This window comes from Manis javanica, chromosome 4 (assembly GCF_040802235.1).
Source record: "Manis javanica isolate MJ-LG chromosome 4, MJ_LKY, whole genome shotgun sequence".
Lineage (NCBI taxonomy): Eukaryota > Metazoa > Chordata > Mammalia > Pholidota > Manidae > Manis > Manis javanica.
Genome location: NC_133159.1, coordinates 172,069,473 through 172,352,598, shown reverse-complemented (window position 1 = coordinate 172,352,598; position 283,126 = coordinate 172,069,473). Strand labels below are relative to the sequence as shown.

The 283,126-nt window shown below is 44.0% G+C and overlaps 6 protein-coding genes and 2 long non-coding RNA genes across 32 annotated transcripts; 3 read left to right on the top strand and 5 right to left on the bottom strand.

Moving 5' to 3' along the window:
• Nucleotides 1–943: 943 nt before the first annotated feature.
• PRKAR1A (protein kinase cAMP-dependent type I regulatory subunit alpha) lies at nucleotides 944–19,107 on the bottom strand. Of its 3 annotated transcripts, XM_036997088.2 has the most exons (12): nucleotides 18,700–19,099; nucleotides 18,393–18,525; nucleotides 15,416–15,598; nucleotides 10,571–10,741; nucleotides 9,692–9,783; nucleotides 9,417–9,478; nucleotides 8,046–8,092; nucleotides 7,193–7,351; nucleotides 5,939–5,999; nucleotides 4,717–4,838; nucleotides 3,709–3,790; nucleotides 944–3,366 (listed from the first exon to the last, which is right to left on the bottom strand). In XM_036997088.2, exons 3-12 carry the CDS (start codon nucleotides 15,590–15,592, stop codon nucleotides 3,194–3,196), a joined length of 1,146 nt encoding a protein of 381 aa, XP_036852983.1. In that variant the 5' UTR covers nucleotides 15,593–15,598; nucleotides 18,393–18,525; nucleotides 18,700–19,099; the 3' UTR covers nucleotides 944–3,193. The 3 variants fall into 3 exon arrangements, with proteins under 3 accessions (XP_036852983.1, XP_036852984.1, XP_036852982.1); XM_036997089.2 differs by lacking the exon at nucleotides 18,393–18,525 and having other exon boundaries at nucleotides 18,700–19,107; XM_036997087.2 differs by lacking the exon at nucleotides 18,700–19,099 and having other exon boundaries at nucleotides 18,393–18,665.
• A 22,385-nt stretch (nucleotides 19,108–41,492) lies between these two features.
• On the bottom strand, nucleotides 41,493–190,988 carry ARSG (arylsulfatase G). 16 transcript variants are annotated; one of them, XM_036997264.2, is made up of 14 exons: nucleotides 190,498–190,635; nucleotides 148,475–148,571; nucleotides 148,033–148,214; nucleotides 147,851–147,938; nucleotides 126,599–126,786; nucleotides 123,617–123,733; nucleotides 121,684–121,795; nucleotides 119,140–119,277; nucleotides 111,663–111,859; nucleotides 110,928–111,008; nucleotides 101,071–101,179; nucleotides 93,383–93,503; nucleotides 88,922–89,012; nucleotides 81,231–82,234 (listed from the first exon to the last, which is right to left on the bottom strand). In XM_036997264.2, coding segments are annotated over exons 2-14 (1,701 nt in total). In that variant the 5' UTR covers nucleotides 148,477–148,571; nucleotides 190,498–190,635; the 3' UTR covers nucleotides 81,231–81,959. The 16 variants fall into 16 exon arrangements, with proteins under 16 accessions (XP_073091928.1, XP_073091926.1, XP_036853159.2 ...); XM_073235826.1 differs by lacking the exon at nucleotides 190,498–190,635 and adding an exon at nucleotides 169,488–170,175; XM_036997265.2 differs by lacking the exon at nucleotides 190,498–190,635 and adding an exon at nucleotides 169,364–169,501.
• On the top strand, nucleotides 49,813–81,230 carry WIPI1 (WD repeat domain, phosphoinositide interacting 1). Its single transcript, XM_036997277.2, has 13 exons — nucleotides 49,813–50,001; nucleotides 55,286–55,368; nucleotides 56,682–56,851; nucleotides 60,840–60,936; nucleotides 68,963–69,060; nucleotides 69,726–69,818; nucleotides 70,490–70,560; nucleotides 71,175–71,282; nucleotides 75,518–75,682; nucleotides 76,461–76,568; nucleotides 77,238–77,356; nucleotides 77,813–77,913; nucleotides 80,706–81,230. Exons 1-13 carry the CDS (start codon nucleotides 49,922–49,924, stop codon nucleotides 80,751–80,753), a joined length of 1,341 nt encoding a protein of 446 aa, XP_036853172.2. The 5' UTR covers nucleotides 49,813–49,921; the 3' UTR covers nucleotides 80,754–81,230.
• LOC140849188 (uncharacterized) lies at nucleotides 83,368–88,907 on the bottom strand. Of its 2 annotated transcripts, none has more exons than XR_012130850.1 (3): nucleotides 86,730–88,907; nucleotides 86,158–86,326; nucleotides 83,368–85,761 (listed from the first exon to the last, which is right to left on the bottom strand). It is a non-coding gene; the product is annotated as an uncharacterized lncRNA (long non-coding RNA). The 2 variants fall into 2 exon arrangements; XR_012130849.1 differs by having other exon boundaries at nucleotides 86,158–86,261.
• SLC16A6 (solute carrier family 16 member 6) lies at nucleotides 170,451–186,519 on the top strand. Its single transcript, XM_017652614.3, has 6 exons — nucleotides 170,451–170,626; nucleotides 177,338–177,576; nucleotides 179,563–179,706; nucleotides 180,550–180,678; nucleotides 182,596–183,411; nucleotides 184,301–186,519. The coding sequence occupies exons 2-6, from the start codon at nucleotides 177,345–177,347 to the stop codon at nucleotides 184,549–184,551; spliced, it is 1,572 nt and encodes a 523-aa protein (XP_017508103.3). The 5' UTR covers nucleotides 170,451–170,626; nucleotides 177,338–177,344; the 3' UTR covers nucleotides 184,552–186,519.
• A 1,550-nt stretch (nucleotides 190,989–192,538) lies between the features above and the next one.
• On the bottom strand, nucleotides 192,539–199,178 carry AMZ2 (archaelysin family metallopeptidase 2). Of its 4 annotated transcripts, none has more exons than XM_036997380.2 (9): nucleotides 199,090–199,178; nucleotides 198,571–198,660; nucleotides 198,177–198,266; nucleotides 197,346–197,628; nucleotides 196,847–197,020; nucleotides 196,635–196,763; nucleotides 195,141–195,304; nucleotides 193,792–193,968; nucleotides 192,539–192,859 (listed from the first exon to the last, which is right to left on the bottom strand). In XM_036997380.2, the coding sequence occupies exons 4-9, from the start codon at nucleotides 197,626–197,628 to the stop codon at nucleotides 192,704–192,706; spliced, it is 1,083 nt and encodes a 360-aa protein (XP_036853275.2). In that variant the 5' UTR covers nucleotides 198,177–198,266; nucleotides 198,571–198,660; nucleotides 199,090–199,178; the 3' UTR covers nucleotides 192,539–192,703. The 4 variants fall into 4 exon arrangements, with proteins under 4 accessions (XP_036853275.2, XP_017508106.3, XP_017508104.3 ...); XM_017652617.3 differs by having other exon boundaries at nucleotides 199,043–199,140; XM_017652615.3 differs by lacking the exon at nucleotides 199,090–199,178 and adding an exon at nucleotides 198,823–199,027.
• A 39-nt stretch (nucleotides 199,179–199,217) lies between these two features.
• LOC118968147 (uncharacterized) lies at nucleotides 199,218–218,592 on the top strand. Of its 4 annotated transcripts, none has more exons than XR_012130848.1 (6): nucleotides 199,218–199,822; nucleotides 202,925–202,976; nucleotides 203,395–203,597; nucleotides 206,322–206,427; nucleotides 206,997–207,153; nucleotides 207,827–218,592. It is a non-coding gene; the product is annotated as an uncharacterized lncRNA (long non-coding RNA). The 4 variants fall into 4 exon arrangements; XR_012130845.1 differs by having other exon boundaries at nucleotides 199,220–199,822; nucleotides 215,728–218,592; XR_012130847.1 differs by lacking the exon at nucleotides 202,925–202,976 and having other exon boundaries at nucleotides 199,222–199,822; nucleotides 215,728–218,592.
• A 1,506-nt stretch (nucleotides 218,593–220,098) lies between these two features.
• On the bottom strand, nucleotides 220,099–257,816 carry GNA13 (G protein subunit alpha 13). The gene is made up of 4 exons (XM_017652618.3): nucleotides 257,324–257,816; nucleotides 254,789–255,015; nucleotides 229,541–229,591; nucleotides 220,099–224,204 (listed from the first exon to the last, which is right to left on the bottom strand). The coding sequence occupies exons 1-4, from the start codon at nucleotides 257,604–257,606 to the stop codon at nucleotides 223,632–223,634; spliced, it is 1,134 nt and encodes a 377-aa protein (XP_017508107.2). The 5' UTR covers nucleotides 257,607–257,816; the 3' UTR covers nucleotides 220,099–223,631.
• Between the last annotated feature and the right edge of the window lie 25,310 nt (nucleotides 257,817–283,126).

Genomic DNA, 283,126 nt, shown 5'->3' with positions numbered 1-283,126 from the left:
AAAATTCCATAGAGTCAGAAGGGAGAGATGTAATAAGATTCCCCGCTTAAGTTCTCCTATCTACAGCCTTTGCTGATAAGCCATTACAATAGCTACTTTAGGGGAGACATATTAAATGGTGATCTTGCCACTGCTTCTCAATGCTGTTTTAGCCCATCTAGAAATACACTGCCAGGGCCCAACACAATAGAAAAAGGGTCCAGCTATTACTTTGTGGTTGGCTATAAAGCAGTATTAAGAAAGCTAACATCAAGCTACTTCAATTTTAAAAGGTCAATATTTAAGTCATTAAAATATATGAACTGGTGTATCAGAGGGAGAATTAAACTATAACGAGTACAGTGCTAACTCCAGTGGACATGAAGGATTAGTGAATTTAGACAAAGCACACACGTTACAAAGCAGCACTAAAGAATGTTCTAGAATAAGTCTCCAGTTTCATTAACTGTAAAGAAAAACCTACATATGAATAACAATCATCTCTCTCCTCAGAAGTCTGAAGAATATCAGAAATAAAGACTATATACACAAAGTACATAAGCATACCTAAATATCTACATGCATATATTAAATTTAAACCAGAGTATGCTGATCCAGAAATGTTTCCCAATTAAGCACAGGTAAGTTCCAAGGCCAGAGAACCAGTCTGCCTTCCAAAAGAAGGAAATCTTTGGCTTTTGATTTCATCTTTCCCTTCCATTACTCAGTAAACAGATAAACAGATCTGCTGCATCTCAATTACCATTTAAGGTCTATTCTACATTCATTCCTTGACAAACTTAAATGTAAAACACTGAAAATAAACATATTACTCTTTCAAAACACCAATCCCATAATTCACTTTCAACTATCATTCTTGCCCACTAGATTAGGAGTTTCTGGGGGAGAGGAGGAGGGAGACATATGGAGAGGAGAAAGGGAAGAAAACTGATTCACTTAGAAGTTAAATTATTTCATCTTTTTTTATTACTTGACCTACTATTAAGACAATCTGTAACAAAAAGAATATATTAGCACATACAGTATAATCAGACTTTAAGCAGGAAAACAATACAAAATGGTCCTTCGGGCCATCTATACTTTCTAGAGTGTTATCGCATCAATTTCACTTACCAAGTCATTATTTCACAAGAAATAATGACTCCTACAGCCCCACATACCAACTAAGACAAATTGTGGCAATAGTGATTTCTCACATATACTCAGATTGCACAAAGATAAAGCTTTTTAAATGTGGTTAATTTTTAAATTTAGACTTAAGATTTCTTAGATTAAAAATAAAAGGGAGTAAACAGCAAACCAAATGATTGAAGAGCGAAACTCACTTCAAAAGCATTACAGGTTCTAAATACACATGAACATGACTATATACATATATGAAATTGCAAATTTATGGCATTCTAAAGAATTCATTGAAGTACAGTTTGGCATTGAACAAAATAAAATCAGCTTTAAGCAAACAGAAACATAACTTATTTTTTATTTTTTAAATATAAAAAGGTAGCTAAACACTAAGTACAGATCAGAAAACCCTCCTTTAATAGATTTTGAGAAATAAAAAACTTGTTATACGGCAGCTTTCTATTCCACACTAAAATGTAAATAAAACTTCTTTCCCATATTTATACTCCAAACTTAGTAACAACCTAAAAAGTGTTCAAATCTATGAAAGAAAATCTATCAAGACCAATTTAAATTACCTGGGAAAAGGTAGGAGAGGTGATTAATAATCAGCCAGTTGCACACAGATGGAAAATTGCTTGCAGTCACTCCCCAATATAACTCTACATTATATATAAATCACAATGAAAATAAAAGTGTCCACATTACAGAACTGTGAAATTGTGTTTTAAAAAATAAACTGTTGGGTATCATTGGTGCACATGGAATAATGTAACACATAAAGATGATACAGCTGGAAAATACTGAAATACAGTTAAGACTCAACACAAGTTTACTTAGAAAAAAAAGTTTGCCAAAGAAATAAAAGCTAGATAGGAAAGCAGAACTTTTCAGCAAGATGGCCTTTTAGACCAACTTGAAACAGATACATTCTATCCACCCCCCAACCCACCATAAATTCTAGTTAATGTAAAAAGGAGGGAAAAGGTTAAACCAAAGTAAACCTTTTTCCCAAATCTCATGCCCTACTGAATGCAGTGGGATAAAGATCCCAACACTGAACTCTGCCCACTTGGCATTTCTCCTGTTAACAATGTCACCTCCATTTTTCTGTTATGACATTTGTTACATCTGTTCTATTCCCAGCAAATCCAATGCCCTGGACTCACTGTTTTTTGAGCACAGATTATCCTGTAGTCATCTGAAGGCTGTACATTAACCAAAAGCTCTAAGTTAACAACCAAGAGTATAGACCTCAAATTCTTTTTCTCAATTCAGCATCTGATGATCAGTATTTGGCACTAGCTGGTTAAAGGTCTAATCAAAATTTGTGAGCTGAGGCAGATGTAGTTAAACTATAACCCAATATTTGCAGCCAACGATGTGGTTTTAAACTTAAAAGGCAGGTATAGATAGCCACAACCAAACACATTTCAGAACTTCAGGAAACATTAAGATATAAACAAAACCAGGCAAATTAGCTTGACAAAAATTCTGGTTAAAAACCGAACAGATCACATCCATCTGATAATTAGCAAAAATGGACACTTTTCCACCCTCACACTAGTTTAAATATAGGCAGATGTCTTTCTAATGCTAAGGTCTTTTCTGTATGCTTTTCCTAGTTCTCAGAGCTTAATGAAATCGTTTATTCTATAAACACAGCATATATGGCCACAGTCTGAAATAGCACATACCTGGAAAATTATGTCACTTAAAAAAAAAAATCTTATCCTATAATATCATTAGTCTATGGTGATTTATTTGGTGCAGGGATCTGCCCTCACCAAAAAGCATGGCACGCACTGCCCAGGCTGAATACTAACACTGCACAAACAGAAGCAGTAACAGCAAAGTCTCCAAAGAACTCTTTCTGTTTATTTAACTGTGTGTGAGCATTCAGTTAATGCTCCAAATTAAAAACGGTGCAATAGAAGCATTTTTAATATAAACAGACAATAAGCTACGATGCCAGTGGCCACGTGGCACTGCAAATAGGGAGAGTGAAGCAGTCTGCATGAATGAAGCATGGACTGGGGACAAGAAAAAAGGGAGGCGCAGGAGGCAGATTTCAGACAGACAGTGACACAAAACTGTTGTACTGCTGGATGTTTCGTTTGAGGATATCCGAGCATGGGCCCAGAACACGTTCAAATCTAGGTCGGTCCAGCTTCACACACTTCAAAGGACCACGAGCAACCACAGTGGCAGCGCGAGGACGATTCATGAGGAGTGCGATTTCCCCTGCAGAAGGCAAAGAGAGAGATGGGTAAGGGGAGGCTCATGCTACGAAACACACTTCCTTACAGGTACGCTTCTGAGAAAAAAGAGAAAATAAATCTCTCTCTTAATAACTTAGTAGAGGCCACACTATATCTGCACTTAAACCGGATAGATGAGATCATCAGTAACTTAATTATTAACTGAGTAAAGGTCAAAATCCCACACCATGTCTCTGTGACCCAAAAAAGACTGGAATTCAAAACTAAAATTCAGGAGAAGGAAAGACAAAATTATGAAAGACTGTAGTATCTTACTGAGAGGTGACAAAGAAACTACGCATTTATTGTTAGGGAATCCACATACCAAAATAATCAGAAGGCCCCAACCTGCCGACTTCAACAAACTCTTCCTCTTCTGACCGACGTTGCAGCACCGCAGCTGAACCCTGTAGTAAAATCACCAAAAAGCAAAACAAATATTTTCAAGTCCAGTGTGGCTTTTAAATATCCTATGCAATTTTAGCTACTTTGCAAATAAAGAAAAAATATTATTCAGCAGCTATTTTGAATCCTGTGTGCTCACACGATGAAAGACGCCTGAGAAGCAGCACTACATGAGCTTCAATTCCTATTTACCCAGCAGCCCCTACCAGAGGTTCTTATCAAGCCAACGTATGTATTTAAAAAGCTCAGACTTGAGTTAGCAAACTACAGCCAGAGCACTGAATACAAGCTCACTGCCTGTTTTTACAAATAAAATTTTACAGGAACACACCATTTACATGTATTGTCTATGACTGCTTTTGCATCTTTGCTACAGAAAACCTTATGGCTCATAAGGCCTAAATTACCTACCAACTGGCCCTTTTATGTAAGTCCCACAACCCCTGGTTTAAATAAAATCAATCAGTATCTACTGAGTTACATTCATAAAAAATCTGCTCTTTGGATCTGCAAGGGTATATGCTATCCATTTAAACAAGACAGTGAAGATATGAAACAGTAGCTTTAGAACTTACATACCTGCCTTTGATCCTTATTTGACAAATAGCCCAAACACATAATTTTAACAAGGATGGTGCAGAATCATCAGTTTGTTATGTTAAATGGTAGTTTTATTTGGCTTGTCTGATGAGGATTAATTTGAGAAGGTCAGAATTTGGTTATTATGTTATGAACAGTTCTTCCAGAATTCTGACTCAAACATTTAAAATGTGGTGGCATGGCAGAAAATCAAACATTTTGAAGTGAAGATAATTTTTAAATAAAACTATCAGGTATTTTTCAAAACTGAAGCTATGAATCAAAATTAGGCCTTTTTCTCTCTCCTATAATGAACAACTTTTTAAGTATCAAATGTAGGGCTCCACACCTCTAGAATAATGAAGAATTCATCCCCTGGCTCTCCCTGCACCACAATCTTCTGTCCATCTTCAAACTGGACAGGTTCCAAAGCATCAGCCACTGTGAGACGTTCCCACTTGTCCAGAGATTCTGGAAAGCAAGAATAAAAAGATTCTCTGTGTTACTAGTGTTGCTAAAAAACTTCAAAACAAGAAGTATAAAAGAGTCAACCAAACAGCCATGCCCATTTAACACTCTAGCAGTATCAGATTAGACAGGGCACCTGTCTTCAATTACTTCTAGTGTCCGCAAGATCTTCCTACTACTTTAAAACCCTTAGATCCTCACCTCTGTAGTCCAACGGCCAGGTAAATTTATACCAACTGCACCCCAATAGAAAGGGAATAAAAAAATGTAATTATTAAGTATTCCTAAAGACTGTCATTAATGTAAATCTGCAGTTACAGGACCCGAAAGTAATAGTGCCACCATCGTATTATTCCAGAGGTTCACAGAAATAACTTATCTTTCTAAATCCTCAGTTGACTTTATGAAATCAACAAGAACTAGAAATAACTTCTGTTCCCAAAGCCTAAACTAACACCCAAGACAACAGGCAAATGTAATTATTTCACATAAATAAGGGGGGAAAACTCACTTCACTGTACAGTGGAAGAAAAACTACTTACTGTCTTATAAAAATCACCATTTCTCCTCCCAAGAACAGGTTATAATGATGTCTCTAACGTCCACACATAATAAAATTCACAGAAATATCTTCAATTAACCTGTTTTACTCTAAATTTCAATAAACTTGCTTTTAAAAAGAAAGCCAGGAAACAGCACCTAATCCTTCTACAGAGGAAATGCATTCTTGGAAATACTCAACTTTCCTGAACCAATAAATTCATTGATGAAGCAAAAAAACAGAAGTCACAAGAGGAATAACAGTGAATGTCCAGTCAGAAGGAAAAACACATTTAGCCTGTTTCTCAAGGAGGAATGAGCAGCACTTAACTCCAGAAAGCTTTTTCCAGGTCCAATCATCTCTACTTAAGAGGTTTGTCATATACTAGCAAATTAAATACACCTTAACATCACTTGTTAGTGAAACTTCAACTCCGTATTTCGTGTCTTTTTCATTATTATTAGAAAAAAAAAAGTTGATAGTTTTTATGAAATACAATGGATTCTCAAGTTTCACTCACACTTCAATTGAACAATTCTCCATGCAACCCTCCAAAACTCACCTAAAATAGATACTTTACTAAGAAACTCCTCATACATCTTCCGCTTTCTCAGCGTGCTTCCCTATAAATGAAAAAAGTGAAAGTCATATCTCAAAATGTGTAATTACCACATAAGGCTGTAGAATATTAAAAAATAGAGAAGTCAAAGCTTGCTGCTGCTCTTGATTTCTGATTTTTCTTCATGTTGAAGAATGTTAAGTCCCTCTGTTCAGCTCAACAAAAAACTCTTAGTAACTTGTTCCTAAAAGTAGCACCAGGTATATGGTCAAAGAAGGGTCCTAGAACCACCAATTAGCGAAATGCCAAATGAGCAAATAATCCGTTCTCCCAAAAAATAACCAAGTAATATATGTTACTACAGATGAATGTATTTCCAGCCCAGGGTTACTTTCCCACAACCCCAATCCTCCACAAAATAAGGAAATGAAACTACTACCACTTACAGATGCCCTCCCCAAAGAGTGTCCCCCCAACTTAACCAAGCTATCTTATCTGCAGGTTTTGGTTTGTTCAATATATGTGGGGGAAAAAGACGGGGAAACACATAGTCCTCTATGATAAACATTCCTTACACAGTAAATTGCCTTGGCAACTTATGTATTTATAAACTTAAAAATATTTATATACATACACATATATATGGATGACTTATATTTATATATACACACACACATCCCCCCAAATACAGGAAAGTTTCAAAGCACATCTTGACAGCATATTATGTCAAACAGCCAGAAAGGCATCATACACATTTAAGAATGCCATTCAATATGACTGATTATCATTAACTGGAACTTACTCCAAAGCTACTCTACAAGTCTGTCACAAAGTTTTCAAAAAGTCTGACTATATCAGCAGAATGTTCCAACTGTCGTTTGTTCCTTTAGTGAGAGGGGACATGACATCTGCATTACTGGTAACACACTTGCCTTTAATAACTTTATGTAGTTGGAAGCAGCATGAATCAGGCTATCTTTTGTGTAAAGATGAGGTAAGTGAAGATCCACTTATTAGCAAATGGAGAGATCTCCAAACATGAGCTGACTCCATTAAATATACACATTTGTTTCCCATGTTATTTCTGGCCCAGTGTTTTAAAATACCAGTATCTCAAATGGCATAATGAATAGTGCTAAAATGTGCTCAATGCAAAGCAATCATTCAAAGGAATAGTCTCACTTTAATGTGGCAGTGTTACTCAAACATTAGTTAGTAGACTGTAATTCTAAATCACACTCCAAAAACCAGTCTTACCATAAGGATTCTTCTATAGCTGTCTCGGTCGATACCCCACAGTTTCACATTTGTCTTTGCTTTGACAGTGGCTGCCCTAGGTGTTCCATAAATCAAAGCAAGTTCTCCAAAACTCCCTCCTTCCCCAACACTGGTTGCCCATTCATTGTTGACATAGACCTAAGATGCAAATGACAAAGAAGTGGTGTTCTGTACATACACAAATGCATAAGTATTAAAAACCTGCAAAACTTTTTGAGGTCAGAATCCTGAACTCTGTTCACAAAAATATGTTTCTAAGTACACAGCAGAGCAAACAGTTGACTTCTGACAATGAATTAAGTTTAGAGTGTTTATAATTTCCTTGGTTTAATTATCTGATAAGAAAAAGGTACTCTGTAAGGATGATAAGGGGCAAAAAGGGGAACTAAGCATTAATAACCATATACACTTGAGAGTACTGTGCTGGGCACTGTGTTAAGCATTTTACTTGCATAAAGCACTAAATTTTCCAATAATCCTAGGAGAAAAATGCCAGTATCATCCCCATTTCATTTATAAACAAGACTTAAAGAATCAAGAGAGCTGTACCTAATCATAGATCTAGACTCTCCCTACCCCTGTCTTACTTCACAGCACGCACATACACCTTAACCACTACTCAAGCAAGTTATGAACTACTTGTCTAGCTAAAAAAATCACCTCACCTTCAAGTTTAAAATGTTTCTGTGTCATTAAAATATTTGGCAAAAGGGGTTGATGAAAACTGACACACAAGGATTACAATAGCCCTTCAGAAACCCTTAGAAGCAATAAATATCAACACACTGACTTTTAAGATTATCAACATATTCTTGCTATTATTAAATCTTACATCCATCTCTCCTTGATCAATGACATAGAAGTTATCCCCTTCATCACCTAAAAGAGAGGAGAGCAGTAAAGTTAGAAGCATATTAGAAATTAAAGAAACAAATTGAAACTATCAAATTAATGTAAAATAATAAATTTATTTTATAGAAGTACAGTGAGAGAAGAGTATTATAAATAAATTAACAGAATCTTTCAGAAAAAAAGCCCAGCAATATATTTTAAAAGTCATAAAGTCATCAATTTTTTTAGTCATCTCATGGTAAAGGATACCTCCAAAAAATTAAGAAAAAATAAAGCCACACACATACAAAGTTACTAACTGCTACAGCATCTATAATAACAAAACAAGAAACAACTCAAGAGCAGGGAACAAAATACCAGATTTTCTCTAAATGGAAAAATATATAGACTACAAAAGATAAAAATATATAGAGTACATAAGAAAGGAAAAAAGGAGAGATACCTAAAAGATTATATCCATGTTAGTGTATGTGGGCAAAAGGTAAGAATCTGTAGATGGTGTAGAACCTTTTAAAAAGATGAGCCATATGATGATAAATGCTAAGTGTTTTGCTTAGTTCCTAATTTATGAGTGGTTAATAATCAATATAAAGGCTATATGAAATATATATGGTTCTGAAATGCCATGTAACATTCTAAATAAAAATGCAGGAATTTCCTTTAACAGTTACTATAAACAAAATTTTATCAGATACTAGGGAAATATTAGTACAATAGCCAAGATATACAAAGAATCTAAATGTCCACTGATAGACCAAAAGATAAAAAAAGACGTGATACATCATACAACTGAGTATTACTCAGCCATAAAAAAGAATGAAATCTTGCCATTTGGGACAACATGGATGGACCTAGAAGGTATGCTAAGTGAAGTAAGTCAGAGTCAGACAAGACTACATAATTTCACTTACATGTGGAATATCTAAAAAATAAGCAAAACTAAAACAGGCTCATAAACACAGAAAACAGACTTGTGGTTACCATAGTTGTGGGTAGGGAGAGGGGACCGAAATAAGTAAAGGGAGTTTAGTGAGAATGTTTGGTATTTTGATCAAGGCAATGATTACATGAGCATACACACATCAAAATTCATCAAGCTGTACACTAAGATATGTGCATTTTATTATATGCATCTCAATTTTAAAAAAATTTTATCAGATACCAGGGAAATATTAGTCTCTTAGGGAATGTATGCCTTTTAACTCAGAGATTTTAATTGAGAAAAAAAATAGGAAAATCTGATAGCATAAACAGAAGGAAAATGGTTGGCTGAAAGAAAAACAAACTTCACTTTAAAAAAGATCCCTTCCCATAGTAATGCTGCACACCATGAAAGCAGCATATCCCTTACCTTGCTGAATAACAGTTTCTCCAGCAATAAAGGAAACTGGAAACATGGCATCAAAAATATCACTGCAAGGGAGAAAAGGCCTCAGGTTATATAGTTCATGTGCCTCTTCTATGGATTTCAAACATTAACCTTAGAATAAAAGCTCCCATGGTTTCAGTCCAGAATGTCCAAGTGAACAATTATAAAGAGCCCCTAAAACTTGAAACAATGATAAGAATAGTTTGGGACTACAGATTTACTGGAAAAAGACTGTTTAACAAAGAATCTATACCCACCTCCTCTCATTATCATCAAGATGTGAAAAGAGCACATTCTTTTCAATGGCTTTGGCTAAAGCAGCCATTGTCTTATAATCTTTTGGTATAACCTAGAAAAGAATAGAAAGTCAAATGGCAATTCCATAAACCAAAAACATTTCATGTTTGAACATGCAATTTAATTAAATATCAAGCTGCATTATAGTATTTTTAAAAGACTTGAGTATTTTCAACACGACACATTTGTTCTACCTTTGATTCACAAAGTACTCAACAAATACTAATTAATCCCCTTGCCTACAACCTGGACTGTATTTAAAGGTTGGTATTTAGTTCCCAGTCAACAACTAAACAAAAAATACCTCAACCAAGGTCATTATTCTGAAGCAAGAACAATCGCTTCATGACAATAAGTCATTTTTTAAACTGTGATCATGTACTATTAGTTTCACAAGCCTCTTGCCAGGACAATATTCTCTTTGCTCTGCAGGTTAATAGCATGACTCAAAATGGCAGGCTGGCTCTAAGGCAGAGCCAACTAGGATAAATAAAACTTATAGGATAAAAGGTTAAATAAAATCCACAACATGAACTATATATAGGATGCCAAAAGTTGATGCAATTCAACAGAAAAAGAAGTACTGCCTGCTTCTTCTACAAAACAACAAAAAGGAAAAGAAAATACAATTACTCTTTTATAATCACTGTTATTTCCTTTAATGACTTGTTATTACAGAAACCTGCTCCCCAGTACCCAACCAAGCACTGTACAGAATGGAATATGAAACATCCTGCTTTTCTTTCTATGCAAAACACTGCGTGCATTCAGCAAAGGAGACTAGATGACTATCACACGGTCCCAAGAACATTTCCCCAATGTTCACATAGCAAAACGACCTTTCTGACATAGGATGCAGCATCTTCCTCCGTGTAGACCTCAGCACTGATAGCACCCCGTCGCCTCCGGCCCTTAACCACAGGATTAGGTGGAGGAGGAGAGATTTCATCCTCCCTCGAGTCAGCACGGGTGCTTGCTTTCTGCAGATTCTGAATATGTTTTGCCTCCTCCTGAAAAAAGTTTTAAGTTTATAAAATGAGATCCTTCAGCACGTAAAGTTGCTATTCTATTTCAATGACAGTCCACCTCAGTCACTTCAAATCTCTTTCTCTGTTACCAGTGTGAAAGTTAAGGGGAAAAGACTAATTCCAAATGAGAAACAATGGAAAGTCAAGTCTGACAAGAAATACTCTGAAAGAGCCATGTTGTTTCTCACATGATAATAGATACCATACTTATTAATAAACAAAAGCCATTAGTATAAGGACACATAATCTGAAGTAAAAAGTTAGTCTTCATAGTAATATATTGACAACAATGATTTATAATGCACAAAACAGTAATGAACTGCAGAACAAAATCCTGGGAAATTAGGTTTCTGTATGCTGCTAACAGATTAGCGTGAGGGAACCCACCCCTCTTGCCCTGAAGAATGTTACTTAGGAATAACCACTGAGCACAGCAAAGTAATACAAGAATGTCTAGATTACTGGGTCATTTCATTAATTCAGTAAGTATTCTCAGGATCTGACATGCCAAGTCTATACTATACTAGGCAAAGAGAATACAAAAAAACAATAGGAGAGGGTCCTGAGCCTGTGAAATTCATATTCTAACTGGAGTCTCAAATACAAACAAATAATGAAATGATGTGACAATACCAAGAATTTAAGTAAGATCAGATCAGATCAGATCTAAAAATACTTCTGCCAAGAGAGCTATTACAAAACATTCTTTATTATCAGGATTTACATGTGAAATTTAAACAAATTTTCACCTTTTAAAAATTTATTCAACAAATTCATGTCAAAACTGAGATGAACTACTGAACACTCCTATTTTTCAGATCGAGAGCCTTAAAAAGAAATTCCCTCAGGTCTGCAGTAAAAAATGAGTTACTAAGCCTGACAAAATGAAAGAAAAAAAAAACGTGTTATCTACTGCTTTCCCATTCAACTCATGCTCCACTATTTTTCTAAACCATCTTACAAATTCTGTATGAACTTACTAGCACTTAGTATTTCAGAAAATTGTTTTGAGAAAAGAAATTGTGGATATGCCTACTTTTTCTCCTACATGGTACTCAGCCCTGCTTTTAGAATCGAGACAAAAAAAAACTATATGCAGCAAGAAAAGTCTAGTATGATAATTGTCAAGGAATTAATAGTGTTAATTTCTGTTAGAATCATGTCTTGATTTTCTTTGGGGGGAAGGTTGGTTTTGTTTTTCTCATTTCTCTGGATTTTCTCATTTTCAATTAAGAAAGAATATGAAAAACATGTAACAAAAATAAATTAAATATATTTGTATATTTAATTCAGATGTACTTTCTTCCTGACCAAATAAGCTGGTAATTCTACTTAAAGGAATTTCTTCTAAAATAGGCAGATATGTGAAATGATATATACACAAAGTTATTGATTGTACGATTGTCTGTAATAGTAAAACACGATAAACGACCAAAATGGTTATCAATGGGGTGATTAAATAAATTATAGTATATAGATACAATGGAAAAGAACAGGAAGCTCTTTTATATATGAATTGGTCTGTAAATGCCCACCTATTATCTATGGAACACCGGCTGCATTCATGACCAGTGGGGAGGAGGAGGTTTTGCTGTTATACCCTTTTGTACCTGCAGAATTTCCAATCATGTGCAAATATGTAACCAATTTTTAAAAATACATTTTTTAAAAAGCTTACTTCATTTCATTCTGGTAATCCCAATAATCAGTAAGGTGTTTCCATTCCATATTAACACAGAACTATAAATCTCAAGTCTCCCCAAAGTTCAAAGTTTAATGAAACAATAAATGAAAACACAAATTCTACTCCCAAATTTGTCACTGCCATTTCACAAAAACTTCATGAAGGATTTCACAAATGGTATCTCATTTGTAACTGTAATCTAAATAAATTTTTAAGATAACTTTGAAGTACCAAAAGCATTTTGATTTTAATACTATTTCATGAACTCTCATTAACATCATGCAAACGTAATCGTGATTACTCAGAACCATTAATTAGATCATAAAATTCTAATATGTATTATTTTACATTTTTATATCCTTTTTCTTGCTGTCATTCTGCTGTCAGTCTTGTACCTCTTCAGTTCCCTCACTAATTAAAATAAAAGCAAAAAAACCCACAAACAGACAAACCCTCCCATGTCTACTTACTGGCTAATACAGCATTATGCTCTAGAGTTTTAAGTTCAAATTCTGTCCCTACCACTTACTTGGTATGTTTTCAATAATTATTCGTTCCCTCCCTGCCCTTGCCATTCCATTCTCCTCTGTAAGTGAAGGAAGCTTCCCACTCCAATGACATGGGGCGTGGCCTTATGACTTGCTTTGCCCATAGAATGTAAGAGAACATGCCACACCATGTCTGCTGTATTACAGTATGGTTCTGCCCCTGAGCTTCTGATCCCTCTCTGCCTTGAGAAAAGCATGCTCTATATAGTGACTGCTCCTTCCACTGAGCCCTAGAACAGGACATGTGGAATCAAGATGACAGAAGAAGCTGAACCCAGAAAAGCTGCATATGACCAAGAAATTAGGTCTTTTGTATTAAACCTCTTAAATGTGGGGGTTGTATATGGCTACAGCAAAAGCTAACTACTACATGGTATGACCACACCCAAAGTGCTTAGTTTCTTAGTTTTACCTGCTACCTCTATAAAATGGTCATAAGCACCTACCTCACAAGTTTTAAATAATGAGTCTGTATGTATGTAAAGTGCTTCCCATAGAACTTGGCACACAAGAAACAATCAATGGTCATAGCTATTAGAATGCCTCTGATCCCTAATGCAGGCAAGGTTCTAATAAATATATGCATAAAAGGGGACTCAAATTCCAGGTGATAATCTGAAGTAAAACACAGAAACTTTCAATGGGCTAACTGTGAAAATTCAGGGTGCATTTCTTACTGACTAGCTGAAGGTACCAGAAACACAACCCTTGATTAACACAGGGAAGGAAGTGACCAAAACGTGACCATGTACTTTTCAGGCCTATAAACCAACCAATGTATAGAGCAATGATCTGTTGAAAAGTTCAAAATCTAGTAACCTTAAAGTGATATATCTATATTCAACCCGAGCTAAAGAAATACATGCAAGTGAACAAAGACCCTTGAATTGTAGTAAAAAGTGTGTTAAGCTGTGATATTTATTTAAAGATAAAGAAATCCACACCAAATCTAAAAATCCCATCTGCAACAAAATCGCTTTAATTCCTGCTTTCACCTCAGTTAGTGCTTAAACAGTGCTATGGTAACTACAGGCTTGAAAACTTAGCACCACACACTCAGCACTCCCTATAAAAAGACACACACTTAATGTCTCACCAACTTCATCCCTTCATTTGATGGCTTCTATTGATGTCCAGAGAAGAGGGATCACCTTACAGTGACCCATTTCAGAAGCAGATCTCCAGGAACGCACTTATTTCAAAACAGGGAACGTCCATAGCAGCCTAGCTCTACAGTACTTTAACGTTTGGAAAGTGCTTAAATAAGAGAAAACAGAACTTTCTACCACAATTCCAAACAGCAAAGCTATATTCACAGGGACTGGTTACTTGTTTGTTATGGTGTTCAAATTATTCTAATCATGGTACTAAACACCAATTTTTACAAACAGCTTCTCAGGAAAATAGTAGAAAAAATTCCCCATCCGTAAGCAATTTTAGTATAAATCTTACTACAAACAGATTTACTAATAAATTATGCTGAGAAATTGCCCAAACCAGTGGGATACATTACAAATATTTCTATTATACAATTAATTAATGATTATATATACCTAAGAAAAGCATCCTAATTGTTCATAATCATTCTGAACCACATCAAAACTACAATATGTGTAAGAAAACCTGTAAACTTCACTCATTTACAGAAGCAAATCAAACTCCTCAAACATTTAATGACCCAGGCTTTCTCATTCATCGTTTCTTGAGGGAGTTGAAGCATTGTCCTTGATGCAAAAATACCATATACCTAGGTCACACCCCACACATAGAGATGGACAACAACGAACAAAAGTTGGATTAAATTTTCCCAAAAGGAAAACAAGTCTTAACCAAAACTGTAAATAAAATAAAATTTTGACAACCATCAATCTTGCTGTCTCTGCTCTATAGTCAATTCATCTGAGATATATTCTACAATAAAAAAGGACTTCACTAATTCAGAATTTCTGATATATCAGTCACAAGCTACATTCCAATATTTCATTACACTGGTTTACAAAGGTGGGGTAAGATTTAAGTTTATTTAATTGGTGAAAAAGAGAAAAGCATTAACTGCTTTCAAGTACGGTCAAATTTCTCATTTCATACAACTCAACACAACTGCTGTACTATTTCTGATAAATTTATATAATTTGTTATTTTATTTAGTCAGTTTTATGTATTAAATAAAATGGTTACAAAGAACAATGTTTGGAAATGCTTTGTTAGCGAAATAAATTTAGCATAGGATGTTTTGATGAATTCTAGTGATCATAAAGTTAAAAATTACTACAAATGCCTTAACCCATTTCTTTCTTGAAATTATATTTTAGACTTATTTGGTCAGAATTCCTTTTCTTCCGAAACACAAATTAGCGACAGTTTACAGCATTACAGCTAATACCTGACAGGATCATCTCATCACCTCCCCACATTTATTTTTACCTTCTCCAACCTCTCAAAATATTCCCTGAGGAATGCCATAGGTCTCTCGGGTCGAGCAGTGCACAGCTGCACAATAGAGTCCTTGAGCAGAGCCTGGATGTTGTGCTTCTGGACGTAGAGCTCACATTCCCGGAGGCTGCGCTCCTCCTCACTAGCGGCAGTGCTGCCAGACGCCATGGTTCTCTGTGAGGAAAAATACACACAAGCTTGTGTAAAGTATTTACAAGGAACCGATGCCAATTTGGCCTTTGACTTAATAAATTCATTAGGCAATATATTGACAAGAAATTTTTTTAAGTGGATTTTTTTTTTAACAGGAAGGTAGGGGAATCAAGTATGTAAAAAAATAGCCTTCTTCCAAATTAGTATTTCATTTTTGTTCCTGCTGCAGGATCTAGGCTCTGCAGGCAGCAACAGAAGACGCATTAACCTCAGCTCCTGGGAGGAAGCATGAGCCACTATCCCCTGCCACCGAGGCGGGCTACTGAGGAGTTGGGCCCTTGAGGGACTTCCATTCAGTTCTCCCCCTGCAAAAGACATCATAGTGTCGTGCGCAGTGTGTAAATGGTAAACAGGACACAGAATTACAAGGGCACATAAGTGGCTCAAATGAAAGCAAGCAAGCACAATGAAGAACAACTGACATTCCCTATCGATAACTCCTATCCCAGGGGAGTGTCCTAATATCACCAATCAAACCCCTGGAGCGAAGAATCTGATTAGCCAACTAGGAGTGTAACCAAAATTTTTAAAAACACAAAGGAAATGCCAGATGAGTTTTGAGAAATCCCAGATGAGTTTTAAAAGCAACCTTTTATTCCCGAGTCTTTTACCAGATTTCAGCCCTAAATGATAACACACTTGCCCGCTGGTAAAAGGGAACAACCTTTATAGAAAAAACAAAAAACAAAAAACAAAATACCTTATCAACCAAATGACAAAAAATGTGAACAGGAAATGTCAGAACATTTTCTTCATTTGGACAGAAAAATGTTAAAATATGTTAAGTTTTAAACCTATGTGAAGATCAAGCAGATAAACTGCATTTAGTGAATTACAGAGGGCTCAAACTACCTTGAATGTGAAGTAAAACACATAGAAATACAGTGAGCACCTAACCTTACCCTGGTATTGTTTACTAACAACAGAGTCACAAACTGTTTTCCAACTCCTATTTACTAAGCAATTAAGATTAGAAAATAAAAGCGAGATCTCCTTCAGTATGCAACCGAATTCAATACTACTAGATCTTTTCCAAATGCACAAAAACTACTGAGACCAAACTCATAAGTTCAAAAAGGGAAAGAAACACCAGAGTAAAAAGCTACAAGTGCTCTTTGGCCCTCATTTTGTTCTGACAACTTTCACAATAAAGGTCAATAACTGAGTAGACAAATTCAGACCATGAGCATGTTTGTAGCTCCCTGACAAGTACATAAATCAGAAGCCACAGAAAAAGAATCATGCTGCTACTTCAGAAACAGTATTTTAAAAAAATCATTTACTTTAGGATAGATTTATACCAGCCACTGTAGAATTTTCTGCATTTCAATACCAAAGTCCACAAGAACAATGATAAGTCAGATCTTACAGGCTTCACAAAGTTCAGAAGTATTTCAGGAATATCAGTGTATGCATTCAATTGATCAGAGAAGTTCTTGACAGATCAGGTCTTTGGCTGGTAGGAATGAGAGTACTGGGGGTCTAAGAGGTAAAACTGGTTTTTGGTTGAAAGAAAGTAATGTTATTAAAAAAGACCAAAAAGATGCCACATCCACAAAAACGCCCTAAGGTTAATGCAGTCACCATGTGAACCCTTGCATATCCAAATTTCATGGTCTTAGTATTTATCGCGTATATCTAGACTGACTCTGTACTTAGTTTTAAAAGCCCCGCAATTAATTTATCTTCTCCCCACCAAAAATTAACTACTTTAAGACTTTCACTACACTGTCTATTCATGACAACAGTCAAAATCCTTCTTCTGTAAATTGTGTTAAAATTCAGTTTCAAAAGGATTAAGTTTGAGAAAATATTTAAAACGCTTTGAGAAACTTGCTGATTCAGATCGCAGCCCCTCCGAACACTTCATTGGGGTCATCTTGAGGAAGTAATTATCTTTCTTTTCTCTGCTGAAAAGACCAACTCGCTTGGCAATGTCCCAAGTAGGTAAGTCATGTGGCATCACACCTGCACCGGGCTGGGGGGGTTAAAAGGTGCCGCGTACGTATTTTCAACAGGAAGGACAGGAAAGTGCCCTTCACTTCACTTAGCCCAGAGTCATGGCCACAGAATTCAGAAGAGAAGACAACCCTTCATCCCGCTCTAGTCGGAAGGCGTTAACGGTGACGAGAAGACCTCGCGGGTGGCGGGTGGCGGGTGGCGGGTGGGGAGGAGGTGAAGACCGGGAAAGGAAAGGTGGTGGCGGGAACAGAAGGACATTTAGGGGCCAGCCTAAGACCATCGTTGCGGGAGGGGAGAGCAATCAGGAAGAAATGGAACTCGGACTGCTGGAGACGACCAGGAGAGCGGCAAGCGAAATGAAAACTGCCGGATCTTAACATCCGCCAGAAACACTGGTGAAAACGACGGCAGATGCTGGGAGAACCGAGCTCCTGCCCTTCAGGAAACGGGGGCGGGCGGGCGAGGAGGCCGCGGCGCGCGGAGGCGGAGGCGGCGGGGCCGCGGAGGGACGCGGGCGGGACAAGGGGGCGCGCGACGCCGCGGCTACCAGCCCCGGCCGAGAGACGTCGGCGACGGCCGGGGGCCTCGGAGGTGCACGCTCAGGCCCGGGGGCGCGGCCTGGGGCGCAGGGTCTGCGCGGAGGCGCCCGCCGGGGCCGGGGAGGGGCAGGGGGTGCGGCCGTCCCCCTGCAGGTCGCTCCCAGCGACGCCATTTTGGATCGGTCCGGCGCCCCCAAACGGGCAGCGGGAGGGCGAAACTCGCGCCGCCGGGACTCCACGCCAACCCCACTCACCTAGGGATGGGCGACGGAGGGCAGGGGCCTGTGGGTGCGAGGCTGCGGCTTGCTGAGCTCTGAACGCGTCCCTCCAAGCTCGTCTCCACTCGGCGATAACGGCTGCGCGGCGACTCCACCGGAAACGACCCGGCTGTAACCAATCAGCGCTCGGCTGCTGACGTCAATGCGCCTCGTTCTGGCCGGAGCTGTCGCCTTGGCAACCTTAAAGGCGCTGCCGCAGCCGTCCCTTCCCCGCCCCTCCTTGAAAGCCCCTCACTTCTGCTCACCCTAGAATCGTTCCTTCTCTGCTTTTTAAATATTGTACCTCGTTCGCTGTCCGCAGCGGCTTCCTCACGCCCGCCTCTCGCCCTCTCCGCACTCTCTCTAGCCGGCGCTTCTCTCCTTCTGTTCACCTGCCCGCGTCACCTGTTCCGCACTGAAGGCCTCAGGTCCCCTATATTCTTGCTTCTGCTCGCGCTCTGTCTCCGCGCGGCCTTCGGGAGCTTTCTGTCCTCTGCTCCGCTCCTCTGCTCTCCCCGCTCACCCTCCTGCCTCCCGCCTCTGCCTTTTCTCCGTCCGTCCCGCGCCCACGTGGGGCGTCTCGGATGACCGGGGGGCGACTCCGCCCTGTGGCCCCTGCTGGCGGCGGACGCGGGCCGGAGCGGGGAGACTCGCGCCGTTGCCAGGCCCGGGAGGAGGCGGTCGCCTGGCGGATCTGCGGCAGCTGCGCCGCGCGCGCGGGCGGATGCCGGGACGCATAGGCCCGGCCGTGCATCCTGTGCCGGCCTTGCCGTGCGGACCTCCGGGCACTGGCCGGCCATCCGGTCCAGGAAATCTGAGGCCTGCCAAGTGTCTGCTTGGCACGTCGGGCTGCTCTCCCCTCCGGGGGTGCTGTCGTCAGTAGAGGCCGTGCCGTCCCTATGGGCGCAAGTCACTGGCAAGGGCTTTGTCAGGGTCCGGGAGAGGCCTGAGTCCTGCTAGAACCTGATATGTTGTCCCCCATCATCGCGCCTGACCCCGCTGAGAAGTACAAAGCGTGCAGATTGGCACAGACCCTCTGCGACCACACAAGAAATCCCAACTGCCCGCAAAAGCTGCGTGATGATGGGAGAGGGAGGGACTTCTTCACTGCTTCAACCATTTTTTTCCATCAGAGAATCTTCGAGGAGGAAGAAAAGGGGAGCAGGGGAGAGCTTTAGACGTATGAAGTCGCTAACTGAACGAAGAAGGCCCTTGGCGGACCGTATCCTTGTGTCCCCCTGGTACCTACCTGTTGTACCGGTGGTATATAGCTCTAAGGCTGTAGGTATAAAACACGCGATAGATTTAACACTTAACACAAATAATATATGTAAATATCTCAATTTTTATGTTGGTTCTAGGTTGAAATGGTCATATTTTGGATATATTAGGTTAAATATTAAAATGAATTTCGCCTTTGTTTTTTCAATGCACCTCTTAGAAAAATTGCCATTACAGATATGGCTCGTGTTATATTCTGTTGGACAGCACTGCCCTATGCCAACTGCACCCCTAAATTCACCAGTCTGATATGGGGCCTGCTCATGAGAGCATTTCTTTTATTTAGTCATGGTCAGCCCTGCTTAGGGGAAGTCAAAGGAAGCAAACATCAGAAGGGCCCTTTAGGACTACAGGATGTGAATGTGGGAGAGAAGCCTCGCCCACCCACTCCCCTGCTCTCTGACCACTAGCCTTTTACCAGGTATGGGTGGAATGGGGGACAGCGCCTAAGCCATACAGAATTTCACCCTTGTCAGTACAAAGGCTAATAAACTGAACCCGAAACTGGCAAGCAGGAGAGGAAATTGGATAGCATTGAGCAGGCCCAGTCATGTTCTAAGAAGAAAACACTGCAGTCAGATAAATCTGAGTTGGGTTGCAGGCTCTGCCATACCCAGTGATTGACTTCATCTCCATGAGCCTGTTTCCTCAACTGTAAAAGGATAAGCAGGACTACATGCTAAAAAGTTAATTTGATAATGATAATAACAGCACACATGTCCACAACACATACTTTGTTCTTGGCACTGTTCTAAGTGCCTCATACACAATAATTTAATCCTCATAGTAATTTTGTGTGTATTACTATTGTTATTGTTACAGAAGGAAAATGAGGGCATAGAGAAATTAAGTGACATACCCAGAGCCACACAACTAGTGTGGCTCACACCCAGGCAGTATGAATCACTTAGAAGCGATTCTCCAATGCAGTCTACGATGTGTCCGGCATAGTGTAGGATGCAGTAAATAAGCGCTAGTTTACTTCCCACTTCTCCCTCTTTCTAAAGAACCACCCAAACTACAAGGTTAAGACAGAGTTGTACTGTGTCCCACCGTTAGTGTTACCTTCTAAGACAGGCAAGACACTCTGAATAGGGAAACAAGCTGGCAACATTGAGCAGAGCACTTTGAATGACAGCTGCTTCCTTGCTAAGGCCGGGGTGCGTGTCCCCATTCAGCTGCATTCAGACACCAGTCCAGCCACAGGCCATTTCCTGTGTCCCTCGTGCTCAGTCTTGTTCTGGTTGCCAAATCCCCCTATGCTGGGGCTTTAAAAGACAGAAAGAGAAATGGGCAGTAGCTAGTTGCGCCTGGGGGAGAATTCAGTGAGACAGCTGTTCTGAAAGACCAAACAGCCTCAGTGGTTTTCCAAATGGTGGGAATATGCTTTTTCAGTGCCTCTGTCTGCTGTAAGAGTAAAAGCATGTAAATTACATTTCCCCAAAGACAATTGTTCCCCTCTAGATTCTGTGTGGTTTCCTCTTCTCCAGAAGCCTTCTGCCCTTGATTCCAAAGACTCCGTTGGCCTTTCCTTGGGCCTATATTCTTGAAAAACCCAACAAAATAAGTTTCTAGGGTAGTGAGGTTCTAAGTAAATTTTTCTCTTTAAAACAAAATTCCCACATTGCTGTTATACTATTTGTGAAACAGTAACAAACCATTTTAAAAGCAAAATAAACCTTAGTAAGCAGAACTAAGCAAGCCAGCACATCAAAGGAAACAGCCCTTTGATGACCCATTTCTTAGTGTTTCTTATGCTTAAAGTTTCCATTGGCTAAAGACTGGTCCTCGTAATTTAGATTTCCAAGGAGAACTTTTCAGACTATTACCACCTATTTGCAGTGAGCAGTGGTGCCAAGTGTTCATGCTTCTTGCGGAGCCCAAGGGGGCGATTTCCAACAGAACCCGATTCCAGCAAGCATTCGAACGCCGGAAGTCTCCCTACTCTTCCCGCTGGCGTAACGCTTATCTAAACTGAGGAGGAATGTTTCACTTCAGCACAAATTGAAAATCATAACCACAAAACCAGAAGAATGGCAATCACGGGTCGCTTCGTAAAGAGTTTTCCAAGTAAAAACATCTTCATCCAAATCTTGTCTTCATCCAAAATAGTGTGTTTAAATCTGCAATCTTCACCAAGAGATAGAGAGCTGCATTTGAGTCTCCAGAGAAACAAACCCGATAGGATGTCTATAAACACAGAGAGAGAGAGATTTATTTTAAGGAATTAGCTCATGCGATTGTGGGCGCCGGCAAACCCCATATTTTGGGGGCATGCCGGCCTGCTGGAAACCCGGGGGAAAATCAGTATTGCAGACTCAAGCCTGAAGGCAGTCCGGACACTGAACACCTTCCTTAAGGAACCTCAATCTTTTCTCGTAAGGCCTTCACCTGATTGCATGAGGCACCCCCAAATTAGAGAGGGTAAAGCTGCCATAAACATTCATGTGCAGATTTTTATGTGGATGTGTTTTCAACTCACTCGGATAAATTCCAAGATGCACAATTACTGGATCAGATGGTAAGAATATGTTCCATTTTGTAAGAAACTACCAACTTGTCTTCCAAAGTATCTATACCATCTTGCATTCCCACCAGCAATGAATGACAGTTCCTGTTACTCCACCTCCTCAGTAGCATTTGGTGTTGTCAGTTTTGAATTTTAGGCATTCTGTTAGGCAGGTAGTAGTATCTCATTGCTGTCTTAGCAATTCCCTAATAGCATATGATGTTAAGCATCTTTTTATATGTTTATTTGCCATCTGCATATCTTTGGTGGGATTAAGATCTTTTGCCCACTTTTAAATTTCATTGTTTTCTTGCTGAGTTTTAAGAGGTTTTTTTTTTTGTATATTTTGGATAAATTTCATGTGATTTCCACATGTCACATTCTTTGATTTTTTCAAAATTTAAACATATAAATACTACTCTTAACCTTTGAGCTGTACAAAAACATGTGGTGGGCCAGATGCAACACTTAGGCAACCCCTGCCTTAGAAATCTGGATGTTCTTCTTTGAGCCACTGGGGATTCATTGAATGGTTCCATGGAGGGAAGAGATGTGACCAAGAACTCACTTCAGTACTTTGTCTATAAGGAAGCAAAGGCAAGAGAAGGAACAGTGAGGAGCAAGGACACTTGTTAGGAATTTGCTGCAATTATCCAGACGAGGGGGTGATGTCATAAACTAAAGACATGGTGATGCAGGTGAATAAAGCGGGGCAAAGTCCAGAGTTAGCAAGGAAATGGGTGATAGAGCCGAGAGACGGATGTGGAGGATGCAGAAGAAAGGGGACTCAAGGATGATGCTAGGTTTCTGAGTAGGACAATGAATTAATGCTGCTGCCATTGATTGATTCAGAGAACCCAGGAGGAGCAGCGAAGTTAGATGGGGTGGTGCTGGGCTCCGCATGGGGTATTCTGGGTTTGAGGGGCTGTCCAGTTGCTTGTTGGTTGAAAGTCCAGGAGAGAGCTAAGGGCTTTGAAGTCATCAACTTATTAATTACAAAGCCATGGGAATGAATGAAATCCCTCTGGTAGAGGGTTTTGAGAGAGAAAAATAGGGAAGAAGGTAGCATGAGGAGGGGGCCTAGGATGAGAGGATAAAGGGATGTTGGGTACTCAGAAGGAACACTGAGAAAGCAGGCAGCAAACCAGGAGAGGGTGAGGGTACAAAAGCCAAAGGAGGTGAGCTTTTCAAGAAGGAAGCTCCTTCTGGGATTTCCAGACCCAACTCCAATATGTGTGTCGGGGGGTGAGTGGGTGGGGGGGTCCTCCTACACAGCACCAAGCAATTCTCAAACATCAGCAGGGTGTCCGAGAATTCAACTCAATTCTGATGCTATCTGCCCAGAGACAACACCCGATCCCCAGGTGAAGGGCTGCATCCTGCAAGGCTGCCCTCCACCCGCCAACTCCAGATGCCAGTGGTAAGCCCCAGGCTGTTCCCTGTGCATCTGACCAACAGTGAGAGATTGGCGGTTCCAACAGCTGCCTCTTAGGTTCGATTCATTTGTTAGAGTGGCTCACAGAACTCAGGAAAACACTTAGGCTTAGCAGTTTAATAGAGGATATTATAAAGGATACAAGTTAACAGCCAGATGAAGAGATGCATAGGGCAAGAGCCCAAATAAAGGAGCTTCTCTGTCCCGGTGGCCTGGCTCAGCAGCATGTGGAAGTGTTCGGATTCCCCAAGTGTGGAATCTGTCATCAGGGGTTGGGGGCTGAGATTTCCCACCCTCTCATCACATGGTTTGTGTTCCTGGCAACCAGCCCCGACCCCTGGGTGGACCCAAAAGACTTCATTAACGTTAACAGTCCACCCATTTGACCTTTATGGTTCTGAAGCATTTTTCAGAACTGGATGAAGACCAAATACATCTGAGCAATACATTTTTGCCATCTGAATGACCAAATATATTTCTTGTAACCCATTATTCAGAGACAGATGCTTCAAAGAGATGGGGTGAGAAATGAAGAGTCAGGGTGATTCACTGCACAGGTGCAATACTAGAAACCAAGGTGATACTTCTGATCCGCCATCAAGGGGGAAATATGCTTGGAGCTCTTTCTCCCTGTGAATGTATTTGCATTGACGCCAGCAAGAGATTAGAGAATAAAAAATCATGAAGCGTCATCTTGCTTGTTGTCCCTGTCAGACTTCTACGAGAAGGCACACGGAAAATATCCAGAATGCCAAGGGTGCACTGTTTTCATTACTGTTTTGCTATTTGCATCCCATGGAGTGAATCCTAAAGAGTGTCCTTACCCAGCCACTTCCACAGCCTGATTGAGTATTGCCCCCAGTTGGCATATTCCCTAAGCCTGGTTCTCAGGCCTTCCCAGAAGCTCTGTTAGTTACTCAATGTACATTCAATAAATTCCTTTTCTACTTAGGTCATCTGGGGTGTTTGTTTGCCTACATATAGGAACTGTGACTGACATAATTTCCTTTGCCTGTCCTGGAAAATAACAGTACAAAAATGCACTATTAGTTAACGTGCAGTCTTCATGACATCCAAGAAAGGAAGCCCATGAGAGAGTGACCATGGTCACTCAGTCAAAAGTCACAACTATGTAGAGAGCCCAGGCTCACTGGCCTCCTTCTGACCACCCCTGATCAACCCACGCCTGAAGGTGGAGCCCAGAGCAGGGGGCTCAGATCAGTGGAATCACTTATAACTCCTCAGTCTCAACTGTACCAACACAGGCACACACACAATCTTCTATAAACTGAAGAAAAGCATAGAAAGGCTTCCAACCCCATGTCCCTTTCCACTGTGAAATAAATTCACAGTCTGTATGCAACAATCTTAATGATGGTTATTGGGGAGCCTTAATAAGCAGCTCTATGACTGGCCCTTCTGGACTGAATCCTGGCTTGCTGACCCAGCCCTGCCTGCTCCTAGATTTGGATTACAGCATAGAATTCAGTGCCCCATTTCTGAATGTCTTCTCAGCTCTCCTTGCTGAATTGGTCTTACCTACTTATCTCCCTCTACTTTCTCTCTCTCTCCTGCCTCCAAGACGTCCCTGCCCTCCGCACTGAGTTTGGCCTTCTGGATTTGCAGCTCACCTCCTGGCCCTGACCCCAGGTTCCCACAGACCCTCTCTTATGCTCCAATTCCCTTGATGCAGTCTAACATCCTGTCCCCATGTTTTTTATTACCCATCAATAGCATCTGCTTGTTTTTCAGCCCTTTTCGGGAGTATAAGGTGGTAGCACTTCATGCAAAGCACAAATTCCTGAAGCATTCTAATTAAAGGCTGATGCTGAGGAAGGCTGGTGGGTATTGTCGGTTACCAGCTAGAGCGGCGCCACCAAGTGGCAAGAGCATAAACAGTTTAGGACTCCCTCCAGCTTTGGAATTATGCGGCTGCAACTCTATGTCATCTGATTTCCAATTTGCATCATTCTGATGCACACTTTTTCTCTGTACTGTACTGTGCCTTGACTTGACCAAGGCAATCACCCATTCATTCAATAACAACTCTTCCGGGAACTGTGATAGTCCCTACAAGGATGAAGCACACACAGTCCCCGATCTGTAGGGTGAGACAGAAAAATACACATGGGGAGGGAGAGTGGAATATAGGCAGGGAGAGTATCCCTCAGGAGGTGGCATCTAGACTGGGATAAGAAGAATGAGGAAGAGTTGGTGGAGAGGAGGGAAGGAACACTTTCAGACAGAGGAAATATGTATGAAACACCCAGAGACAAGAGGGAACAGCTTGGAGAGCATTAAGAACCTGCAAGTGATTCAGGACACATGGAACCAGAGACTGTGAGGGGAACTGGCAAAAGATGAATCTGAAGTGTTCATAGCAATAAGGCTCACCCACACGCGGAATGCTTACCGTGTGCCTAGGACCAGTCTCATGTTTTACGGGCGCTAACCTACTTCAGCCGACCCTCAGCACAACCTTCTGAGGTAGGAACTATTGTTAGTCCCATTTTACAGATGAGTCTGAGGCAGGGAAAAGTAACTTGCCCAAGTCATACAGCTAGTTAGAGGCAGAGCTGGGCTGTGAACTAGGACGTGAGCCAAGCCAGGGCACATGGGCTTCCAGAGAGCAACTGAAGACCTTCAAGGCACGGAGGGGCCTCCAGGGCGTGCTTTAGAAAGAGTATGGGATGCCATCCCAAGGATGTTTGTTCAAGGTGCTGACACATGGCAGAGCCAGTCCAGAAAGCAAGGGGACAATAGCATGGGATGGAATTAAGGTTGGCTGCCAGGTTTCCAAGAACTGATTGGGGCACTGCCAGGATGCCAGCTGAGGCTGCAGAAAAAAAGGGCACAGGAACTATACCTGGCTGGCCCAAAGCTATTTCTTCAGGCAGAAATATCCACCGGCTTGCTTGAGCCTGGCTGCCCAATGCCTGGTACCAACTTATCTTTGCAGATTGACCTCTTATCTCCTCAAAATTATCCTCCTGTATTTCCCAGATCTTCTCCCAACGGAAACCTATTTTGTTATTTATACCCAGACATACTCACAAAAAACTGAAGGAGCATTATAATAAATAGGCATATAACCCAATTATGTTAAAACATGAGTAAGAATAAATATTAAGAGCAGAAATCAAGCTTGGGTGGGAGAAGTGGGGGAATAGAACACAAATATTCAAGCTGTCAAGCCTTCCTACTATTATAATTAAGCTCAGGTTTTAAGCTCCTAGTCAAAGTGAAAAGGGAGACAAGGTGACATGATCATCATTGATAGAAAAGAGGCAGTGCTCCCATCCACCCAGAAAACTTTTGTGGCCCTTAGCTAGCCAAATATTGACATGGGTCTTCAAACTGGACTGTTCTCCATTGCACTGACATGCCCTCCACTTCCCCAATGCCACACCTTTATTTAGGTACATCTCCCTTGCTGATGAGCACATAGCTATCAGTCAAAATCCTGCCCAAATGTCAAAGACCAGCTTAGGTAGTTTGGCACCTTGAAGATGTCTCTTTCCTCCCTGAGCAGATGCTCTTCTCTCATTTCTCTTATTTATTTCCCAGATTTCATTTATTTCCTGGCACTCATCACATTCTAATATACATTAGAATTCAGTGTATATGTCATGTCTTATTAAGACAGTACTGCCTAGTGGTTAGAGCGACAGCTCTCTAGTAAACCTACCTGGATTCCACTTTTGCAACTCATTAGCTGTATGACCTTCAGCGAATCACCTCTTCTCTCTAGCCTTCAGTTTTTCTCATCTGCAAAATGGGAATTAGAAGAGCATCGTCCTTGTTCTCTTAGCATGGTTCCCGGCACATGGTGAAGCTCTCAACATCTTCATGACCACCATCTCTTCTCCTAGTGCTGAGATGTCCAATACATTAGCCCTGAGCCACAGGTGGCTCTTTTAATTGAAGCCAATTATAATTAAATAAGTTATAATAGTCAGTTCCTCAGAGATACTGCCTCATGTCAAGTGCCATGTGGCTAGTGGTCACCGTATCAGAGAGCACAAATATAGAACATATCGATTATCAAAAAGTCCTATTGAACAGTACAAATGTAGAGCAAGGATCAACATTTTTGTCTTTCTGTAAAGGGCCAGATAGTAATTATTTAGAGTTTGCAGCTATATGGTCCTGTGGCAACTACTCAACTTCACCAGTGCAGCCTGAAAGCAGCTACAGACAGTGCATAAATGAATGGGTATGGCTATGTTCCATAAACCTGTACTTACAGACACTTGAAATTTAATCTATGATTTTCACACCTCAGAAAATATTATTGGAGCTTTTTCAACCACTTAGAAGTGTAAAAATCATTCTTAAGTTGCAAGCTGTACAAAAACCATTGGTGAACCACAGTTTGCTGACCTCCACTATAGAGTAAACCTCCTTCTGGACAAATTTCCCATCTTATTCATAGTTGTGTATCCTAGAATACCTATTACTGAGTGCCTACTAGGTAGCAGGCTCCTATTAAACATTGGGGGAAAATCATGCATAAGTTAGTCTCCGTATTTAAGAGTTCAGAGACTAAAGTGAGCTGAATAATGGTCCCCAGTGTCCACATGCTACTACTCCCCAGGACCTGAGATATGTTATATTACATGGTAAAGGAGAATTCAGGTTGCACATGGAATTAAGTGTGCCCATCAGATGACCTTAAGATAGGGAAATTCTCTGATTATCTGGGTGGTGCCAGTGTAATCACAAGGGTCCTTAAATACGGAAGGGGGCATAAGAGCCAGTGTCACCAGTGTCAGAGTGAATGCAATGTGAGAAAGACTCAGCCAGCATTGTTTGCTTCGAAGATGGAGGAAGGCTGTTAAGTCATGGAATGAGGGTGGCCTCTAAACAACGTAAAATACAAGAAAGCAAATTCTTTTCTGGAGCCTCCAGAAAAAATGTAGCCCTGTTAACAACTTGATTTTAGCTGAGTGAGACCCATTTAGGACTTCTGATCTCTGGAACACCACATAATAAATTTGTGTTGTTTTAAGATACTATGTTTGTGGCCATTTGTTACAGTAACAATAGGAAACTAATACAAAGGCTAACAGAAGAGATAGACATGGGAGCAGATGTGATGAGAAGATGAGCACAATAGAAGTGAGTACAATGTACAACATGAGCACAAGCAGTCCAGGCAAATGGAAAACTCTATGTGCCTGGCACATATGTGTGTGCATGAGTGTCTTGTGAAATCCACACGGCATCATCCTATGAGGTGACCACCATTACGTAGTATGCCCCGATAATGCTTGGTGTATTAGATGAGTGAGTCTGCAAGGTGACACTGCTAGTCAGCGATGAGACTAGGCTTCAAATTCAAGTTTGATTCCAGAATGGGATCACAGACACACCAGGCTATGACTCTCTACAGTGAGAATAATTTGTCCTTCTAATATGAAGAGGGAGGGGAAATGCTTACTTCAAAGAAGAAGAAAGAAAAGGAAAAGGAGAAGGAGAATGGAAGAAGAAGAGAGAAAGGAAAAGGTTGAAAGAAAGGTATCTCCTGTAATTAAGAGCTTGTGCCTCCTGACACTACAGCAGACTTCAGCCCGGTGATTTTCACAGAGCAGTCCCTGGAAAGCTATTTAAGCTTTCAAGACTCCATAATCATCCACACATTAAAAAGTCTCATGGGGTCCTCTCTGCCTAGTCCAGACATCAGTCTGACTAATGTGAAATTGATTGTAAAGTTGGCTGGTTCCTGAGAGAATCTTTGCTTTCATTTGGATCAATCAACGTTTCACTGAATCACTAAACATGTTATGCACCATAGGACTTGATCATGGAGCTTAAAGTAAGTTTCTTTAGGATCAATGGAATGAACATAATTTTTTTTAATGAAGAAAACATAGGTGTTTCAGCTTTGCAAGACGAATTGGAATGTTTCCTCCTTTATTCACACAACTCCCTCATTTCCAAAAGCTATGGATGCAAAATGAAGTCTCTCTCTCTCTGGTTCAGGCATTATCACCATCTTTGAAACATGGGGAGGAATGTAGGAGAGCTTAAAAGGTCCTATTTCCAGAGTAAAGGGTCAAAAGGTCAAAATAACAAGCGGTCACTAAAAGGGAAATATTTTTAGGAGCTCAACTCAGTAGAAGTAACAGATGTCTTCCACTTTTTATTTTGCCCTCTCTCTTTTACAGATGAAACCTCCTGCTGTATTAATACAACATAATCCAAGGACATGCAGTAACTCCGAGGTCTAGGATAATATCCTTGTACAGCAATAGCTGGTTTCAGAGGGTACTCGGAATTCAACTCTTTGGGGAAGTGAAGTCAGTCATGGTCTCTGATTCTCCAACTGTGTTGCAAGTACCTTTAACTCTAGACAAATAGCACTGTGTGCACAAGCCACTGCTATTTTTGACATTTCTTCAAGATGATTTGGTGGGTAAAATAATCTAACTAGTAGAAAGACAGCCCCCAGTCTTCCCCTTCAATCCAACAAATCAAAAGAAATTCAGGTTGTTCTTTGAGTCCTTGGCAAAACAGATGCAGGTGTAATGTTTTTATATATTGCAGCTATCTCTTACAAACTAGACTGCTGATTTGTTAGTACTTTGCTGTGATGGTAGCAAACATTTATTTTTAGGCGAGTGGAGCAGATACAACTTTGCCTTGAACAATTAAATTTAACATTGTCTGGTCAATCACTACATTTATTTCCATGACAAATTCAGGGATATTTTCTTAGTTTGGATTGTCCCCCAAATCTGAGGCTTGAACCTGTGCTCTGCTTACTTTCTGCATCACGGTAGCTTATTCTGTTTGCCAGCCCTTTCTTGTTAAGTTTGATGAGCTTCCAGAACTGATTGACATAGAGCTTCCTCAATCTGATAGAAACCTTTAAAAATCTGATGAAAATGTATGAAAAATCTATAGCTAACACATAGTAAATGCTTAATAAATATCAATCATTCTTATATTTATAAGGAAGTTTTAAAATGTATGCAGTCAAAACTGTCCGTCTCTTCCCTTATGGCTTCATCCTGCTAATTGCCACTCACCTTTCAAACTTCAACACAGCCACCTTCTCCCCGAAGACATCTTCTCTGCTCCCGTAGCAAACTGTGCCTCCCCCGTTGGAGCACCCAGCACTTGCCACAGTGCCATGACCCATGTCCTAATCTGTCTCTGGCTCTTCCTACCCCATTATAAACTCCTTGAAGGCGGAGGTGTACCTCAGCACCTGAACCAGTGCCTAGCACATACTGAGCGCTCAGTACACCTCAGTCTCCTTTCCTTAATCTTCATAGCTCAGCTCAAGTTCCATCCCATCCAGGAAGTTTTCCCAGTCAACTCAAGCTTCTTTTGGCTTCTTTTCCCCAGCTTTATCGAGGCATGATTGACAAATTTTAAAATTGTATATATTTAAGGTATATCATGTAATGTTCTGATCTAAGTATGCCTTATGTAATGATTACCACAACCAAGCTCATTAACATATCCATCAACTCCCTTCGTTACCATCTGTATGTGTGCATGTGTATTGGTTTTTATATGTTGTAGTCATTTTTATATCACCAATGCTTAGCCCATATTAAGTACTTAAGTCATATCGCATGAACAAATGAATGAATAGCTGCCGGGATGAGTAATTATCAAGGTAGAAGACAATGATAAAGAGGAAAATTTCTGGCTATCATCACCTGGAAATTTTGGATTGAATATAAATAGCTAAGTTCTCAAGGAGAAAAGGGAAACAAACAAATCAAAGAGGTTGAGGTTGGCACAGGCAAACATGGCAGATAAAAGCACAAACGACAAGGGCACAAAACCCAACCCACAGAGGGGTGAGCGGATGCTGTAACTGGGTCGGGAGGAGATGTGGCTGTTAGATCAGGTAAGTGGTAGGTTTAGATTTTATTGCCTACCTAGACAGAGGAGACGAAGACTTGGACTTACATGAGGAACAGAATTGAAACTAAGACGCCTGCACGAAGCCGAGGTCTTTGAAGCTGCACCACCACAGTAAAAGGGTCGGAAACTATCCACTAGCTCAGGGACACAAAGAAGCTTGTTTCATCTGAGTTCTGGATAAAATAGAAAAAAAACTGAACCTCTGGCCTATATTGCACGTGGGTTTGGGCCTCAGTTGTAGAGTGGCTGGGTTGTCTGGGAACCCCTGAACTGGTAAATTAACATTTTTTGAAGTCCCAGGATAATGATCTCTGGGGTATCTAGCAGAAGAAATAAAAAGCTCTCAGGAGGGATACCCCCATAAGTCAGGCCACAGGGGATTCCCACAGATAGCTTCACCCAGTAAATGAGCTCACAGCAGAAAATTAGCACACAAGAACTCCAGATTATATAACAGTCTGAAAAAGACTTTCAACTAAGTATGTTTAATTAAAAACATTTTAGGAAGAGTTGTAACCAAGGGAAACCCTAGGATTTAAAATAATTGGTATATTTTTCAAAGAATCAAGTAACTTCCAGGAATGAAAAAACAGAATCATTGAAATTACAAGCTCGACAGACTGGCTAAACAGCATGTTAAATGCAAAAAAAGAGAAAGTTTGTTGATTTGAAGAAAAGATTGATAAAAACTTGTGGGACACAGCACAGAAAGATTTACAAAAATGGAAAAATAGGAAGTTAAGAGCCACAGAGGATAGAGTAAATTTCTCAAAATAGCATGTACCTAATAATATTCTACAAGTATAGATAAAGGAGAAGAAAAAACACTTAAAAAGGTGGTGGCTGATAGTATTCCAGAATTAATAAAAGTAAAACTAAATGTGAACATCAAAAAGTACACCAAGTTCCATGCAAGACAATAAATCCAGATCTAAAACATACCAAAGTGAAATTGCAAAATAACAAACACAAAGAGAAAATGTGAGAAGGAACAAGAGAGGAAAAACAGCTCATGTCATCTATACCTGGCAACGGAGCAATCATTAGATCCACAACTGACATCACAGAACTGAAATGAAAGAATAGAATGCAAGAAAGAAAAGCAAAAGAAAATGCCAAGAATGTGAATAAATCTAAAGAAGTTTTTACTTCTAAAAATAAGAGCTGTAATCGCTAATTTGAAAAAGCATAAAAGCAAGGTAGAAACTAAAATACTGGACAAAAGCAGAATGTGGATAATTAGAGCTAATGCAATCTCAGTTTCTTGACTCAATTATAGGATAGATAAACTAAAGCTGTGGTGGTACAGCTTCAAAGACCTCAGCTTCATTAAAAGCCACCCACCCAAGTAAATTATTGTGAAAATTAAGAACACTGAATATAAAGGATTTCAATGTGCAGGTGTGTCCACACACAGGCATTCCCAAGTTCACTACACAAGGATGATATGCAGATTGCAATCTGACCTGTCATCAAAACATTCCATGCTAAAATACAATATAATATTGCCTTCAATGTGATGAGAGAAAATTATTTTTAAACTAAGTAGTACATGCCAAGCCAAATGTCAAAGAACTTAGGAAGACATAATAGGCATCTTCAGATCCCAAGTAGAATTTCTGAAAGCTTACTGAAATGTAATCCAGTGGAAGTTGAAGATACACCAAGAAAGCCACTACAATATACTGGATCAAGCACAGGAGACAAACGAGGGAAAGTAACCCAAAAACATCTGCATAAGAAAACTGGGGAGTTGAATGTGAATTTGGTCAGATGGGTGGAATACTACAGAAGTAAGTCTGTGGAAGGGAAAGGACTTGCTAGGGTGTTAAAGAGATTGGGAACATTTCTGGACTAGCATTCAACTGGAGAAGCCATTTGGACTTAATACTGGAAACATTCTCCTGACATAAAGATTGTAAAATTGAATAATTATAGAAGAAAATGCAGTTTCACAGTGAGTCTTGGTTCTGAAGTGAACAAAATTTACATGATGATTATGATATAATGGCAGAAAATGTAAAAGCAGAGATACAGCAGATGGAGGAGACCTAGATGAATCCGGAGTGGTAGAGGGAAGGGCAAGTGTTCCAATACTCTGATAGTAAGATTTCATGTGTGGTGCACACAGAAATAAAGGTTCATGATACCACCATTGCTGGCACATGCAAACATGATCATTGAGGATTGTAATATGACTACATCATTGTGGAAGAGGGCGTTTAAGATTCCACTATCATACCAAGACAATGGAAGGCATTGTTGAAAATTTGTAAACAAGTAACAAAAGACATGTTCTTGGATATACCAAAGAATTCAGAATTCAGAAGAACAAAACAAAAGACATTGAAAATAAATACGTAGGGTGTATGAGCTTAGGACAGGAAAATTCAAAGTTTGGACCTATTCCTGCTCATTAGAAGTTATTTTGTATTATTTGGCTTTTGAATCTTGTACATGTATTCTGTATTACTTTGGTTAGAATTAAAAATAAGCTTTAAAAAAAAACCCACTGTAGGATACTTTCTAAAAGAACAGTGGGAATGTATAACTTCCAAACCAAAAGAGGTTAAAAGGGGAAGAGGTAGGCAATAATGAATATTCATCAACCAGACAAACAGATGCATAGGCAAACATGGTGGATAGAAAGTACAAAATAAAATGACAATAATAATCAGAACATAACCCAGAACATCAGCAAGAAGATACAAGATTTGAACAATGTAACTTAAAAGCTTGGTCTAATGGTTAGATCTCTGCACCCAACAATTAGCTCACATAACATTATTTTTAAATACTACAGAACATTTACCAGAATGACCAGGCCACACCCACCCACAAATGCGTTACTTAGGCTACAAAGTGTCCATCAGCAAAACCAAGCAACCCAAAATATCAGTATCACATCACCATGTTCTCTTCAAAATTTGAAATCAACTTTAAAAACAGCAACAACAAAAGCTGGATGTTCAGAGATTTTCAAACATTCCTGAAAGTGTTTATATATACACATATATATATATATAATATATATATAAATGTAATACATAAAAGTATTTCTTAAATTATGTAGCATATATAATTTAATACATAAAACATGCATTATATTAGTAAAATATATAGATATATATATACTTAATATATATTTTTACATATATAAATGACCATAATGAGAGAAAAGATTTAGACTGAGCAGCGATGAAAAGACTGTATCAAAATAGCTGGGCTGAGCCGAAACTGAAGCTAGAGGAAATGTTTCATGCTATGCACATCCTTCTGTTTTTATATGCTTGCTCCATATTATGTTTGTAAACAAGTAACAAACTTGATATTTTGTTGACACATGAAGATTTAATTCCTCCATTCAACTGGCACATGGAGACACAGGGCACCCCAGCCTGACTCCAAGGAAATCCTTGCTGTTTCTGCAGTAAATATGCTATTTTCTAGAAGTTTTTGGTATATTCTATTTATTAGGTTAAGGGAGCTCCCTTTTACTCCCAGTTGGCTGAGAATTTTTATCATAAATGATTTTGGAATTTGTCAGTCCACCAAGAAATCTGTTGAGAGGGTTATGTTTTCCCCCCTCATCCATTAATATGTTAAAGTTGCATTAATGTATTAATTGATTTTTGAGTGTTAACCCATATTTTCATTATAGAAATGAATCCAATTTAGGTTTTCAAATTTTATTTAAGACATTTAATAATTTTTTTTTTTTTTACTTATTTAAGCAAATAGGAGAACTCGGTATTTTGATTTTGAAGGTTGGTGTCTTTTAGGTTTTATTTGATAAGCTGATTGAGAAACTTGTATGGGGAGCTCAAGAGGTACCACCTGACATCCTGCTCTGCTGACCATTTGTCGCAGGACCGGAGGTGACCCTGCCTGCCCGCTGCCAGCCTTCTCACTATGTGTGATATCAGACAGCCAGAGATCAAGCAGGCCCCTGGGGCACTGCTGTCCAAGTCACCCAGCCCTGGACTCCTCCTGTACATGCATAGGATGTCCAACACAGGAAATAACGTTCTGTCGGCATCCTCTTCAGTCATTAGGAAGCACACCTCATCTTTTGAAAACCAGCCACAAAAATGACAGCTGACTCCCTGTCTTTCCAAAAACTTAGCCCCAGGAAAAAGCAGAGTTGATCTGACTTAATGCTCTAAATTTGGAAAGTTTCCAGGCTTTACATTTTTCAGCTGAATTGAACATTGCTAAACTATAAACAGCTAAAATGAACATAAAATACATTGAATAGTTTGTAGAAAGAGTAACAATAATCAAAACATTACCAATGAACAACTGAGTTCTATTCTTGAAGAGTTCCTTTTCTTGTTAACAAGTTTTTTAATTGAATAAATACATACCTGAACTGAAAAAGCCAAACAGTGGCAAATTATACAAATAAAGAGTTAATTCCCTCCTACCCTACTCCTCAAATTACAAAGGCTTTGGGAATGTGAAGAAACCTAGAAATTGCCTTTTACAAATTCCATCTTTCAAAAAATCAAGCATGCATTTCCAAGAGAGACAGGTCAATTGATGGCTGGATTGACAGAGAGATAAGTAGCTACATCAACAGTCCTATCTCTTTGTACCAATCAGTTCTGTGTAAGCCTGAATTTAAGTTTAAATGCTTTTTTGTACAGTGACATTTTTAATATTTCCTCTGACATTTCCTGTAACTTGTGGGGGACATGCAAGAACCAAAACTTCCATCCATAGAATAATCCTCAAAATTAAAAATCATTTGCAATGTGGCATTTGCCAAGAGCAGCTGACATCACTTTCAATCACATCGATTGAAAATAAAGCTGCTAAAAGTATAAATTTTGATGACCTGATAAATGAATTTATGGAAAAATGACCCAGAAACACCTAATGATCCATCCAGACATCAAGTTAACAGTTTTTTATTGCTTCATATAAAATTATGACAACAAAATGTTATTTTTTGCCATTTGTTAGTTTATGTTGATATTCATGTATCTTCCTAATCCTATTGTAAGTCATAAAATATCTTTAAAGGAAAAATCTTTATCTTTTAGTGCTTTAAGAGCACTTCTTCATGCTATTTGAACAAGAGACCATGCATTTCCATTTTGCACTGGAGCCTGCTAATTATGTCACTGGTCCTAGTAAGCTTTGTTGCACTGGAAGGACTCATGGACCCATTCTAGTGCGCCTGAGCAGAGAGTACAGGCAAGTTCTTGAGAGTTTGGCCTGTGCCCCCCAGAATGTGGGAGGGAAAGGTGTGATCGTAGAACCTATGCCTGCTTCCAGCAGCCGGGGTCGGAAAGCGAGGGGAAATCTCTGTTTCAGCCACAGGGAGGTGGAGATTCATGAGCTCCCAGAGTAACAGAGGCTGGAGAAGTTACCAAGGCTGGAACCACCTTGAAGGGCCCCTCCTGCCACCTGCCAGGGTAACAGAAGAATGAGGCGTGGGTACTCACTGGGGGGAGAAGAGCCACGGGAGATCTGAGATGCAGCGGCGAGGAGGAGGTGGGCAAAGAGGAAAAGAGGAACTCAGATTTGAATTAGCTGTGAGCGGTTGTTTTCTACTCTCAGGAAAGACTTGAAAAGATAGGGGATCTGTCCCCACCACACCTCAAGGTGGCACGAATACCAAAAAGTAGGCTGACTCCTGTTTCTCCCCCCTGACTTCATGGAAGAAACCAGCTACATTGCACATTAATACACACATTTTAAAAATAGAAATAGACCTTGTGCTACCTTGCTTTTTCATATAGCAACATATCTTAGAGATGGGTCTATGTCAGTACCAATAGGGCTGCCTTATTCTTTTTAATGACTGCATTGTATTACGTTACGTCCACAGGTGTACCAAAGTTAATGTAACCCATCTCTACTGATGTTTTCTTGTTCTTTAATCTTTTGCTGTAAGTGTATTACTTCTCAAATTGGAAAAAAAATGTATCAACTCTTTTTTAGTTATACATCACTGGAAGAAAAGATACGTGTTTTTTTTTTTTGATTCCTTGATTCATTTGTGCAGAACACCAAGGTTAATTTACACAGTAAACTCTTCATTGTTTCTGGATTTTTCCCTATGTTGCAGTAATGCAGCGTTTAATGGTAAAAAAGCACAGGTTTTCGGAGTAAAAGAGACTTGCGTATGGCCATCACCACTCTATCACTTACTAGCTTAGTGACCTTGGGTAAATTAAGTTTTTCTGAGCTTCTGTTTTTGTCTATGAAATGAAGTCAATAAATTCTACTTGGAAGTGTTGTTATAAAGAATAGAGATAATCTCTGGAAAATAGGAAGAATGTAGCATGTGCTCTGTAAGGGCACATGTTTTTATTACTGTGTTTTTGTTTGCAGATTTATCTGAGTGCCAACAAATTATTAACCTTTGGTTTGCTTTGATTGATCACTAATCATTCCCTACAGATTTTGGCCATCTTTGGCAACGATACAGTTTTGAGGAATAAAAACATTTTAATATTAAGCCAAGCAAAAGATGTCGAAGAGGAAGATACGGTGTTTAAAGGTGAGGCAGTTCAAAGGCAAAAAAAAGTATTCCTCTCCATTAATATTGATCAGTTGTTCCTGGAAATGTGCTTTAAAGATTGCCTGGGGCTGCCCAGGAATCTCTTAAGGCATCTGTGAAGTCAAAACTATTTTAAACACAATACTAAGATGTCATCTGCCTATTTCACTCCTATTCTTTTGCAGTTGCACAGGGGCGTTTTCTGAAGGCTGCATGATGTCTGATGCTACCAGAGACTGAGTGCAGAAGCAGACTGAGAACCCAGCTGTCCTCTCTTGAGCCAGATGCTAAAAAGATTTATAAAAATGTAAAACAATGCTTCCCTTCTCCCTATTATTGTGTTTGTTTTGTAAATAGAGAAAAATGTGGTATTAATGTAAACATGTGATGGGCTTATTAGTTTTAAATGAATGAATGAATGAATGCATATTTCGAACTCTTCCCACTTTTCATTTCTATCGCAATTAACAATGATAGACATAACCGGCACAAATGAAAATTCTTTGGAGTCCTCAATCGTAAAGAGGAAAAAAAATGATACTTATGATGGGTTAATGGAAAGCTAATTTTTGAATGATTTTTTAAAATTATTGATTCTCTAAGTCAGTCAGTTAGCAAGTATTTTATGAGCACTTACTATGTGGTCAAGCATTGCTGTAGATGCTGGCAAAAGATACGTAAGACCTTGCTTTTAAGGAGCTTACCTTCTAGGTAGAGCAGCTAGACAGTAAACATATAAACAAATAAGATAATTTCAGGTTGTGGAAATATGCAGGCCGATGTAATAAGACTCCGTGGTAATAGAAGGAATTGGGCACTGTGGTCATGGGAAATTACATACCTAGGCAAGAGGACCTAAGAATCTATACTATGTTCATGGACTGGGAGAAAAGAAGAATGGAAAATAGCAGCCTGCCACACAAATAGTCAATGCATAAGATGGTGCAAAATATGTGATTCCTGCCCTTGGTGTATGATAAATCTCTTTTTAAAAGACAACTCTCCCACTAGTTCCTGGGAGTTGCTGAAGCAGCATTCTTGCAAGAACTCAGGAGAAAGAGATCCTACCATGAATGCCAGTGGAAGTATTCGTCGATGTGCTCTGGGATGAAAGTCAGAGGCAGGCAGAGCATGCCAGAGAGTGGGGTCAGACAAGGGCCATCTGTAGATAGAGGCTTACTTAAACCCCCACAAGTGGGAATATATCCCTGGGGAAAAAGAGGAGAGAGACCTGAGGGCCTAGGAAATGGCCTCTTCAGATATTTTAAGATATGTCTGGGCCACTTGATATCTTTCCTAACACCTTCTAAATAGCCTCTGGAACCAAACTTCCATAAAAAATTAGAAACCCACCAAAGGACATTTCTGTCCTCAGAGAAAAAAATGAAAAGTCTAAGTCATACACACTTCAAATAAGCAGCAGTGAAACCTTTCAGTTGTGGTTTTGAAAAACCACACCAGCTTTTGATTCCTCATGCATATTTCCAATCAATAAGCAAAATAGGAGATCATGTAGATAATAGGTACCAAGGTAACCTGGTGCATTCACTTGTAGCCAATGAGCACTTGCCAGGGCACATTTCCATTTATAACAGAGGTTCTCACTCATCCACAATGTGTGACTTAGAGTTGTTGCAGCCAGCTCAGCACACAAGCCACTCCTTTCTGACAGCATTCCTAAAATTAAAGGAATACTCAAAACATCAAACCAGGATATTTCATTCCAGTTCTTTATCAACTGACATTTTTCATTCTATCTTACTCCTCTCATGGCTTCAGCCAGTACTTCCTCACCAATGATTCTGGTTCTCTCTCTCAGTCCCATATACCTACTTTTTGCCCAGGATACCTATTATTAACTACCTCTGAGACATTCCCTCTTTGATGTCACACAGGATCCTCACAGTCAAAGGAACCAAAGGCACAAGTTTCCGAAGTGATTTATCCTTCTGTATCAGCTGCGTGATTGGCACCACTTTCCACCCTAACAAGAAACCTATGTAGTGGTGATGTCTCAGCCAAAGCACAGCTGGGATGCAGTCACGTCCCAACACATCTGAAGAACTGGTGGTGCATTAAGGGGTTTAACTGGGAGAATAATACATAAGAATGGAAAGAACATGCTAGAGGAGCAGCCCATGGTCAGCTTTAGATATCGATCTCTTGACTTGACCCTGTGGACTCACATTTGAGCTTTGTGTGTTGAAACTGAACAAGTTTCTATATGATACAAAGCTCTGTTGCTCAGGTGTTAGAGTGTGACCCAGAATGGGTGTAGAAGCCTTGAGAATATAGAATAGCTTTACTTCAGGGAGAGTGCTGGGGGGCCCAGCATTACTTGGATGTCCCAAGAGTTTGCAATTTTGCAGTCATGGCATAAAACATCAGTGTTCTTCACATCCATGGAGTCGGCTGTGGTAATTTTTTAAAATTAAAACAGAAAACAACAAGTGTTACCAAGGAAGTGAAGAAATTGGAGACCTTGTACAATGCTATGGGAACATAAAATGGTTCAGTCTCTGGGGAAAATGGTTTGTTGTTCCTCAAAAAGTTAAACATAGAACCACCATATAACCAAGCCATTCCATTCCTAGATATATATATATACATATATACCCAAGAGACTTGAAAACAGATACTCAATTAATTACATGTACAGGCAGGTTCGTGGTAGCACTATTCACAACAGCTATGAGGTGGAAACAACTCAAATGTCCATCAGCTGATGAATTTATAAACAAATTGTGGTACATACATTCATTCAATGGAATATTACTCAGCCATGAAAAGAAATGAAATACTGATACATGCTAGAATAAGGATTAGCCTTGAAAACATTATGCTAAGAAGCAAGGCACAAAAGATCGCATATTGTATGACCCCCCCCCATTTATATGAAATATGCAGAATAGATACATACATAGAAATGTAAAGCAAATTGGTGGTTGCCAGGAGCTGGTAACTGGTGGTTGCTTATAACTGTTTAATGGGTATAGAGTTTTCTTTTAGTGTGTTGGGAATGTTTTGGAACTAGATAGAGGTGGTGGCTGTCCAAGGATGTGAATGTACTAAATGCCACTGAATTGTTCATCTTAAAAGATTAATTTTGGGGCTTCCAGGTTGTGAACACAGGGAGGTGCTGAGAGAATGGTGTGCCCCGAAAGGGCCTGGAAGTTCCATGCCCCTTCCCACATACTTTGCCCTATGCATCTCTTGCATCTGGCTGTTCCTGAGTTACATCCTCTTATAATAAACTGGTAATCTAATTTTCATGGCCCACTGTATTTCTGGTTAGATCAAAGTAGCATAATGACATCATTGACAAGAAACAGTGAACATCTTTTTTTTGTAGAAAGGCCAGCATGGATCAGGCATTTACTGTGAATTCTCTGAAGAAATGAGTCCTCTCTGACCCACCACCACCACCACCCCACCCCACCCGCCCCCACAGACCTCGCAGATCGATGGGACTGCTTTGCCCCGCCTTCCCCTACACACACGGAAACAATTCCGTGGTGGCTGTATTTTCAGATCAACCCAGTAAAAGTGACGCAGTCACTTATACTGAACAGTCTTCTGTAAACAGGGCCTTCAAGTCAGCTGCTCAAAGTGCTGTTCAGAATTTAGTGGTTGAAGGATGGTAATGTATAGTTTTATCAGGAGTTTTGTCTTTACGACAGATTTCTGCAGCTGGTGGAATCTAATACAGAGAAAGGAAAGGGAAATCTGTGGATACTTGGTGGTAAACTGATGCATCATGAATTAATATCCACATAATTGGGCCAAAGCCATCTGCGGGACCAGACTACTAACACATGGAGAATGTAGAATTATCCAGTGTTCAGGATCGACATGATCTCCTCACTCTGGGGTGGATCCACACACGTCTGACCCAGACATCGTTCTGACCCACACTCACGTGGCCAGAGGCAATTGACACTGTGTATTCACCAAAGCACAGGGCATCTTCAGTCTCACCAACCTTCATGATGGAGGCTTCCACTGTAAAAAGAAGGGCTTTCATCCATACCAAGGGCCCCGGTCCGTTTAACACATTCAAGCATGTGTTAGTGACAGACATAAAAGTCATTGGGCCCAAGTGTGGAGATATGTTTCAAAGTTCAGCACTGCTAACACCAGCCACCTGGACCCGTGGTGGCCAGATTTCCATAAGATGATCCCAGAAATGGCTGGTATTTCTTCTTTACACACTTGAGAAAGTTTGATATTTATTGCTCTTGTACATTCTGAGGTTTTCTTTGTGGGCTGCTCTGTCTCAAGATAGAGTTCACAGTGGTGTTAGATCAATACCTATTAACATACATACCCAAATACTATAGCCAGGCAATATATTGTGCTGCAAAAAAAAAGAAAAAAAGGTTCCTTTAATGGGAGTCTCACCTCAATTAAAAAATGAATCAATGTAATTCATCACATCAACATAACAGTTATAGGTAAAAACCACCAAGCTCACCCAGTCCGTGTGAGCTGTGTTAACTTTCAGCAGCCAGGGGGTGTGCACACCAAGTGAACCATGGGGTGTCCCCGAGAGGGGATTTTTGTAGGATTTGGGTTTGTGATATATGATTCTAAGGTGGGAAGGGTAGGAGAAACAGGAATCAGGTCGAGGATAGAGGTGGTCATGAAGGGTGGTATTTTAATAGTTATCTCAGAAATCATTGTTCAGGAGGTGGGAGGAGCGGAGCGAGCCTGGGGAAGGCACTGATAAGAAAGAATTAGTCACTTAACGTTAGTCATTTTGCAACTGTGGTGTGGCCCTGGGAGAAACTGTTGTCTGTTGGCCTCGTGCTGGCCTTGTTTACAACTGTCGGGGACATCACAGTCAGCTTTATCAGGGCCGATTTTCACTTTCTCGGATCCCACAAGAAAATAGTGGGACCCCTTGGAAGAAAGATCTAAATGAGCTCGGCAACTACTTGCTCAGCAATGTTAAACAAACCTAACGCTGGGCTTTCTGGAGTGGTTAAGCACGCTGGACTGACTGTGAACCTCCCAAGACATCCCCAATTTACTTTCAACACAGCTGTTGAGTAATTCTGATTAAATGTAAGTCAGAATGTCTGGTAGTTTCCATCCTTCCCCCAGAATCCAGGCGTTAACATTTCTCTTTTCCTATTTTTTCTCTTTTCTCCAAACACCACCCAAGAGCACTTGTATTCCTTCTGCCATGAATGCTTTTCCCCATGTGCTGCTCAAGCTGTTCCCTTCTCTCCTAAGGGATTTTGTTCCAATGGAATACTTTCCAGGGACTCCCTCCCTGCCCAATCTCTGTGCAATCTACTTCCAATATTTCCCAATGCATTTCACTGTTTTATTTTTCTTCTTAGCCCTCATCACCATCTGAGTTGGTCTCCATTTTATTGTTTGTGTGTTTATTGGCTTATGGTTTTTGCCCATGGGGCAGGGACTTTTATTTATTTTGTCCCGTGGCACATCACAGGACTTGGAACCAGATGCATAATAGGCACATGATAAAAATGTGTCAGATGAATGAATATGCAAATGTCTTCCAAACTCTTCCTTCAGCAGAGGATGTGATGAATGGGGCCTCTTGTGTTTTCATGTATAGACTGTAAAGGGGTTTGGGGATCACCTGTGGGGAGCCTCAGGGACTCTTCTGGGGCTTCAGGACCAGCTCTTCATCCCTTCTAGTATTAAATACTGCAGGTCCCTAGATGGCACTGCTCACCAAGAATCATGAGTCTTAGCCTTCTCTCCCATTCCCCAAAGCACCTTTTTCCCAGATAAGCGCTCCAAAGAATGGTCACCAGCCCAAAAGCCATCCCTCTAGACCAGGAAGAAACTTGGAGTCCTACAGCGCCACTTATCAACGAGCCACCCCTGCCCATAATTGCAGGTTGACCCTTTTCTTGGGAGCAAAAGATGTCTTTAGACCCCTCTAGCAGGACTTCTGACAAATGTACACAAAGCTTTGTAAAGGTGCAGGACTCCACACCCTCCTGGCTGCATTTACCTGGTGGCCTCCTTAGCTCTTTGCTGCCTCTTTCTCTCTACCTTCACCTCTCTGTCTCTTTATAGGATGGAGTACAGGTTAAGATGCCAATTCCATTTTAGCCTTGAGCCACAGCAGTCGGAAAGGCAGTGTGAAACGGTGACCTGGGAATCGCAAACTGCCCTAAGATCTTTCTCAACTTAGCCAACATCTCTCGACCTTGATTTACACAGCTTCACAATGGGGGCAGTCTTCTAGACAGGACAGATGTAGTGGGCATTCAACGAGAAGATGCATGGGGCTTCAAGTCAAGCTTGCTATAAAGCTTTATTTTCCACTTCCAGATATGTGTCTTTATACACTAAAACTCAAGTCAGGGTATTTGGCTGACCTGCTGAACTTTCTCTGTAATTTTGGCTGGTCTTAAGATGTCCCAATGAACAGAAGCTCCATGATTGAACTTCTCTACCTTGTCTGGAGTAACAGACCCTTAGCTCAAGTATGTTCACAACTATAGTGTCTTCATGAATATAAGCTGATCAGCAAGATCTGCCTCGTGGAGACCTTGTGATTTGCCTGGGTGTTTTAGGAATATTATTCTGGAAGTAAAAATAAGAAAGGTAAGGGGAAAAATGAAGACAAGAACACCAGTTTACTCTTTAATTAACTGTCATTGTTTCTTGATCTTCTGAGGAAGTATGTAAGCCAAGGAATATTAGAATGGCTGTTGGTTTTTGCCCCTCTGCCCTCCCTTTCTTAATCAATAAAACCAGAAATAGTGGTTCCGTTTTGGGAGCAAAGGCATATATCAGGGACTGTTCATCCAGTACAGCTACGCATTCTCATTCAGACAGCACCTGTGATTAGTAATGAAAAAGGCCAATTGTGCATGCTGCTCAGCCATACCTCTGGCTGGGGCTTCCTGTTTGCCAATCCGATGGGATCACGCCCTTTCTGAGAAACCACCGTGCAGTCCAAACTCTCCCCTCCTACTCCAGAACTGTGGGGCTGACTCCTTGAGCTTCCTTCTCTTTGTGACACCTCACCCTTCACTCCTCCTCGTCCCCAAATCACTCATTCTGTATTGTCCCCAGGCCCTTCCTCCCTTACTCTTTTCTCAAAGCACCACCATATACTTGTCTGCTGTGGCTCTGCTCTTTGTCAGCTCACGTTCTGAGTGTGGAAACATATCAGAAAAGAAAAAGGAAATCACTTCCTGTGACTTGATTTTATAAAAATAGAATGGATTTTATAAAAAGAAGAGGAACGGAGTGGTGTTTGCTCACCTAGTAGTTACTCTAATTATAGACAGTTGGGTCTTCTGGGAAACCATATGGGTGACACGAGGGTTGCATCAGGCAGGACGTTTCATTTCCAGCTTCCCCTGTTAATGCGCTGTGCATGCCCTCCTTGGCATTTTAAAATTAAAACCTGAGTGTTACATAAATAGGAAGTTTTCCCATTAGTTGGATTGCGGCCTGCAATTTTGTATTACAAGGATGCTTGATTTTCAGAGTTCGGGGTCATTCTTCCAACGTTTGTTGATTTACCGATTTCCCTAGAAATAATGGACAGTTTTTTCTTGGAAAAGACAGATGCTTAGGAATTTCAATTGGCAGGAGAAAAAGCCGAACTCTTGTTCCCACTGGCAGTAAACTGATGTGTCCCTCTCCTCCTCAGGATATCCTTTGCCTATGTTACTGAACATTGAAATTTCTGTTCTAAAAATGTGGAAGGATTAGGGTGCCATAAGCCCAACATTCAAATCATAAGTTTTCTCTCCCACAGAACCTAGAACTAGAACTGGAACTTAAAAAAATAAAAACCAGCTCAACAATAACTGAACTCAATACCTCTGCATGTATTCGTAATCTTTTCTTTGTCTTTTTATAAGAATGGACTTCTGGGAATTGTTTTTGAGGGCGGAGCCTCTCCAAGAGGCAGCTTACACCTCCAGCAGAGGTCACACACTGACCCTCCGCAGACCACAGCCAGCCAGCTGATGTCTTCTTCCCACACAGTGTTTTTTTAAAAATAAGAATTAGTTGTCAACATTTAAAGTGTTTACATAAGAGCACAACCTTATACAAAATAAACAAAGATTTATGTAAGTACAAATTTATATAAAAATATAGATTTCTGTGTTGTCTTGGGAAAAATGAAACCAGATGAGGCAGCCCTGGGAAGTTATTTCTTCCACATGGGCGGTGGTGGATGGTGGGCCATTGGCACAGTTGTAAACATACAAGGGGAATCATTGACAAGAAAGGCAGGGCTGGGAAGGTAATCGGTTTTCTTCCATACCTACATCCCTAGGCCTGAACCTTAATTCAACAAGCATTCAGTTCTGTTACCTTGACATGCCTGAAACTATCTTCCTAAATACCTGTCCACCCATCCAGTTTCTGAAAGCTTCCCTTTCCTAACCATAGAATCAGCTTTAACTCTTCCCTCTTCCTCCTTGGTACCCAACCTCCCCATCAGCCACCGTGCCCTGTGGTTTATTCTCTCAAAATTCCACTGAACAGTAAAATAGCTACCAGCCACAGGAGCACTTACACTGTAGCTAGTGCAAATCAAGATATAGGGTAAATAGATTCTATAGCATCTTGCTACGCTGACGGGCAGTGACTGTAATGGGGTCTGTGGTGGGAACTTAATAATGGGGGGAATCTAGTAACCACAGTGTTGCTCATGTAATTGTATATTAATGATAGCAAAATTTAAAAAATAAGATTTAAAAAAAACGTGACATTGCAAAAACAGAAAGAAGTCCAGAGAATCCAAGGTGTAATGACTGGAGTCCTGCCTTGGTCTAATGGTTTGGGCTGGACCTTGACATACGGCAGTTCCTTCCTGGGGTCAGACCCTGTTCTTGTGGTCATGAGGCTGATTGTGTCCTATTTTAACCAGGAGGTGTAGCCATTTCTATTCCCCACTAAGAAGAGTCTACCTGACTGTCATTACTGTCCTGAGAGTCTCATTGCTGGAACCACAACTTACCTGATATGCATGCTTGGAAATTTGGTCACACCACCTTCACTATTGCATTTTAGATTGTTGGCCAATTGCCCCAGACCAGTTGCTCAAGTCCTGACCATGTCTGATCGAATCTTAATCCACTTCCCCACCAGCTCATGATAGGATGTTAACATACTTTATATATAGCAGGTTTTTTGAGGTATGTTTTACATACAGTAAAATCCACTCACTTTAGTGAGCATTTCTATGAGCTTAACAAATGTACACAGTCATATAACCATCACCATAAGAAGAACATTTCCAGAGTTTCCTCATACCACTTTATATACAGGCTCTCCTCTCTCCAGTCTTCTGGCAATCAGTCATCTGTTCTATTTCCCTATCATTTGGCATTTCAGGAAGAGCAGAAAAGTGGAATTAAAGAGTATGGAACATTTTGAGTCTGGTTTCTTTCACTTAACATAATAAGTTTCAGGTTTCTCAGTGGTTGTGTGTATCACTGGGTTTTTGTTGCTGAGCAGTATTCCATTATGGGTATTTACCACTATTTGTTTTTCCTTTACCTAGCTGAAGTTCATTTGGGTTAGTTGCAGTTTTTAGCAATTATGAATAAAGGTTCTGTAAACATTAAAAAAAAAGTAAGAGACACACTGGATTTTAAATACTTATGCTAAAAAAAACCTAAACTAGCTGATTAATCATTTTACATTGATAACCTATTGAAATATTTTGACATATTTGCTGAATACTATTAAAATTAATTTGTCCATTTATTTTTACCTTTTTTAACATGGCTTCTAGAAAACTTAAAATTACATATGGGGTTCACCTCTGTGGCTCACATCCTTTTGGACAGCACTGTCTCAAAATAGCTCTTGGTGTGACATAATAGAGGTGCAATTATACATATAGCAGCAATTATATTACAATATGTAAATATATCAAACCAACGGGCTGTATACCTTAAATTTAGACAATGTTATATGTCAAATATTTTTCATTAAAAAAGGAAACCTCTTGGGTTTGTCCTAATCTTTCTGGCATTGCTGCCGTCCAATAGCCTGTATCTCACATCCCTTCACTCCTAGAATTGTACATTAGCCTAGGCTTTTCCCCTTCCTAATCTGTTCTGCACACCCTGGCCGAGTTTATCTGCCTGTAACACAGTTTTTATCATGAAACACTCCTGCTGAAAAACTATCACCAGCTCCCAATTTTACCCCATAAAGCCCAAACTCATTAAATAACAGCTTCCACTTTAAAAACCTTAATTCTGCACTATATGCAATTCTCCCAACAACCTAGCATGCCAGACCCTGCTTTTCTAAACAGGACAGCATTTGGCTGAGCTGGAGTGGCAGGAGAAGCATTTTGATCTGAGAGGTCACAAAAATAATAAAGTTAAAGGCTCCAAACAACAGCTCTTTTTCACGTAGGACCGTTTATACAACACCACACAATCAACTAAAGAGCAATCAACATCTGTGGATCTATGAGCTGAACTATTTTTACATCAGTTGAGAGAAAGAATTAGCATTGAGAGAAGAAGCTCTTATTTGCATCTTAGAAAACCCGAAACGGAAATCCAACCAGAATAGCTGAAGCGAAACAGTGTTCTTCACTCACCCATTCTAGGTCCAAGTTTTCAAAGTGTGGGTGTATTATATATAGCTTTTTTATATGTAAAGTTATATATACAGCTTTGTCACAAATTAGGTAAATTTGCATAATTCCAATTTGAAATACTGGGGTATAACAATAACTAAAATGTCACTTTATCCCAAAATTTGTAAAGCTGAATTAAAAATTTGTCAGGAATTATATAAATCCAAAGCTTAGCAGAGCTACTGGTTCATCAACTGTGTTGGTATTCTACATGGCACATGAATTTAGCTTAGGAAGAGAGACTTGTGAGGATTCATCTCAAATCATGTGAGTCATGTGAGTTTTTTACTGTGTGTTCTTCAAGATTTTATCCCCTTCATAAAATGCACCATCCTGTACACATTTCTTTCATTTTTTTGAAGCTACAAATCAGACAGGCTTCGCCAAATACTGTCTAGCAGAGTCGTTTGGTGCATGGGTCTTGAAATAAGACAAAATCCCCATTTTACCACTTACTGTGTTATTTCAGATTGTTTGGCAGCCGCATGCTTTCAGGGCTTTTTCACATAGGACCTAATTACACTTTAAATTGGGCATAATTACACTTAACCCACAAAATTTTCTATAAGAATTCAACGAAGTAATACACAGGGCTTGTCATGTAGTAAAGAGTTCTCAACGGCAGGGCAATCGGTAATACAATTTCACATCTGTCTGGCCTCAGCATCCCGGTTTTAGAAAAACTTTCTGAGAACAGCTTGAAGATTCTGCAAAAGGGTGGGGCTCTGGCGTCCAACTCTCTCTACTAAACTCTGTAAGCTTAACTGACAGACAGTTACACGTAACGAGGTTTGGGGTGGGATGGGAAGGGGCCCGTCCGCCAGGCCCCTTTGCGGCGGCACCAAAGGCACTCTGGCTCGCGCTACGCCCCGCGGTTCAAGCGATGAAAACACCACCACGTGGCCTGCAGCCTCTGAGTCACGCGACTTCGCCCTATGGAGAGCCGTAGCCAGGTTCTGGGGGCGGACCTCCAGCAGAGAGGTTCCGCCCATAGCCGTCACCAATTGGTCAGAGGGGGCGCAGCGCATTGGCTCATGGCCAATGGTGGCTTCAGATCTGGACCCCGCCCTCTCAGGGGCAGGGTTCCGGGGGACCAGCTGGAGGGGAGGGGCCGGACGGGGAGGGGCGGGGCAAGCTGGATGGGGCGGGGCCAGACGGGGACTGGGCGGGTCCAGGGGTGGAGCCGGGCCGGCGACCCGGCCCGCGGAGCCCGCGCCAGCGGGCTGCTGAGGTGGCTGTCGCCGGCTCGTAGCTGCGGCTTCCGCGGGTCGAGCCCCCGATGGAGGCCGAGGCCGCGGACGGCCCCCCAGGCAGGGTCGAGGCGGCGATCAGCTGCTTCTCTTTCAACCAGGACTGCACGTAAGCTGCCGCGCCAGCCCTGACGGGAGGTGGGGAAACAGTCGCGGCCAGGGGTCTTGTCCCATAGGCACTTGCTGCGAGAGGCGCAGGCCTACGCCCCTGAGGGCCTGGACGGCACGGCCGGCTGCCCTGCACAGGCCCTGGTCCGGGTGGCCACCGCCTCCGCCTACCGCGTCCCCCAGCGGGGGTTTGTGCGCCCCCAGCCCTTGCCTCGGGTCGGGAGCCAAAAGGCCAGCGGGCGTGAAGGGAGCGAGTGGGGCTGGAGAGAGCTAAGGAATACGGTATGGGAGAGGTTCGTGCCAGGGTGGGTGTCCGGGGAAAGAGGGGCAGAGGCCAAGACAAAGAAGATGGGGGGGGGAAGGAAGTTGCTAGCTGACCCGAGGCGAGGTAGTTGGGGCCCAGGAAGATGGGAGTACAGGAAAAACTTTCCCATTTGTCTTTGAGCGTCTCAACGTGGCATCTGGGCTGGGCCTCGGACAAAGAGGCAGCCTATCCCTGCGGCCAGGCCAGCTCCTGTCCCAGCCCCTGCGCGGGGCATCTCGCCTGCCCGCTCAGGATGTCAGACCTTTCCATCCCTCTCCCTGTGTTTTCACTTCTCCCACTCAGCAATGCAGGCTCTCCCTCTCCAAGTCCAAGAGCCCTTTCCCTGGCTCAGGCTGCCTTCAACGAGAAGCAGGAGCTCCACCCTGTTGCTTTTTGAGTGGATTTTTAATGTTCCACCTTGATGTTCACCTTTGGATTTGGCCGGAGAGTCAGGAGTTGCTGAACTGTGTTTAAGACGTCTGGATTCGGTCCCTCGGAAGCAAACGCCTGTTTCCTTCCCTCTTTTCATGAAATGGTTAGACGCCAGGCCAGAGGACCATATGGAATAATCTCTTTGGAATGTGCACCCAGAGCATCAAGCAGGGATGACCGCTTCCCAATCTCCCACTTCCTGCTGTACCAGTTTCTTGGGTTCCTTGTTTGGAGTCAGCTTCAGTCTTGTGCTCTGGCTGCCTGGGACTGGGCTATGCTAATATTGAACATTCAGTGGTGTAATTAAGGCCAGCGTGTAACATAAGCAACTCCATTCCCTTTGTGATTCTGCTTAAAAACACCCTGTGCCAAACAATATGCCTTTGTTTGAAAAAACTGTGTAATCATGTAATCTGGTAGCCAGACAGCTTGGTTAGATGAGTAACTTTCAAGCTTTCTACAACCCACAATAAGAAATGCATCTTACAACACCCCTCACCAAAACCCATATACATGTAATATCACTGACAAGCAATTCGTAAAATGGTGTTTACCCTTATTATGTGTGATACCCTCTGGTGTTTTCTATTTATTTTTCTTAAGCCATCTGTGACTCACTGAATTGTTTTTAGGATCCACTCATGGATTGAGGCCTGCAGTTTACAGAAATGATGGTCTTGATAAAATTCTGATGTTTTGTAAGAAACATTTTGCAAGAGGGGCTGGCTGTTGAAATGCCTGGGTGTTTTCCTTCCCAACTGAACCCAGGTTAGGGAGGAGAGCTAGTTTGCTTATTAGTAGTAAATGTTCTAAATTTTTCTTTGTAACATTGTTTATTCAATTTTTTTAAGTGATGTTAATTTTCACTCTAGTTAAATCCCAGCTTTCTATAATAATTGATTGAGAATGTTTTCAAAACTGTAGGGTGCCTGCAAAATTCATTTCCTTAGTCTCTACTGTCCGTTCTGTTTTCTTGGATGAAGGCTCTGCTGGACAGGTCTGTCTCACCTATAAATAACAGTTTTGTCACAGTCAGTTGCTTTGAGCCACAGAGGGTATGACATTGGATTTAAAATAAGTTAGTCTACTTACTGAATACAGTGTGTCTTTTTCTGTTAAATGTAGTCTAAGTTTGGGGTCTGTTATTACCACTAACCTTCACCAGTTTTATCCACGAATACTTCATGATTAGCATTGTGCTGGGGACTTGGGGTACATTTCTTCATTTGATTGGCGATAGGTATTTGTCCCAAGCCCTATGCCCATGAAAGGTAATGAGATTTTTTTTTTTCCTACAGAAAGGCCTATGGATAAAATAAGGTTTTAGTCTGAATTCTTTGATTCAGAGTATTTTTGTGGCCATTGATCATCAATCATTGAAAACATAATAGTGATCACACTGCCATTTTCTCATATATAAAATTCTTCTGTTTCAGGAGCAGGAATTATGTTTGAAAATTATTTTAAATCCCCAAATATTTTGGTTAATATTATTAGACTCCAGTTACAACATTTTTTTACTTACTTGCAAGTTTTACAGTCCTCAGTTTGCAACTAAATGCCTCTATTTCATGTGAAAAGTCTATGTGAAGAATGTTTAAAAATAGTAATCACTACAGAGTATATTTTGAAGGTGTTTTTCTAATTGTAGAAAAATGTTTTATAAATTGAAGTATAATTGACATACAATCTTATATTAGTTTCAGGTGTACAACTTAGTGATTTGACATTTGTATTCATTGTGAAATGATCATCACAATAAGTCGTTACTGTCTGTAAACCTACAAAGTTAAATAAATAGTATTGACTGTATCCCCCACGTTGTACATTGAGCCCCATGACTTATTTATTACTGGAGGTTTGTTTATGCTTCTTGATTCCCTTCATGCATTTTGCTTCGTCAACTCCCTCCCTTCTGGCAACCGTCAATCTGTTGTTCTCTGTTATCTCTGAGTCTGGCTTTTGTTTTGTTTTGTCTGTTTGTTCAGAGTCCACATATAAGTGAAATCATGTGGCATTTGTCTTTATCTGACTTATTTCATTTGGCATAACATCCTCACGGTACACCCGTGTTGTTGCAAATGGCAAGGTTTCATTCTTTTTGACAGAATAATGTTCCATTGTATCATGTGTGTATATATCTTTATCCATTTATCCACATCTTCTTATCCATTCATCCATGGATGGACACTTAGGTTGTTTCTGTATCTTGGCTACTGTAAATGAGGCTGCAGTGACATAGGGATTTATATATCTTTTCAAATTAGTGCTTTGTTTTCTGTAGATAGATACCCTGAAATGTAACTACTGGATCATATGGTAGTTCTATTTTTAATTTTTGGAGGACCCTCCATACTGTTTTCCATAGTGACTGCACCAATGTACACTCCTACCAATAGTGCAGAAGGGTTCTCATTTCTCCACATCCTTTCCTATGCTTGTTATTTCTTGTCTTTTTGATAATAGCCATTTGGCAGGTGTAAGGTGATCTCTCACTGTGGTTTTGATTTGCATTCCCCTGATTAATGATGTTGAGCATCTTTTCATGTGCCTGTTGGCTATCTGTGTGTCATCTTTGGAAAAAAATGTCTATCCAGATCCTCTGCCCATTTTCTAATTGGACTGTTTTTTGTTGTTGTTATTGAATTTTATTAGTTCTTTATATATTTTGGATATTAACTCCTTGTGGGAAAACCATGTGACCTTTTTTAGGCTAGTGAAACAAGAGCCTTGGCCATCCAGGCTTGTAACAGTAAATTTCTTATTTCAATATCTACTGCCCTTTGAAGAACAAACGTCACCTTTCACCTTTTCATATAATTGGTTTTCTTTGCTGTGCAGAAGCTTTTTAGTTTGACATAGTCCCATTTGTTTATTTTTTGCTTTTGTTTCCCTTGCCTTCAGAGTCATAGCAAAAAAAAAAAAAAAAAAAAAAAATCACCAAGGCTGATGTCAAGGAACTTACCAGTTTTCTTCTAGGAGTTTTGTGGTTTCGGTTCTTATATTAAAGTCTTTAATCCACTTTGAATTAATTTTTGTATATGGTGTACCATAGTGATCCAGTTTCATTCTTTTGCCTGTAGATGTATTTTGAAGTTTTAAGATTGGCTTGCTATTTTGTTGCTGTTTGTCATCATTAATGCTGTTGTTCTGGATACCAAACCCAGTTCTGAGCACATTGCCACTCTTAGGTGGATGTCTGACATTCCATTTTAGCCACTCAGCAGGTTGGAGGGCTAAGGAACAGAAGCAGCTACCTCACTGATTAAAATTTGAGTGTAGTCTCCTATTCCTACCCCAGGGAAGACCAAATGTTTGGGTAGGAAAAAAATTCCAGAAAGAAGCATGTGACTTTCTCTTTTTTAGGCTAGTGAAACAAGAGCCTTGGCCATCCAGGCTTCTAACAGTAAGATCCTTATTTTAGTATACATTGCCCTGTGAAGAACAAATCTCACCTTTTCATGTATTTATTTTAAATGAAGTTGGGCAAATTTTTAGGCTCAACTGGACCATTTTAAGGTCCATTTCAGTTCTGACATCCCATTTTCCCAGGGTTGAAGTGCTCAGGGTCAGACTGCTTATTCTAAATATTCTCTGCATTAGATTTTGTTCATCACTGAGGTGATGAGGGCAAAGCAGGAGAGAGCTGGACGGGGATTCCCGGCTACTGAACATTTGCTTTCATCCTGAGGCCAAGGAAACCTGGGTTCATATTCTGTCTTTATCTATTGGTTGGAAAGTGGAAAAATTAAGAAAACAGATTTTTTTTTTAGCCACATTGCCCTAGATAAGCATTTATGTTTTGTTTTGTTGGTTGGTTGTGATCTAGCTTTGTGGAACATAGCAGACTTCTTAACCCCTGCTGCACATTAGAACAGTTGAACTTAAAAAAATCAAATAAATAAAAAGCTCAGGGCCAGGGAAGCTGGGGTAATCAGCCATCAGTATTTTTTTAAAGCTTCTCAAGTAAGTTTAATGTCTATCCAGGGATGAGAGCTACTGATATAAATTATCCAGGAAATTTTCATGGACATTGATCAAAGGGAACATCTATTAATTTTTCCTACTAATGACCTACTATGACTACCATAATCATATACTTCTTTTTTAAGCAAAAAGAGGAGATAAAAAATAGTTTACCTCTTGGTAAAGTACTTCTCAACCAGAAGATCCCTGATTGTGTTGGGAATAGCACCATGATGAATATTTTTAAACATTCCATTTTTCCCATTTCTGCCCAGTTAGTAAAGCGTGGGGTCTGGTGGGTTGGACATTTTCATTTCATGGTAGAGCCCATGCAGTTTCAGATCTCTTCACAATTTCACATTTGTGTGTACAGTTGTCTTTAATCTTCTCCCTTTTACTGTACTTGCCCACCTGACAAGGTGAGCCTTATCATTTAGCAAGTTAGCAAATATTTAAGTGCCTGAGGATGTATGTTTTTCTGTTCCTTATGAGGCCGGGGGGAAGAGGCTATCTATCTTCAGGCAGATATGTGATTAGAACACAGTACCTGTTGTTATCCTCACGCTGTTATTATCTCCCACAGATCCCTAGCAATTGGAACCAAAACTGGTTATAAGCTGTTTTCTTTGAGTTCTGTGGAGCACCTAGACCAAGTCCACGGAAGCAGTAAGTGTGTGTGTGTGATCTCAGGGACACCATATCCTCCCTCTAGACTTTAATCTTTGATGCTCCTGAGCTTTCTGCATTTCCGTCCCTTCCCTGTCAAACCTAAGGAAGTATGTTCCAGGTTTAAATATAAATCATTGCTTCTACTTGTCTTAAAAAACACAACTAAGCTCTTTGTATGATCTGGCAATAGCTTAGGTAACATTTTCTTTTTATAGTAAGAAACTCTTTGTTTGAAACCATACTGTTGACTCTTTTTTATATACTACTGTGCACAGTTGTCAACATTTATAATTGTCAAACAAAATTTACTTAAGAATTTTATTTTGCCCTTATATTGGCATTGCAGAATATTGGTAACAGTCATTCAGTCATGGAAATATTTTCCTTGTTTTAAAAAAGATGTTGAAGTACCTCTAGTGAATATTTTAAAAATCCAACTTAGAAATGTGCCTGTCTTATTCTCTCGGGGTAAGTAATAATTTGTGCTATTATAGCAGTCAAGAATACACAATCTTTGTATTTCCTGGAAAATAAGTGGTTTGGCAAATAATATATTGGGCTCCTAATTTATTTGTAAGATGTAATTTTTATTATACCATCTTTGTGAATATTTTGCTCTGTATCTGTCCTATATTGTTCCCTATGGAACTTGCCCAAGTACACAAAAGTCAAGAATATGAAAAGAATGTTCTCAGAAAGACAAGGAGGCCCCACCTATGGACACTCAGGAGGCTTACTTATTTACCTTCTTAAGTAAAGAAGTACTTCCCTGGTCATAACACAGATGACCAGATTGCTCTCAATGGGAAAGGGATTCCAAGAGGGTGAGAGAACGGTGAGATGGGTAGGGGACACAGCAGATTGACTATGTTGCTGCCCCCATCCCCATGGCAGTACCACACCTCTTAGCAACAGGGACCAGAAAATTCTGAAAGAAGAGGCCCTGACACAGGAGTCACTCCTTTGGAACCTCCCAGAGACTAAGCGTAGATTGAGATTGTCCAAACTTCCCAAATATGTTTTGCAAACAGTGGGGCCCTAGGTCCCTGGAGGCGTGATCTGCCATACAAGAGGAGCCCAGGGAATCCTGACCCTGTCTGCTGGTTGCTAGCATTTTCTTCATTTCAGATATTTGCAAGGGCTATGGCATGTCTACCATAGTGGGGAAAGAAAGCATTGCAGATGCGTGCCAAGGGAGGGTGACCCATCAGCAGGACCTAGAGAGACAGAGTGCCGGCTAAGGGGCCCAGGCTGCGCTCAGTGCATGCGGGGCTGAAATCAGGGTAACCGCAGGCCGCTTTCCCTCCCAGATGAAGTCCCCGAGGTCTACATCGTGGAGCGCCTTTTCTCCAGCAGCCTGGTGGTGGTGGTCAGCCACACAAAGCCGCGGCAAATGAATGTCTACCACTTCAAGAAGGGCACGGAGATCTGCAATTACAGCTACTCCAGCAACATCCTGTCTATAAGGCTGAACCGGCAGGTATGTGGTGGGAAGCCTTCCAGGTTGCAGAGCTTCTGCTCACTGGAACTGAAGGAAAGGATGACTGTCTCTCCAGATGAATGTCTGCAAACCAATCACCAAATTCTAAAGGGCATTTTAACACTCAGGCCCAGTATTAGGGGGGCATTGTTAAAAGGGTCTGCTCCGTGAGCTCGTTCCGGCACTGTGCCTCCCTGGTCCTTCTGTCCTGTGCTCTGTCTCGTACCACTGGCTGGGCGAACCCTCTCCCCTGGGTGCAAGCTGGGTGGAAAGCTGCCTCTCAAACTGTCCGGTACGCTCCTGCAGGGCTAGCTCAAACCGGAGGAATGCTGCTCTGCTTCGGGCCGCACGGGGTGGCATACATGCAGACTGCAGTAATGCTGCTCAGAATGAAGCCTGCAGAATGAGGCTGAAACAGGCCCTCCTGGGCCAGTTCTGGAGCCCCTTCTCTTGCTGCCTGCGTGGGCCTCCCCAGTGGGCCGGGCACTCAGCCTCATGCTTTCTCTTTAATGTGTCCCAGCGAACCCTTGAGATTTTTCATGTAGTGTTTTATCTATTGGGGGAGGGATCCTTCTTTTCTCAAATACTCCTGACATTTCCTTAAAAAATGTAAGTATTTGTTAAATAAGCATTTGGGGTATTAGCAGAAGTTCCTTTGAAATATTAGATTTTAAATCCTGTGAGGACAGAGACTGTCCATTTTGTTCACTATTCTAAGACCTGGTGGGAAAAAACAGTGCCAGGCAGAAAAATGCTCAATAAATATCTCTTTCCCGCCTGCCTATTACATAAACAAACAGGAAGATTTTTTTATCACCATGTAGATCTATCCATTCATCTATATGCCCAGGTTGGTGGAGGTTGTTACGTTCATTGAGGACGTTTTCTTCTGTCTCCTACCTAACTCTTAGGTGCTAAGTAATTTTCTTTTAAAAAATGAGACAACGTGCCCTCTTAAGTTTGTGAGAAGAAAGAGACTGTTTCTTTGAGTTGATCAACTATTTTGATTGCGTATCCACTTACGTCTATATAAAGCAGTGTGGTGGAAAATAGCCTGAGAAATAGAATACAGGGATTTTTAAGTGAGGAGCAGCAGGAATAAAAAAGAAAATAAACCCAGGTTCTTGGCAAGGGAGGAAAGGCAGCTTAAGAATCTTCGACTTGAAGGCTTTGAAGCCCAATTCTTGGCTCAAGTGCTCCCTCTGAAGTCTGTTGGTAGCACATTAAGTTTGGTGGCAGAACTTTCTGCTTTGCCTATCGTGGTAGCCAGTATATGAAAATTAAATATCCTTTTTTGGCATCCGATTGTCTTTTTAAGATTGCTTAGCAAATGCCCTGTAAAGATCGAACCCTCAAATAGTATCTAGGATATTTATTTGTATAGTTTTATCTTACTTGCTCTCTGATATTTTCATTAGCAAATAAGACAGAGGATTATTCAAGTGTCTTGAGTCCGTTAACGTTTAGATGCCACCCTTTCCTCAATATAACACTCATTAACTTTCAGATCCTCTTCCCCATCTTCTAAAGAACATTAGTGCCTCTAGAACAGCTCAGCTATTAACACCGCTGCCACCAGGACCCAGGTGGAGCAGTTCTCTCCTCCTTTCACATTTCTTCTCCTAAGAAGATGATTGGAACAGACCTGGAAAGTGTTTGGGGTTTGCTTCTCCTAAAACATCCAGGTTTGAGCCTTGACAGTTTTTGGTCTAGGCAACTGCTGCAGCCCCCTGCCAGGTAGGGGCCCTGCGGGGCCCAGGCTCTGCCAGTGAAGAGCTGGGAGAGCAGTGCATCCTGTTCCCCAGTGTCCCTACCCCGATCAGGGGCCACCACTGCAGGCAGCACAGTTCCTTTTTTAAAAAACAAAAAATCAGAGAGTTGTGTAGGGGCTGATGAGGAAAGGAAAGCCCTCCCTTCCTCTGAATATATAGAAAGGAAGAATATTTAGTAATTGTGCTATTTTTCATTTGTAGTTGATGTTAATCCACTTGTCCTTTAACTGAGGCAGTGTATTTTGTGGAGCACAGAACAAACCAGATGCCTTTCCATATGCAAACTTGTACAGTTCTCTGACCATCTGTTCTGAGGAGCCCTCGTTATCCAGATGGAGATGGATTGGATCAAAGCCGCTGAAGCCAAAACTAAATCTGTGGTGCTCAAGGGCAGGTGCTATACATATTTTTTTTTTAGTTGATAAACAGAGTTATTACTTCTAAAACCTAGGCAAGTAGATGGGAGCCATGGTGGCAGGGAATGAGCTGAGCTGTAGACCAGCCCGTGGTTCTGCTGAGACTGAACACTGGTTGTTAAAGCAGCTAGCAGGGGTCGTGCTCACCCGGCAGTGTGCCTCGCATGAACTTGACACAGAGCGCCTCCTCTTTTCCTCTCACTGTTTTCTGCCCTCTCCCCGCCATTTTATTCTAGTCTGTTGCCACTGTGGGGGTGACCTGAAGTCGGCCATAGAGCAGGTGGTGCAGTTGGAGCTGGTGGGAAAAGATGTAGATAACCAGACAAGCGAGATGGAGATGCTATTCCTGCAGGAAGCATATGCCAAGGACCCAATATTCTGGGCATTGGATGTGGGGCTGGGCGTGGGGATACAAGAGGGTTTCGGAAACCTAAGAACATAAATAATCATAGAATACTATAGTCCAACCTATTGTAAGTGCTAGCACAAAACAAAATGATCGGGTAAATCAGAGAGTCTATGTCTCATGGAGAAACACTATTATTTGCCATCAATCTTGAGACCCTGTTAGAACTGCTTTACTTCTCAACACCCAGACCTGTGGCCAGAGAGCCTTAATTAAAATTGAGAAAGGTGTTTGAGTTTTTTTTTTCTGCTTGGTAAAAGTGATGATCTCCATTTTTCTGAGCTGTGAAAAGTCTTACTGGGAAACATTAGGCAGCCACCGCACTACTGGGAGGGGAGCCTGCCCTTTTTTGGTAGTATTTTTAGGTACCTTCCTTTCCCAGTGTTCCTTGGGATAAAAGGATCTGGCCTGAGAGCAGTGGCTCTCAGACCTGAGTGTGTGTCTGAATCACCTGGGATACTTGTTTAAAACTTCCCAAACCAGGATCTCCAGGGAGTGTCCAAGCTTTGCCCCTTAGGTGCTTGGACGTTCCTCAAAGCCTGAGGACTGAGTCAGGCGTAGGCAGCTGCTCGGGGTGGGGAAAGAGCTTGTTGCATCGAATGTCTGCACCATGCTGAGCTATGCATTCTGCTCCTTTGTGCACTCATGTTAACCCCGTGGCCTTTTGCCACCTGGTAGAGAGCAGAGCCATGGGAAAGAGGCTCTAAACCCAACAAGTTCGTGTGAAGAGGAAGAGAAGGGTCTCTGGACACCAGGGAGGGGGAGCCCCAGTGAGAGGAGCTGGGCACAGGGGCTGTGTGGGCTCTGCACACTGGACAGGGCATTCACACTGGGCTGGGGGGCTTTTCCCATTCCTTTACCAGGGCTGGAGAGGATGCGCACTACTGGGTGCAGAGGAGACTGTAAGTGGAGCGAAGTTAAAAGAGGGTAAAACCTAAGATTGGGTGCTACAGAGGGAGCAAAGAACCCCCCCACATATGCCCCAGAGGGCAACTTTGTGAGGAACAACGGAAGGGAGCCCATCTGAGAAGAGCAACCAAAAAGGTCACCAGAAATTGTCCTAAATGGCAGATGAGTCTGACCAGGAAGTGTTCAGGAACCCCCATGCTAAAGAGAAGAGAAAGTACACAAAAAAAGGAAGGAAGGAAGGAATTTCAATTTCTAAATGAAATTTCTTAATACCTTATATTTCTTGTATTTTATGCTTCTGTGCACGTGGGTAGTGCATGTATACATGTGCACATCATGAACGTAATCTCCAAACTGACCATCAAACTTCTTCCTCCTCTAGGCTTAGAAGCAGTTAGGCCTTCTGTGAAACCTGGGTGATTTCTGTTTGGTGAGTCTCTTGGAGGAGCGGTTCAGTGGGATGACAAGGGTGTGTGTGATTACAGAGGCTGCTGGTGTGCCTGGAGGAGTCCATTTACATTCACAACATTAAAGACATGAAGCTGTTGAAGACCATCCTGGAGATTCCCGCAAACCCAGCAGGTGAGCTTGGAGGCGGGGCACGCACCCCACACCTCATAGCCAGGGGCTTCCTTCACAAGCTGCACGTCCACCTAGATTGAAGACCTGAAGCGGTGTTTTGCTTTATACGTCTTAGCGGTGTTCAGCCTGAAGCTTTGTCCTCAGTGGTGGCAGATACCAGCTAAAGGAGGCTGTGCCCCTGCCAGAGGGCTGCCTGGCCACCGCTGCAGCCAGCAATCCGGGACCCACTCTGGGCAGCCGTGTCGAGGCATTTAAGGCAGATGTGTAGGAGATTCCATGCATCTGACATGGACAGGTGTTTACCCCTAATTATTTCTGTGGGTGTTGAGGACAGAGCAGATGTAATAATTAGAAGCAGCTTTTGACCTGGAAGAAAGACACTCCAAACCATGAGGAATGTGTTTATTATGTCACAAAGAAATCTCTCTACTTGGGTGATGTGCTAGGATACGAGACTTTACTAAATCCTCAGGATGTGACGCCGTTTAATAAGTTTGCCATTTAAGTATGGGAATAGTTTGGATTTGTTAGATCGGAATAGCAGATGATGGTGTTTTATGAGCTGGAAGTAAACAAGAAAGAAGCCCTTCATCGTGTGGTAGGCTGGGGAGCCATCCCACTGGAACAGTTGGTGTCTCTAAGGCTTCAGGTTAATGTTTGTAAATTGTACTCTAGTTTAGCATCATTAAGTGACTGCTTCAGTTTACTTTAGTTTTCTAATGCTTTGCCCTTCACTGAATTTCAAGATCTGCAGGGCCCAACCCAAGTCATCAAGACTCTATGAGCTTCAGTTTTCTTATCTGTAAAATGGGATAATAGTACCCATCTCACAGGATTGGCTGAGAGCTAGAGGCGGTCAGTGCTCTGGAAGTTACCGGCTCACGCCTGCCATGCAGTAGCTAGTCCTCCACCTCACTGCCTCCTCTTCATCTCGATCATATAGATGGTCCTCGGCTGCTGACTTCATGCTTTAAAATGTCAGCCATGAGAAAATGATACTTTAAAAGATCAAAGCCATGAGGTGGTTATAAACTCCTATGAGATGATGACTTTAAGCATACCTCAGAAGATGGGGGTTGGCAAGTGAAGGAGCTATGGTGGGGGGTGTTAGGGTTTTGATTTAGGAATGTGAGTTGAACCACCACGGACAAGTATGTATTGAAGATGGTATGTGAACCATCTGTGCTGGGTTCCAGGCACTGTCAGGTACAGCTATGCTAAACACACCAGGAACCCCAAGTCCACCCGCACCAGCTACCCTAAAGCCTGTTCCGTGTGACACGGCGTGAGACAAATGCTCAGGCAGCCTGTGCGGGGCAGCTGCAGGGAAGACGTGCCTTTCTGAAGGGGCGGGCCGGGTGCTGCAGGGTCTGGCTCACCTCCTGAAGGGGGAGGCCTGAGCTGGACCTGGGCAGTTGGGGCAGGGGACGTTCCAGGTGGGCAGAAAGCTAGAAGCTGCCTGGGCTTTCCATTTATTTGGCAGGGCAGGAGCTGGGCATAGCCAGTGTCCTCTGCAGCCCAGGGACCTGAGCATTAGCTCCACGGCCGGCTTCCCTCACTCCCCGACACGCTCAGGCCCAGGGGGTGCTGCCTGCCTTCGGGGCCAGGCCCATTCCTCCTGGGAAAAATGAAGAGTCTCTATTTCCTCCTAATTTCTAGCAAGTAGAGCTGGGTTTTTATAGCTCAGGAAACTCATTGGTTACCTCCCTTTTTGCAGTTAAATAGAAAAGGTTTAAAAGTGTGGGGCTGTTTGTGCTTATGTATGTTACTTGTAAAGGGAATAATTTTTATCCCAAGAAAAATTAGAAACAATGGGAGGTGTTTTCCGTGTGTCAGATGAACATGATGAATGGATTCAGGGACAGATTTAGCATCTCCTTCTGAGAGACCACAGGCGGGCTGCAGGACCAAATGTCTTACTACACCTTTGATGTTCTTTGGAGAGAGAGCCCAAGACTTTCAGATCCAGCTATTTATAACTATCATCTCAGCTTCCACTGAACTCCCTTTCTTCTTCAGTAAAAACAGAGACCATGATACCCCCCAGAGCTATTATGGGCTGGAGTTACTGCAGATACGGAGTGAGCAAGAACAAAGGCGTATCTGCCCTGTACCCCAGGCAGTTGGCTAGGCTCACTCCCTAGCGCGCATCATATCCCAGAAGGCAGCTTACCACAGGTCAGAAGTTCACTGCAGTGACATGACCAGTTTGTCACTCAGGAACCATCAGCAGACTCTGAGCTGTCAAAAACCATGAATATAAAATTCTCAAGAGCTAGGAGTCTCCTTTACTTGTTCTCATTCTCTATTTTTCTCAACAAAAATATGAGATGGAAACTCTGGCTCTTGCTCTCATAAATCCTTAATGGGTACACAAGGGAGACAGAATCACTTGTCTCATCAGCTGGAGCACACACATTCTGAATTTATGTTACAAATAAAAGATATATACAGAGTTCCACAGTTGCTTGGAACTTGGTGTCTAACGCGGCTGTAAATTTCCTTCTTGTGTCTGTGTTTGTGTCATGCTCATTCCTGTTGTGTCAAAGACTGCAGGCTGTTTCCTTTAAAGGGTTTGGCCAGACGGGGCTCGAAGTTAATTTCCTGCCCGCACAGCAGTCTGTACACTGGGCATTCAAGGGTGGAAATCTCCATACCCATTTTGCCAAGTGCAGAACCAGAGTGTGCCATAGATCTTCAAACCTTTACAGAATATCGAGGGGGCAGTGCAGACCATACAGCAATGCTTGTAATAGAACAGAAAGGTGCTTTCTGGAAATGACAGTCCAGGTGGGGTAAGTGACTCTTGCTTGCAGCAGCAGCAATGAACATTTGCAAGTACAGAGAAGATTTCTTTCCTTTATATTTTTAAAAATTGGAAAGCATACTGTGAGACATGAATCAGCCCAGAGGGAACTGCATTTTATAAATCATTGTTACTTCCCTTCAGTTTGACATGTAATACTATAAATACCAAGGTGAGAATGATTTAGAATCATAGGACTTCCTTCTAATTCCAGCCAATGATGCCATTGGTTCTTGAATTGATAACAGGCACTTCTTTTCCAGCTGTAGAAGAACTGCAGCCAGTTTCAGTGAAATTATAGCTGACAGTGATTTAAATGCATCAATTCTAAAACATGTCCAAAAGCCACATCAGAGCCTAACTACTACATAGGAAAAAGATGGGTAGGAAGTATGTTCAGATGTTGAGAATAGTGAAAAGCCTCTGGGTTTTAGAATGATGGGTGATTTTATTTTCTTATTTATATTTTTTTGGCTCTGCAAATTTTTTACACTATCACTTTTCTATTATAAAATAATATCAAAGGAAAATCTCATTTCCTTCCTAAAAAGGCTTTATGTTGACACCTGTGACAGAAACAAGACTAGTAGAATTGTGGTATCTAAGCCCAAAACAAGTTCTTCATGCTTCTCACAGCAGTTTCACAAGAAATAAAAATACATGCTTACAGCAGGTTGGACCTGCCTGAGAATTGGACCACAGGAAATTGAGGGAACTCAAGTTAGGCATTTCTGGAAACCTTCATTAAATCTGCAAGGGTTGGTGTGCAGGGTCCTTGGGCTTAATTCAGATGGATTGGCAGAGGTGTATGCCCAGAGGCAAAACTGCCAAGTATGTGGTTATGTGTCTGTGGGTACCTGCCCTAGCCACTAGCCTTTTCTTGTTAGAATCTAGTGTCATCTCTTTCTCTGTGAGGTACTATAGAAAGTTCAGTGTTAGCTGAAGAAGTTTAAGCCCTTCTTTCTTTCTGGGATATTTACATTTCAACATAAAACTATGAAGGTCACTTCACACCTGTTACAATGACTGCTATTTTTAAAAAAATGAAAATAACAAAAATTGGTGGAGGATCTGAACAGACACTTCTCCAAAGAAGAAATTCAGATGGCCAACAGGCACATGAAAAGATGCTCCACATAGCTATTTATCAGAGAAATGCAAATTAAAACCACAATATCACCTCATACCAGTTAGGATGACCAACATAGAAAAGACTAGGAACAACAAATGCTGGCAAGGATGTGGAGAAAGGGGGACCCTCCTACACTGTTGGTGGGAATGTAAATTAGTTCAACTATTGTGGAAAGCAGTATGGAGGTTCCTCAAAAACTAAAAATATAAATACCATTTGACCCCAGAATTCTACTCCTAGGAATTTAGATCCTAGATCTAAAGAAAACAAGATCCCAGATTCAAAAAGACATATGCACCCCTATGTTTATTGCAGCATTATTTACAACAGCCAAGACATGGAAGCAACCTAAGTGTCCATCAGTAGATGGATGGATAAAGAAGATGTGGTACATATACACAATGGAATATTATTGAACCATAAGAAGAAAACAAATCCTACAATTTGTAACAACATGGATGGAGCTAGAGGGTATTATGCTCAGTGAAATAAGCCAGACAGAAAAAGACAAGTATCAAATGATTTCACTCATTTGTGGAGTGTAACTACAAAATAAAACTGAAGGAACAAAACAGCAGCAGACTCACAGACTCCAAGAAGGGACTAGCGGTTACCAAAGGGAAAGGAGTTGGGGAGGATAGGTGGGGAGGGAGGGAGAAGGGGATTAAGGGGCATTATGATTAGCACACATAATGTAGGGGGGCACGGGGAAGGCAGTAGAGCACAGAGAAGACAAGTAGTGACTCTAAAGCATCTTACTACACTGATGGACAGTGACTGCAATGGGAGGGGTGAGGGGGGCTTGATAATATGGGTGAATTTAGTAACCACAATGTTGCTCATGCAAAACCTTTATAAGATTGTATGTCAATGATACCATAATAAAAAAAAATTAAAATTAAAAAAATAAAATAAATGTTGGCAAGGATGTGGAGAAAAAGGAACCCTGCTGCACCATTAGTGGGAATATAAATTAGTACAGTCACTATGGAAAACAGTATGGAGATGCCTCAAAAAATTTAAAACTACCATATGATCCAGCAACTCCACTGTTTATCCAAAGAAAAATGAAAGTGTCACCTCCAAGAGGTATCTGCTCCCCCATGTTCAATGCAGCGTTATTTACAACAGCCAAGACATGGAAATAACCCAAGTGTCCATCAACTGATGAAATGATAAAGATGTGATATATACAATGGAATACTATTTAGCCATAAAACAAGAGGGAAATTTGCCATTTGTGACAACATAGGTGGATCTTAAGGACATTATTCTAAGTGAAATAAGTAGACAGAAACAAATACTGCAAAAATCATATCTCACTGATATGTGGAATCTTAAAAAAAAAACACATAAAAAACAAGCTCATAGAGAAAACAGATTGGCAGACTCTGGTTAGTAATACTGTATTGTATATTTGAAAGTTGCTAAGAGAATAGATCTTAAAAGTTGTCAACACAAGAAGAAAAAATTGTAACTGTGTGGTGATGGATCTTAACTAGACTTAATTGTGGTGATCATTTTGCAGTATACACAAATATCCCATCACTATGTTGTGCAGTTGAAACTAATATAATATTATTTGTCAATTATACCTAAAAAAAAAACTCTGAAGGTAACTGGAAGTATTTGTCCAAGTCTTCGACTCAAAAACCTCCTACCTCTCCCTGCCACAAAGATGGGCCCTGATATTTTCAGATGGAGGAAGTAAGTAAATGAAGACTTGACATCTTGGAATGTTAAAGCTAGAAAGATCCCTAGATCACTGTGGCCCCCTCCTCTCACAGGTTGGAAACTGGCCTGAAAGGGCCACAAATAAGTCAACTGCTTGTATAGTAGATGGTAGATCTGGGTCGTGAACCCAAGCCCCCAGCCTTTCTCTACCAGATGGATATTCTTAAAACATTGCTTTTTTTCCCTAACAGCTGTATTGAGAAAGAGTTCACATGACATACAATTTACCCATTTAAAGTGCACAAGTCAGCAGCTCTCAGCATATTCAGGGTTTTGTGACCATCACCACAGTCACTTTTGGGGCACTTTTCATCACCCCAAAAAGAAACCCCATACTTCTTAGCCATCACCGTGAGGCCCCAGCCCTAGGTGACTCTGATCTATTTTATGTCTCTATAGGTGTATCTATTCTGGACATACAAGTAGAGTCATACAGTATGTGGTCTTTGGTGATAGGCTTTTGTTTGCTTAGCATAATAGTTTCAAGGTTCATCCATGCTGTAGTACATGCCAGTACTTCATTTCTCTTTACTGTAGAATGATACTCCATTATAAAGATACACTGTGTTTTATTTATCCATTTTCATAGTGGATAGACAGGTGGGTTGTTTCCCCTTTTTGATATTATGAATAATGTTGCTGTCATGAACATTTGTATACAAGTCTTTACGTAGCTCTCTGTTTTAATTTCTCTTGGTAGATATCTAGGAATAGAATTTAGGGGTCATATGATAGCTCTGTGATCAAACTTTGGAGAAACTGCCAGACTTTTCCAAAGCACTGCCCCATATCACATTTCCAGCAGCAGTGTATGAGGGTTCCAGTGTCCATGAGGGTCTTTTTTATTCTAGCCGTCCTAGTGGGTGTGAAATGGTATCTCATTGTGATTTTGATTCCCTGTTTTTTTAAACACATGTGCTCAGAAACCTTCAGTACTTACATATTGCAATTTGTACCATCTTCACTCTTTGGTTTGGTACTCAGTCCTTCCATCTTGATATCTTCTCTGCTAACCAGGGTGGGAACCCACCGTGCAAGCCAACCCAGTCTCCTGATTGTCTCCCATCCCGGTTTCCCGAGACCAGACCGCCTTCTGCTTGCCTGTTCTTGAAATCACATTTGGCTGCAGAGAACGCACATGATGTGGGGAATTGGGGTTCCCAGAGCAAAACTGGGAGGTTAGGAGTGGCCTCTTCTAAAGCCAGGGTGTGTGACCTTGCACGGGCAAGAGGGCTGCAGGGTGCCAGAGCATGCAGGAGAGGGCACCAGGCCGGGTCGTCTTCCTTCCGTCGTGCAGTGTGGCAAGGGACAGGCTGTGTCCTCAGCAAAGCAAGGGAAGGAGGTAGGACCTTGCCTTCAACTGACTTTCAACATTTGACTTTTTTCTCTGCTCTTCCCCCTAGCAGATCTAAAGCCTGATCTAAAGTTTTTCTCAAATTTTATAAGAAACCCATTTAACATACTAACATGTAACCAAGATGTCAGTGACCTTTTTTAATTTAAAAGGAGTCTGTCTTGCTAAATCTCCAAGTTCCTATTTTGGTGCTGCTTTCAGTCCTGGTTTAATTCCTTGAATTCACTTCTATCATGTATCATCTGTGAATATAAACCACTGATGTGGCAATCCTTTACTTAAATGCTGTTTCGATGTCCCCCTCGAGGCCCCTTGTATATAAAAATGGCTTATGTTGGTTCAGTGACTTGATTGGCTGTTTACCCTTCCAGAATATTGCTGAAGCATCTCAAGTCCATTATGTCCTCTTTCTTTAATGGTTTCTGTGGCAGACACACCATCTTAACTGAAGATGCCACCCCCAAGTGAATTGCCACATCTGGGGGCACCCCCCTCACCAGCGCAGGACATTTGGCTCAGAAATGGGCAGTTTCTAAACAGGTCCTTTCCTCCCACCCTGTTCCCTGACATGAAATGACTGGCTGATGGTGTTTAATTGCCTGTGGAAAGGCTAATGCAGACTGCCCTTAACCTAGGACGGTCCGTGTCGGTGATGAGTAAAGTCCTTGTGGCTCTGGACAGTAATGGATTTGGAAGGGAAGATGTTGTTCCAGAGCCCTGGGGTGAAATGTGAAGAAGAGCATTTTTCAGTATTCTAAATTCTGGTTGCTTAGCTGTGGAGAGGACACCGCCAGTGTCAAATCATGAGGTCTTTCTTCCCTGTGAATTTACGTTATCAGAGCCCTTTGAGTAGATAGATCCAACTCCAAGTAGATGTCTGCAAAGCCATTCCTCCCCCCACCAGCAGGTGGCGCCGTGGTTGTACTGTTTTCAGACACCCTTCCAGGCAAGTCCTCCCCGGTGGATGCTGACTTTTCATCTGTGGTTTGTTCTTTGCCAGGTCTGTGCGCCCTCTCTATCAACCATTCCAATTCTTACGTGGCCTATCCTGGAAGCCTGACTACAGGCGAGATAGTGCTTTATGACGGACACTCCCTGGTAAGTTGACAGTGACCCCAGTGACCAGGCCCACCTGTTTGTGCAGCCAGTGGCAGGTGTTCAGCGGGCTGTGTCTTGGTGGGGTGAGGTGCGGAGGCAGAAGCACCACTGGGGGAGTTTGTTCTAGCCAGAGATGGGGTGTGGAGGAGAAGGTGACAATATTTGCCCTCGTTGCCATCAGTCAACATAATCATGAGGCAGTGTGCCAGGCCGAGTCACACATCTATCTGCAGGGTAATGGAAACTACTTGGCAGGCGGTGGCCTGTTGTCAGGCTGAAGGTGTCATGCTGTACCATGTCACAGTGTGCAGCTGTTTCACATTTCCTGTCCTCTGCTCCCAAGCTTCACTGAGCAGGGCAGGATTGATGCGGGAAGTCCCCTGAGGATGCGCACAAGGAGAGCCATGATGTCACTCTGCCTTGGGCCTGCAGCTGGCTGTCCATCTTTCCGAGGTCAGGAAAGGCGATAGGAACAGAGTGACACTCGAAGCAGAATCTAGGCACACCAGGGAATGGTATACGCTTGTGTGTAAGTGGTCTGATGCAAAGAGAAAGACAGGGAACCCAGCAGATGAGGGAGAGCAGCTCGGGAGCAAAGAGGAAGGAGAAGGAGATGAAATCCATCTTCCCTGGTGTCAGTGTCCATTTTCCCTTTCCACCAACAGAAAACAGTCCGCACGATTGCTGCCCATGAGGGCACGCTGGCTGCTATCACCTTCAACGCCTCGGGCTCCAAACTGGCGAGCGCTTCCGAAAAAGTGAGTGGGTCCTGTGTCCTCACAGGCTCTCCTCCTGCAGGGGCTTTGTGGGGCGGCCCCTGCAGTGCCAAAGATCTGATGGAACAAGACCGGTGGGTGACAGGGGCCCACTCAAAAGTCATCTCCCAGGAAGAAATTTTGGCCCATGCATGTTATGGCATATTGATGCCTTTGATCAATTCATTCGACCAAAGGCCTGTGCTATGCAAGACACAAGAAATTTTGCACAAAAAAACTGTGGTCTTATTATGAAATGTGCAGGCACATCATCCATACAGATAGATGCTGCACTTCATAAACATGGTATAAACAAAATGTGCTATTGAGCAGGAGATTGATCTCTTCTGACTAATCAGCAAAGGTGATCAAGTTGACTTTCAAATGCCATGAAAAACAGGTGTATTTCAACAGGCTGAGATGGAATATTCTAGGAAGTGAACACACGCAGAGCCTTAGGCTAGGGTGGGAGGGAAAAGGGAGACAGTGTTTAAGACGTGTTCCAAGAATTGCTTACATGGCAGTATACAAACAAAAAAGCCTCTGTGCCCAACATGTTGTGCTTCCTCCTCAGAGACAGATGGTCAAAGCCAGTAAAACAAGCACCTATCTAACGGGACCTCTCTGTGTGAGGCTGTTAATGGTAGGAAATGTCCACCTGCTTTCTTTTCCAGGGCACCGTCATCCGGGTGTTCTCTGTACCTGATGGGCAGAAGCTCTATGAGTTTCGGAGGGGAATGAAAAGGTCTGTGTTCACTGTACAACCCACTTAGAGTACCCACAGAAGTCCTGCAGGGGATGGCTGGCAGCCATCTAGGGAAAGGATGGAGGGTGGCTCTGTGCTCTCCTCTCCCACATAGGAGGGAAAACTGCCTCCTCAGATCACGGATGTGGAGGCCCCGTTCAGTGGTAGCGCACCTGAGAGCGCAGACGCCATTCCCATGCCATTGTTTAGCCACCAGAGTCCTTTTTTTGACATGTGAGCGGACAGCTGGCAAAGGAGAAGTGAGGGAGCGAGGGAGTCATGATTCAAAAGCAATCTGGATTCCTCTCCTGGAGATAAAGGATGACGGAAAGCATGAGGGTCCGGGAGCCCAGTGGTGTGGGGTCTGCAGCTGCGTCCATGCAGAGTGGCTGGCAAACCTCCAAAACACCTTGTTTCTTCTCGCCTGAGACCCCAACCCTTTATGACTCTCTCCCACATTAATGTCTAAATATGAATGACACAATGTTGCAGGGATCTGAGGATGCCTAGCCTTTGCAAGATACATTTAGTTTTCTTACAAAGCTGATTTTTGAACTACAAGGCAATCACCTCATTTTTCTGGCTCACCAGTGCAAATGTTGCTGTGTTTCCAGGTACGTGACCATCAGCTCTCTAGTTTTTAGTATGGACTCACAGTTCCTCTGCGCATCTAGCAACACCGAGACCGTGCACATCTTCAAGCTGGAACACCTCAGCACCAGGTCAGTCCAAGCGCCAGACAGAAATTACTCATTAGACCGAAGGAATCAGGCCATGGTTATTCTGTATTACCATTGCCAGCATAAGCGATTTCTTCCCTTTCTGAACACCATGAACTTGGCATTGTTTGTATGTCTTCCCCAAAGCAGTGACTGTGTGTTAACAAAACCTTGGTGCTGTAATACATGGAAGCACAAAATCTGGGGCCACCCTCCTGAGTTCACACCCCGGCTCTGCCCCTTATGAGCTGAGACCCCAGACAGGCCATCTTTCTGTATACCTCAGTACCAAATAGGTATATGCACCTTGAACTTGTGAAGATTAATGCTTGACCTAAAGCATTTAAGGTAGGGCCTGGCACACAGTAAACTCCAGGAAGTCTTAGCCAATGTAGCTGTAAGTACAGCAATATGTGAATCCCTGCCATTACCCCCACTGCTGAGTGCTTGGCAAACTCTTGCAAAGCCATGATTACAGCTGTGGCAGGAGCCGAGTGCCTTAAATTTCCGCCAGTGGTCTGTGTATCAGCTCCTATTGCTACTATAACAAATTACCACAAACGTAGTGGCTTCAAACTGCACACATTCATCATCTCACAATTCTGTGGGTCCAGATGGCAGGGCTGAGTTCCCACTTGGGTCTCACAAGTCTCACAAGTCTCACGTGGCTGCGTTCTCATCTGGGGCTCAGATCCTCTTCCAAACTCATTCCTTTTACTGGCAGGCATTCAGGTCCTTGCATTTGCAGTAGAGAGGTCCCCACTTCTTTGCTGGCTCTCAGCTCTGGGCGGCCACCCACATCCCTCCTCACGTAGCCTTCAGACCAGCAATGTTGAAATGATTCCTTCCTGTGCTTCAGATTTCTTCGACTTTTGCTTCTGCTTTCTTTTCTGGCACCAGTCGGAGAGAGCACTTTGCTTTCAAGGGCTCAGGTGATTATTAGATCAAGCCCACCTGGATAATCTCCCTACCTGCAGTCATCTGGGCCATATAACAATGCAGTCACATATTCCAGGGACCAGGGCATGGAATCTTAGGGCCACTCCTAGAAATTATGCCTGCGATGGTGCATGAGCATTAGTTTATAGCATTAGGCACCTGATGTGAGCATGCCCGTGTGCTCTCAGAGATACCATGCCCTGGAGAGCAGAGAGACAAAGAAGAATCTCCTACCCAGCCCTGGTCCGTGCTTGCCCAGTCCTTCCCGTCGGGTCAAGATCCTTCCTCTCATAGGACAGTAAATGGTTCAAGCCTTCCTTGGGGGACTTCAGACACCTCCTGTCTCCTGACTCTTCTCATCAGTGTCACTATGGAAATTGACCTATAAAGTGTTAGCAGTGAGCTCAGTTATGCTCAAAAAGCAGACACTAGCAGTACTCATAGGCTGCCCTTTGTACACTGATAGAGTGTTTCATCTTTAATAGAGATTCTCACACACTAACCCCCTCGGGTCCTCACTATATTCCTAGAAGGCAGGCAGGGTGGGGTGTCGTGACTGAAGAAACTGAGGCTCAGAGAAGTTCAGCATCCTGCCCAAAGCCGGCCTCTGTCTCGGGATCCCAGGGGCCACATGTAAGTGCCCCATTCTGCACTCCCGCCAGGCTTCTAGAGCTGCTCCAGGGTGGAAAGCCCAGAAGCGTCACTCAGAAATGTTCCAAGCACCTGCGCCTACACTGGGTCTCACAACATGGCCGAGAGAGGCCCCTCTCTGTGACCAAAAGAAATTCTGCTCTTGGTGTGGCAGAACATCTATGAGAAAAATACCTTTTCCACCTAATTAGTAGATATGGTACTTGGCCTCTGTTACGTGTGTGTAGTGTGTGTCTCTGACACAGAACCCAGCCCCTGTCCCCTTTCTCCTGAAACTCCATCCAGTGGCCCAGCAACCAAGCCACTGAGCGCCAGGGACTTTTCCATCCTGGCTCTGACTTCCCTTTCTGGGCCAGTGTAATGCTCTGTGTCTGGAAACCTCGTCCCATTGGCACTGACACCCTAGGGGCTGCCCCCATCTCACCCCTCAGTCTTCCTGGAGCCCTGTGAAGGTCTACCCTGTGGACATGTATCCCAAAGCTCACTGTTGGCCCTGTAGCTCTTCTAACTCTGCCCATTTTCCCCAGAGATTATATCTGTTTTCTAGATGTTTCCATCACTTCTCAGACAGCTTCTTAAACTCAAGCCCGGATCTCTTCCAGAGCTTAAATTCATCACCACCTCTTGTAGGCTGGAGCACTGGAGGGACGGCTGGGTGTCAGGAGAGCCTTCCACCCAGGGTTCCGTGACTGTGTGACCCCAGGCAGCTGCTCTTGTCACATCTCTGTCTGAGTTCATTACCCGTGCTTCAGACAGGAAACTGCCATTTGAACTCACTTTCCATCTAGGCTCTCCTGTGTCTGCCCGTGAGCTCGGACAACCAGGAGCAGAAGTTCGGAATGGTTCTTGACTCTCCCCTGAGCCATCCATGAACTGTCACCACATCCTTCCTGAAATGTCCCTCATTTGACTCTTCAGTCCCATTTCCCTGGCTATTGCCCTTAACCACATCTTTATTCTCTTGTCTGAGTCCTCACCCTTCTGTTCAGGCTTACCCCTAGTTTTTTCTTACCCATCTATCCTGTATCCTCCTAATGGACTAATCTTCTGAAAATCCTCCTTTGAACATGACCCAACCTTCTCAGAAACTTTGATCCCCTTTGCCTTTGGGAATGAAGTCCCTGCCCCTCCAGCCTCACATTCAAGGCTCTTCTTGGTGCCCCTTATCTGCTGCAGCAGCCTTCCTGCCTCTCCCACCTCAGCCAGACCAGTGTAGCTGACTCCTGGGGGCATCACTCATCTGTGGGGCATCTGCAGTGTCCTCCTCCCCATGCCCTACCCGCTGGCACCACCCTGCCCTGCAGTTCTGAGTCACACCTGCCTTCAGAGCTCAGCCCAGTGGCCACCAACCCCAGAACCTCTTCCCTCCCTGCAGACACTGTCTTACCTCATAGCATTTCATGTGCCTGGCACTGTGTGAAGCCCTCTACGGTGTTAACCTGTTTGTTCTCATGTGAAGCTTGTTCTCACACCGCCCTGCCAGGCAGGTGGCTGTGGCCATCCCTGTTTTCCACAGAGGAAATGGAAACAGAGAAGAACAGGAACTCCATTCGCCTCCCCTGCTCTGTGGGGCTGAAGTAGCTAATGCCTGGGCCACGTGCGGCACCTTCTATTAACTATTCCTGTTTTCTTTTTTTTATATGTATGCTACATCTCCACCTTGAATGCAGGACCTGAATGTTTAACTCCTTGTAAATACCATCCCTTAGCACAGAGCTGTAGGGCAAGCACTAGAGGGGTGCTTCATGATGCCTAGGATCGCAGAATGATAGCACTGCACCTAAAAGGGCCCGCCGCTCAGGTGAGAACATCAGCGCCCAGAAATGTTTGTCCAAAGACTGCCCGGCCAGTCGGTGGTAAGCAAGAAATAAACCCCTGGGCTTCTGAGCTGCAGCGTCTGGTCCCATAGACAAGTGGCCTCCCAGCAGGGGCTCCCGGGAGCACGTGTAGCCACCCTGGTCCTTGGATGTGCAGAGCACTGGGCAGGGCATGAAGGCAGACGTGTGTGCCCGTGCGTCCTCACCGGCAGCCTCTCTCACCAACAGCACTCACCCGCTTTGTCTGGGGGAGGCCCTGGGTGAAGTCCAGTGACTACAGGGGACATTCCAGGTCCCTCTGAATTACCTCCACCATTATGACTCACTGGGCACCTGGGTGGCTCCAGGGCTGTAATCAAATATGGCCCAAAGCGTCCTGCCCGGAGACTTGCTTCCCACTCAGTCTGGCTTGGGAGGCCTTAACAGTGAGATCCGTCTGTTCTTCCGTGAGCCCGGGACAGTCTTGAGCTTCTTTTTCAGAGTCTGGATATCGATTCAATCTCGTTTTCTACCCTGGCCCCGTATCAGAAATCTAGAAATCAGACTAATCATCAGCCACAACTTTTTAATGTAGCACATGGCAGTAGCACTGGGAACCTCTTAACAGCTTTACAATGGCTTTTAGGCAGGACAAACAAGCCCTGGGTGCCCTTTGGTACTGCCAGAATAGTATGTCCTCAGTTGTTCTGGGTGGGCAGAACATTATGCTCAGGCGGTTTCTTCCTGTTGCGGTGAATGCAGCTCAGAACAGTCGGGTGTGTAGATCATTGGCTCCATGCCGGCGCCTGCAGCTCAGCTCATCTCTGCCTATGCATTGTTCCCCCCACGCAGTCGGCCAGAAGAGCCTTCAACCTGGAGTGGCTACATGGGAAAGATGTTCATGGCAGCTTCCAACTACCTCCCCACCCAGGTGTCAGACATGATCAACCAGGACAGGGCCTTTGCCACCGGGCGTTTGAATTTCTCTGGGCAGAGAAACATCTGCACCCTCTCAACGTATGTATGGCACCACCCACTCTCAACAAGCAGGAGCTCTTAGGTTGATTTTCCCAAAGCACAAAATCCCCAAACGTGTGAAAAGAGAAAGAGAAGGCAGCCGAGAGGAAGGGTCAGCAAAATCCAAACCCTTCTGCCCCCAGTCAGCAGCTTTTCTGTCTGATTATAATACATTCTCAGGGCAGCCAGACGCTGGCACGGGAGTGTAAACCTTCTGGTTATAATTATTCTGTCTTGAAGACAATTCCTGTTTTACGTAATTCTGCCAGGAGCCTCCAGTTCTATTGTCTAGGTTCAGACACCTATGGGCTTGACAGATATTTTACCTGAGAAGGTTAAAGGAGGTTTATTAAAAAAGTTAAACACTTAAATTTCATAAACACAGCCAGCTGAGACGGTAAGCCACTTTTGCAATTTTTTTCCTTTCTGCCACTGTTAAAGGCAGAAATGCACTTAAAGGAGAGACTGTGTCCCACTTAGGTAAGCTCATGTTTTTGCTGGCAGCAGCTTTCCCCAGAGCAATAGTGTGCACATTGCGTCATTTCGTCTCATCCATACAACCATTTTCAAAGACAAGAAATAATCCTCAAGGTGGATCACTGGGTCAGAATGCAGAAAGTAGCCAGAAACCCAGGATCTGGGGCCAGTGGGCTGAGGGGGTCTGATGGCGGCGTGAAAGGAGGTGGGGACGGTGAGGCTGAGTGAGGTTTTGTCACCTGAAGCTGGTCCGCTACCCATCTCTGCTGTAATCACAGCCCTTGTTTTACTTGGCTCTTAGGATCCAGAAATTGCCAAGGCTGTTAGTTGCATCATCCGACGGACACCTTTACATCTACAACTTGGACCCTCAGGACGGAGGAGAATGTGTCTTAATCAAGACCCACAGGTGAAGAGATGAGTTTTCAGAATCATAGCCTTTCGAGAGCTGGTTGTGTAGAACTGTCCCTTGGCCAAGAGTGACAGTCTTTCCTTTTCCTGGGCACTGTGAGTGGCAAACCTCGCGTGGGCACCTGCCTGTGTTGGGTTCAAGGTCAGGCACCCTCACCACATGGTTTGCTTCTGGAAACGTGCCCGGATGAGTAATGCACACTTGAAGAAATGGAGTGTCTTCCTGCTCAGCCTTTCGTCCTTGTACATTCCGTGTACATAACGGGTCTCAAGTGTTTACCGAATTGAATCGAGATGTTCTCTCCACGTCTGTGACCAAGTGCAGGCGCCGTTTTCCTGCTGTGGACGGGACGCCACGAGCAGCCGCTGCCCTTGCCCATGGGGCGCCCCATGTGAGCGGGGCTTACTGACCTGCTAGAGTGAACCAGCAGAGCAAGGGGCCAGCCCTCGTTTGTTAAATATAAGGGGCAGGTATCCCGTTGAGCGGCGGGGTTGGCGCTGGCACTGAAGGGCACTGCAGTCCCTGCGGGCCCAGCAGACCACCCTCTGCCCCCTGCTTTAAGCCAAGTGTCCTCGCATGCGCTCCCCAGTGCTTCTGCTTTACGAAGTGGCCTGGACATGTGATGATCTCTTTTCCTTTCTTTCCCCTCTTAACTGCTGCAATTAGCTTGCTTAGCTCAGGAACAACAGATGAGAATAAAGAAAATGACCTCAGACCTTCATTACCTCAGTCTTACGCAGCAACCGTAGCCAGACCCGGCCCATCTTCAGCCTCCACGGTGCCAGGTGAGTGGCGGTGGGGCATGCAGGGACGCTGCGGGGACCCACCTGACAGCGCCCCCCCCCCCCCCCCCCCCCCGGTCTGTGCACTACTGCCCACGCATGCGCTCTCCTAGGTGAGCCACGGAACCCTCGGGCCCTAAGCCCCGCAGGCGTGGCGCGGCATGGCTGGGTCCCGAACAAGTAGCAATCACTCTTTGCCTCCTTGAGAATCATGAACAATAGACAATTTGAGCTCCTGGGGTGGAGGGGTGGGGGACCCCGGGGGTTCAGAGGCTTAGAGCCCAGAGACGTCAGTGGTGCGGGGGAATTCGTTTCATCTGAAGCACAGTTGATCTAGTCGACAGGGTAAGGTGGCCTCTGTAAAGGTTTCCCCGGACTCCCACTTTCCCTGAGGTCCTGCCCTGGGTGGCGGCATCGGGCCAGACCGTGTGGCTTCTCTCATGTCTCCTTGGTTTCCAGGTTATTCTGAGGACGGCGGGGCACTCCGAGGAGAGGTCATTCCCGAACATGAGTTTGCGACGGGACCAGTGTGTCTGGATGATGAGAATGAATTCCCCCCTGTGAGCATTAGGGACCCTTAACAGAGCAGCTCAGCCCCTAGGTCGGAAGGAGGGCTTCACCTCAGCGGGAGGCGATGTCCCTTCCCCTGCTGTCCAGCCCAACAGCTAACCTTCCTGGTACTCAGAAGGCCACAGGACGCGAATGGTGCCGTGTGCCTCAGGTCCTACAGACTAGCGGTCAGGTGTCGTGCTAAGCCCAGCAGCACAGGGCGTCACCACGGCCTCCCTGCACGCAGAGGCCTGGCATCCTTGGCTTCACTTCTTTAGCGCTGTCTCTGCTCCTCATAGGTAGCAAGTCATGCCTGCGTAGCCTCTTATTTTCCTGAGGGTCCTGACGGTGTCCTGCAGAATGCTGCCACCTTTGTGCTAAAGAGATGACAATCTAACAGGGTCAGTTGGGCAGGGCCACTGCAGTCTGCAGGCCAGGTGGACCCTCACCCACCTTCGGCTCAGACAGGGCAGACCCCGGTTCCCCAGCAGCTGTGGGGAGAGCGGGGCAGCAGTGGAGCCTCCTCCCTGCCCCCAGCTGGGCTTCCCAGTGCCCTGTTCAGCTGTTCTAGCAGCAAGAGCCCCCAGCGATTTTGTGGGGGCAAGGGGCACACGCTGGGCTTGACTTCTCCAAGCCTCTGGTCTGAACAGAAGATGCTCCTCCTGGGAGGCTGCCAGGGACTCCTTAGCTCCTGATTTTTCAAGCTTCCATGTAGCACAACATATAAACCCCTCTTTGAGCTTCAGTTAGAGAACAACCCAGAGAGTCGACTTGAACTCATTTAAAGATGGAAGCAGTGTTCAGCCAAGACGTGGAGAGTCAGCTGAGAGGCCCTCCAGAAGCCAGAGAGAAGTAGCGGTTCGGGCATCGCTTCAGCACCCCTGAGATGTCATGTGCTTTCTCCTGATTGCTATTTGGTGTCAGTTGAGATTCCGTTTGAAAAAGGGTGGCATGCAGGTCTGGCTTCTTTCTTGCATAGATCCACAGGACTATCTGGTAAGCCGAGCCAGCTGTAAAAAAAAAGCTCTTGCAGGGCCCTTTGTGCATGACTGGAGGGCTGTGTTTGACTTCCCATAAAAGCTCTATAGATTGCAGTTTGAGATTTACATTTCTGGCTTTCAGTAAGCAGATTGCCAAATACAATGCCAACAAGTTTCTACTTTAGGGGTGGAGAGCAGTGGTTCTCAAAAATACCGATTATAAATCTTAAAACATCTGTTGGCTTGCTGCCTCCCAATAAACCAGTTGTTTTGCCTCTGGGTTCTCATGCCCCAGCTAGCCATAAAGGGAGTTTTTTCTGTTCCCCAAAAGTTGGTGGTTATTTTATCTGAAGTGGCATCTTCCAGGGACCAGGGCAAGTCAGATGCAGAGAGGAGAAATGTGACCATCCTACTCTGGTGAGGTTTACAGCATTCACTCTTGAGGTTCCATTTCAGTAATTTGGTAAAAGTCCATAACTGCTATAAAAGATTATTTGATTATTAATTAGATTCTTAACTGTAATCTGAGTAAACCCCACAACCTCTTATATTTGCAAAATTGGGATACTTCAGATACTGGCATTCAGGAGGTATTCCCTTGCCCAAGAAAACCTGTATTTAACAACAGGTACACTGTGTAGGTCATTTGTTTGGAGTAAAAAAAAAAAAATTTTAAGACGCTCCTTAAGTTCTAGTGCAAGACTTGTCAAGATGCCTGTTTGGCCACACCCTGCCAGGAAACTGCATACAAGCCAATTGTCCTATCTCCGTCTTAAGGACCAAATGAGTGAACATTGGTTCAGATTGCATCAGACATTTTTATGCATACACAAGGAAGGCTTCCTGCCAATCACTGACGTTGCCTGCAGGTAGACATGAGGGAGGGCCCGGCTCCTGCAGAGCTGTGTTGACATCAGCAGGCTTCTCCAGGCCGCTGCACAAGGGTCAGACAGAGGTGAGAGTGCTGTGCGATGTTCTCTCAGCACGGACCATCTCAGTCATGCCCTTCTTGGCAGTAACATTTAGCTAGAGATGTTAGACCATTTCCTCTCTCTGCCTTTATTCTGAATTGTCCTGCCTATTACCAATATTTGTCCAGAATTTACATCTCAACCCACTGGAATCCTCAGAAACTTCCAAGATTGCAAAAGGATCTTGGAGTCTTGGCTTGGTTAAAATCACTGCTTATAGTTATGAACATGGCCTTAACCTGGATAATCTCATGAGGGGCACCCTGGGCCTTTGCTTTAAGAAAGTGGGTCAGCAGTAATGGTCTTTTTAAAAAATATATTGGCATGTCCCTGTACTTGATCACTCTTACATCCTTGGGATTTACTTTGCTCCATGAACAATGGAAAGAAAAGAGAATTGATCATTTCTGGTACCTTAGAGAGATGCTATATTCAGGAGGGTGGGCAGCTTTTGTTTCAGTAACAAACCAACCTTTACTAGTCTTATTCTTGTGAGTAAGAGTAAGGGATCTGGGGTCAAGGGTATTTACTGACTTTTTAATAGTGATGTAGCAGTCAGTGTTTACAAAATAAGCCTTTTTAAAAAACACATGTACATACAGATATACATGCACATATATATTTTATATATAACCTGTATTTTCTGAAACCATGCCCTACTCGTGCAGAGCTAAATAAGATGGGTGAGTTTTCTGCAGCCATGGGTGAGAGTCAATCTGTGGACAGGTGCAAACACTCTGCAGTGCCCAGCCGCGCCACTGACCCTGCATGGGCCCAGATCTGTTGATAATGCAGCCTGCCTAACAGCCTCTTCCTGGAAAGAGTAAGGCCATTCTGTTTTGATTTTGGTAGATAATCTTGTGCCGTGGAAGTCAGAAGGGCAAAACGAAGCAGTCCTGATGAGAAGCGCACCTCAAAGATCAGGACACCCCCTATCAGGTGGTTTTGGAGAGAACAAGGAAGGTGGAAGAATGGAGTGCGATTGTGTGTGCGGAAAGTGGGGCAGGAACCCCAGGTGCTGCCTGCTTAAGCCACAGGACGCGGTTCACTGCTCAGCGAGCTCTCAGCCGCCAGTGGGTGTGGGAGGCACTGTCCACCTCCTGCTATTTGCAGCCTGTCACAGCCATAGTGTCGATGCTAACTAACCATATTGGTCTATAACCGGAATTTTATATTAAAAAGGGCATCCTTTTTAAATGTATGCTGTGTAAAAATGTACTTATAGGAAACTTCTTTGAATTGTATTTCTTGTATATTACATACATCTAGAGAGAGACTATTTTAAGCCAGGCAAAGTATTTTTGCTGTGATTGGAATAAATCATTTATTACCTTTGAGTCCCAGTTAGGACGCTAATAATAAAATCATAGCAATGCATTTTTGAGGTTTTAAATTTTTATTTTATTTCTTCCTGGTTTGAGAAACCAGGAAGAACTCGTAAAACCTTTGAAATATAGTCATTTGATCTTCAAAAGGGAGTGACGAGGCAGGTAGGGTCATGGGCTTATCTGTGGGCTCTTCTGCTCTGAGGCCTGGAAATGGATCTAACTTTGTCTAGTCAACATCTCTGCTACACAAGGCATCCCCCAGGACTGCCTAAAAATGGAGGGTCTCAGGTCCCACCCCACACCAACTGAGTCATAATCTGCACTTTTCACGAGATCCCAGGTGATCTGTATGCACATTAAAGACAGAGAAGCACTGCTCTAGATACCAGTGGAATGAATTGATGCTAAATGACCAGCTAATCTGAGTACATGAAAAGGAAATGAAAATGCATTGAGCATCTGTTCTGTGTCATGTAATGTGCCAGGCATTTGTCATATATTGCCTTATTTAATCATGAAGATCAGCTTGCAAGTTAGGTTAAATAATTGCCCAAGTTCAAAAACGAGTTGAACCTGGTCTGACCCCAAAACCTGTGTGCTTTCCATTACAGCTTGGCACATCTGTTCTCTTAAACAGGCACATAGGAAGGACAGTGGGGGGTTTTAAAACAAAATTCTGAGACTTTAAAGCATAACCGTAGTGAGTAAAACTTAGGTTGGGATATGAACCTGTCCCGTCTCATTTCCTGATACCTCTGCTCTTGGGAAACTCGGTCTGTTAGTTGGTTTGGCAGCGACAGGCAGTTTGGTAGGGGTTACAGCAGGGAGTAACCGAGGGATCCTGAGTGTAATCCGCTCTGGAGACGTTGTCACCAGCGATGTCCAGAAGGACGTCCGCCAGCACCTCCCTGACTTCGGGCAGCACACTCTGGAATTCAGCACTGCCTCTTTCTAGAGGTACCGCTTCTGCGACATCATCTTCGAGATTAAAAATAAGGGGAGGCTCGTGATGCTGCTCAGCCCCGATGCTCCCATCACAGGCCGTGGCTCCACCTGGGAAGGTGACAACAAATAGCCCATCAAACCCAGCCAGGCCCTCTGTTGGAAAGGGGAGAGCTGTGGTCCATTATAAACTAAGTCAGCATGCCAGGACTTAAATATTCAAATGGGTGCGTTCTCTGATAAATGGCCATGAGAATCTATGTGCTTCATCCAGTGATGCTTCTATTATCCAAAACGATCTGAAACGTCTTGCACTTGCCTTCAGAGCGGGCAGAGCACTTACTCCAATATCTTTCATCTCTGCCTTTCGGGAGTAAATAGATTTTTGAAAATCGACCTCTTGAGTCCCAGAGATACTCAATTTGGTGAATGAGGCAGAAAGGCAAGGTGAGGAATTTCACTTGGGGTTGCAGCTGAGATTCTTGTATGAATTAGAATATGGCTAGTAAAGCAGTCTCAGAAGATGAGCGACACAGACGTGCGCAGGGACAGCAGCATCGTTGGCTGTTCGTGATGCAGATGACTTTTGTTTCTGCCTTTTCTGTGCAAAAAGTAGTTAAACTATCTGACAGAAATGAATATTCCATAAGCCAAAAGAATTAAGGCAAAGGATAACCCTTGGAAATACAGGAATTCCTAAACACCTGCTTTGCCTCTGAGCTTCTTAGCAGCCAAACGATAGAAACTTATCGATTGCTCCCGGGAAGCAGAGCTTTCTTTGGCACTGAGGTGTGAGAAATGTTTCCAGTGGCTCCTCCTACGGGGGACCCCGTATGATTGAATGTTCCACAACATTCTTGGGAAAACCACCATTGTGCGATGAGGATAGTCCAGCTCTTGACTTCACACCCTTCGCTATGAGAGCATAATGCCAAGGTGCAACTCAGTAAAAACAAATCTACCAGGGCCAAAGCCATACTACCTGAGGATGCAGCGTCCAGTCTGGACAGAAATAAAATTTGAAGTACTGAGTAAGAAGAATGGGTATCTCACAGAGTCTTTAGGCAGCCCTCCGTTAGTGGTTTTCCTCCTCTGACCGAGATTCAGGTTATATTCAGCAGAACGTAAGAGTTACTGCCTCTGCCGAGAGTTTGCAGTCCACTTTGGCTCTTCGTTACCAATCAAGGTTGGTGGTATGAGGTCTGGCAATCAGTCAAGCAAAGGTTGGGACCAACTCCTATTATAAAAGTTACAGACTTCCACTGAAGGGAAGAGTGGAGTAGCTTGCAAAGAACTACCCCTCCAATGGCAGCAATTCTAAATTCTAGGCAACATATTTAAAAATACATACATACACAAAATTGACACCACTAGAAAATTACCAAAGCAAGCAGAAACTGAAAAGATGTTGATTGTTTAATGAAGGAGACCACACTGGTTTGGGTCTGTGCTTAAAAGATGTTTTTCTCTAGGGGATTGTCTCCACCACCCCGTGGAATCTGCAGCACAGAGCAGTGAGAGCCCAAGGAGAAGGCTGTGGTCTCTCTGGCTTGAGCTGCCAGGGGACAGGGTTCAGTGCAGCCACAAGAGAAGAAAACTGATAGATGAAATCCCGGGAAGGAGGGAGCTGGAGAGGGGAAGCCTCAAAATATGTGAATTTCAGATCCTTGGCTGACCCCTGAACTGTGCATGCTTAAGGGAGACAGATTCTAGCTATAGCTGGATGTCTGAATAGCTTGCCAGGCATTTCTGTGCTGCCCACTACAGGGAAGATAGAGTTTAGAGTGTGAATTCTATTAAGTTACATAGGCTTGATAAATACTTCCCAGTTTCCATTGAAGTCCCAAAAGATTCATGCTAGGAGTAAAGATCATATCCCAGGATGAAAGCATTTGCCTAAGATTAAGCACAAAATCTGAAAGCCAGTTCTAACAAAGTAAAAAAGAAAGGCTCCACACGTTTCAGGGGATTACGTAGTAATGAGTTGTCTATGAGAACAAAAATCAAGTCTTCAAATAACAGAAGTCAGAATCTGTACAATGCACATTCACAGTGTCCAGTTCTTAAAAATTAAATAGGAAACTTCCGGTTCTGGTCTGGAAGGAGCTTGGAAGTCATCACTCCACCCTAACAAAAGCTGAATAAACTGAAAAATCAGTAACTGTTCTTAAATCTATCAGAAAATTGAGGTCACAGGGTAAACCACTATCCCCTCAAACTGCAGAGGCAGGTGGATACAAAGAATCACAATATTGTAGAATAGAAACCCGCAAGCAGACAGCTCTGGAAACTGGTGCCCTGGTAGGGAAACCTGAACTGTGACTGACAAGTTGCTGGAAGCTCAGTGTGGACGTATCTAAGGGTTAAAAGCTCCATGGGAGGGTGGGGCGGGAGGGCAGACACTTCTTAGATGGAAGTTCTAATAAGAATTTTTAAAAGTGTTAGTGATCAAAAACCCTACAACAGAAAGAAAAATAAGAATGCCTTTGATGGGCTTGGCAGTTGACTGTACATGGCTGAGAAAAGAACCTCTGAGCTTGAGGATCTCAAAAAACACCTCCAAAATTGAAAAGCAAAGAGAAAAAAAGACCGAGGGAAAAAAAAACAGAACAGAATGTCCAAGAACTATGCGATAACTATGTTGTAACAAATGCATAATGGGAAAATCAGGAGAAGAGAGGAAAGAACAGAAGAAATACATGAAATGGCTGAGGTTTTCCCCAAATTCTGTCAGATACCAAACCACAGATGAAGTTCAGAGAACACCAAGCAGGTGTCATTGCTGTCATCCTTACAGGAATAAAAAGGGTTGTAAGGGAATACAATGAATGAGGATATATATGCCAGCAAGTTAGGAAACCTAGATGGAAAGAACAAATTCTTAGAAACAAACTACCAAAACCGACTCAAGAAGAACTAGAAAATGTGAATAGTCCTATAACAAGTAAAGAGATTGAGTTAATAATAAAACTTCCACAAAAACACCAGGACCATATGGCTTCCTGGTGAGTTCTACCAAAAACTAACACCAATCCTCAAACTTTTCCAAAGAGGAGGGAACACTTCCTAATTCATTCTGAGCCAGTACTACCCTGATATTAAAACTGAAGTCATCACAATAAACGGAAACTATAGACCAATATACCTATGATTATAAACGCAATAAAACCTCAACAAACACTAGAAAACTGAACTCAGCATAGCAGCACATAAAAAGGATTATACACCATGACCAAGTGGGATTCACCCAAGGATACAAATGTAAAACAATGGAATCTCAGGACTAAAACAATGACCATCTCAGTAGTTGCAGACAAAACATTTGACAAAATCCAACACTCATTCCGACAAAAAAAACCCTCAGCAAACCAGGAACAGAAAGGAACTTCCTCAAACTAATGAAAAGTATGGAAAACCCACAGCTAACGTTACTTAGTGGTAAAAGACTGAAAGCTTTCCCCTTGAGATCAGGAACAAGATAAGGACTCCACTCTCATCGCCTCTATTCAACACCGTCCTGGAGGTTCTAGCCAGAGAAATTAGGCAAGAACGACATACAGGGCATCCAGACGGCGAAGGAAAAGTACCTCTATTTGCACATCAAATGGTCTTGTATGTAGAAAAGCAAATGGACAAAACTGCAATTAAAAAGCACAGGCTATCAAACTGGATGAAGAAGCAAGACTCCACTCCATGCTGCCTATAAGAGGCTCATTTTAAATATAAGAACAATTGAGTTGAAAATAAAAGGAGGAAAATGGTAAGCATCAGAAACTGAAGTGGCTATGTTAATATCAGACAAAATAAACTTCAAGATAACATGGGACATTTCATAAAGATAGTCAATTTTAAAGAAGACAAAACTAAAGGGAAGTATAGACAATCTCATCCTAAATGGAGATTTTTAATACCCTTCTAACAATAATTGATAGAACTAGACAAAAAAGAAGAATATAGATGATTTTAAAACTATCAACTACCTCCGTCTAACTGGCATTTATGGAACATTGTACATAGAACTGCAGAATACATACCTGTTTCATTCCACGTGGTATGTTCACCAAGATAGTCCATATGCAAAACCATATAAAAAGTCTCAGGAAATGTCAAAAGATTGAAAACTTCCAGAGCTTATTTTCTGACCATAATAAAGTTAAATTAGAAATTACAAAGGTAAGATAGCTATTTTACAGTCTAAATCACCTATGGGTCAAAGAAGAAATTAGAAGGGAAATTAGAAAATATTTTCAATTAATGATAATGAAAACAGAATTTGTGAGGTGCAAATAAAGCAGTGCTTAAAGCGGAAGTTGTAGCTATAAATGCTTCTATTTGAATATAAGAAAAGTTAAATTAATTATCTGAATGTCCACTTTAGGAAACTAGAATAAAGAGGAAATTAAGTTGAAAATAAGTAAAGAAATAAATAATAGAAGTCAAAGCAAAAATCACGACATAGAAAACAATATGGAAATTAGCAAAGCCAAAGTTCGTTTGTTAAAAAGGTTAATTAAAAGGATAAAGAGGGAGTGTTATAGACAATTTTGTGCCAATAAATCTGACTGATCAGATGAAATGGACAAATTATTTTTAAAAAACAACTTACCAGTGCTGATACAAGGAGAAATAAAAAGTCTGAATAGTGTTATACCTATTAAATTAAATTTATAACCAAGAACTTTTCCATCAAGAAAGCTCCAGGCCCAAATAATTTCCCAAGTGAATTCAATCAAACATGAAAGAAGTAATAGCAATCTTACACAGGCCCTTCCAGAAAACAGAGGAGAAGGGAACACTTCCCAGTTTATATTACAAGGTCAGCAAAACTCTGATGCCAACCCCTGAAACAGACATTACGAGAAGGAAATTTACAGACAAAACCTTGGCACATCAAATCCAGCAATATATAGAAAGAGTAACACAGCACAGCTAAGTGGGATTTATCCAGGAAGATGAAGTTGGCTTAATATTTGAAAATCAGTCTGTATTTCACAGCCATAAGAGAGTACTTATGCCGGTATATACATTTATAAAAACTCATCAAATTGTACAGTGTGGATCTGTGTCTTTCGCTATATGTAAAGTTTGCCTTAGTCCCTTTAAAAAAAAAAAAAAACAGAAAAACAGTAAGATACCTTAATCCTAGGCCACACATGAAAACAGACCCGTTGCCTTTTAAGGCCACACCTATTACAACCATAAAATCACATCCTTAGTGCAGAAGGACACATCTTTCTCTAATGTAAATGCAATAGATGTCAATTCATCTAGCATATCCAAGAGCAGTTTTAAATAAGTAGGATGCAGATTTCCAAAGGGTTGGGAGGAATCAGAGCATGTCTGTCTTTCGTCCTATTCACAGTTTTTACCCTGTCTGTTGAGAGCTCGGTCCTTCCTCATCCTACCTGTCGTGGGAGTTTGGTAAGTCCCAGAAGGGCAGACCTCCCTGACTAATCATAATTTCTGTCTGCCTCTGATGATTTGAAATGGTCCTGTTACTTCACGGTAATATGTATGATTCCAATATTGTGATGCCAAGCGCTTTCTGGCAGGGTTATGAATTCTCAAATTAACTCAGCCTGGACAAACCATACCTCTCTTCTACCATGTCATGTAAGGACCGTACTTGAGAAACTCCATCTGAAAGCAGAACAAATATCTGACTGCTTTGCATTTTCGGTTTTGGAGAACCAAAGATTCTTCTGGCATATTTAATATCCCTCAAGTTGTGAACTCAAAGAACTTGTTTTGTTCTTATGCCACATTTTCTTCAGGATCACTTATGTACACTCAGGGAAAAATAATTTTTGTTCTTTATAATTCTTTGGCAAACTCAAACAGTAAATAACCCAATCATATTGGAATCCACGTGAGGTCCCAGATTTTGTTTTGTTTTTCTTTTTCTCTTTTGTTATTTCATTCATTAAAAGAAGGTTAGAGTTCCTACTAGGTGGACAATATTGTTCTAGGCACTTCAGAGGAACAAAGATCAGAGAGCTTACAGAACTCTTCTTACATGTAGAGACACAAAACTGGTAGAGGAAATGCACATGAACCTATATGACTGGCATCATGGCAAAGCGTGATAAATATCAGAGTTCAAATCCTACCCAGCTGAGAGAATGAGAGGGAGTTTTATGATGGAGGTGGAATTTGATTCAAGGCCTTAAAAACTAGGAGGGATTTTAATATATGAAGGCTAACGAAGAGAGCCGTTGTTCTTGGAGAACCAAGGCTAGAAAAGCAGAGGGGCCCGAGACCGAGGGCGTCTGAATTCAGCGGGCAGCAAAAAGCCATTGGAAGATTTCAAGAACCATCCTGGTCCAGGAGCATATTTCTGAAATACACATGTACAACGGTCACCGAGGGAACCAAGAAGAGGAGAGACTTTGTCCGTGTGCTTTAACAGACCTCTCAAGTCTATTTTCTGAAACAGGCTGGTGTCAAGTAAATTACACTTTAAAATACCTCTAAGCTTCCATTTCATGTTCAGCCAAACTAGCATTTAAACAATGGAATGAAAGGTTCTTCATGTGAAAACGAACCATATAGATGTGCTGAACTAGGTAGGGTTGAACTTGCTGGGAATCGAGTGAACGGGAGAAAGACCTTGTTTGCATTATTTGTGGGTGCAGAGGGCTTGTGCTGGACCCTTCTGGCAGGCCTGGGTTTTGGGGTGCACCATGAGAGGTGCTGAGAGCTGAGGAGGGCAGCCCGCACTCATTCTTGGAGGGTTGAATGAGAGCCCAGGAGGGGCAGAGGCCAGGTGTGCATGTGGGAGGCACCTCACTGACTCACCAGTGATGTAGAAGGCCTTGTAACGCTGCAGGCGGACTGTCTGAAGAGCTCCATACTCTCCCGCTGCCCCGCTATTGGGGTGAAACAGTACCTGAGAAAGGGTGGCAGGCTTACTAATGAGGAGACCACACTCGATGCTCCTTATAAAGCATCACTTTCTTTGTCCGGTCCCCCTCCCCACCACCCCGACTGTCTCTGCCCTCCATCCCCATTCAGACCCCAAACAAGGGCAGACACTGGCCAACTCCCCGGAGCCTCCACGAATAGCTATTCTACTGGTTAATTAACGGGAATGGGTTTCAGCTCCAGTCAGATTCCTAGGCCACGTACCAGCTAGATAATTTGCAGGGCCCAGCACAAAATGAGAATGAGAGAAACGCTTTCCGGAAATAATTTCAAGACAGCTACAGCACACGCTCTTCAAACAAAGCACAGGGTCGGGCTCAGGTCACAGGCCTGGGAGGCCAGGGCCCTGCCTGGGCCCGACCCCTGGAGAAAAGGGGCCTGGGAATCTGTATGTTTTACAAACATTCCCAGGGATTCTGACACAGTTGAGCCTCAGACGGCTTTGAAAAACGGCTTCTCCAGCACCCAGATTTTCTAACTCTCACTCAAGCAAGTGTAAGACGGCATCTTGAGGACAGCTCAGTGAAGGAACTGAACACAGCCTGACCTCTAAACACAGAGCTCCTCACCTAACTCAGTCCTACTCCACTGAGGCTGAGAAAATCCTTCCTCATCAGGTCACAGATGAAAGCATCACCCTACGGAACGGAAACACCTAATGCAGGACCCCCAAGGGCAGGATTTGGTAGGAAAGAAGTGACCAATGCCCTTGGTAGGTGGGTGGTTTTGGGTGGAAGCATGAGACTACGCTGGTATGAATCATGACCGATATATATCACTGGAAGGCGCTTACGTGATTCAAAGTTTCCATGGGGCTAAAAAAAAAAAAAAATGAGGAACATCTGTTGGAGCCGCAAACAGCTGTCCCCCCAAGTTTCCCGGCTCTGAGAGGATGCCGCCCAGGGCGGGGCTCCGCCCACACCTGCTGCTTCCGTGCTCTGTGCTCTCGTGACAGCCCTACAAGCTCCCCAGCCCCCGTGATGACAGCGGGCTCCTTCCAAACAGGAAAAGAAGTCGTAACTCAAAACCCTCACTTCTTCCAGCTCCGCAGGAAGCCAAGCTCTCGCCGCAGGAGGCTGTTTTGTTTCCTTCTGGGGAAGGCAGGAAGTGGGAGACTTGGAAACCCTATTGTCAACGTATCTCTGATGCTCTCCGACATCCAGAAGATGGGAGTCAAGGTCCGCTGGTTCAAACCATTGGTATTTGAGAATCAGGAACCGAAACACCATTAAGGGTGGCTGCCTCGTTCAGGGCATTCACGTGGTATTGTCAGAGGCAACTTCCAAAATCCGAGAGGCCGCAAAGCTTCGGGATGGCTCACTCTCAGAAATGTGGATGGATTTGGGGGAACTCGTATATGCTGTTTTTCCTTCTTTTGAGCAGGCTGATTATGGCGTTCTTGTTTATATGGACATAGGAAGGAGGTTGGCAAATTTACACATGAATCACAACTGAAGACATTTCCTCTCCAGAGGACACCCGGTCCAAATTTCAAAGATAACTTTATCTTCAGCAAACATGTTGCGCCTTTTTGATTGCCTTTCTCACCTGTTTGCTTGGTTTTATTTTATTTTTTAAGCCGGCTAGCATCTCCTTATCTCGGGCCCTGGGGGCTGGAGCTTCTGTAGCATCCCTTTCAAAGCCCCTCCATGGCGGGTACACAGCTGGAGTTCCTCAAAGGGGTGGGCTGTTCGCCAGCCACTCCAGGTGGCCTCTTTCGCCACTAGGGGCCTCCCTAAGAGAAGTGTCAGGACTAAAACCCAGCTTCTGCTTCCTCCGGGTATGGCCTCCAGGGGTGCGCCAAGCATTTAGGGCCCCCAGCAGCCCCAGTCTGGTTCGGGCCGGACAAGTGCAGAGCCATTAAAGAAGCCTTCCCTTTGTTGACAATTTTTGGACAGGGTCAGAGCAACCTGGGGCTGAGAAGTGACTTGATGGGTGGGGACCTCACCGCTCCAGCTTCCACCTGGGAATCAGGCAAACATACAGTGGGACACTGATGCTGGGCTGTGCACCTTCCCTTTCCCAGCTCCCGACTCCCCCCTTGTGGTTCCCTCAGGGCAGATGCCGACCTGTCAAGATCAGAAGCAGAAGGCCCAGCACAGCTGTCGGTTTTGAACTTCAAGGACTTGATGTCCCCAGCTATCAAGGAGACAGGCAGTGGGAAAATGGAGAGCTCATTATCTGCCTTTAAACCTCTCAACATAGAGCCCAGGGAGGTTACCAGAGGGTATGTGGCTCTAGGTTGCTTCCACAATTCAATTTTCAGTCACTACATCTTCAAAATAGGGAAGAACCCACTTGCTGAGACATATTTGCATATTGTTTTACAATGACCAAGTAGGAGTCACTGTGAGTTTTTGAAACAGGAATGGTTTTCTAAACCAACCCACATTAGAATCCTTGTAAGCCCAGGACATATCTAATTGTGAACACCAATTAAATCATGTTTATTAAAAAACACATGAGTGTACGTGTAGGCATGTGTAGGTACACATATATGTATATGTATGTGTATCTATACAGTCACCCATATTTTTACCTCCTGGCCGCCCTTCAGCGACTCAAGACAATTTTACTCTAGTCTTTGTAGTGATCTTCCAGAAAAGATCAAGGTCAAATTCAGGACCAATAAAACTACCTATACTGCTCTCAAACTGCAAAATATTTTATTTCAAGCATCTTCACTGACATTGCAGGAATCAAGTGCTCTCTGGGAGGCTGGGTGTGGCCCCCAAGTGCCTGCCAGCACGTGCTTTTACTAAGGAAGACACCATCAGCAGCTTCTGGGCCAAGGGGTGCAGTTAGGGAGCAAATCAGCCCGACTCCAGCTGCATCACCACACATCAAATGTCCCCACTAAAACCCCAAACGGTGCTGTGGCTTGTTTCTGGTCCCCCCACCTGGCCCCTGTGCCCAACCCCGTTGGACACGAGACCAGGAACTGTTAAGGCCCCAGCATGGGGCCTCTGTGAGCTGAGAGACAAGCCCTCCCCATCTGAGAACGGAAGTTAGCGCGTGAAGGAGCTGGCTTCCCCGGGCAGGCTGACATGTCAGGGAGACCACAGTCCTTGAAGCACTTCCTGGTGACCCCAATTACTCTATTAGTAGCCATGGTAATAAACACTCAGGAGCACCTCTCCACTGACGTCTTCATTAAGCCAGCAGGGTCACATACTGCAAATTTCCAGGCTAAAGGCGGAAGCCATCTTCCTGCTTCACTGCTGTTTGGGAGTAGGGCTCAGCCTAGAAGGCTCTAGAAAGTCAGATATCCCAGGGAGAAGCAAGACTTCTTCAGAGGACATTCCAGGCATTCTCTGACAGCCCCCAGAACATGCATGAATGTTCCAGAAGTGCTGATAGCCCACACAGGCCCTGGTGCTGGCTCACTGGGGCCAGTTGAGGGGAAGGGCAGCTCCAGCAGCCACCACAGTACATTTGAGCATCATTTGAGTCACTTCCATGTGACCCTCAGTAAAGACATAAATAGACCCTTTGATGTGTGGGTCTGTAACTGAGAAGTTGTGTCCTCACCAGGCCTTACAAAGAGGGCTCAGGGTCCCCCCCACCCACTTCCTCTTCCTTTTCCTTTCAGCAAAAGGAAAACACATGGAAATGACAAGAAAAAGCCATCAGGCCTGACACTTACTGGCTGTTGCTGCCACCGAGTGCACAGAGCACATGAAGAGGGGATGCTGGGATGCTGGGAAGCAGAAGCCCAAAGCCAGTGCTGGGGCTGCAGAGCTGTGCGCTAGGCCCTCCAGGAGCCAGGAAAATGTCAGGGGCATGAAGGCCTTGCTGGCCCTGCCGTCCAAGGGGAGTTCCATTCATTCATTTGTTCATTCATTCATCCAATTTGCATTTACTGCATGCTGGCTGGGTGCCAGGCACTATATTAGGTGCCCTGAGAATTCTGAAGTGGGATCCTCACCCTTAGGAAGCTCCTATTCTAATGGGGAAGGCCCACAATAGGGCAGTCACAGGCATTAGTCAGCCATCTCCTCCAAAAAAACGGTGCTGGATACCTCTGTGTCGGAAAATTCAGTAGTTGGGGGAAAAAATCACATGCTATAGGGGAAAAGCACCCAGGTACACCCACCCTAAGCCAAATTGTTAAATATAAATGTGGACTGACAGACTGGCTTGATTATAGAGGAAGGAGTGAAGGGAGCAGAAAGAAAGGTTCGTCTCACAGGGGTCACGCCATGGGGTTTCTTAAACTGAGTCTGGAGTAGCCACTCACTGAGGATGGCTCTGTGTGTACAAAGGCAGCCCTGGATGACAAGCAGCGGGCCAAGCTCCCGCAGAGCCTGGGGGTCACACACCTCCTCCACTTACCCTGTGCCCAGTCTGAGACCGGCCAAAGAGCACTTCAGAGACATCCAGACCGTCGAAGTGCCGGCCTTGGGGCAGGCCAGCCCCGGCCAGGGCGACCACCGTGGGGAAGATGTCCAGCACACTGCAGGAAGGACAAGACACATTGGTCGCTGCTAGTCTCAGGCTCTCCTCCTGGCCACGCTGCGCTCAAAACCCGCCCGCCCTCCGCCTGAACCAGCCCGGAGCAGCACTGACAGCCTCCTGCCCGTCCTTACTCCAAGTTCCACCTGGATTCGCGCTCCTATGAGAAGAGGAATGGTGTGGTAGTTCAGCACCCAGGTGATTGCCTAGGTTTTACCCGGGCTCAAATCCCAGGGCCACCCCGACGTAGCTTCACAATGCCTCACTTTCCAATTCTTTAAAACGGGCATGATAACAACAGTGCCCACCTCACCGGGTGGTTGTCTGTTTGAGACACACAAGCAGGGAATGGATAAGAAAGGCTGGCCCTGGGAAAGTGCTCACTGGGCATTTGCAGCGCACCCCTCCAAGCCTATGGAAGGACTAAGGAGTTCTTCCTGTCGCCAAGTAGGCCTCAGCCATTCACGGAGAGCAAACGGTATGTAACAGGTGTTTGCAAAAGAATATCCACGTCATTTTCTTTCCCTGAGTCTCTGCATCACAAATGCTTAGACTTTGTTTAGAACGCCAGCATATGGGAAACTTTCCTCCCCCTTGATTTTAGCTCTTCTTTCCCATTACAAAATAGTAAATGCTTAGGGTAGACCAAGAACAGAACATCCAGAAATATAAGAGAGAACAACACATAAACAGTCTGTATCCCCAAGGCAGCCATTGTTAACATTTTGCTGGATTTTGTTACGATATTTTTTTTAATCATGTGGTACAAATTTTTTCTACTATAGGGCAGATCTCCCTCCAGCCTGCTGTGCTCATGTCAGAAAAACACTTTTCCACATGAACAGATGGGCTGCCCTTTCAACAGCTGTTTATCTGAGGGCCAAGCCAACAGGGGGCCTGTGGGACTTGATGGAGCTCAACGTGGAGGGCCAAGGTGGGGCCTGCTTTCCTCGGGAAGAGGCCCCGGTTCTCCTGGGGCCAGGCACAGCAATGATTTTGAGGTGCAAGAAGGCCTCTGGGGCCACACCTCCCATTTCCCCATCCTGAGGTTTGCAGAGGGGAGTCTCCACCCTCCAAGAGGGGCTGCAAGAGGGACCCACCACATGGCAGTGCCAACAACCCCTGGTGGGACCTCTCCTTTGACTACAGTACAGAGCGTTTCTGGTTTGCCTTTAGCTTTCACAGTTTGCGTAGCTGGTGGCTTCTCTCTTGAGATACGCGCCCCGGTTGCTGGCATCCCTCACTGGTGCAAAGCCGAGGAGCAGGAAGCAAGCACTTGCAGAGCACGCAGTCCAGACACCTTCCAGAGGCCAGGGCTTCTGCTGCGGCTCGGGCAGCCCAGACTGCAGTGCGGTGGGCAAGGCTGTGGCGGGCACGGCTGCTGGTTTGCAGGAGCCTTTTCTACATGGCGCCCCAAGAAGAGACAGACACCACAGATGGGCCGGAACAGTGAGCAAGCAAAACGGGATCCACCTTCGAATTTTGGAATGTGTGGTATACTTTCTTTTCCCATCTTAGCTTTTACCCCTCTACCATGAGGCTTAGCATCCTATATATATATATACACATACAGCAGTCGTTTTAATGTTCATGGAACCCTGGTGTCTCAGAATTTGGCAGGAACCTAAGAGGGGCCTAGTCCACTTAGAGCACAAAGAAAACCTCTGGCCCACGAGAAGAGCATCAACACCTCCCATGACTTGCCAGCCCAGTACTGATCGCCAAGCCCAGGCTGCCAAAAAGTCCTTCCTTGTGTAATGGAGGAAGCCAAGGTCCCAGCGTCAGCCCGGAGGGGTGGGACCCTCCTGTGCACACCAGCCCCAGTGCCACCCCAGGGCCAGGCCCCCAGCCAAGCTGTGAGCCTGGAGAAAGTGTCAGTCCTCCAAAGGACCCCAGCTGCTCCAAACCTCAAACCCCACCTGCGAAATTGGTCCTGGGAGTCTTTGAAACCTTGGAAAAGAGACCAAAACCCCCAAGCCCTCCACGTGTAGGTGTCTGTGATTCATGATGACCCCTAGAGGGAGGCTTTCTGGGCCGCGTGCTGACTCCCGTGGGGCCTGGCTCCCTCGGCTTTCACAGAAGATGCTAGAAACTACATTTCACAACTGTGTTGACACAAAGATGAATATATAAGCAGTATACATTAAACCATTTCCTTCATCCTAAAAGTTTTTTTTTCTTCTGGTTGTAAAAGAAAATAAAATTTTCATGTGCCCCTAAAAGTCTCATGGGGCCTGGCACTGTGCCTCCCTAGCCTGATGGGCAAGTCGGCCTTGACTTCTGGAGGAAGGAAACCCCTCTTCACTAGGTCTTTTGATTATGAAAAGGGCAGCCAAGAGCCCACTGGTGGAAGAAAAGGCTGAGGTTTCCCTGCATAAAATGACATAAAAAGCTGTCCTCAAGGGAGATATCTAGGCTGGCATGCGCATACAGTGAGACAACGAATTTGACCGGATCTGTACTGTTGGAACTCAACCAGGAGTTGGGAGGGGTGCAAGTTGTAGCACTCCAAAATCTTACGACTATAGACTATCTACGGTTAAAAGAACATACAGGATGTGAACAGATCCCAGAAATGGGTTGCTTTAATTTGTCTGATTTCTCTCAGACTGTTCAAGTACAGTTGGACAATATCCATCATATCATAGACAAATTTTCACAAATGCCTAGGGTGCTAAATGGTTTTCTTGGCTTCACTGGAGATGGCTGGTAATTATAGATTTGCTTTGTTTATGTCACCGTATTCCTATTATGTTAATATGTGTGCGTAAGTTAGTTAGTAGTTTAAAACCTATACATGCTTAAGGTACTCTACAAGAAGATATGTCAAAGAAATAATCAATCCTCCCATGTTTTCTTCCATATGCTACCTCTACAGCTTTTCTTCTTCCTTCCTAATTACAACCCTTAAATAGAATTCGTGCCTCATATCGAATTTACCAAGTATCATAATTCCTCCAGGTGGTAAAGCTCGAGACAAGTGCTGGGCATAGAAGCCACAGGGCATAAATTTGCAAAAAAGTAAAAAGCTAACCTTTTCAAACAATATGGCTTCTCTCTCACTTACCAACTTTACATTTCCCTGTATGGCCCCGGAAGATGACTGGTTAGCCAGAGACGGGTAAGATTCCTCAAGGGAGGAACAACCTAAGACAGGCACAGTCGCAGGGGGGCCATCAGGTGAGAAATCGGGGAACAATAGTGGTGAAGCTTAGAACCTCACCCCTCCCTGTTTTGAGAGAAAGCTTCTGCATCCGTGGATGTTTTATTGCCCTTGTCTAGCTCGGATTAGCACATAGTCTACAGGCACACACCTGATCATCTACAATTGCTCTCTTACAACACTAAACTATGTTTTCTAACTTTATCCCGCATCTACCTACCACTTCAGCATTTTATTAAAAATAAAAATAATAATAATAATAAAGGGAGAAATGTGGGATCCACATATAAATCAAGTATAAAAATCAAACGAATATTCATATTTGACCTGATTGTTTATAGTTCATAATGCGTGATCAAAACCGAAAGTTTCTGTGATGACTGCCCTTGTACTGTTCACCATGTAAGAATTTATTCACTGTGTAAGAATTTGTTCACCATGTAAGAACTTGTTCGTTATGCTTCAGAAGATTGGAGACTGACGAGAATTAGGCTTGAGATGGATTAATGATTGTGCATTGAGCATTGACCCCCCCATACAGAATTTTATTGTTGTTAACAACCATTTGATCAATAAATATGAGAGATGCCCTCTCAAAAAAAATAAAAAATAAAAAATAAAAAAAATTAAAATTAAAATTAAAAAGCTGTCCTCAGAGTAGGCAAGGGGACACAGTTGCAGGTTTGGTTGCCCGTGTGCAAATATTTTCTTTTCCTGAGTATGGTTACAGCCAGCCATAAGTGTTAAAGGCTGTGCGTGGAAATGTGTGCATTTGTGCTGTTATCCAAGGAGTTGCCCAAGGACCCTGGGTGTGGGGACCAGGAGGTGGTGGGCGGATGGGGAGGTGCAAGGGGCTCACGTCAAGCAGAACGGCCGGGACCTCAGGACACGTGCGGGCATCAAGGTGCCGGGTTGCGCCGTCCTGGGGTGGGGCGGACAAAGGCAGGGGGTGGGAAGGGAAGTGTTGCCTAGAAGCTGGGACACTGTATTTGGGAAAGAAGGATGTGCTCTGAAGATGGGAAGTGAGAAGCTGCCCCGGGAAGGACTGGGAGGCCCGTGGGTGCGGACAGACTGGGGGGGTTTTGCCACCCGAGGTGAAGGAAGGGAAAGCAGCACTGCCCCAGACCACGGGTGGGTGGGGCCTGTCCCCAGGACGTGCGCAGAGGCTCTTTTTAGCGTTCAGTTTTAAGTTCCTTCCTGCGTTGTAATTCCCTCTGTGAACCCTGGGAAAAGCTAGGTACCCACCCCTTCCTGGCTGAAGCCCTACTGCGGAGGTTTGAGAGGCCCCAGCTTCCCAGACCCTGCCTCAGGTCCCTCTCAGAGGCCAGCAGGGCCCAGGAGCGCTGTTCTCAGGGAGCACAGGGGTCCCACAGGGTCCTGGCCAGCAGTAAAGCATGTGGTCATAGAGCAAGGGCTTGGCTAGGAGTGGGGTTGAGACCACCCCACTGGCTCACCCACTGCCACCCACTGCCAGATATGGCAGAGGGGAGTATTTTGGGGAGGGCGTTTGGCTAGGCCTTGCCCATGGGGGACGCCTAAACCCCAGAACACAGACACAAACAGCATCTCCCACAGCCCCACCTTCCAGGACTTGGTTCTGTGCCCTGAGACAGTCCAAAGCAGCCAAACCCCCTTCCACACTACTGAGTGCCATTCATATATCTGAAGAGGGCACCGAGGTACCTGGGGGATTATCCACTCCTGTGGCTGCAAAGCACTTCTAGAACGGCCGTTTTTCAAATGAGATTGTTTCAAGTCCTTCAAAACACCCGGTTCCCGTGTACTTGCCCCAGCAATCTCCAAAAGAGAGGTTCTCTGTCCTGAACAGAGATGGGGGTCTCCCAGCTCAAAGGCAGAGCAGACCCTTCAGTTTTTTGTATGTGGCTAAGAGCAATCACACTAAAGCAGCGGTTCTCCACCAGCATGAGGACATGCTCCCAGGGGACATTCGGTCCTGCCTGGAGACACAGCACTTGTCACGGTTGGGAGGGGGAGCTGCTGGCATCTAGCGGGTAGCGGCCAGGAATGCAGCTCAACACCGTACGACATGGGACAGCCCCCACAACAGGGGCTGATGGGCCCAAGATGTCCACAATGCTGACGCTGACATATCCTGCATTAGAGCTTTAGGTTCAAGCCACCAGGCCCTTTGCATATGCTACCAAAGCCTTGCCCTCCTGGTGGTAAGTTAGCTCCTAACCATGGCGAGCTGTCTGTCTCATTTGCTCCTTATTACATCCCCAGTCCCTAGTGCAACGCTGGAGCCATAATCAGACACAACAATAAATACTGGTTGCATAAATGAATTCCCCTCCCCTTCTGGGTTTTGGACTCCAGGCACATGTAAGACCTGTCTTTGATCTTAATCCATCACCTGGATGCACCCCGGAATTTCATGTTGCTTATCTCTGAAAGGGAACCAATGAAATAGTGTGGACTCCATCTCCCCAGCCCTGACCGACACACCCTTTACTTTCCTGTATTCATGTGGGTACTTCTATCCCATAATTACTCAGGGCCACCAGAATTTAGGTTTAAGCGGCTCTGGCCCTAGCGTTGAGGGCTTTAAGGGAGTTCTCTCTGATCTGGATGGAGATCTATCTCCCTCTAAGAAATAAAATATGAGAATAGGCAATAAGCAATCTGGGTGGGAGGCCTGGCTGGGCTCCCAAGAACATGAAGTATTAGATCAGTTTCTTGAAATGGATCTCAAGGCCATTCTCCTTAGAGCTGCCCCTGAGGGGGTCACAGAAAGGGCAATAGACAGGCACATGGTGGCCTGTCTGGCAGTGAAGACGCTCCAGTCACATTTGCTTTACATGGATTCACGTGGGGAAACAGCAAGATGGGGAATTCTAGGAGCCAATCTGTCCTATCAAAACATATCCTGGGAGGGGCTGATATGGTCTATCAGTATCCCATCCTGGTAAAGTGCCAGGGGCCGCAAGCAGAGGTTACCCTGTGCCAACACTCACTTCCTTGGGTCACCAACTGTCCCCTAAGCAGCTGTCACCTCTGAGGCCCTGAATTATCAGTGAGATGATGCAATTCTATCACAGCGCAGTGGCTGACTGTAGGTGCAAACGCCGCTCTCAAGGGAGAACACAGGCTGGGTTTTTGGTGGTGTAACTTAAGAGGTGGCTGAGTTGCTTATGCGTGTGCAGCCAAGCCTGGAACACTTGGTCTGACCTCACCAAGTCGGCCCCATAAAAAGCAGCCTTCTTGGCCCTCTTCCCAGCTAGCCCGACATCACAGACTCCCACGGTGCTGCTGCTGTCACACCTGCCGGCACCCCCTGGTGGTCTGCTGCCCTTCCTGATTGTGCAGGGCCGACCTGAGTCCTGGGGGCCCACGGGCTGCCAGGGACAGTGCCTGCCCACCCCCTCGCTTGGCCATCAGAGCTGTTTATACTTCCTTCCCCCTGAGCTTCAGTCTCTCTCCCTGCTCCCTCCCAGGTCTGAGGATGCTGAGCGGGCCTGTGACACCTGCTTTCCTCTGCGAGGCTCCATTGAGGTCTTTGGGCCAGCACCCGTTCAGCTAATGGTGGAAACCCTTTGGAACCAGCAGCATTTTTAACCAGACCAAAACCTCTGAGCACAGGAACAAGTACCCTCTTCTAAGGAGGGTCCCCCTTGCCAGTTACTACAGGGCAGAACCACAGAGAGGAAGGCCCCGTTATAAGTCACGGCTACATAGCTGCATGGCGTTGCTTTCAGAATGACATGCCAGAGGCAGGGAGACAGCCTCCTGGATCTGCCTTAATAAGGAGATAAGAGTGATGGGAAGATGTTCTTTCAGCCACCGTCATACTAATAAAGGAAGCGCCCAATATAGGAGACTCACCTCATGTGAGAAGCTTTACTGCCAGAGGTAGGAAGAATGTTCTCCCCTAAGGACGCTTTCTCTCACTACCTGCAGCCTCCCTTCTCTGCCTCTCCGCAGCAAGCAGACATTTAGCTTCCTTTCCTAGGGCCATGGGATTGCCAGTGACATGCTGGCTTCACACAGTCACCCCAGGGTAGTTACGGCTCAAATGATCCATCGGCTCCTGTCAGCGTGGCCTGGGCCAAAGGGGAGGGGCTGCTGCTGGCCTCCGTGCTGCTTTCCACCCAGCAGCCCCTGCCACGACTCTGCGCCCAAGGCCATGAAACCCACCCAGTCCCCTTGTCACCCAGGCTGTCCCTGGAGGATGACTTGAGTGGCTCGAGTCCCACTGTACCGCTTCTTTAGCACATGGCATTACTACAGGCAGATCCCTGCTGCTGCAGTTGGAGTTTTAGGGGGATCTGGGAGCACCCGGCAAAGGATGAGGTCTCTTCCCATTCCCACAAAGTTTCTAGCCATTCAAGCATCCAAGACTTCCTTGCTCTAAACCCCAATACCTCAGGTAGTTTGGGTCTCATACCTCAACAAGGCAGTGCTGGTGACATTGATGGGGACCCTGCCAGGCCAGTAAGCGACAGCCGGGACCCGGTGCCCTCCTTCCCAGGTGGTCTGCTTGGCTGGACTTCCCCCTGTTGGGAGGAAGAGAGGCAGTTGGTTCTCTGGGACAGCAGAGTGGTCCCAACAGGATGACAGAGAGACCATCTAAGAGTTTCCTATAATTCCAGCAAAGCAATGACTTCCTTTAGTAACCAGCTCCTTTTATTCACCTGGCTGATGTGTTTGTATTTCACTGGATTCAAACATATGTAAATAGTTGCCTCTGACCCACCCTACGGAATCACATCACTTGATTTTCTTCATGACACTGTTAACACTTTACATTGCCCAGCTTGCTAATTCACCTGCTTAAGGTGAACCTCCACACCATGAGATTTCATTTCTTGTGCACCCAAGACATTGTAGGTGCTTAACAAACATTTGTTGAATCAATGAATTTGTCTTCCTACTAACTGTAATGTGACTGTTTAGGATGGGGGAAAAAAAAACCATTATTTGGAAAGAGAGACAGGCAGAAACGTCCCTGGCTGTTTGATCTGCCCAATGCCCAACCACTTATCTGGTATGGATTTTGTTGCTGTATTTTGGTCTGTTTTGCTTTGCTTGTCCTTGAATTAATAAGTTGTTCTGATGTTGTGGAGACAGTGTTAGTAATAGCTCCGACCTCTTGCCTCTTGAGGGGAGGTAAGAACAATATACGTGCAATCTATGAATTTCCACTTTGGTAATTAAAGGAGTTATTTCTGTAACCACTAAGTCAAAAATGACCACCAGTATAATGATGACCAGCAGGCTGGAAGAGATGAGGTCATGTTTCATGGAAACATCCTGAAACCATGCTGCACTGAATTAACCATGACTATCCCCACCACTCCCACACACACCCCCACCCCAATTCTAGCTGAGCCAAGGATCCCACTAAGTTAGCGTGCAGAAAGCCCTTCCAAGCCGACGCTGTATGTGGCTCACACATACCGCAGTCATGCAACCTCCCCGTGTTGCCTGGCGTGAATATGAAAGCAATGATGATGAGAAGGAAGCTGCAACAAGAGCAGGCTTCTGTCCTCTGCACTCACACTGCAGCAAACGGAACCTTTGATGTCCCTGGCCCAGCACGCCACACCGGAAATGCCCTGCATTCCTGGGATTTTCTCCTAACCGGCTTGGAGTCCCCCAAGTGTTCAAGTAAGAAACAAAACACAAAACAACTCACGTCCTATGGACTGTTTATGTTTAGGGGTGTGGGGCTCTCCGAACCAAGGAGAGCTGTGCGGGCTGAATGGGAAGCTCCTTGGCCCGGTCCAGGATTTCTCAAATACATTCTTCCCATTGAGAGCCACATCTCCCATAAACGCATACAGAGCCCACTCCCAATTATTCACGCACATGGAACAGAGAATCCAAAAGAGCAGCAAGCATAAAACACACTCCCACATGGCCTTGGAATGCATGACTTATGCTGCAGCTTAAGGCCAAAGAGCAGGAGAGGGGCATCCACACTGCGCATGCCGGGGCTCTGCAGATGATCCCCCCGTGAGGAGCATCTGTGCGGAAGCTTCGGTGCATTCAAGTGGACAGGTGGGTGAAATTATGGAGCCTATGGAGTTACTTGTCCACATGAGGTGCACAAAATTCAGACTTACTTAGCTTTTGAGGCCAGATGCTATGGAAAGGTGAAGGCTTCCATTCCAAGAAATAAGCCATAGTTCAGATGATCCAACTAGAAGGCAAGAGCTGAGTGCCTGCACCGCAGTCGGCAGTGGGCACCAGGGGTGGCATGCAGGATTTGGTCTCTGCCCTCCAGGATGTTTCTAGAAGGGGGCAGAAGCCCCTGCCTAATAAATTTACTAATTGGTCTTTACCACTAGGGCTTCTGCTTGTTTGCCACAACCTTTTGTGATGTTGTTTCTCAGGCAATTGTCTTTTATTAGTTCGTTTTTCAGAGCAAAATATTTCAATATGTTTGCCTTATTTCAGCAGAGGCTTGAAAGCTGGAGGGATTAGGAGAAATTCAGCCAGTTACAAAACGTGTATACATCGACCAAGTGGACAGTCCACATGCAAAGAGTCAGAAATTAAGAGAAAGTGAGAAAAAGATTGGTTGAGAGAAGCCCCTGGGAGTGCCCACATGAGGGGCAATCCCCTTCCATGCTGCCCGCACTGCGGTTCTGGCTTTAACAGGAAGATACAATTATATATTCCAGCCATGCCCACAGACCTCGCACAGTAAAGGAATTTATCTTAAAAGAGTCTAAAGTGTGGGTAAGCAATTATAAAAAAAAGTGTCCTCCACAGCATGGACACCACCTGGTTCCAAATCCCAGTATCTCATTGGCCCGGCCAGAGGTGGACAAACTTGAAAATATCCAACGGCATTCCCGGGGCTGCAGCCTGACTGTCAGAAACATCTAACAGTGTTTGTGGTGGTTTATCTGCATCAGGGGAGGCTGAGTCCCAGGACAGCTGCCCCCAGTCCCCCAAGACTCTTCAGTGATCCTTGCTTCTACAAAGGAAAAGTTATTTCGAGTTAAACATAATAATAATTGCAGCAATAATATCTCATATTTATTGAACCCTTCCTAAGCACCAAGTTGAGTACTCAGCATAATGCTAAGTGCTTCCCTGCATGATCTCATCTAATCCTTATGACAACCTTCCGGGCTGGGCACTTATCATTCTCATTTTTTAGATGAAGAAACCCAAGTTCAGAGAGGTTAAGTAATTCACCCAAAGTCACACAGTTGGCAAATACTACAGTCAGGATGTGAATCCAGGTCTAACTACACAGCCAGCATCCTCACCCATTTAACCTTCTAAGACGTTGGCCCCCACCCATCCCTGAATGCCTAGTAGAATCACTAGGGGAGCTTTTAAAAAATTCCCATGCCAAGGTCCCTTTCCCAGAAATTGTGATTTAATTAGGGATGGGACCTGGACGCCAATAACTTCTAAAGCTCTCCTGGTGATTTAATGTGGAGAAGGCCTATTCCAGGGTAAGGGAAAAGAGGGCAAGGGGCAAGACCAGGAAGTGCACTCAATGCATTTCAAAATGAAATGTAACTTTTCTGCTTTTTAAGTCCTCGTCTGACATTGCCCTCACCTTTATACCTTTATGCCACAGGATCATAAATGTCAACCTATCAGTTACAGTAAGAACAACAGATAAGCCCATAAATTAAACATCTATGCACTTTTTTATTTCAAAAGCTGTTTCTTAGCTTAGATAAACCTTCATACTTGGATCAGTGGCACCAGAACATTAAAAGCGTTGGTTGCATTTGACTTTCTGCTGAGAAATGCATGTCTTATGGTCATGAGAATGCATCTCAATGCACTTGTGGTTAGTTATGACTCTAATTAAGGCAGACCCTCTTACTTACAGCAATAAATATTTAGCCTCAGCAACCAAAATATAAACAGAACCATGATTCATGAATTTGCTTGCTTTTCCTTCCCTGGCTACGGAAATGAAGTGGCATTCCACAAGGCATGAAAACAGCGCGGGCAAGGAAGCCTCACCACGGCCCGCACATTGTACAGCAGTCTTTCTCAGAAGGGATGGAACTGCTGTGTTTCACTGAGTCAGAAAGCAATGTAGCTCATAAAGAGGTCTGTAAATTTCCCAGTACAGGTGAACCACCGGGACAACCCCCGAGATTCTGATTTTATATGTCTCAGGTGGGGCTCTGATTCTAGATGATTCTGATGCCAATGGTCTGAGGACCAGACCTGGAGAGATATTAGCAAGGTAACTAGGAGGACTCAGCTCCAGCCCAGGGCCTCCCCTTCTGATCAGCGGGCCTTGGGTCGAATTCTTTCCCTTTCTCAGACTCAGTCTCAGCTGCTGATACTTTTCTCATGGTGTTGTGAGAAAAATTACATAAGATAATGTATATAAAGTTCTAAGCAGGTCCTTTGGCATCGTGCCTGCCATGGAAGTGCCCGCCAAATGCAAAACAAAATGCAAAAGCAGGTAACAAACCCAAATCACCTACAGATAACAGCAGAAACTGCAGCCCGGCAACTCATATGCAGAATTCCACCTGCTGACGGTTTGGCTTGGCATAAATAGTATTTTTTTAACTAATTTTGAACATCATGAGACAGCCCTCTCCCAGTTTACTGAATGCCTCACACTGTCCACAATTGACAAAAATAAGCATTTGTTCATTCATATCACCTGCCTGGCCAACAAAGGCGTTTTGCTTTTGTGACTAAGGTGGGATGTGTCCGTTCTGAGTAGTATAATTCTATAACCGTCTAAGAAAAGCAGGCTTCATTTCTAAATATAAGTACAGGACCTTGCCAAGGATGCCCACAGTTTACTAGTTTTCTAGAAACACAGGGCAGGCAGGCCTCTGTTGGGACCAAGGACTCTGGCTGCCCTGGGGTGGCTCTGAGTGTGGGGATGGGGATATTCCAAACTGGGTGGCCAATGGCCCAGAAGGACTTACATTTCCACTTCCACGGGGGCCCCACCAGCTGGCCCTGCCCCCAGTGAGGGCCAACAGCCAGTATCCCTTGTTCCTGGCTCCCTCACCCAGCCCCACCTTTGACCTTTCTCCACCCCACCCTTTACCCCAAACTGGACAGAAGGCCCAGGATACAGAGCCAGCCTCCCAGTGGGGAAGATTATGCAACAACCTGATAGCATCGAATTACAAACGCCAAGGTCTTCTAGAAGCTGAGGATGCCAAATTCAACAGACTGTTTCCTCATCATCAAGGGGGAGGAAGGAACAGTTCTGCTCTTCAAATAAAACAAGAAAAGGTTTTCCAGACAGAGGAGCAGTCAGTTAGGGGACAAACAAGGTGTTGGTTCTGTCCCAGGTAGGAAATAGGTCTGGGGTAGAGCTGGGGCCGTGGGTTCAGCATCAGTGGGGCATGCACCTCATGTCCACTTGGTTTGGGAGAAGGCAGGGCTGCCCAGCTTTGCCCCTGCCCCCCAGTCCCGCTTCCCCTCAGCCCTGTAGGGCGCAGGCCAAGCCATGAAGCATCCTCACTCCAGCACGGGGTGAAAAGATGACTCCAGGAGACGCTGCCTCATCCCATCAGCTGAGCAAGGCGGCATGGCCAGGAAAGGAAAGGGAAGACAAGGAGGGGGGCCTGGGGGCCCTGGGAACAGGGGAAGGCAGCGCGTGGCCTGACGTAGCAGGCTGGCTGCCGGGAGAAAGAAGCAGGATTCTGGGTACTGTTTGTCCTACTCTGTTGCGAAAACATTGACTGTCTTCTCTCTTTCATCTGTTCTCGAGACTGGGCCCCTTTACAGCAGGACATGCAGGCATCCCACTGAAGAGGAACCTGGGTGAGGAGGAGCACATGGTCCAGAGGGACCCTCAGCTCCCGGGTCGTGACCCCCGAGCCCCCTCGCCACACCCTTTCCATGCAGGGCTCGGCCTCACTTCCCAGAACGCCCAGCACTTTCTGGGCAGAGAGGTCGGAGAAGGCTGTGGAATAGCTGACAGGAAGCTGGTTTGGAGAATGAGGAAGGCGAAGTGTTTACCCCTAGGCAAAGTTTGCTCACCTTCTCCTGGGCAAAAAAGAAAATGGCATTTAGCTCCTGCCCTGCCGAGAGTGAGTGCTGCGTCCCACAGATACGACATCAAGCCACACGTTTGTGCAAGTCATCGCCCAAGAAACGAGCATTATCTTGAATGACTGAAATACAGCTTCAGAGCAGTTTCCCAAGACAGAGGCCCAGAACGCGTGTAAAGTTACCCATATGTCATTAAGTCACCCATGTATTTTAGTAGGAAAGTCTTTAACAGGGCATTTTCTGCTCCCCTTCCAATTCTTCTCTTTGTGGGGTACCCTCATTTGTCCTCTTGGATGAAGAAATGGAGCCTTTTGTGGGGTTGCTGTATGCAAGGCTGAATGCCTCCCAGGCAACAGCCCCGTAGATTCTTCCAGAAGTCCAGCTTGGTGCTAGCAGCCCACCTCACAGAGGAGGACACAGGGCTTCAAGGGGCAAGGGGCCCCTGGACACCGATTCCTGAACTGAGTGGAGATTCAAGCCCCACCTGGGCCTCCGAAGCCATTAGCTCTTTCCGCACATCCGTGCTGCCTCCCACAGGTTTAGAAAGACTCAGACTGTCACAGGCCTAAGTCCTTCTCCTTAACAACCAAGGGGTCCTGAGAAAGCAGAGAGGATTTTCCAGACGGCTGAGCAGGCATGAGTGATGGCAGTCATGTGGCTGAGGAACGAGCCAGTGATGGTCACCAGTGTGCCCCTCCCCAGCTCGGCCTCAGTTTCTTCACTGGCCGACAGGGTGGGTGGGGTAAAGATCGCGGAGGTCTCCCCCAGCCCTGGCTTTCTTTCAATTCTGTGACTTGCTCTTCTCATCTCTCCTCCGTGGCCCAGCAGAATGAGGCTCGGCCTTGCCTCCTGTTGCTCTCAGCCCCACTGACATCAGAGGGGTCTTTGAAAATTGAGCTATGTGCTGGGGAAGTGGGAAACGGGGAGCAAGTGTATAGAATATATGGGGTTTTCTTCTGGGGTGATGAAAATGCCCAGAGACTCGGCAGAGGGCACAGTCATACAACATTGTGAACATGCTCAAGGTCACTGAGTTGTGCAAGCTAAATGGTTAATTTCATGTTTCAGGAATCTCGGCTCAATTTGAAAAATCGAATAATGCCACTCTCACTCTTAAAACCCTTCCATGAGTCCACATTTCTTCAGAATTAAGGCCAAAATCCTTCCCCCCAAGAAAAGCCCTTTGAACGCTGGTCCCGGCTCTCCCTCTGGCCCTGCCTCGCTGCTTCCGAGAGCTCTGGACGCAGGACAGCTGGGCGGGCCCTCCGCTCTGGTTTCCCATCCCTACCAGGCCACCCTGAGCTCCCTCCCCTGCAAACCCCTAGCTGTCTCCTAGTCATTCTGCAAAACTCCAGCCATTCAGGGAAGCCTTCCTGTCCCCCTCCCATGTGGGTGAGATGCCCTTGTGTCCCCTCTGTCATGGAGTTCTTAGCTGGTATTATAACCACTTGCTGAAGTATTTGCTGACAGCCCTGTTCAATAGCACTTCCCGGGATGATAGAAATGTTCTATATGTACAGTATCTCATATGGTAGTCACTAGCCACTTGTGGCTTCTGAGTCCCTGAAGTGTGGCTAGTGTGACTAAAGACCTGAATTTTAATTTAATTTTAATAGTCACATGTGGTTAGTGCCTGGCAAGTATATGGGACAGTGTAGCTCTAGACAGGTGGTTCTCAAATTTTAACCTGCATTAAAATCACCGGAAGGACTCGTTACAATATGGATCGCCAGGGTCCATGCCTAGGTCTGGAGTGAGCCCCTAGCATTTGCATGGCTAACAAGTTCTCAGGCCATGCTAATGCTGCTGGTCTTGGGACCACACCTCCATAACCACTTCTCTAGATCTGCAAGTTCTAGATTCGGATGACTCTAGACTCATACAGTCCAAATGTGGATATTCTAGATTGGTGCTTCTCAAAGTGTGGTCCGGGGACCAGCCACATCAGCGTCACCTAGGAGCTTGTTAGAAATGCAACATCACCATCACCTCCCAAGCTTACTGAGTCACGGCTGCAGTTCAACGGGCTCCCCGGGGGGCTGTCTGCCCATTAAGGTCTGAAAAACATGCTCTAGACTGTTATTTCTTAAGTCCAGGAGGCTTTTTTAAAAAATGTTCCTGGGACATAATAGGTGTTCAACAAATGCCTACAGGAGGAAGGAAGAAGAGATGGAGGCTGCTCAGCTAGTAAATGTCTTTCTTGCAGGACACAGTTCTTTCCTCGAAGAATAGGGTCGCAGTCCACATCCTTAAACCTGATTCACTATTTCAAAACTGCCTCATAAGGAAGGAGGAGTCAAGATAAGGCAGGAGATCAGACATCATCTTATTCCCACAGAGCAGTCATTTACTGACAGATCCTTACCCCCCATCCGCGGTCTCCAGGCCTTCTCGATTTTTACCCTGGAGAGTTTTGATTCCAGGCTCTTCCAGGATTTCCAACTGAGTATTGATGATGGTACCCTGGCCTAAGGGTATTCCGGGTACAGAGAGGAGGAATTATAATCAGCTAATGCAAAAAACCACTCCTGGCTTACACCATTTCTCTAGGCTGTTATTGTAGGTAACAGATACACTGCCATCCACCACCAGGCTTAACATCTTTTCCTGGTCCAACTCTTCAAGATCCAGAACAAAAACGCAGCATTCTTGAACTGGAGAGGTCAAAGAGCAATACATGTAGAGGAAAACACTGACACGCTGAGAGATGAAATAGTCGGGTCGTGGAGCAGGTCAGAGGGAGGGAGCACCCACTGCTGATTCTGAACCAAATATCCAGGCACAAGACTTGGCCATAGCCTGGCAGCCACTCCCTCGTAAAGTTCTCAAAAGATCTGATCCGAGGGACACCAGCTTAAAGTTGACAAATAAAAATGAATGATCACACTTCTTTCTCACCACCAGCCACCAGATGCATGTATGTTCCTATTTCTAGGTCACTACAAATATTCTGCCAGACTAATAAGAAAGGGAGTTTGTGTCCTCAGACTGGGAGACAAGCCGGGACCATAGCTCAGGAGCTGGACAGCAGGGAAATCCCAGCCCCAGGGTTCATCTCCCTACCCGCCCCTGAACCTATGAAATTTTAATTTTATATTAAAAACCATAAACATTTTAATTATATAGGACACAAATAATACCAGCTTGTTACAGAAAAAAAAAAAGTGGGAAGAAAGTCACACTTTCATCTTCCCTCCCCTATCCAGAGGAAATTACTGCTAAACTTCTGTTATTTTTTGTTACCTCTCTCAGGTTTTTCTGAGAAAAATGGTTATTTTATATAATAAAATCATACTTTACATGTTGTTTTGTATCCTGCTTTAGTCACTGAAAAGTATTTAATGTAAATGTTTCCAGATCTATTATATGCATCATTTTAGTGGTTCCTTAGTATTTCTCTGAGTGCATTTACCATGATTGCCTCAGGCACTCCCCTCTGGCTGGACATGGGTTATGTCCAACTATATTTGTAAAAACCTACTGCAGTCAGCAACCTCTTACATACATCATTGTGCAGTTGGCTAATTATTTCTTTAAGACACATTCTTAGAGGAGGAATTGATGCGTAAGCAGGCATGCATATTTTTTAAGCCTTTGTTCCATATTGCCTAATTGTCCCCCGCATGGCTGCTCTCTGAGAAAATGAAGTCTGTGCAAATAAGCGCTAAGCTGGGGGCCAGAGGTGTTCATAACTAGAGAGCAACAGCACGGTGTAGCAAGGAGATGACCACCTTTAACCTCGGTAGCAAGGCTGGCTCCGTCCTCATGAACCGTGGGACATTGGGCAAGTTACTGAGCCTCCCGGAGTCTCTTTTCTTCATCTGTGAATGGAGTGATAACTACCTACCTTTCACTATTGTAAGGTTTAGAAATACTGGATCTGAACACCTTGTGTATTTGCACCCTGACTATTTCTCGATGAATGAAATGAACTGATGTTTGGATAGATGGAGGGATGACTTCTTGGAAAAGAGAGGGGAAAGAGTGAGGACAGCAGGACAAAAAGCAAAGGCAGAGCCCACGTGTGGGAAGGTCCATGGGCTGGCTTGTGGGGGCTATGCCCCCGAGGGAGAACAAAGGAGAAGAGCGGGTCCAGGCCCAACAGGCTCTCCACCCCAGTTTACGTCTTCTCTGTTTGCTGGTGGTTGGTGACCTCCCTGTCTGTGTTATTCAGTGATGGCCCGAGGACTGGGTATGAGTGGGTCCTCCTTGGGGGAAACCCCACGCCCCGGCCAGGGCTCAGCAACCCCAGTGGGGTGCACCACGCCCAGCCACGCGCCCTACCTCGATGAGTTTGCCACAATCCAGTGTAGGGACCCACGCTACCCGCCAGCTCGCACTTCTGAGCCCACGGACCGTTGTCTCCTAGAAACCAGAAGAAGTAACATGCAATGGTCAACAGGCACATGGGCACTTTCACCAGCTCGCATTCTGTGTTAGGTTCTATGTTAGCTCAGTTCTGCAGATGAGGAACAGGGCGCAGAGAGGTGGAAACTTTCCCAATAGCAATAGATAGATTCAGATCCAGGTCTCTACCTGACCTGAAAGCAGGGCTTTTAATGAGGGTTTCTGCCCTCATTCCAGGGACCAGCAGTGCCTGCGTGGGCCCTCTCTGCAGCTCACTAGCTCAGCTCCACTCAGCCCAAAGGTGACCTGGTGACCAGTAGCAACCAGTCTTTGGACTGGGAGGTTGGTGAGGAGGGGATCTTAAACCCGTCCAAGGACCACATAGGTTCACGATGTCCAAGTCATTCATTAACAATTACGAGCAGTACCTGGATGGCCCTAATCACAAGGGGCCAGCAGGGCACCTGCTCTGTACACGCAAACCTCTCCAGGGGCCGAGCCTTAGAGGGCCTGCTCAGCACTCAAGCCAACAATACTAGCAGGGCACCAAGTTCAAAGTAAGCCCCCTGCCCCGTTAAAGAGGATCCCGTGGCCAGGCTCTGCCCCTCACGGAGCATGAACAGGGTTATCCATTAGGTCGCAGTCAGGCTGGCCGGGCTCTTACTATCTTACCTGTAAACCAGAGGAATGTGTTTTCTTTTGCTGTGCGGTCAACTTTGTCCTTGATTTGGCCCACCAAGCTGTCCATCTCCCGGAGACCTGCACCGTACAGCCTCTGGCCCCGTGGGTGTGCGGATCGCTGGGTCCTGGGCAAGGGCACATGCATGTGGGCCAGGCCCACATAGAGCAGGAAGGACCTTCCACTGGTGCTGAAACGGAAGACCCCAGAGGTAACTCTCCACAAGCCTCTCTGGGCTTGTCCAGTGTCTCTGCAGTTCTCCCTTGCCTCGGAGAAAAGCCCCAGAACACCTGCCCCACAGGCTCAGGAAGTGCACGTGTCTACAACCTTCTAAGGAAATGTGGGGAGAGTCTGGTCAGCCACTTAAAAGCTAAGAACAATTACACTAATCATTGCTGTCCTTTAACATTTACTGAGAGCTTATTAAATGTGACTCACATTGTCTAAATTCACCCTTGTAATAACCCCCAAGTTCCCTTTTACAGATGAAGCATTGGAGGCTTAGGGAAACTAAAGGATTTGTCCAAGGTTATGCGATGAGTAAGTAACAGGCTGGATTCAGACTCACATCTGGCTGAGAGCAAAGCACTTGCTCATAACTGTTGCATTCTAAAGTCCGGTGCAAACATATTTTTAAATTTTATCTGCTGTTTTGTAGCATCCAGGCCATCATGTCTGTTCCCAGCCCTGGCCCTTTCTAAGAGATGAATGGATGACTCAGGTTGACCACCGGGAATTCCAAAGATGCACATGATCATCCGGGAACATCTAGATCAAGGCCTGTTGGGGGCCCAGGCAGCTGGCTGCCCCTCTTCTAACCCTGAAGATTTCCCTGGAAGGCATGAAGGGAGCATGGGTGGCCTCTGCTTCCTGTTTGTCCCCAACCTCAATTCCCAGGCAACCAACAGGATTGAGGGCAGACAGCTGCAGAACCACATCCTTCCCCTCCTGAAGCTTCAGGGACCCTCATGGAGCCCCCTCCCATACCTATAGGAGGGGGGCATCTTTCAGAGGATGCAGTTAAGGCAAGGTGGTGTTCAGTTAAGTTTATAGAGTGGAGATAGAAGCATGGCTCTTTTTATACCAGCTCACCCACAGATTCAACTTCCAAATTAGCCTAAGCCTTTATAGCTAACCCTGATTTACAGCACCTCACATCCAGTTCTCTGAGTCTTACCAGCCTCAGCTCTACATCAAACTACCCCCTGGAGAGTCCCCTGCCTCCCAACTCCCGGGGTCCCGACTGTGCTACCCTCTTTGACAGGCATAAAATCCAGGACACGAGTCCCAAGACAGGGTCTCACTTTCCCTATTTTTATCGACAGTTCCTCTGCAACATTTCTAGAGTTGTGTTGTCCAATGCAGTAGCCATAAGTCATGTATGGCTATTTAGGTTTCAATTACTGAAAATTAAGTAAAATTAAGAATTCAGTGTCTCACATGCTACAACTCAGACGAGGCTTAAACACCTTATGTTACATGCAATAAGTCAGTCACCAAAGGACAAATCTTGTATGGTTCCACTTACAGGGGGTACCTACAGCAGTCAACTTCATAAAGACAGAAAGTTGAATGGTGGGTGGCCAGGGACTGGAGGGAAGGGAAAATGGGGATTTGGTGTTTAATGAGTACAGAGTTTCAGTTTGGGATGATGAAAAAAAATTCTAGAGATGGATGGTGGTGATGGTTGCAGAACAATATGAATATACTTAAAGCCACAGAACTGTGCACTTGAAGAGTAAATTTTACGTTATGCATATTTTACCTATATACATATATATAAATTTAGTGTCCCAGTTGCCCTAACCACGTCAGAATACTCAATAGCCATGCCACAGGTGACTAGAGACTACCATCTTGGAGAGCACAGGTAGAGAACAGTTTCGTCCTTGCAGAGTTCTGGAGAGCCCTGACTGTGTGTCTGTTTCCCACTCTCCCAAGGACAATCATGTACAGCATGTGTCCCGCACATGGACATCCTGCTGGGAGAGTGAATAGGTGCTTAATTCCAGCCCCCAATCCACTGGCCAAACTAGGCATCCTGGCACAGATCAGCGCCCCCCTAGAGGGGAGCCTTTTTCTAATTTGCAGGTAGATTCCATATCACAGCAGCTTGCTGGATAGAGCAGGCTCACATGTCAGGAATGTTGCAGTCACTTGTTAAACACGGCCATCATGAACGTCCAAATGATACAGACTTACAATGAACTACATGACATTTTTAAAAAGATAATCAATTTTCATGATTTATCACATCCCAATTATTCTACTAGCTTTATTATCATCCATGCTCTTGAGGCTATTTTACATCTGTTGCATCTGTGTAGTGGAAATACCACTTGACCGTGTGTTACTGCCCATCTTTTTCCAGCTCCACATTCAGTGACATCTCATTGGTGGCCCAAAATTATCTACAGTGACAGTATTTATACCAGAGAAATGGGCAGACACTAGAAGTCAGGGCTTTTATCTCAGAGTGCCGGTTGTTATACATTTACTAACTCAGCGCCCACTACGGGCCAGAGCTGGGGAGGTGGGAGAGTGGGCAGGCATTGCTCACATGTCCCTTCCCTGTCATTATCATGCAAACCCTCTCCATCACCCAAGTCTCACTAGCATCCTGGGCCAGAAGCTGAAGAGTCATGCAGTAATGAGGGATGGCAAGTGGACGGACATAAAGTGCAGGCTTTGGAACCTGCATCCAAGTGCCTGGGATTTTTATTTCGTGCTTGCGTGACCTGGACAACCAACTTACCCTCTGTATCTATGCAACGGAGACAATCATACCTCCCCAGTAAAGTTGTTGTGATTATGAACTGCCCAAAATATTAATAAATAGTAGTCTTTTTATTAATAATAACAACACATGGTACCCAGGGTACCTCCTTCCCTGCATCCTGATGCCATGCTAGAACTCACAGAGGTTGCATCTTGCAGAAACCACATAAACAAGGCTCCCTGGGACTGTTTATCCCCCCAGCCACCCCTTCATTATGTTCCTGTGCTCAGGAGAAAATAGGGTGGAGGAGATCTGGTGCTTTAAAAAAAAAAGCAGATGACAAGACAGTCTAATTCCATTTTTGTAAATATATATATATATATAATTGTGTGTTATATATATGTAAATAAATATATATATATATTTATATACCAGCACAGAATGAGGCCACAAGAAATGCCCAAATGTATCAGAACGGGTTCTCTCTGGAGCGAGGCATTTAGGGATATTTTTTTTCTGTTTGCTTACATGCGTTTTCAGAGACTTCCAAAGGGAATACATATTATTTGTGTGGCAAAATGAGTGAAATGGGGGGCAGAAAGGAAAAAAAGAAAGGAGAATGTTAGAGGAAGTAAGATTCAGGAGAGGGAGGCGCAGAAGAGAGGGCCAGGCAGGGCGTGGAGATGCGCGGAAGACGGAGGCCTGGGACAGCCGAGCCCAGAGAAGACCACCTGATCTGGGATGGAAAACGGCAGGTGAGGGGCACACTCATCTCATGGGGGGTCTCAAGTGGGCGCCTGGCCAGAGAGAGCCAGGCCTGTGGGTGGAGGTGGGGAGAGTGGCCGCTTGCTGCTGGTCCCCAGCTCTGGGCCCTCTCGGCTCTCCTGCTGTGCCCCGCTGGGGTGGAGTGGACGAGGGGCATCTCTGGGACGGTCACCAGCAATAGCCACTCATCCCCACACCTCATCACTGCCCGCTGAGCCTTGGTGGAACAGAAAACCTTCTCCAAGCTAAACTTGATCTGATGGTCCCCCGTTTCGATGCCCACTAGGCTCCAAGCAGCCTCTGGGTCAGATCAAACCCCCCAGCCCAGCCCCAGAGGCCGCAACATGCTGGGCCCCTCCAACCTTACCTTCATCCCCCTCAGAGGCACTTTCCATGCGCCAGCTCCCCGAGCCCCCACCTCCCCTGCCCCCCTCTTCCAGCAGTTCCCGTCCGCAGTCTCCTCTCTGCATCTTGCCTAAAAACATCTAACCAATTCTTAAGATCCAGCTCGAAAGCCACCAACACCGTTCCTGTGCTCCCCGCTTCCCCAGTACCCCCTCCTGATGAACACTGGTGACACACCCTGCATTAAAGCCGCCGTTCACATATCGGTTTCCTGGTAGCCTGGGCGCTACTCAAAAGGACAGAACTCATTCATGCTTGCATCCTTAGCACAACATGGGCACATCTTTGGGCTAGAAAAAGTAACTCACTCATTATTCACTCATTTGATGAATATTTATTAAGCTGAAACTAGGCCCCAGGCACTGGGGATAGAGCAATGAATATGACAGATATGATTCCCACCTTCTTGGAGCTTAACATCTAACAGGGAACAGGAGAGAGAAAAATGCAACAAAAATATTAATCAGGTAATTATTTACAGATTTAGTAGGAGTGGTGGAGAAGAAATACACACATAGGGTGCTGTGGCGGTTGGTGGGGGTTAATAGCAGGGATGCAGGGGCAGGGGACCCCTGAGAGAAGGAGGCCTGCGGGTCAAGGGGCTGCAGGTGGGCTGCACTCGTGGCCACTGGAGGCGGACAGAACCACGCTAGGAGAGGCCGCAGGAGGAGCTAGAAGGTCCCGGTCCAGAGCTATTCCTGAGTGTGTTCATTTCCCACCAGAAAGTGAATTCATCAGAGCTTGCTAACAGGAGAAAGAAGAAAGACGGGAACAGGGGGTGACAATGGTCTTGGAGCTTAATCTGGGGTCCTGATGCAGGTGGCATGGTGATGGGTACGAGGTGGGCCACATGGGGGGAAGAGGAGAAGGAAGACTTTGACCAGCAGGGGGCGAGCAACGCGGGGGCAGGGGTCCCGTCAAGTAGAACAGGGAATCAGGCTGACGCAGGGCGGAGGCGGGGCTGCGGCTTGTGCACCGTCTGGGCAGCTCCAGGGCCTAGTTCAGAATGATGGATGCCCTGAAATACCGACGGTGCAGTCTGATTTCAAATGCCCTAAGCTGCGGTTCTCTCTGGAGCGAGGCCCGATACACGCCTCCTTGTCAAGCCCTGTGTCTCCTATTTAGGCTTGATGCACAGCCCCAGCCCCGTTAAGGAGCAGGGCACTGGCTAGCTCTGTGACCCAGGCACCCATGCCACCTGCTCTCTCCCTGTTTGCAATTCGGAGCTGTGCCTGCTGCTTAAAAACCTCAAATCAAGGATTAGCTTTCATCATCACTGCTGGATAAGGGTCTAAATTCAAGTAAAGACCCTGAAAACTTTCAAAGAATTCCTAAGGGGGCCTCTGGTGGGGTGCTGGGGGAGACAGGAAGGCACACTCTAGGGACCCCCAGCAGCCTTGACCAGCAGGTCCAGTTGAAGGAAGGGCCTCTCCCTGAGGATGGAGCCCAGGGAGGAGGAGGGACCGCAGATCTGGGTCCCTGATGCTGAGGGTCTGAAAGTCACAGATGACTTGGCAAGTCAAATCCTAAAGGAATCAACACCCGGGGGGTTAGTTTCCGCGAAGTTCAAAGGCAATGGGGATTCATGGGACTTTTTTACTTAATAACTCATTCATAAATTAACAAGCTCATCACCTTCTTTCTATGATAAGGAGATTGTTTGTTGATCGGTTTGTCTTTTAACTAACTAATTAACTGGTGGCTGAACAGCACCGTGCCCACTTCAGAGCATCAAGCCGTCCCCAGTCCCCAGCCGGCTGCCACCCACCCTGCTCCGAGCACACCTGGCTGTTCCAGGCAGGAAGGGCTGAGCAGCCACCACGCATCCCCCTGTCAGAGGGCACGGGGACCTAACACCACCTCGAGGCTCCCGGGAGCAGAGAAGCACTCAGCTCTCCAGATAGGAGAGGAGGCTTTGCTCTTTTCTGATCAGCCATCCGGGAAAAAGCCCGTGTTTCTCAGGAAACCCTGGAAAACTGGTAAGACGTGATTTCTGAAGCCCCAAGGGGCCGCTCTTGAGATCCAGACCATAAATAGGTTTTATTATCAGGATAACATCATAAATGGACTGGCTGCATTGCTGCCTCCACCGCCACTGGTGCCCTTTTCTCTAGAAAAGTCCACGTGGTTGACCAAGGGGCTTGGGGGGATTCTCACACATTCTAGGAGCTGATGGGATTGGTCAGGTGGAGTCCATTTTTAACGCTGCACAGAATAAGCAGGCAGGCAGGCTTAGGCTAAGGCCGTGGGGAGCATCACAGGCCTCCTTGGAGCCACTCCACTTTCCTTGAGGAGTTCGCACTTTGGGAGAGAGATGAGGCGAGCACACAAGGGCTCATGGGGGGCAGCACAGGGGCAGGTGGAGGGGTTGGGTCAAGGCCTGCGGTGGCAGAAGCGGGGTGACTGGGTGTGTGCACGTATGGGCACACATGCTTGCACCCCACGGTCTAGGTCTGTGCCCCCAAGGGCAGTTTGCCTTATTTGAGAGTTGTCTGTTGTTCCAGAAATACCTACTTTCTGAGGAGCAAACCAGCAGCCCTCACACACACACACAGCTGGATTTTGCTTTTTGTTATTTTTAATTAGTCATTTTGAACATATAAAGATCAGGAGATTTCACACAAGGACAGGGTATCCTGTCTCTCTTATGACATGGAAAGATCTGACAACCCAGGTTCCCACTCCCACGAAGCAGCAAGGCAGCAGGAGCTAAATAACAGCAGGACCCTGTTCACCACACACCCCACCACTCCCCAGTGCCTTACACTCAGCCTGCTTCCCTCTTTCAGGGAATGTGCTGGAATTTGTAACCCTTGTGTGTTAAACTGAATAATGGCCCCCAAAGAGATTCAGGATCTAATCCCTGCAACCTGTGGGTGTTACCTTCTATGGCAAAAGGGTCTTTGCAGATGCAATTAAATTAAGCATCTTTAGATAGGGAGATCATCTTGGATTCACCTGGTAGACCCTAAATGTAACCATGAGCATCCTTCTAAGAGGAAAACAGAGGGACACTTCACTACAGAAGAGAAGGCAAAGAGACAACGGAAGCAGAGATCGGAAAGGTGATAAGCTAAGCAAGGATAGCAGCGGCCAGCAGCTGGAAAAGGCAAGAATGGATGCTCCCCAGGAGCCTCCAGAAGGAAACAGCCCTGCTGACACCTTGATCTTAGCCCCTAAGACTCATTTTGGTTGTCTGGACCCCAGCTCTGCGGGAGAATAAAGTGCTATTGTTTTAGCCAACATGTCAGTGGTAAGTTTGTTACAGCAACAATGAGAAACACATACCCTGCCAACCGATGGATTCAACACATCCCCTGAGTGCCCACAATGCAGTGGACAGGCCCTGCTCTCAAGGTGCTTGTAGGAGGGGACAAAATGATAATGGCAAAAGGGCAGGGACCATAGTAAGTGCCCAGGAGCACAGGAGGTTCCAGGGAGGCTGTTTCCCAGTTTCATGTACACAACACATGCATGTATGCATCTTCATTAGGCAGTGGAACCCCCCCACGGCTTTGAGGAGTGGTGAGACCAGGGGACGTGGCAGGTGGGCGTAGGGTGGGGGCAAGGGCACTCCTTGCCTTGCATGCTGGATGAACTGGGTAGCTTTCTCGGCATACTTCTGGGCAAGGCTGCTCAGGTTCACAGGCTGCTCCACGATGTTGAGGTTTTCGTAGAGAGGAAGGGCCACATCAGCATAACAATCCCTCTCAAGGTTCCTGTGTGGAAACCACAGATGGTAGAGTATTCATTCCCTCAACCTAAGTAGTTATGGAGGAGAACAAAATGCTTTAATGCAGCAAAATACATAAATGCAAAATATTTAATACCCGGGCCCCAAATGATTTTTCCAGCCTGCCATCTCTTCCAAGTGTAAAATCAACATAATACCTTCTTCCATTCCCTCTAGTAGATGTTTATGCCCCTTGGACAAGCCCAGCTACTCTGTAAAGCTCACAAAGATTTTGTGAGCTAGGGACATTATTACTCTCATTTCGCTGGGAGAGAAACTGAGGTTTAAACAAACTAAATTATTCCAATCCCATAGCCAGTCAATAGCTCCATCCCTGGCTTTTCCCCCTTAACTCCCCCTAAATGATGACTTCTGTCTATGGGGTATAATGCTTGCTATTTTCATAGTCAATAACTGGACTTCATGTGACACCATATCTGACTATAGGAGAGAAGGCTGGGAACAATTTTAAAATTTCAAACCATGTTTGGAATATTTGGAGAAACTTTAGCAATTGGAAAAAGTGGGGGCCAAGCCAATGACAGCTCCGGAACAAACTCAGCTCTTGGTCTTGCAGATTGGAATGAATCTGACACGTGATGCCCCACGAGTGTGGCTGAGTCCTGATCTTGGGCAAGCTACCTAAGCTTTCAGAGCTGGACGTTCCTCATCTGAAGTCCATGCGCCCGGACAGAGGTGTTAGGAGAACCAGACAAGATAACAAATGGTTGGCGCGTCACACACGGCTCAGGCCCTCTGTCCTGGGTGCCACAGAGAATCAGAAGAAAGGCTGAGGACAACAGAGACAGCAGGGGTACTGGGCAGCCTCTCAGGGAGAAATTGCCTCGTGGTGCTGGAAAGCATTTGCAAAAGAAATGAAAACTCCCCATCAAACCTCCAGGCACATGTGAAAGCTTAGGAGACCAGGTCAGACCAGCGCTTTCAAGAGAGGAAAGAGTTATCCCAGTCTGGGACATCACAATGCTAATTTGCTCCAATCATTTGTGCCCAATGTTTCAGCTTTTCATGATCTCATTGCAATTCCACCATCATTTACATCCTGTCTCTTTACTCCCCTAAGCCAACCCTTTTTTCTATTTAACATGAATGGAAAAGGAACTGGCTGATATATGTCATACCATGATATAGCCAGATGTGAACACAGGGGCGACCCCAGGCCACAGTTGGTAAGGAAGGCATGAGATGCTCTACTTCACTTCTCACACTGCAACGTGCGTACGAATCACCTGGCATCTTGTTAAAATGTAGATCTTGGGGTGGGTTCTGAATTCCTGCATTTCTAACAAACACCACTGGCCCCCTCATTGCTTGTCCAGCGACCACACTGAGCGTGGTAGGATGTACAGCACGTGGGGCTCCAGACTCAGAGAGACCCAGACTGGAATCTGTCCCTACGTCTGCCAGCTGCAGCTCGAGCTGGGCATCAAGGTAAGCTTCCAGACCGTAAGATCAGGATAAACACCTGCCTCACACAGTGATCATGTGGACTGCTGATAAGAAGAAAGAATGTGTACAACATGAGTTCTCAATATGCGACCACATTATATTAACAATTATGTTATTAATGAGCCAGCTGAGACTTGCCTTCGCCAAGTGGCTCAGATACCTGTAACCTTATAAATAACTACACTGCACAGTCTGACCAACCAGAGCACCTGGTTTGTGTTGCTTTATTGCCCGAATAAGGTCTATTACCTTTTTCTGATAATAAATGCATTGCAAACTCATTACAGAATATTTGGAAAATAAGTAAGAAAAAAACATGAAAACCCCTTAGTCCCACAAACAGAATGAACTGCCTTTGAGTCTCTCTCAACAGGATAAAGGTAAGAGACACAGAGGTAGTTACGATCGCACTGCTCATGATTTGCCTCCTGCCTTTTTCATTTATATCATGAGCAATTTCCCATTTCATTGAGTGTTTTTAAAACATCCTGTTGAGTGTATGCATTTCAGAACAGAATGCTGGCCTACTTGTTGGGGACGGGGGATGACGACTGTAAGGGGTCCTATGCACTTCTTTCTCTCTCTATATATATACATCCCTCCTGTGTCCAGTGTCTGGGCCAGGTGAGTGGTCCAGCAGGGGCCTCGAGTCCCACCTGTGTGAGACTGTGACAATACCAGGCTCTCCCCAGGTACGCTAAACAAACCAAGGAACCCGGAAAATTCCAGTGAATTCGTTGACCTCTCCTTTGCTAAAAGTTCATTGCACTCCTTGCAAATAATGCATTTGAATTTGCACTGAACGTACTCTTTTTCACTGTCTTAACTGTCCCCTGTCAACCTCTCTTATTAACCACAGATGGACCACATCCTTAAGGCTTCACCTTGCTCTAGAGCCTATAGCCAATGTCTTGGATGGGATTACCTTGACGGTCTATCTTCCCGGGGACACGGTGGACAAGGCGGGTGGTTGTAGCCTGGAGTGTCAGTACAGCCCATATCGTGGCTGTATGGGATTCCATAGTAGTAATGAAAACCTGGAAGAGAAGCAACTGGTTACACTCCCCCCAACTCCCACCCCTGGCTTCTGCTGTTATGAGCCCGCATTCTCATACCCAGGACAAAAATTTAATTTTCCATGATTTAATACGGTAGTGCTATGGTGTATGTAATTAAAAGAGGATTTGATTAATATCCCTTTGTGGTATGCAAAGAAAACACTTTGCTGTGTTCTGGCAGTTAAGATTAGATTTACAAAATATCTAGTGATTAGAATTAACCTGGAGTGGGAGGAAGTAGAGAGAATTATCGTATACCTACTATCCCAGTGCAGTTTTGGACACATTCAGCAAGTATTTGTTGAATACCTACCACATACATGATACATTAGGGGATAAAAGAATAAATTCTGCCCTTAAGAGACTCCCCATCTGAAGGGGAGGTAAGACATATAGACTAAGCTGCAAAAGGTTGGGGGTGAAGCCATGAGCTGACAGGGAACCAGGACAGTGCCCATGAGGAGGTACAAGAAGAAGGAGGGAACAGGTGTGACCTCAAAGATGGACAGTGAGAAACCTAAGAGCATCCACGTAGGAGGCCTTCAGGTCCAGGGACAGCAAATATACAGCAGTTGCGCTCACTCGCCAAAATTTCCATGGCCGGCACCACAAACCCAAAACGGCAACACTTCCTGCTGAGCAGGACCCAGTCTCGGGATCCCCCTAGCACAGGACTACAGGCATGTATTACTCAAGGTGTTAAAACCCTGAGCTAAAGTCCTCATTTGTCAGAGGAGAAAATTGAAGATGAGGGAGGGAAAGTAAGCCCTGTAGTAGTATATATAACCTTCAGTTGGTGGAAAATCCAGTTCTTCGTCTCCATCTGTCATTCTTCAAAAATCACATGTGTTAGATGCCCAACTGAGAAACAAGGCACAAAGTAGGAGAGGAGGTGGAAAGGGCAGCAGAGGAGAGGCAGGAAATGGAGAGGATGTCCTCTGACAAGGCTGCTGACCAGTAGGAGCCAGTGGCTGAAGGCTGGTACTAGGCCAATTCTCTGAAAGCCATTCTCCAAATGCAAAACCCTGCAAATGCATCCCTTTCCCCGAGTATAGGGGAGAGCGCTGCAACCCTTCCCATGGAGCAGAAGAGGGGAGACGGCTGTAAAATCCTCAGAGAACCACCTTTAAGGAAAAGGCCATCATTTGCTTATACAATGACAGGAGGGGGAGAGAAACAGATGCCAGGCAGAGACAGAGGAGAAGCCACAAAAGCTGAGATAATGATAAACTGCTTTTCAGAGAAAGTCCATGAATTCCCTCAGGAAATGGAAGAAGCAGGTCAGGGAGAGAACAGTGGCAGAAACCTCAACTTTTTAAAAACAAGGGATAATTCAATGAATTGGACGTTCAGAGAACTCCTCCATCGGCAAACTGATTTTCAGAGAATTGGCTCCGGCAGTTTGATCCTGGCCTATTCCCGAAGGCCAGAGAGTCAGAAGTCTGAGGCTGTAAACAGTTGCACAAGAAGCCGAGAGGGAGCATCTCCTGTGTGAGTTCATGGCCTGCTTCCCGGAACACACCTGACGATTTTTACTTCTTACCACACTAGACATGTCTGGACCTCACGGGGGCAAACAATCCCTGAGATGTGCAGAACCGGGTCAGGGACACCGCCGACATGCTTGCTTTAGGGGAGCCAGAGGGCAGCCAGGCACCAACGAGGGAAGCCAGGAAAGGTGCCAGGCAAGAAGGATGTGAGACCAAGGCGAGCCCTGGGCACCCCAAATGCACCCAAGCAACCCTGTGGGTGCCCCCATCCTCACTTAGGAGACACGTTCCCCAGAGGCAAAAGGCTTACATGTTAATGGAATCCTTTTACACAGAGATCTTTGTTTCCCAGGTAACAAATTCCCCAAAGAATTCTTACCACGGAAGTTGGGGTGATAAGAGCCATGGTGCCCAAGATGCCATTTGCCTGCAGGAAAACAAGAGAGAGACTTTCAGGAGTCCCTGCGGAGGCTCCCGGGCCCGGTGGGGAGCTGATCACACACTCAGTTCTCCATCAGTGTTGCCCTTTACTGAGGACAAGCGAAGAGAGGCTGCAAACGCTTGGAGGAAAGCCAAGCCTTGCTCGCTGAGACCGAGAGGGAGCGCGCAGGGAGACAGAAGCAAGGGAGGATGACTCAGGACCCGCGCAGGAAAGCACAAAGCGGAAGCGGAACCAGGCCTTTACCGGGGGCCCAGAGAAGCCAGCAGGCTGTTTCTGCCCCTCAATGGGGTTCCAGTGCTCACAGCAACCCCACCTAGCCCCCTGCGCCCTCCCTCTGCACTCCGGCACCGGGCCCCGCAATGGAGCCAGGTGGCCCAGAGTACAGATGCATGTCCCAGATGGGTCTCACAGAGGCCCAGTTCCCACCTGTTTCATAATCTCCTCTCTGGCCACCATCAACAGCCTGCAGGGGGCTGCATGAGAGACCACCTCCCCACCGCAGTTCCAGTGCCGAGACACCCCCCCGGGCTGGCAAACGAGGAAACTCAGCCGCACAGCTGCTCCGTTCCTGGTCAGGGGGAATCACTGGACGATGTGCGGCAAGAGCTCTGACTCGTGTCCTGCTAATTCCGCTCTGAGGAGCAAAGACCCCAGGAACTGGCCCGCAAGACAAGGGGGCAAAGAAAGAATGTGGCACAAAGAGACAAACAGTGGCAGCAGTGAACAACACAAAGGAGAGAAACAAACAGGCAATCACAGGAGTGGGGCTAAGTAAGCCATTTTATGTGGCTTCAATAAAATACTACCAAACTATCTTTTAAAGACAAATGCACTTAGCAAAAGTTAATAATCAGTGAATCTAGGTAAAATGTTAATAGGTATCTATTATTCCCTTTTTGCAACTGCTCTGCGGGTTTGAAAAAATGTAGAGGCAAATGGGTTAAGCGTTATGTGGAATGCTTGGATTAGGCATTACATGGAAATATAAAAATTGTATTAAAAATTTGAAATTATTTCTAAAATTATTACAATTATAAATATGATAGTAGTATTGCAGGGAAATATAAAATAATAGGAAAGGGAAAAAGCAGGACCAAGTGGTATGTATACAACTAGGTAAAAACATACTAGCATGGGCCAAGATAAGGAGCAAAATATGAGTGGTAGAAATGGACTTGATATTCCTTCGGTGGGTTTGTTCTCTTCCTGTAAGTATGCTAATAGCAAATTCATAATCTCAACGAGTGGATGTGCTTAAATATCCTCTCAGCCATGCAAAAGGTGCATGAATTAGTGGGGAGGGGACGGGCCGAGCAGTTACTTCTGGGATCAGTTGCTTACATGGAGTTCAAAGGCATGGAGTGGGGGGCAAGGGAGATCAAACCCAGTTCAAGAACACACCCCACTGTTGCAGCATGAAGTTTTAGAGTCAGGGAGCCCCGGGGACCTGCTGTGAACATGCCATGGATGCACTTAATGGACTAGGAAGGGAGCCAGCCCATCCTGGGAGCTCCATGATTATTAACCTCAGGGCATGGAAAGAAGGGGAAAGAAAGGAGCAAAGGGTTGGACCTTAACTGGTACCTACTCCTACCAATGGGACTTGCCCTCCCAGGGCAATGAATGCCTCACACATTTGACCTTCTTTAAAACTACGTCAGGAATCTTGACACAGAGGAGGAGGCCAGGCCAACATCAGAAACGCCAGCGCCCTACAAGTGAACACAAGAGGGGTGGGCCCCAGTCACACGGTGAGGTCCCTGGCTGCCACTGTCCTGTTGAGCACACCCCCCCTTCTACTTCACATATGCTGGAGGGAGGCAGGAGTCCCGCTGGACCCAGCTCTTGGGGAGTCAGAATAACAAGCACAGGCAGCCTGAGGAGGCTGCTGGGATCTGGGGTCACCTGGGCCTCTGGAGGGGAGACCAGCAGTGAAGCAGAGCCTGGAAGCAAGGTTGGGCCAGACCTGCCCATCTAGGGCTGGCCTCCACCCATTCCAGGCTAGGCAACACCAAACAAGTTTCTTCATCTGTCCAAAACTGTTTTCTCACCTAGACAATGGGGGAAATCACATCTAAGAAGGCACCAATGCAAACGAACGCTTACCCCAATGTCTGACACATGGTAAGTGCTGAGTGAGAGGTGCCTACAGACATTTAAAAGGAAAGGAAGCTGTTGGCCATTGTGGCAGATGCTGCTGGCTGCCTCCCTTACACCCATGTCCCCACTTCTCCTGCTAATAGAACTTCAGTTATGTTCAGAGGGCTGGGGACCTGTGCCCAGGTCCACGTCAATCATTGTCATCTTGACCCCAGTTTCCCAGCCTTCCTTGAAGTGAGGGGGCCAAATAAATCCACAGATAAGTAAGTGCATTTCTGCTGGCATGGAGGAGGCTTGTCTGAGAAAAGAGTTGCTTTCCCGATAAATGTGAACAAATGAGACTGGTGCCACCTCCCCCTTTCTCCTTCCTTGAAGCTAAATTATGATGAAGGGTACTGAAGCTGCTATATTGCAACTGTGAGGCAACAGGCGTGAGGACAAAGCCAACACAGTAAGGACAGCAGAGCAGAAAGACAGAAACTATTTCCGGAGTGGCTGAGCCAATGAAAGCAATCACTGCCCTCTCATTTGTTACAATGGGAGGAAAGGAGCTCCATGTTGGTTTAGTCCACTGTCCGGTCTTTTCAATCACTTGCAGCCAAGAGCCTTCCTAACTTAGACAGCAAGAGATGACGGAAGCAGTGGACGTGCAGAAGTGGGCGCAGCAGGTGGGGGCCGCACAAACACAAAACAGCCACCCCAGAAAGGCAGTGGAAGACGGGGCTCCAGGCTGTGGGGTTCCAGGGTCACCTATCATGCCGGTGACGTAGCCAGCTTGCTGCAGCACCTCGGCCAAGGTGGTCTCGTTGAGCGGAAGGCCTCCCACAGAGGAGACGGCAAAGTTGTGCGTGACTCCATTGCGAAGGCCTAGTCGGCCGGTGAGGAGGGCGGCCCTGGATGGGGAGCAGGTGGAGGCAGCTGCATGGAAATCCACAAACCTGCGCAGAAAGGAAAGTGAGCACAGCCCTCCAATTACAGTGTCAGGGGAAAAAGTTCAAAGATCACCCAGTTGCGGAACAGGTAAGGAAAATGAAGCTCAGAGAGGTAGTGCAATGAATTCAAGGTCACACAGCTAATTCCAGTTGATTTAACCCAATATATTTAGTCAATCATCTTTATAGGAAGATTCCATATTTCAAAGTCACCTACTCAGTAAAATTTCATTGTAACTCCCAAATCCATGCTCATGGCTTTTAAGTAGTCATGCAGACACAGACCTTCAAAAACATGCTTCTCCCCAGCTGTGGTTGAATAGGGCAACCCTCTTGTTTTGGCTTGCATATTTCAAGCAAGTGTCCTCCTTTTCAGTCTACTTAGTGGAATAGTTTTTGCATTTTTATTCTTTCTGTTGGTGATATCACTGTTTAAAATGCCCCAAGCATAATGCTGAAGGGCTGGCTAGTATTCTACAGGCAAGAAGGCTGTCATGTACTTTATGGCGAAAATACATGTGTTACACAAGCTTCATTCAGGAATGAAGTGCTGTTGGCCCTGAGGTCAGTGCAAATGAATCTATAATCTATATATTAGGTAAGATGTCCTTAAGTAGAAGCACACACAAAACAAGGGTCCGTACTGATCAGTTGACAAAAATGCTGAAGCCAGAGGCTTGCAGGACCCTAGCCCTGTGTTTGCCCCTGTGGGTCGGTATTCCTTAAGTCAAGGTTCATGGTAAACGGATAGAACATAACCACGGCTGCTAACAAAAACTGACTGTAGCTATACCGTGTTACTGTGTGCCCAGCCCTTTTTTTTTTTTTAAGACACGATGGAGAAATATAAAGTCTAGCTACTGTCCTACCCTCAAGAATAGTGATTAAATTTAATGTGACTAATAATGGGGCAAGCTGAACTTGAGTGTCTCTTCATGGGAGAAGTTCGTAACATCAGGGATTCTTGCCATTTAAACATTTAGCCTGAATCTCATCAGACCTTTGGACCTAATTTCCAGGTTATGGGAAATACAGCTAAGAACAAATTAAATGACACCACAGGAAATAATGTAACAAACCAGTATCTGGACATTCTACTAGACAAGATGTCTGGACTCCTCAAAACGGCAATATCCGAGGAAAAATATGTCTCTAAAGAGTCATAACCAGATGTCATACATGATCCTTGATGGGATCCCAGTTCAACCAAGCTAACAACACATTTGGGGCTAATTACAGAGATTTAATACAGCTTCACATAAGACGTGAGGGGATTATTGCTCATTTTCTTGACTGTAGCCATGTGGAAGAATGTTTTTATTCTTTTTTTTTCTTCCAGTTTTATTGAGATACAATTGACATATAACACTATTAGTTGAGGGTGTACAACACAATGATTTGATACATGTATATATTGGGAAATGATCAACACAATAAGTTTTTAAAAAGTTATGTTTTCTCTTTGTGATGATAATTTTTAAGACCTATTCTCTTAGCAACCTTTCAAGCATACAATACAATATTGTTAACTATAGTCACCATGCTGTACGTTAGCTCCCCAGGACTTACTTATCTTATAAGTGGACGTTGGTACCTTTAGACCCCCTTCATCCACTTTTCTCAACTGCCCACCCACCACCTCTGGCAATCACCAATCTGTTCTCTGCTTCTACGAAGTCAGTGTTTTTTTCAGATTCCACACGTAAGTGAAACCGTAAAATATTTGTCTTTCTCTGTCTGATTTCTTTTACTTGGCACACTGCCTTCAAGGACTGTCCATGTTGTCACAAAAGGCAATATTTCCTTTTTTATGGGTGAGTAATATTCCATTGTCTCTGTATTGCATTAAGAATATGTTTTCATTACATTCAGGAAGTTTTATTATAAGAGATGCATGCTATAGTGTTTATAATAAAAGAACATGATTCTGCACCCTTCAAATGATTCAGGAAAAAAATCACCTTATTTATAGATAGAGCAAATATAAGCAAAAGGGCAAAATGCTAATAGTTGATGATTCTTTCCATTTTCCTTTATGTTTGAGTTTTTTAATATTGAAAAGGTTAAAAAGGATGAGAGTAGAGAATGAACAGGGTAGAGAATGAGCAGGGCAGTGATGAGGTGGGTGGCCAGGGGCCATGCTGCAAACAGGAGGACTGACTTGAAGCAGAGGAAGGCGTCTCAGAAGACAGGTGTCCAGGCTACCCAGGAGTCCAGTGGACAAGCTCAGCCACCACCCCGGGCAAAGGGAAACCTGAGGTCAGGGAGGATAAGGGATTGGCCTACAGCCACAGGGTCGACTGGCGAAAGCAGGTCTCCCTACCTCTCCTCTCCACTCCCCTTCCCACACATCCTCAACAGCAGCCCTGGGGGACTTTAAAGTGCTCTCTGACCACCACTTAACATGCTAAAATGATTGCTGGGTGTGATGCGAGCCCCATCTTTCGGGCCTCTCCGTGTCCCCTGCCCCAGGCTAGCATGAGTGTTCTTTCAGTTCTGCAACTGCCAGCCACCAGCTAGCTCCTTCCCACTAGCCCTCCATGGCCACTCTCTGCTCGGCATGCCCTGCCACATCTTAATGTGGGCTTCCCCTTGCCCTTCTACCCAGGTCCCCCCCAAGGGGCCTCCTCTCTTCTCCCCTAATCAGGCACCCTAGGTGCACCCTGATCCCAGCCTGGAGTGACCTCGGTTATGATTGTGTCCCATCATTCTGTGTCTTCCTCCCTCTGTGAGAGGGGAGGCTTTGCCCAAGTGGCTCACTGCTTAATCTGCAGTTCCTAAAACCAGCTCTATAAATAGAGGAAGCAGAGGATGGAAGGAGAGGGGAGGGGACGAACGGGGAGAAGGATGGGAGGGGAAGAAGGAGTCCTTCTTCCCCAACAACTTCATTGAAAATGTAACTAAACCCTGAAATAACCATTCCTGGGAAGGTGGCAGTGTGGAGTCGGGGGTAGGGGTGGGGAGCAGTGGTTCCCCTGAGCACAGTCACCAAAATCAGCATCTTTCTAATAGTTTTAAAGATGGCCTGCTAACATGGAAGTTGCATACATATCAAGTGTCATGAAGAGATGTGACATCAAGGGACCTGTGTGAGAGCGAGAGGACAAGGTCACAGAGGGCACTGTGTTTGAATGCTCCCTTCCCACCTGCAGGGGGGCCTGGGTCACCACCAGCCACATACCTTACGGCCTCAGGGCACAGCCATAAGCCCAGGCCTGAGCATGGTGGCTCCCAGACCCCCTGATAACAGCTCTGGACAGGCCACTTCTCCAGGCAACTGGCCAGGACAGGGCTTGCTCTAGGACCAAGACCAGTCTGGGGACATTTCCTTGTTGTCTGTGCCTCACAGAGGTCAGCCTGGGGAAGGAAAATGGGGAAACACACACAAATCCCTGCTTCTCTGCACAAGTAATTCTGGCAGAAGACTAGGGACAGAGGAAGCTAAAACATAGTGTTTAAAGAGTCTTCACCTGCAGCTTCTTCCTGGGCACCAGGACCGCCTGGACACCATAGCAAATCCTGAGTCTCTACTGCCTCCCCTCCACTCAGAGATGCCCTACAGAGCTATGCCCAGCCTGCAAGAGCAAGCAGGGCCCTGGGCACCCTGCCTTTCACCACGACCTTGGCATTTGTAGAGGTGATGGCCCTGGAACCAGGCAATGAGGTCTGCAAAATAACACAGTGGATTCCTTTCTTTTTGTTTCTTTCCTTTTCTCTCTCCTTTTTAAATACTACACTCAAGCCTAGAGATTACAAGGCAAAACTTTAAAAATCTTACAAATAGATGACCATATGGCCCAGCAATTCCACTCCCAAGAATGGGATTACCCAAAAGCATTGAAATCAGGTACTCAAACAAATACTTAGACTAGCACATTCACAGCAGCATTATTCACAACCGCCAGACCGGCACAGATGTCTCATCGGTGGAAGAATGGATAAACAAAATGCAGTAACTCCTCACAGTGGAATATTATTCACCCACAAAAAGGAATGGATCACTGATACATGCTACAACATGGATGGACCTCAAAAAAGTTACACGAGTCAAGGAAACTAGACACTAAAGCCCACATATTATGAGATTCCATTTATATGAAACACCCAATCCACAGAGACAGAAAATCATGGGTGGTTGCCAGGGACTAGAGGGAGTGGGGAATGAGAGAAACTGCTTAATGGGTTTCTTGTTAGGGTGATGGAAATGTTTGGAAATGAGATAGGGATGTACAACCTTATGAATGTACTAAATGTCACTAAGTAGTTCATTTTAAAATGGCTAAGTTTCTGTCATGTGAATTTCACCTCAGTTGTAAAAACAAATAAAATCTGACAGATGGAGAAGAAAATGCCCGATGGGAATCTCTCAGGAAGGAGACAGGCCCAGTAAGCTGGGTGTCAGCTCCGGGCGTCTTCAGAAGAGAAATTACTCATTTATAGCTAAGGGGGTGATTCATCATTTCATTCATTTGTTCCAAAAATATTGATTAAGCCACAGCAAGGGGTAAATCTGTAACAGATTCTAAGGAAGCAAAGAAACAGGATCTGTCTTCAATGATCTTACAGTTTGCTTTTTGAACAAAAGTCCTATGAGGTCATTTCCATTTTACTACTAATGTTTATAATTTATAACCCCTTACTTAGCACCAACTATGGGCCCTTACATGTGCTAACTCATTAAGTCCTCACTGCAGCCCTAGGATGTGCTAGTGTAAGGATTCCATTACAGATGAGAAAATTGAGACAGAGGACACACTGCTGGACAGGGTGGAGTCAGTTTGCACCCAGGCATTTTGCACCATGCCCGCTCCCAGCCATGGCACTGCGTGGCCAGGGACCCAAGAGCACATCTTTACACTGGGACACGTCCAAATCCAGATTCTACATCCGTGCCATTTAACCACACTGCCTCCAGGAAGTCCAGAGCTGATCTGGAAAGTTGAAGGGAAGAGGCCAGGAGACTTACTCATGCCAGTCTTGGGAGGAAAACCCGAAGAGATAGGGTGAAGCGTGCCCAGACCCAGGGTAAGGGAGGCTAGACCAGGTGCTGGCCTGGGCACAAGAGGCTTTGAGGCTTAATCATCCAAAGATCAGTATGGGACACACACACACACACCTCCAAATCAAGCTGGGAACGAATTAAGAGAATTACTGACATCTGAAGAGTTTCTTGAAATAAGATGGCAATACACTGGCATACACTGGCATACTCTTCTCAAGTTGGCCAGGGAGCCTTCAATCCTGAAAAACTTCAAAAGAAAAATGAGCATCTGAGCAGCCGGTCCCACTGGAGATCTGCCTGAAAACCCGAGGCTGCACCCAATAGCCTTGAGGTTTCTTAAGCAAAAGCCGTGCCGTGGTTCCAGGACCTCATGTTTCTGGAAAGCAGCGCCTGCCACGTAGTGGGCACTCACAGAGTTCTCTCCTTCCAGAACCTTCCGCCTTCCCCTCCAGGAGACCTGTCTTCCTCCTCCTCCCCCTGCCTCTGAACGACTCCCTTTCCACCTCCTTGTGGCCTCATCTCTGTGTCTGCCTCTAAGATACCAGAGGTCTCACCCCCAGCCTGCTTTTGCTCCTAGTTCTCACACAGCCTCTGGGGAGTCTCATACCAGCTCCCTCCCTCAGCCAATGCCTGAAAGCTAACAATTCCCAAATCCAGGTTCCCAGCCCAGGCTCCGCACCGTCCCCACCACCCACTCCTGGACATCTCTGCCTGGCACCGGGCGTGAAGGTTCAGCGCTGAGGTCATCAGCTTCATCTCCCAGATTTGCTCCCACCTGCCGTCTCGCTGAGCGACAGCCCCAGACACCCCTCCGTCCCTCAGAGAGGCCCAGGGTCTGCACAGACTCTGCCCTTGCTCACTCCTCACATCGAACTAACCAAGTTCTATCCATCCTGCCTCCTCACCAGCCCCTCTCTGCCACCCACTGTCACTGCCTCGACAGAGCACTTTGGAGTTAGAGTCACAATCCCTGAGGGAAAAACATTCTCTCTCTGCCTGCTTCCCCAGACTCACCCGCTGCTTACCTCTCCGCAGCCCATGCTCCCCCCCACACCACATTACTTCCATACCTCTGTGCCTTTGCACAAGCTGTTCCCACCACTGGGAAGGCCTCCCTCTTATTCTCAGACCTTGTCTTGATTACACGTCCCAGCTGTCTTCAAGACCTAGCTCAGATGCTCAGATGGCACCCGCTCTGTGTCATCTTCCCTGACTCTCCCCTCCCCCATCCTATCTGTACTACCCCCCATAATCCTGCTCAGAATCAGTGCCCCCTCTTCTCTATCTAAGTACGTATCTTCAGCTTGTTATTCGCAACTCTGAACTGTAATTCTCTGTTTAGGGCAGCTTAAAGATAGCCACAGTTTCTTTAACATGCCTTCCATGGAGAGGTGGGGTCTGTGTCCCCTCCCCTTGAGTCTGTGACTACTTTTATGACTAAAATAATGTAGAGGTGACACTCTGCCAGTTTCTGGGTTCAGGTCTTAGGAAACCGGTAGCTTCTACCTCCTCCCCACAAATACTGTGTCACCAAATAAGAAGTTAAACTACCTCTGGACCACCATGCTGGAGGCTGTCTGTAGGTGCTCTGGCCAGTGACCCCAGCTGAGGCCATCCCCACCTGGATGCCAGGCATGTGAGTAAAGCCACCTTGGATTGCCCAGCCCAGCCCAGCCTGGCCCTCTGCTTGCTGAATTCCATGGAACCACCTTAGTCAACACAATGTGGAAAAGAAGACTTGCCCAGCCAGGAGCTGCCTGAATTCCTAACCCACGAAATTATGGGCTAGAATAAAATGGTGGTTGTTTTAAGCTACTAAGTCTGGGGGTAATTTGTTACTCAGCCATACGTTACCAGAACAATGTCTGTCTCTCTCACTGAGCAACATTTCATTCACCATTAAGTCCCCTGACCAGCACAAAGCAGGTGCTACCCACTGCGTGCTGAGTGGAGGATGTGTCGGCCCCCTTTGCTTTTGCGCCACATAACAAGTCTTGCTGAAGAAACCTGGGTCTCGGTGCAGAAGATGCAGTAATTCCCCAGCCCCAGTTTTAAGGCAAGAAACAGCAAAGAAGGGACATGATCAGGGAGGGAGCAGTGACTTTGCACTGTTGAGACCTCAGGGCTGCCTGTCAGCTGGCCTGGCCCTGCAGCCACACTCTCAGGAGCAGGCCAGGTGGGGTCTCCAGCTGACAGGTGGGGGTGGGGAAGGCATGCACCCCAACACAGTGCAGGGCTCCCCGTGCCTCAGGGAGCTTGGCGCTCACAGCTCTGGCTTCCCACTCCTTCCAGCACCTCCTTCCTGGCCCCCGCCCCTCGGGGCCGGGAGGAACATGGCAGCTTTTCTGCCTTCTGTCCTGGGGTACCTGGGGTAGTCCCCCCAGAGGCTTCTCTCAAAGCTTCCCCACCTGCCAAACACACTGGAGCCAAAAGAGAGCCAAACTCCTGGGGCAAAACCCAGGGCCCTGGAAGCTGCAGGTAGCCTGCAACCCACCCTCTAGGATTCCGAACCCAGTCTTCCTTGGTGAACACAGGTCTGCTCCCCAGCCAAACGTCCCTCACCAGCCTTCTCCACGCTCCTCTGGAGACTGAGGCACAGCCCCTCCTAGCTCACAGTCCTGAATGCTTCTTATAATAATCCTTATCATTCTCACAGGCCATGCTTATAAAGCACTTACTATAACCCAGGCTCTGTACATACGTTAAGTCACGGGCGCCTCCTGGTTTGGGTATTTACAGCTCCGTGTGGCCTGGCCCCAGCCTGATGTCATCTCTTCGCCCACCACAGCGGAATCACTGAGCACTTTGGAAGACCTGGTGCAAAGTGAAAATGCAGGGGCCCGTGTTCGAAAGTCACTATGAATTTCAAGAAGGCAACAGCAGAGCATTAAACGTGCTCCTGAGTGCGGGGCCCCGTGTGACTGCAGGGGCCCCATGTCCATAAGCCAGTCCTGCACGAAAGCGCCAGTTCTGTCCTGAGCGCCAGTCACCCCTCGGCCCACTGGGCTTCCCAGAGCTCGGAGAGAAAGGCCCACCAGTCTTGGGGCCCAGATATTGCTTTCACGTGATTGTTTCCTTTGCCTGTCTCTGCAGGTTTATCTGGTTCTTTGGCTTTTTCCCAGCACAACTGCTGCTCTCACCAGGCTTCCCTACCAGCAACTAGCACCACCTCCCACCAGTTACTCAAGCCACAGCAGTCATGATGGTCTCTTCCCCTCCCCGTCCACGGTCAAGCTATTAGCACATCCTTGGCAGGACTCGGCTTCCAAATAGATCCAGAACCTACCCATTTCTCTGCATTTACCTGCTAATATCCTAGTCCAAGCTGCCTGCTCCCGGATACCACTGCCAGCGTCCGTACTGTCGCCCAGGGCCGCTGTGCGGTGTGACCCTAGGGCTCTGATCTGTCGTTGAGCAGCACACAATCTGCCCAGCTGTATGTGCTCTCACTTCCAATTCCCCCCGCAATTCTCCTTCTTCCCGCCTTCCACAGGGCGGCCACAGTCATTTTAAAAACTCCTTATTAGCTAACATTAATTCCTGGCTGGAAACCCTCTACTGGGTTCTCGTGCAGTCTACGTAAATCCAGTCATTATCACGGTCTACTGGCCCTCCACCAGAGCTTCCCGGCCACAGCTGGAGTACACAGACAGGGCCAAATGGGTGAGAGGTTTTCTGAGGTCATTCTCTCAGCCCCAGGGGCAGCCTGGTGAGGCCCCAGGCAACTGGAGGCTACAGGGCTAGTCTCACGCCAGCTCCGTATGTGTCCTGCAGGATTCTAGGAGAGCGGTCCCCTCAGAGCACAAGCTAGAGAGAGACCCAGGGGCAGGGCACCAGGCGTCCCCCTGGGCATCTTCTCCCCCACTCTCTCCCCAGCTACACTGCCCTGAGTTGCTCTTCCTAGGACGCCCAAGCTCGTTCCTGCCCTTTATATGTCCCCTCCGTCTGGGACGTCTGTTCTGGCTCCTTCTTGGTATCTGGGGCTCGGCTCCTTTGCACCTTGCTGCCACTGTTCAGTTTGGTCTCTAGCCACTACCATCTCTGACCTCACCTTCGTGGGTCTGCCTCTTTGCTGGCTGCCCTGCTTCCCCATCTAGAACTGGGCTCCTGCCTACTCCCCCCACTGCCCTGGAGTCTGGTTCCACACCTTGGGAAGGCTGTCTCTCCACGTGGGCGGCCAGAGACCTGCTGTCTTCTGGGGAGACGGTTCTGCCCGTCTGGTGGGCCAGTCCTAGCCTGCAGGGAGGCTGGCCTGCCCAACAAGGTTCTCTGCAGCCCTCAGGCTCCATCTCTGCAGCCGCTGCTCGTCTCGACATTGTGACGCCACTTGACATTCCTCCATTACGCAGCTTTCTGCCTCCCAACAGACACACACACACCATGCTTCACCTCAAGCCCTTCCCCTCTAAGCTGCTGGTTTGGTCCAACCAACTGCAGCAGAGCCAGCCTGGGGGCTACAGGAAGGAAAGCTCTGCACTGCCCGTAAGGAAGCTTACGCTTTGGCAGACGATGCGCCCCGTCAGAGAAACACGAAGAAAGGGCTAAGGAGGCAGAGTGATGGGAAGGGTACTCATGCGGGCAGACAAACCTGAGTTCAAACCCAGCCCCAGCGGCCCCTACTGTGAGACTACACAGTGCCTAATCTAAGGCTCAGTATCTTCACCTGCAAAATGGGCAAAACCATCCCTGCCTCACCAGGGTGGCTGAGGGACCCAGCAGGATGACGTACACACAGCACTGCGCAGGGCTCCAGGTGCAGAGCAGACTTTTTAAAAATTCGTGGTCATCAATGTAATTACTATCATCACTACTAGGTAGGGAGAAAGAGACATTCCAGGTACGGCAGGAGAGCAGCGAGCAAGGCCCAGTGGACGGAACCCGAGGGGCCGTGGTGCCGGGCTACTGTTGCTACGACCTGAGCATCATACTGCATACTCACTGCCACTTGTGTGTCCCAGGTCACCACGGCTTCAACATGCACACAAGCAAGCTCGGCATCCTCCCACCAAGAGCCTGTGTCTACTCCCCCCCCGCGGCCCCCCTGGCTGGACCCTGACCCCTCATCTCTGAGGCTCTTCCCATTCCCTGCCTGCTTCAGCTCCTCCATTCCTACTGATGCCACCCAGGACCCACATGGCTGCTGTCCCACACCCGAATCGCTCCGATGACCTTCTGAAAGGTCAGGCTTGCTCTCTCCAGCCCACGCTGGCACACTGGTGAGCCATGCTGTCCCCCGACCCCACGTCTTCAGTGACTCCTGCTTGGCCACCAAAATGTGCCATGTTCTGGCTCGGCCTACTTCTCCAGCCTTCTGAGCCATTGCTGCCTGCTATGGGTTGAACTGTATTCCCCAAGAAGATATGTTGAAGTCCTAACCCCCGTACCAAAGAAGGTGACCTTATTTGGAATTAGGGTCATTGCAGATGTAATTAATTAAGATGAGGTCATACTAGATTAGGGTGACTCCTTAGCCTAATGTAACTTGTATCCTTAGAAGAAGAGGAGAGAGACACAGAGGGGAGACAGCCACATGAAGACAGAGATGCATGGGGGAGATGGCCCTATGATGACAGAGGCCGGGACTGGCCTTATACTGCCACAAGCGAAGGAATGCCTGGAACCGCCAGAAGCTGGAAGAGACAAGAAAGGAAGTTATCCCAGAACTTCAGAAAATGCATGACTCGCCCCACACCTTGATTCTTCACTTTAAGCCTCCAGAACTGTGAGAAAATGAACTGCTGTTGTTTTAAGCCACCCAACTGGTGGTACTTTGTTCCAGCGGCCCCAGGACACTGATACATACATACCCCCAGGACTCTTGTTCCCGGAACGCCCTGCATGCCTCCCCTTCACACCCCACACAGCTCTCCAACCCAATACTGCGACTCTGCTCTATCTCAGCGCAGAACGCTTTACCCTCCTCTCGTCCTTCCAAACTCCTACCTATCCTTCAAAACCTACTATTGTCACAAAATCTTTCCTTGCCGCACAGGCAGATGAGTTTACCTGTGACTTTTGGAGCGTGTGAAACTTCCCTGCAGCTTCTCCATGCCTGAATGCAGACATTCACCCCACAGCCTCTGAGCCCTTACTAGAGTGCCCATCAGTTGCATTTTACTGTGTGCATACATCCCTTCTCCACCCTCTCTTCCACATGATGCCTGCCGGGCTGCTGATGCCCCTCCCCTGCCCCACACCTACCCCAGTGTGAGCCCAAGACCCTGATGTGGGGCTAATCAGAGTAGAACAACAACCTCATATCCCCAATGACCGGGCCCACCATGCCTGACCCAACCAGGCCTACTCTAAGTCCAACCTGTAATGTTCTGAACCGGAGAGTGAGGAATAACTCTCTCTTCCCCCTGGATTCTCAAGCTGTAAAGATATAACCCCAGAAGGGCAGGGGCCACACCTCCCATCACATGGAGAAGTCTGAAAGAAGGAACCCACTGGCTCAGACGCAAGTCCAGGATCCCAGACGGAAGACAGTCTCTCTCTGAGTTTAGTCCATGAGCCAAAGGGGGGCGGGGGGCCCTTTTGTGCTTAGGGTGGCCGAGCTGGATTTCTGTCACTTACAACCAGAGACTCCTGGCTATCACACTGTCAATAAAATAGGACAGGGGCCCAGAGTACAACAGTGAACAAGATAAATCCCTGCATTCAAGTTGCTCGGGGTTCAGTAAGCAAGATGGGTATTTCCAACCTGGGGGAGGGCTCCAAGAACAGTAAGTACCGGGTATTCTGAAGTATACAAGGTGTGCACGTGTGTTGGGCAAGCAAGCACTTCTCAAAAGAAGTTACATGCAAGCTGAGACAGTAAATAGACATTAACTTTATGTTTGTTTTATAATGATAAAAACAGCTACCATTTATCAAGTGGCTACTACCTTCATCATAGCATATATATTATTTCAAAGCCTCAGAATTCCCATTTTACAGATAAGCAAGGTGAGACCAAGAGAGTTTAAATAACTTTCCCAAGACCATGCAGCTGGCCTGAAGGCAGATGCATCTTACTCTGTCTAATCACCGTGCTACATGGAAGACGAGACCTCCACATTTAGGAAATGAGAGCTGGAACTTGACCACAGGCCTGCTCAACTAAAACCCCACTTCCCTTTCTATCCGAGAGGAGGCTGGCTGGAAGAGGATCCTCAGCAGAACCTGACCATGCTGGCTACCTAACCTTGGACCTCTAGCCTCCAGAACTATGGAAAATAAATTTCTATTGCTTAAGCCACCTCTCTGTTGAATTTGTTACAGCAGCCTGAGCTGACTAATACTCCTGAGCAGTGCCAAGAACACATTGCCTTGACGCCACCCCTGCTTGCCTTTTTTTAAGGTTAAGACTGGTGTCTCCCCGGGCATGTTAAGACCCTCGTCCTGGGAACAGCTACAGCACATTTCTACTAAAGATGTACCCCGGAGCTGCTCCCCAGGCTGTAGGTTCTCTGCAAACAGACTTAGAGTTGCAGCTCCCGGCCCACGTGGAGTGCCTGGGTGGGGTGGAGGTGCTCCAGTGGAATCTGGTGAGTGAATAAACAAAACTTGAAAAGAGAGACCCAGGTCATTTGACTGGAAAAAACACATCAGTCCATTTTTCACATAATCGCTTGAGCTGATGCTTTTAGGGTTCAATTCCTCCCCTGCTGTGCGTTAAAGTTCATGGCTTTCAATGCTCAGAAACAATCAAATCTCCTTTTTTTCCAAGTCTCCAGAGAGTGCTGACTATACACCCCCCAAGAAAACCACCACCACCCACGTAGCCCATTGACCTGCCCTGCATGTGCGCCCCTCCTTCCCCCTGCTGTCCTCTGTCTCCATGTGGCAGAGGCCAATTAATAAGCGATAAAATGGTCTTGCTATTTGGAAAGCTGCTTTTGTTTTTCCCCAAATCTATCTGGGCAGGCTCAGGCCAGGTCACCAACGGGGGTCCTAATTAGAGCCTGAAAATACATTGTCAAGTGAAGCTGGAAATACAGAACCAGACGTTTCAGCAGCCGGTTAATAGGACAATCAACGCAAATTAAGACACAGCCAGAAAGGAACCAAAGCAAGTCGCCATTGCATAAATTACACGTATTAGAATCAGGGACCCTTGGCTCTGGAACCATCACCACGAAAGCCCTGGAGAAACATGACAGTGGAAGTTAAGCATGTCCGACTTTCATTTATAAGGAATTTAAAATAGATGATGAGGCCTTCTGGGGCAACTCTCTAAATTGCTGTGTGACTAGAATAAAAGCTATCTTTATTCCATTCATAATTTAAAGGCTTGGAGGTGGAAATAGGTTTTAAAAATCATTTTCTGTGGTCTTTGTGGGTAGAAGGATGGGGTGGAAGGCGAGAACTGGAAAAACACCGATATAGGACCTAGACAAACCAGCTCGGCCCAGCCTCCATGCTGCCTTCTTTTCAATGGGAGGACAGCCGAGTCACCCCTCAGATGGCTGTTAGATGAAATCACTGAGATAGAAAACCAATATGCCGGCACTTTGTAAACCGCAAGCACATGTGGAAGAAAATAGTGAACTTGCTGTGTTTTGTTTACTCATCACTCATCCATTCGTTCATCCATCCATCCATCCATCCACCCATCCATCCATCCATCCATCCATCCACTTATATTCTTGTTCTATTCAAAAAGATTCTCAGCAGCTGAGCTTGGTATGATCCTATGCAAATTCCCCCTTTCCTTTTCACATTCTTGTTGTGGACGTGTACACATTCACACTCAAGGGAAGACCCCATTACATAAATGACAAGACACACACATCTCAACGCCTCCTAGAGTGGACATTTCTCCCATTGCCACAACCCTGAGCCATGCCACCCCTGAGGTTCCTGCAGTGTGCCCCCTTCCCACCCAGCCACCCATGGGTGAGCTAGAGCAATCCATCTCCAGGGCAGGCTGAGGAGTTGGGTCCTCAGGGCTCCCACTGCCTTCAGGATCAAGGCCAAACACCTGAGTGTGAACATGATGCCCTTCACCAGCTGCCCTGGAGGGGCCGGCCTCACACTTCCTCACCCAGTCATACTCAACCACCAGGATGCCGGCCCCGGGAGAATGAAGGCCTCTCCTCACTGGGGTCACAGATGTACTCCCACCCCTGGGGCAGTGCCTGGGGAGACTGGGTATCTGCTGAGTGGACAGGCGCCTTCCAGTTCTGGGTCTGCTCACACTTTACTGAAACACTCTTTCCTCCCCTCTGTGACTGATTCCTACTCATCTAAGGCCTCAGCCTTCAGGTTCTAACAGAGTTTAACTGACGACCCCTCGGCTGCCCTCTAGACAAATGGTGTGACTTTTCCCATGGTCCCTCAAACTATTTTTAACATGCTTCTTGCTCTGAGTTTTATCACCAAAAAGGCAGAATCCCAGTGCAAACTTTCTCATTCTTGACTGAGACCAGTGTGTAAGTAATGTGCTAATTCTGTCCCCAAGGATGTCAGTTCAGGTCCTCCAACTGGGTTACAGAAGCCCCAGGGGTGGGGCTGTGTCAGGTTCCTGTTCCTACAGCACATGACCCTCTGCCTTCTAAAGGCTGGTTTTCTTGTCTTTATTTGCCACCCGGCTGGAAGCCACTGAAGGGCAGAGCTGGCTGGGGCCTCCCAGCACGTAGCTCATCACCTGCTCTTCACAGAGATTCCTTGTTGAATGTCTATAGTTGGAAAGCTTAAAAGGAGAAAGAATGATGGTCACTGGAAAGGTGACTCTGAATGGCCACTGTGAAGCAGGCTGGTACCCAGGCCCCCCTGGTTAACATCTCGGTTCCTTTTTAAGACTGGCCACCACCTAGACCTTCATGTTCCTTCATGTCCCTGTCTATTAAACAGTGCCACGAGGGTAGGACCTGCCTTTGTTGAGGCTTCCCCTTGCCCCAGCTGGTGGATGGATGCTACATGGTAATTTTAAGTCTATTTGACCTTACTGGAGGGCAAAGAGGTAAAACCGCCTGTCTGGTGGTGCCGAGGGCTTACAAGAAGACAAAGTGAGCCCTCCAGAAGTGAACGTCTCAGAGTTGATGGGGAAGGTTAGTATCAGAGAGAAGAGAATCTCTCCCTGATAAGGGTCCTCAACCCTGAATCTGAATGACTGTATCAGGAAGGGGGGCCAGGGATAAAGCTGGATATGGTGGGGTGGGGTCTTATTCTTGGCAATATTAGCCTTCTTCAGAATGTTCTTCCCTGGCTCTCATGGCGTCCACCATGACCTCAAGACCTTGTTATAATCCCTTGCTGCTCTGAGTGCCAGCCTGGCATTCATGTTCCTTTAGGTGACTGGAAAATCCTAAAGGTGGCAGGATGACTGAGAAAGTCCTAAGAGGTAACCAAGTGGATGGATTTTTTGCAAAAGACCAATGCTTAGAGCAAAAAAAATCACACCAGGTGTTTGAATTGGCAGATTGATTCATTCCCCACGGAGGAGGCCGTTGTTAGAAACAGCCTCAAGCCCTGGGGAGCCTCTGGCCTTCCAGTGGTGAATATTGATCTTTGATTCCTAGCTAAGCCACTGCCTATTGCTCTCAACAGCACTGACTTGACTCAAAATTAGACTGAGGACAGAGGAGTGAAGCAGGGGGGAAGTCATTTTACATAGCAAACATATTTACAATATTCTGTCCAGTGCACTGCCATCCTAGCAGATGAATCGAGTGACTGGCAGTATCTGGGCTTTGCTGGTTGGGACCACTCATTCTCTGTCTCTCTCCCCAAGAGACCAAGACCAGGGAGGCAGGGGTGGGGGTAAGGGAGGGAGGCGTGGGGGAGGTGGTTGTGCCCATACAGATGCTCAAACCCCAGTTTGGACATCTTAAGTCATTGCTTGAATCCAGTCACTCAATGAGAAGACTTATGTGAGTTATTTCCCAATCTGAGAATTTTCAAGAAATAGTTTACTTGTTCATCACAAGTGAAACCAGCATCAGCCTTTCCAAACTCCTGTTGCATTAGCAAGGTCATTTCCTGGGTTCTTGTGATGATTTGAAATGATGTAGCTGCTCCTCGGACTGCTGTAAGAGGCAGGAAGAGGTGCCGGTGCAATACCTTTGTCCCAGTCTCTTTTTTAAAGTGTGTGCAATTCAGTTCTCTATCCCCTCTTGCAATGCAAGTTGCAGTTCCCCTTTTCTAGTTGCTTGAAAAGTTTAAGTTTTAGTTGATTACTAAGGCCAAGGCATTTTCCCTTAAATTGTAACATTTTGATTTTCTTCTGGTTATCTTATAATTTTTAAACTTCGAATGTTCAACACCGGCTGAGGTTTGCACAGGACACTGACAACACAATGCCCAGACCCCAGGGTCAAGAGAAAAACATGGCTACTGACAAGTTGAGACGCCTTGCTGCCCAGCTGTGTACACATGCACACACGGGCAGTCACTGAGCACCAGGGAGCCTTTTCCTGTAGTCCCTCAGCACTACCTTTAACATGTGCCCTCTGAGAAAGAGATATTTGCTGCTTTGTGGTCACTTCCATTTTTTTTCATAAGTAAATTGCTTATTGTTTTTAATGTTGTGAACTGGGGAACTAGATAATTTGTCCCCACATATCAGCTGGCTATAACTTCATTTCTCTCTGGCCTCAGTTACTAGCTCTATGATTTATGATGTAGATGCTCTTTGCTGTGAGCTACTGTGAATGACACAGTTCAGCCGCAACCCTCAAGGCTGTGGGCTTTCGGCCACAACCCCTATTTTACCTCCAAGTAAATGGAGTTTAGGAAGTCTTAAAAGAAACGCCAAAATCAAGCAAGGCACTGAAGATTCTGCTTTTCTACCCCCAAGGATTCCTTTTTTTTGTGCAACAATGACAACACCGCAATTATGTTGTGAATTGTGCCTATTCTTTCCATAATATTGACAAATTGCATCTACCATCACCAGTTTGGGGGGAAAAAAACGAATGGTGTGTGCTGGAGGGAAGTAGAGGTAAATATTACAGAGACATTTAAGTGTTGTCTTGGGGACTTGGTCTAGGAACGACAGAATCCAGCAGCTCCTGAGAGGACAGCTGAGCCCAGCTTGGGGGAACTTGGGGGTCAGGGCACAGAGTGAGGTGCTGTTATAGGCATGACCCTCCAGCCAGGAGAGGGGGGCATGGGGGAGGTCAGCGCAGCAGAGCCAATGCAGAGGGAGCAGCCTGTGCTGCGTGAAGGCCCCAAGACAGGCAAAGTGTGTGTTCAAAGAATACAAATAACAGCAATGTTAGGAGCCTGGGGAGGGGCTGGGAGATGAAGTCGGAGTAGGCAGAGTGAGATCATGGGCATCTGAAGCCTTGGCAATCACACATCCCAGGCTGATTGGATCTCCTCTCCAGCAGCTGTATCAACTTTTCAGATGAGTGGCATCTAAACCACATTTCTCAGGTTGCCTCTTACACCTGGACAGCACAGAGATGCTTTGCCAGTCCCAAAAAGAGGAAAAATGTTGAGATGCCCATCTCCTCTTCTTCAACAGACCCCCTGGCAGAGCTTGCCCAGGCCTTGAAGGATACGATCTGCTAATTCCCCTCTTCTCCCAGTTCTTAAAGATAAGGCTCCAGAATGAAGGAATGTTGACTCAGCCACTCACCAACTCTGGACTAGTTACCTGAACTTGATTTCCTCATCGGTGAAAGAAGAAAGCATTGGGGGACTAGCAAGAATTAAATGGAGCGATGTTTGGAGCATGGCACCTTGCAAGGACGCAGTACAGATTGGCTATCACTGCAGCTGTTGCATTCGATCCCAATACAGTTGCTGGCCCAGTGCACACGGTCCAGATAGACATCAGCAGGGACTTGGAACCCTGTTACTCCTGGAGCCCCACTTCACCTTCCATGATTTATCATTTAGACCTTTCATTATGCAAAGCAGCCAGCTCACACTGACCACTCAAATGCATATTATCTCTAATAATGATAACAAAAAACCACCAACATAAAACCCACATCCATTGTGTGCCAGGCTTTGTACTAACTGCTTACATGGATTATTCTATTTAATCCTCACAGTATCCTATGAGCTGGGTGCCACCCTTGTCCCCCATTCACAAAAGAGGAAAGCAGAGCCCTGAGGGATGACGTAGCTTGCCCAGGGTCACACAGGTAGAAAGTTCGTAGAACCGAGATTTCACCCAAGCATCTGGCTCGAGCTCACCCTCTTAAGCTGGGTATTTAGTCTTCAAATCAGTGAATACTTATGGAGCACCTGTTGTATTACAGTCTGTGTTAGGATATGAGGCAGAGATATATACAGACAGCTAACTGTTGGGGTAAATAGCAGTGCTGCCCCCACCCCACCCCCGTGCCAACGTGCACACACACACACACACACACACACACACACACACACACACACACACACACACACAAATTTCATGTCAATCCAGAACCTGTGAATATGACCTTATTTGGAAATGGGGTCTTTGCAGATCAAGTTGAGATGAGGCCATACGGGATTAGGTTGGGCCTTAAAGCCAATGACCGGTGTCCTTATGAGAAGAGAGAAGCTCAGAGCCACACACGCAGGGAGCAGGCCACGTTAACAGCAGAGGCAGAAACCGGAGTAGTGCTGGCAGCCACCAGAAGCTAGGAGAGGGGCGTGTAAGGGATTCTTCCTCAAAGCTTCCAGAAGGAGCCAATCCTTCCGACACCTTGATGTAGAACTGCCAGCCTCTGAACTGCGAGAGGATAAATATGTGTTGCTTTAAAGCACCTAGTTTGCCACAGTTTGTTTCAGCGGTCCTAGGAAACCAACACACTAATAAAAAGGAGGCGATACAAAAGATACCTTCTCCAGTCACCCTTAGACTCTGCCACTAAGAGTCCTTGTCCGAAAGTTACGGTTCCCCACTGGCAGTGAGCAGGCCGGGGGAGAAGCCAGCAGTGAATCAACCTGCGGCCTCACAGGAAGCCTGCTTTCCTGTCAACAAAGCACAGAGTGAAAAGCTGTCAACACCAGACCAGAGGGCCGCCTGCCCGGCCCCCTCTGTCACAAGGCTCAGACGAAGGGAGTGTTTTCATCAAGGGGAGAAAAAAATAGGGGAGCCCACCAAACTGCGTTTGCATCTGGTCCCGGAGATGCCCTTTCTGCTCAGGGTAAGAGCGCGCTGGTGGGGACAGCTCGTAAGAGGATGTCGGGGCCTCTCAACTCTCGGTTCAAATAATGAGCCGGGTGTTTCCCCACAAAGCTCTGGACACCAAAAGCAGATGTTCTTAGGGACTTGGCAACCCAGCTCCCTTTGAGGGGCTGGTAAGTGCTATTGATGAACTCTCGCCCCAGAAAAACGTTCTGACCAACAAACTTAGGAGTGACTCTTCAAGGCATCTTGAACCCCTCAAGTCCGCTTATCGATGAGCGAATACTTATGAATTGCCTACTATGCACCAGGCACTGTGCTGGGCACTGGAAGTACAAGGGCGGAGGAAGAGACAAAGCCTTTCACTTCCTGAAGCCCAGAGCGAGAAGGAAGCTGTATGGATTTCCAGGGGGCTGCCGGCGCGAGGACCCCAAATGAGAGCGTTGCAATGACAGCAGCTTGCCCCCTCGCAGTTCAGGAGGTGAGGAGGGTGAGATCACAAGGTGAGGAGGATCCTGCCCGCGCCTCCCCGCCGGCTTCGCAGGGTCGCCCGCATCCTCGGCAGCTCGGCTGGGAGGCGCATCAGTCCGTCCGCTGCCTCCAGCCTCACGTCCTCTTCTCCTCTGCGCATCTCGCTGTGTCCCCTCCTCTTGTCATGAGGTCACTACCGCTCAGTACTGGGTTTAAGACCCACCTAAATCCAGGACGACGTCATCAAGATCTCTAAGGACACGTGTGAAGACACTACTGCAAGGTAAGGTCATGTTCTGATGTTCCAGGAGGCCAAGAATTCGGGAGACACTATTCAGTCCAACCCGGGCACCCAGAGGGTCAAACACGCACCACGGAGAGCAGCAAGGGCGAAGGCAGATACGCCGGAGCACCTGCGAAAGCCTTCCTGGGACTTCTTACGGAATCGGGCCCCGAGCGGTGGGTGGGAACTGACAAAACGGAGGAAGCGGAAAGGACAGTGGGAGGGGTGAACCCCACAGGGGGAGCCCAAGTGAGGGGGCAACTGTCGGAGGGCCGAAAGGGCCACGCAGGGCCGTGGTGTGGAGAATGGGCTGGGCTTGTAAGCTACTGTTTGCATTTGATCTCTAGGACCACAAAATGCCTTTGAAGGATTGGAAGCAAAAGTGTTTCTAGAAAGTTCACTCTGGCTGAGGCGAGGAGGATAGACTGGAGTGGGTGAGACCAGATGCAGGGACCCCAAGGGTCCCTATCTCAGGGGAAGTGCCCGGCTTGAGGATGCAAGTGGCTAGAACAGTGGAGATGCCCCCCGTGTTGTCCTAACCAGCCAGCTGGAATGATTCACACCGAGCCCAATGGAGGACTGCAGGCCAGTGCAGATGGCATCTGAGCTGGCCAGCAGATCAGCATCAGGCCAAGGAGGAAACCCAGAAGTCTGGAAGCCCTGATATGTGCTCTCTATCTAAGCAGGGAAACAGGCTGCACACGTGGACCAAAAAATTATAACCCTTTCAACCTGTTCAGATGCACACACCCCATCCCTTTCTGAGGTCCCTTTGGGTTGAGTGTGCCTGACATGGACCCATAAGCCTGTCCTCTCTGGCCTTCATGTGCCTCACTGACCCTCAGTTAGTCTTCAAAGGTCACCTTCTCCCTTGATTCTCAGGCTGGGTTCCCTGCCCTCCCCACTCAAAGACAAAAATTTCTGATGCAGGCTGGGCATTAGATTGTAGTTCCTACTTTCCTCTTAATCTATCTCTGCTACCAAACAGGTAAGTACCTTGAGGGCAAGGATTTTTTCCCTGTTTGCCTCTGAATTCCCATCTCCTAACACACACACACTGAAAGATGTTATTGGGTGGACCAACAAATGGATGGATTTCTTCATAATACTGTACTGGCTTCAAGACAAGTCACTCAATCAATGATTAAATCGACACAGACCCATCAGTTGCTCTGTAAGTGCTTTACACTGCCACCTCCCCACAAGAGTCAGAGCAAGACATCCAGAGAAATGCTGGCTTGGCATCCTCAAGACTCACCTCATTCCTTCTGCAGCCATCTTATCAAGGTTGGCAGTGTCCTTCGTTTCTGCCCAGTTTGCTCCCAGGTCACCCCACCCCATGTCATCTGCCAAAATGATCACGAAATTTGGTCTCTGGCCTCTTGCTTCCCCACTGAAGCAGAAATCCACAAGAGGATAGAGACATCCCAAGAAACTCACCCCCACCAGCAAAACCTTTAGAAAAAGCCAGCCCATGGTGGGGAGGGGAGGATTCTGGTTGTCCAGGGTGGTGCTGGGCCACGGCTGGGGACTTTTCTGGGGGCTCCCTTTTGCTCAATGCTGGTAGTCCCTGGAGAGTAGTGGTGGAGTTTGCAAGAAGATGCTGGCGGTGGTGGTGGCGCCTATAGGGATGGAGACAGAAATGAGACCTTCTTCTGGAATCCTAATTCGAGAGAGTCAGGAAACATACAATCCCAAATTTTCTTTCCCTACAGCAGCTCCATAAAAGGACCAGCTGTGAGCAGCAATCAGACATCAGTGTCAACAACTGCTCTTTGGCCACTTAGAAAATGACCTCTCTGTGCTCCAGGACGTTAGAGCCAAAGCACAAGGCTTGCATCTGTTCAGGACTCCAGCTGGCGAGTGCAGGATAAATTCTCACATCTGCAAAACACCTGGAGGTTCTAGAAGCCGCAGTCAGCCGCGAATGAGTTTCTGAGCTCCAGATGGTTGAGCGCTTCATATTTCTGTGAGGTTTCCTGAAAGAACAAAAATTGACAAGAAAACAGAGTCCAAAATGCCAGTGCAGCTGTGTTTTACTCAGTAGCTTAGGAAATAACCACTTTTCCATGCCAACACATGTTTTCCTTCTTATTTGAATATTTAACTGGTTCATCAGTTTCTCCACCTGAGAAATAATGATGATGATAATATTTGCAATGAACCTATAATCATAGGGTTGGGAGACACATTAGAGATGATATCACTGCACCCACTCACCTTATTGATGAGAATTCTGAGGCCCAGTGTCCTGACTAGGGCAAGGACCAGCACCCAACCCTACAAAATCCAGGTGCCCCCAACTCCCATCCCACCATGCTTATCTGATTCATAAGAAATTCCCAAACTAATTGTGACCTGATCAAACCCACTGAGAATTCTAGAAGAAAGAGTGAGACCTTATTACCAACACATGATTCTTTCCAATGGTCATGCTGTAAACTAATATTTCTTTTTTTTAAGTTTTTTATTAAGGTATTATTGATGTACACTCTTATGAAGGTTTCACATGAAAAAACAATGTGGTTACTACATTCACCCATATTATCAAGTTCCCACCCATACCCCAGTGCAGTCACTGTCCATCAGTGTAGTAAGATGCCACAGATTCACAATTTGCCTTCTCTGTGCTACACTGTTTTCCCCGTGACTCCCCCCGACCATGTGTACTAAACATAATACCCCTCAATCCCCCTCTCCCTCCCTCCCCACCCATCCTCCCACACCCCTCCCCTTTGGTAACCACAGTCCCTTCTTGGAGTCTGTGAGTCTGCTGCTGTTTTGTTCCTTCAGTTTTGCTTCGTTGTTATACTCCACAAATAAGGAAAATCATTTGGCACTTGTCTTTCTCTGCCTGGCTTATTTCACTGAGCATAATATCCTCCAGCTCATAAACTAATATTTCTATATAAAATTCTTGATGAAAGTTAACAAAAAAAAGTTAATAGTAGCATCTGGGTGGATAATATATATGGGTGCTCACTGTAGAACTCCCAATTTTGCTAAATATTTGAAATTTTCAAAATAAGATGTTAGAAAAAAGTTTCAAAGAAAATGTTTCAATGGAAATGTGTCCCTTTACATCTTGACAATGTAATTTTTAAGAAAATTAAAAATTAAGACATGCTCAACCACTGCTTCTCACACTGGATGTACATATACATCACCTGAAGATCTTATTTAAATGTAGATTCAGTAGATAAGGCTAGGGCTTGAGGTATGTATTCCTAACAAGCTCCCTGGTGAGGACTAGTCTTTGTAGTCTTTGGATCGCACTTGGAGTAGCAAGGTGCTTAGCAAACAAAAACATTGTGCTTTTGGTTCTAAAAGAAAACTAACCTACCTAGAGATGGTTAGTCTGACTGGTGCTTAACCTCACTGGAGATAATTCAGCTTCAATGGACAAACAAAAAGCAGTAAGTCAGGTTGAATTATGAAAGACGGGAATTGAAGGTTATGCGTGCAAGTGTGGCTTGCAAGTGGGAAGCACAGAAGTAAAGCATATTGCCCCTCATTCACGTAAAAGCCTTGACTTTGCAAGGTTAGAAAGGAGACACAGACTTGAACGTCTGGACCAAATAAAAACCTCAGGTGAACACCCAACCCATGGAAGAGATTAAAGGAGAAGCACTTTGTAATATATAAAGATGCTACTATGGCTGGGGTTACACATGATGCTATTTCCAGTTGTGCATCCCTGTCCTTGAGGAAGGAACGCACAGCTGATAAAGCTGGCCGGCCAGCCCGTGGCTAACACAAGTGCATGGGGGTGGTTGGAGGTATGTAAATCCTGGAAGACCTAGATAAACTTAAAAGGATGGGCAAATACATACTTAATCAAAATAAAAGGAAGTCCAAGTAAACAGTCACGGTCATCTGGAGGCCAATGAATCAATTGTTCAGAAATGCAAATTCTTCTGTTTTCCAAAAGGAGAGTTATTATTTCAAACTCAATCAGATTCAACTGGTATTTGTTGATCTTGAGGCCCGGAAGACTTTTCCCTTTCTAGAAGAAAGAGGCTGCACAAGGAGGCTGCCTAACCAACAGTTGTTGACATGCTGGTTGATTCCCAGCCTCATTCTACTGGTTTCTAACCATGAGCAACAATCATAGGAGACTTTTCTTCCTAAAGCTACTTAGCTTGGAACAGTAGAGTGGTCTCATTCTTCATCAATAATCCACTTTGGAATGACCCAAAATGAAAGACTTCAGGGGAAAATATGCACATAAGAAAAAGCTAAAATTAAGGTAGTAACATAAATAAACAGATTGTTTTTCTTAAGAGTTCCATGATAAAACATTCCTTTGAGGGTTTTCAAAGAGACTCATTCACTTAAATTTTTACCAAATGGAAATAAGCTAATTTAGCCACTACACCATTACATTATCCTTCATGCCCATACCTCCAGGGAGACATATAATCCTTTCCCCATTTATTTTTTTTTAACTACAGTAAAAAGGCAAATCAGACATTCAAAGACTGGACTCTGAGCAAGCCATGGACTTTGATTAAGAGTCAAGCTGACATTATGGAAAACAGTATGGAAGTTCCTCAAAAACTTAAAAATAGAATGACTACATGATCCAGCACATGGATGTAGGTATATATCCAAAGGAAATGAAATCAGGATCTTGAAGACGTATTGGCACCCCCATGTTTATTGCAACATTACTCACAATAGCCAAGATATGGATACAACCTAAGTGCCCATCAATGAATTAAATAAAGAAAACGTGCTATATAACTAAATAAATAAAATAAGAATATGTATGTATAATTTAGCCTTAAATGGAATATTATGTAGCCTTTAAAAAGAATGTTCTGCCATTTGCAACAACCTGGGTGAAATTGGAGGACATTATGTTCAGTGAAATAAGCTAGGCACAGAAAGACAAATAGTGCCTGATCTCACTTATATGTGAAACTGTTTAAAACAGACAAACTCATGGAAGCAGAGCATAGAATGGTGGCTGCCAGGGACCGGTCATGGGGCAGGGGGGACATGAGCAAAAAGAGCACAAGCTTTCAGTTACGCAGTACTAATAACTTCTGGGGATCTAATGTTAACAATAGTGATTAGCGTGGTGACTAGAGTTGACAATGCTGTATTGCATGCTTGAAATTTGCTAAGAGAGGAGACCTTCAATTTTCTCTCCACAAAAAATTAAAACAGTATTATGTAAAGTGATGGATGTATTAATTACTTTGATTATGGTAATCATTCATAATGTATGTGTATATCAAAACATCACCTTGAACACAATAAATATATATAATTTTTATTTGTCAATAAATTGGGGGAAGTTTTTCACAAGATCCAAGCTGAGACTTTGAGCTCAGTATCTTATCTTTCTCTTTCTGCCTCACCCTGCACCTCCCAGAAGGGAGAGTGAACACAGGCATGGAACCCTCACGTGGGCTAAGAAAGAAAAGGGGAGTCTTTAGCAAATAAAGTTTTCAACTCTCCTTCCATGGGGTTCCTTGACCACCTTGGGGTTCAACAAACCCCACAAGGAGTACCCATCCGTTCTATTGGGGCAGAACTGAAAGGGAGAGATCCTTGCTGAGCACGAGTATGAACCACTGCTCATGTCTCTGTGCTCCCCAGCTATCAGTAGACCTTAGCTGCCAACCAGCTTTGCAATGACCTGCGTTCTCTACGATCCTAGGGTAAAGCAAGGCTGCTGGCTCTGCTAAGGACAGGCCTCCCTTTAGGTTCTGGGCTTGCTTATGGGTAAAGGCACTCATAAGCAGCAGAATGACCAACAGGCAGGCTGCTGGCCAGAAGGGCTGAGAATCAAACGAGATGGGGCAACCTGAAGATGCACTTTGCAGAATCTGAACACCAGGGCTGGAAGTCCATCACCTGACCCAGCTCCCCATGGGCCTCCCTGTGGCCAAGCAGCTTGCTAGAGGGCATCGAAAACAGCTGAAATAACAAGAAGGTCGGGCAGACCTTTTTGGCAGAGGGCTCTGTTGGTTTTCCAGAGACAAAGCTTCTGATGAGCTGAGGCCAAAAAAGACAAAGGAGCAGGGGGAGTGTGATCTCTGGTTGCAGAGTAATGTTGTTTTAACCGCCAAATCAGAACACGGTGCGCTGGCTGGGGCCAGGAGTCACACATCTGCGAGATGGGGCTGCCAGGAGGGGCCCAGGGTGCCAGCTGCCCACATGTGGACTGAAAAGATTCCCCGGTGCATTGTCATCAGTAGGGACCAAGGGCAGGCTGCCCCAAGATGTGCCACTGTGACATGCAGATTATCTGAGCTGGAAACCATCAACCCCAAAGACTCAGGAAGACGCTTTGACCTCCCACCCCACAACTGCATAAAAAGAATTCAGCTGGGGGAACCTCCCCAAGAGGAGAGCTGCCACCATAGAAGCTATATGATAATGTGAACTTGGGGTGGTGGACAGGGAGGGATTGTGGCTAAGAATGTTACAATGCCTCTCTGCACCCCATTGTTTCTGTGGGGCCCATCAAGAGTTTTGTTTACCAAGCATTCACTCTTTTCATACTCCTGAGAATTACTTCCCTTTTCCTTTGAAGTCTTAGACCCCTACCCGCTTCTCCTTGGTTCAGGAGGGCGTACATATCTCATTCTCCCTGACTCTCTTTGGAACCCATGGCTATGACTTCCCTTTAGGTACATAATTAAGCTTTGGCTTTTTTCTCCTATTAACCTGTCTCATGTCAATTTGATTCTTAGACAAGCTAGAAGGACATCAAGGGATAGAGGAAATTTCTTCCTCCCCAAAAGCTGGTGTAGTCGGCAGGATACTTAACTTCCTGGACATTGCTCACTCACAGGCTGCTGCAACTGAGAGATTCCAGGACATCGGGCAACAGCCGGCGGGAGGGAAGGTTTCTTACCATGTCAGCCTCCTGGAATCTCTGTCTGCAGGGTCTGATGGACTGAGACTGGTGACACTCTTTAAATTTGCATGAACAGGAGAAAATGTTGCAGAACTAGTTCCTTGGGCTTGACGACTCTTGGTCAGTTTGGTTGAGGACTCTTGGTTTTTGCAGATCCATTTCTTCCCAGATATGGTCTTTGGCTCTCTTTGGCTGTGTCTTTTGTGTCATTTGTAAATGCACCCAGGAGCTCAAGGCTGTTGCCTAGGGACAACTTGGAAGCCAGAGCTGCAGAACTGGTGGGCACAGATCAAGCAGTTAAAGGCTGTTAGAGCACCTGCCACCTCAGGGAGACTCCCATGATAGGATAAATTGGCCACAGAATACATTAGATGGACACTAGGTCACCTATCAACCTCAAGAAAATCTTTGTGCAACGAGATACACTGTAAACCCATTTAGTCCCCAACCCAACGTCACATCTTCCTAGGTCTTAGCTTAGCTTCCAAGGAGAACCAAGTCTTGGCTAAAGCTGTTAATGTGCAGGTAAGTTTCCCTTGGGTCTTGTTGTGTGTCTTGAGAGCTTGGCTCTGTGGCCAGTGAGGACATTCTCTCTCTGGCTGCCCCCACCTGAAGGATGCAGTGCGGCACGCACCTGGTGGGCAGCCCCACAGGCTGCAGATCTGAAAATGTGTCATTTATCTGGTTGTGCCAGCTCTCAGGGGAGTTTGTCCCAAGGTCCCAACCCTTAAGGGACTTTTGTAGTCTCATCCTTGGTCACTTGTTAGTGCTGGAAAGGTCCCATTCCAGTATCGCTTGCCAGAGTCACACATTAGCAGGGCTGTGACTAGAGGCATCTCACATTTGAGGGAGATCAGAGACATCGTTCCCACTACACCATCCTTACTGCCTGTGCAACGAAGGTCTTTGCCTTCTTAGGCTATGGAGGTGGACTCTGTACCACGTGGGCTGCACCATCTATTCTCTAGGCATGCCTCTTGCACCTTTAGTTTAAGCCTGGAAAGTTCCCTCTGGGTCTTTCCGTAGAAAAGCTTATTGGTTTGAGTCACTATTAAGATCCCACTTGTCAACGGTCAGACAGTGGATCCTTTAAATTGGCTAAACTGGAAAGAAAAAGAAAGTCCTTATGGAAGAGCTCTGAATTGGCTTTTCCATATAATTTTAACTATAGGGATTCCTTTGACAAGAAGAACTAAAAGTAGGCTTAGAACAAAAACTATGTCCACATTCAACGTAAATTCCCCTTCAAATCTAGCCCCATATGCCTGTTTTAACTTCCTTTCCCTATAGATGTGTAAGGAATACTTCAACCTAATCTCTAAGCCCAAAGAATACAGGTCACTCAAGGAAATGCTGGAAGCCAGAACGTGAGTTTAACAAGAACCTGAGTCTGCAGTAAGGCCTGCTTTCCTCCCACTTCCAGGGCTCTGTAATCAGAAGCTCCCAGCTCAGGCATCCCCCTGCCATGTCCTTTGCAGATGTATCCTAGACCCCCGCACTGAGAAAGAAAATTTCATGTACCCTGGATAGCAGCGGATATTTTAAATTATAAAAGCCCTTTAACCTCCACTTTCAGAAAATCCTACCAAATTTAGAGAGGAGTTAAAAAGATTAGGGACTATTCACAACCCTCTTAAGGAGGAAAACAGTTGATGAAAGTTCTGGGAGGCCCTCCTGCAAAAGATCAACAGAAGGCCAATGTTCTGGGGCTGGAGAAAGAGGGAAATGGGATTTCACGATGCCCTTTCCTTTGAAAATCCAGACCCCCTGGAATAGCTTTTGCCTTCTTGCCCGTCTCTCTGGCTCTCTGTCTGCCTGGCACTTGCGCTCTGCTGCTTATTGCTTCGGTCATCTTCGGGAGTAGCTCCAGATCTTGTCAATGTCTTTCTCATCCCTTTAAGAATGCTTCTTGAGTGCATGGGGTTGTTTAATACTGTCAGAAAAATTTACGGTTCGTCCCAGCTCAAATCTGACTATACAGTAAGAAGGATTTAGTAACTACAATAGCATTTGGGGGCAAACTGGAAACAGATATTGAGATACTGATGGAATTTTTCTAGGCCTTCTCCCCACTTAAATGTACCCAGAAGGAAAGAAACACGACATTTCAATATAGGGGAATGACTACATCAGTCCTTGTTATGCAAACTGAGTCTTTGCAAGACCAGGGATGGGGAGTCTAAAAGCAATTCAAAGCCCAGGTTACTTCTATTTAAAGATCCAGGCCTTGCCTATTCATCTTAAAATGCTTCTTAATAGCATAAAAAATTAGAACATTTCAAAACAGGGTTGTCTTGGACTTGAGAAAAGGAAAAATTTAAATATTACGATAGACTTCTGATAGTAGGAAAATATGTTTTCCCCAGGACTCAACCCTGGAAGAAAACTTAGATACTCTTGTCTGTGCTTTTGTGATATAAATTTTCTACCTCCATCTTTCTTAGGACATTTAAAATACAGACTTCAGAGGCAAGTTTCTCATCAGGAAAACCAGAGAGAAAGAAGGGAAATATTTAGAAATTAGAAATTAGGTAAATATAATCTTTACAAATATTAGTAACTATAAAACTTGGCAGCTGTTTGTATATTTGTTTGTGTACGTGACCTTTGTTTTAAGTGGGAGATATGTTTCTACCTCCGGATGATATTGCTAAAATTACTTGGTTTAAAAACAAACACTTGCAAGATTTGGACATTCCTAAAGTCTCACATTCTGATGGAAATGAACACAAATGCTTTTCAAATTTACTTGATTTGGGTAATCTTTGGTAAATTAAAGCTAGTCTAAGATTGATTTAAGTAAAATCGACATGTCTTTAGAGTTATAAGCATTAGAATGAAAACTTATTCTGCCTAGGTTTACTTTAAAAATCATGTAAGTTGATGTTATCTGATAAATCTTTTTAAAATAAGGCTTGTGGGAATGGCTGACTTTAAAGTCTAATGAAGCCTTTATAAATAATCTATGCATGGTTGTTGACAACAAATAAAGTAAATAGATGTAGTAGGTGAACTTTTTAGAAATAATCATGTTAAGATATATGTACATAAAACACCTTGGAAATCTTTTTGGTAACTTGAAACCTTAGAGTTTGAAGCATGAGAATGAGTTAAGTTAAATTCATCAACCATCTAGATCATTTTCAAATAAGATAAAATAATGAACATTAATTACCAAACATAGGTTTATCTACTTTGGGGTTCCTTATTAGAGAGAAACTAAAGATAATTTGGGTCTGTTAGTAAACATGTTTTACACTTACTGAAAGATTGTACCATGAATAAGCATGTTTCTAGAACTGAAGAAGTGTACTCCCAGAACTGCCAATCAAAGGATGCTAGTGTAGTATTTTGCAATAGCTTACTTCTTAGTTTTCACTGAAAATTAAGGTTTCTAAGGGCTTTAAGTTCTAATTAAGACTACTTGAAATAATAAGGGAAACATCTCTACATGCAAGAAAAGGAGGATGGGTGCTTTAGGGGAAAGAAGGTCTGAGGAATGGAAATGTAGTTTTGTTAAAGGTAGAGAAAATGAATTGTCCTAAAGAGTCTGGGAAAGAGGGAACACAGGACAAAAATCTAAAAGTGAAATAGAAAATTGTAGGAGATTTCTGTGAAAGGAATCTCTGAAAAGAAATTTAATGTGTGGTCATGCTGCCTAACATTAAATGAATTTTAATATAAAGTACACGGCAAGATTAGAATTTTGTTTTCTGTCTGTTAAAAGGACAAAGTCTCCTTTAATTATTGTTCTACCCTTAAAATATCAAGAGAGTATAAAAGATTTTCTAATTGTTTCATCAGCACACTTTCTTAGGCTTCATGTTGTCTGAATCACATCTTTTGAGGACTTAAACAAATCATAATATTACAAGAGCTAAGTTTTGCTAACAACTATGTGACTTTCTGTGTTTGTCTTTAACATCTTTTATTGTCACTTTGGTTGAATGAATAAGTATTGATTTCATAATGATCTGTGATCCTATTTAGTTCAAACCTTTTGATATGTTTGACGACTTCCCAAAATCAAATTCTAAAAGTCCTTTTTACCTCTAATTTAACTATTGGGTAACCTAAGTTAAACGGGAACCATTGTCAAATAAGGGATGCTAAGCCTTAGATTTTATTGGTGTAGAAAAATGTTATTAAAATGTGTTGAAGAAACTATATGAAATTCATAGAAATCTTATATGTCCTGGTATGTTATCACTTTAATTAAAGTTATTGAATGTTGTATATTACAGAAATAACCAAATTTCCTTGTCAACTGCATTATGATAAACTCTCATCAGATCTGTAACCAATGCCATCTTTAAGTCTTCTGTCATTTATAGACAGTTACTGTTTTACTCTGGAATTAGTGAAAAAACTGGATTTAAGCAAGACGAGATTTAATAACATGGGACTAAATGAACTGAAGGAGATGATTTTAATTTTTATGACTTTTGTTTGAAACATTTTGGTTTTCCAGATTTAAGGACACTTTTTCTTAAGCCTCTATGACTTAGAGCGATTTGGCAAATTATCTTTGTAAGCAGAACAGAAACATGTATCTTTTTCTCCCTGATCCCTCCAGAATTTAGAAACTCTCAGTATGTTTATATTTTATGGCAATATATTTATTTACACAGGTTCAGTAAGAATCTGTTCTCCTCATAAGAGGACACAATTGGAAATGGTTATATTACCAAGGCTTAGACTGGAATATTATAATTGACAGATGTGCACAGACTCAGATATGACCAGACGGCTTTAAGGATCTAGGGTTGACTTTATGGGGCCAGTAAAGTGCACTGGAAGAATAGGCCTGGTACCTTGCTTGCAGGGTTCCCAGCAGCCTCATCAGGTGAGTAAGGGAAGGTCACTTCTTGGCAGGTGCAGGAACCTCAGAATATCTTAGGGACGTCGAGGAGAGGAATTCACCCAAATCTTTAGGTATTGCATACAAAGTCTGATGGCAAGTCCTTGGCTGGCTTTCCTGACCTCAAGAGGCCTTTAAAAGTTCAACCTGAAATTCCTTATGAAAAGTTCCAGCAAAGCACATTCGAAAGATCTTATGTGATCAATTGCTATTCTTGCTGCACGTATGTAAATAATTAGGCCAAATGTTCTGAAGCTAAACTTATTTTACAAACACATTAGTCTTGGTATGGTTGCCTCTAACAAATATGAGGGTGACTTTAAGGATATGTTTCAATAGTGCACTTTTATAGATTATTAGATTCAAACACTGTTCATTGTAAACTGGAGAGGATGCTGAATTTTTCTAGTTTCCTCCAATGTCTAGCTCCTACTCTCCAAACTATGGTTTTCAATTTTCCTCCCATCCTTGAGACTTGGAATCATTGAGAACTAAAATGGCCCTTGTTCCTGAAGCCGTGTCTTGATATGAACTAGATAGAAATCACTGCCATAGCCCATGTTTAGGCAATCTTCCTGCTCAAAGATCAACAGAGACATATGACAACAAACCAGGAAAATGTCAAGTTGCCACTGCCTGCAGGCGCTCTGAGGATGCTCGGAGCCTGACACCCAGAGAGCTCACTGGCAGCGCCCAGGGCTGACACTGGGTTTATAATTTGCTCCAACCATTAACCTTTGTTTTCCTTTTGTTTCCATAGAAATGTCTCTTTAATACTTGATTACTTGAACCATAGGCCGAACTTTGGGAACATGCCTGTTTCATCACTCAGCTGAACTGACCTAGACTGATTCAATGAGATGGAACATTTACCACCTCAATTTTTAACAAATTTTAACAAATTTTAACTTCCAGGGAAGTTTCAGAGGGGGGACCTGTTAGGCACCAGAGCAGGCTGCCCCAAGATGTGCCATTGTAACATGCAGATTATTTTGGGCTAAAAATCACCAAGGCCCAATAGACTCAGGAAGACATTTTGACCTCCCATCGCCCCCTCCCCCAACTGCATAAAAAGAATTTAGACAGAGGAACCACCCCAGGAGGAGAGTTACCACCAGAGAAGCTATATGATAATGTGAACTAGGGGTGGTGGACAGGGAGGGATTGTGGCTGAGAATGATAAAAATTCTGTTCCCCGCTGTTTCTGTTTGGGCCCAGAACACACCAAGCATTTTGTCTATGAAACATTTACTCTCATCATATTCCTGTGAATTACCTTCCCTTTTCCTTTGAAGTCTCAGACCCCCACCCCTTTGTCCCAGGTTCAGGATGGCATATATTCCACACTTCTCCCTGTCTTTGGAACTCATGTCTATGGCTTCCCTATATATAAGTATGTAATTAAACTTTGCTTTTTTTCTCCTGTTAACCTGTCTCCCGTCAGTTTGCTTCCTAGACGAGCTAGAAGGAGCTCAAGGAGGAGAGGAAATGTGTTCCTCCTCAACATCTCCATGCAGCAAATATGGACGGAATGACAGGTCTTGATCCTGGCACGGCACACGCAGCACTGAGTGAAAGACGAAAACCCCTATCCTCAGCCGCTTACAGTCTAATGGCGGAAAGAAACAGAATGGGTAAAACCCAAGTGCTAAGGAGAAAATCAAAGCAGGAGGGGGGTCGGGAGGGTGGGGGTGAGCAGGTGCAAAGTTAAACAGGAGATCAAGGCCAGCCGTTTGAGAAGGTGACCTTTCTATAAGGCTTTGCAGGAGGCACAGGGGGGAGCCACGCAGTGAGGGGAAGTTACATCTCCAAAGAAGGCCAGGCCAAAGGACGGACAAGGGAAATAAGGCCAGCACATGGGACAGAGTGGCAGAGACGGCCCTGTAGGGCCAGTGCTCAGAGAGGCCAACAGGAAGGCAGGCTTTTACTGAGTGACAGGGGGGCTGTAGGAGGGTTTGAGCAGGAGTGGAAGGTTATGATATAAGGTTACAGAATCCGTCCAGCTGCTCTGCTGAGAATAAACTAACTTGTTGCTGGGTAGCAGGTAAGAAGTTCAGAAGTTAGGCATGCATGGCATTGGTCCAGGTGAGTCCAGGAGAGGGAGGGTGCTAGGGGGAGGCAAGCCTAGGGCACAACATTCAAGAAGGCAACTTGATTCACCCCCTCAGGTGCCCACCCTGCAGCCCCATGACCCTGACCGTGAGCACCTCCTTCAGTTTTGTCACACCCTAATCCAGGGCTAAGTGGAGAAGAAAATCCAGTTACCATGGTAACCAAGATAATTCAGGTTATTTATGTCTATGTGTAAAGAACATCCTCAGAGCCCCTCTCTTTGCCCTTAGAGCCCACCATCTGTCAGGGGCCGACCGAATCAGAAACACAACTTTCTTAGGGTGTATCTGTGGGGCCTCACTCTTAGTTCAACAGAAGATGCAAAGGAAATCTTTTTTTTCCCTTTTATATTTTTTTCTCAAGTTTTATTGACATATAATGGGCACACAGTATGTGTAAGTTTAAGGGGTACATGACGACTTACATATATTGCAGAATAATCACCCCAATAAGTTTAGTTAATATCGATCATTTCATTTAGACATAAGAAAAGAGAAAAATGCATTTTTTTTCCTTGCATTAAAAACACAGGCGCAACATGGGGCCGCTTCTAGGCCAAGTCACTGGGGCTGAACGCCCAAGCTAACTGCAGTTTCAGCCTCTCCCAGGAGTGGGATTTTAAACCAATCAATTTGGAAAGTCCTAGTGATGTCATCTGCCTAAGACCCCCTACTCCCCCCTAAGCTCTTACACTAGTAACTTTTTGCCCCATGCTCCAGTGTATAAGAACCTTACATTTGGTACAATTCCTGGAAACAGCTCTCTGCTTGCTGGAAGGGATGCTGCCTGATTCATGAATCATTTAATAAAACCAGTTAGATCTTCAAATTTACTTGAATTTTGTATTTTAATATGAAGAGCTAACACAAAGGGGATCTATACTCTCTTTGCAACTTTCAAATGTACCATACAGCAGTGCTAACTTCAGTAATGCTGTACATCACACCCCCCGTATTTATCTTACAACTGAATTCTGAGGATGCCTCCACCTGGACTGGGAGAACAATTCCACTTAGATAATTAAAATGCTTTTTTTTTTCTTTTTAAGCTTGAAAATCTCACCAGACCTGCTGTTGGGAATATCATTTCTGTGAAGCCCCGATGCCAGGAAACTCATCCACAGGGCACATGTGACATCCGTCCTACCGTTAGGCTGGAACCTCCAGTTGGGACTGTCACAGAAGGGAGCCTTGTGACAGGAGCCAAACAGAGAGAGCTGAGGGGGCACCATGCCAGGCACCTACAAACTCAGCGGCCTTGCAGAAGTTACATCTGGGTCCTTGAACACGAGTCAGGAAAACAGTGAGACTCAATGGGTTTCTGAACAACATCCTTTCTCAAATTCTATCTTCCACTAAAGAAGAAATATCATGAGTGGTATGGGCAAGCCAGAAGGGCTCAAGCTCAACTAAGACACCCACTCCCTGAAGGCCTGTTTGCCAAATGTTTTAGGACTTTTTTTAATGAAGGATTAACTTTAATATTAAACATTTTAGTACGGAACCTGTCAAACATAGCAAAATTGGGAACCTCATGCATCTGTACCCGACATCCAGATTCACCAGTTATCAACACATGGCCTGTTAAGTTTCATCTGTCTCCTTTCCAGCCTCCCGTGCCTCGTCTTCCGCATACACTGGATTACTTTGAAGCAGACCTCAGATATTACATAATTTCATCCATAAATATTTTTATATGGTTTTCCAAAAGATCAGGATTCTTTTTAAATATAGCTACAATTCTATTAGTAGCCCCTTTTTGGAACTAATAATTTGTTAGTATCACCCAAAATCCAGTGTTTAAATGTCCTCTATTGTATCACCAATTTTTTTTTTATGGTTTCTTCTAATCAATCAGGATCCAAACGAAGTCCACCGCACACTGCATTTGCTTCATGTGTCTCTTCTCTTTTCATTTGGAATTTCTTCCTCTTTCTTCCTTACAGTATATTTGTAAATAAATTTGGTTGTTTGTCCTATAAAATTTCTCAGATTTTGGATCTGGCTGACTGCATCCCATGGTGTCATTTAAAACATTCCCACAACCCGTTTCCGCTGTAAATTGACCTTTAGATCCAGAAGTAAGCTCAGATTCAGGCTCAGTTCTACTGGGAGCCCATCTCATTCGTCTTTCTCCCTGTTACGTGAAGATCCCTCAGTGGTTCATGTGTCAAGGTTTCATTTTTTTCCTGTGTCATGTTTGCATGACAGTAAGGAACTTTCTATTAAATACTTTCTATTTTTGCAGGTTTACCCTTTCCCGAGATCTCTTCCACCTCTACAGTGAAATATGCTTGAATGTTCTCCTAAAATTCCTGTGTCAAGCCCTAAACCTCAACGTGATGGTGTTGGAGCTATGGCAGCCTTTGGGAGGTCATGAGGATAAAATGAGGTCATGAGGGCGGGGCCCTCAGGATGGAACTACTGCCCTTAGACTAAGAGGTAGGAGACCCCTTGTTCTCTCTGACAGGGGAAGCAAGAAGCTTCAAAAACAAGATGGTGGATGTACACCACCCAGGAAGAGAGTTCTTAGCGGGAGTCGCATCAGCCTGCCCCATGAACTTACGACTTCCCAGCCTCCAGAACTGTAAGAAAAGTTGTTTAAGCCACCCAGTCTGTAGTAGTTTGTTATGGCTTCCCAAGCCAACCAAGATGGATTCCAGCTAAGTTTTATCTGAAAACCTCTGAGGCTGATGCGGGGCCAGAAGTAGGGAAAAGATCAATTTGGAGGGGTGGCAGGAAGGCTTGACCCAGTGAAGCTTTTACTTGGTACCTTTGCCTTTTGGGGAACCGATTTGGATGTGCTGACCTGTTTCCAGAAGAATGTGTGGCCAGGGCTCAACATAGTCATTCACTGGCTATGCGACCTCAAAGTTACCAGATTTCTCTGTGCTTCAGTTTCCCAATGTACCTGAGAAACAGCGCCATTGTAAACTTCCCCCACCCGAAACACAACATGAGATGAAATGATCCGACACTAAGTATCTGCTCTCAGTAAGTGCTCAGGAAATGTGGGCTATTGTTACTCCAACTCTAGATTGTTTTGAGAATAAAGAAATAACAAATATGAGAACCCTTTGAAAAAGTACTATGCAAGCCCAAAGCATTACTAAAATTAATATTAAACAAAACTATTCTCAGCGTAGATGGTGAAATCCAGACTCCCTGAAGCTATTGGCTGAGTCATAACTGTCAGCATGCTCTGCTGTGAGATGCTGAACCCAGAGAAGGTAGAAGCTACAAACACCAAGGACACTACATCAAAGGGAAGGGGAAGGGTGGCTCTGGTTTGCATTTGCAAAGCTCCAAACTCTAGTTCCTTGTCACACAATCCCACAGCTGTCTGTGCCATTTTGGCTTAACCTGAGCCAGGTCCCTGGGCTGACTCTGCTGACAGTGTGCAGGGTCTGTGAAGCACACTGCCCACCAGGGTACTGTACGGCCTGCCAGTCTGGTTTTGGACAACTTAACAGTAAGAGGTCAGGTCAAGATGTAGAGTGGGTGTGCCGGACATCTCCTTTTGCTGATGCTAATTGAAAATGGGAGTCACATTTTAATACCAGTAACACCCAAAAGAACTTTTGGCGACAGTGGGCTAGAGGGTCCAGCAAGAAAAGTCCACAACTCTAGGACATAAATTCTGGAGTTAACAATTTTAATCAAGGATATAAATTCCATACAGGCAGAGATTCTATCTGTTTTATGCATGCACAGCATTATCCCAGTACCTAGCCCCGAGGGTGTGCAATCAGTACTTGCCAGATGGATGCAAGTTTCTAACACAAGCCACTATGGCCAGGTCTGCCCTGAAGGCCCAGCTTGGGCTCACATCCCTCACTGCAGGTGACCTTTCTGGGTTCTTCCTCTGCCACCCTCACCTGTAAAAGTGCACTTGTTGAAATGCTGAGTTAGGTACTAACCACATGTGTCCTGTCTTCTGAACTTGACAGTACACGCTTGGAGAGGAGGGACCGCATCCTCTGGGGTGTGGCTTTGTGACCCGGGAGATGACTGCATTTAGCAGGACTCTCGAATGGGTTGTGATGAGCAGGAGCTGCGTGATGGAGGAGCAACGGGGCTGGAATGGAAGAATGGATGCTCCCTGCACTCACTGTGCCACCAGGCACTCCTACCAGTTATTTGGGCTCACCTTTGGGGGCCTTAGCCCTCCGCCCACTATGGCAGCCCAGGATCCCACCTTGCCTCCTGCCCATACTACAGTCCTGAACCTTCTTCCAGATTTGCATCATCCCCCAGCCATCTGAAAATATGCGGATGCACAGCTGCTAAAGGTTAAAAGAGAAGCTTAACACTGTATTGTTCCAGGGTGCAGCAGGCCAGGCTGGGTGTATTTAGATAACACAGGGGGAAAGCCTGCATCTCCCTTTAGGCAAGAAATAGCAGGGCAGCAGGTTTTTATTCTTAGCCTTGAGGTACATGATGGGCAGGCAGGGCAACCTGAACAATTACCCAAAGAAAGCCTGACTTCATCAGGGCAAAACTCAGTGGTCCCCTACCCAGCACTTTCCAGCACTTCCCAGTAGATTTCGTGACCTATGACTGTGTCATAAAATGTTTATAGGACATGTATTTATTCCTATAAACAATGTGAAGAAAATCACTTTGTTCTGAGAATTTTGATTTTTGTTTTGTGTTTAGAACTTTTGCAACAGGCTTGCAATAGTTACAGAGACCTCCTCAAGACAATGTTCTTTTTTTTTTTTCTATTTTAGTGACAGGATGAAAAACTTCAGCAGCAGTAAACAATGAAGACTGAGAAGTCTGGAAACAAACAACAGTGTTGAAATCAAATAAAATTCAGTCCAGAGTTAATGAGATGCACCCCATGACAGACCCATCAGCACCACTGCACCAAAAGGTAACCAAGCGTGACAGCGGTCAGATCACCAGAGGCCACACCACCATGGCTGGGGAGGTGACCTCCCTCTCCCCAATCCAGCATGCTCTCTCTCACCTGCTCTTCACCTCTGCCCCTGCCCCTTACCCATCCTTACAAGGTTTTTCCTACTTGTTCTAGGCCTCAATCTCCATCCTCCCAACCCCTCCAGCTAAGAGTTAGAGCCTCCTCATTACCAAGCACAGCACTAAGCACCCCCCACAACAACCCTAAGCAGTGGGCATTACTATTATCCCCCTTTCATGAATGAGCAGACTGAGGCAGACAGAAGGCAAGTAATTTGCCCAAGAATATATAGCTAGTGAGAGCATGGCTGGGATTCAAGGTCAGGCCCCAGGGCCCAGGCTCATGTGCATCTTACCACTTAAAGCATCTTGCATCATACCTTTCAGTTATGTAGCCCCCTAACTGGCCTCACATGGGCCACTATGGTGACTCCTGGGTGGGTGTTATCTCCCCAGAGAGCTTATCCATGAGGGCAGGACCACATCTTTCTTGTCCTCCTATTAACATGGGCCATACTCAGTGGCCTGCAAACTTTTTTTCTTGGGTCTCCTCTAAAAGAATTTGGAAAAATAATAAACCCCCTCTGTATCAGTCAGGTCATGCTACCCAAACAATATACCACAGCCTGGGTGGCTTAAATGAGAGAAATTAATTTTCTCACAGTTCTGGCAGCTGGAAGTCTAAGGTCAGAGTTCTGGTGAGGGCTCTCTTCCTGACTAGCAGACGGCTGCCTTCCTGCCAGGTCCTCACAGGGTCTTTCCCTGGTGTGTGTTCTCAGAGATTTCTCATTGTGATGTCTTCTAACCGTAACGACCTCCCAAAGACCCATCTCCAAATACTGTCACACAGGGAGTTAGGGCTTTGACCTGTGAACTTGGGAGTGTGTGGGTGGGGGGGGTCACATTCAGTCCAAACCATCATCACAGTCTTAAGTTACCTTTCATTGTAACATAACATAGCTACAAAAGATACCATTTCAGTTATCTGTAAATGTTGACTTTTATAATAAAATGTTGGCTTTTGTATGTAGAAAACACTCTTTTAAATGTATCCAGTGTAATATAAACACCTGAGCCATGTAAGAACATTTCTCAGTAGGTTGGAAACTTTCTGTCACTTTCCTTTTTTTCAAGACTGTATCACAATACAATACACTTTAGTGTTCAAAAGTACTTACTTTATCCTATTTCTCTGAAATACAGACTGTGTATAAATTGAAATCCATTTTTTAAATACTTAGTATTAAAAGAATCCCTTCTGGATTGAGTTACTATCACAACTATATTGAAAATGATAATTTGTAACCAAACATGTACATTATAAATTTGGACAAATTATTATTAAGCATAAGACGATTTCACTGGAAAGCCATCTTTAACAAGATGGACTTGGGCGGGTGGGACACACTCACTTGACGAAAGGCAGTTTCCCTGGCACAGTGTTTCGGTATTCCCCCCAGAGACATTCACAGAGGGAGCAGGGCACCCCAGGTAGACCCTGTTTCTGGTTCAGCAGGCCAGCCGTGCGACCCTATCGGAGCACAGGTCAACTCCATGGCAGGTGCTCAGACAAACCTGCTTTAGGAACACCTGCTTTCCTTCAAACCGTCAAATGTGGTGGTTGGATGAGGCCTTACAAACCAACGTATCTACCTGGAACATCAGCATTCCTAGTGGGAAAGTTTGTGAGGTTCTCTGCGGTCTGGAGAAGTAGATCTTTAAAGTTTTAAAGCAAGCATTGGCCTCAGTCAAATACATGTGGGTCACCTGGAACACAGGCCCTTAGATGAGAGAATGAGTGGAGAGACAGAGGGAAAATGGATGGGTGGGCAGTCAAGACCTCCTAGAGAAGCCCCCTCAAGATCTCCCCTTCTTCACTGGCTGCTCTGAAGACCCAGCCCTTGAAAGCAGGCTTTCTGCTCTCTGAGCTCCAGACGAGATGCCTTTCAATCTACTTACTCCGAAGTTTAAGTTCTCACGGGCTGGTAAATGCAGGGAGCTTATTTGCAAGCCAGGGTCATATCTGCCTAGCAACCCAACATGAAGACTAGAAGGCCTCTAAATGTTGACGGAGAACTGGCAGGCCAACTTTCCACAAAGGAATCTGTTGTCATGCAAATAACCCTCAGTAAAATGGCTAGAAAAGAGAGAGCAGTGGGGATAGCTCTCAGGAGCCAATTTATTTCCCTGAGATGTTGAGGGATTTTTCAGGGCATCACTATGGCCTCACCCAACTGTAAACGCAGGATAAGAGAGGCTCTCCTGCACTTGGGCTACAACAGACACAACAGAAGAGGCAAGAGGGGAGCTGAACCCTTAACTTCATGTCCTGATCTTTCTGGTTCCACACTCCAGACTCCAAAGGTTCTTTTGTTGGTATTTAGAACTAAACAGAGTGTTTTGTTTGGTGGGTTTGATTAGCATGGTAATGCAGTGTTCTCCTTCTCTTTGCTTTCCCTGGAGGAGTGAAAAAATAAAAGCAGGGGTTTTCAAGCTTCATCTCACTAGGATTGAGGGAACAAGGTGAAGCCAGCCTCCAACCAGGACAGGCAAAAGTCATTGGTCTGGAGCGGGCAAGACCAGGCCGAGGAAGTTTCCAGTCACCTCTCTTATTATCCAAACGCAGGTGGCGGATGTCATCTCTGGACAAGCTTTAGTTGCAAAAAGGGTCACTGTGTTTCTATAAATGTGAAGCCTTGTGTGAATCCTCCAGCTGCCTCTGTGCCTCAACATGTCTCATCTATAAAATGGGATGAATGTCAACTGCAAAAGGTTGCTGCAGTGGTAAGATTAGATCACATGTGTGGCACTTAATACAGAGTTGGGAATAAAGCAAACTGCAAGAAATTAAGAGTAGGTATGGTTATTATTAGTAACAATACATTTACTAATATTATTATGGTTATGCCTCCCCAACAGCCAGTGTTCCCCTTGGTCAAATGTGACTCTGATAGGGCTATCTCGATCATTCACCCATAGGGTTTTTGGCAATGTCTGATTTTTAAAATCCAGGAGCTGGAAGCACCAAGATCTTTGGTGACTTGCTTAGAGTCACTCGGTCATACATGAGGGGCTACACCCCCTAGGATCCTCGGAAAAGCTCAATACAGTAGACACTGTTGTATTAGCTATGACATTTCCATCCCAAGTGCAGTGACAGGTCCTAATGCACTGTACGATCCTAAACATCAAAGATTACACTTACCAGCAGTCCTGTTTTAAAACTGTTTTCATTTTCATGATTAAAATCAGTTTCTACATATCATTAGGTGTGGACTCGTCAAAGAACAACTCGGAAAAAAGAATCGCTGGCAGGGTGTGTTTAGAGTCAGCAACTGGATTTGGTCAGCCAAAAATAACAGTAAGAACCAATGAGGACTGAGGGCTTGCCGCATTCCAGTCACTTCGACCTGCATGTGCAGGCATAAAAAAATTAAAACCCCTAAATTCTAGGAACACACTATTGTGCCCATTTTTCAGGTTTGGAAATTGACGTCCCAAAAAGTTACTCCAGCAAGATCGCAGAGCTATTGAGTGAGTCCTGGCTGTACAATACTGACCATTAACAGGACACTTTACACCAAGACACCTGCTCCCCGCCTAACCCACGCCAGAGCTTCTAATAGCACATAATGGCATTCAACCTAGTAGACCCTATCCTAAAATCATGAGAGAAATCAGGCAGCGATTGCAAAATTTATTAAAATTCAGATCACTGACTCCTCCCGGTGGCGACCCTCCGTGCACGCACTCCCAGACTCGGCTCTCTTGAGGTTCTGACATCAGAACCACGTTCTCCGAACCCTAGTGAAGGCAACAGCCGGTGCCAAAGTCGGCAGGGGAATGCGGTGAATAAGGCCTTGGTCTCCAAGCAGGTCTCAGACTGACCCTCGGGATGTGAGGTGGAAATTAGGAAGCCAAGTCTGTGCCCCCGCGGGCTCCGAAATGCGCGGAATGAGGCACACTGCTTTGTACCCCCCTCCACCCCCCCATGTTTACCTTACAGCACCTGCTGCTTTCACAGTGACCCTGCGGTCGGGGACTTGGGGATGAGGATCACGAACTCCCTTTACGTCGGGTCCTCCCCTACAGCGGGTTGCCCGCGGGCGAGGTAGCCATGCACCTGCGTGGACTGCGCCTCCCGCCGGGAAGAGAGGATAAGCGCGCGCCCCGGCCCGGGGATGCTGACTCAGCCCGGCTGTTCACATCTCTGTCGCGCAACGCAGATGCTGTCGCTGCCGCAGCAAAGGGGGGACAGCTAGGCACCCGTAGCAGCCGGGACGCCGGCTCCCCGGGGCTCACTGCGGCACTTCCTTCCCCCGCCCAAAGGGGAACCAGCGGGGTGCGCGAGTTAACGAAACCGGGGGAAGCGGGCGCCGGAGGAGGAACTCGGGGTCCGCGGCGCCGCGCGCGCAGCTCACACCCAAACTGGAAGGAACCTGTTCTGCCCGGGGCGGGCGCGGAACCGCCGCAGCCACGAGCGCCGCCCCGCAGTCCCCAGACACTCAAGGCGCGGGCGGGACTGGGCGGTGGGCACGGCGGGCGCTGCGGGAAGGGAGGCTGCCCGGGAGCTGGGGGTGCTGGCAGACCGGGTTCAGGAGCTCCCGAGCACGCCCGCGCCCCCCACTTGCAGCGCGGCAAAGCGCCGGGGTCCGGTCGGGCCCGGCGCGCACAGCCGCGCCCGGGTGGGGTGGGGGGACTCGCGGGCGGCGTGCCAAGGCCCCGGGCGGCGTTGGCGGCGGCGGCCCCGCAGGACCCCGCTGCCCGCCGGGGTCGGCGACGCGGTTACCTTCCGTGACCCCCCAGCCCGGGCCCGAGCCGACGCGCGCCGGGCGCGGCCCCGGTCCACGTGGGCCGGCGCGCGCGCGCCAGGCCGGCCCCCTCCTTGGCGGCGCTCGGCGCTCGCAGCACATGGTCGGCGGCGGCGCGCCCCCGAGGCCGGCGGAGACCGGCTGCAGCCGGTATAGGATAAGAGATAGGCAGCAGCGCGGGGCCGGGGCGCGGGCGGCAGCACTCTCCGCCCGGGCGCAGGCGGCCGGGGCGGGGGGCGGGAGGCGGGTGTGGTCGGGGTGTCGGGCGCGGGAGTGGGCGGGGGGCCTGGGCCGGGGCGCTGCGGGCCGGATCCAACTTGCACTAGGCGCGGGCCCACGCCCTAAGGGGTTAAACCTTTCTCATGTTACCGAGCGGCTTATAAGGAGGGGGAGGCCAAGCCTCCGCCTTATTGGGAGCCTTTTGGGGTTTATTCTCTTCCCTTCTAACTTGGTGAGTTGGTTTTATTATTTTACATGTTTAAAAGTTTGATTGTGGGGTGTGGGGTTTTTTTTTTAAAATCTTTTCTGGGAGCTCCTTTTGGGGGCACGGGGAGGGAGGTGGAGGAGACCACTTAACATCTTAACATTTTGGAGAGGAGATCCCAAAAATACTCTTGACAGTTGGGAACGCTCAGGGCCACCGGGATGACGCGCTCTCGCCCGCTGAGAGTTGAATGTGCGTGGCCCTGGGACAGTCGGGGTCCAGAAAATACCTAAAGCCAGACTTGGCCTTTGAGTCCCCCCCCCCGCCGGCTTGGGGGCTTCAGGCTGTGGGGCGAGTGGGGGCACCGGGTTCAGCCCCTGCGTGGATTTTCCGCATGAAGTTGCCTGCGCGTCGCGAGCGAAATGTCAGAGGTACCTTCCCCAGGCTCGCGCGCGCACGCTGGGCGGCCACCGAGGCAGTGCCCCGGAAAGTGGGGATCCCGGTCTGCGCCACCCCACGCACACACTCGGGGTGGCCAACGTGACCCCCCTGGGGGGAGGCAGGGATTTCCTTGCCGAGCGCAGGTCCTACACCTTGACCGTCGGAGCTGTCAGCGTCTGGCGGCAGCTCCCGCTCAACTTTCCGGGTCTGCGAACCGCAGCAAAGCGCCCGGGTAGCTGAGCAGTTCTACAGCGAGGGAGGATGATTTCGCAGAGGAAATGGGTTATTTCCTTATGGGTTTTTCTTTTCTTTTTTCAAAATTAAGCGCCCACTCTCCCCCGAGCAGACAGGTGTACAAGTTTGTTAGGCGGCACCTCAAATGTCACCAAACACGGGGGTGCGTTAGTCTTAGAAAAAACTCCCTGGAGCCAGCTGGGGAAGAGCATTACAACTTGTCAACCTGGAAACTGTTTTTTGTTGGCACAGTTAGACTCCGTGCTAGCTTTTTCTCGAAGGAGATGGTTTCTACCCTGGTAATGAGATTTCTCAGTTATCTTACTGTTTTGCAAATCATATTAACACAAGTGTCTCGTTTGTAAAAGTATACCAAACGCTGAAATCTCTAAGCGACGCATCTCCCAGGTCCCAAGCACCATTATGTGGCATTTGGGGGTCAACAGTACACCCCGCCCCTGGGATATAGAAATACCTCTTCTCATAGTTCAGGGAAGGGTAGCCAAGATAGTGAGTTACAGTGTGTAAATAAACAATGCAGCCAAGTGGAAAAGCTCCTTCTATCTTAATGAGTACCACTAACCCTGAGTTTTCCTTCTGTGGTTTCCAAAAAGGGACTTTCCTCCCTGGAACTCCTGAGGAGGACACTTAAATTAGGGGCTCAGGTTTCAACATCATGATCTTGTAAAAACGGTGAATGGTTCGTATCCAATCATTCAAAGCTGCTGAGGCAGCCGTCAGGGTTAGGTTTGGGAGTTTCCTTTAATAGAGAATTCAGATGAACTTCACCTAAATACGGACTGGCTTTTTCAACTGGGGCTGGAAACAACTTGTTGAAAGCTGTTCTCCAGGCTATGCCTTTCAGAAGAAAGGAGATTGGCTCACACCAGCAGCCATCACCTTTCCATCCAAAGCCTGCATTTTGAACTTTGCTCTGAGCTGACACTAGACTTAACACGCTGAAGGGCTCTTATAATCCAGTAGTTAGCATTCTTCATGCCCCCAGGTCAGACCTTTTCTCAGCAATTCAAATCAAGTGAAATTCCCAGGTAGAGCAGATTTCCCAGCCTTAGCAGAATACTAATTTAAGGCTAAGCCACCCAAATGCTCATAGGAAATAGTCCGAAGTGCCCTGCAGATTTTGTCATGAAACTCCTTTTGGAAGATCATTAGGTTGCAGGCAGACGGCTGCCAGGAACACCTCCCAGCCCCCTTCAGAATTGGAGAGTTTTACAGTTGGAAGAGACCTGCAAGACCACCCTGTCTAACTCCTGCTTTTACAAATGATGAAATTTAGACATTAAGAGATTTCCTCAAGATTATGTACCAGGTTATAAGTGGTAAACAGAAATCAACAAATGCTGGAGGGCCTCAAGAAGACAAACTCATGGGGTTTATCTCAAAGGACTCCAGAGTTAAGATGATCGAGGAATTCAGAGCAAAGTCAGGTTTTGTAGATCCTCAGGCCAGAAAAGACCTGAGATCATCAGTCTAGTTCAACTCCCCGGCCTTACCTGTTGACCACACTGAAAATCAAGGGGCAGATGAGTCACCCCAGGCCACAAGGGCACCTAGCTTGCCACCCCAGCTAGCTCTCCACGTGGTAAACAAATAGCCCCTCCCATCAGATAAATTCACAGAACTGTAAATGTAAAACCCAAGCAGACAGGTAGGTCTGTGTTCTGGAATTCAGAGAGGTTTCTACACAACTGGATTCCAAATTCAGGCCTTAGTGGCAATGCTTTGTTTGTAGAGGCTGATAATTCATGCCAGTTGGCCTGCTGAGGGAATGGAAGGAAGGAAAGAAGAGCCCAGGGAAGGATTTATTTTGCAACCAAGGGCTTCCCCACTTGATGCCTTGGTTTTATAAGGACAGAGCAGTGCACTACTTGAGGAGCACCCCAAGACTATTTTGTTTAGTAGATTTTCACTGAGCACATACTATGTGCCAAAAATCTTGCCAGGCACTGGGTCCTGCAAAGAGTTGCTGACTGCCCCTTTGTGAGGCAACATGCAGAAATTAACTCCAGTATGCTTTAGAAACAGGGTTATTCTGTTGCCATCCTATATTGTGGTCTTATCTTCAAAACTAAATATAATAGGGTATAAGATGCTTTAGGATGACAAAGGCATAGCTTTTAGAGTAGAAGAGGGCACTGGGCTATCATCTTTCCTTTATAATGTTCCTGGTCATAATAAGAAAGCTTTTGTCCTCCAAAAACCTAACCATGCGGGTGAAAGGTATATTTGGATTTAGCTTTAGGAGAGTAGCACAGATGTAAAGCACAGTTTAAACAAACAGACACAGGAATTGATCACGCAGAGGGGGCTCAGAAAGTAAACACAAGAAGAGCAGTCAGAAGTCAGTCATCTAATCAGCAGGCACATCAGTTAACCAACATCCAATTACTCTACCCCCTGCGTTTGCAAAAACCATCTAGCATTTGCACTTTCCTCCTATCTCCAAGGCTATGTTGGACCACCAGGTCTGGCCTGAAGAATCAGGTGATTAAAGACCTCAGTGCCCAATACAAAATAATCCACTGCTGAGGCTGGATGGAGCCCTAGAGATTCTCCAGTCTGGCCTCCTCACTGCTAAAGGGAGCTAGGGCCCGGAGAGGCATAGTGACTTCCTTGAGGTCACACAGTTACCAGGTGAAACCACTCACAGACCTCTTTCTTTACACACACAGGCCAAGAGAGCTATTATCTTTAAAAAATTTGTTTCCTCCCCCAAACTCCACCCCACCCCACCCTTGCAATTTAAGACACGCCCCTCCCTGGTCTGTAAAATGCTGTCCTGTAGTCTGATATGGAAGGGCCCTGGAGGTAGGAGATTTAATTCTTGATAATTTTGGTCAAGTCTCTTCACTGATCTGGGGCTCAGTTTCCCCATTTTGCAAAATGAGTAGGATTTTGCGGTAAAATGGACAAGACAAGCTCCCTATGCCCTTTGAGCTCTAACAGTCTGTATTTCTAACTCTACTTTGGGGCTCCTGGTTGCTCGTGATGCCACCCATTTTGCACATGCAAACCAGGGATCCTAGGAGGCAAAAAAAAAAGAGAGAGAGAGAGAGAGAGAGATGGGTTCCCATCCCCAGAACTGAAATGCCAGCCTGACCCAGAGCCTTCTGAGGACGGGAGGCAATCTCACCTTCATACCAAATCTGCCGCCTAGCCCTACTCATCTAAATGCCATCCCACAAAAATATTCTGTCTCCTGATCCTGAAGTGATTGTAGGTTAATAAGAGATTCAGTTTATGTCTTTGGGGCCTTCATTCATTTTATCCCAGTATGTTTTTGTTCAGATTGGTCTCAAGCCCTGTGTTAAGACTCAAAAGGTTTTATGGGCACCCCTCTGGGTCAGAATGATCGTGCCAATGTGGCCTTTGACTTAGTAGCCAGTATGTTTGACTGCCTGCAGAAATGTGCTGAATTCTGGAAGGACGCAGCTGGAGAGTCTTAAATATGAATCCTTTCAGTCTTAAAGTTCCTTAAGCTCCTTGGCATTATGAGCAGAGTTAAGTCCATGGAGGTAGAGACCATTTCTGTCTTCCTAGCTTGGGCCTGGAACCCAGTAAATATTTCACTGAAAAAAACAAAAAGCGGTGTGCAAGGTACTGAAGAGGAGGGTAACAAGAGATAGGCTCCAGATTTTACCATCTGTGAGTTTATAAGTTGTGTCAATAAGATAAATACACAAAGGTAAATCATACCCCCTTATTACATGATGCCTGTCACAGGAACAGAACCCTTAGGCCGAGTCCGTCAGAGGAAGCGTTATAGAAGGAAGACGATTTGATGGAGCAGGGCCTTAAAGGTACCAGCCGTAGAGGGGACGCCCAGGCAGAGGGGAAGGCATGGCCACAGGCAAGGCAGTTGGGCACTGGAGGGTAAGGAGGAGTCTTATTTTGGCCGTGGCAGGCGCTCAAGTTTTAGAACAGGAAGAAAGACGAGGTGGGCTCTAGGGATGAAGGATACTGAATGTCAGGCTCATCAGTGGATTTCATCCTTCAGAAAGAGGAAAGCCATTGAAAATGGCTGAGCACAAAAATGTCATGACAGCGCACCATGTCTAAAAGATTAACCGGACGCATGGAGCTGGTTAAGAGGCTAGTAAAGGAGTTGCCGGCTCCACAAGGAAACGCTCAAACTCGTAGGGGCTGGCATGCAAGGGGTGGAGGCTAGGCCATGAGCTGGCAGCCCTCCACCACTTTCCCTCCCTCCCTCCCTCCCTCTTGCACCTCTCCCTGGGGATAAACATTCTAAAGCCCCCACTGGGAAAGACTTTTTGGGGGGCGGGTCTTCTAAATCTTCAGCCTAGTACTGTTTTCACTCCTCTTCCCCAGCTGCCGTATCTTGGAAGTGCATTTTGAAAGTTTAATGAAGGAGGAGTATTAGGAAAACCTCATTTGCTAGAGGCCTCTGGCTCCCATCTTAAATCCATTGCTTTCCATGTTGAGGACACTAGTGGCAACCTGTTCTGTGGCTGCTCACTTTGTATCTTGAGCTATGTGCCTGCCCTTCTCACCTTTCCATTTGCCGTCAGGAATGACACACTGACACATCAAAATGCAAAGGTCTTTGCTGCAGAGAGCATAAGCTTCTTAAAGCATATATGCCCTATTTTATGCAATCAAATACTTAGCACTAATAGGGTAAAAAGTGAGTAGATAGTTCTTTCAGAGTCCTGGGCTCCTACAGAAATGGTGCTATCAAGAGGACAGATGATACTCAGGTCAGATTTGCAGCTTTTTAAGATTTATACAGTAAGTTCAGAATATTAGATCCTAACACCAGAAATTGGCAAGTCTACTGGATAGGTGAGATTGTGTCCTGTTATTTTTCAAGTGCCTTCCATCACCAATGAAAAACTGCACTACTACTTGAATACCACAGTTTATGGCTATAAAAAGGATACTCATGCATCCTGAAAATTCACTTGTATCCAGTGGAATAATTGTGAGTTCTTAAACTCAAGATGGGTTGCCATTAAGAGCTCTAAGACAATGGATTCATTTATTATTATAGATGTTAATTTTTGGCTGATCTAAAAACACATCGTTTCCAAACTGTATGTAGTTGCAGACACTTTGAAAACGACAGTGTTCATGTACTAGAGTCCCAGTGTAGAAGACTCGAGTTGAACTATCCTCCCTCCAGTGTTAAATATAGTGTTTCCTCTCACTCCATGGTGTTATGGGCACAGGTCTTCTGTTCTGGGGTTTGCTGGGTTTGAACAGAAAAGCATAGCAAAGTCAGGAGTATCATAATTAAGTGGCTGCTACACCCTGAAAGCTGGGAGAGCTTTATGTGGTCACTGTGTATCTAGCATATTTGGGGTGCATACAGAACTTCAACTGCTAATACGCCAAGTGGTGATCTGCTCTGAGGAGCTTCCTCATGCTAAGCAAATTCCCAGAGACAGAAATCCCACACTTTGGTTTATAGTGACATTCTGTCCGTGGAGGTTCATCCGCATATGACCCCAGATCATAATGGGAATGTTGCTGAGTGGGAAATGGGATCAAGGAGAGGTGGCTGGATGATCTGACTGGACAGGAGACACAAAGGGTGTCGCAAGCACTTAGCCCATGGAAGGTACCGGAGCCCTGTCAGTGTTCAGCTCTTGGCCTGCCTTTTTCTAGGCTTCATTTCTGATCAACATTCCTTATGATCAGTTCAGTCTTCCTTTCCCTACCTTGTCTTCAAGTTCAAGGTCAGCCCTGATACTTGGTCTGGTGGCCATTCTGTATCCTTCAAGGAGCCCCTAATTATTGTGTTCTGATTCCTTAACATTTCTGTGTTTCCCATTTAAATGTCACAGCTTGGAAGTCTTTTTTCCAAATTCTTTGGGGCCTCCATATATAATACAAAGATTTTATATCTGCATATATATATATATAACTGTCCAAAGACTTTATACTAACTGCATATCATTTCAATATTCATCAACTGATGAAATGTGGTAACTAGTTCTCAGTTATGTCTGCTAAAGCATATTAGAATCATCACTTTCATTCTATTGCTGGTCTGAATTTTTTTTTAACTTTTTATTTCAGGTTAAGAATGACCCAAAAGAAATCACAGCTTTGTCCCAGAACCAATGTCGATACTCAAGTGCCTGATGGGGGATGGGGCTGGGCAATAGCGATTTCTTTTTTCTTTGTGGAAGTCTTCACCTATGGCATCATCAAGTCATTTGGTGTCTTCTTCAATGACTTAATGGACACTTTTAATGAATCTAATAGCAGGATTTCATGGATCATATCACTATGTGTGTTTGTCTTAACATTTACAGGTTAGTCCATCTTTCAGTTTAAACATTATGTAAGCCTATGTCATTTGCCAGGTTATGTCATGGTTCTCTCTATGGGGGTGATGCATTTCCTTATATGGTCTATTGGCCCTTTCTCGCTCAATATATCTGGTTTTCGGGCATTTGGGGATAGTAAGAAGCATTGGTGCTGAAAAAGAGAGCCTCGTTTGGCAGCCTTGACTGCCTTCAGTTTAACACACATGTATTAAGTACCTACTGTATGCACACTCGGGATACTGGAGATTACTCTGAGGATCGCAGTAACCCCAGTTCCATGGGGATGTAGTCATTTTCTCAAGAAGCAACATCAAAGTTACTTGACATACTACACCCTGGTTTCATAAAAACAGGCTTAGGAAACAGGCTGGAAACATGTAGTATGGACACACGAAGAAAATGGGATGGGAGAAAGGATATAATGTAAAGTTACAATTGCTAAATTCCATACACCTGCTTCCCTACAGGACTTCCCTGGTCAGGGTGCAGTTCTCCTGCATGCAAACGGCGACATCAAAGAAAACAGGGTTTAGTGTGATTTTTGCATACTAATTTTACTTGGCCCCGTACACATGTACTTGAAACATGCCTACCAGGTCTCGTGACAGTTGATCTGGCTGTCGGGCCACGCCACGAGCTTCCTGAGAGAACAAGGCTGTTGAAATCACTGCAGAAAGTCAGTGGGGCTGACCTTGGGCTGTCCTAACTTCCCCCTAAAGCCCTGGGTGGAGCTGTTGCCACTGCAGTTTTCTAAACCTTTCTTTAAATATAGTTGGTTTTCAGTCTCTGAAAGAGGCAGCCCCACTCTTCCTTCCTCCTGGGGCAAGGACGAATTCTTATTCACCCCAAAACTGTCTCCTGCTAGTTTCATTCCCAGTTCCAGTTTGAGTATTAAGATACTTAATTTTTTAATCGTGGATTGTTTAATTTCTCAGAAAGATCATTTAAATGAATTAGAACCCAAATTTTACATTCAGTCATCTAAATATAAAGAAAATCCCAAAGCTTAACTTTCAGCTCCAGATAACAATATAGTCAACAAGAAATCTCCATTCTTTTATTAATACTACTATCCTGGAAGGTAATTCTTCCAAGTGCTATTATTCTAGTATACTTAAAATGCTTTGAGCCAATCTACTGCCTAAAAATGAAAATAATGGTTTCATTATAAGCTATAATCAATTTCAATTTTTTTATTACAGTATCTTGATATACAATCTTATAATGGTTTCAAATATGAATATCAACTTATATTCTGCTAACATAAAGGAGATGTATGGACTTACTCTAACAAAATTTAGTCCTTTTTTTCCCCACTCTATCCAGCATGTTCTTTTACCTGCCCCTTAATGGGTCCTGTACTATGTTAGCCCAGCTCAACTGATGTACAGCTAGGAGACAAATTTGCCAGATGTAAATGTCTTAGAGCATATGAAGTGTAGAAGCTAAGCAAACTAGAATTCACCAGCCACTCTGAATTATCCAACTCATACCTACCCTTTTGGTATGCATAACAGAATTCACTGTACTTTCATGTCATTGTCAGAAAAATGAAATGAAACTGAGCTAGAAGTCCACCCTAAATGGAGCTTTCTTAAAAGAATCTCAGGTAGTGTTAAAAAAAAAATTCAAGCCATTGTAGGAAAACCCTTTTATTACAGAATAACACAACTGCATGTCTAATTTTATAGGTACTCATGATGAGTAAAAATCTTTTGTCTAAAAATATAACTATAAGTTTGATATTATATTACTTTGGCTTTCTCTTTAAGGAGCCCAAAGAACTTATTGTCCAGTTTAGACAAATACTGAAATAATTCCTGAACCGACTTAAGAAACCATTGCATAAAATGTATTACACATTGATTGTATATCATCTCTCTCTGTTCAAGACTTAAACAAAAGCACTGTATTAAAACTAGTGCTATGCCTCTGGGAGTTAAAATATCACATGATGCTCTTTTAACGCAGCTCCCCTGTCCACTGTGCTGAGCACACGTTTTGGACACCGGGTGGTGGTGATGGCTGGAGGGCTGCTTGTTAGCACAGGAATGGTGGTGGCCTCCTTTTCCCAGGAGGTTTACCAGATGTACATCTCAATTGGCATCATCTCTGGTAAGTGTTTCTCCTGGGCTCAGACTTTCTCCAGATACTTATTTTGAAGAACACAGGGGGGTTGGGGGAATGGGAAATCAAACCCAAAGTGTATTTCTTTTTCTCCTCTCTTTTTTTCTTTAAAATAGATAAGCTCCAGATCGCTGGTTTTGAGCTGGGTTGTATGGACCTATTCTCAATGCTCAAGAGGGTTTTTTTTGTCAGATTTTTAAAAAAATATTTACTCATGAAAAAGAGAACTTCTCTTTCATGGTAGTTTGCAGCCAAAGGCATCACTTTCACAAAGTAAGATAAGAATGTCTTTTGCTGCTATTTCCCCAGGCAGAGCCAGAGGTTCCTGAGCTGTAGACGAAGGTGCGGTGCACTGGGCTTGTTCTTGCCGGGAGGGCTGGTGTGCGAAAACCTCTTTCCCTTTAAAAAGAGTCCATCTGTAGTCACAGATTAGATAGATATTTAAGATGTGCACACTGGTAAATTTTTCACATTTTCTGCACATATCAAAATTCAATTATGTCCAAATACAGGTCTTACATAAAAAGTATATTCAATAATATTCAGTAATAGTTTCATCCATTGTGAATCATATAAAAATGCATTTTGTGCAGAAAAGTAAAAAAAAAAAACAGTTTTCATACTCCTCACATCCCCAAATCCATCTTTGCAGCTTTCCCAAACCACTAAGAAACCCATTTTTCTTTGCTATAACACCTCTTTCTAGAATGAATTACTTGACTCCCAGAATTTGTGATTTACAAAATAAACAGAGAAGGCCCAGGTCTTTGAATGCAGCCTCAGTGTCACCCGGATGTGGCCCTCACTGCTCCTTCCAACCCCCTGTCACAGGTTTCGGGTACTGCCTTAGCTTCCTGCCGACTGTCACTATACTGTCACAGTACTTTGACAAACGACGCTCCGTGGTCACTGCAGTTGCTTCTACAGGAGAATGTTTTGCTGTGTTTGCTTTTGCACCAGGTAGGTGGACCATGGGAGTCTCTGTGCTCATGTGGAACGGGGGAAGCGACTCAGCTATTCTTGCTACGCTGTCTTTTGCCAACAGTTGGCTGACGATGACTTTACCTGTATGCACAGTGAAGGCCATCTGCTGTCTCTTCTCCAGCACGTTTTTAGGATCTGTCCTCCCAAACCCCACTTTAGGAATTCACATGCTTTCATGCTGACCCAAGGGTACCTAACTAGGAAGATGCCTGACACACACACAGTCAGTGGGTAGACTTGCAACCTCCATTCCCAAATAAATAATTTAATGATTTGGGATGGGTCATACTATTATTTCTCTCTTTTGTCAAAAGAGCCATATTTCAATGTGGATTTAAATTATGCTAATAAAGTCAGTTTTATTATCTGTGTGTGTAGCATCTCACAGTGAAATAGTGCCTGGTTTATTTCCCTCTCGTAGCATTAGTATGTGAATTGCACTCGAACAAGTAGTAGACAGTTTGTTTACCTTGGAGACATTACATCATGGCGTCTGAAGTTTTTCTGACAGTTCAGAAAAATGAATGTACCTATAAATATATGGACAGAAATGGGCAGAGAGGCAGAGAAAAATGTTTATTATTGAATTTAGGTGAAGGGTGGGCAGGCCGTATAGGTGCGATTCTTTCCACTTTTCTGTTGGCTTGAAACTTTTCAAAATAAACTGTCGAGGGAAGTCAGTGGCCTGTGAATACCCTAAGGGGGAGAAGCTGCCTCTTGGTCAGCCTGGTTCCCTAGCACAGAGCATAGCCCTGGCACGGGGTGGGCGCTCAAGAAATGTGAAGCCGGGAAAGGAAAACTAGACTAATTATGGCCAGATGAGCATAAAGCACTGTGAAATATCCAAGCTTAAAGTATTTGCAACTCTGTTTCCCATGTTAATGGGGGACGAGGGGTGTGAGCAAAACATATGCCACAAAAATAAGTGCTCCCCCCTAAGAATGGGGGGCTGTGTTGCTAAGCCTGTCTTCTAGGTAACCAAGTTACCTAGAGTGTCTCTCATTGCTGCCAGCTCTCAGAGAATTCGAGTACAGTAAAATGAAATTCTAACAAACATCCTTTAGCCTTTCTGGGATGATGAAGAGACTCCTTCAGGATCTGTGGGGGACCCCAGCCTCACATTCCAGTGTCCAGCCCGCCCCACCAAGCTGCCTCTGGTCAGCAACCTAGAACCCGGCTTACTGGCAGGAAGGAGGACGACTCAGATAGTTAAGGACATTCTACCCGGTCTAGACACGGGAGAACCGTATCATTTAATTCTGGGATAATCAGATCAGGTTTTAGATTATTAATGTATTTTTTACTTGATCCATTGCTACTAAGGATTGAATGAGTGGATGTACAGTGATCTAGCTCAGAGGCTGGACGTTCTAGTTTGAAAAGGCCAGATAGTAAATAGTTCAGGCTTCATGGAGTGTAAGTATCTGTCAGAACTCCTCGACTCTACTGATACAGCACAAAAGCAGCCAGAGACCACATGCACCACGGAGGGTGAGCTGCATTGCGGTCCAGCTTGATTATCAAACACCGGCCGCAGATTGGATTTGGCCCACAGGCTGCCGTCTGCCAAACCTTGATGTAGGTCACAAACTTATTTCACCTCTTGTGCCTCTCCCTGGCAAAATACACCGTCCAAAGCTCTCCTGGAGACCTGGGCCGAAATATTTTGCTTTCTGTGTAACAGTCATTCTGCACATTTTTCTCCTTATTAATTCCTAAGAGCACCAAAGCCTAGAATAAAGGGGAATACAGGTGGACCGCACTCACACTGCTGAGGAGATGTTTACATGATCTCTTACTAAATCTGGATCCTTACTTCTGCTCGAGATTTTCTCTTGGGTTCTGAGTCCGTTTCTGACCCCAGATTTACTTCTTCACTCTCGCCTACCCAAGCGATCACGGCTCTGAAGGAGAACATTGGCTGGAGACACAGTCTCCTCTTCGTGGGCCTGCTGCAGCTCAACATCGTGGTGTGCGGGTCATTGCTAAGACCACTTAGTGTCAAAGGACTAGGGTCCCCGAAAATCACTGCGCAAGAAAATCGGAAAGAAGTGCAATATATGCTTGAAAATGAGAAAACGCGCACCTCAATAGATTCCATTGACTCAGGAGTAGAACTAACTACCTCACCTAAAAATGTGCCTAGTCATGCCAACGTGGAGCTGGAGCCGAAGGCCAACCCACCACACAGCCTGGGCAAGACCAGATCCAAGCAGGGCACCAGGAAAGCCCCATTACTGGACTTCTCCATCTTGAAAGAGAAAAGTTTTATCTGTTACGCTTTTTTTGGTCTCTTTGCAACCCTGGGGTTCTTTGCACCTTCGCTCTACATCATTCCCTTGGGCATCAGTCTGGGCATCGACCAGGACCGCGCTGCTTTTTTATTATCGACGATGGCAATCACCGAAGTGTTTGGGAGAATCACAGCCGGTTTCATCCTCAACCGAGAGCCCATCCGTAAGATCTACATTGAACTCATCTGCGTCATCTTACTGACTGTGTCTCTGTCTGCCTTTCCCTTTGCTACTGAATTCTGGGGGCTCACGTCATGCAGCATATTTTTTGGCTTTATGTTCGGAACAATAGGAGGCACCCACATTCCACTGCTCGCTGAGGACGATGTGGTGGGCATCGAGAAGATGTCTTCTGCAGCTGGTGTCTATGTCTTCATTCAGAGTATAGCAGGCCTGGCTGGACCACCGCTTGCAGGTAATTTAAATATGCAGAATATAAACGTTTGTCTACTATCTCCTTATAAATGGTGCCAGATTCCTGTTCAAGTCTAATGAAAAAACATCTACTGATTTTTATATTTCATAGAATTTCAGAACTGGCAGAATTAGAGATTACCTAAGTCAACTCTCTTAATTTAAACATGAGGAAAATGAAGGTCAGAGAATGGTAAGCCAGCAGTCATGGGGTAAATTAGTGATGACATCAGGATTGGGACCTATGTCTGTGGTCCCAGCTGCCCCAGCCTTTTTCTACCATCTTGTCTTGTAAATGCTAAAGGGAACCCCTGGATTTATAACCTCACTGCACTCTAACTTGGGGCACCAGAGAGCTAAGGGACTTCTGTAAGTCATCTTCCCTTCTTAGGAACAGTGTTCCAGAATTTAGCACACAGCTACATGCTGCAAATACTTAATTGACTTCTTGTAGGGAGGACATGGATAGGTTCCATATCTTAGACCTGAAGGAGTTCCTTAAAGTCATGGTGATTAGAAATCTGACCCTATGTTAAGACACCTGAAGTGAACCCCAGTGAAAATAACAGAGCTCTTAAGAATATTACCTTTTCAAAGATGCACACATCTAATCGTCTCATGCTTTATTCTCTCCCAGGACAGATTAGCCCATGAAGAACAGTTAGCCCCATGATTTTCTCAGGTGTTAATAAGCATGTTGCATGTGTGTCTGATTTATTTTTTCTCCCCAGTCTAGAAAAGATTCCTACTTTCAATGCTCTTTTTTTCCTTTAGAGAAATGAGATAAAGACAAGAAGGCACAGAAACTGAGATGCTCCTAAGTTTGGGGGAGCCTGGGTGAGGGATGGTTTGTGTCCCCATTGCTAATGGATGCACATGCTTTCTCCCAGGTCTGCTGGTGGACCACAGTAAGATATACAGCAGAGCCTTCTACTCCTGCGCAGCTGGCATGGCCGTGGCCTCTGTGTGCCTTGCTCTTGTGAGACCATGTAAAAACGGGCTGTGCCAGCGCCACCATGCAGGTGAAGCAAAGACAGAGAGTTACCGTGGGAAAGCTTTACAAGACATACCTGAAGACTTTCTTGAAATGGACCTTGGGAAAAATGAGCAAAAAGTTCGTATGAAAATGGAGCCAGTATGACCTGCTTTCCTACAGCATCAGCCGTCCCACTGGCTGGGGAGGAAAAGGGGGACAGGAGGCACAGGGAAGTATGCCTTACCCACTTTCAAATCTACATTTTAAAGGGAATGTATACGTGGAACACCACTACCAACATCCTTTTTTTTTTTTTCTTTTAAGTTTTCCTTTTTGCTTGTTTCCTAAGCCGAAACAAAAATCACCACCCACTCTTCCAAACATAAACCTGGCTGTATTCAGTAGCAGTACAAAGATACATAGGATTCTGCTTCAGATTCCAGGTTTAAAATAGTGACGTCGATTGGCAAAGTGGTTTTAAGAGCTCTCGCATGAATTAAAATACTATCTTATAAAATGACATCTGGCCCAGGTCATTGAGATGAAATTGGCCATCCAGAAAAAAAGAATTAACTCATTTACAAAATTTCTCCTTTCCAGAAATACAAACAACTTATTTAAAACCCTTTGAAAAATACTGAGGTTTTCCACTAACAAGTTATGGCCTCTTAACTTTCTGGATATTCCATGGAAATCAAGTACAGTGTAAGACCAAACATTTGGCTATTAAGTGGAAATTTTAAAGATACATATAACTTGAACTTCATAAATGTGAAGATGATCACTTCTTTTTATGGCCAGTCATTACCAGAAGTATTTCAATATAGAATATACAGAATGGCATTCAAAAATGTGTTTCCTGTTGCTTTTAATTATTCAGAAATATGTGATTGTAGTGTCTTTAATTTAAACCACTATTTATTATTAAGTTATTCCAGGATGATGAAAGTAATCAAAAGAAAGAAAACCTGAGACATAAACAGCATTCTGCAATCCCTTAAATGCCTCAAAGAATACTTCTTACATTGAAAAGTTACTGTCATAAAAGGCCAAGTTGTAAAGATTCTTCCATTTGATTAAAGGTTACATGTGTTATTTGAAGGGGAAAAAAACGATGAATGGCAAACCGCCTTAGCTTTTTTAAATGATTTATTTTATCACCTAAAAATACCTGATGATCTTCTTTAATCAGAATTATATTTCATTGAATCACTGAAGCATTTCTGATTTTTTCTTTTAAAAAAAAACATCTAACTGTTGAAGCATTTCTGCATTTCACATGGGGTAGCAGAGACATTTACTTTTACCATTAAGAGTTACAAGTTATATAATCCTCATATAATCCCTGATGGCTCTCTAACTTTTCAGAGTTATCAGGTAACAGGTCATTGTTCTTTGGTTTTTGAGTTTTGTGTTTTTTTTTTGAGTTACACTACATGTATAGAGTTTCTCATTTTAGCATTTTTATGTAAAGGGCACGTGTGAGGTTAACAGGTGGGCTGCTTACTCACATGTACTGAATCTCACCGTACAGGTGATGGTTGATACTTGCTGCTCCATCTTTATTCATCTTTACTGTTAATTTATGACAACTCAGGGGGAAAAAATATAACAGCCTAGTTTGGGTACAGGTACACACAAGCTTGAATCTTTCTCTGCACTGAAATGAAAATGGCACAGTTCATCACCACCTGCTACCTTTTATATAGCATTTTATCAGCCATAGAAATAGGACAATCTGTAAAACTTTGGGGATTGGGGGAAAAAATGACAACGTGTTGGTCGAAAGCAGACACAACTAAAACACGGTGGATGTAGCAAATGCCTGTCACTGCTTGAGAAGGACTTGGAGCTTGTGGCAGTTTTGCAGACCTACATGACTTCAGCACTTTACAACATTTTTACTATGAATGTTCAATACAATTTAATATTTATAACTGATTTCTGAGCGACCTGCTCTAAATCCATTCTGTTAAATGCATGAAAAAAAAATGTATGCCAATTTCAGTATGTCAATAATCAAGGTTTTAAATGTTTGGAAGAAAATTAAAGCAGAATTGCTGATTTGTCCTGTATTAGTGAAATTTCTGGTACTTCTAGATTTGCAATAAATGTATGGCTCTTTTATTTAAAGAGACTGATTGGTTTTTTTAATTGACTTACCAGCATCTGTTGCTGGATCCAGTGAAAGTTGTAAAAACTCAAAGAAGGTTCATTTCAAGTAAGTGATTTTTTTAAACTTTTCTGCAACACCTTTCAATTCTACTAGAGACTCATAAACATTTCCAGGAAGTGTCGGTTGAGCTTAATTATTTCTTAATAAAAAATAGACGAATAAAATGACATCATGGTCACAACAGAGTAATAGCTGAGCCTCTCAAAAGTAATACATGAAAATAGTGAAGGCATCTACATTCAGTTACAGACTCTAAGTCCTAAGAACTGTTCTAATCTCTAAGTAAACAACACACACTCTCCAAACCAGGGGCTGTCAAACTTTTTCTGTAAAGGTCCAGATATTTAAGGTTTGGAGGGCCTTATGGTCTCTGTCACAACTATTCAACTTTGTTACAGTCTGAAGAAAGCCAGAGACAATATATAAATGAACATGCATGGCTGTTTCAATAGTAGTTTTTTATGGATACCAAAATTTGAATTTCGTAAAAATTTTCACGCGTCATGAAATACTACTTTGATTTTTTTCAACCACATAAAAATGTAAAAACCCTCATTCGCTCACAATCTGTAAAGAAAAACAGCCAGTGGACTAGATTTGGCCTGTGGACTGTAGTTCCTGCCCCCTGCTCTATGCACCTGCCACACAGGATTGGATGGGTACCACCCGTGGCACACCTCTGAAAACCAGCAGTCCTCATTGATAGGAAGGATCACTGGGAGCAGTAACCCTTAGATCATAGGGGCCAAAGGTAGGAAAGATCAAATAGCTGACAGCATGTTAATTATTAGTTTCCATTTCCCATGATTAAAGCAATTCTGCTTTTACCTTGTTGACTTAATGTTTCCATATAAATGTAGACTATCTCCCACCCAAAACGCAAAATTACTGCAGTGGTAAAAATGAGTTAAGATCATGTGCACATTTAAGATAAATGCTTGCTTAACTGATACACTGTTTCCAACTCTTTTAACAAAGTTATCATTTTTGTACTCCAATAAACCTGTAATGGGGCTTTTGTGCATTTATTTGCTTTTCCTTTAGCTTAATATCCGGTGATAAAATAGAAAACAGATTCTATGTCAGGGTTCTCATGACCCAGTTGTCCAAGTCACTGGAGAAATATTTATGACGTTTAGATTTTCATACTCTTTGGCAAATATTCTAAATCAGAAATAATCGTGAATCCTTATTTTAAAAAGCTCACTATAGGGATCTACTGCCTTTAAACCGTCGCCTTTAAAATTTTAAATGGTTATGAGCATTAGTTAAAATTATCAATGTAAAGACAGTTCTGACATGTTACATGATAAAAGGAGAAGTATACACTGCATTGAAAGAGAAGCTGCCCTCAGATCTGTCTTTAATAAAAGTGACGGCTACCATCTCCAACAGGTGGCCAACCATTGTATAAGTAAGGAAACTAGCTCCCCCTGGTGTTCAGTTTTCATAACGACGCCCTGAGGGTGCAGAACGTGTGGCAAGCTCAAGAACTTGCAACTTTGCTTTTCACCTAAGAAAACTTCCTTTCAAATCAAAATTACTTCAGCGACCATGGATTTCCTAAAGGGGAAATTGGACAGTGAAAGCGATATTCCAGAATACTTCATCTATAAAGGCTTTTTAAACATATTATTTTCATTCACCAAATATTATTGAGAGGAAATAAATCATGGCCATGTATGTATATAATTTATGAACCTTTCCAGCAATTCAAGAACAAGCACACCAACTACCCTAGCAACTGACTCCCCTAGAATCAGCTGAAACACTGAGTACCTTCTCTGCAAGGATGACCCCCGTTGTAAGTCCCAACTTTGCCACTGAGCTCCAGGCTGATTTATGCCTATGTGACAGCACACGGGTGACAACTAGGCATTTCCAACTTAACCTGCTCTTAGCAGAACTCTTGGCCGGCCTCCCCAAACCTGATCTTCCACGAATCCTATTGGCTTTACTTTCTAAAAATATCCAGACCCTGACTGCCTTTGCCAACTCTGCCAGCATGCCTGATCCAAGCCAGTATCATCTTAGCTGGGTAATTACCAGTCTTCTAGCTCCTTTGCCCAATTCCACTCTTGCTGCACATCCACCCCTCCTCACCCCTGCCTTAATTTTCTACACAGAAGCCTACAATAATCCTTTTAAAGCACAAGTGAGACATGATCACATTTAACACCTAAAACCCTTGACAATGGATTCCTGGTGAGCTGCCTGGTGCTGTTAGTTTCCCCTTGCCCCTGCTGCTCTAGCTGCACTGGCCCTTTTGTTCCTTGAAAACACCAGCCTCTGGCTTAGCATCTGTGATTCCCTTTCCCTGGCACACCCTTCCCTTGGGTGTGTACATGATGTGACCCTTCAATTTGGGCCCCTCCAAATATCATCTTGGAGAGGCATTCCGACTATCCTATCCAAAACAGCACTTCTTTCTGCTCTTTTTACTCTATAAAAAAAAGTTATAAAAGTATTTTACGCATTTATCATCAGTTCTTCCACTAGTACCTTTGGGTAGCAGTTTTTTAGACACTGCTATATTCCCAAGGCTTTGAGCAGGGCCTGGCACATAGCATGTGGTGCTCCAAAAATACTGTTGAATGCATGCACGAGTTCTTCATTTTTCATTGACTTCTTCAAGAGAAAAAAAATGCTGTTTATGATCAGAGCTCCAGGGAGTCTGGTGCTGCTATCAAGCAGCTGGGTGGTGGTAGGACACTGAAAGCATTATGATCAAGACCAAAATTTTAGTCCAACATCTGAGGATGGGGCTCAGAGTGTTCAGTAGTATCCTAAACACATGGGTCAGCTCAAAGGAAGAAAACAGTGGGAAGAAATTGCCAAGACAGGTAGGCAAATGGAGAGAAGTGAGTTTTAACATACTGCTGGAGCAGATTTTGTTCAAACCTAACCTGTTTCCCAGTAGACATTTTTTTCATGATGCTTTTTTTTTAAAGCCTCAACTGGTAGCAAGTGCTTTTCCTGACTGAATCTCTTTTTTCTTCACATATATATATTTTTTGGTGCTAAGGAAATGTACATAGACTGTGATTTCTTGGACTTTGAGCAACCCCAGATGGCCCCACTTGAGTAGAAAAGAAGTTGAAAGAAAGTGTAATCTTATAACCCCTTCTATAAACAATCTGAAAAGTAATTGGTTAGGTTTCTGGCTTGCAGTACTTTACTATGAGGTCATGCAGCACAGTGAAAACAAAGCAGAGCTGGAAAAGAGGGAGATTTGGGGTCTGGTCCCATTCTGCTATTGGTGTAACCACACGGCAAGCTTACTTAGCTGCTGCAGGCTTGTGTACCCACGTGCAAAATGAACTGAGCAGTGATATCCACGTTATTAAAACTTTACAGTTCTGCTTTCCAAAAGCAAAAACGCATTTGAAGAACATACGAGGCACTTGGCAATCAAAGGAGAGGGTAAAAAACAATCTGCCACAGATAATACCAAGATCCAAAAGCGAACAGCAAGACCCGATTCCAATGCAAAGGCGCTTACAAGCTTGAATGTGAACACAGGGTGCTGCTGGACAACCTTTTCCACCAAAAAGCCTTTCTCTCCTAATAGTTTAACTTACACGTCCACCTTTCCATGAAGGCTGGAAATGGGTACTGACCTAGAGCGGTACTGTCCAATACAGTGGCCACGAGCCACGGGAGCCACGGGCTGTGTGGAGCCCCTGAAACGCGGCCAGAAGGAATTGAGATGTGCTGTGTCAAATACACACGGAATTTAAAGACGTAGTACTAAAAGGGAATGTAAAATACCGCGATAATTTGTCTATTGCTTACAGGTTGAAACAATTAATATTCTCGGATGTACTGGCTTAATAAAACATGTGATTAAAATTAACTTCACGTGCTTCGTCCTGCATTTGCGAATGTGGCTACTAGAAAATGAAAGTCACATATGTGGCCCGCACTGTATTTACCTTGGACGGTGCTGCTGCAGATAATCGACCAGAACCGAGCAAGGACCCAGAGGCAAATCTGAAAGCCCTCTCCACGCTCTGCCGAGCGCCGCGGCCGCTCCGGCCCTGCTGCGTGGCGCGCCCAGCCCCCGGCACGCGGGGCGCGGCCACGTGAGCGGCCCACGTGGGCGGCCCGGCCCCCTCGGCCCCGCGCCCCGGCGCGCCCGCGGGCGGGGAGTCCCGGGCGGAAGCAGGGCGGCCCGGCGCCGTCGCTTCCCTGCCGCCGCCTCTGCCCGGGGCTTTCTGCGCGGGGAGGGCCCGCCGCCCGCCGGGACCTCGGGGCCCCAGACGCACGCGGACTCGGAAGCGAGCTTGGGCTTCGCCGAGCCAGCTGGGCCCGGACGGAGGAGAACCCGCGCCGTCCAAGTCTTTGCAGACTTAATCCTTCTGTTTACCGGAGGGACGCTGCCGATCCCGGAGGCGCCAACGTGAACCATCTTTCAAATTGCACTTCTGGAAGTGATTAGACCCTGGAAATCATTGATTCTCTTTAAATATCTTGCTCATTTAACAATTGAAGAGCAAAATCGGCCAGGGTGTCTGTTACTGGGCGAAAATAGTTTTTAAAAACTACAAGATTTACCGATAGTATATAAAATTTAGTTGCAGTTAGATTGTAAAACGTAACCCTTGAGAAATTGCCCCTAAATACGATGCAAAAAGTACACATAATACTTAAGTGATGTTTGCTGCCTAAAATGCCTATTACATAAAACATGTTTGTCCAGCTTTTATGCCGAGTTGATTCTAATAAGACTTTTTTTGTCCTGTTCTCACCGTGCAAAGTACAAATAGGCTTTATAGCTTGTGCAAACGACTATAACCGCACCTAGCCAAGTAGGAGTTATTTTAGGTTTGTAACTAATGCTGACCTTAAGAAAAGAAAACTGAATAGAATGGACAATAATTAAAGGTACACTATTCAAGAGGAACTAAAACCTGTAACGGAATCCATAACGTCCATGCTCCATTCAGTTCTCTTTTCAGTATTACAATGACCAAGCGTTTGCTCTCCAGTTAGTTTTAATGGCAAACCACCATTTTCTAAATGACTTAAAGAGGTTTAATCAAGTAGGAGAGTGAATGTAGGCGAAACCACTTGACTCAGTTACAAAATGTGCTCTAAATCATACCACATAAATAGTAACAGTGAAAGAATATAGGCTTCAAAGGTCAAAAAAAGAATTACCTTTAAGTTATACTCTTAAAGTTAAGATGGAAAAGCAGAAAATGCTAATCCCTAATTTCTAGATTTCCAGGATATGTTGATCTAGCAAAGGTGGTTTGTCGAGTCTGAGGTTTTCAACCTGTTCCACACTGTGGAAATCGAGCAGATGCTCAGAGCCTGAAAGGCCATGAAGGGCATTCCTGGCACATTGACAAGTAACCCAGCATGCTCTCTGCCCAACTCAAGCAAACACTTCACAATGCAAAGTGAGAAAAAGGTATTTTTGCAGGAGTGAACCTGACACCTGCTCTCGCCTACTGTAAAAGTGCAGCATTCACAAACATGAGGACCATTACAACAAATTATTTGCAAGACTCCTCACAAATGACGATGTCTGTTAGATTGAGAATTACGAAGGTTAGCGCAGTGCTGTTATTTCTGCCTGTAAATATTCTCGAGAGGTGGTCACATTTTAAGCAGCTAAAAACCAAGATGAGTTGTTGCTTCTTTCAGGGACAAGGTGATAACCAGTAAAGAAAAAAAACTAAGGCAGCGCAGAGGGTAAGGACAGTACAGAGAAGGAAAGGGGTGTGGCTGGGGAGGGAGACTTGACTGGGTCCAACAGAGCAGGAGCATTGCTTCTAAAGAACCAAAAAACACCTCCTGCAAATTATGTTCCTTGGAAATCCTTTCTTGGGACACATACAGCTTTTTTTTTACAATATTTATCCACTTGCTAGTTCATGCAAGTCCCAGCTCCTTTGTAAGACATTAACTGTATTTGAAGAAGGAAATGACGTGCTTGTGGCCGCAGATAAGCCTACTACAATGGAAGAGAGTTTAATACAGAGTTTTTATTGTTCAACGTGAGCTTCAGTTCAAGGTTTAGGTGCTTTAAAGAAGGTTCTATCCCGTTACTGAGGCAGCGCAGAATCAGTAAACACTTTATTCTAATGAATGTACCAAGTATTTATTCCAATTACTCCTGTTTGAAGGTCCCTATTTTCGGAGCACAGCAAGGCATCTTATTATCCACTCTCTCCATTCCTTAAAGGCTTCCACGGGTTTGGGCAGATTCCCACTATCCTCACGTCTGTGTTTCAGGGCAACTCCAGCTGCGTCAGCAGTCTCTTCATCTACCCACCTCACCAGCGCCTGGAAAAGCGGTAATGCTAAAATGTGGTATTTTAGCAAATCACAGCAAAATACCTTCAGGCGAGAGAAAAACATTAGCTTCTAAATCACATAATCTCAAGCAGTGACTTAAATTACCCCATGAAGACCTACCATTTGATTAGGATGGTCATGCATATGAAACACAACTGGTGATGATACAGTGAAAGCGAGAGCATTCTCCAAAACTTCATAAACTATGATGGCAAGTTATGGTCAAAAGAATGCACAGGAGAAAAGATTAAAGAGAAATGCACAAATCCTCACAGGTTTTCTTGGGTAGAAGGATAATTATTTTTTCCACTTGTTAAATGTTCTGTAAGGCATTATACTATGCTTTTAATTTGATGTTGACTGCGTGTACATGGGTGGGTGTACACACAGGTATGGGTAGACATATGTATGTGCAGTCAGCTGATAAGCAGTCATACCCACAAGGAGTTACGTGATGTATTTTGTGGGCATATGTGGGCACAGACATTTAAATGCATGCTCAGATTAGGTACTTGACCTCTTCCTTCTTAAATAAATCATCCTTTCATTCCTAATGAGTATCACACCTCTGTCCCATATTGGGAAAGACTAATCACCTCCACATATTTATACTTGCTAAACTTCACCACACATATCGGTTATTTATTCTGTTCTGAAGGGTCAAGCTCCCTTGCTCAAAACCAACAGGAATTACAGAAACCTCTTCCACCGTTTCTCACTGAATTATAAGTGTAAGGCAGAGGCAAGTCAAAGTTTTTAAGAACGGTATTTCTTTGCATGTTTTTTTTTAAACCACAGTTTCCTGCTTATCTTTGCACTAATTTCCTCTGATAAATTACAGTTTCACAGAAAGGCCTAATAGAAAATGGTAGTTCGCTCCTTATATAACCACTTCCCCCTTTCTCACTTGTCCCCATTACCTCGTATCTTTCTATAATGTTGAAGCCAACAGCACACTGCAACTTGCGTAAACAGATAGGGCAAAGGTTCAGGGGGCGCCGGTCGGCTTCTTCCAAGTGATTAGAGCCTTGCATCAGGCATGAGAGCCACTGGCAGTGTCTGAGTCCAAATATGTGTCCGATCTCATGGGTTAAAGTCTGTAAGACATTCACATTGAGGCTTTATAGCGCCACCCTCACCAATACCGAGTTAGTCACACATTCCTTTTTCTTTTCCAAGAAACAAATATATATAAGGAATCAACTTCCTTACCATCATCACCAAACTTCAATCTGCCCAAAGACTTAATCTCTCATTTCCCTAAATGTCTTACTGCCTTTCTTATTTCATGACTTCCTGGAACAGGATTTCTCAACTCCACATCACTGACATGTTGAATGGGAACACTCTTTGCTCCCAGCCCCCGGGGGCCAGAGAGGGGAGAAGAGGTCCTCTGCCTCTAGCATGTTTGGCACCATCCCTGGCCTCCACCCACCGGATGCCAGTGGCAGCACCCTCTCCCCACCTGAGTCAACCAGAAAAGTCTCTAGACATTGCCAAAGGCCCTGGGTGGCAAAACTGCTCTGGGTTGACAGCCATTGCTCTAGACTAGTGGGGCGCCTGTTACAACCTGGGTTCTGGGGCCCTTCCCCAGAGATAATGGGTCAGTAGGTCTGGGAGGAGGGAGTTCCGTCTGCGTGTGAACGAGCACGCCTGGGGATGCTGATGCGGGGCACATTCTTTGAAAACACTGTCACAGGCATAGCTCCCAAACCCCAACAAACAGTACTAGAGAAAGCACATTTCTCCAGCCGAAGGAAAAGCCTATGTCTCCTCTACCGAGAAAGGGGAAAATGAAGAGACAGGCATTCTTGAGAGCAGGGGCCGGGAGCTCAGGCACTGTCAGAGTTAACTGCAAGAGGAGGCATCCTGGAGCCCAAGAGGGAGGCCCATTCTCCTCCAGAGGCCAGAGAGCAGAGGCCTCCAAAAGCCCCAGGCAGGCAGCTTTCCTTGATGACCACAGCAGTTGGAAAGAGATTACCTGCCGATACCTGAATTCTGGAATTAAACTAATGGTTAGGATATGGGTTAGGATGTAATTATTGCATGTAATTAACAGGACAAAAGAAAAAACTCACAGGTACTGTAAATTTCAATATTTAGGCACCCATTTAAATCCAGTTTTTATTGATAATTTCAAACAGCATCCACCAGATGTATACAAACTATACAAATTCATTTATACTACTGTCTTTAGGGATTGTGGACAGTTTAGGGAATTACGATCTCTTTTAAAAAATACTCCTGTTCCATCTTTTAAACAACTCACCTTACAGGACCGAAGCAGCAGAGCACCAGTCGCCTCAGGAGTGTAATAGTCATCGAACACGGAGTAGTCATGGGAGGGCATCTTCTGCAGTTTCTTCACTCTGCCTTCACTGCGGGAGCTGTAAAACCCACTGCCGTACCTGGCAAAGCTGAATATTCCCACACCTACGAAGAGGACAAGCAACACAGAACGAGGGGATGATTTCTGAAGGGAAGACCAGGGCGGCGCACCGACGGGCGCGTGCTGAGGGCACATGTGTGCTGCCAGGTTCACGGTCCCACAGCCTGAGGGGCGTCTTTGCCCCAGATTTCCCTATCAAACTCCTTGTGCTTTCCAATTTGCCTTGCCCTATAAAACTCAATGGTCTTGAGGTCAAAATCTTGAGAAATTGGGAGTTCCAGAGTTTTATTTCCCACAAAGGTTTTTTCTCAAAAAATAGTCCAAATCAAGTACTTCAAACGGAGCAATGAGAAAGGATCACGTGAACAACATGCACTTGTGATAATTACAGAACACAATCGGCAGGGCTCCACAGGTGTCAGTGAGCCTCCAGTACCTTGCTCTGCTGTGCCACAGAGGAAACTGCTCAGCCGCTGCCCCCCAGGGCCCGGGAGGCCGTGTTTGGGCCGGGCCTCTTCCCCCGGTAGGCACAGCACAGCTCCACAGAGTGGCTGGTGTCAGGGCACCAGAATCAACACCCTTGAAGCTGGCTCCGTGTGTCACACGTGGGCTTGTTCCAGCCATCTTTATGTACATGGAGAACAGAGTTTGAAGTACAGCTCATTCTAAAAGGGGCTGCTTTATACTCTGACTTGTTTACATTATCATTTTTATTTGTGCCTTCCTTTCAGTTGTCATTTGAAAATACTAAGGAATTTTTTTGTTAAGGAAATGAATTCATAGTACATTTATCCAATCCAATTTCCTTCAGAAAGGTAAGCATCTGGAAGTTAAGAAAAAAATATAATTCTACTTGTGCACAGGTGACCTTCTCTGGCCAAACAAGTGTGGACATATTTCACCACAATACTTTTAGCAACAATAACATTTTTTTCTATACAGGATGACTACAAAAAGAGTTGGAAAACAATTAGCCAGATTTTCACTTATGTTAATTACAGTTCAAATACCATAATTTATTTAATTCACCTTGCTACTGAAGTACTGACATTTACCACCTATTGTGCTTAACAGCTATGTATGTGCAAGGCATATCTACATGCTTTTTATGTATTGGCACTGTTATGTACATTTTCCCAAAATGACTGTAAAATAGATATTATTAGCTTCAAGGTCATATAGGTACTGAATGGTCAACAGCCTGGGGAGAAACCCAGATCACTGGAATCTATCAACAGCACACATCCCACTATGGCACGATGTCACACCAGAAATAGAATAGTGTTAAGTATCAAAATTATAACTGGTTGAAATTTTTTCTCTCAACATCTTCAAATATTCTCAAGTTTCTACCACCAATGTTGAAAATGATACCATCTGTCAAAGAAGCCTGTCCAAAGACAAAATTCCAGGAGTCTCTTGGGTAAAGATCAATCATTGTTATTCCTACGATACAGAAGGCATCTCCAGGTTTCTTCTTTTTTAAGAAGTTCAGGATGTGCCCTAGGTAAAAAGAAATGCACATGAGATAGGTAAGTAGACAGACATCCTTTACTCAATTCGAATTATAAAGCTGTTTCACTCACCTGCATGAATTTGTAGGTTTTGTGTGCTATCATTGACTCTGAAGGCACACCTGGTTGCAGAGACAGCAACTGGTTCCAGGAGTTTTACTGTCAAGCCATAGAAAAATGCCTCACAGTAGCCCTTGAGCCACTTAATATATTCTTCACTGATAATTCTGGTGTTTCCCAGAGCTCCTGTAATAGGGAAGAAAATTTAAACACAGACTTTAAATAATTAAAATATTCACTCTTTACCTCAGTCTAAAGTTAGAAATTTGGAAGTAGAAATAAACCAACTCTAAATTTTCAATACACCTTTATCATTCATTGATGTGAATATAAATTAGAAAGACAAAATGTCCTCTTTTAAGGCAGTTTAGCTACAAAACTCCCACCACTGGAGTGAATGTCAAAAACCATGATAAAAACTAACCACCAGAATGGGATCAACAGCCCAAACTATCCCTGGCAACAAGCACCACTGCAAACCAAACCAAAACCAGTTTTTACCAATATATACCAATGCACTGTATATAAATACTGCGTTTCTCCGGAGAGGGTGCCTTTCTGTAAGGATCGCTGTAAAACTGTTCAAAGTCTTGGGGAGCCTCAGGATGGGCGGTGATCCAGTCAGATTTCGAATGCAGGGTAATGGGTCCAAAGAGATCACTGTTTGGCTGGAAGGCTTCGTTCATCAAACGCTGTTCCCCAGCATTTAGCTTCTCATACTGTGACACGAGGGTTGGGTTCTTTGAGATGAGAGCTGTTCTTAGTGTCTGTTCAGAGTGCCATACTGTTTGCATCTACCAGAAAAACACGAGCAGTCAAATATAAAATGCACATTCACACTAGTGACTTAAATTAACCTATCCTTCACGTACACCTTTAATTTCTCCCGGGAGTGGGATGAACTCACTGCTAATACCTCAGAGTGGACACACCAAACTACTGTTTGCTTTCCTCATTCCTAATCAATTTTGGGGGGAAGAGGAGCTGAAAAAGTGAAAATAAAAATCATGAAATTTGTTCCTTCATCTCTTATGGAACCTGCTCCAATTACAGAAACTAGTGGTAACCGTAAGAGCATGACCTGATTTCCAATTTCCTCCTATCATTGGTGTACCAGTAACAATATTATGAAATGACTCATTAGGGCCACATGAAAAATACTCGTTTCCAGTGTGACTCAAAGCTGTTCAAGACCAAACAAAAAGAGAACTAATATAGGTCTTGCCATTTCTGTAATTTAACTGCAAGCTGATATTTATATCTCATTCACTCAAGTTTGCCATCTCAAAGTCGTCATGTCACCCTGGGGAAGATCAGGTGACTAGTCAAAAGCCAGACTCACGATGGCAGGTGTCTTCCATTCAGATCGTGTTCCTGTGTAGAGATTTCATCCTTCCACTTGAATGGGTCAAACAGCTGGTCCACCACGAGCCTTTTTGAGTTGGAAAAGTGAAAATATTGGAAATTACTGTCTGTAACCTATCATGTATTCTAATTATCTAGTTTTTTCCAGTTTAATGATACACAATTGATGGGAAAATTTAAGCTAATGGCGTTTCTTGTTGGACATCTGAACTGTGGGGTTTCATAATGTGGAAGAAATTCCAGAACAGAGATCTCTATTGTCAAAGCTGATAAGAGCACAGAATTATCTTCACGGCTCCACAACTGGGCTGTAATTTGCCTTCTACAGGACAGAACATTAAGCTAAATGTGCCCTCCTCTATTCCACCTACCTTTAGGGCGGAAGGTTCCCGCTTAAGTTTCTACCTTGCAAGGACGGGCATCTCCGGGCCTGGTTGGGAAAGTGTGCGGGGTGCCTTCACCTTAAGGTTGAAAAGAAAGGCAGTATGAACGGTCAGGAGGCCTCCTATAGCCTCCCTGTCTGCTCTGGGTGGAACCGAGTGAGGCAGAATAGTCAGGAGGCCCGCAATGCCGGCAAGCCGGGGCAGCTGGTCACCCAGGCTGGTTGCCTTAGCAGCTCGCACCTTAGCCTCGGCCCCGTGCAAGTGCACCCCGGACCCCGTTTGGGGACGGGATGGGGAATGCCCCTCGGGACTTCCGTTTCGTCTTCTCTCCCCGGGAGCCTTCTGAAAGGCCGGGCCTTGCTCTCCGGAGACTGCCCGCACCCGCTGTGTTCCCTGCTTCCCCGCGGATGCCCCTCCCGCTACCTCATCGCACCCCGCGACCGTCCCCAGCCTCTACTACCGATAGGGCCAGCACCACCCAGGCTCTGACACCGCCCCCGTGCTGACCTCCCACCACCAGGCCTGCGCCGCCCGCCGCCCCGCTCCGACGAGCCGGGCCACGCCCCTCGGCCCGCGCGGCGCTCCGTCGCGCCCCGCCCCTGGCGTCCGCCCCGCCCCCACGCTCACGCCCCGCCCCGCAGCCTAGTTCGTCCCGCCGGCGCGGAGGCCAGGCCCCGTCGGCTGCTGGGGCCTCGCTTTCGGAACGGGGAAAGGTCGCGAGGGGGCGGCTCCGCGGTCGCCACGTCCACCCTTGCCCGCGCGGGGGCGCCGCCGCTGTTCTCGTGCTGGGCCCCGGGGGAGCTGCAGGGGGCGCCCGCGCAGGAGCACGCCTCGCACCGCCGCGGTTCCCCCTTGGCCCGCACGGGGTTTGCTGGGAGAGTGAGCGTGCTCTGTGGGCCGTGGGTTTGAGAAGCGCCCCCGACGTGACTGATTTAACCAGCAGGGGCCGGGCTGAGGCAGCCGTGGCTGCAGGTTAAGCACAGCCACGGCGCGCGTGCCCGGTGCTGTCACCCGCTGTACTTCCCGTTCGCGCAGCCAGAGCAGCGGCCCGGGCGCGCGGAGGCGCGGCTGGCGGAGGCGGTGTCCGCGCCAGATGACCCCGGCAGGGTTTCTCTTCACGCAGGGACACATCCCTTGGTGTCCCCTTGGTGCTGAGAAAGCCAAAATGTGTACGCCAGAGGCTGTGAAGTGGAAAGGTCGCCGCGCAGGCGTGAAGACCAAACCAGCTCTGTGGCCCCGGGTAGGCCGGTTAACCTCTCTGGGCCTCGCGGTTTTTGGGTGGAAGATAGGAGAGAGCTCTGGCCCCTAAGGCCCTCTTCAGTCCTTGGATGTTGAGTATCAGAGCCTAGGATCCCCAGACCCACCCCATTACAGCCCCCCCGCCCATACATGCCTGTGCCCATCACAGGATATAGCCAATACTTAGGCTAGCTAGTGCCGCCGAGTACTGCCAGGGATAAATCGCGACCTCATCGCCATCGTCTTGCCCTTAGAGGGTACAGGCCTCTAAACGAGCCCACGCATCCTCTACGACCTCCTTCCTGTCCGACTCCGTTAATTCTCCAGGTCCATCCCATGCTCCACTTCGTGTGTCCCAGAAGCTTCTTCCTACAAAGGAACCCCAGTGAAGCTCTAGTCCATTGTAAACGTCTTTACTCAAACCACCTTTTTGATACCCAACTTTCCTCCCTGGGCATCACCTCTTCCTTCCCAACCTTCACTCAAAAATACTCCTAAGCCCTGTTTTTCATTTCCAAGCCATGTACTTACTGCAAAGCAGCCTCTATCCTTCTGAAGTTCAGACCATTTTATTTATTCTAATTTTTCTTTATCTTAATTATTCCCACACTCCAGGAAGGACACACACACACACACACACACACACACACACACACACTTTCTTGATGACTTCAGCACTTTTCTAATTGCTAATCTCCAACCTTAACTTTTAAACCCTTATTAACTCTCCCTAGGTGATCATAACTTCATAAATGTTTGATCTTTTCAACTCCAGTGATCACCTGGGACTCTCCTTTGCTCACCCACCCCGGATCTTGAAACCTCAAAATTCATTCCTTGACCACAGTGCCCATACCCACCCTTATCTGAACCCTTTCTTCAATTAAATGGATTTTTACCATGCCTGAGTAGTGGGCTTTCTTTAGTGGTGTGTATTTTACTGAGTGTCTAGGACATCCCTTGAGTCAGTGTAGCACAGGGGCCAAGATCATAGCCTGTGTTTGAACCCTAAAACCTCCACTTGTTAGCATGTGACTTGTGTCAATTATTTAATCTCTTTTCCGTCTCTTCCCTAGATAATTACAGTACAAACCTTGTAGTTTTAGGGATCACATGAGTTACGTGAGATGTTCTGCCTTTGACTCAATGGCCTTCTGACATCCTGAGAGGCTTCTTTAGCTCAGAGTTGATCTCTTCCAGAAAGCTCTCCCTAACCCCACCCTCCATGACACAGCTCCCTCCTCTGCAAGGCTCACTGCCTTGTGCATACTGCTATTGTCCTTATCACAGAGATTTCTTAAATGCTCCCTTTTTAAGCTGTGAGATGCTTGAAAATAAAGACCTTCATTTAAGGTGTCCAGAACATACACGGTATTCATTAGGTTTCCATTCATTTCTTTGCATTCATTAACAATGTTTCATTTTTGCATTTAAGTTCATTTTCTGAATTAAAAAAGAAAACGGCCCCAAAATCTTAGAAACATGCCATATTTCTTTCTGCACAGTATTAAAGTATTGATTTTTTTTTAAACCCAGTACTTTGTGTTTTTTTAATCTTTTTTTTTTAGAATAAAAAAATTTTTCTGTTACGAAGGTTGCCAGAATAATACATGATTTGGAGAAAAACTATACAGAATCAGGGAAATACATAAGGGCTGACAATGTTAAATGTAGGATAGGATTCTAAGATTATTTTTTTGCCTGTTAACTAGTTGCAGAATGCACCATAGGATATCTACATTTCCGAGAGAAGTACAGGTTTTGATGTTTAGAAATGAGTGCATATGCCAGCCATCCAAGGTTAAAAAAGAAAATCTGTAACAAAATTAGAAGGCTACAGAAAGCAGGAAAGAAATACAACATGTATGGCAAATGAAGGATTTTTAAATGGCTTTTACAAATCAGGGAATAGACCACCACCACATCAAAAGGAGCAAAGAGCATACACAGATTAACATAAAGCGTTCCATTTTACTAAGGATTAAAATAAAATGAAAATCACTCGAATACTTTTTTCTTATCTATCAAACTGACAAAAGTTTATTCTGAAACAATTTCAAGCTTACAAAAAAGTGGAAAGAATAGTATAAAGAATCCCTATATAATCTTGGCTTAGATTCCCTAATTGTTGGCATTTTACCTCATTTGCTCTCACTCTGTTTGTGTGTCTGTCTGTCTTTGTCTCTGTCCCTCTCTTTAACTATATAGATAGATAGATATAGATTAGTTACCACAGGTACTATGACCATTCTTGCAGAATCTGTTTTTTGCCTGGAGTAATTGATTCATCTCTGTTATTTGATTTATTTTCTTTTTAAATTATAAAAGATTCATTTGCCTAGTTTCTCATGACCACTTTTTTTTTTTTAACAAATGCTTCACCATCTCTGTTAACACACTTGTTGTATACAATAATATGTTCTACATAGTCCACGCACATCAATTGCAGTTCTTTTTTTCCTAAGAACCTTCATTCTGGAACTCTCTAATCCCCTGTTCTGATCTGAACTAGTCCTTGCTAGGCCCACTGCACAGCTACCACCCTGGGATGTAACTGTACTCTGCTCTGTTAGATCCCTGTTTCTTAAACTCTTACATTCTGTGCCTTCCTCTTTCTTGGTTTTGGTTTAGTCCTTTGATTGTGGTAGCACCTCCCCCAGAACCTTTTGGAGTAAAGGTACAGAGAGAGAAATATTTTGAAATCATGTGTATCTGAAATTGTTTTTATTCTACTCTCATACTTGATTGAGAGTTTCCCTGGATTGGTGTGGAATTTTAGGTTGAAAATAATTTTCCTTTGGTGGGTGAGGGATGGGTGAAATAGGTGAAGGGGGAAAAATTAGTGAGAACGTTTGATATCTTAACCTGGCCCATGGTTACATAAGTAAATTCACATGTCACAATTCATCAAGCTGTGCACTACAATTTGTGCATTTTATTGTAGGTACCTCAATATACAAAATTTTAAAATAAAATTGAAAAAATGAGATAAAAAGAAAATCATTTTCCCTCAGAATTCCAAAAGAGTTTGTTCCATTTTCTTACTGACTTCTAGTAATGCCATTTTCATTTCTAATTTTTTATATGTCCCCTGCTTCTTTAGGACCATCCTAGGATCTTCCCTTTATTCTTAGAGTTCTAAGTCGTTAAAGCATGTAAGTTTATAAGCTTTTTTAAAATATGCCCTTGTCTGAGCCTTTTTCCCCATTCACTTTGTTGCTCACTCCATGGGCCCTTTGATCTTGAGACTCTTATCCTTCCAGTGTGAGAAGTTTTCTTGTATTATTTCTTTATAATTTCCTTCCCTCCATATTTGCTGGATGTGTGGATGTGGGATTTTTGGGGTGGATCCTCTAAGTTTCTTGGGCTTTCTTTTCTCATTTTGTTTATTTTGCACCTTTCTATTTATTTTATACCTTTTCTCATTTCATGGGTAAAATATCTCTTCTTATCTCTTTAGGGATATTAACTATCCTACTTTTGAGGTTTTGTTTTGCTGTTTTTTCTATTTTGCTTTCTCTTTCATGTTAAAACTTTCCACCAACATCTGGTAATCCTTTATTATCTTTTAAGATTTCATCATGAGGCACAAACAGGTGGTTAATGGTTTCGTGTGCATGAAAGGAGCTTATCTGCTGGAGGTTCTTAGAGATGATCTGGCAGAGAACCAGCTGATTCACTGAGGGGAGACTTCCTAGTGTCTGAATCTGTGACCATCCCATTTTTTCCAAGGAAGGATCATTTCCTGACAACCAGCATTCTGGAAGCAGGCTACTGTAAGTAGCCTAAGAGTCCCAGTAATGAGTGTGCAGATTCTGAATCCTCATTGTTTTGACCCCGTATACCCTACTGTCCACAACGACTCTCAAGTGTCACAAACCAACCTGTTTTAACATGAGAATACATTAAAAGGGTTTCAGTCATTACTGCTGGTGTGAATTCGTATCTGCTAGGTTTGCTTTTCCATTGCCCCTCAGCTGGTATCAGCTGCTCTGAGGAAATGGAAGTCTGACTGGTCATAAAGTGGCAGCAGTAGGTAATTTGGGGTCACAGAGACCCTCAGCAGGAGAGCAGCCTAGAGCAGATAAGGCAGATTTGGGAAGGTGCTAAAACCCAGGAGATGAGGGCACTGGGACCTGGATGCCAGAAGGGAGGTGAGAAGATGGAAAAGAAAGTTAACTTATATTTAAATTGTGCTCAGAACCAAGGCTAGATCTGGAGAATGAGGGTTAACTGCAGACAACCTGCCCTCAAAGACCCAGAGCCGGGGTACGGCAGGAGCTGGACAGTGCTCTGCAGGCGAACCCAATCCCCCCGGGGAAGATGGTCCCCAGGGAAAACATTCTGCATTCTGAACAGCCAACTTATAAATGATCTTTTGGACCACATCCTGCTTATTTACAAACTGAGGCTTGATTTGCCTATAATGGGCCAGCTCTGGTAGTGCCAAGGGACAGTGGCCATTAGCAGAAATGAAAAGCAAGAAGTCTTTTAGTCCATTAGGTGAAAAGAGGAGTTTGCTAGCTTTTATTATTTATGACTTGCAACTTCACTTACTGTTTCCTGGAACAAACAAAATGTTACAGTTCTACTTCAACTTACTGGAGCAAATAGATGCTTATCATCAATCATATCACAAATTGCTAAGCAGCCACTAAGGCCTTGGGAGCTGTGGCCTCTTGCAGTTCTTTGATGTTGTGTCAGGCAAGTTATTTTCTGTGCCTCAAACAGTTTCCAAAAACTACCAGTCTGATGTGTGTGTGCTTATAAACACACACGTGTGTATCTCTATCTCTTCATCTTGCAAATGAATACAGTAAACTCAATGAAATGAGCCAAAGCAGACTAGTGTTTAAGAATGTTGCTCTCTGAAACATAGGAATTGGGGTCCGGCAAATCTGTAGCAGTCTGGGCAACTTGCATGGGAGGTAAGAAACAGCATGAGGGGAGGAAGCCAGACCAAGTCAAGTGGCTTGCAGGACCTCTGGAGAATGTTATGATCCCCCAGGGTGACTTCCCAGCCACTGCTGAGGGACCACAGCAGGGTGTCCCTCACTGTAGCTACATCTGAAATTTTCAGTTTTTGTCTCACGTTCCCCTTTTTCTGTCTCCAGAAAGAAGGCAGGGGTGGGGGCGGGGGTGGCCTGAGTGAGACACAAGTAAAAGAGGAAGTGTCTGGGCACTAAGCAAACATCAAGTGGCCCACCCAGTCACTGGCCTCCATGGAAATACTGAGGACATCCTCTGAGTCCTTTTAGACGTTCTCAAGGAGGGGACAGCGGCTGCCCAGAAGCAACCAGCTTCCCTCTGGCCAGGTCATTACGGGGAACTGACGCAGACAGGCCAGACAGGCAGTTGCCTGCTGGGCGGTTGGAGGAGCTGGCTGGGCTTCTGATGTGCCTGAGGCAGGAAAGGCGTCCCTGCCCCTATGTGCCCCTCAAGGCTTCTTCCTCACAAGCCAGAATCCCCTGGCTCACAACATGGAGATACCCAGGCTGGGTTAAACACAAGCGCCGTCAGAGGAGCATGAGCCAGGGGCACCTTGCCTCCAACTGCCTCTCTGAGCCAATGAGCAGCCCTCCACGGAACACCTGGGGGGCCCAGCGGGTGCTAACCTAGGGACAGAACGGGGGACAGACAGCTGACTGAGGGAGAGTGTGAAGACAAATGACAGAAAGTGGCAAGTGATGGACCTATTTCCTATGCAAAGTAAAAGAGCATCACCCCTTGAATCAACATAATGAAAGACACTAGTAAGACATACTGATAACAGAACAACTTGAAAGGACAGAAGAGGAGACAAAATGACAAAATTATTACCAGTTCTACTGGGAAATAGAAAGAGACTATGTTCATTGGCTGCACTTTAGGCCATTCGAAGGTGCACATTTTTTAAGATAATTGTGATCAACGGGACCTCCAAAATTGTACATACTGACATTTCAGTCTGTTTCTTTCTTGCTCCAGAAAGAATACATATAAAGACATTCATCACTGCATTGGTTAGAATCGCAAAAACTTGAAAGCGAATGTTGATCATCAGCATTTCAATCACATAAATAAAGCTATAATCTCATAATAAAATATTATGCAGTCACTACAAAGATCAATCTTATGCTATATTTATCAACACAGAAGAATGTTACCGCGATCTTGCTGAATTTTTTTAAGTTTTCAGAACAGTTACATATATATATATTTAAAATTTTTACGATTACCTACACCTGTTGATATATATCCTTTTGTAAATGAGTGAAAATGAGTCACAAAACCTATACATACTATGATACCATTTTTGTATTCTACATCTTCATGTACAACTTTACATATTTTATATGTAAAACTTGTGAATACAAAAATATATAAGTTACAAATGTTAGGTATAAAATCTACATATACATTTTACATGTGCATATAAAAACAAGTTTAAAAACTCACCATGTTTTTTTTATAATGACTCTTGTGTTAAATTTTAAACAATAATGATGTTTCCATTACAGGGAGAAAAAAGGAATATTTGGGGCTGAGTCTTGGAGGAGTGGGGACTGGCCAGTGCAGGAAAGTCCGGGCCAAGAGAACAGCGCGTACCAACGCCACAACAGGGTGGTATGTTTATCACCCCATATTGCCCACGGCACCTGACTGCTATGGAGCGCTCCCTCCTGAACACCCTTCTCGTCTTTCTGGGTTAGAGGGAACCGCCCGTTGTCTCTGGGCTGCTGTATGTGCTGGTCAGCCAAGCAGGCACCTGGCGGCCCTGAGGGAATGAGGCACGGGCTAACCAACAACCTTAGTTTAATTGGGTGGGGGCGCCATAGAGATCATGAGAATTAAGTCAACCTATTTCATATATTCTGGAAGCTCAAACGTCTGTACCACGGGGAGAGAACCTAGAATTTAGGTCAGTGATCTTGGGTTTGAGGCACCACCATCCTTTCCATGGCCTGACTCAGACAGGATACTTTACCTCCCTGATCCTTACTGTTTTTATCCACAAAATGGGACAATAATAATATCCCGAGAGGTTGTTGAGCAGATTAAACAAGACTCAGGAAAGCCCCTTACACCTGTTGATGACCAGGAGAAGTTGACTGCAGTACTAACAGCATGGCAAAACCCCAAAGGCAAAAATGCAAAGCCTTGACATTTTAGTGGGTCTTTTTTTTTTTGCTTAGAAACCAGCCTCACGACAAGTACTTGTGATATATCCTCGTGGTTGGAAGTGTGGGTCACAAGTTATTATGGAAATGCTCGCTGACAAAACAGCCCTTGGTGTGAGTCACTCGGGTGGTTTAACTAGAGGCCAGGAACCCTCCTGGGAATGGTTTGGAGGTATGTATATTCTAATGAAAAGAAAGCCGTGATTTTAATCATTTTCACCCGCGGAGGATTAATTTACAGGCGGGGCAGTGACCACTTCTGAAACAGCAGGTGGTAAAGATAACTGCCAGGGTCTCTGCTCTTGGGCTTCCTGTGACTCCTATTGCATCCGTTCCTATTTAGTGTCTCTTGTTTCACATACACACCTCACTGATTCAGGATCCAGCCTGGTGACCTGGGTGAAATGTTTTAAATGGTAATGCAAAATTTTGGTCTTCTCATAAAACACAAGACTTAAGAAGCTTCTGCTTAATGAGGGTGGTTATAAAGTGGCTCCAGAACTGCTAAGGCTTTTACCAGCAGCCTTGGATGTGAGGGGGTGTAATGCCCCTACTTTCCCTTGAGCGTGAATATTTGTTTTTCCATAATATCTGGGTTTCCTATCTGGTGTCTGGAGCTTGTTTTCTGAATTGTCAAGGTACTGGCTAACATTTAAAGCTCTTTGTGCATGATTCTATGGCATGGCAGTTAGGAGCATATTCATGGCAAGATGTCTGAAGATACTGCTGAATTTTAAAAAAGGTTTCAAAGCAGTATATATAACTTGAGCCTATTTATGTAAAAATATGGTGTATGTGTGTGTAAAGATGTTTGTCAAAATGTTAATAATGCTTCATAATTACAGGAAGAAGTGTGGGTTCGAGTCCCAGCCGTGCCACTTACTGGGTGTGTGACCTGGGACAAGAGGTTACAAAACCTCTCTATTTCTTTATCGCCGAAACTGGGGACAGAGTTGTAAGGATTATATAAGATACACTGAGCACCTAATACATGCTACTTAGAGCCTGAAGATATTGGTTCTGCCATCGACTATAGTAGAGACCCCAAAAAGAGTGCAGTGGCTGAAATAAAACAACATACTAACGTTGCTGTCACCTGGGCATGATCTGGTGCAACAAGCTTGGTACAGAAAAAGCCCAATGCCACATAATTGTCACCCTCAGAGGGCTGAATGCACATTTCAAGATCAGTACTTTCGCTCCCCGGAGGCATGGGATGCCAGATTCTAACGAGTGTTCTTGGTAAACACGGGGACTTTGATGGGTGACCCCAGGAGCCCCTGCCACTCAAAGGCCTGGTAAGTTTATCTCCACGATGAGATCGGAGTGTCTAAACCCGGAAGTTGGTGCTCCCAGACGACATTGCATAGAATGATCAAAGTGTGTCTCCTTCACCCTCCATTTTCAATTGTTGATCAACCCCTTTTCCAAGTGGCCCATTCTTAAGATATATTGCAATAGAAGGTTCAAAGTGCTTTTATAAATATACTTTTGTTACACTCTCCAAGTACAATCAAGTCTTGCTGAAGGACCCATTCTGACCTCTTCACTGACTTTACAGTTCTTTGTTCTACTCTGTATGTGTTAGTTTTATGGTTTAACTCTCCAGGTAGGATTCCCAGCTATTTGAATTCCAGATTAACAATGAATAATTTTTTAGTATAAGCATATAAGAAAATATTTGAGGGACAGACTGATACAAAAAATTATTCGTTGTTTCTCTGAAAATCGAATTAATTATGCATCCTGCATTTTCATTTGCTTAACCTGGTCACCCTATCCCCAAGGGAAATTTTATTTCCCCATTTCCAAATTCTTAGAGGAGGTGGTGACCTCATGGTTGCTTATATTACACAATTCTGTGAAGGTAAGAAAAGTAATTCTATACATACAAAGATGCATTCCACACAAATATCAAATATCTCCCCATGCAAAATACCTAAGGTGCTGGGTGACTCAGGTGTGAAGACTAGTAAATCACAAGCCCTGCCCTTAGGGTCCCCTACAGTGTAGAAGATGCAATTAGTTCTGATATAGGGCAGAATGCAAGAGCCACATGGAAGGTACTCCAAGTTCCACATTTGCTTGGAGGGACTGGATGAAGAAAGGTTCCTTGTAGGAGTGGCATTTGTATGTACCTTGATACCAGCAGGTGGAGATGGTGTAATCAGGCATTCTCCGTAGTCAGAATGACTTGAACACATGTAAAGCAGAGGGAGAGAATGAACCGTATTTGGTGGCTTCCTCTCGGCAGAGTATAGAAGACATAAAGAGGCAAAGGAAGGAAATAAGGCTGGGGAAAATGGGTTCAATTAAATGAACATGCAAGCCAAAACAACCCCCCCCCCAAAAAAAAACCACAAAAAACAAAAAACAACCAAACCCAGTCACCGACATTTTTGCAAGTACAATTTTCAAATGGTGAAATATTCCTAAATATCCTTTATGGGGGGAGGTGCTATCTCAGCCTTCAAGGAACTAGTTTTATCATATCTAGAGTAAGCTGCATTCCCAAACAATTGCCACTGCCAAAATAATAAGGCATATATTCAAGCAAAGCAGTTAACGTCTGGGTACAGGGGGCCTATAGAAGAAAATATGGATATCTTTTGCTTTACCGATTGGTACAATTAGAGAAGTTGGCCAGCGGATGCATTTCTAAAAGGTAAATTTCTTTCCCTATTTAAAAAAAAAGAGAAAGAGAGTGTGTGTGCTGGGCTTTCAAACCAATCTGCTCATTTATGTAATGGCCTTTGGCAAGTGTATAAGCTAAACACTCAGATAAGACCCTGTATTCTCATCTGTAAAATCAGAGGTTGGCCCAAATTGCTACATTTCCCTCCCACCAATCCAAAAGAAAGCTCTTGGTTATGAAGGGGTTAGCATGATGTTAGTGGTGGATTTAGTGATGACAGGCCCCCCTGGATGGTCCCATGGTATCTCATTCTCAGCAAGACACACAGAGCGCCTCCTTGGAGCCAGTCATTACGAGGGTGCTAAGGGGTAGAGGCACCCCTCCATTCATTGGAGAACTGACACCCTTTCGGATGATAAGACATATAGTTTGTTTCTGTCAGTGGAGGAGGAAATGAACCACACATCCTGGGATTCACACCTCCTGGGATTCCAGGTATTCATCCTTGAACAGAATGTCACAGAGGCGACACATACCGGCTCTGGGCCTGTGCCTTAGGAAAGCCTGGTGGGTTCTGCTTTTGGGAGTCCCGAGTTACCACGTAACAAGCCTGATTATCCCACTGGAGGCTGCGTGGAGAGGCCATTAGAGAGGGAGTGGCCCTGAACACCTGTGGAACAGAAGTGAGGAACTCTGCTGGACGTGAACCCCTGTTTGAGTCAATCAAGCCACCCCCAGACTTTGGCACCAAACCAGCTGAGACATGGGGGTGGAGATGTCAGCTTGGATGTTCAACCCAGACTGAGACCAGCCACCCCGTTGAACTTTAAATTCTCAGCCCACACATTTGTGAGCAAATAGCATCACTGTCATCTTAAGCCACTAAATTTTTGTGTAGTCTGTCACACAGCGTGGTAATAAAACCCCACACTCCCAGGAAAGGTAAAATGCCACTAAAATGTCAGGAATCTGTGCTATCTAGCTAGTCAGGTTCCCCAGGGTCAAAAGGAATGACCTGCCCCCATCTGACCACAGACAGGAGCACTTAGCGCTGGGCACCAAGCAGGAACTCCCTGAAGAGCCCTGTTTTCTGGCCTCTGGCCTGGGCATGGGTGACAGGCACCTGGGGAGCTTCTCTGCGCTTGGTCAGATCACCCCTGGACAGTGCAGGGTTGGGGTGGGGGACAGGAGGGGCAGGTGGTAACCGTGGGTGCCAGGCTGCCATGGAAGCCCGGGCCTGAATCTGGCCCGTGGTGACCCCTGGCAGCTGGCACAGAAGAGATGCTTAGTAAATACTGAACACCTGGGCTTGGCTTCCAGGCCGTGGAGAGATGCTGAAGCTATTCCACTGGGGGGGCCCAAGTGGTATGAACGCTGGGGTGGCTGGCCCAAGGGGGGACTGGCTAAGGAGGCCGGGAGGCTTCTGCAGCGTCCCTGCGAGAGGAGCGGGGCAGCCTGAGGAGCGAGCAGTGCAGATGGAGGTAAAGGGCAGAGGGACGTCGTTCTCGGGAAGGACTCTGGCGGGCAGGCAGCCCCGGCAGGAGTGGGCCCAGGGCCCCCGGGCTCTCGTCCACCCTCACCATTCAGCCACGGTGTGATGGGGGCAAGTCACCACCTCTCTCTAGGGCTCAGCTCGTCTTTGTGAACCAGAGGGGTCAGGTGGGAAGGTTCCCTTCTTCTTGGGACTTCGTGATTCTGAGATTTGGTGACTAATACAGAGCATGGGTGTGGTGGTGTCAGGGAAGGGAAGGAGCTGGAAGGGTCAAGACGTCTAAGGGGAGTTTTGGAGAAAATGATGCGGCTGTCACAGAAATAGGAAGTCGGAGGGAGAGAGGGGCTGGGCAGAAAGGCTGACGCGTTTGCTGGTAGAGAAGTTGGGAGCAGACCAGGGCACATGCCCAGAGCAAAGGGGCAGTGGAGGCACAAAATCACAGCCAACTAGAACATTCCCACCAAAAGATATCCAAGTCCTAGTCTGTGGAGCCTGTGAATGTCACCTTACATGGAAACAAGGTCTACCAGGTGTGATTAAGTCAAGGGCCATCCTCACCCCCAGTTCCTCTCCCATGCCTGGCACTAGAGCAGTTTCAGCATTTAATGTTTGGTAACAGACTTACTGCATAGGTGTTATAGGTGAGGCATTCCATGCCCAGAAAGGCTAAGTTGTTTTGCCTAAAGTCACACAACTTGGTAAGAGAAACCAGGATTCGAATCCAAGGACATGTTTGCTTCACAGTCCATGTTCTGGTTTATCAATCACAGAAGCAGCCTATAGTCATTCCTTAATCTTATAGAATACAAGGAAGAAGTAGCCCAATAGTTCTCTAGAAAAGAACGTAATGAGTTACGTCCTGTGCTGGAATTGACAGTGCAGGCCTCTTGTATTATTGTGCAAAGAGTGGATTAAAGAAACGGATCAGAGAGAGACTGGCAAGAAACCCTCTGGTCTTCATTGTACCGAGGCCACACAAGGGCAGCGGCTGAGATGAGAGCATCCTGATGTCACGGATTTGGTGTAACACAGGCCTCATGCCTCCTGGTGTAGACCCTGCTCAGGTCTCAGCTTTGAAGCTGTTTTTATGCTTTCAACACAATCCCATGAGGCCATGATACCTATATATTTTTTTATTATGAAAAACTTCAAACACACACAAAATTTGAAAGAATAGCATAGTGAACAACTCATATTTTGCCATTTGCTTTATCTCTCTCTCTCCAGCTGTCCTCAGAGGAGATCTTGCTGCTACCCCCACTTACTAGGTCCACCATGCCTCAGTGCCTTAGCACATGCTGTATCCTCTGCAGAGATCTCTCTCTTACTCATCTTTTATTGTACCTTCCATATTTTTATTCCCCCTACTAGATGGTGAACTTCTTGGGGTGGGAGCAGTTTCTCCTCTTTATTCCCAGTGTCTTACAGAAGGCTGGTCAATGACAGGTCCTTTCTCCTTCCTATGCTGTTCCATCTGTCCGACACACAGCCTTTCCCGCTCTATGTCCAGGTATATTTAAGTCATCTTTGAAGGCCCAACTAAAATGACTTCTCTTCCACAAGTGTCTCTGATTTCATCTAGATGAGAGTAATTGCCTTTCTCTGAAGGCCTGTAGCAATTTATGTAGACCTCTTGAATAGTATTTATTACTGAATGTCATTTTAATTATTTATGCAACTGTATTTTCTCCCCCATTCAATTCTCCAAGTGGCTTTTAGTGTACTCACAGAATTATGCAACCCTCACTACCATCTAATTTGGAAACAATATCATCACCCCCAAAAGGAGCCCATACCTATTACCAGTTACTTCCCAGGTCCCTTGCCCCCAGTCCTAGGCAACCACTAATATGTGTCCTGTGAAGATTTGCTTATTCTGGATGTTTCATTTGAATGAAATCACGATTGTAAAGTGATGGATGCCTTTTGTGTCTGGCTTCTTTAACTTAGCATGTTTTCCACGTTCATCTATGTTGTCATATGAGGCTGTACTCCATTCATTTTCTTAAATATACCCATTGTATGGATGTGTCACATTTAACCCACTCATCAGTTGTTGGACATTTGGGTTGTGACCACTTTTTGTCTATTATAATGCTGGTATGAACACCCCTGTACACATTTTTGAAGGGATGTACATTTTCACTTCTCTTGGGTATATACCTAAGACCGAAATTGCCGGGTCATATGGTAACTCTATGTTTAACATTTTGAGGAACTGACAGACTGTTTCCCAAAGGGGCTATACCATTTTGACAATGTCACCAGCAATGGATGAAGGTTCTGACTTGTCCACATCCTCACCAACATTGTCACTGTCCATTTTTAAAATTGAGCTGTCCTAGTGGGTGTGAAGTGGTATCTCATTGTGGTTTTGATTTGCATTTTTCGGCTGGCTAATGATGTTGAGCGTCATTATGAAAGCTCAACTTCTTATCTGGGTATTGCTACAAAAAATCTTGGCTACTTGAGGACTTTGCTAAAGACAAGAATCAAGTCACCAGTGAATAATAAAAAAAGCCTGAAGTTTGGTAGCCCAGTGAGCTTTCTGGACAATGTTCACAGGTAGTTTTGAGCTGGCTTTCATAAATAATCATGAGGACATTCTGGGACACAAGCCGCATGCTGCTAGAGAATGTCCCTGGTCACACAAAACTAACAAAAAAGCCCCCAAGTCTAGAAAACGAATGCTTAATTTTATAATGCAGAAATAGAATCACTTTAATGGGTAAAATTATTTCCTATCAGATTGAGATGTCTTCCTGAAACTGAGAATTATTCATGTAGTCCCTGTGATCCACAGAACATGGGATCAGTTTAAACATTTTTTTCTTTTTGATCTATGATGCCACAAAGAAGGTATAGTTCAACTCTCAGGGAAATTTGTAAAGTCTTTGATAGGTTGTATTTACAAGAACATTGAAGGACTTCAGAACCAAACTTACTGGTGTTTGAGAGAAAAAGTCAGGCTCAGAAGTCCTCTGACTTGCAGGAATTTGAAAACAAAGTGAAGGTCATCATTGTTGCTATTGTAAGAACAATTTATATCAGTAGTTTGGGCAAGAAGTTCAAGTAGAAAGATGTTGGCAGGCACGAGCTGAAATATGCAACTATTTAAAACAATTATCATCGGGGCTTATGCTAAGGACATGTTAATGAACCATATATAGGGAAAACTGGTCACACAGAAACATCAAAATTATTTATACTGATTGTGATAGAGTAGTAAGATGAGGGGTGATGTTTCACCAAAAGTTTTTGGTAATTATGGAGAAAGTTTATACCAAAAACCTGTCAAACAGACAATGCTCGTGGCCTATTGGATTCTAGTCCCTGCACTGATCACTAAAAAAAGTGGTTCTTGAAGGAAATAAAACCAGAAAATCAAGCTGGAGTCCAACCAATCCCGATGACATCTAGGTTGACTGTGTCCCCCCAAAATCCACACACTGAAACCTTAATTCCAATGTGATGGTATTTGGAGATGGGGCCTTTGGGAAGTAATTAGGTCACGAGGATGGGGCGCTGATGAATGGCTTAGTGCGCTTAGAAGAGGTCAGCTAGCTCCCTTTCTGACAAGTGCGGAGAGAGACAGCGAGAAGTTGGCAGTCTGCAAAGCAGAAGGCCCTCCCCAGACCCCGGTCATGCTTGCAGCCTGATCTTGCACTTCAGTCTCCAGAAATAAATTTCTGTTGTTTGTAAGCCACCCAGTCCACACTACTTCTTATAGGAGGCTAAACCAAGACAGGGCCCATTAAACAAATGAATCTGACCATCTATCTGAAAAATCCACTTTTTGAGTCTATCAGATCCTAACTTTCAACATCTCAGAAAGACTGACAACATGCTATTGAGTATCTATGGCTTGTTACAAGGAAATTCTCCATGAGGAGAAGAGTGCAGGAGAAAAAATAAAACACTGGGGGTCAATTTTTTTTAAAACCTCGAGTTTTCCTTAGCATCCTCAAAGACAGTTGTAATTTTCCCCATCAAGTCCCCCCCTTTACTTTTCTCTTTTTTCCCCTAGGAAAAATTGAAGACCTTAACAGAGGAACTTTGTATTATATAATACTATGTTATAAGCAATTTTTATTGTAAGTTAGAATATTTGAGAAAGCTCTCGAGAATCTGAACGTAGTAATCTGAGTGTAGACTCAGAAGCCATCCAGCTCACCCTCATTTCTCAGGTAAATTGGTCTAATCAGGCCAGTTCTCAAGTTAGCAACAGTCAACTTGAAAAGCCACTTCTCCACCTTGGTGGGACGGGGTTCCCTCCCCACTCCTCAGTCTGCCTTCTCTCATGTCACAGCCTCGCTGGAGTCTCCTGAGTACATGCTGCGTTGGTTACTCTCGGGAACTATCATTCTGTTATACGCACTTTAGAAAAGCCTGCATTGTACAGTATACCTGTATTAAAGTGATTTCATTATTTCCCTAAAGTTGGGCATTCAGCTCTTAGTCTGGCACATACTCCTTTTTTACTCTGAACTACAGCATCTTCCCCCAGACTATAACCTGCTACATAAATGCAAGGATTGCCTGTAAACACATAGCTTTAATATACAACTTCATCAATGTCACTGAGCCATGGGTGTTGTGTTTTTTTTTTTTTTTTTCAGGATAAAGTTTCAGTGAACTCATTCTGGAGTTAAAAGACACCAGCTAGTTCAATCCTACAAAGTTTACAAGAACTGGGATTTTCCAAATAGAACAATACGACGACACCACTTCTCTCCCAAGGTCAGCAGGGTTTGGCCTCATTTCATCTTAAGAGCTTGTTCCCTCTGTTCTCCAACGTTTGACAGAGGCAGAAAATCAAGCTAAGTCTAAAGCCACAATGCAGTTAAAAACGAATGATCAACTTCCTAAAAGACTTTGTTGATTATGTTTTCCTATCATGTACCTTCACAGGGAAAAGAAAAATCAACACAGTATAAATATTAATTCTGGACACACAGTATTCTTGTGGCCAACAGAGTAGCTTAATTAAACCACTGCCTTGAATAGTTTGTGCTGAATACTTGCCTGAGCCTTTTGTTGTCTTGGTGTATTTGAAAAAGAGATGCTTTTAAATGGAGTTGCAGTGTTTTCAGATACTCCTACTCTGACCACAATACTGTATTTCAGGTCCCCCATTAATTTGAGGAAAAATTGCAGTATGTATTTTAAAACACTTCCTCTCCGTCATTAGTTTTTTAAGGATCTGCCAAATTTCCTATCACCAAAACAAACCTCTGGTTTAACCTATCAACTCTTAAGTTTCTACACTCTCAAGAGACCAAAGTCTCTCTTTTCTCTTTCAATGACCCACATTGCGGGCCATGGAACAGGTCATTTTGAGAGAGCATCCTGTGCCAGTTAACCATGACGATAACCAGACAATGATGAGGTTAGCTACTACCTTTAACAAATGAATATTCCTTTGTTCCAACAATAGCATAATCAAAGTTTTTTAAAAAAGATTTCTTGATTTGTTTTGGGGATTCAAATGCTCATTAGTTTCAGTATTAGATCTTAAATCTCTAAAAAAAAAAGACCTGTTGAAGCTTTAGACCTTTAAGGACCTGTTTCCAATGTACAGATTTGTAGATATTTGTAGATTTGTAGGTATTTCTAAGCCCAAAATTTTCATTTCTCTTGGGACCAACAGTAACATTTAGTGTTAAACATAAGGCCTTGGAACAGAATTTTTATTTGCCGGAAAGACCTGGAGCCAACCAGTCTCAGTACAGCCATTGCTACTCCACATTTATTCACAACTGCTTTACAATTCCAGTTGCGGGGAAAGGCCCTTCATTCTTCACTGGGGTAGAAAATTGGACACCTTTCAATAAATGCCAGTCAAGAAAAGGTATAAACGTGTCAAGTTATTTTTAACAACTTCTAATTTAGCCAAAGTTGTAAAGGGATATAAGACAAGTGGCACGCCTGATTTGGTAAGAATGGTACTTTACCTCTGTGGTCCCCAAAACACTTAACCCAGTTTCATCATGAGAAAACCTCAGACAGATCCCAAGAGAGGGACAATCTACAAAATACCTTACCAGTACCCTCCTCCTCAAAACTGCCAGGCAGGTCATCAAAAAGGAGGGAAGTCTGAGAATCTGTTAATAGCCAGGAGGAGTTGGAGACGTGACGACTATGTGTAAACACGGTATCCTGGGTAGTTCCTGGAAGAGAAAGGGACATCTGACTAAAGAATAGGCTTTAGTTAGTAATAATAAAGTTATCGACATTGGTTCATTAATTATGACAAATGTACCATACTAATGCAAGATGTGAACTGGGGAAACTATTCCAGTGTTTAGAGGAACTCTGTCTTTGCTATTTTTCTGTAAATCATGATCTAATATAACTTACTTGATTTATTTATTCTGGTATCATTAATCTATAATTACATGAGCAACATTATGGTTACTAGACTCCCCCCATGAAGTCCCCACCACATACCCCATTACAGTCACTGTCCATCAGCACACTGAGATGCTATAGAATCACTACTTGCTTGTGTTGTACTGCCTTCCCTGTGCCCCACCCCCTACACTATGTGTGCTAATCGTAATGCCCCTTTTCCCCCCTTGTCCCTCCCTTCCCACCCATCCTCCCCAGTCCCTTTCCCTTTGGTAACTGTTAGTCCATTCTTGGGTTCTGTGAGTCTGCTGCTGTTTTGTTCCTTGAGTTTTTTCTTTGTTCTTATACTCCACAGATGAGTGAGAAATCATTTGATACTTGTCTTTCTCCGCCTGGCTTATTTCATCTAATATAATTTACTGAAACAAAAAATGAGTTAACGTTTTTAAAACACCATTTCAATTACAATAGACGTAACAGCATTACTCCTGATGGTGGACAAATCAGGAGCCCAGAAACACCCGAGCAATTTTAAGAAGAGCAAGAGTTTTTGTTTTGGTATCATTAATCTACAATTACATGAAGAACATTATGTTTACGAGGCTCCCCCCTTCACCAAGTCCCCCCAAAAACCCAATTAGTCACTGTCCATCAGCATAAGATGCTGTAGAATCACTACTTGTCTTCTCTGTTGCACAGCCCTCCCTGTGCCCCCCCCATTATACATGCTAATCCTAATGCCCCCTTTCTTTTTCCCCCCGCCCTTCTCCCTCCCTCCCCACCCATCCTCCCCAGTCCCTTACCCTTTGGTAACTGTTAGTTCATTCTTGGGTTCTGTGATTCTGCTGCTGTTTTGTTCCTTCAGTTTTTCTTTGTTTATACTCCACAGATGAGTGAAATCATTTGGTACTTGTCTTTCTCCGCCTGGCTTATTTCACTGAGCAGAATACCCTCTAGAAGAGCAGAGTTTTTTAAATGAGTGGTTTCTCTTATCCCATTTCTACATAAAAGCATATTAAGTGTCTGGGAACTTCCTGGGATGAAGTCTACCTCTCCATCTTTAGTAAGGAAAAGTTTATAGATTAATTAGCCTTACAAGCATTGTTGGAGCAAAGTATTGCTAGAGATTGGCCAAAAGGGGAAATTTCCGTGCTTTTAGTCAGTAGATGAACCTTTTGCTTTAAATTAAGTATCTGCTTTACATTTTACATTTTTCAAACCACTGATTTAAATAACATCATAGTATTGAATAGTTTATAAATGTTTATTAAATGTCAGTAATTTTTACAAAGCAAATATTAATAGCAAGAGGCAAAGTTTTTGCAAAACATGTACAAAAGTAAAATGCCTTAATGACTAGCAACTTATAAAATCAACTGTTCTTTCCATTTTTGGACCTCCTTTAGAAATAATTTATTGCCAATACTGAACTAAAGCACCAACACAAAAGAATACAATACCAGATAATGTGCTTAGTTCCTGGAAAGTTATAAAAAGATACATGTTTAAAAAATTCTAAGCCACAGTACTTTTATACAACACTAATACAAATCATGTTTTGTTGGGTACAGTATCTATGAGGTTGTTACAAAATACACTTTTTGATAAGGCTTCTTGTGGTAAATGGGCTCTCACCATCTTAGACTTACATAGAAAAGCCATTTAAACATTTTGCAATTCTGCTTTTAAGTAAAAGGTAAAGAAAAGGTAAATGGTATAGTTTGTTGATTTGTTACATACTCTAAGAATTGACCCCTTTCCCCCTCCCACCTGCTTTTCCCCCCTGGTACCAACTAAATAGGACTGACTGAGGACAAATGGAAGAAATGTTATAATGAGCTTTCTAAATACAAACCCAAATCAGATACCAAGTAGCATGAATCTAGCATGACATATTCACTGATTGCAAATTTACACATAGTAGGCCCTAGGAAACTTAGAGCCATTTGGAAATTTTCATCATCAATGGCATATTTGGATAAGTGGCAAAATCTATCAACTAAAGAAAATACTGCCTTATCATTAATGCTTTTTGTTCAATATAAGCTCTGGCACTTGAAATCAGATGGTTCGACCTGGATGCCACAAGAATCAACATATTTGTTAACTATACTTTCAAGTACAGCCCAAGAACGCTAGTGGTACAAACATTGTACTTCAAATGATGTTAATAATCACTTATCAGCCTGAGGCTAGTTATCAACTTGATGGTACTTGAAAAAGCCATAAAGTCCAATTCGTTTAATGTGTTCAGGTTTAAATTTATATTTCAATCTCTAGTATAAATTTATTAAGCCCTAACCTCGTACCGTAAAATAATGGGTATGTACTATGTCATCTGCTTTATTTTGGAATGTGGGGACACATACATACCCACTCATGTACAACCCCTTCCTTCTCATGTTTACTAGACTGTAAGGCCAACCTGTATCCTATCATTAAGAAAAAAAAAAATCAGTACTATTAGTCAAGCAGCACAATACATAGATCATCTGTGAGTAATGGAACTTAACATGCTGGAATGATGGAAAAGAGAGAAAATGACCTAGCACTAAGTCAGATTCCCTGCTGAAAAAGACATGCAAAATTTGTTTTTGATTCCTCACACAAAACCAAAATAAATAAAAAAGTTACAGAGCGACTTTTCTCTAGATTTATTAGGGTGTTTGTTACAAATGTTTGACTGAGTTTTACAGGCATGATTTCATGGGTTCAAACAAGAAATTGAAAGTTAACACTGATATTTAGCCTTCTTGTTACATATACAGAAATAACATTGCTACAAATTGCAATGGAGAGAATCTTCTTTCAAATGGCTTGGGGTTTTGTCTGAATGTATCATTATATAATGAAAGCACCAATTTGAGGGCTACTCAAATAGGGATTTGAGTTTCAGAATATAACAGAACATAACTTGGTAACTTTATTCTTCACATAAATAAGGCATGACCGGGTATGTGAACTAATGCAGAAAATACATTTTATCAAAAGTATAAATACAAGTATTTGGGTATACATTAGAAGATTTACTCATTCCCTTTTTAAAAAATTATAGGGCATGTGATGTCTGTTGAATCTAAGTGAATACTTCTAATTATTTCTGGTACTGAGGTCATCTTACTTCCTTCCACTTTTAACCCACCACTGCCACCCACTGAATGAGGATTTCCCTGAACTTCACTTGAGAGATTAACCAGAGAATCCTCACTATGTAAGATACATGCCAGCACACCCTCCAAGAAAATGAGAATTAATCATCTTTTCCGTTCCACACTGCCTTCTTTGGCTGCAGTTGCTCTCTAGCTATCAAGTGACCTTTCCAGACAATAAAATGGAAATGACAATTTCAACTTAATACAGTACCTAGCAGAAAGCCAAATTCAGGTTACTAAAAATAATATCCAAGTGGCAGAGGCATGCTTTAAATTACTTGGATCTTCAGAAAACATCTGACAAAACCTTTTCCCTATAAAAATCAAGGCCCAAATTTTGGTGTTTTTTGGTTTATAAGGCAACTCTGTATACTATAAATTTCTTCAAGGTCAGTGAAGACACTTGTGTGATATTAAGAATTAATTGAGAAGACATTCAGATTTAAGAACAGAATATAACAGACACATTTTATTTCAAATCATAACCATGACTTAGAGAACCAAACACACCTAAGAACTTTAAAGTACTTTTTTTAGAGATTGGAGGGAAATTGCTATTGTGAAAATGAGCAGCCTTTTAATTTTGTTCATTAAGTCTCATCTCCCTCTTTATACAATGGTATTTCAAGAGGATCTGGTTTTCGTGATAAAGGTATAATACTCCTTAAAAGGTTTAAAAATAGTTTATAAAAAAAGCAGACTAAAACCTTCAGCTTAAACCTTACAGTTCCATTGGGTGTCTGAACAAGCCTACCATTAAATGTAAGTAATTTACTGCTTCAAAATATATTCTAGATTTTATTTTAAAAGAATGTTGACTGAGACATCACACATATTAGGAAAGAAAATCACAAATGCCCAAAATGATACCATATCTGTTTGGTGTTCTAATATTTCTTGGTGGTAGTCAAATAGGGAAACTTGGTGATTTCTGCATTGTTAGGCATACTTATGGTTCATATCAGGGATCTTAAATATAACTTAAATAACACTAAGTTTCTTCTTTATACAGGGAACTTACTTAAGCTCTTACTGAATTAAATAATGTTTTGGCCATTCAATAAAACTATCTGCTAAATTTACACACAGGCTCTCCACCAAGAAGTCTGAATGTTACTGTGTACACATTCAGATATTCACTAGCACTGAAATTATTCTAGTTGTGAATTCAAACAATATATTCTTTTTGGCAAGAAGCGCTAGATGTAGAACTATTCAAACATGCATGAACTATGTTATGAACACTTACAATGTAGGGTATGTGTGTCTGTAGCTCAGGTTACTACTACCAAGGCATGGAAACACTAGAAGTTTCTGTGGATATAATGATGGTGGAACTTCAAATGCAAGAAAAGTCAGGTATGTGGAGAACAACGCCTGGGTAGCTCACTGAAAAGCCCTCCTCTCACACTAGACAGCAAGACAGACCAAGAGCCATGGTCTTGGAAAGGCCAGTTAACTTGTACTGTTGACCAATCTTTCAAAGACTTTCTCGCCAATAAAATAACCTGAGAACACAGTCAGCTACACAGTAAAGTGGCAGGTATCACAGTCTTAATCTCAATTTTCAGGAAAAGGAGAAAAGCTGTCAGACTTTCCAAACTGTCACCATCCTTACACATCTGTTTCTCATCCAGTTCTAACACTGCATGTAAACTCCAAGGCAGTATTTTTCAGTCCTGCAAACCAGCCATTCTCATGTGTTCACTATGAATGTATTTATAATCACAAGGCTACTCTGTGGATAAATTTTAATTTAGTAAGTGTGGAGTTGGGGGAGGAAGAGTCAAATGTAATCACCTTTTGGTGTAAACTAAAAAATTACAACTTATTCTTAGAAGCATTCTTAAAACATTCAAAATGTACCTCAATAAAGCTAGAATTTCATAAACAATGATACAAACATGTACATGCTCTATCTTTTAGAGGCACACCAAGAATGACAGGAATCTCAAATAATGCCTTCCTGACTAGTTTTGACAGGAAAATACTGTGCTTGGCGAGCTCCAAGTAAACCAAAAAAATCCACACATGCCACAGTCTGAGGTTGATGGACACAGGTAGGAGAGCAAAAGAAAGATGTTTGTGATGGTACAATGATGATTTCTTAGAGTAAGGACCAAAATTATCTGATACAGGATTTGTTAAGTATGAAAGTGAAACACCTAACATTCTGGCAAAGGCATGTTTATTTAGCAAGTTCTGTTATCAAGTTGCTTGCAATTCTTAGTTGCTGCTATGGCCAGAATGTTTCTCATATGGCACATTTATTACATGATATTTAAATAGGGCAAATTTTATTTCATCATTACTTTTGATCAGAACACTACGTGGCATTTGCTTGCTTCTGCTCCCCCGTACCATTTGTGAACTTTCATTAGCATCAGACCAGAAATCCTTATGTAAACTTTAAAACACTAAGAACATTACCTTCAGAAACCACAGAAATTTAAAAACTAGTTAACTGTTGGGTATACAAGCAATTAAAAAAGCATGAAGGCTAAATCTGTATAAATCTACAGAATGCCACTCCTTAGATGAAACTTTTTTCCAATAGCCCTTTCAAAACAGGTCACCATAAAGCGAGGCACAAGTGTCACTGCTATGTGTAGGGCAGACAAAAGATATCTTACTTGTTTTACAGCTGAATATTCCTAACCTCCTACCTACAAGTACTTTAGAACACCTTCTACAGCTGGCACTACAGGAGAATTAGTCGAAAAGTGAAAGAACTTAAGGCCTGAATATACCTAGTCTGAGGTCCTGCAGGGAATTACAACTCCACTCCAATGGAAGTGAAGCAGATCAAAGCCTGGACTTCAGCAGACATCGGCGACGTGTTATTCAGCAGCTTTCAGCCACAAACCAAAGTCTGCAGAAGAAGGACTAAGATTTCCAAGAAGTTAAACATAGAATGAAGATTTTTCTAATTCCTGTTGTAAACTATTTAAAAACAAAACAAAACAAACAAAACAACCAAAAGGACAAAAGATACTAAACAGCAAGTCTTTTTTTATACATCACTGTAGCATAAGCTGCTTGAGGTTGTCATGAAGAATAGTATCCTTCACGTCACGGAAAACCAGGCGGATGTTCTCCGTGTTGATAGCAGTGGTGAAGTGGTGGTACAAGGGCTTCTGCTGCTGGTCCCGGCGTTTGTTACGGAAACATTCTACCAGGAATTTTTGGACGTCTCTTAAGCAGTGGGGATCCCCTTCAAATTCTAAGAAATAGTCTTTGATGCTCACAATTTGCACTTTCTCCTCAAGCAAATCTGTCTTATTTAAGAAGAGAATTATGGAGACATTGCTGAAGACACGGTTATTGACGATTGTTTCAAAAATGTTCAGAGATTCTGTAAGGCGATTGGTCAGTCGATCTTCCATAAGCACCTGGTCAAATTCACTTGAGGAGACAAGGAAAAGTATTGATGTCACACTGTCGAAGCAGTCAAACCAACGTTTTCTTTCTGATCTTTGCCCACCTACATCAACCATTTTGAAGGGAACATTTTTTATTTCAAAGTCATACTCATGAATGCCTTTGGTGGGTCTTCTGGCAAGCAGAATATCCTGTTGTGATGGAATGTAATCCTGGAAAAGGAAAAAACATTCTTTATACTCAGTAATCCCAAAGTAATTAGAATTCTTAATGTACAGCTACCTGGTCTAGTGAGTGGAGTGGATATACAAACAAAATTATCTTTTAAATGACATCCTCTGAAACATCAAGGCATCATTACTCATTGTAAATGCCAATGCACCACGACCGGTTTTCAAAATTCACTGCAAAGGAGCGGCACCTCGTATTTTTTTTCACCTTTGCAATACTACTCAAATTCAAGTATAAGTCTCATCTCCCCTACCGTTCTCACCCCTGCACTGCTCTGTCTGTCTTCGATATTACTCCTCACTGCAGCCCACCCTTCGGTCCGGTCTGAGGGCCCTCACTGCTCACACACCAGCCTGCTCCTTGCTCTCTACTAAAAGCGAGGAGCGCTGAAACGCCAACCCACATGGGTCAATGCCCAGGTCAAGGTTCTGCCTCTCTCTCCAGCCCACCCTAAAAATTCCTTTACTTGCACCCACCTTTATGACTAACACTCCGTGTTCTCATCGCTGCTATACTAAATGTGTGGAAAACACTTCCTTCACTATAACTAACTAACTGAATTTACTTTGGGTCACTTGCGAGGTTTGTCTACAGAGCACAGCCTAAGTACCTGGGTGGTAGTTCCATCTACTGACCGTAGTCACTCTGTCGGCACATATGCCTGTGACAATGAGGGTGACCACACCTGGCCTGCCTCTGCCTCAGAGGGAGAGTTTATGCGAAGATCAAATGAGCCTTCTCTGACGGGGTCAGTCAGCTATGAGACAGTGAACAGACGCTGCTGGTCTCGGGGGTCACGGCTCCCCCGACAGTGCACTTTCTTTGCTGGGTAGCTGGCCCATTCTTCTCAGGCTAGCATTTCTCCAGAACTTTGACATAGCTTTCTGGCAATACTGAACAGAAGAGCTTTTAATGTTCATCATCAAGAGTAAAATATTTTCAAAAACCAAGGCAAGATTTTAAAACAATGCCAATTGTTATTCACAATACTACATTTTAGGCTTTTCCAAATAGCATTTAATGTGATTTTGAAATTTCATTACAGTATTTCATTTCATTCATTTCATTACCTATCACCTCAAAATGGTACAATGGGATTAAGAATAAAAAAAGTAAACCATTCTCAGTAGGCCACAGCCATTTATTAAATAACTCTAGGACTCTGATGGGTTGGTATTTCCATGTTTCCTTCTACCTTTGTTCACATACTTCCCTACTTAACTTAAAATCAGTATATCCACACAATCTTTAGCCTGCTCCCAATTTTTTGCTTAATATTTTATCACAAATTGTGATATATGCTGTTAGAACTGTATTTCCCATGAACACAGTGTAACATACATGCAATGGATTAACATGCTGTAATTCACATAGACATCCCCTGCCAGCAGTGGCCATTTAGGTTGTTTATAATTTGTTGCTTTAACAGAAATGTTACAATTAAAATTCTCATGGACACACTTTTTTTTTTCCTTTTGGACTATTTCCTGAGACTAAATAACCACAAGTAAGATTAAGAGGTCAAAGATTATGAACATTTTGATGACCCTGAACACTTACTGCCCAACTGCTTTCCAGAAAGGTACCAATTTACATATGTGTGCCTATGTACACCAGCTGTCTCAGAAATATGCCAGCCCTGACTTTTTAAATTTTCTACTCCCACAAAAATGAAAAGTTCTTTATTACTGCCTTAATTAGGAGCTAACAACATAGTTAGGAAATTAAAGGCTAAAGCACATTAAGTACAAAACACAGGGTAATATAATCAAATGCTACATGGTGTGGCATAGTAACAGTGATTAGGACTATCAATCTGAGAGCTAGCTCTTCACATCCTTGTTGTGTGATCCTGGACAAGTTGCTTAACCTCTCTGCATCTCAATGCCTTCATTTGTAAAATACAGAAACAGTCACAGGAGTGCGGTGAGTTAAATGTGTGAGTGCTGAAGAGCCGCGTTTGGCATGCAGTCCGTGTCACTAGCCTAGCTGCACTGCCACGGTCGCCACTGCTGTGGAGAGAGGGAGATCAAGAAGGCTGAGAGAGCCAGCTTCCATTCCGTCTCCCAAATCTCTCATTTTTACATGCTTGCCATTCATTTGCATTTTACAACCTATTCATGAACACAACTTATTCAATAAGAAACCTCATTTCCTTCCTCCTTACCAACACCTCTCAGCCCAGCGAGAAGGCTTTCCTTTCTGCGGCCGCCCCACCAAGTCCCCGCATTCCTGAGGCTCCCGCACCTGGGGCTCTTCTATCTCCTGGTTTATAGCAAATCCTGATGCTCCTTCTCTCAATCGTTCTGACGGGTCTCCCTTTCCTCTTTATTTCCACTGTCCCTGTTTTTATCACCTCAGGTGTGGATTACCATCTCTTTACCAGTTTCTCTGCCTGGAATGTCTCGCACCCCTCAGCTCCATCTCTAAGCCACTCCCAGACTCACCCTGCTGCAAGAGGACTTCAGAACTTAGGGCTGAGGCTCCTCACTGCATCAGATCCAAACTCTGCTGCCTGGCTTTCACAACCTCCTCAGTCCTTGTTTTCTGGAAATGGCAGACTCGGTTCTACACTGTTCGGGCTTTCCACAAGTCTGGTGTAAAGGCCTGCACAGAGCTTTACACTTGATACCATTACATGTCCGTTCACATGCAGAGCAGTGCAAGTGCGATGGATGATAAACCCAAATCCAAGCCACTGTCTTCTAGAAATCTGTTTCTCTAAGTTAGAGCCATGAACATCTCATATTCTTTGTCAGACAGGCCTCCTAAAATTAAACACATCCAGCTTTCCCCCACCTTGAGGGGCAGCATGCCCTCCTCTCATATCTAAATTCAACTTGTTCTCTGGACAGTTCAGATTTACTTACTCTTAAAAGCTAGCTCCAACTTTTCTCCAACTTTTCCAGCCAAAACACCTCTTGCCATTTTATGAATTAGTATTATCTTCATGATTAGTATCATTTACTTTCCTGTGCTTGTTTTATGTATGTTAAGTTTTGTCTCTGACTAGAATGAGTTCTTAAAATACAAGTGATCAAAAAAACCAGCTAACACTGGGCATTTACTGCATGCAAGGCACCATTCTGAACACCTTCCTGGGTGCTATGGACTGAACTGTGTTCCCTCAAAATTCATATGCTGAAGCCCTAACCCCCCAACCTGACTGTATTTGTCCTAAGCAGATAGTATTGTCCTAATCAGATAATATGGAATGATAAGAAGAACAAGAGACCTCTCTCCAAGTGTATGTGTGAGCAAAAGCTATGTAAAGACGCAGAGAAAAAGGCCATAGCCTTACAAGCCAGGACGGGAGTCCTCACCAGAAACTGAGCATGCTGACACCTTCATCGCGGACTTCCAGCCTCCAGAACTATGAGAATGTAGCATATGTTGTTTAAGCCACCCAATCTATGGCATTTCTTCATGACAGCCTAAGCAGACTAAGACATGGAGTTCATTTCATGTAACTGCTTCATAGTCCTACAGGTCAGTTACTATGCCCGTGATAAGGTTTAGAGATATCTAAGGTCACAGACCCACCCTTCTCCATGGTGGAACTGGGATGGGATCCCAGGTGGTCTGGCTGCAGAGCCCACGTCCCCGACCCCAGTGATATTCCACCACTCAGGGGGTCCATCAGGCTGAGCACACAGCAGGGCTTCAGCGGCCCTGGTCCTTCTGTTGGACAAGCAGCAACAAATGCAACCCTGTGAATTGTCTGACATGCTCATAATGGGGTGGCCAATCTGAGCAGACCAGGGTTATTCACCCCTCTTTTACAATACCCTACTGATCACAGCACTTTTTTCTTCCTATTCAGATGCGGCCTCAGAGTTGTTCTCCACATTACACTCTAAGCAGGTAGTGTAAACTAACGGGAGCTGACTAAGCACTCACTCAAAGGCTGCTTGTTGATGTCTACTAGGTGCCAGGCATTGCCCCTGGCCATCAGGAACTCAACTCTTTGTCGTCAAGAGATGAGGTACTTGCCCTCGTGGAAAGAGGTGAGTAAAAGACCAGTAAACATATAAATAAAACATAAATAATCTGTAATAAGAACAATGAAGTTTGAAAAAAGCAAGAGCTGATACTGAGAATAAGAGGGGACCTACTATTAACAGTGTGCTCAGGGAGGCCTATCTAAAAAGACCAATTGAGAAGAGCAGGTCAAACCCATACTGTTTGGATTGGAAAACATGAAATGATGCTTAAAAATTAGTTTATCTACTAAGACTTCTCTCCATTTGGCCTATACTTAAACTTTTTTTAAGGCTTACAATCTGACCAGATGTTAAAGTGACAATCAAACAAGTCATAATACAAAGTTTCACTGATGTGGACTGAATGAATAAGAACAAATAGGGAGAGCCCAACTTCTGGAACACCCGTGTCTAGGAAACAGGCAGGAGAAAAACACGTCAGCTTAAGGGCAGACAAATGCAATTTAGCAAAATACAAAATAAGGGAAAATGCAAAAACTACCTTGGTAGAGCAAAAAGAAAGTGCTTTTCCCATGTCCTAGATACATTAGTATGCTACTTTCCAGCTTGCAACGGCTTGTATTTTATGCTTTCTTTCAGTTAGATTTTTAAAGTTAAAAACCTCAAAGAGCCCAGAAGACTGTATTAAAATTTGTAACAGAAATGTGCTTTAATAGGAGGTAAATGGAGCTCTACTAAATTCAGTAAGTAACAAATGACTCAAGGGCAACAGCTTTCAAATCTTTTCTAGCACCAGACACCTTTCTTCCAACGCAGTCTTCTGCAAGAGCCCCGTACGGAGGACAGACCGTACAGCTGTAGCAAGCCAGTGACTGGCTCTGAGGGATACACTGCAGCAAAACCACACACTCTTTCAAAGGCGGACTCCTTCTCCACGGCTATGGAATCCCTGCAGCCAGGATCCACCCCTCCTACTCTAAACTCAACACAAGGGGTTCTGAACTGGAAAGTACCATTTGCTGAAAGGTTTTGAAATCAATCAGCCCACTGCATTCTTTTCTGTTTCTGATTTAAAAAATTAAAAAGACACTGAAGTAGAACAGATAATGTGCAATCTCATTTCAAAAATAAATTGCTTTCTCTACACCGTTTTACTTTCATGAGATAGTGGATAGAGTATTCCTCACAGAAATGGCAGGGCTCTAGATGGCAGCAGGAGGAAAAATGAAGCAGCAACAGTCAGAAGACTGCCACGAGGAAAAAGGAAGAAGCAAATAGGTCAATATGTAATTTTTCTAAATTTCCTACTACCAATATCATCGACTACTGCTTTCAAATGTCAATAAACCTAAACATTCAGTTTAAAAACTTACTGGTTCTCCAAGTTTATCCAAGTTATCCAGGAAATATTTTACAGATTCACCCTAAAAACAAAAAGAGAATAAACAGTTATTAGGGCTTAGAAATGGAAGCTTCTGTTACAACAGTTTACATTAAACTGTCTGCTTATACACTTAGTCCAAACATTCTTTGTTTAGTCACCAATTTCAGACTGAACAGCTAACCCCACTAAAAACGTATAAAATGTCTGCCTGTGCCACAAAGTGCTACAGTATGATTAACTTCACAGATGTTTTACATAAGCAATACCTCAAAGCGATCATCTATTTGGTTAGCATTATATGTATGTTTTTGATATAACTATCCAGAAAGAAGATGTAATTAAAAGGTGAAAACTGCTTCTGAGATAAATATACAATGAAAATTTAAGTGGGATTTTTTTGGTCTACATTTTTCTATCTTAAGCGCATACCAATGGTAGTTATCTGCAGACAAGAGCAAACCGGAAGTGAGGTGAGAACACTATAAAACCTTTCAGTAACAGGCATATGTCCGGACAGACACCTTGTTCTGAAAGGTTTTGAAAAATGCAGCAGGCTTCATATTTCCAATAGGTCTTTTGCAGTGGCCTCCCTATTCTCTCTGAGCCTAGATTTCCAGGATACCTCCAGGCAATTTCGAACATCTAAACTGAATGAGAATATATTCCTAGGGTAATGCTTGAAGGGAGGACAGACAGATTAGAGGGGAATTTGGGGGGAAAAGTTCTCTGTGTCTCAGAGTCTCCCATGGCTCTCTCCCTGTATTTTCACTTTCCTACTGGATTTCTAAACTACCACGGCACTTCCCCCTGCCCAAAGCTGCTTCTGCAAGAAGGCAGTGCTTCTTTAATGTGTAGGAGAATCACCTCAAGATCGTGTTAAGGGTAGGTTCTTACGGGGGAGGGGCACACATGCAGTAGTTTTGCAAACACACTCTGAGTCCCAAAGCCTTAATGCAGCAGTTCTCAATTTTTGGGTCTTCAGGATCCCTTTATACATCTTAAAGTTCTTGAGGATCCCAAAGACACTTATGTTTATGTGGGTTATAGCTATTAATATTTACTATATTAGGAAGTAAAACTGAGAAATGTTAACAAGTATTTACTAATTCATTAAAAAAATCAGTAATAAACCCATCATGTTAACATATTCTTAGTATAGTTCAATAAAAGACAGTGAGACACTCATTTGCTTTTCCATTTGAACTGTACAAAGGTTCTACTGATTCTCTCCTACTCAACAGTTACAATACTAATTAAGCTCACTAATAGTGAAACTATAAAGATGACGTACTCAGCCAGGATCATGTAGGATATGCAGATGTTCTGCAGATACTTCTATATTAAGCCAAGGTGCAAACTCTAAGCTTAAGGCTCCACATTACGGTGACTGATGTTCATCATTTTAGGGATCCCAGAGCAAGGGAGCCCAGTTTAAAAGAGAAAATGACACATTCCATATCCAAGTCCAAACCAGTAATAAAAGTTCAATGGTACAGAAACTTCAATTAGCATTGCTGTTCATCTTAACAAATTGTTAAATCCAAGTTAAGATAACCTTAAGACAAACATATTACCTGAAGCAGCAAGCCCTCTTTCCCCTTTGAAAAAATAAATACTTATACTCAACCCATTGTTTCTGAGGGTAGAGAGAGTGGAATAGTCTAGTGACCTTGCAAATTCACATAAACTTTTCATTAAGTTATGAATAGTATATTTCATAAAATTTTTCATGAACTTCACCCATTTAAGGAATATATTTAATGTAAACAAAATGACACAAACAAAAAGATGTTTTACTCAGTAGTACCTATGATAGCAAGATTTAGAAGATAATTTTTCCACATATTAGGGGAATGACTGAATGAATTTTGGCATACTAACATAGTAACATATAAGTCATCAAATAACAATCACTTTCATATAATTACTATATATTAAATATTTTACCATTAAATGCTAAATTAAAGTAGATTACAAAATGAAGGTCTACAACCCCTTATCCACAAGTTTTGTTTTAAGTTTGGCCTCAACACTCGTTTGGCAACAAAACCTGACCTGAATTGATGTGCGGTTCTTTAAAGTCTTTATTTCTCCTACTTAGTGGAAGTATTCAAATGTTTCGCTGCAAAAAAATGTGGATAACACATACTAAACAGCGCATGTACTATATTATCTTTCTGAAATCCAAAAAAATTCTTAATTCCATAACAAATCTGGACTCAAGGATTTGGTAAGAATGATCTACATTATGGGTTTTGCTTTTAAAATATGGTAATGGTAATTGTGTCTCTAAAAGTGACTATATTCTTTTTTGAACAAAAAAGTCAAAACTTTGTCCCATTTGCTCTGCTCTTGGTGTTATAAATACAAAAATGCTTTACATGTTCTTTTCACTGAAGCTTCCTGATTTAACTACATTCCTTAAGAGGTGGTCTAAATCTTTTGGGTTCAAATTACTTTATGTTTTTGTTTATTGGAAATTCATAAGCTCACTAAAATCAGATGATAAAAATTACAGAAATATGCATGTATTCCTGTTAATAAATTTCAACTTCTACTGAAGGAAGTTTCATCAGTATAATTCACAAAGTCCTTTATGAACTTGGGACTGTATAAAATCAAAACCCCAATATTTATAATTCACTTTCACATATTTGAGTGTGTGAATTACCTCTTTATATTTTAAGTTCTAAGTAAAGTGCCCTACTGCCAAATGACTATACTTTGCTTTCTGCCCTACCACTTCAGCCAGTATCTACTCAAGGAGTATAAATACTTTAAAATATTATTCCTATGAGAAATACATTTTAGTTTCACAAATAACTCACCAATTGAATAAAGCTGTTATGCTAATTCACCATTTTGTATCATAGGTGATACTACTGAGTCTTCCATTAGCAAGAAAACAGTGGAGACCTAAGAATGGTTTAATGATCTTTTAATGTGTGTGGCTGTAAACTAAAGCTTCATACTATTAGACATCAGGATCCCCCAAATTAAATTACTCTGAAGCAAATGATTACACACCCACACACAAATGCACATGTGCATATGTGAATACATGTGCTATAAGACGAATACTTTTCTGAAGTACATAGTTTGGGGAATTTTCTTTCAGTAGCTTTAAAGAGTTTTATTGAAAAAAGAGCATGAAGAAAGAGAAAACTTGTCTTTTTACAATCTCAAAAAAATCCCAAATTAAAAAACACAATATGTGTGTTATCTGCAATTGAACTATGAAGCCATGGAGTGCAGCACAGCATCTCTGTTCCCAGTAAGCCCGAAAGCTTCTGATCATTGCCTTTTGTTTGTGCTTTTGTGCCCTTCTGCAAACTGTATATCTAGTTCAGAGCATGGTGCCTGGTAGCCTCCTCTCCTTCCTCCCCAACAGTGTCTGGTGAACAACGTATGAATTACTGGGTGAAATTTTCCCTCCAGAATCTTTTTCCTGCCAGTTTCAGAAGTGATCAAAAGTCTTCTAGTTGTCTAATATTAACATCAAGGAAAAGAATGAATTCTAGTCCTTTCTCTTAACAGTGAGCAATCTGGCAAGTCTCTAAATTTCTCCAGGCCTCAATTAACAGTCAAAATGAGGAAGTTCCATGCTTCAATGGATAATCACTGCAGTTCTGCCCTAGGCAACAATTTCAGTTTGTGCAACTGATTTAAATTTAAGTTCTCCTTTCCTTATATCTATGTACCTATTAATCTTTAATTCACTTTTGTTGTGATTCATTTGAATTATGTTGCTTTGTCTTTTGGCTAATACAGAGTAAATAATTTAATGTATTTGGCAAGAAACATCATGGCTTTAAGACTCACTTTTTGGTTTGACCTAAAACTCCACTGTAACTTTTCCTAGTCTCTTTTATGTTACTGAAGGGAATTTTTAATAAAATCCAAAAAAGCTTTTTTTCACACTTACGACTTTTTAAAATTAAAGCTGTTTTATGTCAATGGCAGAGCAGCCAGTGGACCAGAGCTCTAGTCACAAGATAGGCTTTTCTATTAACAGGCCAATGAACACTCACCAGTGAGCTTAAGTTAACTCAAGAATAAAATGATGAGATGACAGATGAAATTAATTAGCTACACCATGGATATATACAATGGGGAAATGACAGCCTCTTCAACAACTGGTGTTGGCAAAACTGGACAGCTACATGCAAGAGTTCATGAAACCGGATTATTGTCTAACCCCGTACACAAAAGTAAACTCAAAATGGATCAAAGACCTGAATTTAAGTCATGAAACCAAAAAACTCTTAGAAGAAAACAGACAAAAATCTTGTGAATATAAACATGAGCAATCTTTTTCCTACACGCATCTCCTCGGGCAAGGGAAACAAAAGCAAAAATGAACACATGGGACTACATCAAGCTAAAAAGCTTCTGTACAGCAAAGGACACTATCAGCAGAACAAAAAGGCATCTTACAGTATGGGAGAATATATTTGTAAATGACATATCCAACAAGGGGTTAACATCCAAAATATATAAAGAACTCACACACCTCAACACCCAAAAGGCAAATAACCCTATTAAAAAACGGGTGGAAGATATGAACAGACACTTCTCCGAAGAAGAAACTGAGATGGCCAACAGGCACATGAAAAGATGCTCCACATAGCTAATTATCAGGGAAATGCAAATTACAACCACAATGAGATATCACCTCACACGAGTTAGGATGGCTGACATCCAAAAGACAAGGAACAACAAATGCTGGCGAGGATGCAGAGAAAGAGGAACCCTCCTACACTGTTGGTGGGAATGTAAATTAGTTTGACCATTGTGGAAAGCAATTCAGAGGTTCCTCAAAAAACTAAAAATAGAAATACCATTTGACCCAGGAATTCTACTCCTAGGAATTTACCCTAAGAATGCAGGAGCCCAGATTCAAAAGACGTATGCACCCCTATGTCTATCAGAGCACTATTTACAATAGCCAAGACATGGAAGCAACCTAAGTGTCCATCAGTAGATGAATGGATAAAGAAGATGTGGTACATATACACAATGGAATATTATTCAGGCATAAGAAGAAAACAAATCCTACATTTGCAACAACATGGATGGAGCTAGAGGGTATTATGCTCAGTGAAATAAATCAGGCAGAGAAAGACAAATACCAAATGAATTCCCTCATTTGTGGAGTATAAGCAAAACTGAAGGAACAAAATTAGCAGCAGACTCACAGACTCCAAGAAGGAACTAGCGGTTACCAAAGGGGAGGGGGTATGAAGGGTGGAGAGGAGAGAAGGGGATTAAGGGGCATTATAATTAGCACACATAATGTAGGCAGGTCACAGGGAAGGCAGTATAGCACAGAGAAAACAAGTAATTACTCTACAGCATCTTACTACACTGATGGACAGTGACTGCAATGGGGTATGGAGGGGGGGACTTGATAATAAGGGTGAATGTAGTAACCAAAAAAAAGGGAAAGAAATTCATTAGCTCCAGTGTCCCTCTGAATTTAAAAATTCTGTTAGTTCTATGAACTATATTTTGTATCCACTTTACAAAGTTGTGTCTCTTCCGTAAAGGAACAGCCCCAATGTTGTCCCTCAAATATGTGTTATAAGGATTCTTTGCAAAGACAGTATGAGTCTGAAGGTAACAGAAAAGCTGAGAACCCAAATTAGAAAATAACTTCTATTAAACAAATGTATAGTAATAGGGAAGATTTGGCAGTTTATTTGCCCAGTTACTGAACAAGTGATGGATTTATTCAATGTTCTCTTCTGCAAAGCTAAAATATATAAAGGACAGGATTTGGAATGTACTACTTTAAAAGGATGTGGAATTTAAGATGGACAGCCAAAGAATACACAAGAAGAAATTATCTGCTTTTTTAGAAGAATATACTCAAATACTGGCAGCTTTATGTCAATAGGAAGGGGGTAACTTTACTTACACAGTATAGGTGCAAAGTAGAGATTTTAACTTCAAAGTCCAATCTTAACTTCTAAAGTCTATAGAGATAAGGATCAAATACAGATTTTTTAAAAGGCATAAATATATTCTAGAAGGCAATCTGACAATATATAACAGGAGCTTTAAAAACTATCTGCATCACAAAACTACAGGAAAAGTATATGCCAGTACAACAGTGGTAGTGAATTACTACTGTGCCAGAAGGAAAGGTGGTTGAGAATCACTGGATTATTCCTTTTATGTACCTATATTCTAAATCAGGAGTCCTCGAACTATGACCTGCAGGCCAAATCCAGCCTACTGCCTGTTTTTTTTGTGGACCATTTCTAAATTGTTGAAAAAAAATTAATCAAAAGAATATTTCATAACATCTGAAAATGACAAGAAATTAAGATTTCAGTGTCCATAAACAGAACTGCATTGGAACACAGCCATGCTCATTTGTTTCTGTACTGTCTATGGCTGCTTCCATGCCATGAACAGTCATGAGGCCTATGTGGCGCTCTCTTCATTCTGCCCTATAAACTACACTGATGCAATTACAACTTGAAAAGGTTTCAAGAGTCAACAGTATTGCCATACCATGACTTTACTACTAGTACTCATCCATCAAAAACAAAAATCAAAAAAGAGAACTTCAAATGTCATGCTCTTGAGGCACAGCGGATAATTCTGCCATCAAATTAGATGGTAAAGCACTGTATTTATTATGCAATAACATGGTAACTGTGTTAAAATAATACAATATATGTCACCATTACCAGGACGAACACTCTTCAAAATAATCCCACCTCACAGGAATGTGATCATCAGGAAAAGTACAAAATTTTAGATGGAATAGTTCATCACAGAAGAATTTCTTCACAAAAGTAAAAAATGGTAATGAGACTGCAACCAAATTAAGTTTTCCAAGCAGCTCATATTTGTCAGCTGAGCAAGTACTACCATTTACTGCTCAGTTGTTCACTCAAGGAATCAGTGCCAAGTTTGAAATGACTTAAGAATTAGTCTGTATTAATAGTTTGTGTGAATGAACTACAAATAAGCATATTTTCAAAGAAGTTGAGACAACACTAAATCAGTACAACCTAACTTGCAATATGCTAGATTGTGTTACAACTTATGATGGCAAAATATGTGGAACAGAAAAGGGACAAATTTACAAAGACTGTGAAAATGGTTACAGATTGGATTACTCACTTATTATTTTACTATATTACTGTATTATTCAAAGCAGTACTTTGTTGGAAATGTATGAATCTATCATGGTTAATGAACCAGTAGTGTCAACAATGAATTTAATTTGCTGTCATGGACTTAGTGACCATCATCAGTTCCATGGATTTTTGTCAGAAATAGAAGATGAATATGCCTACTGCCCTATTGCGGTTTGATGGCTTAGCAGAGATAAACTTTCATTGAGAATTTTTCGAATAGGTAAAACTGAATTTTTTCCATGCAACAACTACTTTCAGCCACTAGTGTAGACAAATGAATGACTTTGGAAATTAGCTTTAGGGAAGATTTGATTATATTTCTTAATGAATTCAACCCCAAATTAAAAGGCTAACAGCTTTTGAAAAACTTATACTGTGGTAATGTCATTTCTACAACTGGCATTATTTGAATCATAATCAATGTTGTATGGCTCTATACACTTTCTTTGCTGTCAAAAGTTAAAACAAGGAGTGAGGCCTCTGTTGCCACACAAATTTATAGCAGATACACATTTCTAAAATAAAACTATAGTTTCAGCTGCATCTTTCAGGCTCCAGTGCAAATGCAAAGGGAATTTCCATATTTCAAAATCAATTTAACTGTGCATCGAGGAGCTTCCACCTAACCTTCAATTGGAAATAGTTAATTTGTAATATAAATGACATGCCAAGAGGCAAACATCGAGAAGAATCTAACAGAATTCTATAAATGTCTTCCAAGCAATGACTATGCTCAAAAGAAATCATATGCATATTTTGCAGTACCCATCTGTGTGAAAAGACAGTTTCAAGGATAGAATATGTAAAATCTCATTACCAATCAGCACTAATGGATGAGCATTCGCAACTGATTTTGATGACAGGAACACTAAAACTTTGAATTCCAAATGAGTAAAACATTATTCCCCTTCGAAAGAATTCCATTCTTCTCATTTATAAACCTATTCTACACTGTATATAATTTTATTATACTTTGAGGTTCATCAGTAAAAAAATCTGTGGAAATTTGCATTCTTATTATATAAAAATACCTACATAATGGCCTTGATTTTGTCTGCTAGCATGTGAAGTATAAAATATCATATTATCTGGACCTTTTCGGAAACAGTTTTTTGGCTTTTGTTCTAGAACAATGGTTCTTAATCCTGGCAGTGCATCAGAACTGCCTTATGAGCTTGTTAAAACACAGATTCCCAGGTCTACCATAAATTGACCAAATCAAGTCTTAACAAAGCTTCAAGAGAAGTATCAGTTCACATCTGGGCATTCATTTTACTCAAAACTGAATTTTATATTTTTATATTATTTGGTATTGATTACAACAAATCAGTTGGGTCTTTTTTTCCCTAAAGCCTTATAAAATTACAAGAATACAAAGAAATTTGATTAGCAACTTGTTTAGCTTTACCTTATTGCAGAAGTAGGTTTCAAGCAACATTTACATTCAACTAGATCTTACAAGTAAAGTATCAGGCTTTCATTTGACATACCTGAATTCTGACATAAACAGTAAAATTAAGTTTACAAGTAGAGATTTTTCTTTCTCTTTTTTAAAACTGGTTTGCAGATATATTACTACTGTTCTGGCTGCCTTCTTCTCCACATCTTTTTTTCCCCTTTTACTTTTTGTTTTTAATTAAGGATCGTTGATATACAATCTCATATCGGTTTCAAGTATGTAGCACATTGGTTCAACAGTTACCCATTTTATTAAATCCTCACCCCCACTAGTGCAGTTACTATCTGTCAATATAGGAAGACGTTACAGAACGACTGACTATATTCTCCACTGCTGCACTTCCATCCCCATGATCAACTTATGTGATTGAGAATTTTTGTGCCCCTTTATCCCCTCACCCCCTCACCCTTCCACTGACTTCAGCCAATCCCCCATGGTAACCACCAGTCACTTATTAGTGTCTATGACCCTAAGGACTATTTTCAAATGTCCACCACAGTCCACAGCCTTCAAAGCTAACTCCCTGAGATTTTTGGGGGGTTGAAAATTAGTAAATGTGGTACTCCAGTTGTCAGAACTACTGCTATTTCAGCACAGGATTTAGTAAGGAACTTGAAACCTCAAAATTACAAAATTAAATTGCTTCTACAACAGACACCTAAACTTTGTATAACAGGTAAATAAAGTAATTCAAAGTGCTTAATAAGAAGCACTTTAAAGTATAAATGGTAAATTGGTAAAAATTACACTGTAGGGTGAAAGGTCAAAAAATCAATCAAATGCATACCATAAGTAATGTATCAGATTTAGTTTGCTCCGAATCATAGAATGTCTAGAATTTAACTGCAGGCTAATTAATAAATAAATGACAGAAAGCTCACTGTGAAAAAAATGTCAATTATAAACAATAAAGTGAATTAAAAAGTATCCCATTTTTATGTGATGAGCATTACCTAAAATAGTAAAAGTAAACAACAATACAAGAAATATTAAAACTCAGAGAATATCTGTATTACCAAGATAATTAAGCAGTGAGAAATTTCCTTTTGAAATATAAGAACACATGTGATTCTGACAATATAGCATAACTCAGTATTATCCAGTTTCTCTTTAGACAGAGAACCAACTACCAGCCAAGTGCTATGAACAGCAAAACAGTTTCTGAGGTAACTAGTAAACTACAAAATAGATGTCTATGTTCTAAAATGACCAAGTCCAATGGTTTAAAGTGTTTTATACTCTTCCCATACGTATTAAGCCATTCCATTTTCAAGTTTGGACTACTTCAAAGAGGAAAAAGAATCAAGAAATAGGAGAGAAAACTAGAAGTCTCTGTTTACGCCTTAAATTGATCACAGCTGTGAACTGTATTGCCATATGGTATTGCCTTTATTGACACGATTGGGTTTTGGTATACCTGCAGTATGCCTTTAATTTTCATCTGTCTTATCATCCAAAACTAAGCCAAGTCAAATGTTTTCTGAATATTCATTATGCAAGCTTTGTAAGGCATATGTTTGGAAAAATCTATTCAATTCACTTGCCTTTAAAAGTGACCTAGACATTTTTTTTAAAATCAGTAATTCACATTTGTATACACTAATTATTTAAGCCCTGCAAATACCTCAGTAAAGCCACATCTAAACAAGGAACCTTTAGGACAATATCCTATGAATGGACTGTGTCTAATAAAAGCCTTTCCATCTAAATTTACTTAGTTTACAGCAAGAATCAAATGCCAAATGAAAATAAGGTATAAAATGGAAAAGTCTGGGGTTAAATCTGGTTAATGAATGAAGACTGATTATTTCAATACAAGGATATAGCTAGTAAGAAAGACAGAAGTTAATATTTATTATTATTTAAAGACTCAATTTCCCATCCTATTTATCCTTTATTGTCTCTTCACATACAGGAAAATATGAAATTTACCATGACATTGCTCTGCTTACACTATTCATCTGAAATCTAACATTCTAACATTATACTTAATTCCTAAAGACAGAAAACAAAACCAGGCCTAATTATATTTTAAGAATTAATTCATAGCTTTGAAAATGACTCTCAAAGATCCTGAAACCATGGTATTTCAAATATTTGAAATATACCACCTCTGTCTTTTGTCTTTTGAAATATACCACTACCATGTCTTTTCTCCTCTTCTTATTTCAAAATAAAAATATGATAAAAAGGCTAGCTTTTATACAGAGTAAGCATAAAAGTCTCCTGGTTCTGAGCTTGCCACGGAATGGTTTCACTTCTTTCATTTACTGTCCTTCCAGCATTCTCATTTTGCCTGGTCTTCACAAAGGGCCTATTTTACTGTTCCTTATCTTTGAGATGACCTTCTTTTTTTTTAATGACTTTCTCTATTCATTTTTCTCTGGACAAAGCATTACAAAGTATTGATGTGATAACACAGCATTATGTTTTTAATAGGGGTAAAACTGTCATCTTTATCATTAAACTACTAAACCAGTCATGCCTTTCTGTTTGCTTCATGAGGAACAAAATATTTACTTATATTCAAAGGCTGTAAGCTATTTCCTTTGCTCTATAGGTAAGTCAAAGTAGACTCCAACTGAATGCAGTTTCAAATTTCTTGCTGGCACTTCCTATGTACATCACCAAAAACTTCCAAAAGAGCCAAAAATTAGTCAATTACATTATAAACCACCCCAATATCTGAAAACATTCTTTTAAATTAAATACTTTTCCAAACTAATCTAAGATAGTTTATAATAGCCTAAATGGAATTTCCAAAAGAATACATTTGTCTAATTTAGGTAATCAATTTTTTCTTGCATGTAAGCTGTGTGAACAAACTAGTGCAAAAAATTAGACACTTTTGGAAAGAACTAAGTTATCACTTTAGTTTGCATACTGCCCTTTTCTCACCACTGTTCACAAAACAAATTCCTTTTTATATCAAGTTTTTCTATTGGACTTATCACTGAAAAATTTGATGCTAGTTAACTTTAGTTTCCTAAGGGTATTCCTGTAGTCCCACCAAATCCTAATTTACACATAACACAAAATGTACAATGCAGTTTAGTAATTGTCCTTCTGTAAAAGTTAAAAAGAACCTTATTTTATTAAAATGCTTCATCCTGGAGAGAAAAAATGTAGCTATATGTCTAATAAGCATTTATAGATACATAATGTTATATTATGTACCATTCAGTTTTGTTACCTTAAGAAAGTTGTCAATTATTTTCAAAGCTCTGTGTAAGAATTACAGCACCTTCCTTAAAATAATATAGGTTTCAGGGTCAAAGTAAGCATTTCAAAAAGATCTTCTTCCCTTAAAAATTAAATACAAATTTTAAATGTGAGGAGTATTTTATATTTTAATATTGCAGAGATAGGCCAGCTCTAACTGGCTCAATAGTATATAACGTTGCTCAATAGGGCAGCAACATGGTAAGATTTACCCCACATTTATTCCATGTTATTATTCAGCACCATTACCTTTTAACTTAAATATATATATATACAGGGAAGAATTCATCATTTTAGTAAAAAATTCATATCCATTTCTAGGAGAATGCCTTACCAGTCCTCTGAGAAAACCACGTCTTACAGGAAATGTTAATGTTGCAACATTAATAAACAGGATACAAAATTGTACCAAAAGTACAGAAAAGTTTATCTCAATTATCTAATGTTATATTCAAATTCTGGGGGAAATACACCAAAATGTCAACAAAGATGTCTTGAAGGGAGGTGGTATAGTGGCTAACTAGATGATTTTCTATCCATATGTTTTAAAATTTAAATTAAAAAAAGCCAATTGGATTCTGGAGCCTATAAAGTAATTCCCTCAAAAAACAATTTTTGTACTTTTCAGTTTTCACATAATGAAAACACTAAAAAAAGTTTAGAGCTTCAAGCCCTGAAAAACTCCTCAAAGTTAAAGTAGTTTTGAAAATGGTGAGTCATATACAATCCCAACAGCATATAAAGAAACATTTAGCTTTGGCAGAACTAAAACCTTTTAGTAGTAAAATTTTTTTTGGTTTTCAAAAAGAAATTACCTCAATTGTTAAAAAAAGAAAAAAAAAGAATACAGTCTTCCAACATAGGGACATACTTCCTAAATACAGTTTCAATTCCTCTGCTCTCTATACAGAGGGGCCTGTAAGAGCACTTCATGATGCCCAGAAGTCGCCGTGAATGAACACCAGAGGGGAAGTTCTGTTCTATCCGGATGCGCTACAGTGCCCCGCCACTCAAACACGATCAATAATCAACATAAATCGACACTAACAGTGAACATTAATTAATAAATTAATTCTATGCCTAAGATCACACAGCAGTTGAGAGGGAAACCCAGATCATTTCAGTTCCACTTTAGTGTTCAACTATCATTCCCAACTCTTGCCAGCAGAGCAGCTCTACACAGCCTACAAGAGCATTAACTGCCTTCCCCTCCCCATCTGCCAACCAATCATGTCAGTCAGCAAAGCAATGCAACCCATGAGTGTTTCTAAATACCGATGAATGTGGGAAACAACTCAAAATCTGTACTGGCATATCAGTTCCTATTTCCAAGTCACAATTCGGTTAGCTGTGTTATTAAGGGACGTAGGTACACGGTAATGAATATCAGACATAGGCAACAGGGTCCTATAACCCTGAATTTGAATCATGGCTCTATATCCAAAATTAGCTGTGACTTTAACCCCTACAGACCTATGTTTTATGTACAAAATGAAGCGCACTGGACTACATGCTCTTAACATCTTCTCTAGGTTAGTCAACAGTGATTCTGCTTACTCTTCAGATAGAAGCAAAAAATGCAGTATACTAACAGCATTTATCATATTGTCTGCAACCACTGCTGGTTGACTTATCTGCTCCCCAGTAGACTGAGTCTCCATTAAGGCAGCCAGGTAGGCAGTTCTTGAGTCCCCAAGGCCTCCTCAGCCCTGAACACAATGTGGGCAGTTTTTCAATATGTTTGCTGAAGGAACGAAGGAACAAATGAGTGCCACGTATGTAACTGATCAAGTTATTGCCCTTATTAAGTAGGAAATGGTCTTAAGTAAAACAATCAAGTACAAAGTGAAAAACTCTTATGTTTGCCTAGCCTAACAGATTAACAATATCATTAACTGGTATTAACTCTTCTTCTGAGAATGAGATTCAGAGAAACTGGTTAATATAAACACAATGCCCTCTTGAAGTTTAAAAAAGGCTTAAAACTTTGGGGGGAAAAAAACCAACCTAATAAGCCAGGTGGTTTGAAAGTACTTCAATAGTCAGCTTGATTTCAAGGGAATCTTCTCTGCTTCCGCACCTGTCTTCTCTCTTCAAACCCTTTCAGCCTGGCTTCTCCCTCACCAGGTCACCTGTCAGCAATAACCCTCCTGTTGCCAGAATCAACAGATATGTCAGCTTTCACCCTACTAGACCTTGGTGGCACATGGCACTGTTAACCACTTTTTCTTCATTGAAACATTTTCTGGCTTCTATGGAATTACATGCTCCTGTATTTCTCCTACTTTTTGGTCATTTTTGTAAGCATTTCCTCCTCTGAACATTCTCAAAAGATCTGAAGGTTTCTCAAGATACTATCTGAGCCCTAGTCTCTTTTTATACCTTTTTCCCTAAGTTATTTTACACGTTCTATAGACTTTAACTATCGACCTGGTACAAACAATTCCTCAATATTCTATTTCAGCCTAAAGCTGTGTTCTAGATCCAGACTCATATATCAAATAGTCTACTTGATTCCACCTATATGTCTCACAGAGATCTCAACCCAATATACCTGAAATCTTAACCTTCCCCTCTCTTCTCCCACTCTTTACATTTCAGCAAAAAGCACCACCAGCCACTTGGTTGTTAAAACCAGAAACCCAAGTCACTCTTAATACATGCTTTTCTCTCTCATCTCATATCTGATCTATGAGAATCCCAAAGGTATTCCCTACAAAGCATACCTTGAAACCACTGTCTTCGTCTCTAGGTCTACCTTCCAGCGACAAGCCACTCGTTCTGCAATAGTCTCCTAACTCTGGACTGCTCAGGTTCTCAGTAAGTATTTGCTGACTGACTGCTCTCCTCACTTCCCTCCAATTTCCACACTCCAGCAAACTTTTCCCGACCCTAGATGCTCCTCCTGCCTGCCGAACTCTTCCCGCGCCTCACCCGGCTGACCCTTTCTTATACATGCAGTCTTAACTTAAATGTCACTTCACCAAACTGTCTTCTTGCTCTCTCTTGCTTCCTTTCCTCTTCTTTCAGAGTACGTTTATGACATGCAAGATTGTGTGCCTACTTAATGTAGGTTCCTCCTGCAACTGCAAGATCAACAGGAACAGAGATTACTTTCATTTGGTTCATTAGCAAATATCCAGCCTGCAAAAAAGTGCCTGGCTCATTAATAGGTATTCAAAAACGTGTTAATGAATGGCTGCTGAAAACTGCTAGTTAACCATTACCAGTCTAGTTAAAGAACAACAGATCTCCTGAAGTCTGCAACACAAGGTCTTCTTGCCATCACAGCCTTTTACATTTGCTCTTCACTTTTGACATTTAAGAAAATAACTCAGATTATCATAATGAAAATGGATATTCTTAGAGTAATTCTCTAAATCTTAATACTTACAGAGTATAAAATATAATTACATATAAAATTATCAGAGGGACCTATATATTCCTATCAAAAGAATGAGTTTCTACAGAAGGAAGGTTTTTTCAAAGAATTATGAACCTCCTTTTCCAAAAGAAAGATATCTTACATTAAGGCCAAATGTGCAAAATACTACATAACAGGTGGGAACCTTAGTTCCTTACTAAACTGTAATGCCAACCTTAAAACTGGTTGCAACATCTGATCATAATTTAAAAAGTCAACAACAAAAAAATCAAGCAAGTATAATTCTCTTTGTTGCAGTCTAGAACTGAAATGTGTAACATCTATATGGTAGTAATTTAAAGTCCCTATAATTTTTGAAGCTGTGGCTAGTAAACAAAGACAGTTTTTACTGCAAATGTGGCAAGTTAGTAACAGTTAAAAATAGCAAGTCATTTGTACTGTGATATTTTTACTCAATAAGCTAAATCACATTATTCTTTTTAAAAATATTTCAATTAGGATAGTTATGTACAATTTTGGGAATATAGCACTCAATTATTTATGTTTAAAAAAAATAAAAATAAATTGAGACCATCTTACATATGAATAGGAATTTACTTATCTAGAGTATAATCATGTCCATCTTCTCATTCACCGGACCTCCTGGAGCACAGAGCTGGCCAGGCAGTAGGAACTGGAGAGCGATTCTCGAGCAACTCAGAAAACTAATGTGGTCGCTCATCCTTAGCAGCTTCCCTGAGTAGTTGTTTTTTTAAATATAATATCAATAAATGAATAAAACCACACTTCATAACATGAACCTAACTGAAAATCACATGATAACATGACAGATTCTCTAACAACTTCAACTGAGGCAATTTCGCCCTATTTATTAGAAAAACTGACCTTAAAATGTTTACCCAGGGCATAGGAAAACAGTAACCAGGACATTGAAAAGGCAAGTGAAAATCTCCCACCCCAGTTATTCATTATTCCAACTCTTTAACCTTCTAGAAGAGTTAAAAAAGAGAAGAGAAATGTCCTATCAACAGGCTAAACATAGTTGCTTGGGCTCAAAGAACCCAGACATTGTTACTGTGGTTACAGAAGGAGATTACAGAAGAGTTTTATTTGGTGGCTAACAAAGTTTTCAATGCCAAAACCAGTAAAATTGGATTTTTTTCCTTTGGGGAGGAAATCTGAAATTTAGTTTTTTCCATGAGAAAAAGTAGGAATTCTGTTAGACTAATGTTTTTTGCTGATTTTTATACAAAATGGTCAGAAGTTCTAAGAAAAAGTTCATAAAAAGTATCATGAAGTCTTCAAAAAGTCATTGTTTTTTGCAAATAGAAGAAATTTGTTTCACTAGGAAAAGAAGCCCAAATACCGTTTTTAACCAGAGTGCTCACAAAGGCTCTGCCAACCACAGGCAAAGGAAGTGACAGCAGAGGAAAGAGTCTGTGTGCGCACCACGGAGCCGCAGAGAGACAGAGACAGAGGAGGGAGGGGAAATGCAGCTCAGTTGGCGGGAGTGGCCGAGCACCTGCGCCCACGCCACAGTGACCTCACCATGCCTCCTGCAGGAAGGTGAGGACTGTGGCTGATGTGACTTACACATCCTAGTGAAAAGCAAGCAAAGTGATAGGAGAAGACAGCAAGGACCAAGGTAGCAACAAAAACTTCAGATCTCTCTTGGATGTGCTACCATTGTTAGAGACAACATGGTCTAATGAGAATGTAGTCATATTCTACATTATTCAGAATTCAGAATTTTTATATTGGTAATCAAGTTCAAAGCTCACAGTGCTTTATTTTTTAAAAAGCTACTTACAGATTACGTTATAATCCATATTATAACATTTTAGGAATATTAATGGTTGATGTTAAAAATATGGTTATTTTTGTTTCAGTCACTGTGCTAAAGGCTTACATGGATTCTTCATACAATCCCTACAACAACTAAAACAACAGTCCTTGGATCATCCCCATTTTACAGCTGCAGAAACAGAAATTCAGAGAAGCTGAGGTACTCAAGCTCACAGTGAGTGGCAGAGCCAGGACTCAAGTCCTAGCTGGCCATCCAGCTCCACTTTATTCCACAAAAGAGCAGAAAGCCACATCAAATTTCAAGGTCATCACATTAAAAACATTTGCGAACGTTTTAAAATATGTAAAATAAATCAATATATTTGAATATGCTTATCTTCTAATTTGGAAGATACAAAGTAAAGTTCCATTAGTAAAACCAAGTACATAGGTCTTATGACTTAAGACCAAAAACCAAAATAAAGCACTGAAGAATAATTCTACTGAAGAGTTCTGCATCTATCACAGAGTAGCTGCAGATGAAAAAGTTCACCCGCTGCACTGATCTAAAATTTTTTTATTCATTTTGCTAAAAGAAAAGAGATTACATTTGAAAGATTAGGTTACACTGTCTAACTCCTATCACTGTAACACACTGGTAAATTTAGCCAAGGCCAATAAGTACAGTTCTCAAAATAAAATTATTTCCTTGGTCCTTATCAGCCCATCCCCATAGTGCTCTGCTAATGTGAATGTAACAAATTCACTTAAAAAAGGCATCTTGCAAAAAAATATGTTCACAATACAGACAAAACTGAATTGTATTATGCAGCTAGGAAAAAAAAAGTACTTTCAAACAAGTTAAATTAAAAAATTCTCTGTTAATTTCCAGAAATAAGCACTTAGAATAAAAAAGGTAGCTTTTAACTGGAACAAAAATATGCAACAAACTGCAATCTGGAATGCTCATAAGCAGTATGAAAACTGTGACAACAACGTGAGAAACACTGCAAAGTACTCATAAAAATAACAGAATACATGTGTTCTGATACCCCTTCTCCAAACCAAGAGCAAATCTGGGCAACTACATACCAGATATGTGTCAATTTTTGAAAGACACTTTCCTAGAAAAATATATGGCTGCCTTTCAAATAACTGGCTGCCAATAAACTTTTATTTTTCAGGGTACGTTAAAAATCACGCTCACTGATAGACCATCAGTTGAGGATCACGGGTAGTCAGTTTTCAAGGAAGTAAGGATTCAGACTCTATGATGACAAATGGTGCTTAGGATGACCTGTACCACTCTAAATTAGTAAACTTACTATTAAATTATCACTTAAGATTATATCATTATTATAATATAATCTAAGTTAGTAAAGTAAAAAAAGGAATGGCGGAAAACAAAAGCAAAAATGAACAAGTGGGACTACATCAAGCTGAAAAGCTTCTGTATAGCAAAGGACACCATCAATAGAACAAAAAGGTACCCTACAGTATGGGAGAATATATTCATAAATGACAGATCTGATAAAGGGTTGACATCCAAAATATATAAAGAGCTCACACACCTCAACAAACAAAAAGCAAATAATCCAATTAAAAAATGGGCAGAGGAACTGAACGGACAGTTCTCCAAAAAAGAAATTCAGATGGCCAACAGACACATGAAAAGATGCTCTGCAACACTAGTTATCAGAGAAATGCAAATTAAAACCACAATGAGATATCACCTCACACCAGTAAGGATGGCTACCATCCAAAAGACAAACAACAACAAATGTTGGCGAGGTTGTGGAGAAAGGGGAACCCTCCTACACTGCTGGTGGGAATGTAAATTAGTTCAACCATTGTGGAAAGCAGTATGGAGGTTCCTCAAAATAGACTTACCATTTGACCCAGGAATTCCACTTCTAGGAATTTACCCTAAGAATGCAGCAGTCCAGTTTGAAAAAGACAGATGCACCCCTATGTTTATCGCAGCACTATTTATCACAGCACTATTTACAATAGCCAAGACATGGAAGCAACCTAAGTGTCCATCAGTAGATGAATGGATAAAGAAGATGTGGTACATATACACAATGGAATATTATTCAGCCATAAGAAGAAAACAAATCCTACCATTTGCAACAACATGGACGGAGCTAGAGGGTATTATGCTCAGTGAAATAAGCCAAGCGGAGAAAGACAAATACCAAATGATTTCACTCTTATGTGGAGTATAAGAACAAAGAAAAACTGAAGGAACAAAACAGCAGCAGAATCACAGAACCCAAGAATGGACTAACAGTTACCAAAGGGAAAGAGACTGGGGAGAATGGGAGGGTAGGAAGGGATAAGGGCAGGGAAGAAGAAAGGGGGTATTATGATTAGCATGTCTAATGTGGGGGGTGGGGGAAAGGGGAGGGCTATGCAACACAGAGAAAACAAGTAGTGATTCTACAACATCTTACTACGCTGATGGACAGTGACTGTAATGGGGTTTGTGGGGGGGGGACTTGGTGAAGGGGAGAGCCTCGTAAACATAATGTTCTTCATGTAATTGTAGATTAATGATAACAACAACAAAAAAGAATGGCAAAGATACTATGAAAGTTAAGAATATAAAAAGAACTATGTGAATATCAGTACAATGCTATGTATTCTTAATAAAACCTTTCATCTACTTAAGGTGCTAAAACTTACAAGGGGAGTGCTAATTATCTGAATGTACAGTGTGGGTCAGAAGAGACTGGGAATGAAAGGAAAGAATGCTTCGTGGATATAACATTTGAGTGCTTGCAAAATAGTGGCCAGGCTGTGGACCAAGAGTCAGGAGATTGGCGTCCCAGTGTCTATTCTACCATCATTTACTAGCTTTGTGATCAAAGAATCAAAGAACCTCTCTGCATCTGAACTTTTAATCTGTGAAATGGGGACAGCAGAAAATTTATATTTCTCTTTGTTCCTTTTAAGAATTATATGATAATGCATGTAATAGAGCTTTGAAAAATACAATGCAATTGTTAAAAACACTTAAGATATTAAAAAGTGATATAATTACCACAGCACTTGAATTAATTTTTTGGAGAAAGAAACTAGCACCTGTTTGGGGCCAATTATATTAGACACCCCAGTTTGGTTATATTGCTGCCTATTTATCAAAGATGAACAGGGACCAGGCAGTCCTTAGGTCATTATGCTTTCCTTAAAAGCAAGCTCAGAGACCTTTCTCCTAGATTAGGTCCACACATGAGCAAAGAATTGTAAAACTGAAGTTTAGTTTACATAACAAAACTATTACGTTGTCTCATCCATTAGTAAAATAAACACTTTCAAAGCAGCATAAATCATTGTACTACTTTATCAATAAAAGGTAATATAAAAAGCACAGTATTTTACAAGCCCCCTTCAGCATCTAGACCCCAGACATCCCAAAGCTAGTGAAGCTTCTACCAAAAAGTATAAACACGAACATGTCAACAGAGTATAACACAGAGATATACTTTATATATGCATATATTATGTGTATACTCTCTCAAAAAGTCATGTTAAAACTATAGGCATATACCAAAACACACTCTGTTTTTAATGTAAACAGTGCTACAGCTCCGGGTTTACAAGGTTTGGATAAATGTAACCACTCTGACATGTGATCAGTCACCAAAAGAAAATTCTATTTATAGAGACCTAGATTTTAAAATCTCTAGAAGTCTCTAACGTTACATACAATCTTTGTTATATAAAATGAAATATTTTACCCTAATCCTAGACTCAGTAAAAAATACATTCTCAGCACCTTGAAGTCAAAGTCCTTTCTTGATTTTATTCAGAGAATATGGATAAAATCTTTCTCCAACATAAATATAAATAGGCTACAACTAATAGTTAACAACTGATTCACTTTTTAAAGTAATTCCAAATTAGTGTTAAAGAATAAACCAGTACTTCTGAGCCTACAATATTTCAAATCCATGCTGCAGTGCAAATGAATAAATATTTTAGCCCAAACTGAAGTTCCTATTTTACTTAGCATTCAGCTCCTTTTTATAGGTCAATGTATGAGGCTAAATAGTTACTCTGTTACACAGACTGAGGGAAGCTGTGTTTTAATGAATAAACTATCTCATCAGCTTGGAGAAGTGTAATTCTCATCAAGCACAAACTGTACTACTTGAGTAAAGTAAATTAAGTCTAACTAAAGGTACCATGATAACAAAGAAAATAATTTTGGTTTCAAGAATTGCAAAGAAAGATGTCATTACAGGAAGTTGGATTAATGCTGACAACATCAAAGTGTTTATAGAAACTAGGAAGCTCTTGCAGCGTTCCTCTCAGTGTCACGTACTTTCTTATCCTATATAACCAGCTATATAAATCTTGCTTACATTTCTGAATAAGTAACTGTATATTAAGCATTAAAAAAAACATCTAACTGGCGGTGATTCCTAGCATTGTTGTTAGTTTTGCTACATTTCTCCAGTTGTATCATTTCCCAGCCAACCTGTCACTAGCCATCTCTTTAAGTCATCCAAGTTATCAAATTTCCAGCTATAGTCATTTAAGTGTTTCTAAAGACAGGGCATCTCATGAGTGCAGCAGCAGGCTATAGTGAACATGCAACCAAAGCAGAGCATTACCAACACTTAATCCAGTACTAAAGGAGACCGCTTCTTAGAATTTATTCTATCCTCAGCGTACTCATTTACAAGAACTAGAAAGGTGCCTTAAGCTGACACAACGTCAATCTTAAATTTTTTTCCCCCCACGGTAAGCTATTTAGCTTACCCATAATGAAACTAACCAGAAAAGGAAATGTTTGCCTTTGGGAAAGAAAACATTTGTGTTTGTACCCGAGGTTATTAGTAACAAACGAATGGTCTGTTGAAAGCCTACGCTGTGCTATCACTACCCTACCCTTTGTCCCAAAGGCTGATTACAGGGAAGTCGCTCACCTTAGGCAAAAGAAGCCATGGAGACAGTTAAAAACTGTCCCCATTTTATTTTATTTCTTGCATTTCAATGTTGATTAATAAGCTTAATAACTGTTACTTGAAATTTAAAAAGCTAATCTTATTTATCTGCTGACTCCTCCCATTTCCCCTAATGTTTATTACCCAAGATTAAAGAGTATACAATTAAACATAGCAAAAAAAGAAAAAATACAATTCTGTAACACCAGCACTTCCCAACTCCTGGAAAATTAACAAACTAGCCCACAGAAATAATTCTTATTTCCTGAAAGGAACTTGATGCAGGTTCTTTTTTCTAGAAGAACATTGTAAATCAGAATGTCTAAAAAATGAGGAAATAAAGTAAGCACCAGGCCCTATGCTAGTAAGAGAAAGACAAGGCATAGGAAAGGAGCTTCTACTTCAGTGGGAGAACCAAACGCTATGCAAATAACTTGAACACAGGCAACTAGACGCAAATTAGCAAGTGCACCACCGAGTGCCCAGGGCAGAGGCACATTCTGCACGAGGGGCTCTTCCGTGTGGCCAAGGGGCAAATCCACCAAAATGGCCTACGACTATCTGCTACAAACACTGCCAGGGGTCCCATCCCTGGTTCCTGAATCAGATCCTCTTGAGTTCAGAAATCTGTTTTTGTTTTGTTTTGTATTAAACAAGGATTCCAATGAATCTGATGAAAGGGGTCCATGGATCACATTGAGTCACATTATAATTTGACTACCACTGTTCTAAGTGAAGGATAAGACTGAATGAACATACACAGGAATGAAAACCCCTGAGAAACAACCTTGTGAAGAGGGCCAAGGAAGCAGAAGATGAGGGTATGCGGGAACTGAGAGGTTATAGGGTATGCGAACTAGTCTAATGAAATACGTTATTGGACTCATATGTAAGCTACTTAGAGTCTTGACTCACACAAAGAGGTTGAACTCTGTTCTGGAAACAATGGAAAATGAGCAAAGCTTTCTGAACAAACCCATTCTGCATGCTTGAACAAGATTACCTGGGAGTCCAAGTAAGAGGTCCTAGGACAACAGAGTAAAGGAGATGGATACAAGAGACTTTTCAGAGGCACAAAAGACACACCCAGGGTATGTAGACAAGAGAAAAAATTGAAAATGACATTGAGGAAAAATTTAAATTAGCCAAGTGCCTTCTCAGTGTCCAACACTATGTCACAGAGCATCCAAAATAAGTCACTAATTAGATGTAATAATTGCACACCTACTATATGTGGCAGGAACCATTAACACTGATGATACACACAGGAAAAAAATCCCTGTCCTCCAGGAATTTAAAATTGGATCTTTCCCTGTTCCTCTTTTCTTGTGTCCCCACTTTTTATCAGAAAAAAAGTTATTTCTGAGACTTGTCTTCTCTTTACCTTTGAGGCCCTGTTTGCTCTTAAAGCATCAGCTGGCTCAAGTCAAGAACATGCAGGTTCTCATCCTGAGTGGTTCTACCTATCAGTTTTAATGGCAAATCAATACCTAGAAATCTTTTCTCAACAACAACATGAGTCTTGATGTAAGACTGTAGGATGTGGATGTCCAAATCCAAGTGTCAATGAAGTCCAGCTTCAATTAAATGGACTTCGGAACTTTCCTACAAAGAACTTTAAAGTACAGTCGTTTGTTTATTCCTTCATTCAGTATGTACCATGTGTATGCTATTATAGATGGATGTTTCTTCCCTGTCCTGGAAGGATGAATCCCATCCTGAGTAAACTTACAGTGGGAAAGTGTGGTCGATCAAGAAAATGAATGAAGAAGAAAGGAGAACAAGCAGCACTTGAGAACAGGAGGGAGGGTGAAGGGAGACAAGAAAGGGTATGTAGAGGAATTTATGCAAGCAAGTCTACTGAAAATAAAATAGCAAATACTGATTGACCAAAGGACAAACAGTAACCACAAGTCTGAGACTTGGGTAAAAGTCACCTGTCAAGTTAAATTCATAACTTTCAACATATAATGCTGCCAGCTACTCAATTTTACCAATAATATGAGATAGTTTCTGCCTTTCATTAACGGAAAAATTACTCAACAAGATACACACATCGAAGAACTACACAAGACAGTACATAATCGAGTGCTAGCTTGTATGATACACAAGAGCCATAAATCAGAGAAAACAGATTCGGGTATCAGTTTCACAAAAAAGCTAACATGAACACTTTTCTAGAATTTTTAATAGCCAAGACTGCTTCTGAGTACTAACTGTGACAGCAAAGACTGCTGGCTGTATATCACTTTGTAGCTGCACCCATAAATGGGGATCACTTTAATGTTGGTGACATCATCAAACACCTTTCCAAGCAGTTTTACTTTCAACTGTCACTTTATTTTAATCACATAAAACACAGACCTGAACCACCTCCAAACTACACACAGTCCAGATTATCATCATTCCTGGGACCGTTCTAGTCTTTGGCAAATAAAACCCAGAATACAATCAAAGCATTCATAATTAAATTACAATACACTTGATTTTTTTTAAAAAACCTATTTAATATTTTTATATCTTTAACCTAGATCAGATCCTTTCTTTTCCACTCTCTCTTCAATGTTGTGTAACAGCCACTAAGTTTTATGGGTAGTCTTGTTTAAGACAAAGTAGAAAATAACATAAAATAAATTCTAGGTGCTTCTCATGTGAAACAAAGGTACAAAAAGTAACTAAGATTATTTTGTTTTTTAAGATTTTGTAAAATGTGCTTTAGAAGCCTTAAAAAACATATAGAAATGCAAATATATAAAAGCACAATGACTGTTAGGGGCTTTAATCTCTCTATACATTATATAATATGTACATTACATATCTATATAGACATATATGTATCAATGGTATCACAAAATGAGTACCTCTAAAGACTAAATAACACATTTGAACAATGAGGCTCAGTTACTTAACACTTCAGCCAAGAATCAATTTAGGTGAAGTTTAGGTCAGTTTTTTAGGAGAAATACTATTACTATAAATAGGAAGAAATTATTTTCAAAAAAATAAAATAAGAAGAAAGTGCCTAAGAAAATCATTATGATCTTACTTTCAAAAAGGAAAAGTGATCAATTAAGTATAATAGCTTTACCAAATCTACGGGGTTTACCTTGATTTCAGTTGCTTAGTTAAAAAGCTCATCTGTATAGCAATCCAAATTTTTGAGGCTAAAATTCTGAAGATACATTATATTGTGGAATTTGGTGAAAAAGGTGTGTTAGAATCAGAATAAATGTCATTAAAATAAAATCATGTTTTAAAAGAACTAATCTCTTACCAGCTGAAATTCTCGACGTCGGTCATAAGCATTCTGTATGCCACTGTCTGCCCATAACGCTCTTATAGCAGGAAGATATTGTAAAAAAACTTGAGTTTCCACTATTCCTTTGGCCACTGAGGGGGACCGGGTGTCAAACGCCATCATCTTGTCTCCATTGGGTTGATTTGAGTTATCTCCCCAAGGTATATGAAGCTTCTCTCGAGCATCTACCAGCACCCTCATACCTTTGTTTAAAAAGGAAAAGAAAGTTGTGATAGGAGTCATTAGATATTCTCAACTTCTATTCTAGTATTACTTTCTTCAACTTTACTCCAGGCCCACCTCCCCCAAAGAAACCAACATCCAAATAAACCCCCCATAACTTCTCAGAGCTTAAAAAACTAACAGTTGTTCAGTCATAAAATTAGAGCCTTGCAAAACAAAGACTACTAACACAACTGCTCTTCCTGAACATGTTCTAATTTATAAAATAATTTCTAGAGTACAAGGTCATCACAAGAGAACCAAAATACTGAAGGAAAGATAAACTGTGCTGCATAGCTTGGCGTCCCGGCTCTTATGAAAGAGCTGCAACCAAGATTTTATGAGCCCCTCAAATAGACATTTATGAAATGCCAAGAATTCAACATTATTGCTCTGTGTTCTGTTTGTTCCCTGAGCACCCTGATCAACGCAACACTGAGTCTTCTAAAAACACATGCAGAACTCCAAAACTTCTCCCATATCAAGCTTCTCATCAGTGTAAGTCGGAGGATGGCCTTAGATTTCCCTAAAAGGGAGGAAGACTTAAGTGCAAAAAAGATCTAAAAACGCCAGAGATTTCAACCCACAAAGATGAGTTCAAACCCAGTTATCTATCACTGAACTACCTGTGGTCCATCTCAACCACAACATGACTACAAAGTCATTTGTTTGGATAAGTGAAAAACTGTTTTGCTGTCAATTTTCTCACCATGCCAAACTCAAAAATACTAGATGTCTAGTGACTTCACCTCATAATCAATGTTCAAAGAGGGTCACACTTAGGACCCCAGTGCACATTAAGAACCAGGTGTTTACCTGGCTCATAATCAGGTAACATGTTCACTATTCATTAGTAAGTCCTCATGTTCAGCTGCATCAGGACACAAAAGTACCTTCAATTAAGGATTGGCTAAGGTGGACCCACGACTATTCTGTACAGCCTGAATGCAGTAACATCAGGGTTGAGCTTGCTGTGGTCGGTGAGCTCCAGGCCTAGTGCTCCTCTCCTGCAAAACACTGCACTACTTCCCCCACCCCTTCAGGCAGTTTTCCTATACTACATCCTGGGAGAAAAAAGAAGTGACAGAAGTTGCTTAAGTTAATCTTCCAGAACCAAAAGAAAAAGAAAAAAAAACCCCAATTAAAAAAAACACTGCTTGAAAACACCTGAAATCTGTAGCAGACTCCTGGATAATTGCTACGCAGATGAAATACAGAATCCTGATGCACCTGAAATGCCAGGCTCTGTATCTCAATTTTGCCAAAATGCCCTTTTATAAAGTAGAAAATACTTGATCCTGAGAAAAATGAGTGCTAATTATTGCTCAAATGAAGAAATAAAAGCCATCTTCTCTACTTCTCTGAAAGCATAAAAGATTCTTGTGTATTTTTCACTAAAGAACAAACTTTAAAAATACTGTCAAATGGAAGCAGAGCCTACCATCCAAGCTGACACTGATTCATTTACTCAACCTATACAGCCTCCACATCACTTTTAGGCCAAAGATTCTTTATATCATGCACCATTTCATTTAAATAGTAGAAGCAAGCGGTGGTAGCCCCCTCCTCTTGGCCCCAGTTATTAAGCAGAAAGAGTGGAACGTGTTGCATAGCGATTACAGGCAAACATCCTGCCCGACCGTGACACTGGGGCGAAAAACCACTGATGCTAATTTTTTTCAGACTAACTAACTGTACGTGTCTACTCTTTCCTGATGCCAGCACAGTAAACAGGACACCCTGAAGTTTCATATCCTTGCCTAAAAAGGGCCCAGGGGTTGTCACCCTTCGCCCTTGACAAGAATCTCGGGTAAAAGTTTCCTTATTGGGACGGTTCCAGAACTCCCCTGGTCAGGGGGCGGCCGAGAAAGCACGGAGATGGGAGCAGGCCGACCCCATGTGACTCGGGTCACCCACCCGGGCGGCGAGGTGGGGCAGCGGGGCCGGGGCGTAGGGGCTGGGTTGTCCCTCTCGGGTCTTCCTGCGTTTTCGGAGGGAGAAAAAGAGGCGCGGTCACCCGCACCCCGAGGCACCCTTCTCGCCTCGCGTCCCCTCCCCTCCGAGGGGGCCAGGCTAGCGACTGGGAGGGGGGCGGGGACCAGACTTGACCCCGACTCGGACCACAGGGAGAAAGAAGGGCGTCCCTGGGCATCCTCTCCCCTGGGGGCGCGGGCACCCGGGCGGGCAGGCCCGGCGGCCGGGGCGCAGCGGCCGAGGGCGGTGCCCGGCTCCGCCCGGCCGCCGCCGCCCCGGCCCCTCGGCCCTCCGGCCCCCACTCCCACCCGGCACCTTTGATCACGTTGCTGTAGATGGTGGCGCGGAACTCCTCGCGCGCTTGCTGGTCGAAGTCCTGCCCATGGATGATTCGCATCTGCTTCAGGAAGGTGGACTTGCCGCTCTCGCCCGCGCCCAGCAGCAGGATCTTCACGAGCCGCTTCACGTAGGTCTTCTCCCGGGACAGGCATTTGTCGATCTCCTTGGACTTGCGCTGCTGCTCGGCCTCGCCGCTCGTCAGGACGCAGCCGGGGAAGCACACGGACAGCACGGACCGCGACGGCAGGAAGTCCGCCATCTTGCCGCCGCCGCCGCCGCCGCCGCCTCGGCGAATCCCTCCGGCTCCCTCCACCTCCTCCCCCGGCGGCGGGCGGCTCCGGCACCGCGGCTCGAGGGCGGGGAGCGCAGCGGCGGCCCGAGCGCACCCGGGGAGGGAGGGAACGAGTGAACTGACTTGCAGGGCGGGCCGGGCAGGGCGGGCCAAGCGAGCGGGAGAGGGAGGGAAAGAGGGCGGGCCCGAGAGGGGCGGTGGCCCCGGGGCGTGCGCGCGCCCGCTGCCCCCCGGAGGCGCGCACGCACGTGGCCTCTTCTGCCCGCCTCCCGCCCTGGGCGTGCCCGCGGCCGCCTCCTGGCGCGCGCAAGTGGGGGAGGAGCGGGGGGGGGGGGGAGAAACTGGGTATGGTCACGTGGTCTCCGGCCGGGCTGGGCGCCTGGAGCCGGGCGCGCGACTGCGGAACTCGACTTTCTGTTTTCCTTTAATGAGCTGTGCTCACTTAGGGGCGGAAGGGCTACTTCCCAGAGCCCTGGAAGCCGGAGGCCGGGACGCCCCAACCACTCCCACCGCGCTTACTCCTGGGTTACGTGCCCGCCGCCTGCTGTCAACCGTTCGCGCGCCCGTATTTGAGGCCTTTAGCTCGAATGTTACGGGAACAGCGGGCGCGAGCCTGGAACGTTTTTGGTGCATTTTCTTAAAGCGGCTTCTTTGGCATCTGCTCTCCCAAATCCAGAACGACAACCACACGTCATCTATCCCCAGCACCCCCCAGCTCTTGTTGGCATGCTCAGACCTCCGAGAAGACCCTCCATTGAAGAGAAGGAACCTGAGTTGATAGGAATCTGAGATGTGCTAGGAGAGGTTGTTAATGTGTCATTAATGTGGATTGCCGCTGGAGCTGCAGCACTGAAATCAGTGGATGGTAGCTGCAGAAGGGTGAGGTCATGGTGAAAATCCCCCTAAACCGGACACTATGAAGCAGACTCTTCCCTACAAGGAAGCAGATAAGCAAACAGACCGAGGGCCAGAGCAGGCAAATTTTAGGTTTCCTGCCAGATTACAAAGGATATGACCAGCCAAGGGACTTTTTTCTGTCGTAACAACAGATTCAGGCCAGGACACCTGAAAGGGCTGCCAGGAGACGAAGACAAGTGACAGCTGGGTTGGCAGAGAGACGGCGTAGCAAGGACCCCAGAAGCCAGCTTCTTCACTCCTAGTATTTGGTTTCAAGTGGAAAAAATCATTTTGGTCTGTGTCTGTTTTTGGAGCCATAAGGCTCCTTGATTTGGGCTCCTGTGCCTCAGAAACAGCCTATGTGTTAGGGAGTTGAGGTAAGAGGCCACAACTCTTAAGAAGCTCATAAAAAGATTTAAATTAAAAAATCAGGCAGGGTTTATCAGTTTACCATCAGGGTTTGCTTAATGGCTGAGAAGCCTCATGACTCAGTAAACTGGCTGTAGTAAACAATGCCTGTAGTAGGATTTTATCTCCTATTGTCCTGGCCAAGCCATAGGTTGGACAATCTGCAATATACAAAGTAGAGTAGGCTCAACCACAGTACGTATGGATTGATAAGGTCAGAATCACTGGGTGGTACCTTCAGACAGAATGTTTGGTAAAAATCCTACCCTGGGAGTAGCCTTGGCCCCCAAGCACCATTTCTGCATGGGACTCCAGATGCTAATCTGGAATCCTACAAAAACAAGAGAAAGGACGCCTATAAATTAGGCAGTTAATGTCTTCTTTTTTATTTTTCCAAAAGTGTACACAACATAATAGAGAACCAGGATGCCTAGGAGGCAGGAAGGTAATTCCTGCCCAGCCAGTTCATGTTGTTACATGTGGAACAGCAGAGAAAACTGTTCAAAGCTTTGCCTATGATCTTGCATACTGGAACCAGCTTGGCTCAGATAGACCCTAGGTGCTCTACCCAGCGCTTCTGAAAAAGAGAGTTCTTTGGGCCCAGCCTAGGGTTTGACAGCAGCAGTCCAACTACTTCTGACTGTCTGGTAATGCAGCCACCTTGAAACTGTAAGCATAAAAATGAGTTAGAGGTTTTGTGGCTCCTCAGAAAGTTAAACATATAATTGCCGTATGACCCAGCAATTCCAGTCTTAGATATATACCCCAAATAATTGAAGACAGGTGTTCAAACAAAAAGTTGTACATGTATATTCATGGCAGCACTATGTAAAACAGCCAAAAGGTGAGAACAACTCGTATGTCCATAAGTGGATGAATGGATACGTAGCATATTCATTCAGTGCAATTATCAGCCATTAGAAGAAATGAAGTACTGACACATGCTACAACATGGATGAACCCCAAAAATATTGTGCTAAGTGAAAAACGCCATGCATAAAAGGCCACATATCATAAGGTTCCCTTTATGTGAAACATCCAGAATAGACAAATCCATAGAAACCACAGGTTAATAGTTGTCAGAGGGTGGGGGAGGCAAGAATAGGGAGCTACTGCTTAATGGGTACAGGGTTTCCTTTAGGGGGAATGAAAGTGTTTAGGAACTAGATGGTGGAGATGGCTGCAGAATGCTGTGAATGTACTAAATGCCATTGAATTTAAATGTATATTCACATTTGATGATGAATTTGATGTTATGTAAATTTTACCATAAAAGAAAAAATGAGGCAGAAAAAATATTTCCCATAAAAGAAAAGTCACTGACATCATTCAAAACTGAAATGCCCATAATGTGAATATTCAATAGATGAAAGTGCAACTGTGTTTGTCTTAAAGTAACACTAACAATTTAAATTATTTGCACCAGAAGCAAATCTAGTCTAACAGCTTCAGGTTACATTGTAATGATACTAGTGATATTTTAATTTCCAGATAGTTTCATAACTGAAAAAGAAAATTCAAACTTTCTAAGTGCATATAGTCTACTGGTTAGACCTGAATCTGCTTGTGCTCTATTTCCAATAGGCCCAGACGTTAATTCATTGGAAACACGTCTGTAAGGTTGTTTGCCTAGCCAGTTAACCCATATGCAAATGAGGGATTCAGAGGCCCCTAGGAGCTGTGATAAAATGAACAGCTGATTGGTTGCAATGCTCTTTTCTTTCTGGAAACTCAAAAGTCTGGTGGCAAACAGTCTTGTAAGATAAATAATGAAGATGTAACTAAAAATGTGGAAGTACATTTGCAAATGGCTTTTCTCCTCTAATGTAGTTACCTTAGAAGGGAACAAGGCCTTTTCCAGCAATACTGCCAGTTCTCGAAACTGACTGGTTAATTCTTCCCTTGGAACTGAAGGATACTCATTCTATATTTTTTCCTAGCTTTTTTTCCCACTAAAAAGAATGGTATTATTTAGCTCATTTACAAACCTTTGTGTCAAATAACTTTGGGCTATTTACAAATCAGTATTATCCACAAAGAACAAAAATGTGTCACCCTTGGACATATTCAAAAGCATGTGCCAGGGGCTCTAGGAACAATTCCAAAAGACAAGTCAAAAAAAATTTTTTTGAATGATGGGAAATATAATTTAAATATGTGTTTTGCCTGCCAAGGTGACTACTCACTACTCAGGATAGGACAACACCCATTTAGATATGTTTATTTAAAAATCAGGTACATTACTTGATGGTTAAACCTTGTGTTCATTTTCTAATAAGGGTGACGACACAACTCTGTCCTGCCTCATCATCAATTGAAATGGGTTGATTTTAATCCTTTATTACAGCTAGGACAGGCGTAGATTTTTCATATCCTGCTTTCCATACTAGAAAAGGAAGGGAATTCCTTAGCCCTCCCAGAATACAAATCCCTTATATGTGCATGAAGTTTTAAACTCCGCAAAGCACTTTGACCCACTTTATCTCATTCTCTGCTCACAATAGCCTGACAAGGAACACCCTGCCTTGACCTCACTCCCATCACACACAAGGAAGCTGAGCTCGGGGCAGAAACGTTTTCAGTGACACGCTGGAAGCCTCACTCAGCCAGTTGCAGAACCAGAACCGGAAGTCCCCTCTGACTCTGAATTCAGTGTTCTTTCTGATATGCTAAAGTGGCAGCAGTGCCCCGAATGCCCAGATGTATGTTCAAATTTAAGATGCAAGTAGCTAACTGTGCTTAACCATGAAGCACCACAGTCTAGTTCTGTGGGTCGGCTGTTTGGATGGTCTTTGCATCCCCTCTCAGGCCAGCTGCACCTCAAAGTTTACCAGCCCTTAGGCTGATTCTGGTAAAATGTTCCATTCTTTGAGCTCAGGTTAGTACAATGGTGCAGGCAGCTTATGTAGATGTAAGAAAGGAGGAGTCAAAGTTTATGGCAACATTTGCATGGTGAGCAATCCCCAGATGTTCCCTTAATGTGAATTAGACATGAAAGGGCAACTTTTTTGGTGATGAAGTTTGGTAGGTGCCCTTACCAAAATAAGTCTCTCATGTGCATAGTTTTGTATGAGAGACGTGGAATTGCCTTGTTGGTGGGGTTTTTGTTGTTGTTAATGGAAAACATGACTTTAATTACTGGTATTTTTCTCAGTCTCTGAAAAAGATCCGTGAGCTGCTGTTGACCAGCTGTGACCTCACTCAGCTTATCCAATGGCAGAAGCCTGTGCTGTCTTAAAGGCACACCCCAGCGTGCCTACAAACCCTTATACCCTGCTTACTGCCTTGGATGCGTTTATGGGCAATCTATTTATATAACACTAAACACAAGTTTTGCTTGTAAATCTGATATTCTTTCTGAGAAATGCAAAACATCCTGCTCAGTCCGACTCCTTTATTTTCCCTATGGCTTTTAAAGATGAGGGATACTTTCTGTGTTTTATTGTCTGTGAGTGGACTGCCCCTTGCCAGAAACTCGCCTTTAACATTAAGTTGTTTCTCTGGGGAAGTTAAAGTCTGTAAAGTCTTGACTGTTTCCTGCGTCTTAAAATCATCTCCCAATCCGGTGGGAGCGGGTTTTTTGCTCTCAGAACACTGGCTTAGCAAGCTTGACCTGCCGCTTCCGGGAACCACACTCCTGGCTAGCTGGCTAGCTGGCTAGCCAGGTGGTGTCACATGTCACAGGCTGTCAACCTACCCTTTGTCTCACTATAAATGACAGCGTGCGTCAGCTTGTTGAGTTGACCATTGAGCAGTAAGGGCTTACCCAGCAGCGCTGAGAAATGGTCCATATATGTGGCCTTTGTCAGGCTGTGGCAGCCTGGCTCCCAAAGCAAATAATGGCATCCGTTCATCTGTTTCCAACTCCTGTGTTAGCTGCTAATGAAAAGAAGGGTTAGCTCATGGTAGGACTCAGGGAAGGGCAGCAGCTGCTGAGTCAGAATCACAGAGCTGGAGGGCTAAGAAGGTGAAGTACTAGCCTGAGGTCCTGCGCTTGCGTTAGTTATTAGCTTTCTCCTGGCCGTGGGAGGGTTGCGCCAGGCCCACTCAGGAGACGATGAGGAGAGGGGACAAAAGCGAGGGAAGCTGCTCTGTAAGTGTCAAACAATTCTGCAGGTGTGACTGTTTTCCCTATCTTTGCTAATAAACAACTCGAATAGGAAAAAGTCTCTTAAGTAATGGGTAATCTGCTTTTCTAAATCCTACAAACGGTATCAGGTTGTTTGCTTGTCATTTTGTTTCCCAGAGAGGAAATGTAGTGTGGTTGCAGGACCTGGGTGAGAATTCAGTTAACATATCTGAGCCTTGCCTTTCATTTCTATAAAATGGGAGTATTTATACATAAACATTTGCCCTGATGATTGAATTATAGAACAAATACTCTGTCCGTATAGAACTCATTCTCTGTCCGTAAATGAGAAGATTCAGTTTTAGCCTCTTTGAGGAAGGAACAAGCAAACTTTCTTAAAAACCTTCTTTGAAAGTTTAACAATATTGTCGTGGTCAGAACTGTCTCCTGTACCTTTCCTGGCCCTTCCTTCTAAGGTTTAAATGTATCCTTTCCTATGCTCCACTTGACTCACAGCAGCGGATACAGCTACCTCTGGTTGAATCAGTCTGATAACAATGTGAAAAATACATGCATATTAGGGGTTGTCCCCCAAATCTAAACTCTGAAGAGGGGCAGGATTTGTTAGTCCCCACCAGCACTGGGAGTGTAAGGAATAACCTCAGCCAGAGAGCAGAGGTTCAAGCAGAGATCTTGGCACAGGGAATTAGGAACATGGGCTTTGTTTTCTAATCTGTAAGGTGGTGCAATATTAGGAGTCATAAGAAATACATATTTCCCAGGTGTTTTTGGTCTTCATTCACAGTTCCTGAAAACACTGTAGTCTTAAAGGTGAACTGGGTGTTTTGTCATGTTATTGAGAGACTTTTGGACCTCTACCCAAGTGGAGGTTGAATCAGCCAATGGCCAATAATTCAGTCAATCATGACTATGCAACGAAGCCCTCACAAAAACCCCTAAGAAAAGCTTGTCGCTCTCTGCTCAGTTGGATCCTGCTTCTCCACTGGGGAGAGCTTCTCTGCTTGGGGAACCAGAATGCCTCCACATGCCACGGAGCTCCTTCATCTGGGACCTTGCCCTGTGTCTCTCTTCATCTGGCTGTTAACTTGTATCCTCCACGGTACCCTTTATTAAACTGGTAAACCTAAGTGTTTTCCCGAGTTCTGTGAGCCACTCTAGCAAATTAATCAAAACTAATGGGTAGGTCCTGGGAACCTCCATTCTGTAGTTGGTAGGTCAGAAGCACAGGTAACTAACTGCTTGGGGCTTACTACTGGCGTCTGGAGTGGGGATGGACAGCAGTCTCGTAGGATGGAGCCCTTAACCTGGGGAATGTGGTGCTGTCTCCTGGCAGACAGCATCAGAATTGAGTTGATTTCTCCAACACTCTGCTGGTGTTTGAGAATTGCTTGGTGTTATGCGTGGGAAGACCTCCTCCCATATACTTAACACACATTGGAATTGGATTCGGGAACCCAAACGAAGTTATCCTATTATTGCTGTATATAATATTGTTATTGTTATATATATGTAGGAAAACACACCCACGCAGGTTGGTATGGTCATCTCAGAGTCTGGCGGAGTGAGTTTAATGTAAAATGACATCAGGATTTCAGTCAGTGTCACCACGTTTTCTTCTTGTGCAATTACTGAACTGGTACCACAGTCAGTCATGGATAGTATGGGGACGCTCAGGCCACATACCTGTGCTCCATGCACACCCCTACCACCAGCCGCCACTGGCCAGCTCTTGGGCCTAGAGGTGGGTGCGCCAGTGGAGCAGTTGCCCCTTAGGACAGAGCACACCCAGGGACACAGGCTTGGCCTGCTTGAGTAAGGAGCTTGGGATCCCCAACATCTGGCGCGTCGGTCTGTGGGGAGGACAGGCTCCGGGCAGCCTCCCCAGCCTTAGCACCAGGAGAGGGCCAGAGCAGGACCCGCCGGAGCCCTGGCGGAAGCAGACACTTCTCTTGCCCAGAGTTAAGGGGATACTGGCTGGGAGTATACAGTGAGATAAGATCTAAATTGCCCTCATTTTATAGACATAGGGCCTAAATGAAACCTCAAAAACATCCAGCTTCCCAGGCTCCTGAAGGTCGATCTCCATGGAGAAACTTTCAAACTTTCGGCTCATTTAAGTTATTCATTAGCCAGACCCTAGTTGGGACTCTTGTGCCCTTCTAGTAGAAGCCTGCTAAGGTTCTGGGGTGTCACTGCCCTTCCCAAGGCCACCCTGGGCAAGAAGTATTGAGCACTTTATAGAACAGCAGACACATAATGAGTCTGGACCAACCCTCAATAATTCCTTTTCCCTGGATTTCCGCGAAGGGCCTCCTGGAAAACAGGGAAGTTAGCTCCAGTTAGCCCCGGCTCCAGGAGGAGATGGAGTTCAGCGGGCCACCTCAGGCAGGGTGTGAAGAACTTAGGCAAACTCACCCTCTGTAATTTAGGAGCTCTGCACTGCATTTTCAAGTTAAAGGGCTCTGAAGGATGAACACCTATTGCTTTAGTTGGTTCTCTCTCTAAGACTCCAGAAGATCACAAAGATGATGTGATCCCTTGGCTAATTTGTTATAATTAAGAAATTGAAACTGGGGGGTGGTTATTTAACCTCCCTGGGACAGACCCAATAGATTGACCCAATAGATTCAAGCACAGTGAGTTCTGATGGAAAATCTAAATGAACTATAACCTCCATTTATGCTTTTGGTCCCTAGAAAATTTACCTGTCCGTGGCCCTATTTTTAATTATTTAATCCTCTCCATAAATGAGAGAACAAGTCATAATAGTAGGTAGTGATAAATAGTGGCTATTTATCAATTGTCAGGAACTAAGAGATGAATTTGAAAGGCCTTCCCTCCATCCCCCAACATAATCTTCTCATGGAGTAATATAGCATTTTCTTGGGGAGGTGTATATTTTGACAAAGTACTCTCTTAGGGAATTTCATGTCCATCCCAACAGTGCCAGCCATTGTCTAATTTGGCCAGCAGTGGTAGAAAACACCCAGAGCTCCCCCTGTTTTTGTTTCCAGGCTGTCTCCCTGTGTCCCCAGGTTCTTCCTTTCCCCTGCTTCCCTCTCCTCCCCTGCGCTATCCCTCTTTCCTTCCTCCTCCCAGCCCTTCCTTCCCCTCTCTTCCTGCCCAGGCCTGGGAGCCTTGGAGGTCCTTTAGCATCCTTCCTTGCCAGTCATAGCACAGGTCACGCTAATTGACTGTAATTGCTCCCTCAACCCCTGCCACCTCACCTACCATGCCAGAATGTGGACCCTTTGAGGCAAGGGACACACCTAACTTACCTGGGACCTTCAGCATCTAGTGTGTCATATCATAAAGGCTCACTAAAGTCAATGTAAGTTAAATGAGTACACATCATCTGCCTACTCCCAAATCGTTTTCCTGCATCTCTGTAGGTTGCCAGCTGGATCTGCAGTCCTCCAGGACTGAGGGGGACTACTCAGCGCCCAGAGAGGAGACTTTTGGCTCAGCCCCACTTGTCAGAACCAGGGTGCTGGACGTTGCTACACACAATGCTAACTTGGAACGGCCAGATATCACAGAATGGATTATTAAATCACTTGAACTAGCTGGAGGGTGTGTGTGTGTGTGGCGGGGGTAATTAGGACACACCACCACACAGTGGACATCAATCAAGTAGCCTGTTCACAGCAGGGAAGCAGGACAGTGGAGTTGGGCCAGAAGAAACTAGAGCTTGCGCCACCCTCCTCCACAGCAAGTACTTAGTGCATGTCCTTTCTTATCAGGCATGAGCTGAGAGGGCCGGGAGCATCAGCGAGAGTTGAGCGGGTCTGGATTCAAACCCCAGCTCTGCTGCTTCTTGTATCTATCATAAGTATCCTGGCATAAACCACCTGAGCTGACTGAACTTCAATTCCCTTTTCTGAAAAAAATGAACTAATTATGCCCGCACCTCACTGGGTTCCTAAGAGGATTGAGTGTGATTAACATATGTAAAGCACCTAACAAAGTGCCTGGCCCGAAATAGGCATTGCGGATTAAAAGCTGTTAAAATAATTTTGTTATATAAATAAAAAGATTTAAAAAAAATACAAAGTAGCATATGCCAAGTTTTAAATGATCTTTACTGATCATTGCTTCTGGGATCTAGAGTCTAGAGCTGTCTAATAGGAATATAATGCAAGCCACATATGCAATTTTCAATTCTTGAGTAGCCACATTGGAAAAGTAAGAAAATAAGAGCCAAGTTTAACAATATAGTTCATTAAACCCAATATATCCAAAATATCATTTCATCAAGTAATCAGTGTAAAGATTACTAAGGAGGTATCTTACATGCTTCTGTCTTTGGTACAAAGTCTTCAAAATCCAGTGTGTATTTTGCATTTACAGCAATCTTAATTTAGTCGCCGATTTTCATCAGCGATCTGGTCTGGATTTAGATCTCATAAAATTTACAGCTGAACAAGTAGATTCGCAAAACCAAATTGTTCCAAACATACTTAAACATTTTGTAATAACTCAGCCAAGTATCAGCCAAGTAAATTTAAATTAATTAAAATTAAATTAAATTAAAAATTAAGTTCCTCAGTGTCACCAGCCACACTTTAAGTGCTCAATAGCTACATGGAAGTAGTGGCTATTTCCTGGGCCAATCCATGTGAAGTGGACAGAAGCCTTGAATGATTGATTATGAGGAACAGAGCGAGGAAGGGCATTCCAGGCAGGTGGAACAGCGTCAGAGAGGGCATGTACCCCATGTGTGCCTCGGACAATGTGGGAGCTGCTTTGCTCACTACCAGCCAGTTGAGGCTGAAGTGGCATGGTGGAGTCAGATTGGGAAGGGTTTGGATCCTGGGTTATGATGTTGAGATTTTATTCTGTTGCTAAACAGGAATGATTGGAATATTTTTGAGCAGGGAGGATGACATGTTTTAGGGGACCCATCTGGTGCCCATGAAGGGGTGAGAGAGGAGAGAGAACAAGCAGAAAGAACAGTGTGGAGGTGGCTATGTGCTCCAGGTGTGCACAAAGAGCACCTGGTTAGTGGGAGAGCAAATAATAGAACCATCCAGAGACTTTCAAAGCCAGTCTCCACAGGGCTTTAGAGAGAGGAAAGGGGCAGAGATGGTTGGAGGCTTGGGGATTACGTGTTTGGGTAACTGCGTTGACACTGAAAGGTTTAAGGAACCAGGGTCAAAAAGCAACTCCCCTAAGACAGCTGAACCCAGGCCTAGGAGACTGTGTGTTTTTTTTATAGAGTTTGAAAAAAGCAAATGTATAATTTATAACATCCACTCCACCCTCTGAATCACAAGTCAACACTGGACTTTGCCCAGGGTCTCTGAGATTGTGGAGGACACTCCTTAGTTCTAGGGAACTCCTTGAGGTGTCAGGTCTAGGCTGGTGCAGAATTAAGGACTTCTCAGAAGTTGGAAGAACTGTCTAAACTACTGCTCTTCTGCTCCTTGGCCAGTTTTTTCATATCCCTGACATCTTTGTTGGAAAAAGCATTACTTGGAATGTGAATTCAGGTTTTGCTGTGATATAAGGCAGAAGACTGTGCTGGAAAGGAAGCTGCTCATCCCTGCCCCTGGGCTCCTCTAATGCTCCAACGGCCTGAGTCATTGAGATCTCCAGTCCCCACATGCAGATGGTCCAGGTCAAAAGCAAGCCTCCTGGGGCTGCCGACTGCTGACCTATGGACCATGAAACAAGCCCAACACTGCATTGTCTGGACATGCGGGGAGTGCCTGCTTGGGCTGGGCACTGTGTTACATGTTGGGCAGTACAAAAGGAAATGAGCTTATGAGAAGTTTACAGTGGGTGAGGCCAACTGGTCACCCTGTCATCACTGTGCTAAGTGCTCTGTGCCATGATGGGAGCAGCAACAGCTGCCCAGAGCTGTAAGAGTTAGAGCATCCCAGCTGGCCAGGGAGCTCAGTGTAGGGCCTCTGAAAGCAGGCAGGTGGAATTTGAGTTGAGTTTTGAAAGAGAAGGGGAAGCCAGAGAATAGGGAGGAGGGCCTTCTGGGCTGGGGAAGAACATCCTGTTGAAGACAAGCAGGGGCATGGAACAATAGTGAGATTGGGGTAGTGGTCATCTATGAGCTCTTCTACAAACTGGGTACTGTCCAAAAGGTTCTTAGCTGTTAGCCTTCTCCCCATTTCCCAGATAGGGAGACTGAGGCTCTAAGCAGTAAGTAAAGTACACTTGCCAAAGTCATGCTTGAGGGATGGTGCCCATTCAAACCCAGACATGCCTGACTCACGCCACCCCTCTCAGCAGCACAGTGTATTCCAGGGACTACAAATCACTGGGACTCCTTGGGGACCCCACGCTGATCCACAAATGGTAGGTTTTATTATTGTCTTGCTGAGTGGGTCTAAATCCAGTGTAGGGGAGACCTGAGGTACTCCTTGTTGCTGACTGGAATAACGAGAAGAGCTCAGCGGGTAGTTCTGGGCAGGACCTGAAGGGGACACCTCAGTGACCATCCTGGTTCTGCCCAGCACTGCCGCGCGCAGTGTCAGGGCAGCAGTGTGCAGGGCAGCCCGTGCCTCCAGTGTGGCCAAGCAGCTCTGAGCACCCCCAGCAGGATGGGCTGGTCAGGCACTTCCTCCCTATGCTGGCTGGGCACCAGACATGGGTTTTGCTCGGTCAGGCAGGTCTGTCTTCAGCTGCCTGAGGATGCCGTTTGTATGAACTGCACACAGAGCTTGCTCACTGTGTAAACACAGACTATCTCCTACTCCAACGTTTCCTCTGGGGAGGCTCCTCCTGCAACTGGGGTACTTGATTCCAACTTTCTTATCAACTTTAGCTTCCTACCCTGATATAAGGAAGCTATTAAAGCCCGTTTCCTGGCATTGCCTTGACCTCGCCTGGGCATTCTGGCATCAAAGTGAATGCCGCTTAGAGAAGAACATTTTCACCTTCAAATCTGTTCCCCAGCCTCAAATTTCCCACATCAAACAAGCCTGCAGGCATTTTGAAAATGTGTTTAGCAAGCCTTATGCCCTTGACGTTTACTTTCCACTGCAGCTGGTTTAAGTGCATTTATCTGGCTTTGGGGGTTCATTTTAGCAGGCCCAGGCTGCCTATCTTCACCTTGTTTCTAGACTTTCCTCCTTCCAAGTGCCAGTCTCCCCTTTCCTATCCCTCAAATAGGTCTTTCTTACCTCCTTTAAACTTTTCTTGATGTTTCCCCTGCTTCCCTCTTGCCCTTCTGATTGTAAAAGCCTAACCCCTCCCTTTCCAAGTGCTACAGAAATAAGAAATATGAGGGAAAAGGAATGATGAGGGGCCATCCCTCAAGATCTGCCTAAAAAAAAAATCATACATTCCTGAGTATGCTGACCTTCATTGTTTTCCCTCATCTGAGCTGCTAGGGAACTCAATCTCTGCCCGCTGCTGGTATTCACACCCTTGTGCAGCCCCATCCAAAATGAAGACGGCTGATCCATGTATCTAATAGGTTATTGTGGCACCGAGTTTCCCAAGAAGAGACACTAGTTCCACCTTGCTCGCTTGAATTACTCACCAGAGGAGAAGCCAACTGTTATACTGTGAAGACACTCAGGCACTCCCATGCAGGGGTCCACGTGGGGAAGAATGGAGACCACCTGCCACCAGGCCGCGCCAGCTTGCCAGCCACGTGAGTCATATTGAAAGTAGATCCTGGTCAAGCCCCAGGCAGCAGCTTGCCTGCAACTTCTTGAGAGATCCTGAGCTAGAACCATGCAGCTATAAGTTGTGGCCAGATTCCACTGAAACAGGGGGTAATAAATGTTTATTGCTGTATTAAGTTGCTAAGTTTTGGGGATAATTTGTTACACAGCAATAGATAACTAACTCAGAACTTTAAAATGAAAAATGATAAAGATAGCAGTTAACATTACAAGGGCTCAATAAGTGTCTAGCATTTCATATATAATATCTCATTTATCATATATTCAGTAATACTAATAAAAACAATAGCAATTAATACTGATAAACTGCCAGGAACTGTTCTAAGAGCTTCATGTGTATTCCATGTGACCCTCTGAAGTGGCCCTATGAAGTAGGTACCATAATTGGTATCATTCCCATTTTATTTTCAGGAAATTGAGACAGAAGTAGAGTTACAAGTCCTGGGCACACCACTAGGATGTGGCAGGAACCCAGGAACCCATCTGGGACTAGAACCCAGCCTGGCATTAAAGCCTGTGCCCACTCTTCCCTAGACCATCTGTGCTCTTTTCTGTGAATCTTTACTCCCTGATACAAGCAGTTTCTTTCTCTAGTGAGGAGTGTTTTCCCTTCGATTCCCCACCACGGTCTGCACATAAGGGCTCAATAATGCTTGCAGGTGTCTCTCAGCTCAGCACTCAATCTTCCAAGCAGTTGACTGTGGCCCCTACCACATGGAAATAGGGTGGCATGAGCAGGCATGAGCAGAATCGCTGCTGCTCAGAACTACCAACACAATGGCACCTCATGAAGAAAGGTCTTTTTTAAAGATAGACCCATGAAGTGTCACTCTGACCAGTTGGTCCAAACAGGCTGCTAGAAATGCGAGGCCAGGATTGTGCCATGGGATGGGATGTGCCCACATTCCTTGATCCTCCAGGCTTCTCTCCTGCCATTCTGGGGGTACTTAGCTCCCACCATAGACCCTGAGGACATTAAAAGTACCTTCCATTTACCAGCCAGACATGCAAAGAAAGGTGTGACATCATTTCACCTGAAACCATAATCAGTCAAGTTCTACAGAACGTTTGCTCACTTCAGCTCCTGCCTCCTGATCTGGGAGTTCCAGCTGGGTGAGCTTGGGAGAAAAGAGGGTGTGAAGTCTCCTGCAAAACTGTGGAGTCCTTGCTTATGGTGGTACCGTCAGGACTGCTAAAAGGAGCCAAGTAGAATGCATGACTGTAATCCTCCATGGAGTGGATTCCTTAATGTTGTTTTGCTCCAACAACTACCTGACCACTCAAAAGCTTCTTTAAAAATTTATATTACCAAACATTTGTTGGGGTTCTACTAGGAGCAGAACCACAGACCATAAAGATTAATGTGACAGGGTCCTTGCTTCCAAACTGCTAATATCTAGCGAGGAAGACTGATAAAAGCAGAATAATTACTCAGACTGCTTTTTAAATGCCTGGATCGGGGAGGAGGAGGGCAGTTGCTGGGATCCAGTTTTCAAACAGGAACATCATGGTCACGGTCACTTAAATGTTATCCCGGTGGTCTGATTGCCCCTTGCATCTGGAAGCAGGATGCCAGGCTGATGGAAAGAGCTACGTTTACGTTCTGTTCCAAGGACTTCCGGGAAAGAGAGAAGAAAGGAAAAGAAGGCATAGTTTCAGCCTACTCTTCTCCACAGAGCTGTCACCCTTGGGAAACAGTCTGCAGAACCCACCAGAGCATCTTGCAGCTTTACTTGGTTGATGTCACCGTGGCATGAGACCAAATGTGTCCCAGGGGCTGGCCTGTGGGCATGCGCAGGACAGCTCTGCTAGGTTGCGGATGTGCCTCGCTGCCTTGTACTGCACGGACTCCTGCTGCCTTAGCTGACCAGAGAGCACTGACCAGGTCCATAGCCCTGAAAGCCCGCAGGGTGTTAGGCCCTGGGCGAGCAGCTGGGGATTTGAATGTACTTAGGATTCACCTCTGGGGTGTTCAGGTTTGCAAATTACTACACGTCACAGACCCCTGGGGTCTGTGGAAGCACAATTTTAAATTGGTGACTGCCAGGAGGTACTTAGTATTCCCAGAGGACACTCAGGGAGACTCCATTCACCTGGTATTCCAAGACCTCCGCCTCCCAGCGAGGGGTTGCGGCCCTTCTCTGGGCCAGCCTCCCCAGCTGCATGGGTTTTCCAGGCTGCCACAGCAAAGTAACCAAACAGGCTGACCTAAAGCAACAGAAATGCATTGTCTCAGTTCTGAAGGTTACAAGTTTTAAATCAAACTGTGGGCAGGGCCACACTCTCTTTGACGGCTCTAAGGGAGAATCCTCTGCTTCTAGCTTCCCTTGGCACCTGTCGGCTTGTAGATGCATCACTCCACTCTTGTGGTCGTCCCCCCATGTGTCTTCGTGCTGTCATCGTCTGTCCAAAGTTTCTCTTTTTATAATGACACTAATCATTTTAGTCTAGGGCCCACCTGACCTCATTTTAACTTGATTTTTTCCCTACAAGACCCTATTTCCAAATAAGGTCACATTCTGAAGTACGGGTGTCAGGACTTGGACATATCTTTTTGGGGGACAAAATTCAACCCAGACTTTTCTTGCCAAGGCCCCCTAGCCAAGGGAGAATGAGCCAGAGAGAGACAGAGCCAGAGAGACAGGAGAGTAACAGAATGGAGCAAGGTCACGGAGGAGATAGTAGCAAACAGACTCAAGGGTGCTCACAGCTGAAGGTGGTGGCTGTGAACAGGATCGGTGACACCGCAGCCTCTAACAGGAGAGAATGGTGTGTTTGTGGAGGGGGCGGTACGTTCAAGGCTCCCGGAGCTGCTAGGCCAAGTGAATGCCAGGCTGTCTGAGGAGAACGAGGTGGTGGAGGTCTGGACACAGACTTGTGAGGAGGGCTTGTGTGCGGAGAGTGGCCGAGGGAGTTGCTGAGGGGGCTGCCGAGTTCCAGTGGAGGATGGGTAGGCTGAGGCCCCAAGTTAGACATAACCTTGGGATTGTACTGACTGGATCTCACAGCTGTGTCTTCCTTTAAATTATCTTAATCATTAGTACATACAATTGCCCCATGCCTGGGGGGATTCGAGGGTGAGTCTGTTTGGTGGGAGGGTGGCAAGAGACCTCTGACGAGCTGGTTCACAGCGCGGACCTGGAGTCCAGGCCGGGTGGCGTGGGAAGTGTGACCAGGGAGGGCCTGGCGGGGTGGGCCGGAGGTGACCAGCACTTGGGAGGGAACAAGGGAGAGAGATGAGGGAGAGGAAGTCAGCTCACAGGGCCAGAAGGTGAAATTCAGGTTTCGAAGGCCGCATGCTCCTGAGTGAGGACAAGGTGTAGCCTGTGGCTTCGGGCATGGGTGGTGGAAATTAGGGGGCAGCAGAGGTCCTGGGGGATTTATGGGATTGGGACGTCATTGGGGTCACCCTGAAGTCACCCAAAGTGAGGACAAGAGACTAAATACAGGGAAGCAACCTGGGAGGCTGATGTCTATATGGGTAGAAGGAGGCAAAGCTGGGTGGTGTGAGCCCCAGAGGAGGAGGGCTTTTAGCGTCTGAGTGGGGGATGCCCGGGGAAGCTGGGCGTGGCTGCAGCTCTGGGCATGGGGGGTGGCAGGGGAGGCTAGAGAGCTGGTGCCCCTGGGACTGGGAGGAGTTCTGGAAGACAGAGGGGAGTCTGTTTTGGAAGGGGCCTCCTGGGACACTACAGATCCCACCGGAGGGGGTGGGTGGAGAAGGACGGGAAGCAGGGCAGGATGAAGGGGCTGAGGAAGTTGCCTGAGCCCCGGGCTGTACCACTGGGGATGCCTGCAGTCCCGAGGGCACATGGAGCCCCTGGGGACAGGCGATGTCACAAGCAGGCACAGAACCAGGGCCCAAGAAGAGGAAGGAAGCATGGCTCTGCCGGGGCTCAGGGAGCCGGTCCGGAAGGGGGCAAAGGGGAGGCAGTAACTGTCACCCGTGTGGGGGAGGGGATTCAGGCAGAGGGAGAAGCTAGAGCCATGAACAGGTTCAGCATATGCCAGGACAGAGCAGCTGAACGGACTGAGAGGGTCTTAGGAAGTCTCTGGAGCGGGAGCGGCAATGGCTAGATCCAGCTGGCCTGGAATGCCAGGATGAGGGAACCAGCTCCATTTGGGAGGCAAATGGGAGTCACAGATCTTAGAGGAAAGGATGCTAAAAATCCTTGAGGAAGAGAAATTCTCTGGGTTTGGATTTGGTGTCTGCAGAACAGTCTTGGCTTTGAACCTAGAAGTGTTGCCTGCCAAAAGAGAGGGAGGTCGGGGGAGAGGGGGGAGAGAAGCCGTGTTTAGACCCGCATGGGAGTGGAAAGAAAGAAGGAGGGAGATGGAATTTGAAACTCCCTGTCTAAATGACACAAGTGAAACCTTGGCTGTTAAACAAAATCCTCACAGGTGCTCATGTTTTCATTTCTGTTGCTTATCCAGATCGGTCATCTTCCTGCTCCCTTCTAGATATCACTATTCCCAGGAAAATCGGGGGCAGAAAGCAGCAGGGTGGGAACTTTGGAAAGTCCCTTGCTTTGGAAAGTCGTCACTGGACACACTTGTTTCTGTTCTACCATCTGTTCCTCAGGAAAGATGGTGTCTGCTGCAAGTAGCAGGGACTGAGGGGCCAGGAAGGCAGGGTCTGAGACTGTCACAGGAATGCTAGGGACACCAAAACCCCTGGGGGAGGGAGATCTTGGTGGCCAGTATCCCTGAGGGTCATCAGCTGGTGTCTATTTGGGCAGAGGCAGCCCAGGGCATAGTTTGGAGGGTTCATTCTGAAGCCAGCCTGTCTGGGGGGAATTCCCAGCTCTGCCATTGACAGTCAAGGCTCCATGACCTGGGGGAGTGATTTAAAGCCTCTTCAACTCAGTCTCCCCATCTGTAACATGGGGTCATAATCATACTTTTCCCTTAGGGATGTTGTGAGGATTAAATGAGTGGAAAGGTATAAGGGTGCAGCACCTGTAGACACAGTGAAGATGGTTGTTCTTCCTCAGCATTGTTTATGGTGCCCCAGGGAGAGCTGACAAAGCAGAGAGGCCTGAGCACAAGGCAGAGAGGCCTACAGCAGGCATGGGTTCCACTGGGTGGAAAAAAGGGTGCCTTCAACTCCCATCTGCAGCAGAACCCTGGCCCTCTTCACCCAAGGCTCAGGGAGGCTGGGCAGTGTGTCTGCAGGGGTGGGGGCACCTGCCTTACATGCCTGCCACTAGGAATTCAGCTTGGGGTGCCCATGCTCAGAGGGGCCCAGCACCAAAACCTGCTCCCTCTACCCAGACCAGCCAGGGCTCCCCTAAGATCCTTAGTGTGGGGTCTCTGATGGGGCAACCAATAGAGACCCCTTCCTTTGCTTGAGTTGCATAGATTGAGCATGGAAATTGCATTTTTATTTTTTATAAAGGTGAAGCTGGAGACCTGAGGTTAGTCTGAGAGTCACACAGGGCTGCCGAAGCCAGAACACAGCAAGATCTCCCACCTGGTCGCGGTGTTGGGGAGACGCTGGAGCAGGAGACTTCTTAGGGTGGGTAACGCAGCATTCACACCGCCGGCAGGAAGGGGGCGATAGTTCTTCCCAAATCGGCCAGTCGGATGAATCCGACACACAGAATCAAGAGAGTGGAGCCAGGTTAGGAGGGTTACAGCCCGGAGGCTGTGCTGGAGGGAGAGAGCGTGGCCGGGAGGAAAGAACGTTTTGGCCCTGCTTCTGTTCAGCTACGCCACGTCTTTATCCCACAAACATTCATGCCAGGCTTACAGGGGGATTTGCAAGGCAGTGTAACGGTCACGTGTACGGACGTCAGGACGTCAGGGCTGGACTATTAGGTTCTGCTACCTCCTAGTTCGATGCTGTGTCTCATCTGGACAACCAGGACTAGTTCACAGTGCCGCCCTCAGGGGGTTGTGGTGAAGATTAAAGGAGTAGTTTTTAAAACCCTGAAAATAGTGCTTGGCTCACAACAAGTTGATGCTAAGCATTTGTTGTTATTATTTGAAAGGCCTTGGGGGGTTTTGAAGAAGGCATGTTTCCAGCACTCCAGGAACAGAAAGGTCCTCATGTCACCGTAAATCAAGGGATTGTAATTACAAGTCTGTACATTCAAGGACTGCCGGGCAGAAGAGTCAATGGGCCTCTCAGGGCCTGGAGATGGACAGACATAAACTGAGGATCCCTAATTTCTGTCCTCTGTGTGTCCTTCTGAATCTCCTTCTCTCATATATTGATTGAAAGTCTGCTTTTCCCTAGGCATGGTGCCAAGTGCTGGAAATAGTGTGTGAATAAGAGAATCAAGTCCCTGCCCTCCAAAGGGCTGACAGTCCAATTGGAAGATAGACAGACAACACAGAGAGAATCATACAATAATCCTCCAAGCTGTCACATGTGTTGGAATGTGTTCCTTTTGAAGGCTAAATAATACTCTGTTATATGTTTATATATCCCATTTTATTTACCCATTCAGCCATCAATGGACACTTGTTTGCTCCCACTTTTGGGCTGGTGTGAATGACACTGCTATGAGGTGTACAAATACAACCTTTTCCTTTCACAAGTGAAAAAAAATTGTAATTCAGGAAATGTGGACCCAGAAAAGGCATAATGGAAGGACCTAAGCCAGTCTGGGGAAGGAGAGTCAGGGAAGATTTTTATCTAAGAGAGTAATACTTGGCTGGGCCCCAAAGGATAAGAAATTAACCAGGTAAAATGTAAAAGTTTTGGCCACATGTGACAGCCCAGAGGCAGAAAAAGGCTTGGGTTATTCCAGAAATGGGAAGAGGGCCAGTGTGGCAGGGACAGAGTGATGGAGAGAGAGGAGCACGGGATGAGTCTGGGGGGGCTTGTGGGACCTCTGAGAAATGGGCTTCCTGGAAGCTGTGGTGAACAACTGAAGCCAGCTATGCAGAGGAGTGAGATGTCCATATATAGAGTGGAAAAAAAATTGCTCTCGTCACAGTGAGAGGAATGAATTGGAAGTTGGAAAGGGGTTTGGGGCAGGAATGAATGTGACCCAGTTGGGGACGACTGTCGTTGACCAGGCAAGAGATGCTGGTAGCTTGGATTTAGCTGGTGGCAGTGGAGATGGTAGAAGTAATTGTACTAAAGGACTATTAAGGAAACAGAGTCAACAGACCTTGATGATTGATTAGATCTCAGGAGTAAGGGAGAACGATGCATCTGGTCAACTCTCACGTTTGCGAGATGAGCAAGTGGGTGTTTGCTGCTATTGTTCCCTGAGATAGTGAAGGAGGCATAGGTCTGAGATGGGGGCTATTCACAAAGCTGACATCCCAAATGACAGGGGAGGTCATGGCAATGTTGTGTAGACAAGATTCGACATGTGGCTCTCAGAAAAGAGGCCTTATGTGACTTTAGATGGGCTGGAAAGGCAGGCTGGACCATGTTTAAGATAATAATGGTAACCGATATTCACAGCATTGTCAATACGCGAGAGGTACTATCAAGGTCTTCATTTATAGTTGGAGACCCTGAAAACGTGGATAGGCTCCGAAATTGACCCAGGCTCAACTCAGAATGACAGCAGTGCGACTGTAACCCAGGCCGTCAGGCCCTTTAACTCTTCTGTGACCCTGGGCGGCCGGTAGAGTGGATGTGCCGGGCTCAACGTTTTCCTTTTCCAAGTGAGAAAAAATCCTCAAGAATGGGTCACCTGCCAAGACTAGCCCAGCCAGTCACAGCGGAGTTGGGACCAGAATCCAAGTCTGCTGCCTTCTAGTATGGCCCTTCCCCCATGTATTTCATTTCAAGTTGTTCCAACTTCTCTTCCCAGATTGGATGTTATTAAATTGTTTAAAAATTTGCTTTTCTCTGTTTCTAAATTTTCAGCAATGAGCCCATATATTAAAAGCAAAGATGTCAATACTGTTAAGCAGAACCTACCTGACTCGGTTGTGGGAGGTGTATCGCCGTGTTCCATGGGGAGCAGGGTAGAGGATGGGACAGTAGTGTCATATCTGCCTTTGATAATTCCTGGCAACTGTTTCTGGAAAATTTCTGCCCTGGATTCACTGGAGGAACTCTACTCCTTACAATGGGAGGGTGGAGGGGAAACAATCCTTATTATACAGTGGGGCACTGGGGGTGACCAGGAGGTCCCACTTAGGTCAGATCATTCCACATGAAATCCCCAAGCCCCAGGACCCACCCATCCTTCCCTCTCTCACCCACCTCACCTGGAAATGATGGAGGTGGAGGGAGCAGAGAGGAGATCTGGGCTTGCAGAGGAAAGAGACATCCTTTTACTTCCAAGCTGAGTCGATCAATTTAGATGGAAAACGTTCTCTAATCAATTGTCTTACAAGGAAAACTATATGTTTATCAAACCCATGTATGTTTTCACCGCAGCTGTTTTCCCTCTAGCAGGTACCTTGGACTAAAACAATTTAGGTTCAAAAAATCATTTCAATAAACAGTTACTTATCTTGAAGACTGTTGAGTTTGCTCATTTGCCTTTCACCCCCACCTTGTCTAATTCATCCAGCCATCTCCCATTTGTCATTCAAATATAATTTATTTTATATCCCAAGTCTTTCCAAGAAAGGAGTTGTTTGGCCCAGAAAAAAGCCCAGACAATAAAACCGACAGTATATGAACTCAGATAAAAAAACAGAGTGGAGGGAAAAATTAGAAATCAAATGTTCGTTCCTGTTTCTCCAGAGGAACCTAATGCCAGATTTGAAGTGTTCTATTGGTTAAGATGAAAAAGGAAGCAAGAATCATAGCTCTCTTGATCAGGAAAAAGGAAAGACTGTGAATTTCTTTTTTTTTTTAGGGAAGACTAAATTTTTGTTGGCACTAAATTTTGAAAGAAATTTCTCCTATGGTACATTGTAGAGGGATATCCTGACAACAGTTTTTGGATCAAATCGGAACTTTCTCTAAAAGAAATTCACTACTGCTATAATGACTTTTGATAATAGTTAGCAACTGTAACAATAACGTTTAGCCCCGAGATGCTGATTCAGTTGCGGGCTTTGATCAGTTCTTGAAAGCACAGTGGATGAAGCTCAAACTGGCACGAACCTTGGGATACAAATGCTATTTTCGAATGCATTAGCCATTCTCTTCTTTTGCATCTTTGTTTGAAAATGTAAGCGCTGTGTCATCAATGTTGTCATCCAAATCATGATTTTTAACAGTGTGCAGTGTTGGGTGATTCCTGGGACATGCACTAGACAATTGTCTCTATGCCCACACTGATGGTCAAGGAGGAATTGGTGATACGATCATGCAGACATGGATCCACTTAAGTTAGTTCTCATCTGATCTAGGTATTTGTTTATACCATGTCTCTTCACAATTGAGCCAATGAGGCACACAGGAGATGCGTCATATAAAATGGAAAACAATAAATTAAAAATCAGGATAAGGAAAAATTAAATACGGAGTCAAGACAGGGGCAGGGTGTGAGGTGAGGGTATAGGGTGAGGTTGGACAGAATGAAGATGTGATGGCAATCAAGTCTTACTATTGTCACAAATTGACTGCGGGTTTGTTTTGGGCTTCCTGGAAGGGAGGCGGCAAAGTTGACTTATTTCCCTCTGCTCCGCAAATGCTGCCCTGAAACACAATTATACTATGTTTCCATCATTCTCCTAATCTGTAGCTCTTTACCTCCACGAAGAACTGAGGATGGTAATTGGCTCTTTGCCACCCAGCAGTAGCCCCCAGTGGCCTTGCCTTCACTTGCATTTCTAAGCGCTGTCTGCAAGGCTCTGCGCCGCTCCTCTGTTCCCATTCCACCCCAGGCTTCCACTCCAGGCTTGTCTCCCTGATTAGCTTACTTCATCACGTGCCTGATTCCACGTTGGGGCTTCTTTTCAGATTGGACTACCTCTACTAGCCAGCCCAAGTGGCGACTTCCAAGAGTGATTATCTGGCAGACCCAGCGTATCATGTTCTACCTGGCCGTGTTACAGGCTGCTGGCCAGTCTATGGACTGGTGGTCTGGGTCAGGTATCCAGTGTCCCTGGTCGGTTAGCTATGGGTCAAGTCAAATGGTCCAAAATATGAGCCAGGAGGATATGGCAGGAGCTGTGGGTGAAACTGTTTCCTTGCAGTGAGGTGTATGTAGGGCAGGTAAGCAAAGACTTCATCTACTCACCCAAGAGAGGGACTGAGTGCCCTCTTGCCTCTGTTGCATTTGTTTATAAAATAAAAACCTTTGTCTTTCTGAAAATCTTTTCTTCTGAGTTGTTCAAGTCAATCTCTTTGGAAGTATATGAAAGGCTTTAAGATCCTGTGGTAAACAGTCTCTTTTAAATGTGTTAAGAATATTGATTTCTTAATACATTTCACTATAATCCCCTCCTCACTTAAAAATAAAAGTCATTGATTTATAGACTGTGGAACAAGTCTTTTTAGATCTTTGCTACTGAGACTGAGGTCAGCATGGGCATCACCTGGGAGTCTGTTAGAAATGCAGAATCTTAGCTTCAGAGCAACTTACTGAATCAGAAAATGTGTTTTACCAAGCTCTTCAGGGGACTAATATGTGCATTAATGCTTGAGAGATACCTTGCAGAGTCAACTTTGGGAAACGCTAAACAATACTGACCAGGGATTGAGGCTTTGGGAGGTGAAGTGCTTTACCTGCTTCAGTATCAGATTTGGGATGAGAATCCAGGTGTTCTGGTCCCAGTTGTAATCCCTCTCCACTACCCAGGACATTCCCCTCATTTAGAAAATGGGGAGGCCTGATTAGATAATTGTAGAGGAGTAACTTAGCATGTGATCAGGATGACCGTGTCATTTATCATTCAAACAGAGCCATTCTGAGGGTACAGGAGGACACCACGAATGACCTCAGGACAATGGGGGCTAAGTGACGCAGGTTGTCTCTCTATAAACCTAAGTTTTTTTCTCTAGTTTACGGAGCCCTCTCAAATCTGTTAAATAATGTAAATAGCCAATGACTAGATGACCTTAAAGTTCTAACTTCTAAATAAACCTGCTTCTCAAATAAACACACACACACATCCAACCTCTCACTATAATCGAGAAATCAGGATCTAACCTAATCAAGGAAAAAAGGGAGAAGAAAGCTGAGTCAACAAAATAGGAGACTGGAAATAATCACAGACACATACAAATTTAAGACAGTTCTGAAATGACTTTGCTTAACCCATTTCAATAAATTTGAAAACCTGGATGAAATGAGCAGTGTCTCCTGTGTCTATCCTACACTGTGCAGTAGCTGTCCTGGGGCGGGAAGCTACATCCCATGCTTTTTGCCAAGTCATTTCCCTCTGAGTCAACCAGATTTCATAGCTTGATTTCTGAAACAGTTATTCCAGCACTTGAAGTCAGAGCTAAGATGTCTGGGTAGCTTGGAAGGAACTCAGCTCTTCCAAGAGGATGGGAAGCAGATTGTCTGAAGAGCAGTTGGCTGTGCACACCCCATGGCAAATACCTACCTGCTCCCCTCTGACAGCAGCTTGTCTACTGCAATTGGCTACCCAGCTTCACGCATGAAAAGTGGTATGTCCCTGATCCTGAGAATCCTGAGCATTAGACCTGGGAGGTCTCATCCTGTCAGAGACTGGTGAGTTCTAGTTCTAGTCCCTCCTTTTATGGATGAAGAAATTGAGAACAAGGGGAAGGAACTGACTGTCCAGACGAGACCATTTTCGTTCCAAGTTTTGTGCTCTTGCTATTACACTTTTTAATGATACTACTATTAGTAATAGTAACAACAATTGGTCTCTATTGATTTGTTTACCCCTGTAGCTGCCCCTAACAACCCTATGACCTAGGCGGTCATTGCACCATCCCCATTTTACAGGAACCAAAGCACAGAGGGGTTAAGTAACTAGCCCAAAGTCACACAGCTAGTTAGTAAGTAGCAGAGTTGAGATTTTGTCCCAAATAATCTGATTCCAGAGCCTATATTCTTACCTCCATTTACTCTAAGAGTTCTCATATTATTGAGATGATACATATTTCAGACTATGTATATACAGAGTCACTAGGCATAGTAATTTTAAGAGATACCAAGAGACATAAGAGAAACTATGGTTTACTCCACATTCACCACTGCTTTTACATGCATTAGCTCAATAAATCTTAAAGCCAAAACCAAAACAAAACCCCAACAAACCACAACGAGGGTGCAATATCCTCACTAACCAGATGGGGAAAATGGAGCCCAGAAGGGTTCTATAACTCCTTTGAGATCCTACAGCTAGTGGCAAATTCTGGGTTCAGAACTAGCCCACCTGGCAGGTGAGCAGCGTGCTTCACTGCCATCTACATTCCACTGCCAGTTAACTCGGGTATTCATTGCGTCTTCACAGCACAGGGCAGACGGGCATCACTTCCCATCCACTCACTTGCTTTTCTCCTGTTAGATGAGGAAACTTGCCCTCAGAAAGTTTAGGCAACTTGCTAAAGGTCATCCAGCGTTTTGCTGGCAGGCTAGCCAGGGATCCAAAGC

Excerpts from the sequence above, each read along its gene's own strand:
- GNA13 (XM_017652618.3), bottom strand. The coding sequence starts at position 257,606 with ATGGCGGACTTCCTGCCGTCGCGGTCCGTGCTGTCCGTGTGCTTCCCC. Across the intron at positions 229,592-254,788 it reads GACGTCGAGAATTTCAGCTG|GGTGAATCTGTAAAATATTT; the intron begins GTAAGAGATTAG and ends TTTTGTTTTTAG. Across the intron at positions 224,205-229,540 it reads TGGATAAACTTGGAGAACCA|GATTACATTCCATCACAACA; the intron begins GTAAGTTTTTAA and ends TTCCTTTTCCAG.
- AMZ2 (XM_036997380.2), bottom strand. The coding sequence starts at position 197,628 with ATGCAAACAGTATGGCACTCTGAACAGACACTAAGAACAGCTCTCATC. Across the intron at positions 196,764-196,846 it reads AAACCTACAAATTCATGCAG|GGCACATCCTGAACTTCTTA; the intron begins GTGAGTGAAACA and ends CTTTTTACCTAG. Across the intron at positions 195,305-196,634 it reads ACAGGCTTCTTTGACAGATG|GTGTGGGAATATTCAGCTTT; the intron begins GTATCATTTTCA and ends TCCTCTTCGTAG.
- WIPI1 (XM_036997277.2), top strand. The coding sequence starts at position 49,922 with ATGGAGGCCGAGGCCGCGGACGGCCCCCCAGGCAGGGTCGAGGCGGCG. Across the intron at positions 69,061-69,725 it reads TTTATGACGGACACTCCCTG|AAAACAGTCCGCACGATTGC; the intron begins GTAAGTTGACAG and ends TTCCACCAACAG. Across the intron at positions 70,561-71,174 it reads TTTCGGAGGGGAATGAAAAG|GTACGTGACCATCAGCTCTC; the intron begins GTCTGTGTTCAC and ends CTGTGTTTCCAG.
- PRKAR1A (XM_036997089.2), bottom strand. The coding sequence starts at position 15,592 with ATGGCGTCTGGCAGCACTGCCGCTAGTGAGGAGGAGCGCAGCCTCCGG. Across the intron at positions 9,479-9,691 it reads CTTGATGATAATGAGAGGAG|TGATATTTTTGATGCCATGT; the intron begins GTGGGTATAGAT and ends TCTCCCTTGCAG. Across the intron at positions 8,093-9,416 it reads AGAAACTGTTATTCAGCAAG|GTGATGAAGGGGATAACTTC; the intron begins GTAAGGGATATG and ends CCTCTCTTTTAG.
- SLC16A6 (XM_017652614.3), top strand. The coding sequence starts at position 177,345 with ATGACCCAAAAGAAATCACAGCTTTGTCCCAGAACCAATGTCGATACT. Across the intron at positions 180,679-182,595 it reads TGTGTTTGCTTTTGCACCAG|CGATCACGGCTCTGAAGGAG; the intron begins GTAGGTGGACCA and ends CGCCTACCCAAG. Across the intron at positions 183,412-184,300 it reads GGCTGGACCACCGCTTGCAG|GTCTGCTGGTGGACCACAGT; the intron begins GTAATTTAAATA and ends GCTTTCTCCCAG.
- ARSG (XM_073235823.1), bottom strand. The coding sequence starts at position 190,973 with ATGGTTCACGTTGGCGCCTCCGGGATCGGCAGCGTCCCTCCGGTAAAC. Across the intron at positions 111,009-111,662 it reads CACATTCCTCTGGTTTACAG|GAGACAACGGTCCGTGGGCT; the intron begins GTAAGATAGTAA and ends TCTGGTTTCTAG. Across the intron at positions 101,180-110,927 it reads ATTGTGGCAAACTCATCGAG|GGGGAAGTCCAGCCAAGCAG; the intron begins GTAGGGCGCGTG and ends TCCTCCCAACAG.